The sequence below is a fragment of the Aegilops tauschii genome, chromosome 4, assembly GCF_002575655.3.
Source record: "Aegilops tauschii subsp. strangulata cultivar AL8/78 chromosome 4, Aet v6.0, whole genome shotgun sequence".
Classification (NCBI taxonomy): Eukaryota; Viridiplantae; Streptophyta; class Magnoliopsida; order Poales; family Poaceae; genus Aegilops; species Aegilops tauschii.
In genome coordinates, this window is record NC_053038.3 from 233,950,240 (window position 1) to 234,238,597 (window position 288,358).

General features: G+C 47.6%; 2 protein-coding genes across 3 annotated transcripts; both read right to left on the bottom strand.

Moving 5' to 3' along the window:
- Positions 1-70,557: 70,557 nt before the first annotated feature.
- Positions 70,558-71,847, bottom strand: LOC109764743 (uncharacterized). Its single transcript, XM_040387979.1, has 2 exons — positions 71,247-71,847; positions 70,558-71,069 (listed from the first exon to the last, which is right to left on the bottom strand). The coding sequence occupies exons 1-2, from the start codon at positions 71,845-71,847 to the stop codon at positions 70,558-70,560; spliced, it is 1,113 nt and encodes a 370-aa protein (XP_040243913.1).
- Positions 71,848-240,473: 168,626 nt separating this feature from the next.
- LOC109747508 (novel plant SNARE 13) lies at positions 240,474-246,176 on the bottom strand. Of its 2 annotated transcripts, none has more exons than XM_020306556.4 (10): positions 245,828-246,176; positions 244,292-244,384; positions 243,924-244,017; positions 243,808-243,845; positions 243,376-243,476; positions 242,675-242,754; positions 242,547-242,603; positions 241,672-241,764; positions 241,513-241,587; positions 240,474-240,790 (listed from the first exon to the last, which is right to left on the bottom strand). In XM_020306556.4, exons 1-10 carry the CDS (start codon positions 245,902-245,904, stop codon positions 240,677-240,679), a joined length of 822 nt encoding a protein of 273 aa, XP_020162145.1. In that variant the 5' UTR covers positions 245,905-246,176; the 3' UTR covers positions 240,474-240,676. The 2 variants fall into 2 exon arrangements, with proteins under 2 accessions (XP_020162145.1, XP_073352615.1); XM_073496514.1 differs by having other exon boundaries at positions 244,292-245,604; positions 245,828-246,155.
- Positions 246,177-288,358: the final 42,182 nt, after the last annotated feature.

Consider the following 288,358-nt stretch of genomic DNA (forward strand, 5'->3'; position numbering starts at 1 on the left):
TGTCATTCTTGTTTTGCTTGCCATTTGCAAACCGTGCATCCGTTTCCGGTGATCTTTATATCGATTTCGACCAAAATCATCTCACCTTTCCATTGGAATACTTGGTTTGCCAAGTTACTGCCTTGTTCATCATTTTTCTTCCGGAGCACACATACGCATCGCATACCACATCTCGCATATCATACATGTTTTGCGTCATGTTGCTTGTGCTTTTACCGTGAATGATTGTTGTTCTGTTGCTTGTGTTCTTGTTTGGGTAGTGCCGGGAGACGAGTTCGTGAATGAGGAACCTGTTGAGTACGCTTACGAGGATTAAGCTTTCGACAACTCTGAGAACCTTGCAGGCAAGATGACCATACCCTCGAAATCACTTCTATCTTTGCTTTGCTAGTTGTTCGCTCTATTGCCATGCTGTGCTACCTACCACTTGCTATATCATGCCTCCCATATTGCCATGTCAGCCTCTAACCATCCTTTCCTAGCAAACCGTTGTTTGGCTAAGTTACCGCTTTTGCTCGGCCCTTCTTATAGCGTTGCTAGTTGCAGGTGAAGTTGAACTTTGTTCCATGTTGGAACATGGATATTTTGGAATATCACAATATCCCTTATTTAATTAATGCATCCATATATTTGGTAAAGGGTCGAAGGCTCGGCCTTATGCCTGGTATTTTGTTCCACTCTTGCCGCCCTACTTTCCGTCATACCGGGATTATGTTCCTTGAGTTTGCGTTCCTTACACGGTTGGGTGATTTATGGGACCCCCTTGACAGTTCGCCTGGAATAAAACTCCTCCAGCAAGGCCCAACTTTGGTTTTACCATTTGCCACCTAAGCCTTTTCCCTTGTGTTTTCGCGAGCCCGAGGGTTATCTTTATTTAAACCCCCGGGCCAATGTTCCTCTGAGTGCTGGTCCAAACTAGAGCCCTTTGCAGCGCCACCTCGAGGAAACTTGAGGCCTGGTTTTAGTTGTACGGACTGCTCATCCGGTGTGCCCTGAGAACGAGATATGTGCAGCTCCTATTGGGATTTGTCGGCACATTTGGGCGGCTTCGCTGGTCTTGTTTTACCATTGTCGAAATTTCTTGTAAACTAGGATTCCGAGACTGATCAGGTCTTCCTGGGAGAAGGTTTATCCTTCGTTGACCGTGGGAGCTTATAATGGGCTAAGTTGGGACACCCCTGCAGGGTATTATCTTTCGAAAGCTGTGCCCGCAGTTATGAGGCAGATGGGAATTTGTTAATGTCCGGTTGTAGAGAACTTTTCACTTGACTTAATTAAAATACATCAACCGTGTGTAGCCGTGATGGTCTCTTCTCGGCGGAGTGCGGGAAGTGAACACGGTTTGAGTTATGCATGAACGTAAGTAGTTTCAGGATCACTTCTTGATCTTTTCTAGCTTCTCGACCGTTGCGTTGCTTCTCTTCTCGCTCTCATTTGCGTATGTTAGCCACCATATATGCTTAGTGCTTGCTGCAGCTCCACCTCATTACACCATCCTTTCCTATAAGCTTAAATAGTCTTGATCTCGCGGGTGTGAGATTGTTGAGTCCTCGTGACTCACAGATTCTACCAAACAGTTGCAGGTGCCGACGATGCCAGTGCAGATGACGCAACCGAGCTCAAGTGGGAGTTCGATGAGGAACGTGGTCGTTACTATGTGTCGTTTCCTGACGATCAGTAGTGGAGCCCAGTTGGGACGATCGGGGATCTAGCATTTGGGGTTGTCTTATTTTCATTTGGATTTGACCGTAGTCGGTCTATGTGTGGATTTTGGATGATGTATGAATTATATTTATGTATTGTGTGAAGTGGCGATTGTAAGCCAACTCTCGTTATCCCATTCTTGTGCATTACATGGGATTGTGTGAAGATGACCCTTCTTGCGACAAAACCACAATGCGGTCATGCCTCTAAGTCGTGCCTCGACACGTGGGAGATATAGCCGCATCGTGGGCGTTACAAGTTGGTAATCAGAGCCATTCCCCGACTTAGGAGCCCCCTGCTTGATCGAATCGCTGGCGTTGTTGAGTCTAGAACAAAAATGTTTTGAGTCTTAGGATTATATATATCGGAGAGTAGGATTCTTTTTACTCCTCAGTCCCTTCGTCGCTCTGGTGAGGCCTCCTGACGTAGAAGTTTTGACTCTTCTCTCCTCAAATTTCACTAAAAAAATTTAGGATCACGCTGGTATCTTAGAATCGTTCCGATGGTTTTGTGACGAGAACATTGTTCTTGGTGCCTCCTGACATTTAGGGGTTGTGGCAGTGTCCCGGGGAGTTGAGCTCCGAGGTGTTGTCGTCACAATTTTATCGTTGCAGTTCTGGAATACCTGAGTTTCGCCGACATCGAAATCTCTTTTATGCATTTGTTGGTGAGATCACCTCGACGCCACCCAGTACTGGGGCGGGAGTTCGGGAGTATTGCCATAACTCGTATAACGGATGCTTTTCGAAGGTTGAGGTACACGATTTCCGAAGGTTTCTTGGTTATGTGTTGACGGATGGATACAGCTGGATCTAGGGATTGCTAGTTTGGGTGATATATTTTGTGTCCCCTGTATCCCCAACACCAGATTGCATAACCAGAAAGTTTCGGGAGTTTATAAGTGGGAATTCATGTAGCTCCTAGGATATCTTTCCGACAGACGCATGATATGAGATTGGGGTTCGACGTCTAGTGGTCCACCTTTCCACGGTTGGTTTTACAGTGGTCTCATAGTGTATTAAAGAGTCCTTGGCTATGCCGACTCGGGGACGCTTCGTATGTCATGTGCACTGCCTTGTACATGATGGTGCTGTACGATCGAGCCCGCGTGGGCCCCACCACGAAAACTTCGGACGAAATCTCTATCATATGTTTGTTCCGGCTTATTCTGCAAGCCAATACTTTGTTTTGTTTTGAATTGTGGTATTCGAGTTGCTTCGAAGTCAAATGTTGATTCCATACCTTTTTCTAAGTGGCTTCTCAACTTAATGGAAGTGTGATGATTTACTATGGAATTCATTCGTTCATCCTCGTTCGAATGTTTATTGTGAAGACTATATGTTGCAATTTCTATTCGTTGATTCAACTTGACTATTTGTCTATCAAGATGCTAACGGATGTCACCCTCTTCAGGATGGCTCCGCCAACGCGTCAGAATCCGAAACGCAATGAAGGGAGTCAGGCGAACCCTCCGCCTCCACCTCCGCCTCCGGAGGCATGGCAAGCTTTGATGGCAGCCACAAACGCCGACGCTCAGATGCTGATTCAGCTCATGCAGGAGCAGCCACCAACGCCAATGCTCAGATGATTCTGCAACTCTTGCAAGAGCACACCCAAGGGCAAGGCAATCAAGGAAATCAAGGCCAAGGCAACAATCAACCTCACTTCGCTACCCTCAACCAGTTTCTCGCAAATCAGCCCAAGTCTTTCAGCTACTGTGCCGAGGCCATAGATGTCGATGATTGGCTCGTGGACATCAACAAGCATTTTGAATGTAGCAATGTCAGGCCTGAGGACTATGTCAAGTTCGCTTCTTTTCAGCTCAAGGACCAAGCTGCTGATTGGTATCAACAGTACAAAGATTCCAGAGGAGGTCGTGTGATTACCTGGGATGATTTCCGTCGAGACTTCAAAGCTCACCACATTCCACAAAGTGTTGTTGAGAGCAAGCGTGAGGAGTTTCGCAATCTCAAGCAAGGCAGCATGTCCGTGTATCAATACAAGATCCAGTTTTAGAAACTTGCTCGCTTCGCTAAACAAGACGTTCCTGATGAAAAGAGCATGATCTATCACTTCAGAGGTGGCCTTAGAGAGCATCTGCAGTTAGCTCTCGTTCTTGTTGAGCCTACTCAGTTTGATCAATTCTATAATATGGCACTGAAGCAAGAGGCTGCTCAGCTCAAGTGTAAGACTTCTAAGAAGAGAGTCAGGGACGCAGTTCAGTCTTCTTCTTCCTCACTAGTGGCTGCTAAGCAACAGAAGTTCTGGTTGCCTCCTCCTCCTCCGTTTCATCAGCCTTACCAGCAGAAGAACAAAGGTGGCCATGGATCTTCCCACTCTTCCAACTTTGGCTATCAGAACAAATCTCAGAATCAAGCTCCAAAGTCCAATGCTCCTTATCATCGTCCACTCTCAGAGGTGACTTGCAACAAGTGTCAGCAGAAAGGTCACTATGCTAACAAGTGCTTCAACCAAAGGCGTCTTCAGCCTCCTCCTCCTGTGAGATCTTCCAGCAATGCAGTGGTCAAGCATAATCCCAAGTCTGCAAAGGTGAACATGATGAATGCAGCTCAAGCGGAGGAATCTACTGATGTGATAATGGGTAATCTCTCAGTTAATGATATTCCTGCAAAAGTCTTATTTGATACTGGTGCATCGCATTCTTTCATTTCAAGACCTTTTGTGGCTATGCATGATCTGGTTACTGAAGTATTGCCGAGTCCTTTGTCTATTGTTTCTCCGGCTCGACAAATGACTTCTCGAGTATTCGTTCGGGATTCTGTTATCAAGATGGGCGACTATAAATTTCTGGCCAAACCAATTGTTCTTGGTGACTCGGATATTGATCTAATTCTCGGAATGGACTGGCTTTCTAAGCACAAGGCTCAACTTGATTGTGCTGCCAGGGAAATTCAATTGACACACTCTTCTGAGGATGTTATCATTTATGCCGCTCGTGATGAAACCATTCGGTTGTTTTCTCTCAATGGGAAGGGCGAGTTGAATGCCATCTCTCAGATTACAGTCGTTTGTGAGTACCAAGATGTCTTTCCAGAAGAGCTTCCGGGTATGCCACCTCACCGGCCAGTTGAGTTCGTTATCGATCTTGAGCCTGGCACTGAACCCGTTTGCAAGCGTCCATACAAGCTTGGACCCAAGGAACTGAAGGAATTGAAGAAACAGCTCGATGAACAAGAGTGTCTGGGTTTGATCAGACCGAGTTCATCTCCATGGGGTTGTGGTGTTCTTTTTGTCTAGAAGAAGGATGGCACGGACCGACTTTGTGTCGACTACCGTCCATTGAACAAGAAGACAATCAAGAACAAGTATCCACTTCCCAACATCAATGAGGTATTCGTGCAACTCAAAGGTGCTAAAGTATTCTCCAAGCTTGACCGTCGGATGGGATATCATCAGATTCGCATTCGTGAAGAGGATATTCCCAAGACAGCATTCAGAACAAGCTTTGGTTCTTATGAATATACTGTCATGTCTTTCGACCTTGTCAATGCTCCTCCAACATTCTCTCGGATGATGAATTTCATCTTCAACCCCTATACCAATGAATTCGTCCTGGTGTATCTCGAGATATCCTGGTCTTCTCCAAGAATAAGAAGGATCATGCCAAACATTTGCGATTGGTGCTCGACAAGCTCAGAGAGTATCAATTCTATGCGAAGTTTTCCAAATGTGAGTTTTGGCTCGATGAAGTTCTTTACCTTGGTCATATCATCTCTGCCAAGGGCATCGCTGTTAATCCCGAGAAGGTGTCTGCAATTGTGAATTGGGAACCTCCTCAGAATGTCAAGCAGCTCCGCAGTTTTCTTGGTCTTGCAAGCTATTGCCGAAGATTCGTTGAGAATTTCTCTAAGATTGCAAAGCCTCTTTCCAACCTCCTCCAGAAGCATGTGAAGTATGTCTGGTCTCCTGAGTGTGATGTTGCTTTCAACACTCTCAAAGAGAAACTCGTCACAACTCCTGTCTTAACTCCTCCTGACGAATCCAAGTCATTCGAAGTTTTCTGTGATGCTTCTCTTCAAGGTCTCGGTGCTGTGTTAATGCAAGAGAAGAAAGTTGTGGCCTATACCTCTCGTCAATTGAAGCCCAACAAAAAGAACTACCCCACTCACGATCTTGAGTTGGCGGCAGTTGTCCATGCATTAGTAACATGGAGACATCTCTTGTTGGGAAGAAAAGTGGACATATTCAGCGATCACAAGAGTCTCAAGTACATCTTCACTCAGCCCAACCTCAACCTCAGGCAAACTCGATGGGTCGAAATGATTCAAGAGTACAATCCGAGTATTGAATATACTCCAGGCAAGGCCAATGTCATTGCAGATGCTTTGAGCAGGAAGGCTTATTGCAACAGCTTAATCCTCAAGCCATTCCAACCGGATCTTTGTGAAGCTTTCCACAAGCTGAATCTCCAAGTTGTTCCTCAAGGCTTTCTTGCCAACCTCATAGTCTCTCCTACTTTGGAAGATCAAATTCGTGAGGCACAACTCCTGGATACCATGGTGAAGAAGGTGAAACATGGTATCGACAAGGGTCTTTCCAAATACAAGTGCTATCGCATTGATGACAGAGACACTTTATTCTTTGAGGACCAGATTGTGGTTCCTAAAGGTGATCTAAGGAAAGTCATTATGAACGAGGCGCACAATTCTCTTCTTTCCATTCATCCTGGAAGTACGAAGATGTACCATGACCTCAAGCAGTCGTATTGGTGGACTCGAATGAAGCGAGAAATCGCTCAATTCGTGAATGAATGTGATGTCTGTCGAAGGGTGAAAGCAGAACACCAACGACCAGCTGGTCTCCTCCAACCTCTTGCTATCCCAGAATGGAAGTTTGATCATATCTAAATGGACTTCGTGACTGGATTTCCAAAGTCCAAGCGTGGAAATGATGCTATCTTCGTTGTCATCGACAAGCTTTCTGAAGTGCCTCATTTCCTTCCAATCAAAGAATCCATCACAGCAGCTCAGTTGGCAGAGCTATACACCTCCAGGATTGTCTCCTTGCACGGCATTCCACAATTGATTTCTTCATATCATGGAAGCATCTTCACTTCTAAGTTCTGGGACTCCTTCCAGAAGGGCATGGGCACCAACATTCGCTTCAGCACAGCTTTCCATCCTCAAACTAGTGACCAAGTCGAGCGAGTAAATCAAATTCTTGAAGATATGCTCAGGGCTTGTGTCATTTCCTTTGGCGTGAAATGAGAAGATTGTCTTCCATATGCCGAGTTCTCCTACAACAACAGCTTCCAAGCATGTTCGGGCAAGGCCCCATTTGAGATTCTCTATGGCAGAAAGTGTCGTACTCCTCTCAATTGGTCAGAGCCTGGTGAACGCCAACTTCTTGGCAATTACTTAATCATAGAGGCTGAAGAAATGTGTAAAGTCATCCGTGAAAATCTCAAAGCCGCGCAATCGCGCCAGAAGAGCTACTATGATAGCAAGCACCATGATGTGGTTTTCGAGATCGGAGACCATGTCTACCTCCGCGTCTCTCCAATGAAAGGCACTCGTCGCTTCGGTATCAAAGGGAAGCTTGCCCCTAGATACGTGGGTCCTTTCAAGATCATTGGCAAAAGAGGCGACCTCGCCTATCAACTTGAGCTTCCTTCCAACTTCGCGAACGTGCACGATGTGTTCCATGTGTCACAGCTTCGCAAGTGCTTCAAGACTCCTGAGCGCACCATCAACTTCGAAGAGATTGACCTCCAAGAAGATATGTCTTATCATGAGCACCCCGTTGCTATTCTTGACGAAACTGAGCGCAAGACTCGCAACAAGTCTATCAAATTCCTGAAAGTGAAGTGGTCGCACCATTCCGACCGAGAAGCCACCTGGGAACGCGAGGACCATCTCCGTTCTGAATATCCGGAGTTCTTTCAGTCCTAGATCTCGGGAAGAGATCCTCTCATAGTGGTGGAGTGTTGTAACACCTCGGATGTAACTTTCCATATTTGTAACTCCAACTCTTGCAATTTTCGGCTATGTGTTATGATATTCCCTCCGTGGTTGGGTTTTGTTTTCGTTTTGCATTTGTTCATGTCATGCATTTCATATCATGTCATCAAGTGCATCTCATTTGCATACGTGTTCGTCTCATGCATCCGAGCATTTTCCCCGTTGTCCATTTTGCAATCCGACACTCCCACCTCCTCCGGCGCACCCCTCTTGTTTTCCTTTCATGAGCGGGTGTTAAACGTTCTCGGAACGGACCGAGGCTTGCCAAGTGGCCTCGGTATACCACCGGTAGACCACCTGTCCAGTTTCGTGCCATTTTGAGGTCGTTTGATATTCCAACAGTTAACCGGGTAACGGCAAAGTCCATTTGTGTGTTGCAGCAAACCCCCCCTCCAAACAGCCCAAAACCCATCTAAGTGACTTTCATGCTCTAGGTCGTTCGATCACGATCGTGTGGGCGAAAACCACACTCCATTTGGAGTCTCCTAGCTCCCTCTACCTATAAAACTCCTCCCCCCTCCGAAATTATTCACAGATCAAACCCTAGCAAACCACCCCGCCGCGGCCGGACACGTCCGTCTACGGCCGGACGAATTCCGCCGCCGGCCGCAGCCACTCACGGCGCGCCACGTCGCCCGGGCTGAGCCCCACTTCGCCGCCGACCGCGCGAGCCCGCGAGGCCCGCGTCGGGCCCTCCCGGCCAGCTCCTCCCGCGCCGCCGCTCGGGCCCCCGTCGGTCGTGCCTCCCGCCGCCTCGCCGCGCCTCCCGTCGCCTCCTCCGGCCGCCCGCGCTGGAGAACCGCCGCCGCCGCATCGCCCCGGCGCCACGCCGCCGCCCTCGGTGCCCGCGCCGCACTCCGCCGCCTCGCCGACCCCCGCCGCCGTCGTCCGGTCGCCCGCGCCGCCGACCCCTTATTCCTCCTCTCCACACCGGCCACCTCGAGCAGCACTACGGGGACCTCGAGCGCCCCGAACCCTAGATCTGACTGGGAGGTTGACTTCTTCTCCCCCGAAAATATTCCAAGTCCCGTAATATTTGCATTATATGCCCATGTTCATCGCATCATAACTCTCTGCATATAGCTCCGTTTCGTGCGTGTAATATATCAAAATGTTCGCCTCGAGATGCTCTTCATTTTGTTCCATTGCACCATGTTCATTTGAGTCCATCTTGATGCCCAAATCTCTGGTGCAAGAGTGCTAGTTGCTTTGATCTACTGTTACTTATCAGATCTTGGTGATTTGTTATTTTTGTTGCTATTGATGTGTGCATCTTATGGGCATGAGTTCTACATGTGTTTTGATGTATGCCATGCCATCTTTACAGAGGTGTATGCCATGTATTTTTGTGATCTCTTTGGTGACTAGCACAAGCATGCAAACTAGGCTTCGTGGTGTTACTGATTTCAGGGACTGTAATTTTACCAAGTCTGTGCCTGCTGTTATTTTATTGCTATGTATCCATGTGGCTACAGAGAGATCCATGTTCCTTTTGGACATGTTCAGTAAGGATGTTTCGTAGATATGGTTATGTGCTATGCATTCACGCCTCTGTTTGAAATTATGGAGTAACCTAGCATGACTCAATCGTGCTATACTTTTGCTATAAAATGTTCCTGGCAGATTGTTTACGTGTTATTCAATTTTGCCAAGGTTGTTGTAGTTGTTTCATACATGCTATGAACTTGCTCTTGTCATAGATAGCTTCATAAACATGCCATCTTGCTGTAGGGATGCTTGTTTTGTCATACATTTCTTTGTGGTGAGTGCATCAAGCTCACAAAGATGCCCTCATAATGTCTGTTTCTGCCATGCTCTCTTTTCTACCTTAGGGAAACCTGTTAACGAAACTTGCTATGTTTATATGGTTGCCATCATATCTTCTGATCCTTTTTGGCTTATGGTCAGTTAGGGACTTTTGTCATATACGTTTAGTGGATTATTGCCAGACCTTGTTTTTCCATGTTCAGTTCTTGTAGCATGTTGATTGCTTGCTCTGAACATTGCTACCTGATGCTGTTTCAGCCATGTCCAGTAATTTCAGTCTGTGAACCTGATATCTTTTGCACTTTTGCCATGCTTGTTTGAACCTGCTGTGGTGTGATCTAGCCGTAGCTCAGTGTTCATCTTTTGTCAAGCATCTCCTGTAGATTACTTCCATATGCTTTGTTGCTATGTTGGAGTGCTGTAGCATAATTTCTTGATGTATTCAAAGTGCTATCACGCTGTTAATCGCAGATTCGTGTCATTCTTGTTTTGCTTGCCATTTGCAAACCGTGCATCCGTTTCCGGTGATCTTTATATCGATTTCAACCGAAATCATCTCACCTTTCCAGTGGCATACTTGGTTTGCCAAGTTACTGCCTTGTTCATCATTTTTCTTCCGGAGCACGCATACGCATCGCATACCACATCTAGCATATCATACATGTTCTGCATCATGTTGCTTGTGCTTTTCCCGTGATTGATTGTGGTTCCGTCGCTTGTGTTCTTGTTTGGGTAGTGCCGGGAGACGATTTTGTGAGCGAGGAACCTGTTGAGTACGCTTACGAGGATCAAGCTTTCGACAACTCTGAGAACCTTGCAGGCAAGATGACCATACCCTCGAAGTCACTTCTATCTTTGCTTTGCCAGTTGTTCGCTCTATTGCCATGCTGCGCTACCTACCACTTGCTATATCATGCCTCCCATATTGCCATGTCAGCCTCTAACCATCCTTTCCTAGCAAACCGTTGTTTGGCTAAGTTACCGCTTTTGCTCAGCCCTTCTTATAGCGTTGCTAGTTGCAGGTGAAGTTGAACTTTGTTCCATGTTGGAACATGGATTTTTTTGAATATCACAATATCTCTTATTTAATTAAAGCATCTATATATTTGGTAAAGGGTGGAAGGCTCGGCCTTATGTCTGGTGTTTTGTTCCACTCTTGCCGCCCTAGTTTCCGTCATACCGGGATTATGTTCCTTGAGTTTGCGTTCCTTACGCGGTTGGGTGATTTATGGGACCCCCTTGACAGTTCGCCTTGAATAAAACTCCTCCAGCAAGGCCCAACTTTGGTTTTACCATTTGCCACCTAAGCCTTTTCCCTTGGGTTTTCGCGAGCCTGAGGGTCATCTTTATTTAAACCCCCGGGCCAGTGTTCCTCTGAGTGCTGGTCCAAACTAGAGCCCTTTGCAGCGCCACCTCGGGGAAACTTGAGGCCTGGTTTTAGTTTTACGGACTGCTCATCCGGTGTGCCCTGAGAACGAGATATGTGCAGCTCCTATCGGGATTTGTCGGCACATTCGGGCGGCTTTGCTGGTCTTGTTTTACCATTGTCGAAATGTCTTGTAAACCGGGATTCCGAGACTGATCGGGTCTTCCTGGGAGAAGGTTTATCCTTCGTTGACCGTGAGAGCTTATAATGGGCTAAGTTGGGAAACCCCTGCAGGGTATTATCTTTCGAAAGCCGTTCCCGCGGTTATGAGGCAGATGGGAATTTGTTCATGTCCGGTTGTAGAGAACTTGTCACTTGACTTAATTAAAATACATCAACCGTGTGTGTAGCCGTGATGGTCTCTTCTCGGCGGAGTCCGGGAAGTGAACACGGTTTGAGTTATGCATGAACGTAAGTAGTTTCAGGATCACTTCTTGATCTTTTCTAGCTTCTCGACCGTTGCATTGCTTCTCTTCTCGCTCTCATTTGCGTATGTTAGCCACCATATATGCTTAGTGCTTGCTGCAGCTCCACCTCATTACACCATCCTTTCCTATAAGCTTAAATAGTCTTGATCTCGCGGGTGTGAGATTGCTGAGTCCTCGTGACCCACAGAATCTACCAAACAGTTGCAGGTGCCGACGATGCCAGTGCAGATGACGCAACCGAGCACAAGTGGGAGTTCGATGAGGAACGTGGTCGTTAATATGTGTCTTTTCCTGATGATCAGTAGTGGAGCCCAGTTGGGACGATCGGGGATCTAGCATTTGGGATTATCTTATTTTCATTTGGATTTGACCGTAGTCGGTCTATGTGTGGATTTTGGATGATGTATGAATTATATTTATGTATTGTGTGAAGTTGCGATTGTAAGCCAACTCTCGTTATCCCATTCTTGTTCATTACATGGGATTGTGTGAAGATGACCCTTCTTGCGACAAAACCACAATGCGGTTATGCCTCTAAGTCGTGCCTCGACACGTGGGAGATATAGCTGCATCGTGGGCGTTACAAAAGCGCTCCCGAGGACACATGGGAATTATTGTCAAGTTAGTTTTCATCATGCTCATATGATTCGCGTTCGTTACTTTGATAATTTGATATGTGGGTGGACCGGTGCTTGGGTGCTGACCTTCCTTGGAAAAGCCTCCCACTTATGATTAACCCCTCTCACAAGCATCCACAACTACAAAAGAAGTATTAAGGTAAACCTAACCATAGTATGAAACATATGGATCCAAATCATCCCTTTACGAAGCAACGCATAAAGTAGGGTTTAAGTTCTGTAACTCTAGCAACCCATCATCTACTTATTACTTCCCAATGCCTTCCCCTAGGCCCAAATAATGGTGAATTGTCATTTAGTCGACGTTCACATAACACCACTAGAGGAAAGACAACATACATCTCATCAAAATATCGAACGAATACCAAATTCACATGATTACTTATATCAAGACTTCTGCCATATTCATAATCATAATCAGAGGAGTATTAATTATTTTAATCATTAAGGAACTGAACATATGATCTTTCACCGAATAAACCAACTAGCATCAACTACAAGGAGTAATCAACACTACTAGCAACCCACAAGTACCAATCTGAGGTTTTGCGACCAAGATCGAATACAAGAGATGAACTATGTTTTGAGAGGAGATGGTGTTGGTGAATATGTTGATGGAGATTGACCCTCCCTCGATGAGAGGATCAATGGTGATGACGATGGCGATGATTTCCCCCTCCCGGAGGGATGTTTCCCCGGCAGAACAGCTCCGCCGGAGCCCTAGATTGGTTCTACCCAAGTTCCGCCTCGAGGCAGCGGCGCTTCGTCCAAAAGTTTCCTTATGATTTTTTTCCATGGTAAAAGACAGCATATAGCAGAAGATGGGCACCAGAGGCCTCCCAGTGGGCCCACAAGGTCGGGGGCGCTCCCAGGGGGTAGCGCGCGCCCTCCACCCTTGTGGCTGGCTGGTGGCCCCCTCTGGTTCTTTCTTCGCCCAATATTTTGTATATATTCTAAAAATAAGCTCCCTGAAGTTTCAGGACTTTTGGAGTTGTGTGCAGAATAGGTCTCTAAAATTTCCTCCTTTTCTAGTCCAGAATTCCAACGGCCGGCATTCTCCCTCTTCATTTAAACCTTATAAAATAAGAGAGAATAGGCATAAGTATTGTCATATAATGTGTAATAACAGCCCATAATGCAATAAATATTGTCATAAATGGATGATGCAAAATGGACATATCAAACATCGAGGTGGCAAAGCTCCGCAAGCAAATTGCTAAGCAAGGAGGTTATTGATGCCCAAACTTACATGTCAGATATACAAGCTCACATCCTTAGGGAAACCGAGCGTTTGAGGACAGAGGCATGATGCGGCTTGAACTACGTCGGTATTTCCCCAATGAGGAAGGGATGATGCAGCACAACGACTTGTTGGGGATCGTAGCAGAAATTAAAAAATTTCTACGCATCACCAAGATCAATCTATGGAGTAACTAGCAACGAGAGAGAGGAGAGTGCATCTTCATACCGTTAAAGATCGCGAGACGGAAGCGTTGCAAGAACGCGGATGAGGGAGTCATACACGTAGCGATTCAGATCGCGGTAGAATCCGATCCAAGCACCGAACAACGGTGCCTCCGCGTTCAACACACGTGCAGCCCGGTGACGTCTCCCGCGCCTTGATCCAACAAGGAGGAGGGAGAAGTTGAGGAAGAAGGCTCCAACAGCAGCACGACGGTGTGGTACTGGTGGAGTGACAGTTCTCCGGCAGGGCTTCCCCAAGCACACGCGGAGGAGGAGAGGTGTTGGGGAGGGGAGGGGCTGCGCCTTGGATGTGGTGCTGCAGGCCTCCCAAACCCCCTCTATTTATGGGGCAAGGGAGAGGGGGCCGGCCCCCTCCAGATGGATCTAGAGGGGGGCGGCGGCCAAGGGGGAAGGCTTGCCCCCCAAGCCAAGGGGGGCGCCCCCTCCAGGGTTTCCCCCAACCCTAGGCGCATGGGCCCTAGGGGGAGTTTGGCACCCAGCCCACCTAGGGGCTGGTTCCCCTCTATATTTAGCCCATAGGGCCCTCCGGGGAAGGTGGACTCTCCCGGTGGGCCCCCGGAACCCTTTTGGTGGTCCCGGTACAATACGGATATACCCTCGAACACTTCCGGCGACCAAATATGGACTTCCCATATATAAATCTTTGTCCCCGGACCATTCCGGAACTCCTCGTGATGTTCGGAATCTCATCCGGGACTCCGAACAACATTCGGTAATCACATACAAACCTTCCTTATAACCCTAGCGTCATCGAACCTTAAGTGTGTAGACCCTACGGGTTCGGGAATCATGTAGACATGACTCTAGCCAATAACCAACAGCGGGATCTGGATACCCATCTTGGCTCCCACACGTTCCACGATGATCTCATCGGATGAACCACGATGTCGAGGATTCAAGCAATCCCGTATACAATTCCCTTTGTCAATCGGTACGTTACTTGCCCGAGATTCGATCGTCGGTATCCCAATACCTCGTTCAATCTCGTTACCGGCAAGTCACTAAACTCGTTCCGTAATGCATGATCCCGTCACTAACTACTTATTCACATTGAGCTCATTATGATGATGCAATACCGAGTGGGCCCAGAGATACATCTCCGTCATACGGAGTGACAAATCCCAGCGTCGATCCGTGCCAACCCAACAGACACTTTCCGAGATGCCTATAGTGCACCTTTATAGCCACCCAGTTACGTTGTGACGTTTGGTACACCCAAAGCATTCCTATGGTATCCGGGAGTTGCACGATCTCATGGTCTAACGAAATGATACTTGACATTAGAAAAGCTTTAGCAAACGAACTACACGATCTAGTGCTATGCTTAGGATTGGGTCTTGTCCATCACATCATTCTCCTAATGATGTGATCCCGTTATCAATGACATCCAATGTCCAAGGTCAGGAAACCGTAACCATCTATTGATCAACGAGCTAGTCAACTAGAGGCTCACTAGGGACATGTTATGGTCTATGTGTTCACACATGTATTACGATTTCCGGATAACAAAATTATAGCATGAACAATAGACTATTATCATGAACAAGGAAATATAATAATAACCATTTTATTATTGCCTCTAGGGCATATTTCCAAGAGTCTCCCACTTGCACTAGAGTCAATAATCTAGTTACATTGTGATGAATCGTACACCCATAGAGTTCTGGTGTTGATCATGTTTCGCCCGTGGAAGAGGTTTAGTCAACGGATCTGCGACATTCAAATCCGTATGCACTTTATAAATATTTATGTCTCCATTTTGAACATTTTCACGAATGGAGTTGAAGCGACGCTTGATGTGCCTGGTCTTCTTGTGAAACCTGGGCTCCTTGGCAAGGGCAATAGCTCCAGTGTTGTCACAGAAGAGAGTCATCGGCCCCGATGCATTGGGAATAACTCCTAGGTCGGCAATGACCTCCTTCATCCATATTGCTTCATGTGCTGCCTCCGAGGCTGCCATGTACTCCGCTTCACATGTAGATCCCGCCACGACGCTTTGCTTGCAACTTCACCAGCTGACTGCCCCACTTCAAAATATACACGTATCCGGTTTGTGACTTAGAGTCATCCAGATTTGTGTCGAAGCTAGCATCGACGTAAACCTTTACGACGAGCTCTTCGTCACCTCCATAAACGAGAAACATATCCTTAGTCCTTTTCAGGTACTTCAGGATGTTCTTGACCGCTGTCCAGTGTTCCATGCCAGGATTACTTTGGTACCTTCCTACCAAACTTATGGCAAGGTTTACATCAGGTCTGGTACACAACATGGCATACATAATAGACCCTATGGCCGAGGCATAGGGGATGACACTCATCTTTTCATTATCTTCTGCCGTGGTCGGGCATTGAGCCGTGCTCAATCTCACACCTTGCAATACAGGCAAGAACCCCTTCTTGGACTGATCCATATTAAACTTCTTCAATATCTTGTCAAGGTATGTGCTTTGTGAAAGACCTATGAGGCGTCTCGATCTATCTCTATAGATCTTGATGCCTAATATGTAAGCAGCTTCTCCAAGGTCCTTCATTGAAAAACACTTATTCAAGTAGGCCTTTATACTTTCCAAGAATTCTATATCATTTCCCATCAATAGTATGTCATCCACATATAATATGAGAAATGCTACAGAGCTCCCACTCACTTTCTAGTAAACACAGGCTTCTCCATAAGTCTGTGTAAACCCAAACGCTTTGATCATCTCATCAAAGCGAATGTTCCAACTACGAGATGCCTGCACCAGCCCATAGATTGAGCACTGGAGCTTGCATACCTTGTCAGCATTCTTAGGATCGACAAAACCTTCCGGCCGCATCATATACAATTCTTCCTTAAGGAAGCTGTTAAGGAATGCCGTTTTGACGTCCATTTGTCATATTTCATAATCGTAGAATGCGGCAATTGCTAACATGATTCGGACGGAATTTAGCTTCGCTACGGGTGAGAAGGTCTCATCGTAGTCAACTCCTTGAACTTGTCGATAACCCTTATCGATGAGTCGAGCTTTATAGATGGTAACATTTCCATCCGCGTCCGTCTTCTTCTTAAAGATCCATTTATTTTCTATCGCTCGCCGATCATCGGGAAAGTCTGTCAAAGTCCATACTTTGTTTTCATACATGGATCCTATCTCGAATTGCATGGCTTCAAGCCATTTGTTGGAATCTGGGCCTGCCATTGCTTCTTCATAGTTCGAAGGTTCACTGTTGTCCAACAACATGATTTCCATGACAGGGTTGTCGTACCACTCTGGTGCGGAACATGTCCTTGTGGACCTACGAAGTTCAGTGGTAACTTGATCATGATCGTCATCATTAACTTCCTCTCTAGTCGGTGCAGGCACCACACAAATATTTTCTTGGGCTGCGCTACTTTCTGGTTCGAGAGGGCTCATCTCATCAAGTTCCACTTGCCTCCCACTTACTTCTTTCAAGAGAAACTCTTTCTCCAGAAAGGACCCGTTCTTGGCAACGAAGATCTTGCCTTCGGATCTGAGGTAGAAGGTATACCCAATGGTTTCCTTAGGGTATCCTATGAAGACGCATTTTTTCGACTTGGGTTCGAGCTTTTCAGGTTAAAGTTTCTTGACGTAAGCATCACATCCCCAAACTTTAAGAAACGACAGCTTAGGTTTCTTTCCAAACCATAATTCATACGGTGTCGTCTCAACGGATTTCGACGGAGCCCTATTTAAAGTGAATGTGGCAGTCTCTAAAGCATAACCCCAGAATGATCGCGCTAGATCGGTAAGAGACATCATAGATCACACCATATCCAATAGAGTGTGATTTCAACGTTCGGACACACCATTACGCTGAGGTGTTCCAGGCGGCGTGAGTTGTGAAACAATTCCACATTTTCTTAAGTGTGTGCCAAATTCGTGACTCAAATATTCCCCTACACGATCTGGTCGTAAGAACTTTATTTTCCTGTCACGTTGATTCTCAACCTCACTCTGAAATTCTTTGAACTTTTCAAAGGTCTCAGACTTGTGTTTCATTAAGTAGACATACCCATAACTACTCAAGTCATCAGTGGGGGTGAGAACAAAACGATAGCCACCGTGAGCCTCAACTCTCATTGGACCGCACACATCAATACGTATGATTTCCAATAAGTTGGTTGCTCACTCCATTGTTCCGGAGAACGGAGTCTTGGTCATTTTGCCCATGAGGCATGGTTCGCACGTGTCAAATGATTCATAATCAAGAGACTCCAAAAGTCCATCTACATGGAGTTTCTTCATGCGTTTGACACCAATGTGACCAAGGCGGCAGTGCCACAAGTATGTGGGACTGTCATTATCACCTTACATTTCTTGGCATTCACACTATGAATATGTGTAACATCATGTTCAAGATTCATTAAGAATAAACCATTGACAAGCGGGGCATGACCATAAAACATATCTCTCATATAAATAGAACAACTATTATTCTCGGATTTAAATGAGTAGCCATCTCGCATCAAACGAGATCCAGATACAATGTTCATGCTCAAAGCTGGCACTAAATAACAATTATTGAGGTTCAAAACTAATCCCGTAGGTAAATGTAGAGGTAGCGTGCCGACGGCGATCACATCGACCTTGGAACCATTCCCGTCGCGCATCATCACCTCGTCCTTCGCCAGTCTCCGCTTATTCCGCAGCTCCTGCTTTGAGTTACAAATATGAGCAACCGCACCGGTATCAAATACCCAGGAGCTACTACGAGCGCTGGTTAGGTACACATCAATAACATGTATATCACATATACCTTTGGTATTGCCGGCCTTCTTATTCGCTAAGTACTTGGGGCAGTTCCGCTTCCAATGACCGTTTCCCTTGCAATAAAAGCACTCAGTCTCAGGCTTGGGTCCATTCTTTGTCTTCTTCCCGGCAGCTTGCTTACAGGGCGTGGCAACTCCCTTGTCGTCTTTCTTCAAGTTCTTCTTACCCTTGCCTTTCTTGAACTTAGTGGTTTTATTCACCATCAACACTTGATGTTCCTTTTTGATCTCCACCTCCGCTGTTTTCAGCATAGAATATACTTCAGGAATGGTCTTTTCCATCCCCTGCATATTGAAGTTCATCACAAAGCTCTTGTAGCTAGGTGGGAGCGACTAAAGTATTCTGTCAACGACCGCGTCATCCGGGAGATTAACTCCCGCCTGAGACAAGCGGTTGTGCAACCCAGACATTTTGAGTATGTGTTCGCTGATGGAACTATTCTCCTCCATCTTACAACTGTAGAACTTGTCGGAGACTTCATATCTCTCGACCTGGGCATGAGCTTGGAAAACCATTTTCAGCTCTTTCAACATCTCATATGCTCCGTGCTGCTCGAAACGCTTTTGGAGCCCCGGTTCTAAGCTGTAAAGCATGCCGCACTGAACCAGGGAGTAATCATCAACACGTGTTTGCCAGGCGTTCATAACATCTTGGTTTGCTGGGACGGGTGCTTCACCTAGCGGTGCTTCAAGGACATATGCTTTCTTGGCAGCTATGAGGATGATCCTCAAGTTCCGGACCCAGTCCGTATGGTTGCCACCATCGTCTTTCAGCTTGGTTTTCTCTAGGAACGCGTTGAAGTTGAGGTTGACATTAGCATGGGCCATTTGATCTACAAGACATATTGTAAAGATTTTGGACTAAGTTCATGATAATTAAGTTCATCTAATCAATTTATTAATGAACTCCCACTCAGACTGACATCCCTCTAGTCATCTAAGTGATACATGATCCGAGTCAACTAGGCCGTGTCCGATCATCACGTGAGACGGACTAGTCATCATCGGTGAACATCTTCATGTTGATCGTATCTTCTATACGACTCATGTTCGACCTTTCAGTCTTCCGTGTTCCGAGGCCATGTCTGTACATGCTAGGCTCGTCAAGTCAACCTAAGTGTATTGCGTGTGTAAATCTGGCTTACACCCGTTGTATGCGAACGTTAGGACCTATCACACCCGATCATCACGTGGTGCTTCGGAACAACGAACCTTCGCAACGGTGCACAGTTAGGGGGGACACTTTCTTGAAATTTTAGCGAGGGATCATCTTATTTATTCTACCGTCGTTCTAAGCAAATAAGATGTAAAACATGATAAACATCACATGCAATCAAATAGTGACATGATATGGCCACTATCATTTTGCTCCTTTTGATCTCCATCTTCGGGGCGCCATGATCATCATCGTCACCCGCATGACACCATGATCTCCATCATCGTGTCTTCATGAAGTTGTCTCGCCAACTATTACTTCTACTACTATAGCTAACGGTTAGCAATAAAGTAAAGTAATTACATGACGTTCAAGTTGACACGCAGGTCATAAATAAATTAAGACAACTCCTATGGCTCCTGCCGGTTGTCATACTCATCAACATGCAACTCGTGATTCCTATTACAAGAACATGATCAATCTCATACATCACATATATCATTCATCACATCCTTCTGGCCATATCACATCACATGACACTTGCTGCAAAAACAAGTTAGACTTCCTCTAATTGTTGTTGCAAATTTTTACGTGGCTGCTATAGGTTTCTAGCAAGAACGTTTCTTACCTACGCCAAAACCACAACGTGATATGCCAATTTCTATTTACCCTTCATAAGGAACCTTTTCATCGAATCCGATCCGACTAAAGTGGGAGAGACAGACACCCGCTAGCCACCTTATGCAACTAGTGCATGTCAGTCGGTGGAACCTGTCTCACGTAAGCGTACGTGTAAGGTCAGTTCGGGCCGCTTCATCCCACGATGCCGCCGAATCAAGATAAGACTAGTAATGGCAAGTAAATTGAAATAATCGACGCCCACAACAACTTGTGTTCTACTTGTGCATAGAAACTACGCATAAACCTGGCTCTGATACCACTGTTGGGGATCGTAGCAGAAATTAAAAAAATTCTACGCATCACCAAGATCAATCTATGGAGTAACTAGCAACGAGAGAGAGGAGAGTGCATCTTCATATCGTTGAAGATCGCGAGACAGAAGCGTTGCAAGAACGCGGACGAGGGAGTCGTACACGTAGCGATTCAGATCGTGGCAGAATCTGATCCAAGCACCGAACAACGGTGCCTCTGTGTTCAACACACGTGCAGCCCGGTGACGTCTCCCGCGCCTTGATCCAGCAAGGAGAAGGGAGAAGTTGAGGAAGAAGGCTCCAACAGCAGCACGACGGCGTGGTGGTGGAGTGACAGTTCTCCGGCAGGGCTTCGCCAAGCACACGCGGAGGAGGAGAGGTGTTGGGGAGGGGAGGGGCTGCGCCTTGGATGTGGTGCTGCAGCCCTCCCACCCCCCCTCTATTTATAGGGGCAAGGGAGAGGGGGCCGGCCCCCTCCAGATGGATCTAGAGGGGGTGCGGCGGCCAAGGGGGAAGGCTTGCCCCCCAAGCCAAGGGGGGTGCCCCCTCCAGGGTTTCCCCCAACCCTAGGCGCATGGGCCCTAGGGGGGGTTTGGCGTCCAGCCCACCTAGGGGCTGGTTCCCCTCTATATTCAGCCCATAGGGCCCTCCGGGGAAGGTGGACCCCCGGAACCCTTTCGGTGGTCCCGGTACAATACCGATATACCCCCGAACACTTCCCGCGACCAAATAACGACTTCCCATATATAAATCTTCGTCCCCGGACCATTCCGGAACTCCTCGTGACGTCCGGGATCTTGTCCGGGACTCCGAACAACATTCGGTAATCACATACAAACCTTCCTTATAACCCTAGCGTCATCGAACCTTAAGTGTGTAGACCCTACGGGTTCGGGAATCATGCAGACATGACCGAGACACCTCTCTAGCCTATAACCAATAGCGGGATCTGGATACCCATGTTGGCTCCCACACGTTCCACGATGATCTCATCGGATGAACCACGATGTCGAGGATTCAAGCCATCCCGTATACAATACCCTTTGTCAATCGGTACGTTACTTGCCCGAGATTCGATCATCGGTATCCCAATACCTCGTTCAATCTCGTTACCGGCAAGTCACTTTACTCGTTCCGTAATGCATGATCCCGTGACTAACTACTTAGTCACATTGAGCTCATTATGATGATGCAATACCGAGTGGGCCCAGAGATACCTCTCGGTCATACGGAGTGACAAATCCCAGTGTCGATCCGTGCCAACCCAACAGACACTTTTGGAGATGCATGTAGTGCACCTTTATAGCCACCCAGTTACGTTGTGATGTTTGGTACACCCAAACCATTCCTACGGTATCTGGGAGTTGCACGAGCTCATGGTCTAAGGAAATGATACTTGACATTAGAAAAGCTTTAGCAAACAAACTACACGATCTAGTGTTATGCATAGGATTGGGTCTTGTCCATCACATCATTCTTCTAATGATATGATCCCGTTATCAATGACATCCAATGTCCATGGTCAGGAAACCGTAACCATCTATTGATCAACGAGCTAGTCAACTAGAGGCTCACTAGGGACATGTTATGGTCTATGTGTTCACACATGTATTACGATTCCCGGATAACACAATTATAGCATGAACAATAGACTATTATCATGAACAAGGAAATATAATAATAACCATTTTATTATTGCCTCTAGGGCATATTTCCAACACGACTGTACGTATTTCCCTCAGTGATGACACCAAGGTTATGGAACCAGTAGCAGAATCACGCAACACTACGTAAACGGTATCTGCACACAAAGCACAAATACCTGCAACCCGACATGTTAAAGGGGTTGTCAATTCCTTTCGGGGAACGGTGCCCGAAATTGTCGATTTGACGGGATAAAAATATGATAGATTGGATAAATAGATCTCGAATAAACGCAAAATAAAATAAAGTACATCAAGGTATTTTTGGGTTTTTGGAAATATAGATCTGAAAATAAAAGCGAATAAAAATAGATCTCGAAGGCAAATATGATACTGAAGAGTCCCGGGTGCCGTTGATTTCACTAGTGGCTTCTCTCAAGAAAAATAGTATTCTGTGGGTAAACAAATTACTGTTGGGCAATTGATAGAACTTCAAATAATTCTGACGATATCCAGGCAATGATCGTTATATAGGCATCACGTCCAAGATTAGTAGACCGACTCCTGCCTGCATCTACTACTATTACTCCACACATCGACCTCTATCCAGCATGCATATAGTGTATTAAGTTCATGGAGAAACGGAGTAATGCAATAAGAACGATGACATGATGTAGACAAGATCTATTCATGTAGGAATTAGACCCCATCTTGTTATCCTTAATGACAACGATACATACATATCGTTTCCCCTTCTGTCACTGGGATCAGGCACTGTAAGATCGAACCCATCACAAAGCACGTCTTCCCATGGCAAGAAAAAGTCAGCCTAACTAAACCAAATATTCGAAGAAGAAATATGAGGCTATAAGTTATCATGCATATAAGAGATCAAAAGACTCAAATAACTTTCATGGATAAAAACATAGATCTGATCATAAACTCAAAGTTGCTATAAAGTTGCTATAAAATGATTGTAAATCATCCTAGAATGATAATATAACAACATGGAACAATAAAAAATTATAGATACGTTGGAGACGTATGAGCATCCCCAAGCTTAATTCCTGCTCGTCCTCGCGTAGGTAAATGATAAAAACATAATTTTTGATGTTTAATGCTGCCTAACATGTTCATCACATATTATTTTGTTTGTAGCATGGACATTTGGACTTCTATATGATTCAAAGCAATAGTCTAGTTTTGACATGAAGATTTCAATACTCACGCATATCAACAAGCAACCATGTCTTTCAAAATATCAATACTAAAGCAAGTTATCCCTAGCCCATTATGCGCAATCATTGATCCATTCATGGAACACACTCGCATATTAGCTACACCCAATGCTCAAGTACGATCATACTGCCCCTTAGTTGGTGCTTTATAAGAGAAGATGGAGACTCAAAATAAAAATTGCATAAAGTAAAAGAAAGGCCCTTCGTAGAGGGAAGTAGGGATTTGTAGAGGTGCCAGAGCTCAAAGTGAAAAAGATAGAGATAAAAACATTTTGGGTGGCATGCTTTTCCAGTCAACGAAAATTATCGAGTAGTTCCCAATACATTCCATGCTAGGTATATCATAGGCGGTTCCAAAACAGAAATAAAAGTTTATTCCTTTTTCCACCATACTTTAACATTCCACAACTAACCGAATCCACGGGTGTCGTCCATACCAACACTTTCCAAGTAATTTATTATTTGACAACATAAAGTAAATTCATTTTTCATTTCGGGACTGGGCATCCCTAATACCTTTGCCGTACTCTCATGCAATGACAAGTGAATAAACACTCATCTTCAGAATAACACATCTAGCATGGAAAAATATCAGCCACCCCCTAACATTTCATGAGCACTACGAGCACACAAAAGGGAAATTTATTTTGAAAATTAGAGATGGCACATACAAATTTGCTTAGAACGGCAAATGAATACCGCATATAGGTAGGTATAGTGGACTCATGTTGTTGGGGAACGTAGTAATTTCAAAAAAAATATCCTATGCACACGCAAGATCATGGTGATGGATAGCAACGAGAGGGGAGAGTGTGTCCACGTACCCTCGTAGACCGAAAGCGGAAGCGTTAGCACAACGCGGTTGATGTAGTCGTACGTCTTCACGATCCGACCGATCAAGTACCGAACACACGGCACCTCCGAGTTCTGCACACGTTCATCTCGATGATGTCCCTCGAACTCCGATCCAGCCGAGCTTGGAGCGAGAGTTCCGTCAGCACGACGGTGTGGTGACGATGATGATGTTCTACCGACGCAGGGCTTCGCCTAAGCACCGCTACGATATTATCGAGGTGGACTATGGTGGAGAGGGGCACCGCACACGGCTAAAAGATCCAAGAGATCAATTGTTGTGTCTATGGGGTGACCCTCTCCTCCGTATATAAAGGGGGGAGGAGAGGGCCGGCCAAGGGGAGGAGGCGCGCCCAACGGGGGAGTCCTACTCCGACACTCCTCCTTTTCCTATTTGGAGAGGGAGAGGGAAGATAGAGGAAGGAGGGAGGAAGGAAAGGGGGGCCGGCTCCCCTCCCACCAATTCGGATTGGGCTTGGGGGGCGCCCCCTCCCTTGCTCCTTTCCCCTTCTTTCCACTAAAGCCCATTAAGGCCCATATAGCTCCCGGGGGGTTCCGATAACCTCCCGGAACTCCAGTATTATCCCGATCTCACCCGGAACCATTCCGGTATCCAAATATAGCCGTCCAATATATCGATCTTTACGTCTCGACCATTTCGAGACTCCTCGTCATGTTCGTGATCACATCCGGGACTCCGAACAACCTTCGGTACATCAAAACACATAAACTCATAATATAACCGTTATCGAAATTTAAGCGTGCGGACCCTACGGGTTCGAGAACTATGTAGACATGACCGAGACACGTCTCGGGTCAATAACCAATAGCGAAACCTGGATGATCATGTTGGCTCCTACATATTCTACGAAGATCTTTATCGGTCAAACCGCATAACAACATACGTTGTTCCCTTTGTCATCGGTATGTTACTTGCCCGAGATTCGATCGTTGGTATCTCAATACCTAGTTCAATCTCGTTACCGGGAAGTCTCTTTACTTGTTCCATAATACAGCATCCCGCAACTAACTCATTAGTTGCAATGCTTGCAAGGGGGGCCCAGAGATACCTCTCCGACAATCGGAGTGACAAATCCTAATCTCGAAATACGCCAACCCAACAAGTACCTTCGGAGACACCTGTAGAGCACCTTTATAATCACCCAGTTACGTTGTGACGTTTGGTAGCACACAAAGTGTTCCTCCGGTAAACGGGAGTTGCATAATCTCATAGTCATAGGAACATGTATAAGTCATGAAGAAAGCAATAGCAACATACTAAACGATCAAGTGCTAAGCTAACGGAATGGGTCAAGTCAATCACATCATTCTCCTAATGATGTGTTCCCGTTAATCAAATGGCAACTCATGTCTATGGCAAGGAAACATAACCATCTTAGATCAACGAGCTAGTCAAGTAGAGGCATACTAGTGACACTCTGTTTGTCTATGTATTCACACATGTATTACGTTTCCGGTTAATACAATTCTAGCATGAGTAATAAACATTTATCATGAGAATAAGGAAATAAATAATAACTTTATTATTGCCTCTACGGCATATTTCCTTCAATCTCCCACTTGCACTAGAGTCAATAATCTAGTTCACATCGCCATGTGATTTAACACCAATAGTTCACATCACCATGTGATTAACACCCATAGTTCACATCGTCATGTGACCAACACCCAAAGGGTTTACTAGAGTCAATAATCCAGTTCACATTGCTATGTGATTAACACCCAAAGAGTACTAAGGTGTGATCATGTTTTGCTTGTGAGAGAAGTTTAGTCAACGGGTCTGCCACATTCAGATCCGTATGTATTTTGCAAATTTCTATGTCAACAATGCTCTGCATGGAGCTACTCTAGCTAAGTGCTCCCACTTTCAATATGTATCCAGATTGAGACTTAGAGTCATATGGATCAATGTCAAAACTTGCATCGACGTAATCCTTTGCGACGAACCTTTTTGTCACCTGCATAATCGAGAAACATATCCTTATTCCACTAAGGATAATTTTGACCGCTGTCCAGTGATCTACTCCTAGATCACTATTGTACTCCCTTGCCAAAATCAGTGTAGGGTATATAATAGATCTGGTACACAGCATGGCATACTTTATAGAACCTATGGCTGAGGCATAGGGAATTACATTCATTCTCTTTCTATCTTCTGTCATGGTCGGACTTTGAGTCTTACTCAATTTCACACCTTGTAACACAGCCAAGAACTCTTTCTTTGACTGTTCCATTTTGAACTACTTCAAAATCTTGTCAAGGTATGTACTCATTGAAAAAACTTATCAAGCGTCTTGATCTATCACTATAGATCTTGATGCTCAATATGTAAGCAGCTTCACCGAGGTCTTTCTTTGAAAAACTCCTTTCAAACACTCCTTTATGCTTTGCATAATAATTCTACATTATTTCCGATCAACAATATGTCATTCACATATACTTATCAGAAATGTTGTAGTGCTCCCACTCACTTTCTTGTAAATACAGGCTTCACCGCAAGTCTGTATAAAACTATATGCTTTGATCAACTTATGAAAGCGTATATTCCAACTCCGAGGTGCTTGTACCAGTCCATAGATGGATCGCTGGAGCTTGCACATTTTGTTAGCATCCTTTGGATTGATAAAACCTTCAGGTTGCATCATATACAACTCTTCTTCCAGAAATCCATTCAGGAATGCAGTCTTTGCATCCATTTGCCAGATTTCATAAAATGTGGCAATTTCCTCACATGATTCAGACAGACTTAAGCATCGCTACGAGTGAGAAGGTCTCATCGTTGTCAACTCCTTGAACTTTGTCAAAACCTTTTTCGACAAGTCTAGCTTTGTAGATAGTAACACTACTATCAGCGTCCGTCTTCCTCTTGAAGATCCATTTATTTTCTATGGCATACCTATCATCGGGCAAGTCAACCAAAGTCCACACTTTGTTCTCAAACATGGATCCCATCTTAGATTTCATGGCCTCAAGCCATTTTGTGGAATCTGGGCTCATCATCGCTTCCTCATAGTTTGTAGGTTCGTCATGGTCAAGTAACATGACCTCCAAAACAGGATTACCGTACCACTCTGGTGCGGATATCACTCTGGTTGACCTACGAGGTTCGGTAGTAACTTGATCTAAAGTTACATGATCATCATCATTAGCTTCCTCATTAATTGGTATAGACGTCACAGGAACCGGTTTCTATGATGAACTACTTTCCAATAAGGGAGCGGGTACAATTACCTCATCAAGTTCTACTTTCCTCTCACTCACTTCTTTCGAGAGAAACTCCTTCTCTAGAAAAGATCCATTCTTAGCAACGAATGTCTTGCCTTCGGATCTGTGATAGATGGTGTACCCAACTGTCTCCTTTGGGTATCCTATGAAGACATATTTCTCCGATTTGGGTTTCAGCTTATCAGGATGAAACTTTTTCACATCAGCATCACAGCCCCAAACTTTAAGAAACGACAACTTTGGTTTCTTGCCAAACCACAGTTCATATGATGTCGTCTCAACGGATTTAGATGGTGCCCTATTTAACGTGAATGCAGCTGTCTCTAATGCATAACCCAAAACGATAGTAGTAAATCGGTAAGAGACATCATAGATTGCACCATATCTAATAAAGTACGGTTATGACGTCAGGACACACCATTACGCTGTGGTGTTCCAGGTGGCGTGAGTTGCGAAACTATTCCGTATTGTTTCAAATGAAGACCAAACTCGTAACTCAAATATTCTCCTCCACGATCAGATCGTAGAAACTTTATTTTCTTGTTACGGTGATTTTCCACTTCACTCTGAAATTATATGAACTTTTCAAATGTTTCAGACTTTATGTTTCATCAAGTAGATATACCCATATCTGCTCAAATCATCTGTGAAGGTCAGAAAATAACGATACCTGCCGCGAGCCTCAATATTCATCAGACCACATACATCAGTATTTATGATTTCCAACAAATCTGTTACTCGCTCCATTGTTCCGGAGAACGGCGTTTTAGTCATCTTGCCCAAGAGGCATGGTTCACAAGCATCAAGTGATTCGTAATCAAGTGATTCCAAAATCCCATCACCATGGAGCTTCTTCATGCACTTTACACCAATATGACCTAAACGGCAGTGCCACAAATAAGTTGCACTGTCATTATTAACTTTGCATCTTTTGGCTTCAATATTATGAATATGTGTATCACTACGATCGAGATCCAACGAACCATTTTCATTGGGTGTGTACCCATATAAGGTTTTATTCATGTAAACAGAACAACAATTATTCTCTAACTTAAATGAATAACCGTATTGCAATAAACATGATCAAATCATATTCATGCTCAACGCAAACACCAAATAACACTTATTTAGGTTCAACACTAATCCCGAAAGTATAGTGAGTGTGCGATGATGATGAGATCAATCTTGGAACCACTTCCAATACACATCGTCACTTCATCCTTAACTAGTTTCTGTTCATTATGCAACTCCCGTTTCGAGTTACTACTCTTTAGCAACTGAACCAGTATCAAGTACCGAGGGGTTTCTATAAACACTAGTAAAGTACACATCAATAACATGTATATCAAATATACTTTTGTTCACTTTGCCATCCTTCTTATTCGCCAATTATTTGGGGTAGTTCCGCTTCCAGTGACCAGTCCTTTTTGCAGTAGAAGCACTCAGTATCAGGCTTAGGTCCAAACTTGGGCTTTTTCACTTGAGCAGCAACTTGCTTGTCGTTCTTCTTGAAGTTCCCCTTCTTTCCCTTTGCCCTTTTCTTCAAACTAGTGATTTTGTTAATCATCAACACTTGATGCTCTTTTCTTGATTTCTACCTTCGCCGACCTCAGCATCGCGAATAGCTCGGGAATTACTTTCGTCATCCCTTGCATATTATAGTTCATCACGAAGTTATATTAACTTGGTGATAGTGACTAGAGAACTTTGTCTATTACTATCTTATCTGGAAGATTAACTCCCACTTGATTCAAGTAATTGTAGTACTCAGGCAATCTGAGCACATGCTCACTGGTTGAGCTATTCTCCTCCATCTTATTGGCAAAGTACTATAAGAGGTCTCATACCTCTCGACATGGGCATGAGTATGAAATACTAATTTCAACTCTTGGAACATCTCATATGCTCCGTGGTGTTTCAAAAAAAACGTCTTTGAAGCCCGATTCTAAGCCGTAAAGCATGGTGCACTAAACTATCAAGTAGTCATCATATCGAGCTTGCCAAACGTTCATAACGTCTGCAGTTGCTCCTGCAATCGGTCTGTCACCTAGTGGTGCATCAAGGACATAATTCTTCTCTGCAGCAATGAGGATAATCCTCAGATCATGGATCCAATATGTATCATTGCTACTAACATCTTTCAACTAAGTTTTGTCTAGGAACATATCAAAAATAAAACAGGGGAGTTAAATGCGAGCTATTGATCTACAACAAACATAGACATGCAAACTACTATCAGGTACTAAGTTCATGATAAATTTAAGTTCAATTAATCATATTACTTAAGAACTCCCACTTAGATAGACATCCCTCTAATCATCTAAGTGATCACATGACCCAAATCAACTAAACCATAACCGATCATCACGTGAAATGGAGGAGTTTTCAATGGTGAACATCACTATGTTGATCATATCTACTATATGATTCACGCTCGACCTTTCGGTCTCAGTGTTCCGAGGCCATGTCTGCATATGCTAGGCTCATCAAGTTTAACCTGAGTATTCTGCGTGTGCAAAACTGGCTTGCACCCGTTGTAGATGGACGTAGAGCTTATCACACCCGATCATCACGTGGTGTCTGGGCACGACGAACTTTGGCAACGGTGCATACTCAGGGAGAACACTTTTATCTTGAAATTTAGGGAGAGATCATCTTATAATGCTACCGTCAATCAAAGCAAGATAACATGCATAAAAGATAAACATCACATGCAATCAATATAAGTGATATGATATGGCCATCATCATCTTGTGCTTGTGATCTCCATCTCCGAAGCACCGTCATGATCACTATCGTTACCGGCGCGACGCCTTGATCTCCATCGTAGCGTCATTGTCGTCTCGCCAATTTATGCTTCTACGACTATCGCTACCGCTTAGTGATAAAGTAAAGCATTACAGGGCGATTGCATTGCATAAAATAAAGCGACAACCATATGGCTCCTGCCAGTTGCCGATAACTCGGTTACAAAACATGATCATATCTTACAATAAAATATAGCATCATGCCTTGACCATATCACATCACAACATGCTCTGCAAAAACAAGTTAGACGTCCTCTACTTTGTTGTTGCAAGTTTTACATGGCTGCTACGGGCTGAGCAAGAACCGTTCTTACCAACTCATCAAAACCACAACGATAGTTCTTCAAGTTAGTGATGTTTTAACCTTCTCAAGGACCGGGCGTAGCCACACTCGGTTCAACTAAAGTTGGAGAAACTAACACCCGCCAGCCACCTGTGTGCAAAGCACGTCGATAGAACCAGTCTCGCGTAAGCATACGCGTAATGTCGGTCTGGGCCACTTCATCCAACAATACCGCCAAACCAAAGTGTGACATGCTGGTAAGCAGTATGACTTGTATCGCCCACAACTCACTTGTGTTCTACTCGTGCATATAACATCAACGCATAAAACCAGGCTCGGATTGCACTGTTGGGGAACATAGTAATTTCAAAAAAAATCCTACGCACACGCAAGATCATGGTGATGCATAGCAACGAGAGGGGAGAGTGTGTCCACGTACCCACGTAGATCGAAAGCGGAAGCGTTAGCACAACGCGGTTCATGTAGTCGTACGTCTTCGCGATCCGACCGATCAAGTACCGAACGCACGGCACCTCCGAGTTCTGCACACGTTCAACTCGATGACGTCCCTCGAACTCTGATCCAGCCGAGCTTTGAGGGAGAGTTCCGTCAGCACAACCGCGTGGTGACGATGATGATGTTCTACTGACGCAGGGCTTCGCCTAAGCACCGCTACGATATTATCGTGGTGGACTATGCCGGAGAGGGGCACTGCACATGGCTAAAAGATCCCCCCCTCTCCTCCGTATATAAAGGGGGAAGGAGAGGGCCGGACAAGGGGAGGAGGCGCGCCCAAGGGGGGAGTCCTACTCCTACCGGGAGTAGGACTCATCCTTTCCTATTTGGAGAGGGAGAGGGAAGGAAGAGGAATTAGGGAGGAAGGAAAGGGGGGCCGGCACCCCTCCCGATTCGGATTGGGCTTGGGGGGGCGCCCCCTCCCTTGATCCTTTCCCCTCCTTTCCAATAAAGCCCATTAAAGCCCATATACCTCCCGGGGGGTTCCGATAACCTCCCGGAACTTCGGTATTATCCCAATCTCACCTGGAACCATTCCGGTATCCAAATATAGTCGTCCAATATATCGATCTTTACGTCTCGACCATTTTGAGACTCCTCGTCATGTCCGTGATCACATCCGGGACTCCGAACAACCTTCGGTACATCAAAACACATAAACTCATAATATAACAGTCATCGAACTTTAAGCGTGCGGACCCTACAAGTTCGAGAACTATGTAGACATGACCGAGACACATCTCCAGTCAATAACCAATAGCGGAACCTGGATGCTCATATTGGCTCCCACATATTCTACGAAGATCTTTATCGGTCAAACCGCATAACAACATACGTTGTTCCCTTTGTCATCGGTATGTTACTTTCCCGAGATTCGATCGTCGGTATCTCAATACCTAGTTCAATCTCGTTACCGGCAAGTCTCTTTACTCGTTCCGTAATACATCATCCCGCAACTAACTCATTAGTTGCAATGCTTGCAAGGCTTAAGTGATGTGCATTACCGAGTGGGCCTAGAGATACCTCTTCGACAATCGGAGTGGCAAATCCTAATCTCGAAATATGCCAACCCATCAAGTACCTTCGGAGACACCTGTAGAGCACCTTTATAATCACCCAGTTACGTTGTGACGTTTGGTAGCACACAAAGTGTTCCTCCGGTAAACGGGAGTTGCATAATCTCATAGTCATAGGAACATGTATAAGTCATGAAGAAAGCAATAGTAACATACTAAATGATCAAGTGCTAAGCTGACGGAATGGGTCAAGTCAATCACATCATTCTCCTAATGATGTGATCCCCTTAATCAAATGACAACTCATGTCTATGGCTAGGAAACATAACCATCTTTGATCAACGAGCTAGTCAAGTAGAGGCATACTAGTGACACTCTGTTTGTCTATGTATTCACACATGTATTACGTTTCCGGTTAATACAATTCTAGCATGAATAATAAACATTTATCATGAGAATAAGGAAATAAATAATAACTTTATTATTGCCTCTAGGGCATATTTCCTTCACATGTGGCAAAACTGGTTTAAGGATTTTGGATGCACAAGTAGTGATCATAGACCACAAAAAAGACACATCCATGACATTTTGGGCCGAACGGTTTTTTTCTGTCATGCTTATGACACTTCTATGATGATAATTGTGACAAAACCCGGTATCATCATAGATGTGGTGGGATCCTACTTCTATGACAAAAAATCATGACATAAAATGGGCTTTTTGTCCTGGGCGGGCCGGACACGCAGCTGCATGACATTCTTTGGGCCGTCCATTATGGAAAAAATCATGGTAGAAGCGAGGGCGAGGAAAATATGGGGGATTTCCCGGTTACGGTGGGTGGTCGGGGCCGAGCGATGCACGGAGGGATTGCACATTTCTCTCGTACACGTACGCGCGTGGGTGCGAGGCGTTGGGCTCTAACTCAACCCGAGCGATTGCACCACAGTCTACGCATTACTAAACCCGAGCGATCGATCGATCTGGCTGTTAACTGAACCCGATCGAGCTATTCCTTCACTACTGCTGCTAACTAAAGCCGATCGAACCTGCTACCTCTTGATGAATAGTGAGTGTTGTTGGGGGGTTGGATGAACAGTTCCCGGTTGGGGTTGGATGAACAGGACCCCGTGGTAGTAGAGGCCGTTGCCGCTGGATGAACATGACCCCGATCAAGCCGGTTGGGTGTGGATGAACAGGAGCCCGTGGAGGGCTGAATGAACAACAGCCGGTGGAGGGCTGGTTGAATAGTAGCCAGTGGAGGGCTGGATGAACAATAGCCCGTGGTGGGGTGGTTGACCAGGACCCCATGGAGAGGGTTGGTTGAACAGTAGCCGGTGGAGGCTGGATGAGCAGGGAGCCCATGGATGAACAGTAGCTGGTAGAGGCAGGTGGGAGACACCGTGGATGAACAGTCGCAGGTGGAGGCTGGAGGAGGTCGACGGTGGATGAACAGTAGCCTGTAGAGGCTGGAGCGAGGCAATAGACGGTGGATGGACAGTAGCCCGTGGAATCCCGTTTCTCGGTACGCCATACCCCTCCCGATGAATAGGACCCCCGTTTCGACGGTAGGAGGTCGAACAGAAGTCCGTTTCCTCTGTTTTGCCGTACGCCACACCGCTCCCGATCAACAGGACCCTCTTTCGATCGTAGGAGGTCGAAGATAAGTCTGTTTCCTCCGTTTTGTGGTGCGCCACACCCGTCCCGGTGAGCAGGATACGTTTCGACCGTAGGCGGTCGAACACAAGGCCATTTCCTCCGTTCTGCGGTACGCCAGGCCTCGTTTTGGTTGTTCTATCCAAGCCGATTGGCTCCCGATGAACACGACGCATTTCGTTGCCTTCTCATGAACACGTCGACGCAGTTTCTCCCTTCCGACCCAGCCGGTTGGCTGCCGATGAACTGGACGCCACCGCTGCCTCTCCGTGTTCAGGAGCCCTGGACGTACGTATGCGCGAGTAGGCATTCGAGACCCCACCCGTACTTACGTACGTGGGCGTATTTACTTTCTTGCACCCTGGCTATACGTACGTGTACATGCTACATCCGCGCCTCTACTACGAACGTGCCCTTCCTTACTCGGTTGCGGTTCATCACTGTAGCCTGCAGACAGACCGATCGACCAGTATGTACATACATGTTCGCAAACAGAATGACAACGCTACATACGCTTCGACCAGGTGGGTTCCGACTGTCAGGAAGGATAAGGAGGCACTTTCTTGCGTGCGAAGATGTAGCTGGTGGGTCCCAGCTATCGGGGGGAAATGTTTTTTCGCGAAATACGATGGCCCGTCCGGTGGGTCCCTGTTGTTAGGTGGAGGAACCATTATTTTGCACATAATAAGGAGGCACTTCCTTGCTGCGGCCATGGACCCAACTGTCGGCCTCTCCACGTACAGTACTCTTCCAATGGAAGTCATTCCTTGACCACATTTACCACGCCGCGCCGAGAGCACCAAGGCGATGGACGATGGTGAGGCCTAGGAAGGGGACGACGTGGAGCCGGGGAAGATGCGGCAGTGGATGCCCACGGGGAGAGGAGTGTGAGGGTTGACTGGTTCGATTGGGGTGTGAGGCTTTCATCGCCGCAGAATAATAGGGGGGTGTCCTGGCCAGTGGTTATAGTAGTAGGGGTGGTGAGGCCTCCGCGGCAGCACAGCCAACCACAGGAGGCAGGAGCAGGCAGCACGACAGGCACTGGTTTGGGTGGCTGGAGCAACAAGACGAGAGGTTGAAGAAGCACTACGGCCATTGGATGGACATCGTACGGTCACTGGCGCGAGAATCGTTCATATTTACTAAGTTGAAAAAGCCCTCCGTCCGCGTCAACTTAGTAGTCCCACAAGTCAGCCTCCCACTATGGTGGGTCCCAGCTAGCAGGGGGAGTATTCATTTTTTATGTGTTGACCACACCGCGCCGAACGCATCCAAGGTGGTGGACGACGGCAAGGCCCCGGACAGCAACAAGCCGGGAAGACGCATGAGTGGAGTCGCAAACGGAGAGGTGTACGAGGGTTAACTGATTCTGGTGCGGCATGGTTCGGGAGTCGATGGAGAAGAACAGGAGGTCTGGAGGTGTGGAGGGATGGCCTGGCCGGCAGTGGGGTAGCGCTTCACAGCGAATCGTGCTAAGCAGAGCTGCTAGCGGCAGGAGGCGGGAGCAGGTGTTCCCAGCGGTGCTAGAGGAAGTGGACGAGAGATTGAAGATGGATGTCGTCATTGGATGAAAATCCAACGACTATCGAAGTTAGAATCATTTGTTGACTAAGTTTACAGCAACTTGCGTTGGCTTCGACCTATTGGCCCACATTTCAGCCTCCAAAAATGTAGCACATATTCCAGCCATTTTTTTAGAATTTACAGTCCATTTGATCTTTTTTTGACAACTACAGTCCATTTGCTGGGCTGGGTGAACAAATAATGTAGCGTCCATGCGGCCCAATTTTTTTAAAACTACAGCTGATAACCCACAAGTATAGGGGATCAATTGTAGCCTCTTTCGATAAGTAAGAGTGTCGAACCCAACGAGGAGCTAAAGGTATAAAATATATTCCCTCCAGTTCTATCGACCACCGATACAACTCTACGCACGCTTGACGATCACTTTACCTAGAACAAGTATGAAAGTAGAAGTACTTTGTAGGTGTGAAAGGAAAGATCTGCAAGATAATAAAGAGCATGTAAGTAAAATCTAGCTGCTGTTTAGATAAAGACACAACTAAATTAGTTTTAGTAGAGAGCTTTTGTCAACAAGAAAGTATTTGTCCCTAGGCAATGAGCTAACATACTTTCTCTACTGGGATCATATGCACTTATGATTGGAACTCTAGCAAGCATCCGCAACTAATAAAGATCATTAAGGTCGTGAAACCCAACCATAGCATTAAGTATCAAGTCCTCCTTACTCCCATACGAAGTTTATGTCACTCTCGCAACCCACCATAAGCGAATCATGAACATATTGCAACACCCTACAGCGGGGGCCCCTCACGTTTGCGCGAGACGGAGGGCACGTAGGACAGCACCATAAATAAAATATACAATCATACCAACCAAGATCACAATTAACCCATAGGACAAAACGGATCTACTCAAACATCATAGGATAACCATAGATCATTGGGAAATAATATATGGAGTTGAGCACCATGTTTAATTAGAGATTACAGCAGGGAGAAGAGATGTTACACCGCTACGTAGAGGGGGAGAAAGTTGGTGTTGACGGTAGCAAGATTCTTGATGTAGATTGTCGTCATGATCGTTGCCCCGGTGGCACTCCGGCGCTACCGGAAGCGAGGGGGGGAGAAAGCCCCCCTCCTTCTTCTGCTTCCTTGGCCTCCCCCCTATATGGGAGGAGAGTTCCCCCTTTGGTCCTTGGTCTCCATGGCGCCGGAGGGGCGGCAGCTGAAGGAAATATGCCCTAGAGGCAATAATAAAGTTATTATTTATTTCCTTATATCATGAGAAATGTTTATTATTCATGCTAGAATTGTATTAACTGGAAACATGATACATGTGTGAATACATAGACAAACAGAGTGTCACTAGTATGCCTCTACTTGACTAGCTCATTGATCAAAGATGGTTATGTTTCCTAGCCATAGACAAAGAGTTGTCATTTGATTAACAAGATCACATCACTAGGAGAATGATGTGATTGACTTGACCCATTCCGTTAGTGTAGCACTCGATCGTTTAGTATATTGCTATTGCTTTCTTCATGACTTATACATGTTCCTATGACTATGAGATTATGCAACTCCCGTTTACCGGAGGAACACTTTGTGTGCTACCAAACGTCAGAATGAAGCTGGGTGATTATAAAGGTGCTGTACAGGTGTCTCCAAAGGTACTTGTTCGGTTGGCGTATTTCGAGATTAGAATTTTTCACTCCGATTGTCGGAGAGGTATCTCTGGGCCCACTCGGTAATGCACATCACTTAAGCCTTGCAAGCATTGCAACTAATGAGTTAGTTGCGGGATGGTGTATTACGGAACGAGTAAAGAGACTTACCGGTAACGAGATTGAACTAGGTATTGAGATACCGACGATCGAATCTCGGGCAAGTAACATACCGATGACAAAGGGAACAACGTATGTTGTTATGCGGTTTGACCGATAAACATCTTCGTAGAACATGTGGGAGCCAATATGAGCATCCAGGTTCCGCTATTGGTTATTGACCGGAGACATGTCTCGGTCATGTCTACATAGTTCTCGAACCCGTAAGGTCCGCACGCTTAAAGTTCGATGACGTTTATATTATGAGTTTATGTGTTTTGATGTACCGAAGGTTGTTCGGAGTCCCGGATGTGATCACGGACATGACGAGGAGTCTAGAAATGGTTGAGATGTAAAGATCGATATATTGGACGACTATATTTGGATACCGGAATGGTTCCGGGTGAGATCGGGATAATACCGGCAATAATGGGCTTTAGTGGAAAGGAGGGGAAATGAGGAAGGGAGGGGGCGCGCCCCCCCTCAAGCCCAATCCGAATTGGGAGGGGGGCCGCCCCCCCCCCTTTCCTTCCTCCCTCCTTCCACTTCCTTCAATCTCCCTCTCCAAATAGGAAAAGGAGGAGTCCTACTCCCGGTGGGAGTAGGACTCCCCCCTTGGTCGCGCCTCCTCCCCTTGGCCGGCCCTCTCCTCCCCCCTATACATACGAAGGAGAGGGGCACCCCATAGACACAGCAATTGATCTCTTGGAGCTTTTAGCCATGTGCGGTGCCCCTTTCCACCATAGTCCACCTCGATAATATTGTAGCGGTGCTTAGGCGAAGCCCTGTGTCGGTAGAACATCATCATCATCACCACGCCGTCATGCTGATGGAACTCTCCCTCAAAGCTCGGCTGGATCGGAATTCGAGGGACGTCATCGAGTTGAACGTGTGCAGAACTCGGAGGTGTCGTGCATTCGTTACTTGATCGGTCGGATCGTGAAGACGTACGACTACATCAACCGCGTTGTGCTAACGCTTCCGCTTTCGGTCTACGAGGGTATGTGGACACACTCTCCCCTCTCGTTGCTATGCATCACCATGATCTTGCGTGTGTGTAGGAATTTTTTTGAAATTACTACGTTCCCCAACAGTGGCATCTGAACCTGGTTTTATGCGTTGATGTTATATGCACGAGTAGAACGCAAGTGAGTTGTGGGCGATACAAGTCATACTGCACTGCTTATCAGCATGTCATACTTTGGTTCAACGGTATTGTTGGATGAAGCGGCCCGGACCGACATTACGCGTACGCTTACGCGAGACTGGTTCTACCGATGTGCTTTGCACACAGGTGGCTGGCGGGTGTCAGATTCTCCAACTTTAGTTGAACCGAGTGTGGCTACGCCCGGTCCTTGAGAAGGTTAAAACAACACTACCTTGACGAACTATCATTGTGGTTTTGATGCATAGGTAAGAACGGTTCTTGCTCAGCCCGTAGCAGCCACGTAAAACTTGCAACAACAAAGTAGAGGACGTCTAACTTGTTTTTGCAGGGCATGTTGTGATGTGATATGGTCAAGACATGATGCTATATTTTATTGTATGAGATGATCATGCTTTGTACCGAGTTATCGGCAACTGGCAGGAGCCATATGGTTGCCCTTTATTGTATGCAATGCAATCGCCCTGTAATTGCTTTACTTTATCACTAAGCGGTAGCGATAGTCGTAGAAGCAATAGTTGGCGAGACGACAATGATGCTACGATGGAGATCAAGGTGTCGCGCCGGTGACGATGGTGATCATGACGGTGCTTCGGAGATGGATATCACAAGCACAAGATGATGATGGCCATATCATATCACTTATATTGATTGCATGTGATGTTTATCTTTTATGCATCTTATTTTGCTTTGATTGATGGTAGCATTATAAGATGATCTCTCACTAAATTTCAAGATAAAAGTGTTCTCCCTAAGTATGCACCGTTGCCAAAGTTCGTCGTGCCCAGACACCACGTGGTGATCGGGTGTGATAAGCTCTACGTCCATCTACAATGGGTGCAAGCCAGTTTTGCACACGCAAAATACTCAGGTTAAACTTGACGAGCCTAGCATATGCAGATATGGCCTCGGAACACTGAGACCGAAAGGTCGAGCGTGAATCATATAGTAGATATGATCAACATAGTGATGTTCACCATTGAAAACTACTCCATTTCACGTGATGATCGTTTATGGTCTAGTTGATTTGGATCACGTGATCACATAGATGATTAGAGGGATGTCTATCTAAGTGGGAGTCCTTAAGTAATATGATTAATTGAACTTAAATTTATCATGAACTTAGCACCTGATAGTATTTTGTATGTCTATGTTTGTTGTAGATAGATGGCTCGTGTTGTTGTTCCATTGAATTTTAATGCGTTCCTTGAGAAAGCAAAGTTGAAAGATGATGGTAGCAATTACACGGACTGGGTCCGTAACTTGAGGATTATCCTCATTGCTGCACAGAAGAATTACGTCCTGGAAGCACCGCTAGGTGCCAAACCTGCTGCAGGAGCAACAGCAGACGTTATGAACGTCTGGCAGAGCAAAGCTGATGACTACTCGATAGTTCAGTGTGCCATGCTTTACGGCTTAGAACCGGGACTTCAACGACGTTTTGAACATCATGGAGCATATGAGATGTTCCAGGAGTTGAAGTTAATATTTCAAGCAAATGCCCAGATTGAGAGATATGAAGTCTCCAAGCTGTAAGATGGAGGAGAATAGTTCTGTCAATGAGCATATACTCAGAGTGTCTGGGTATAGAAATCACTTGATTCAACTGGGAGTTAATCTTCCGGATGATAGCGTCATTGACAGAATTCTTCAATCACTGCCACCAAGCTACAAGAGCTTCGTGATGAACTATAACATGCAAGGGATGGATAAGACGATTCCCGAGCTCTTCGCAATGCTAAAGGCTGCGGAGGTAGAAATCAAGAAGGAGAATCAAGTGTTGATGGTCAATAAGACCACCAGTTTCAAGAAAAAGGGGAAAGGGAAGAAGAAGGGGAACTTCAAGAAGAACAACAAACAAGTTCCTGCTCAAGAGAAGAAACCCAAGTCTGGACCTAAGCCTGAGACTGAGTGCTTCTACTGCAAGCAGACTGGTCACTGGAAGCGGAACTACCCCAAGTATTTGGCGGATAAGAAGGATGGCAAGGTGAACAAAGGTATATGTGATATACATGTTATTAATGTGTACCTTACCAGAGCTCGCAGTAGCACCTGTGTATTTGATACTGGTTCTGTTGCTAATATTGGCAACTCAAAACAGGGACTACGGATTAAGAGAACACTGGCTAAGGACGAGGTGATGATGCGCGTGGGAAATGGTTCCAAAGTCGATGTGATCGCCGTCGACACGCTACCTATACATCTACCTTCGGGGTTAGTTTTAGACCTAAATAATTGTTATTTGGTGCCCGCGTTGAGCATGGACATTATATCTGGATCTTGTTTGATGCGAGACGGTTATTCATTTAAAGCTGAGAATAATGGTTGTTCTATTTATATGAATAATATCTAGTATGGTCATGCACCCTTGAAGAGTGTTCTATTTTTGATGAATCTCGATAGTAGTGATACACATATTCATAATGTTGAAGCCAAAAGATGCAGAGTTGATAATGATAGTGCCACTTATTTGTGGCACTGCCGTTTGGGTCATATTGGTGTAAAGCGCATGAAGAAACTCCATACTGATGGACTTTTGGAATCACTTGATTAGGAATCACTTGGTACTTGCGAACCATGCCTCATGGGCAAGATGACTAAAACACCGTTCTCCGGAACTATGGAGCGAGCAACTGATTTATTGGAGATCATACATACTGATGTATGTGGTCCAATGAATGTTGAGGCTCGCGGCGGGTATCGTTATTTTCTCACCTTCACAGATGATTTAACCAGATATGGGTATATCTACTTAGTGAAACATAAGTCTGAAACATTTGAAAAGTTCGAAGAATTTCAGAGTGAAGTTGAAAATCATCGTAACAAGAAAATAAAATTTCTACGATCTGATCGTGGAGGAGAATATTTGAGTTACGAGTTTGGTCTACATTTGAAACAATACGGAATAGTTTCGCAACTTACGCCACCCGGAACACCACAGCGTAATGGTGTGTCCGAACGTCGTAATCGTACTTTACTAGATATGGTGCGATCTATGATGTCTCTTACTGATTTACCCCTATCGTTTTGGGGTTATGCTTTAGAGACGGCCGCATTCACGTTAAATAGGGCACCATCAAAATCCGTTGAGACGACACCTTATGAACTGTGGTTTGGCAAGAAACCAAAGTTGTCATTTCTTAAAGTTTGGGGCTGCGATGCTTATGTGAAAAACTTCAACCTGATAAGCTCGAATCCAAATCGGACAAATGTGTCTTCATGGGATACCCAAAGGAAACTGTTGGGTACAACTTCTATCACAGATCCGAAGGCAAGACATTCGTTGCTAAGAATGGATCCTCTCTAGAGAAGGAGTTTCTCTCGAAAGAAGTGAGTGGGAGGAAAGTAGAACTTGATGAGGTAACAGTACCTGCTTCCTTATTGGAAAATAGTTCATCACAGAAACCGGTTCCTGTGACGTCTACACCAATTAGTGAGGAAGTTAATGATGATGATCATGAAACTTCAGATCAAGTTGTTACTGAACCTCGTAGGTCAACCAGAGTAAGATCCGCACCAGAGTGGTACGGTAATCCTGTTCTGGAGGTTATGTTACTAGACCATGACGAACCTACGAACTATGAAGAAGCGATGGTGAGCCCAGATTCCGCAAAATGGCTTGAGGCCATGAAATCTGAGATGGGATCCATGTATGAGAACAATGTATGGACTTTGGTTGACTTGCCCGATGACCGGCAAGCCATAGAAAATAAATGGATCTTCAAGAAGAAGACTGACGCTGACGGTAATGTTACTGTCTATAAAGCTCGACTTATTGCAAAAGGTTTTCGACAAGTTCAAGGGATTGACTACGATGAGACCTTCTCACCCGTAGCGATGCTTAAGTCTGTCCGAATCATGATAGCAATTGCCACATTTTGTGATTATGAAATTTGGCAAATGGATGTCAAAACTGCATTCCTGAATGGATTTCTGGAAGAAGAGTTGTATATGATGCAACCGGAAGGTTTTGTCGATCCAAAGGGAGCTAACAAAGTGTGCAAGCTCCAGCAATCCATTTATGGACTGGTGCAAGCCTCGCGGAGTTGGAATAAACGTTTTGATAGCGTGATCAAATCATATGGTCTTATACAGACTTTTGGAGAAGCCTGTATTTACAAGAAAGTGAGTGGGAGCTCTGTAGCATTTCTGATATTATATGTGGATGACACATTGTTGATTGGAAATGATATAGAATTTCTGGATAGCATAAAAGGATATTTGAATAAGAGTTTTTCAATGAAGGACCTCGGTGAAGCTGCTTATATATTGGGCATCAAGATCTATAGAGATAGATCGAGACGCTTAATTGGACTTTCAGAAAGCACATACCTTGACAAAGTTTTGAAGAAGTTCAAAATGGATCAAGCAAAGAAAGGGTTCTTGCCTGTGTTACAAGGTGTGAAGTTGAGTAAGACTCAATGCCCGACCACTACAGAAGATAGAGAGAAAATGAAAGATGTTCCCTATGCTTCAGCCATAGTCTCTATCATGTATGCAATGCTGTGTACTAGACCTGATGTGTGCCTTGCTATTAGTTTAGCTGGGAGGTACCAAAGTAATCCAGGAGTGGATCACTGGACAGCGGTCAAGAACATCCTGAAATACCTGAAAAGGACGAAGGATATGTTTCTCGTTTATGGAGGTGACAAAGATCTCGTCGTAAAATGTTACGTCGATGCAAGCTTTGACACTGATCCGGACGATTCTAAATCGCAAACGGGATACGTGTTTTTATTAAACAGTGGAGCTGTCAGTTGGTGCAGTTCTAAACAAAGCGTCGTAGCGGGATCTACATGTGAAGTGGAGTACATAGCTGCTTCGGAAGCAGCAAATGAAGGAGTCTGGATGAAGGAGTTCATATCCGATCTAGGTGTCATACCTAGTGCATCGGGTCCAATGAAAATCTTTTGTGACAATACTGGTGCAATTGCTTTGGCAAAGGAATCCAGATTTCACAAGAGAACCAAGCACATCAAGAGACGCTTCAACTCCATCCGGGATCAAGTCTAGGTGGGAGACATAGAGATTTGGAAGATACATACGGATCTGAATGTTGCAGACCCGTTGACTAAGCCTCTTCCACGAGCAAAACATGATCAGCACCAAGGCTCCATGGGTGTTAGAATCATTACTGTGTAATCTATATTATTGACTCTAGTGCAAGTGGGAGACTGAAGGAAATATGCCCTAGAGGCAATAATAAAGTTATTATTTATTTCCTTATATCATGATAAATGTTTATTATTCATGCTAGAATTGTATTAACCGGAAAACATGATACATGTGTGAATACATAGACAAACAGAGTGTCACTAGTATGCCTCTACTTGACTAGCTCGTTAAGATGGTTATGTTTCCTAGCCATAGACAAAGAGTTCTCATTTGACTAACGGGATCACCTCATTAGGAGAATGATGTGATTGACTTGACCCATTCCGTTAGCTTAGCACTCGATCGTTTAGTATATTGCTATTGCTTTCTTCATGACTTATACATGTTCCTATGACTATGAGATAATGCAACTCCCGTTTACCGGAGGAACACTTTGTGTGCTACCAAACGTCACAACGAAACTGGGTGATTATAAAGGTGCTCTACAGGTGTCTCCAAAGGTACTTGTTGGGTTGGTGTATTTCGAGATTAGGATTTGTCACCCCGATTGTCGAAGAGGTATCTCTGGGCCCACTCGGTAATGCACATCACTTAAGCCTTGCAAGCATTGCAACTAATGAGTTAGTTGCGGGATGATGTATTACGGAACGAGTAAAGAGACTTACCGGTAACGAGATTGAACTAGTTATTGAGATACCGACGATCAAATCTCGGGCAAGTAACATACCGATGACAAAGGGAACAACGTATGTTATTATGCGGTTTGACCGATAAAGATCTTCGTAGAATATGTGGGAGCCAATCTGAGCACCCAGGTTCCGCTATTGGTTATTGACCGGAGACGTGTCTCGGTCATGTCTACATAGTTCTCGAACCCGTAAGGTCCGCACGCTTAAAGTTCGATGATGGTTATATTATGAGTTTATGTGTTTTGATGTACCGAAGGTTGTTCGGAGTCCCGTATGTGATCACAGAAATGACGAAGAGTCTCGAAATGGTCGAGACGTAAGGATCGATATATTGGACGACTATATTTTGATACCGGAATGGTTCCGGGTGAGATCGGGATAATACCGGAGCACTAGGAGGTTATCGGAACCCCCCGGGAGGTATATGGGCCTAAATGGGCTTTAGTGGAAAGGAGGGGAAAGGAGCAAGGGAGGGGGCGCGCCGCCCTCAAGCCCAATCCGAATTGGGAGGGGGCCCCCCCTTTCCTTCCTCCCTCCTTCCTCTTCCTTCACTCTCCCTCTCCAAATAGGAAAAGGAGGAGTCCTACTCCCGGTGGAAGTGGGACTCCCCCCTTGAGCACGCCTCCTCCCCTTGGCCGGCCCTATCCTCCCCCCTTTATATACGGAGGAGAGGGGCACCCCATAGACACAACAATTGATCTCTTGGATCTTTTAGCCGTGTGCGGTGCCCCTCTCCACCATAGTTCACCTCGATAATATCGTATCGGTGCTTAGGCGAAGCCCTGCATCGGTAGAACATCATCATCGTCACCACGCCGTCGTCCTGACGGAACTCTCCCTCAAAGCTCGGCTGGATCAGAGTTCGAGGGACGTCATCGAGTTGAACCTGTGCAGAACTCGGAGGTGTCATGCGTTCGGTACTTGATCGGTCGGATCGTGAAGACGTACGACTACATCAACCGTGTTGTGCTAACGCTTCCGCTTTCCCTCTACGAGGGTACGTGGACACACTCTCCCCTCTCGTTGCTATGCATCACCATGATCTTGCGTGTGCGTAGGAAAAAAATTTAAATTACTACGTTCCCCAACAGGAGCCCCTCCGAGATTGGATCTCCCTCTCTATTCTCTTCTGTTTCGCGTTCCCCAGATCTGGCCAAAAACTGTTTATTATATTCACGGAGATCTGTAACTCCGATTGCACTGAGATTTTAACACGATTTTTTTGTGGATATAAGCTTCCTTGCACCCGAAGTAGAGGTCCAACCGACGTACGAGGTGACCACAACCCACCACGGCATGCCTGGATCCTCTGGTGCGCCCTGGTGGGTTGTGCCCACCACGGGCCTCCATTTGTGGTGATTCCAACTCCCAAAAATCACATATATTCCAAAATAATTCTCCGTGAAATTTTATTGCATTTGGACTTCGTTTGATATGGATACTCTGCGATACAAAAAACATGCAGAAAACAGGAACTGGCACTTGACACTGGATCAATAGGTTAGTCCAATAAATCGTATAAAAAGTTGCCAAAAGTATGCAAAACTTGTATAATATTTGCAGGAATCAATACAAAATTATAGATACGATGGAGACGTATCGGCATCCCCAAGCTTAATTCCTGCTCGTCCTCGAGAAGGTGAATGATAAAAAAATTGTTTTTGATGTGGAATGCTACCTAGCATAAACTTGATCATATATCTAATCATGGCATGAATATTAAGACATAGGTGATTCAAAGCAATAGTCTATAACTTTACATAAAGACATCAATACTCAGGCATCCCAACAAACAATCATGTCTTTCAAAATATCAACACTGAAGAGAGCTATCCCTACAAAATCATATAGTCTTTTCATGCTCTGTCTTCTTAACACAAAGTATTTATCATGCACAACCCCGATGACAAGCCGAGCAATTTGTTCATACTTTTTAACGCGCTTCAGCTTTTTCAACCCTCACGCAATACATGAGCGCAAGCCATGGATATAGCACTACAGGTGTAATAGAGTATGATGATAGGGGTAAACATAAAGGAGACAAAAAAGTAAGTAAGTCTCACATCGACGCGGCTAACCAACGGGCTATGGAGATGCCCATCAATTGATATCAATGTGAGGAGTAGGGACTGCCATGCAACGAATGCACTAAGAGCTATAAGTGTATGAAAGCTCAATATGAAACTAAGTGGGTGTGCATCTACTCCTATAATGAAAAATTCCCACTAGTATATGAAAGTGGCAAAATAGGAGACTCTCCATATGAAAAACATGGTGCTACATTGAAGCACAAGTGTGGTAAAGGATACTAACAATGCCCCTTCTCTCTTTGTTTATTTTTTTATTTCTATTTTTTTCCTTTTTTTTCTTTTTCTTTCTTTTTCTTTCTTTTTTTTCTCTCATTGTCCGGAGTCTCGTCCCGACTTGTGGGGGAATCATAGTCTCCGTCATCCTTTCCTCACTGGGGCACTGCTCTAAAAATGAAAAATGATGATCATCACACTTCTATTTACTTATAACTCAAAAGAAAATAAAAATTACAACTCAATACCTATGACAAACTATGACTCTATATGAATGCCTCTGGCATGTACCAGGATGTGCAATGATCTAGCGTAACATGTATGATAATGATGAACGGTGGCTGAGCCACAAACACTATGTCAGCTATATGATCATGTAAAGAAATATGGCAATGAATGCTCAAGTCATCAAACGGAAGTGGTGGAAGTTGCATGGCAATATATCTCAGAATGGCCATGGAAAAGCCATAATAGGTAGGTATGGTGGCTGTTTTGAGGAAGATATAATAAGGCTTATGTGTGATAGAGGGTATCATATCACGGGGTTTGGATGCACCTGCGAAGTTTGCACCACGTCTCGATGTGAGAAAGGGCAATGTACGGTACCGTAGAGGCTAGCAAATTGCGGAAAGGTAAGAGTGCGTATAATCCATGGACTCACATTAGTCATAAAGAACTCATATACTTATTGCAAAAGTTTATTAGCCCTCAAAACAAAGTACTCCTACGCATGCCCCTAGGGGGATAGATTGGTAGGAAAAGACCATCGCTCGTCCCCGACCGCCACTCATAAGGAAGACAATCAATAATAAATCATGCTCCAACATCATAGCATAACGAGAGACTATATGTGCATGCTTCAGGAATCACAAACCTTAACACCAATATTCTGACTAAACACAACCGTTTACTAGTACCTCCCACATATTCCATCTCTATATCGCAAAACTATTACAAGGAATCAAACATATCATATTCAGTGATCCATAAGTTTTATGTAGGATTTTATGACTAACCATGCAATTGACCAATTCCTGTTGACTATAAATAGATCTAAGTGAAGCATGAGAGTTTAATTCTTTCTACAAAAGACCATGATCTAACAAATATAAGTGAAGCAAGAGCATTCTACAAACAACGGTTTTCTATGTGAAGAGAAATAGGTAATCCAAACTTCATAAAATATAAGCGAAGCACATGAAGCATTCTATAAAGCCATACTCAAAAGATATAAGTGAAGTGCAATGAGCATTCTATAAACCAACCATGCACCATATCATACTAGCATGGTGCATAAAACAAAAATGAAAAATAAACAAAAGACGTTCCAAGATTTGCACATATCACATGGACGAAACGAAACCGAAAACATAATGATACTTGTTTAAGAAATATGGGATGCCTTCCGGGGCATCCCCAAGCTTAGACGCTTGAGTCTCCTTGAATATTTACTTGGGGTACCTTGGGCATCCCCAAGCTTGAGCTCTTGTGTGACGCCCCAAGACCGATGCTCCTGACGCCTTCCATGTCTGGCGTGTCAGCTGTGTTATTTATTTGTTTGTTTGCATTCATCAGGTCATCATTTGCATTGCATCGGCAGTCGCTGCCGTCATTGTTTTTTAAAAATTGCATCCACTCGTAGTTGCCACGTCCCCCTTGCTTTTGTCGACCGTTCCGAGACCAACCTTGTTCTTCGTTTTCCCTCTTGCCTAAACCAGAGTCTCTTTGCATAGTGCATCAACCCCTGCATTGTCTCTTTCTCAACTTCATCTTCTTCTACACCAACAACCTTGCTTGATCATCTTATTCTCCTTCTTCGTTAATCCATTTAAATTGTGGTATTCTATTCCCTGCACCAATTTAATGTTCATTCTTTTCCTATAAATTCTCAACCATGCCTTCAATCTCTCTGCCAAAAAATTCAGCTCCTTTGGACTTGTTTTGCTTGGGTTCAAAAATGGCTCAAGTTTGAATTTAATTCAAACTTGAATTATTTTTACATCCTTAAAAATATCGAAACCAGTTTATTCAATTTGTGCATATTTCCAGGACTCCAATAATATCTTCATCCCTGCCAAATTCCGTATCTTCCCTTGCCTTTCTTTTCTTCCAAGTTTTCTATCTGAAGAAAAAGGAAGGAAAAGAAATGTAGCAAGAGAGAGAGCCCACCTCCAGCGGCAGCAGCCCATCTCCCCAGCCCACCTACAGCAAGCCACCTCACTTACCCATTCGAATCCAGCCCACCAGCACCGCTCCTCTGTTCATCGTCTTCTCCCTATACGGCAGGACATCCAGAGTCTCCATGTCGGCAGCGGGCTTGATTTGACGGCCGGAACAGCCTCCCTACCTCCTATAAATCATGCCCCAGTGCCCTAGGGTCTCTCCTGTTTCCATTCCTCCCTCCTCCTCATCTAGCCGCCGCAAGGTAAGCCGCTCCTCACCATGGGCGGACCCACGTTGAAGACTGTGGGGGCATCTGCCCCCACTCGATTTTTCCAGCAACGTATACTTGTTCGTGCGTATAGCTACGTGCCCCCACTCAGCCCAACACCTTGCCTCAGCTATGTTCTTTGGGTAATTTTGGCAGCCCACATAATCTAAACTCGGAATAAGCAGCCCATTATACAAATATGAATTGCTTCAACCTGCAGCCTATGCACGTCCTCATTGCCTACCTACTCAATCGTGTTACTAAAAAAAACCTACTCAATCGTGGCCAGATTTCAGTTTTATACGGGCTTGCAGCCTGGCATGTAACGGAATCGTGGACTCCCCGACTTCGCCGCTCATGGGGTCCTCCATTTGTCCGTGTGCTGTGCCCGTCCCCCGCGGCTCGCGCTGCCTCGCGGCCTCGCAGCCGCCGCAGCAGTGGCAGCACAACCACTGTCGGATGTGGGGTTCCGGCAAATCCTTAAGGTTCGAACACTGGGGTGCGCAAGAAGTCTTTCCCTCCTACCGATCTACGCCCTAGCTCACTAAGATCTCGCGGATGAACTCGACGAACTCACAACACAGAAGGACACGAGGTTTATACTGGTTCGGGCCACCGTTGTGGTGTAATACCCTACTCCAGTGTGGTGGTGGTGGATTGCCTCTTGGGCTGATGATGAACAGTACAAGGGAAGAATAGCCTCCTGAGGTCGAGGTTTTCTTGTGAGTAGGCTCTCGATCGGGTTGGATCGAGCTCAGATCAGATGCCCCTACTATGGTGGCTAGCTCTACTTATATAGGCCCTGGTCCTCTTCCCAAATATCTAGCGGGAAGGGAGCCAACAACGGCGGGCAAATTTGAAGGGGGACAGCTAGTACAAGCTATCCTGACAAAAGCGGTCTTCACCTGCGAAAAGCTCTGGTGGTGATGCTGTCTAGGGCTCCACGATGACCTCCGTCTTGCCGTCCTCTTGGTCTTGGTCTCGTTGCACCAATATAGCAACCTTTGCCTGACGCCACTTTACTCTTCGCCTGCGCTGGCCTCCTTAGCACCAAAGAGGAAATTAGGACGCTGCGTGCGCTAGCGCTCGCCTGGTGCCGTTCGTCATGGCTCATGTCACGAGAGCCTCATGAGGTTTGCCCCGCCTTCATATCTCCGCTCCTCGTGAGCCTGCCTGGCTAGGCTACTCCAGAGGAGGTCTTGCGTCGTCCGCCTCGCGAGCCTTGGACCCTCGCGAGGGTCTTGGATGCCTTGTTGATGAAGATGCGCCGTATGGCCTGCTGGCTTAGCCACGCCATGGGCCGCAAGCAGGCAAGTCTGGGGACCCCCGTTCCCAGAACGCCGACAGTAGCCCGGGGCCCAAGGTGCGCTCGGGCTTAGCTTCGCGGCGAAGCCAAGGGTCAAGTTCGGAGCACCGCGGGCCCCAAAAGCCTGCGGCCTCGGTTGACGCGTGGCGGTTGATTGGACGAGGGCGTCTCCGCTTCCCCATGTTGCCTTGGCAACTGCATGACTTGACAAGTCCCTACGACATGCAAGGAAAACCATCATTACCTGCGATCGTGGGAGACGCCGGTTGGCCTTCTTCCGCTATAAATGGGGAGGGCAGCGGAGCCCCCGTCGCCCATCTCTTCCTCGCTTGCTTCCTTCTTCTTTGCTTCATTGCTCGCAGTGCCTTCGATGGTGCCACGAAGGAAGTTCACCGCTGCCGAGAAGGGGAAGGCCCCTCGCGAGGGCCCCGGTTCCCCGGTGCCCAAGCGCGGTCGTGGCCGTCCGCGCAAGCACGCCGCGACCCCCGCCGTGGCCCACCGTCGAGGCGGCGCCGCGGCACGCGGAGGGGATCGTCCCAACCATGGCGGTCCAGCTGACGAGGGGAGGCGTGCAATGGTGGTGCAGCCACCTCGCCCGCACTTCCATTCAGCAGAGGTGTGGCCGGAGTTCGTCGTCTGGTCGGAGAACCCGGCCGCCAACTGGCTCTAGCTTCCGCGCTTCTTTGTCGATGAACTGCTGGCCCCTGGTCCAGGCGGGCTCTGGTTGCAGGCGGATGGTTGCTGTAGCAAGGCCTCTTGGGTCGCGGTCGAGACTTCCGCCACGGGCAACATAGCCCTGGCCCGCGGCTGGCAGACGTTCGCCCGCGCGCGCGGCCTGGGCAGGCGGTGCAGGCTCCACTTCAAGTATGACGGCGGATCGACCCTCTATGTGAGGGTGTTCGGGGAAGATGGTCGCCGCGCCGGGTGCTGCCCCGAGACGAACGACGATGAGGAGGTGCTCGGCCTTGGTGACGGTCGCGACGAGGATGAGGGCGAGCCTGCCCTCGGCGGCGACCACGTCTCTTCCAGCTACAGTGGCTCTTCGTCCGGTGACAGCTCCAGCAGCGGTGGCTACGACCACCCGCCGTGCCACCGCGCCCGCTTCGAAGGAGGCAGTGGGTCATCTCGTCGCCGCGCCTCCGTGAAGCGCGAGGAGGGGTCTGGCTAGGCTCGGGGCGTCGCTAAGGGCCTGCCTCCGCGGATTGCTGCAACGCCGCTTTTTTAGCTTTTTTTTCCTTTTTTCCTGCATCAGGAAACGAAACTAGTATGGGCCCAGAGGGGCATGTATCGAACTGTGGTTCTTTGGTTAATGCACTGTGCGTGTTATTCCCATGCCGTGTTGTTATTTTGCGCAAAGGTAACTTAACCTGGCGCGTTTGGCACGTCCTTTCCCTCAGGAGGTGTCTGCGTTTGCTCAGAAACTGCAAAAAAAATTAGTGTGGGTGCGCTAGAGGATTTGCCGTCCACCCGAGCCTTGACTTGGCGCTTTGTATCGCGGTACCCGAGGGGCACGGATTACGAGATATGTGCCAGCTTTCAGGCTCGAACAAGGGTGGCTCGTGAGAAGGCAGAGAGAAGAAAAATGCTCGCGAGGGCACCTGCCTAGCCCCCTCGCGAGGTATGCGAGAGAGAGAACATGAGCAAACCAGAGCCAAAAAATGCGGTAAAAGCTAGGGAATCAAATCAGCAACGAACACCAAGAGCAACTTCGATTAAGGAAAAGCGAGCCAACTTCGGAAAGCAAATGAAAAGCCAAATCCGGCACCTAATCTAGTCTTCAAGTCCTCTCACCAGCGCGGAGCTAAGTGCTGCCACTAGGCGTGGGCGGGAGCCCTAGGGCCTGAGGCCGGTGCTCCTGAGACTCCGGGACGTGTATAGCCCCAACTCATTATTACGTGAGAGTGTCACGGGCGGCGATTCTTCACAGGCAACGTGCCTTCTTCACAGGCTCTGGGCCTTTCTTCACAGGCTCTGGGCCTTGTTTCATAGGCTCTGGGCCTTGCTTCATGGGTAGAGCTTCCGGAGGTGCTGGATGTTCTAGGCGTTTTGGATAGGTGTCCCTTCTTGCGTCTCCAGGCGCACGGCGCCAGGCCTGGAGATGTGGACGTCCCTGAACAGGCCCTCCCACATGGGTGAAAGCTTGTGCAACCCTTCCCTGGAGAGGACCCGCCTTAGGACCAAGTCACCCGTCTCGAGCGTCCTGCAGCGAATGTTGCAGCAGTGGTAACGCCGCAGCGCTTGCTGGTACCTTGTCGCCCTTAATGTAGCTTCGCGACGACGTTCCTCCCCCAGCACGAGATCCATCCCCCGCATGGCGTCCATCTGCGTTTTGTCGAACGCCAGAACCCACACGGAGCGATGCTTGACCTCGTGAGGGAGGACTGCTTCGGCTCCATAGACGAGGAAGAATGGAGTCTCGCCCGTTGGCTTGGTGGCAGTGGTGCGGATGGACCACAGCACGGACTGGAGTTCGTCGTGCCAGCCCCTGCCATAGGCCTCCAGCTTCTTCTTGAAGGTCCTGGTCTTGAGGCCCCTCAGGACCTCAGCGTTGGCGCGCTCAGCCTCACCATTGCTCCTGGGGTGGGCCACCGAAGCGTAGCAGATCTGCATTCCAAGGTTAGCACAGTAGGTTCTGAAGAGGTTACTAGTAAACTACGAGCCCTTATCTGTGATGATGCGGTTGCGGACCCCGAAGCGGCTCACGAGGCCCTTGATGAACTTGACGGCAGAGCCGGCCGGGATGGTATAGACGGCTTCCACTTCCGCCCACTTGGTGAACTTGTCGATGACGACGTAGAGATAGCGATAGCCCCTGGCGCCCGTGGAAACGGGCCTAAGATGTCCAGCCGCCAGACTAGGAACGACCATGTGAGAGGGATGGTTTGGAGGCCATGAGCAGGCTGATGGATTTGCTTGGCATGGAATTGGCAAGCTTCGCAGGACTTCACCAGCTCGGCTGCGTCATTGAGCGCTGTGGGCCAATAGGATCCACTACGGAACACCTTGCCCACGAGGGTCCGTGACGCCGAGTGATGCCCGCAGTCCCCGCCGTGTATGTCAATTAGCAGCTCCCTTCCTTGATCGCTGGAGATGCAGCGCAGTGTGACATCGTTCGGCCGTTTCCTATACAACTCGCCGTCTTGAATGCAGTACGTCGTGGCTTGCCGGGCCACGTGCTCCGCGTCCTCTTCCTTCTCCGGTAGCGCCCCGTGTGTCAGGTACTCCTTGAATTCCTTAGTCCAGCATTCCTCCTGGGACTCGAGCGCCAAGAGCAGCCGAGCTCCTGAGGTCGGGCCACAAGCCGGGGCTCCCATGACCGGGGGCTCTGGGAGCTCCTCCCGAGGCTGAGTAGTGCTTGAAAGGGGTGGTGTAGCTGATGGCTTGAAGAGCCGGTCCTCAAAGACACCAGGCTCTTGTGGTAGCCGCTTGGATGCTCTCCTGGCGATGTCGTCGGCTTCTTTGTTGGTGCCCCGGGGCACGTGCTGCAGCTCGAGACCTGAGAACTGCTTTTCCATCTTCCGTACTTCCGCGAGGTAGGCCTCCATCTGCTCGTCCTTCGGCTCGTACACCTTGTTGGAGAAGTTGACGAGGAGTTGCGAGTCGCCTATGACGGTGAGGCGCTTCACTCCCAGAGCTGCTGCAGCCTTCAGGCCAGCTATGAGCCCTTCGTATTCTGCGATATTGTTGGAGACCTTCTCGCCGTGCTGGAAGCAGAGTTGCACGGCATAGTAGACCTTCTCGCCGGCTCCCGCGCTCTGGTGCGCGAAAGCGTCGTCGAAATACATGACCCAGCCGTCTGGAGCCACGCTCCCTGGGGAGGTGGACCGGTCCTCCCCTTCCTCAAGTGTCGGGGCATCCATCCATTCTGCCACAAAGTCAGCGAGCGCAGACCCCTTGATGACCCTGGTTGTGCTAAACTCTAACTGGAATGCTTGCACCTCGATATTCCACTTAGCGACCCTTCCAGCCGAATTTGGGCTCCTCGGTACCATCTCCAATGGGTAAGCTGAGACGACCTTGATCAGGTGCCCCTGGAAGTAGTGTCGCAGCTTGCGCGAGGCCACCAAGAGTGTGAACAGGAGCTTCAGAGGCATGGGGTAGCATGCTCTCGCGTCTCTCAGCACGGTGCTCACGAAGTACACTGGGTGTTCGACGTGGGCTGGTGCACTGTCGAGGCAGGGGTCCTGCGGAGATTGGTGCATCTCCTGAGGTGGAGGGTTTCTCGAGACTCGGCTGTCCTCAGGAGCTTCTGCGACGTTGTCCTGCCGAGCTTTGTCTTCCCCAGCTGATGCCTTTGTTGCGTCCTCCTGATCCTGCGCCACTTCTACTCCGGCTTGGCGCGGCGCGCCCTTGGCTTGGCGTTCCTCCCTAACCGCCACCAGCGCTGCGCTGGCGGAGTACGGGGTGGCGGCAAGGTAGAGTACCAGAGGTTCAAGAGGCCACGGTGCCACCATCACCGGGGGGCTGGTAAGGTATTTCTTGAGGTCTTGGAAGGCCTGATCGGCCTCCAGGGTCCATTCGAATGGGCCTTTCTTCTTCATGAGTTTGAAGAAGGGTAAGGCGCGCTCTCCCAGCTTGAAGATGAAACGCCCTAATGCGGTCACCCGCCCCGCTAGCTTTTGCATCTCTTTGAGGGTCTGTGGCGGGCTCATGTCCTTGATGGCCTTAATCTTCTCAGGGTTTGCCTCGATCCCCCTGTGGGACATGAGGAATCCCAGCAGCTTGCCGGAGGGGACACCGAACACGCACTTCTCAGGGTTAAGCCTCAAGTTCACCCGGCGCAGGCTCTCGAAGGTTTCCTCCAAATCTTGAATCAATTTCCTCACCTCACGAGACTTTACCACTATGTCGTCGATGTAGGCCTCCGTGTTCCTCCCGAGCTGCCGCCCCAGGGCGATGTGCATCAACCACTGGAAGGTGGCGCCTGCGTTGCGCAGCCCGAAGGGCATGCAGGAGTAGCAGTACACCCCACATGGTGTTAGGAAAGTTGTCTTCTCAACATCTTCCACCGCCATCTTGATCTGATGATACCCTGAGAACGCGTCCAGGAAGGACAGCAAGTCACACTCAGCAGTGGAGTCGACAATCTGGTCGATGCGCGGGAGTAGGAGCGGATCTTGGGGGCAGGCTGTGTTAAGGTTGGTGAAGTCGATGCACATCCGCTCCTTCCCGCCTTTCTTTGGCACTACGACAGGGTTTGCCAGCCATTCGGGATATCGAACTTCCCGAATGGCGCCTGCCGCCTCCAGCTTGCGTGTCTCTTGGACGATGAAGGCCTGCTTCTCAGTGGACTGCTGTCTGGATCACTGTTTAACAGGGCGTATGTTGGGGCATACCCTTAGATGATGCTGGATCACCTCTCTCGGGACCCCTACCAGCTGATTGGGCTCCCACGCGAATATTTCCTTATTCGCACGCAAGAACCTCACCAAGGCTTCTTCTTGTCCCGGGTCAAGGCCGGCTCCTATGGTGAAGGTGGCCCTCGAAAACCCGTCCTCGTTGACCGGCACCTACTTGGTTTCCGCCTTGTCTTGGGTGAACAACTGCTTCTTCTTTGTAGGCGCGGCCTCCTTGGCCTCGTGGGTACCGGCGCCGGCCGGCTGTGCTGCCGCCACGGTCTTGAAGGCGAGCCTAAGCGCCATCACGGCCTCCTTAGTGTCCCCCTTGATGGTGAGGACGCCCTTGCTTCCTGGCATCTTCATGAGGTTGTAGGCCGGATGGGTCGCCGCCATGAACTGAGCGAGAGCTCGGTACCCGAGGATGGCGTTGTATGGGAGACCGATGCGGGCGATGTCGAATTCCACCAGCTCAGTGCGGTAGTTGTCGCGTGTGCCGAAGGTGACAGGGAGGCGGATCTGCCCCAGAGAGTGGGCGGCTCCACCACCCACTCCCGAAAAAGGCTTCCTGAGGTTGAGCCGCTCGAGCGGCACGTGGAGAAGGCTGAAGGCTTCTACGGAGAGCAAGTTGAGGCCGGCACCGCCGTCAATGAGGGTCTTGGTGACGGCCACGTTGCAGATGGTGGGCGTGCAGAGCATGGGAGCATGCCGGAGCCGGCGGTGGAGCCGGGGTAGTCTTCTGAGCCAAAGGTGAGGTTGGCCTCCGGGGCAGCCCAACCTGGCGGAGCCCCCGGGCGCTTGGAGGCAGCCCAACCTGGCGGAGCCCCCGGGCGCTTGGAAGCGGCCCCGATCTGACGGAGGAACGGTTTGATGTGGCGATCTGAAGGCGGTGCTTGAGAGCCGCCCAGCAGGGCCGCGACCGCATGGTGTGCTGGCACCGCGTAGTGATCGATGAAGAGGTCACGGAGTTCCCCCCCAGGAAGCCACTGTGGATCCCGGGAGGTTGAGCAGCCAGGCGCGCGGCTCGCCTGCAAGGGCCATGGGGAACCAGTTGGCCATGATCTTGTCGTTGCCTCCGGCTTCGAGGACAGCCTCCTCGTACGCCCGCCGGAACGGCGTCGGGTTTGCCGCGCCATCGTAACGCGGCGGCATCTCTGGCTTGAATTTGGTCGGCCACCGCACTCGGCGCAGGGCGGGGGCCAGAGCTTAGTACCCAGATGCCCTGTTGTCGACGCATGTCGCGGAGGTGGATGGAGGGGCACCCGCCATGGGAGTGAAGTGCGGCGGCACGGGGCGCAGGTTGGTGGAGAGGAGCTCCGGCACCCCTACCTGGCGCCCCAAATGTCGGATGTGGGGTTCCGGCAAACCCTTAAGGTTCGAACAATGGGGTGCGCGTGAAGTCTTTCCCTCCTACCGATCTATGCCCTAGCTCACTAAGATCTCGCGGACGAACTCGACGAACTCACAACACAGAAGGACACGAGGTTTATACTGGTTCGGGCCACCGTTGTGGTGTAATACCCTACTCCAGTGTGGTGGTGGTGGATTGCCTCTTGGGCTGATGATGAACAGTACAAGGGAAGAACAGCCTCGTGAGGTCGAGGTGTTCTTGTGAGTAGGCTCTCAATAGAGTTGGATCGAGCTCAGATCAGATGCCCCTACTATGGTGGCTAGCTCTACTTATATAGGCCCTGGTCCTCTTCCCAAATATCGAGCAGGAAGGGAGCCAACAACGGCGGGCAAATTTGAAGGGGGACAGCTAGTACAAGCTATCCTGAAAAAAGCGGTCTTCGCCTGCGAAAAGCTCTGGTGGTAACGCTGTCTTGGGCTCCACGATGACCTCCATCTTGCCGTCCTCCTGGTCTTGGTCTCGTTGCACCAATATAGCAACCTTTGCCTGACACCTCGGTACTCTTCGCCTGCGCTGGCCTCCTTAGCACCAAAGAGGAAATAAGGACGCTGCGCGCGCTGGCGCCCGCCTGGTGCCGTTCGTCATGGCTCACGTCACGAGAGCCTAGTGAGGTTTGCCCCACCTTGATATCTCTGCTCCTCGTGAGCCTTCCTGGCTAGGCTACTCCAGAGGAGGTCTTGCGTCGTCCGCCTCGCGAGGCTTGGACCCTCACGAGGGTCTTGGATGCCTTGTTGATGAAGATGGGCCGTACGGCCTGCTGGCTTAGCCACGCCATGGGCCGCAGGCAGGCAAGTCTGGGGACCCCCGTTCCCAGAACGCCGACAACCACATCACCAAACAGGGACCTCAATTATGCAATTCCCTTAATTCCAATTGATATCAAGGTAAGCTGTATGTTTATCTAGGGTTCTTTTCTTTTCCAAATTTCTATTTGTTTGCAACTTCTATCTTAGAAATCATGTTAATCTCATCAAGCTATGTATATTTACATACTTGGGTGATTATGTCAATTCAAACAGTTTTATCTGTGAAAATAAATTTAGTATGTTACTTTCTACATACGCTCAATGGCCAATCCAGACTGAAAAATTCCAATTTGATTGAGATCATCTTTTACTACTTCCCAATTTCTAGCACACTCCATATTCATTTATGATGTATGTCAACTTGACATTTCATTCAATATTTTCGTTTTTAGAACTTAAAGTTGCAGCTAAGCTAATGGAGAGGCTTTTTTCTTATAAAAAATGCTCAACGTAGCAAAATCAATGATAATTTTATTAACCATAGCCTTATCTGCTTTGTTGATTCATAAATATGGCCATATATATTTGCCTCCTCTCAATATTTTTTCTGGGTCCGCCCCTGATCCACACCATAGCCGTCGCCAACGCCATGCTCGAGCTCTACTCCGGCGCGATCAAGCTCGACGCCGTCGTATTCTTCCTCGGGGAGCGACGCCCGCGTCTCCTTCTTCCTCGACCTCGCAAGCGCCCATTCGAGCCACGGATCGACCTCCTCCTTGACGTCTTCTTCCCCTGCTTCCTCTGCATCATGGACCCGAAGCCCCGCCACGTCTCCGCTGCCGTTCAGCGCGCTTCCCCGCCGTCTCCACTGCGTTCCAGTTGAACCACAACGTCGCCAAAACCCGTGGTGAGCTCATGCTCCTCCCGGTCTTTGTCCCCTTGTTGATTCAGTCCATGAAGCCGGCGTTCTGTGCATATCAGAGGCCTTGATCGGCGGAAATCTTCGCAACCTCTTTCGTACCCCTGCTTGCACGCTCGAGCTCGCCCACGTACACGCGCCCGTAGCCCCCGCATGCATCTGCACCCGCGCGCGCACCCTGCCTGCTTGCCGCTCGCTCGCCGAGCCATGCTGCCGACGCCCGAGACGAGCACGGCCTCGTGCTCGAGCCAATCTCCCGCAGCAGCTCCGCACGCACGCACGCATCCATAGCCCATTCCTGTCAGGACCGGATTTTCGGGATAGTAATTTCCCAGAAAATGGCCTTTGTGCTCACCAGCCCCAGGATTACTGTTAGCTGATGAGGCACCAACTTGATACAAGAATTCCAAGCAAAGTACAAAATATGTAGTACAAGACCATTGTGGCCTATGAATGCAACACTTGGTTTCTAGTGGTTGATGGTGGAAGCGGTTTGTGGTTCATCTGTGTCTATGGGACTCCATTTCCCACAAGAACAGCTGACCAGGATAACTCCTAACTTCGCGAGGCTGCTATCACCGTTACATGGGTTCCGGGGCTGTCGTCGCAATGCTATCTCCATGCGCGAAATCTGGCCAAGACAATAGCCAGTGACAAGCCAGTGAGTACGTTTGAATGTACTCGCAAACATTAAGAACACGGGTATAATATAATAAGAGATAATCATGTTCCGAAATATTTTTATGATGATAACGTCTGCCACGAAAATCTGTGATGCACGCATGCAGAGAAAATATGAACATGCAATACGGGAGTAAAAATAGCATGCACTGACCGAGTGTCTGAAATGACTCCTCGAAAGGTTGCAAGTAAATTAACAATGCCGCAGTCGGGCGTCTGAGCGACACCACATAAAGGGCTTATAAGGGATAACTAAATAACAAACATGCCGCAGTCGGGCGTCTGAGCGACAGCACATAAAGGGCTTATAAGGGATAAATAAATAACAAACATGCCGCAGTCGGGCGTCTGAGCGATGCCACATAAAGGGCTTATATAAGAATAATCACAGTGAATATCCAGGAGGTAGAACCGTCCCAGGGATACTCAATAATTCAAATAATGTAAATGGTTAGTCCATGGTAATAATAAACATAATCCTCATATGTCACAGGTCATAAACAATATCTAGTCTAGCCGTTTCTCCATCCGAAGACCGTCACTAGATTCTAGTTTAGCCGTTCTCCATCCGAATACCGTTACTATGATCCAGTTTAGCCGTTTCTCCATCCGAAAACCGTCACTAGACCCATCTCAGACTGTGGTCCTTACCCATGAACATGGCTATCCGAATGGATGTATCCTCTGCAGAGGGTGTATTATTTACCCACGGGTAACGGATTTATTTAGCCCATCGGGACTAATTCCGCCTACGGCCTTTTAATTGAAAACACGCCTGACCTGCACACACCAGGTTAACTTACCGGTGTCTGGAATCACCCACGACACCCGTCAAGCAAAACTCTAAGTGGGGACCTCGACGTAGCATGGGATCAAATTTATATCGCGCGCTCTAAGGGGTGACCCCCTCTCGGTCCCAACCGGAAACACCCAAGCCCCCGGACCAGGTGGCATGCCTACCGGATGCATCCGGTATCTTCCACCATGGCCTCTCTATACGGTGTATGCCTTGGTAAGGGGTTGACAACTTACTGAACCGTACCATACCTGCAGCAGGGACAAGTGGTAGTACAAAACAAGAAGTGGAAGTTACTAATCAAGACTCGACCTACGGCCAACTCAGGAGGTCTGAGTATTCTCCGAATGATTAGCGTAACCAATATATTTCCATTAACAGATAAACTCACCACTCATCAAGCCTCACCATGCCATACCGGACATACTCGTCTCAACGAGAAACTAGGGACAAGCTCGTGTCTACCCAAGACCACAACTTTCCCGGCTTCCTTCCGGTATGCATGAGAAGCTCATGAGGATGAACACTAATACCAGCATATCTATTACTAACAGCAAAACATCTCCAATATGTACTCATGCGTGTGACTTATCGATACATATAAATAACACATGCTCCAAGTCAAAGCAGTGTTGTAACTGTATCAAAACACCTCACGAAAATACTATGCCAGAGTTCAGAATGCTTGCCTTCAAGAGTATGCAAAGGGTGCACTTTTTGAAAGCTTTCTTCTCTCTCCATTTCCTATTTGAAAAAATATTCAAATCACAAATATTTCAAACACAGTACAAAAAGTTGTCTCAAATATTTTTGAAATAAATCCTAAAATAAACTAGATGAAATTTGAGAGAGGTAGGAAAAAGAATCAACTCATTTGGAGTTTTATTTTAAAAGATATAGCCAGTCAAAGTTTGGTCAAATCTCTATTTTTAATAAAAACCAGAAAAAAAAACGTTTCGGGGGAGAATACGCTTTCGAAGCAGAGGAAACGTACTCAGGCATTTACGCGACCACTTAAGCCAGCGTGGGTGGCGCGGGGGTCACTGACAGTGGGTCCAGAGGGCCCACTGGTCAGGTTTGACCATTCCCCCCTCTCCCTCCTCTCCTCTGCCCGAACGGGAGCGGGACTCCGGCGATCGCCGCCGGCGATTGGCGGCTCCTCGCGGGCTCCAGAGGGCAGGGATGGATCCGAGGCTCCAGGGCGGTCCCCTCGGTGGTCGTTGGGTCGACGGTGGTGGGAGGAGTCGCCGGCGGCGAGCTCCACGGCGGAGGGGGCTACGGGAGTGAAGTGGGTTTTGGGCTCTGGTGGTTTCCGATCGAGGCTGAGGCGCTGGGCAGCTCCGCAAGAACAAGGGGAAGTGATTGGTGGCGTTGGATGGGCGGGAGATAGCCTGGTTGCGACGAATGTCACCGGAAGGCAACGGCGGCCGAACCGGCCGGAGGTGGGGGAGATGGCCTCTTCCGGTCAATCCACGGCTAGGGAAGCTCTAGGGGGAAGGTCTGAGGTCGCCTGAGCGCTCGAAGGGGCTCGGGGTCTCCTTTTATAGGCGTTCCAGGCTGATCCCGCGGTGGCCATGGATAAGAACGCCGGCGACAACCGTGCTGTAGCTGCAGGGCGACGTGGCGGCGATGAGCGCGTGCCAACGGGTTCCAGGATAAGCTCGAGCTATTCACAGAGGCAGCTGGCGCGCGGGTGTGGCTTGGGCGGCGCCGTCCGTGGCAGGAGCTCGCTGCCGACGCCGGCGTGCCGCCAAAAGCTCTGACGGCGGCGCTGTAGGGCCCCAGGGGTGGCGTGGAGAGTGGGCGAGTGTAGTGCGTGTCTCTGCAGGCGAGCAAGGGCCAGGGGCGGAACGCGGCGAGTGCGGCAGTACGACGCGGCGGCTCGGTGCACGCACGTGCAAAACGTGCGCTCTGGGCGCGCCCAGAGCACGCACGGGACGTGCTCGACGAAAAGCCAGGGCAGCCTAGAGTGCGAGAGGGAGGTTGGCATTTAACAGGACTAGGATAGGGATAGCTAGGAGTTTAGTGGACAAGGTTGCTGGGTCAGTGGAACAAGATCATAGTGCAAACTAGGAAACATGCCCAAAACTGACTGTGCACACCAAGTGTTCGACAGAATGCCAAGTGCATTTAGGCAACTCTTGGAGCGGCCAAAATCTCCAGATCAGGGTCTCTCTAGATGTAGGTGATGTTGGCAAGGTCATTTGGGCAAAACCAGAAACTTGCTAGTGCAAGTTTTGCAAAACTACAGTTTTGGACAGAAAGAAAAAGGTCTCATTGCATGCACTTAAGATCCTCCAATGAGTCCATTCTCCTGGACTTAAAGGTTTGGTAGGGAGGGCTACAAGCAGGAAAAAGCTCAGGGTCACTAGAGCAAAATAAAATAGGGTTGCAGTACAAATCACCAAACTGGACCAGAATGAAAAAGAGGTTGATTCACTGAAATTTTTCAAAGATCATCACTGGGTTTTTGCATGAAGTTGAATTGTATGCATCTACTGACATCTCCAAACACTTGGAAGAATTTTTAAAGAAATATTTAAATAGGATGTAGTGCAAAAATGCCTACTGGACCAGATTTGAAAAATTGATGAAGAGCTCAAAATCTCCAATAACCAAAAGATATCTTTGCATAAAAGTGATGTGGAAACATCACATGACATCCCCAAATTTTCGTGGAAATTTTAAAGGCATTTGCCAAATGGTTGCAGTGCAAAACAGGCTCCAAATTTATGAAAAAAATCATTTTAAAGGAATAAAGTTCAGGAAAAACAATTAAATCCACTGATAAAGAATTGTTTTATAGAGAGAGTATTCAAGTCCAATAATCCTTTTGGAAAGTTTCCACTTGAGGTAGAACTCCACAATATCAAAAGGGTAAATCTTGACAAATGGAAGATTTTTATTTCCTGGCAAAATTTTAATTAATAAAACCAGGTCAAAATTTTGGGGTGTCACAATTCCCGCAGCCTCCCTAGAAGGATTCCGCACCCCCGCCGGTCCTCTGAAACCACAACAGGTGTTGCTGTTGGCTCCCGTCGCCGGCGAGTCCCCGTGCGGACGCTTCAGTTTGGGTCCTGGTCGCGTTGACCATATGGTTTACCTTCCCGCTGATCTCCCTTTGCATCACCAGCACATAGGTAGCCTAGTGGTTAGCGCAGCCACTATCCATCCGAGGGGTCTAGTGATAGAATCCCAGGCGCCCCAACTTTTGCTCTGTTTTCCCATTACTATGCACACACACACTTAGCGCTCACTTGGGTCAAGTCCTCCTGGGCCGCTGCAATCCGGCCCGTGCATATATTTTTCCTAGTCTGTGTAGTTTAGCATTTTCCAATGCATGCATATTTACAGGGAATGCCACTGTTTTGTATTGTTAATAACTAAATATCCATGCATCGAAATAGACCATGTCATATATGTAAAATGCTTAGAATTTTGTCTAGTTTCATAATATGCAACTCTCATCTATGTTTAAAAACTCGGGCCAAGTCCTCCTGGGCCACTGCAGGTTGCTGCAATCCAGCCCGTGCATATTTTTTTCCCAGTTTGTGTATTTTTAGCATTTTCCGGTGCATGCATATTTACAGGGAATGCCACTGTTTTGTATTGTTAATAACTAAATATCCATGCATCCAAATAGACCATGTCATATATGTAAAATGCTAAGAATTTTGTCTAGTTTCATAATATGCAACTCTCATCCATGTTTAAAATGGTTAAACTTGCCATTTGTTTAAGTTTGCATAAATGCCATGTTAAAACGTTTTATTTCATAACTAATTAACCGTAGCGCCACTATTTTGTATTGTTAATAACTAAATATCCATGCATCGAAATAGACCATGTCATATATGTAAAATGCTTAGAATTTTGTCTAGTTTCATAATATGCAACTCTCATCTATGTTTAAAAACTCGGGGCAAGTCCTCCTGCGCCGCTGCAGGTTGCTGCAATCCAGCCCATTCATATTTTTCTCCCAGTCTGTGTATTTTAGCATTTTCCAGTGCATGCATATTTACAGGGAATGCCACTGTTTTGTATTGTTAATAACTAAATGTCCATGCATCCAAATAGACCATGTCATATATGTAAAATGCTTAGAATTTTGTCTAGTTTCATAATATGCAACTCTCATCCATGTTTAAAATGGTTAAACTTGCCATTTGTTTAATTTTGCATAAATGCCATGTCAAAATATTTTATTTCATATCTAATTAAACGTAGCTCCAAATTAAATAAACTTTATATGTAAATGGGGTGGTAAAATGCTTAGATTAACCTGATGCACTTTTTTTACTGTTTAACAACTTTAAAATATGTTTTAGGGCAGAACAGTACCAAATTCGAGATATGCATATAAGGATTTTCTGGAATTGTTGTTTGTTGTTTTGGCCTCATTTAAACTTGCCTAAATAGTTAGTTTATATGTGTTTCACCTCTTGCCATGTTTAATAACATTTAATATTGTTGGTTACACAAACGAGAGAGAACTAAATACGTCTTGTGGTGTTTCGTCAATATGCAACTCCTTGCATATTGAGCTCCACTTAATTTGTTGTGTTGTTTGTGCACTTTGCCATGCCATGACTCATTAAAATGGACATGCATCATACTGGATTGTGCATCATGCCATGTTTATGCTTGTGTGTTTACCATGTTGTTTGCTTCTTTCCGGTGTTACTTCTTCTTGATAGTTCCGGTACGTTGCGTTTGTGAGGATCCGTTTGACTATGTCCGTTTGTCTTCTTCATGGACTCGTTCTTCTTCCTTGCGGGATCTCAGGAAAGATGACCATTACCCTCGATATCACGTCTATCTTTGCTTGCTAGTTGTTCGTTCTATCGCTATGTCGCGCTACCTACCACTTGTTTATCATGCCTCCCATATTGCCATGTCAAGCCTCTAACCAACCTTCCTAGCAAACCATTGTTTGGCTATGTTACCGCTTTTGCTCAGCCCCTCTTATAGCATTGTTAGTTGCAGGTGAAGTTGAAGATTGCTCCATGTTGGAACATGATTATGTTGGGATATCAGAATATCTCTTATTTTAATTAATGCATCTATATACTTGGTAAAGGATGGAACGCTCGGCCTTTTGCCTGGTGTTTTGTTCCACCCTTGCCGTCCTAGTTTCCGTCATACTGGTGTTATGTTCCTTGATTTTGCGTTCCTTACGCGGTTGGGTATTTATGGGACCCCCTTGATAGTTCGCTTTGAATAAAACTCCTCCAGCAAGGCCCAACCTTGGTTTTAACGTTTGCCACCTAAGACTTTTTCCCTTGGGTTCTGCAGACTCAAGGGTCATCTTTATTTACCCCCCCCCCCGGCCAGTGCTCCTCTGAGTGTTGGTCCGAACTAGAGTCCTTTGCAGCACCACCTCGTGGAAACTTGAGGTCTGGTTTGAGTTGTACGGAGTGCTCATCCGGTGTGCCCGGAGAACGAGATATGTGCAGCTCCTATCAGGATTTGTCGGCACAGTCGGGTGGTCTTGCTGGTCTTGTTTTACCATTGTCGAAAAGTCTTGTAACCGGGATTCCGAGACTGATCGGGTCTTCCCGGGAGAAGGAATATCCTTCATTGACCGTGAGAGTTTGTGATGGGCTAAGTTGGGACACCCCTACAGGGTATAAATTTTCAAGAGCCGTGCCCACGGTTATGTGGCAGATGGGAATTTGTTAATGTCCGGTTGTAGAGCACTTGACACTTGACTTAATTAAAATGCATTAACTGCGTGCGTAACCGTGATGGTCTCTTTTTGGCGGAGTCCGGGAAGTGAACACGGTTTAGGGTTATGTATGAACGTAAGTAGTTTCAGGATCACTTCTTGATCACTTCTAGCTTCTCGACCATTGCATTGCTTCTCTTCTCGCTCTTATTTGCGTATGTTAGCCACCATATATGCTTAGTGCTTGCTGCAGCTCCACCCCATTACCCCATCCTACCCATAAGCTTAAATAGTCTTGATATCACGGGTTTTGAGATTGCTGAGTCCTCGTGACTCACAGATACTACCAAAACAGTTGCAGGTGCCGACGATACCAGTGTAGGCGATGCTACCGAACTTAAGTGGGAGTCCGACGAGGACGTTGGTCGTTACTATGTTTCATTTCCTAATGACCAGTAGTGGAGCCCAGTTTGGACGATCGGGGATCTAGTATCTGGGGTTATCTTCCTTTTCATTTGGATTTGACCGTAGCTGGTCTATGAGTGTATTTGGATGATGTATGATTTACTTATGTATTGTGTGAAGTGGCGATTGTAAGCCAACTCTTTATCCCATTCTTGTTCATTACATGGGATTGTGTGAAGATGACCCTTCTTGCGACAAAACCACCATGCGGTTATGCCTCTAAGTTGTGCCTCGACACGTGGGAGATATAGCCGCATCGTGGGTGTTACAAGTTGGTAATCAGAGCCATCCCCAACTTAGGAGCCCCCCTGCTTTATCGAATCGCTGATGTTGTTGAGTCTAGAACAAAATGTTTTGAGTCTTAGGATTATATATATCGGAGAGTAGGATTCGTTTTACTCCTCAGTCCCTTCGTCGCTCTGGTGAGGTCTCCTGACGTAGATGTTTTGACTTTCCTCTCCTCAAATTTCACTATAAAAAATTTAGGATCACGCGGGTATCTTGGGATCGTTCCGATATTCTTGTGACGAGAACATTGTTCTTGGTGCCTCCTGACATTTAGGGGTTGTGGCAGTGTCCCGGGGAGTTGAGCTCCGAGGTGTTGTCGTCACAATTTTATCGTTGCAGTTCTGGAATACCTGAGTTTCGCTGACATCGAAAATCTCTTTTATGCAGTTGTTGGTGAGATAACCTCGACGCCACCTAGTACGGGGGTGGGAGTTCGGGAGTATTGCCATAACTCGTATAACGGATGCTTTTCGAAGGTTGAGGTACACGATTTCCGAAGGTTTCTTGGTTATGTGTTGACGGATGGATACAGCTGGATGTAGGGATTGTTAGTTTGGGTGAGATATTATGCTTCCCATGTATCCCCAACACCAGATTGCATAACCAGAAGGTTTTGGGAGTTTATAAGTGGGAATTCAAGTATCACGTAGGATATCTTTCCAACAGACACATGATACGATATGGGATCTATCATATGTTTGTTTCCGGCTTATTCTGCGAGCCAAATCCTTTGTTTTGTTTGGTTTGTGGTATTCGAGTTGTTTCAATGTCAAGTGTGATTCCATACCTTTTCTAAACAGTGTTCCCATATTTCTATGGGAGTACTAATCCTTCTTGATCACTGAGGTTGTCATGTCAACTCTTTTCCAACCGACGTGCTTCTCTTCAAGGGGATCCGATCATTTCAACATCTGCAAGATCAATTCTAAGCTTTTTCTCTACAGTGTTCGTTTCATCCGACCCAATTTGTCTTTGTTTTCCCGCCCTCCCACCCCTTTTTCTTCAAGGACTCATATTTCTTAACAAGTATCCTTTTATTGATGGGAAGTCTATCCACTCTTTTCTGTCAATGTTCTTATCCGGTGGTTCTTAGGAAGATACTAACGGAGCTTCAAGTTCATCATTCTTCGTTCTATTTCTTCTCTGGTGGATTCTATTCAAGCTTTGTCGATCATATCCTTTCCTCGTTTCAAATGCTTTCTCATGCCAGTGTATCTCCTAATCATTCACTTCTCGCTATTCATTTGTTTGGGAGTGCTGAAGATATCTCAGAAGGCTCGTCTTTTCATTCAAGATCCGTTCAACCTATTTCAAGCTTTTTATCTCATTCAAGCCATTTAATTCAACCGGCGCAATCTCTCTTCCAAGCGACCTTTTCAATGGTGTATCTTTTGAGTGGGCCCTAACCCACAGGTCTTTTTCCAGGATCTTACCTGACTCTTATAATTTTTCGGAGTTATTCTCAAATCTTTTCAAAGCTTGACGTAAGAATGAATTATCATCAGTCATATGCCTTCTCCAAGGTTGCTTTCAAATTCTTTTAATCGTTGGTTCAACATTTCTATTTTTCATTGTTCCAGAGTGCCTTAACAATTCATGGTGGTGTTTCTCATCGTCATTCTTGAATTTTGAAGACCGAAGAAGAGTTCCTCTTAAATCCTTACCCGTTCTTCCAAAGATTCATGGTTCTAGCTTCATGCCATCCTCATAATTGCTCCGATCATCAAGGATTCTTTTCATACCCATCTGAAGCATTTCAGGAGTCTTTTCAGTTTGATTCTTCGGAGCCCATCATCTCAGAATTATTCATTCCAGCTTTCAGCTCTCGTTCTCCAAATCTTACCGGTGCATCGTTCAAGTATTCTCTAATCAGCTCATGATCTCTTCGTTCTATTGTATCAAATTCTCTCAAGTATCTTCGTTCATTTTCAAATTATTCCCGGTGTTTCGCTATCTTTTCTTTGTTCGTTTTTAATTTTTACGGCGGTTTGCTAAAGTTTCCTCTTCCTATGTTCTCATATCACATTCTCGGTTCGAGATGCTTCATCTTTTCTTTTCTGGAGTTCCAAGTTTTCTGCATTATCTCGTCGCGAAGCTCCATCTAAATCATCGCAAAGATTCACCTTGTGTTCTCAACTTCTCTTCCTTTCTATCATCCTTTTTATTACCGGAGTTCTTCATGGACGTTCTACATGGTGGTTCATTAAGGATTCCTTTCATTCTTCAATTGCTCTTCAAGATTTCTCTCGAAGTTATGATCCGCCAAGCTATACTCTAAAATAAACATGGCGCTCAACACATGTTTAGTTATGAGGAGTTCAAGTATTCTTCATCTTGCATTTCAAAGTTCAACCCCTTCTCCCTTATCTTTTGAGGTGGTGTTATGTCATTCTTGATAATTCCCTTTCGTGTTTCATGATTCGCAAGTTGTTAAGAATGAGATAATTAAACCCATCTTTTTCTCTTCCTTCAGGAGATCCTTTGCAACCCATCAATCTCTTTGTTGGAGTTATCTTGGGTTATATTTCACCTAAAGCCTTCCCTATGGAATGCTGCTAATTGTGGTGCCTATCGATAATCCAAGTTTCCTCCTATTCTCTCGGTAAAAGGAGTTTTCATATCCTTGTTGATCTAGATCCAATCAAATGTTTCCGTTAGTGGCCGGTTGTCACCTCTTAATTTTGAGATGTTTTCGACAAGCCCACAACAAGATTATCTTTTGTTGTTGATTTTCCCACAACTCCATTCAACCCTTCTTCGTAAGGATGCTATTTCAATTTTAATTGAGAGAGTTGTCATTCTTCTTCTTCGTTCTTTTCTTTCCAACCATCTAGTTTCCCATCATCTTATTTTGCCTAGATCATGTTCTTTTCTTTGCTTATCCATTTAACTGGAGTGTTGTGTCATCTCTTCAATTTCTTTTCATCTTATCAAGTTTTCTTCTCTTTTCAGTCGGAGTGCTGCCCAAATTATATCATTCTTATTCTTTCCCTATCTTGTTTTAATCGGAGTGGTTTCAATATCTATTTTGTCACTAAACCTCTTGGTTCTCGTCATATCCCGTGCTCCTCTTATCTAATGGAGTGTTCACAATCTTGTTCACCTCAATGGTTCTCTTTCTTTCAAATGTTTAACCTCTCAAGGTTCGTGGTTTCACTCGCTTGCCAAAGAAGCAACTTAGTTTTACCTATTCTCTTCCTCTTCTGTTTCTCTCCGGTTCCATCCTAGATCTCGGGACGAGATCTCTTGTAAGTGGAGGAGTGTTGTGACGCCCCGAGACCGATGCTCCAGACGCCTTCCATGTCTTGCGTGTCGGCTGTGTTATTTATTTGTTTGTTTGCATTCATCATGTCATCATTTGCATTGCATCGGCACTCGTTGGCGTCGTTGTTTTTAAAACTTGCATCCGCTCGTAATTGCCGAGTCCCCCCTTGCTTTTGTTGACCGTTCCGAGACCAACCTTGTTCTTCGTTTTCCCTCTTGCCTAAACCGAGTCTCTTTGCACAGTGCATCAACCCCTGCATTGTCTCTTTCTCAACTTCATCTTTTTCTACACCCACAACCTTGCTTGATCATCTTCTTCTCCTTCTTCGTTAATCCATTTAAATTGTGGTATTCTATTTCCTGCACCAATTTAATGTTCATTCTTTTCCTATAAATTCTCAACCATGCCTTCAACCTCTCTGCCAAAAAATTCACCTCCTTTGGACTTGTTTTGGTTGGGTTCAAAAATGGCTCAAGTTTGAATTCAATTCAAACTTGAATTATTTTTATATCCTTGAAAATGTCCAAACCAGTTTATTCAATCTGTGCATATTTCCAGGACTCCATTAATATCTTCATCCCTGCCAAATTCCATATCTTCCCTTGCCTTTCTTTTCTTCCAAGTTTTCTGTCTGAAGAAAAAGGAAGGAAAAGAAATGTAGCAAGAGAGAGAGCCCAGCTCCAGCTGCAGCAGCCCATCTCCCCAGCCCACCTACAGCAACCACCTCACTTAGGCCATCTCCACCGTGCGACCCCAAACGGTCGTCCGTTTTGTCCGGATTCTTTCCGTTTGGGTAGGGATTTGGGGTCGTGTCCGGGCGTGTCCTGGGATGCGGTGGCCGTGCGCCCAGCGCGCGGCCGCATCCGTTTGCCCCATCCTGTCCGTCAGGGCCAAAAATGCCCATATTCTCATCAAAACTAGTTTGCACGTCCAAATATTTGTCTGAAAATTAAAATAGTTTTACAACCAAATTGAAATTGTCCTTAATAAAATAGTTTTACAACCAAATCGAAATTGTCCTTAATAAAATAGTTTTACAACCAAATCGAAATTGTCTTGACTGAACATAAAATGAACCAATACATCTATTGGTTGCCAATGTGATCCCACACGTGCTCAACCAAGTCATTTTGAAGATTCAAATGACTGTGCCAATCACGCATCTCACGGTGGAATTGAACAAATTGTTCAAATGTGGCCGGGTCTTGGTGCAGGGGCTCAATATTTTCACCTTGATAATCAAATCCTTGGTCGAAGATACTCTCATCACGCTCGTCCTCGACGATCATGTTGTGCATGATCACACAAGCAGTCATCACCTCCCAAAGCTTCCTTTCATCCCATGACAGTGCAGGGTTTCGAACGATACCCCACCGGGATTGAAGCACACCGAAAGCACGTTCCACATCCTTTCTAGCACTCTCTTGCATTTGGGCAAATCTCTTTCTCTTCTCAGCTTGGGGTTTCGAGATTGTCTTCACAAAAGTTGACCACTGAGGATATATACCATCAGCTAGATAGTATCCCTTGTTGTACTGGTGGCCGTTGATCTCAAAGTTGACAGGTGGGGAGTGGCCTTCTGCAAGCCTGGCGAAGACTAGAGAACGCTGCAGCACGTTGATATCATTGTGAGAACCTGCCATGCCGAAGAAAGAATGCCATATCCAAAGATCCTGCGAAGCCACCGCTTCTAATATGACAGTGCACGCGTTGACATGCCCCTTGTACTGGCCCTGCCAAGCAAATGGACAGTTCTTCCACTCCTAGTGCATACAATCTATGCTGCCTAGCATGCCTGGAAAGCCTCTAGCTGCGTTGGTCGCCAACAATCTCTCTGTATCAGTGGCAGTTGGCTGCCTCAAGTACTCTGGGCCAAACACCTCGATCACAGCCTGGGAAAACTTGTACATTGACATCAGACATGTTGTCTCACTCATACGCACATACTCATCCACCAGATCGCCTGGAATTCCATATGCAAGCATGCGGATGGCCGCGGTGCATTTCTGGTAAGAGGAGAATCCAAGCTTGCCAAGGGCATCCGTCTTGCACTCGAAGTATAGGTCATGAGCAACCACTCTCTCTCGGATACTATTGAACACATGCCTTGGCATAAGAAAACGGCGACGAAATTTCTTCGGCTTGAAGAGCGGGGTGTTGGCAAAGTAATCGGCATAGAGCAGGGTGTGGCCTCTCTCCATGTTGCAGTTCAGGTTGGGAGCACGGCCAGGGAGTGACCCCCTGTACCGAGGAAGCTCTCGTTGAATATGGTCGTGAACGACCAGTGCGGCCTGCACAAGATCTTCATCATCCGACGACGAATCGTCCGATGAACAAAGGAAGTGATGGAAGAAAAACCCGTCTCCACTGTCCATACCTTTGTTGGAAAAATGTCAAACACCTTGCGGTCATGGTGGCGAAGAGGCCGCGATGATCACCTTGACGCAGCAGGGGTGGTTGCCGGCCGGTTACTGGCCGCTCTGGAGCTCTCGTCGGAATCTGCCTCGGCCGCCGTGGTACGTCGCCAGCATTCGTGTCCCCTCTGCCACCGGCAAAGACAGCGACGGCAAAACCTCCTCCGATCGACAGCCAAAACTATGGCAAATGCGCGGGCGTGGTGGCGGCCATGTCGAGACGTGGTTTGGTATGGACAGCCGGGGGCTGCGCGGTGAGGAGATGGCCGGAGAATAGCGGCGGCGCCGGCGGCGGGGCGGGGAGAGAGGGTGAAGCGTTGGGACCGGAGGGACTGCTAGTGTCCCCGACAGGCGGGCCACGGGGGTGACAAGGGTGTGCGTCGAGGCCGTCCGCGCGCGTCCGTTTCACCCCAAACCGAGCGCAAGTTTGGGCCGGGGATGGGTCGAAAACGGACGGAATCCGGACATCTGTCCGTTTGAGGCCGCACGTTGGGCCGCGATTCGTCCGTTTTACCCCAAACGGACGCACCCGGACAAGATAGGGTCGCGCGGTGGAGTTGGCCTTACCCCTTAGAATCCAGCCCACCAGCACCGCTTCTCTGTTCATCGTCTTCTCCCTGTAGGGCAGGACATCCAGAGCCTCCACGTCAGCAGCCGGCTTGATTTGACGGCCGGAACAGCCTCCCTACCTCCTATAAATCATCCCTGGTGTCCTAGGGTCTCTCCTGCTTCCATTCCTCCCACCTCCTCGTCTAGCCGCCGCAAGGTAAGCCGCTCCACACCATAGCCGTCGCCAACGCCATGCTCGAGCTCTACTCCGGCGCGATCAAGCTTGATGCCGTCGTCTTTTTCCTCGAGGAGCGACGCCCGCGTCTCCTTCTTCCTCGACCTCGCAAGCGCCCATTCGAGCCACGGATCGACCTCCTCCTTGACGTCTTCTTCTCCTGCTTCCTCTGCTTCATGGACACGAAGCCCCGCCAAGTCTCCGCCGCCGTTCAGCGCGCTTCCCCGCCATCTCCACTGCGTTCCAGTTGAACCACGACGTGGCCAAAACCCGTGGTGAGCTCATGCTCCTCCCGGTCTTTGTCCCCTTGTTGATTCCTTCCACGAAGCCGGCGTTCTGTGCATATCCGAGGCCTTGATCGCCGGAAATCTTCGCAACCTCTGTTGTCCTGCTTGCACGCTCGAGCTCGCCCACGTACACGCGCCCGTAGCCCCCGCATGCATCTGCACCCGCGTGTGCACCCTTCCTGCTTGCCGCTCGCTCGCCGCGCCATGCCGCCTCTGCTGCACTTGCTCGCGGACGCCCGAGACGAGCATGGCCTTGTGCTCGAGCCAATCTCCCTCAGCTGCTCCGCACGCACGCACGCATCCATACCCCATTGCCGCAGCCTCCCTAGAAGGATTCTGCACCCCTGCCTGTCCTCTGAAACCACAGCAGTTGTTGCTGTTGGCTCCCGTCGCCGGCGAGTCCCCGTGCGGACGCTTCAGTTTGGGTCCTGGTCGCGTTGACCATATGGTTTACCTACCCGCTGATCTCCATTTGCATCACCAGCACATAGCTAGCCTACTGGTTAGCGCAGCCACTATCCGTCCGAGGGGTCTGGGGATCGAATCCCGGGCGCCCAAAATTTTGCTCTGTTTTCCCTTTACTATGCACACACACAGCGCTCACTCGGGCCAAGTCCTCCTAGGCTGGGGATCGAATCCCAGGTGCCCCAATTTTTGCTCTGTTTTCCCTTTACTATGCACACACACACACACAGCGCTCACTCGGGTCAAGTCCTCCTAGGCCACTGCAGGTTGCTGCAGTCCGGCCCGTGCATATTTTTTCCCAGTCTGTGCATGCATATTTACAGGGAATACCACTATTTTGTATTGTTAATAACTAAATATCTATGCATCCAAATAGACCATGTCATATATCTAAAATGCTTAGAATTTTGTCTAGTTTCATAATATGCAACTCTCATGCATGTTTAAAATGGTTAAACTTGCCATTTGTTTAAGTTTGCATAAATGCCATGTTAAAATGTTTTATTTCATAACTAATTAACCGTAGCTCCAAATTAAATAAACTTTATATGTAAATGGGGTGGAAAATGCTTAGATTAACCTGATGCACTTTGTTTTACTGTTTAACAACTTTAAAATAGGTTTTAGGGCAGAACAGTACCAAATTCGAGATATGCATATGAGGATTTTCCGGAATTGTTGTTTGTTGTTTCGGCCTCATTTAAACTTGCCTAAATAATTAGTTTATATATGTTTCACCTCTTGCCATGTTTAATAACATTTAATATTGTTGGGTACATAAACGGGAGAGAACTAAATAAGTCTTGTGGTGTTTCGTCAATATGCAACTCCTTGCATATTGAGCTCCACTTAATTTGTAGTATTGTTTGTGCACTTTGCCATGCCTTGCCTCTTTAAACCGGACATGCATCATACTTCATTGTGCATCATGCCATGTTTATGATTGCGTGTTTATCATGTTGTTTGCTTCTTTCCGGTGTTACTTCTTCTTTATAGTTCCGGTACGTTGCGTTTGTGAGGATCCGTTCGACTACGTCCGTTTGTCTTCTTCATGGACTCGTTCTTCTTCCTTGCGGGATCTCAGGCAAGATGACCAATACCCTCGATATCGCCTCTATCTTTGCTTGCTAGTTGTTCGTTCTATCGCTATGTCGCGCTACCTACCACTTGTTTATCATGCCTCCCATATTGCCATGTCAAGCCTCTAACCCACCTTCCTAGCAAACCGTTGTTTGGCTATGTTACCGCTTTTGCCCAGCCCCTCTTATAGCGTTGTTAGTTGCAGGTGAAGTTGAAGATTGCTCCATGTTGGAACATGATTATGTTGGGATATCACAATATCTCTTATTTTAATTAATGCATCTATATACTTGGTAAAGGGTGGAAGGCTCGGTCTTTTGCCTGGTGTTTTGTTCCACTCTTGCCGCCCTAGTTTCTGTCATACTGGTGTTATGTTCCTTGATTTTGCGTTCCTTATGCAGTTGGGGATTTATGGGACCCCCTTGATAGTTCGCTTTGAATAAAACTCCTCCAGCAAGGCCCAACCTTGGTTTTAACATTTGCCACCTAAGCCTTTTTCCCTTGGGTTCTGCAGACTCAAGGGTCATCTTTATTTACCCCCCCCCCCCCCCCCCCGCCCGAGCCAGTGCTCCTCTGAGTGTTGGTCCGAACTAGAGTCCTTTGCAGCGCCACCTCGGGGAAACTTGAGGTCTGGTTTTAGTTGTACGGAGTGCTCATCGGGTGTGCCCTGAGAACGAGATATGTGCAGCTCCTATCGGGATTTGTCGGCACAGTTGGGTGGTCTTGCTGGTTTTGTTTTACCATTGTAAAAAAGTCTTGTAACCGGGATTCCGAGACTGATCGGGTCTTCCCAGGAGAAGGAATATCCTTCGTTGACCGTGAGAGCTTGTCATGGCCTAAGTTGGGACACCCCTGCAGGGTATAAACTTTCGGAAGCCGTGCCCGCGGTTATGTGGCAGATGGGTGTAACACCCCGGATGTAAGTTTCTGTATTTGTAACTCCAACTCTTGCCATTTTCGGCTATGTGTTATGATATTCCCTTCGTGGTTGGGTTTTGCCTTTCGTTTTTCTTTTGTTCATGTCATGCATTGCATATCATGTCATCATGTGCATCTCATTTGCATACATGTTCGTCTCATGCGTCCGAGCATTTTCCCCGTTGTCCGTTTTGCAATCCGACACTCCCACATGCACCGGCGCACCCCTCTTGTCTCTTTTCATGAGCGGGTGTTAAACGTTATCGGAATGGACCGAGTCTTGCCAAGTGGCCTTGGTACACCACCGGTAGACTACCTGTCAAGTTTCGTTCCATTTGGAGGTCGTTTCACGCTCCAACGGTTAACCGGGTAACCGCAAAGTCCTTTTGAGTGTGCAGCCCAATAACCCATTTAAGTCCCCTCCATACTCTCGGTCGTTCGATCACGATCATGTGGGCGAAAACCGCACTCCATTTGGAGTCTCCTAGCTCCCTCTACCTATAAATAAGTCATCCCCGGATTTTTCGGGCAGATGAAACCCTAACCCTTTCCCCTCTCCGCCGCCGGACGCGTCCGTCCCGCGGCGGACGAAACTGCCGCCGCGCCCGCACCAGTCGCCCTCCGCCACGTGGCAAGGCGCCGCCGTCCGCCGCCGAAGCCCGCCAGGCTCGGGTCGGCCCCCGTGGCCCGGTCGCCCGGCGCCGCCGCCCGTCTCCTACCGCCGCGGCCCCGCCGCCCGTCCTCCGCCGCCCCACCGCGCGTCGTTGCCAGAGCTCCAACCTCCGCCGCCGCACCTCGACATCGGCGCCGCTCCCGCGGCCCCGTGCTCCTCCGCACCGGCGCCCGAGCCCCCCCCCCTCCCCGCAACTCCGGCGCCTCACCCGACCTCCCTCGAGCTCCTCCCGCCGCCGTCCCCTCTGCCTCCGGTGAACAGCTCCGGCGAGCGCCAGATCCAGATCCGAGGTCGACTTTCCTCCCCCGAAATTCTCCAGTCCTGAAAATTTTGCAATCTGGTGCTATCTTTGATCTACTGTAACTCCTTGCATACAGCTCCGTTTCGTGCATGTAATATATAGAAATGTTCATCACGAGATGCTCTTCATTTTGTTTTATTGTGCCATGCTCGTTTGAGTTCATCTTGATGCCCAAATCTCTGGTGCAAGAGTGCTATATGATGTTTACTGCTGTTACTTATCAGAACTTGGTGATTTGTTATTTTTGTTGCATTTGATGTGTGCATCTTATGGGCATGAGCTCTACAGGTGTTTTGATCTATGCCATGCCATATTTACAGAGGTGTATGCCATGTATTTTTTTTGATCTATGTGGTGACTAGCACAAGCATGCAAACCAGGCTTCGTGATGTTTCTGTTTTCTGGGACAGGTTTTTGCTGTCTGTTACTGCTGTTATTTTGTTGCCATGTATCCATGTGTCTACAGAGAGATCCATGCTCCTTTTGGTTATGTTAAGTAAGGATGTTTTGTAGATATAGTTGTGCTCTATCCATCCATGCCCCTGTTTTCAATTATGAAATGCCATAGCATGTCTTAATCTTGCTCTACTTTTGCCATAAAATATTCCTGGCAGATTGTTAACATGATATTCAATTTTGCCAAGGTTGTTGTAGTTGATCCATACATGATATGAACTTTCTCTTGCCATGGATAGCTTCATAAACATGATATCTTCCTGTAGGTATGCTTGTTTTGTCATGCGTTACTTTGTAATGAGTGAATCAAGCTCACCAAGATGCCCTCATAATTTCTGTTAATGCCATGCTCTTTTCTGCCGTTTGAAACCTGTTAACGAAACTTGCTATGTTTACATGGGTGCCATCATATCTTCTGGTCCTTTTTGGCTCATGGTCAGTAAGGGACTTTTGTTCTATGCATTTACTAGATTCATGCCATGCCTTTCTTTGCTATGACAAGTTCCTGTAGCATGTTGATTGCTTGCTCTGAACATTGCTACCTGCTGCTGTTTATGCCATGTCCAGTTTTTTGCACTTTTGCCATGCTTGTTTGAACCTGTTATGGTGTGATCTAGCCGGAGCTCAGTGTTCATCTTTTGTCAACCATCTCTTGTAGATTACTGCCATATGCTTTGTTGCTATGTTGGAGTGCTGCAACATAGTTTCTTGATGTATTCTAAGTGCTATCATGCTGTTAATCGCAAAATTGTGTCATTCTTGTTTTGCTTGCCATTTACAAACCGTGCATCTGTTTCCGGTGATCTTTATATCGATTTGACCGAAATCATCTCATCTTTCCAGCGGCATACTTGGTTTGCCAAGTTGATGCCTTGTTCATCCTTTTTCTTTCAGAGCACGCATACGCATTGCATATCACATCTCGCATATCATGCCATGTATTGCATCATGTTGTTGGTGAATTTCCCGTGATTGATTGTGGTTCCATTGCCTGTGTTCTTGCTGTGGGTAGAGCCGGGAGACAAGTTCATGAATGAGGAACCTGTTGAGTACGCTTACGAGGATCAAGCTTTCGACAACTCTGAGAACCTTGCAGGCAAGATGACCATACCCTCGAAATCACTTCTATCTTTGCTTTGCTAGTTGTTCGCTCTATTGCCATGCTGCGCTACCTACCACTTGCTATATCATGACTCCCATATTTCCATGTCAAGCCTCTTACCATCCTTTCCTAGCAAACCGTTGTTTGGCTAAGTTACCGCTTTTGCTCAGCCCTTCTTATAGCGTTGCTAGTTGCAGGTGAAGTTGAAGTTGGTTCCATGTTGGAACATGGATATTTTGGAATATCGCAATATCTCTTATTTAATTAATGCATCTATATATTTGGTAAAGGGGGGAAGGTCGGCCTTATGGCTGGTGTTTTGTTCCACTCTTGCCGCCCTAGTTTCCGTCATACCGGTGTTATGTTCCTTGAGTTTGTGTTCCTTACGCGGTTGGGTGATTTATGGGACCCCCTTGACAGTTCGCCTTGAATAAAACTCCTCCAGCAAGGCCCAACTTTGGTTTTACCATTTGCCACCTAAGCCTTTTTCCCTCGGGTTTTCGCGAGCCCGAGGGTCATCTTTATTTAAACCCCCGGGCCAGTGCTCCTCTGAGTATTGGTCCAACCTGTCAGTCGCCGGTGGCCACCAGGGGCAACTCTGGGCTCGCCTATCGGAAGCTTGGACAATCCGGTGTGCCCTGAGAACGAGATATGTGCAGCTCCTATCGGGATTTGTCGGCACATTCAGGCGGCTTGGCTGCTCTTGTTTTACCATTGTCGAAATGTCTTGTAAACCGGGATTCCGAGACTGATCGGGTCTTCCTGGGAGAATGTTTATCCTTCGTTGACTGTGAGAGCTTATAATGGGCTAAGTTGGGATACCCCTGCAGGGTATTATCTTTCGAAAGCCGTGCCTGCGGTTATGAGGCAGATGGGAAATTGTTAATGTCCGGTTGTAGAGAACCTGACACTTGACTTAAATTAAAAATACATCAACCGTGTGTGTAGCCGTGATGGTCTCTTTTCGGCGGAGTCTGGGAAGAGAACACGGCTTTTGGGTTATGTTTGACGTAAGTAGGAGTTCAGGATCACTTCTTGATCATTACTAGTTGACGACCGTTCCGTTGCTCCTCTTCTTGCTCTTATTCGCGTATGTTAGCCACCATATATGCTTAGTGCTTGCTACAGCTCCACCTCATTACACCATCCTTTCCCTTAAGCTTAAATAGTCTTGATCTCGCGGGTGTGAGATTGCTGAGTCCTCGTGACTCACAGATTCTACCAAAACAGTTGCAGGTGCTGACGATACCAGTGCAGATGACGCAACCGAGCTCAAGTGGGAGTTCGACAAGGAACGTGGTCGTTACTACGTTTCGTTTCCTGATGATCAGTAGTGGAGCCCAGTTGGGACGATAGGGGATCTAGCATTTGGGGTTGTCTTCTTTTATTTTGGTTCCGTAGTCGGACCTATGTGTGTACTCTGAATGATGTATGAATTAATTTATGTATTGTGTGAAGTGGCGATTGTAAGCCAACTCTCGTTATCCCATTCTTGTTCATTACATGGGATTGTGTGAAGATAACCCTTCTTGCGACAATACCACAATCCGGTTATGCCTCTAAGTCGTGCCTCGACACGTGGGAGATATAGCCGCATCGTGGGCGTTACAAGTTGGTACCAGAGCCATCCCTGACTTAGGAGCCCCCTGCTTGATCGAATCGCTGGCGTTGTTGAGTCTAGAACAAAAATGTTTTGAGTCTTAGGATTATATATATCGGAGAGTAGGATTCTTTTTACTCCTCAGTCCCTTCGTCGCTCTGGTGAGGTCTCCTGACGTAGATGTTTTGACTTTCCTCTCCTCAAATTTCACTAATTTTTTTTAGGATCACGCGGGTATCTTGGAATTGTTCCGATGGTTTTGTGACGAGAACATTGTTCTTGGTGCCTCCTGACATTTAGGGGTTGTGGCAGTGTCCCGGGGAGTTGAGCTCCGAGGTGTTGTCGTCACAATTTTATCGTTGCAGTTCTGCAATACCTGAGTTTCGCCGACATCGAAAATCTCTTTTATGCAGTTGTTGGTGAGATCACCTCGACGCCACCCAGTACTGGGGCGGGAGTTCAGGAGTATTGCCATAACTCGTATAACGGATGCTTTTCGAAGGTTGAGGTACACGATTTCCGAAGGTTTCTTGGTTATGTGTTGACGGATGGATACAGCTCGATCTAGGGATTGCTAGTTTGGGTGATATATATTGTGTCCCCTGTATCCCCAACACCTGATTGCATAACCAGAAAGTTATGGGAGTTTATAAGTGGGAATTCAAGTAGCTCCTAGGATATCTTTCCGACAGATGCATGATATGAGATTGGGGTTTGACGTCTAGTGGTCCACCTTTCCACGGTTGGTTTATAGTGGTCTCGTAGTGTCTTAAAGAGTCCTTGGCTATGTCGACTCGGGGACGCTTCGTATGTCATGTGCACTGCCTTGTACATGATGGTGTTGTACGACCGAGCCCGTGTGGGCCCCACCACGAAAACATCGGACGAAATCTCTATCATATGTTTGTTCCGGCTTATTCTGCAAGCCAATCCTTTGTTTTGTTTTGAGTTGTGGTATTCGAGTTGCTTCGAAGTCAAATGTTGATTCCCTACCTTTTCTAAGTGGTGTTCTCATATTTCTATGTGGATGCTAATCCTTCTTGATCATCAAGGTTGTCATCCCAATTCTTTCCAACCGGCGTGCTTCTCTTCAAGTGCATCCAGTCATCCCAACATTCGCAAGATCAATTCTAAGTTTTCTCAACAGTATCCATTCCATCTCCCAAGTTGCCTCTGTTTTCCCATCCTCCCACCCTTTTTCTTCAGGGACTCAGATTTCTTAATCAAGTATCCATCTTATAGATGGGAAGTCTCTCCATTCTTTTCCGTCGATGTTCTTATCCGGTGATTTCCCATGAAGATACTAACGGAGCTTCAAGTTTATCATTTTTTGTTCACTTATCTTCCTCGGTGGTTTCAATGCAAGCTTTCGGTGTCGTATCCTTTCATTGTTTCAAATGTTTTCTCATGCCGGTGCACTTCTTAATCTTCCACCTCTTGCTATTCATGTTTATCTGGAGTGCTGAAGGTATCCCAGAGGATTCATGTTTCTATTCTTAATCCTTTCTAGCTATTTCGAGGTCTTACCTTATTCAAGCCATTTAATTGAACCGACGCAATCTCTCTTTTAAATCGTTCAACGGTATATCTTTTGAGTGGGCCCTAACCCACAGGTCTTTTCCCAGGATCTTACCTGACTCTTCTAATTTTCCCGAAGCTATTCTCAAATTCATTTAAAAGTTTGACGTAAGAATGAGTTATCATCAGTCATATGTCTTTTTCCAAGATCTTCCAAATTCTTTTCATTGTTGGTTCAACCTTTCTTATTTTCATCACGGAGTATCTCAACAACTCATGGTGGTGTTTCTCGTCATCATTCTCAACATTTGAAGACCGAAGAAGAGTTCCTCGTCAATCTAATCCGTTCTCTCAAAGATGTGTGGTTCTAACTTGTTGTCGTCCTCTCATAATTGTTTTGAGTGTGAGAATTCTTTTCACCCATCCGGAGCAATTCAGGAGTCTTTTCAGTTTGATTCTCTCGAACTCATCATCTCAGAATTATTCATTCTCAGCTTTCAGCTCTCGTTCTCGAATTCTTCCAGTGCATCATTCAAGTATTATCTAGTCAGCTCGGGATCTCTGTGTTCACTTGTATCTAAATTCTCTCATGTATCTTCGTTCATTTTCTAATTCTTCCCAATGTTTCTTTATCTTTTCTTCGTTCATTTTCAATTCTTACGGTGGTTCCTTCAAGATTTCTATTCCTTCGTTATCATATCAATTCATTCGTTGTTTCCAAATCCTACCGGTGGTTCCATCAAGACCTTCCCAAGTTTGCGCCATATCTATCTTAATCCTTTCTACAAGAATAAGTAGCATGACAAAACCATTGCTTGTCATCAATTAATTGGTGAAGGATGAGCATAATGTAATTCTTATTCTTGTTTCATCGAGTAAATTCAATTCCTTATTCCGGAGGTTCATCAAAATTCTTGATTTCATTTTTTCATCTTTCTTTCCGGAGTTCCAAGTTTTCTCGGTTATATCATTTCAAAGCTTCATCTTATCACTGCAAGGCTTCACCTCGTGTTTTCAACTTCTCTTTCTTTCTATCATCCTTTTATTATCGTAGTTCTTCATGGAGGCTCTACATGATGGTTCATCAAGGATTTTATTCCTTCTTGAAGTGTTCATCGAGATTCCTTTTAGAGGAGCTCAAGTATTCTTCATCTTGCATTCCGAAGTGCAATTTGTTCTACCTTATCATTTGAGGTGGTGTTATGTCATTCTTGACAATTTGAGTTCGCTTTTCATGATTCCCATGTTTCCTAGAATGAGATATTTTAAATCCACCAATCTCTTCGTTGGATTTATCTTGTGTCATGTTTCACCTAAAGCCTTCCCTAAGGAATGTTGCTATTATGGTGCTTATCAATTATCCAAGTCTTCTCCTATCCTCTTGGTGAAAGAAGTTTTTCATCGCCTTTGTGCTCTCACTCAAATCAATGGCTTCCTTTAGTGGTCGTTTTTCACCTCATAATGTTGAGATGTTTCCATAAGTCCACTCCAAGCTTATTCTTTTCATTGTTGATTTTTCAACAACTCCATTCTTCTCCGTTCTTTTCATTGCATTCTTTCATTTCTACCGGAGGCATTGTGATATCGCTCTCTTCGACCCATCTTCTCGTTTTGTCAAGATCATCTTCTTTCCCTGCTTATCCATTTAACCGGAGTGTGGTGTCATATCTTCAATTTCTTTTCATCTTATCAAGTTTCCTTCTCTTTTTCAATCGGAGTGCTGTCAAAATTATGTCATTCTTGTTCCTTGGCTATCTCGTTATATCGGTGTGGTTTCATATTCTTTTGGTTCGTTAAGCCCTTGTTTCATGTCTTTCAACCCACAAGGTTCTCATAATGTTCCTTGTTCTCCTTTTCTAACGGAGTGTTTGTAATATCATTCATCTCCATTGTATTCTTTTCTAAAAATTGTTTAACCTCTCAAGGTTCTTTGGTTTCACTCGTTTGTCAAAGAAGCAACTTTGTTTTACCTTTTCCTCTTCCGTTTCTCTCCGGTGCCATCCTAGATCTCGGGACGAGATCCTCTCGTAGTGGTGGAGTGTTGTAACACCCCGGATGTAACTTTCCATATTTGTAACTCCAAGTCTTGCCATTTTCGGCTATGTGTTATGATATTCCCTTCGTGGTTGGGTTTTGCCTTTCGTTTTGCTTTTGTTCATGTCATCATGTGCATCTCATTTGCATATGTGTTCGTCTCATGCGTCCGAGCATTTTCCCCGTTGTCCGTTTTGCAATCCGACACTCCCACATGCACCGGCGCACCCCTCTTGTCTCTTTTCGTGAGCGGGTGTTAAACGTTCTCGGAATGGACCGAGTCTTGCCAAGTGGCCTTGGTACACCACCAGTAGACCACCTGTCAAGTTTCGTTCCATTTGGAGGTCGTTTGACGCTCCAATGGTTAACCGGGTAACCGCAAAGTCCTTTTGAGTGTGCAGCCCAATAACCCATCTAAGTCCCCTCCATACTCTCGGTCGTTCGATCACGATCGTGTGGGCGAAAACCGCACTCCATTTGGAGTCTCCTAGCTCCCTCTACCTATAAATAAGTGATCCCCGGATTTTTCGCGCAGACGAAACCCTAACCCTTTCCCCTCTTCGCCGCCGGACGCGTCCCCGTCCCGCGCTGGACGAAACTGCTGCCGCGCCCGCACCAGTCGCCTGCCGCCACGTGGCAAGGCGCCGCCGTCCGCCGCCGAAGCCCGCCAGGCTCGGTGTCGGCCCCCGCGGCCCGGTCGCCCGGCGCCGCCGCCCGTCTCCTCCCGCCACAGCCCCGCCGCCCGTCCTCCGCCGCCCCACCGCGCGTCGTCGCCGGAGCTCCAACCTCCGCCGCCCGTCCTCCGCCGCCCCACCGCGCGTCGTCGCCGGAGCTCCAACCTCCGCCGCCGCACCTCGACATCGGCGCCGCTCCCGCGGCCCCGTGCTCCTCCGCATTGGCGCCCGAGCCCCCCCCCCCCCCCCGCAACTCCGGCGCCTCCCCCGACCTCCCTCGAGCTCCTCCCGTCGCCGTCCCCTCTGCCTCCGGCGAACAGCTCCGGCGAGCGCCAGATCCAGATCCGAGGTTGACTTTCCTCCCCCGAAACTCTCCAAGTCCTGAAAATTTTGCAATCTGGTGCTATCTTTGATCTACTGTAACTCCTTGCATACTGCTCCGTTTCGTGCATGTAATATATAGAAAGGTTCATCATGAGATGCTCTTCATTTTTTTTATTGTGCCATGCTCGTTTGAGTTCATCTTGATGCCTAAATCTCTGGTGCAAGAGTGCTATATGATGTTTACTGATGTTACTTATCAGAACTTGGTGAATTGTTATTTTTGTTGCATTTGATGTGTGCATCTTATGGGCATGAGCTCTACAGGTGTTTTGATCTATGCCATGCCATCTTTACAGAGGTGTATGCCATGTATTTTTTTGATCTATGTGGTGACTAGCACAAGCATGCAAACTAGCCTTCGTGATGTTTCTATTTTCAGGGACTTAGGTTTTTGCTGTCTGTTACTGCTGTTATTTTGTTGCCATGTATCCATGTGTCTACAGAGAGATTCATGCTCCTTTTCGTTATGTTCAGTAAGGATGTTTTGTAGATATAGTTGTGCTCTATCCATCCATGCCCCTGTTTTCAATTATGAAATGCCATAGCATGTCTTAATCTTGCTCTACTTTTGCCATAAAATATTCCTGGCAGATTGTTAACATGATATTCAATTTTGCCAAGGTTGTTGTAGTTGATCCATACATGATATGAACTTTCTCTTGCGATGGATAGCTTCATAAACATGACATATTCCTGTAGGTATGCTTGGTTTGTCATGCATTGCTTTGTAATGAGTGAATCAAGCTCACCAAGATGCCCTCATAATTTCTGTTAATGCCATGCTCTGTTTTCTGCCAAGTCTGAAACCTGTTAACGAAACTTGCTATGTTTACATGGGTGCCATCATATCTTCTGGTCCTTCTTGGCTCATGGTCAGTAAGGGACTTTTGTTCTATACATTTACTATATTCATGCCATGCCTTTCTTTGCTATGATAAGTTCCTGTAGCATGTTGATTGCTTGCTTTGAACATTGCTACCTGCTACTGTTTATGCCATGTCCAGTTTTTTCACCAAGTCTGTGAAGCTGATATCTTTTGCACTTTTAGCATGCTTGTTTGAACCTGTTATGGTGTCATCTAGCCGGAGCTCAGTGTTCATCTTTTGTCAACCATCTCCTGTAGATTACTGCCATATGCTTTGTTGCTATATTGGAGTGTTGTAACATAGTTTCTTGATGTATTCTAAGTGCTATCATGCTGTTAATCGCAGAATTGTGTCATTCTTGTTTTGCTTGCCATTTACAAACCGTGCATCCGTTTCCGGTGATCTTTATATCGATTTCGACCGAAATCATCTTGTCTTTCCAGCGGCATACTTGGTTTGCCAAGTTGATGCCCTGTTAATCCTTTTTCTTTCGGAGCACGCATAAGCATTGCATATCACATCTCGCATATCATGCCATGTATTGCATCATGTTGCTGGTGCATTTCCCGTGATTGAATGTGGTTCCATTGCTTGTGTTCTTGCTGTGGGTAGAGCCGGGAGACGAGTTCGTGAACGAGGAACCTGTTGAGTACGCTTACGAGGATCAAGCTTTCGACAACTCTGAGAACCTTGCAGGTAAGATGACCATACCCTCGAAATCACTTCTATCTTTGCTTTGCTAGTTGTTCGCTCTATTGCCATGCTGCGCTACCTACCACTTGCTATATCATGCCTCCCATATTGCCATGTCAAGCCTCTAACCATCCTTTCCTAGCAAACCATTGTTTGGCTAAGTTACCGCTTTTGCTCAGCCCTTCTTATAGCGTTGCTAGTTGCAGGTGAAGTTGAAGTTGGTTCCATGTTGGAACATGGATATTTTGGAATATCACAATATCTCTTATTTAATTAATGCATCTATATATTTGGCAAAGGGTGGAAGGCTCGGCCTTATGCCTGGTGTTTTGTTCCACTCTTGCCGCCCTAGTTTCCGTCATACCGGTATTATGTTCCTTGAGTTTGCGTTCCTTACGCGGTTGGGTGATTTATGGGCCCCCTTGACAGTTCGCCTTGAATAAAACTCCTCCAGCAAGGCCCAACTTCCGTTTTACCATTTGCCACCTAAGCCTTTTTCCCTCGGGTTTTCGCGAGCCCGGGGGTCATCTTTATTTAAACCCCCGGGCCAGTGCTCCTCTGAGTATTGGTCCAACCTGTCAGTCGCCGGTGGCCACCAGGGGCAACTCTGGGCTCGCCTATCGGAAGCTTGGTCAATCCGGTGTGCCCTGAGAATGAGATATGTGCAGCTCCTATCGGGCGGCTTGGCTGGTCTTGTTTGACCATTGTCGAAATGTCTTGTAAAGCGGGATTCCGAGACTGATCGGGTCTTCCTGGGAGAAGGTTTATCCTTCGTTGACCGTGAGAGCTTATAATGGGCTAAGTTGGGACACCCCTGCAGGGTATTATCTTTCGAAAGCCGTGCCCGTGGTTATGAGGCAGATGGGAATTTGTTAATGTCCGGTTGTAGATAACTTGACACTTGACTTAAATTAAAAATACATCAACCGTGTGTGTAGCCGTGATGGTCTCTTTTCGGCGGAGTCCGGGAAGAGAACACGGCTTTTGGGTTATGTTTGACGTAAGTAGGAGTTCAGGATCACTTCTTGATCATTACTAGTTGGCGACCGTTCCATTGCTCCTCTTCTCGCTCTTATTCGCGTATGTTAGCCACCATATATGCTTAGTGCTTGCTGCAGCTCCACCTCATTACACCATCCTTTCCCTTAAGCTTAAATAGTCTTGATCTCGCGGGTGTGAGATTGCTAAGTCCTCGTGACTCACAGATTCTACCAAAACAGTTGCAGGTGCCGACGATACCAGTGCAGATGACGCAACCGAGCTCAAGTGGGAGTTCGACGAGGAATGTGGTCGTTACTATGTTTCATTTCCTGATGATCAGTAGTGGAGCCCAGTTGGGACGGTCGGGGATCTAGCATTTGGGGTTGTCTTCTTTTATTTTGTTTCGGTAGTCGGACCTATGTGTGTACTCTGAATGATGTATGAATTAATTTATGTATTGTATGAAGTGGCAATTGTAAGCCAACTCTCGTTATCCCATTCTTGTTCATTACATGGGATTGTGTGAAGATAACCCTTCTTGCGACAATACCACAATGCGGTTATGCCTCTAAGTTTTGCCTCGACACGTGGGAGATATAGCCGCATCGTGGGCGTTACAATGGGAATTTGTTAATGTCCGGTTGTAGAGAACTTGACACTTGACTTAATTAAAATGTATCAACCGCGTGCGTAACCGTGATGGTCACTTTTCGGCGGAGTCCGGGAAGTGAACACGGTTTTGGGTTATGTATGAACGTAAGTAGTTTCAGGATCACTTCTTGATCACTTCTAGCTTCTCGACCATTGCGTTGCTTCTCTTCTCGCTCTTATTTGCGTATGTTAGCCACCATATATGCTTAGTGCTTGTTGCAGCTCCACCCCATTACCCCATCCTACCCATAAGCTTAAATAGTCACGATCTCGCGGGTTTTGAGATTGTTGAGTCCTCGTGACTCACAGATACTACCAAAACAGTTGTAGGTGCCGGCGATACCAGTGCAGGTGATGCTACCGAACTCAAGTGGGAGTTTGACGAGGACCTTGGTCGTTACTATGTTTCGTTTCCTGATGATCAGTAGTGGAGCCCGGTTGGGACGATCGGGGATCTAGCATTTGGGGTTATCTTCCTTTTCATTTGGATTTGACCGTAGCCGGTCTATGAGTATATTTGGATGATGTATGATTTACTTATGTATTGTGTGAAGTGGCGATTGTAAGCCAACTCTTTATCCCATTCTTGTTCATTACATGGGATTGTGTGAAGATGACCCTTCTTGCGACAAAACCACCATGCGGTTATGCCTCTAAGTCGTGCCTCGACACGTGGGAGATATAGCCGCATCGTGGGTGTTACATCTTGCCTCTCCTCCTTCTCCTCACATCGAGACCTCCTCGATCTTTGCTCACTTCATCCACACAAAACTCAACAGAAAGTTCGGTAAGATCCGTTAGTATAATAGAGCAAATCACTACTCTAAGTACTGTTGCAAACCAATTCATATTTTGTTTTTGCATTGTAGCTATTGTAATATAACTTTTCCATGGCTTATACCACCGATAGAATCGATAGTTTCATCAAAACAAGCAACATAATGCATCAAAAACAGAATCTGTCTTAAACAGGACAGCTTGTAGTAATCTGAACATTCACCATACTTCTGGTACTCCAAACATTCTGAAAAATAGGAAAAATAAAAAATTTGTATAGAAAGACAGTGCAAATAGTTTTAGAACCATTTGATGTTCCACTAAAATACATAAAATTGCGCACTACAGCCAAAGTTTCTGTTTTGCACCGCACAAACCAACAAGCAATGTAAACATCCTAAAGGCAAATCTTGGCACATTATTTTTATAATACAATGGAATTGTACAAGGGGATAATTATTTTTGTTGAAAAGTTTCTACAATTCAAGATTCACAAAGTTTCCATGGGCATGAACAAAGTTCAAGGGTAGCTCCCACTTCCACGGTGCTCGTCTATCTCACTTTCACTTTTCTTTTTGTGAAGTTTTAAGTTCCCCTTTATATATTTTTTTGAACTATATAAAAGCACTCAACAGAAATAAATGACTCTCTAAAACTTCCGGGTTGTCTCCCGGGCAGCGCTTTCTTTAAAGCCATTAAGCTAGGCATACAGTGCTCAAGTAATGAATCCACCCGGATCCCAAGATATATCAAAGCCAATTTTAATTAACAATGATTTGGCATTTAGTAGTGAGCCAAAGCAACATATATCATGCAATGACGAAGTCTAACTCTCTTCCTATGCATCGGCATGTCATACAAGAACAATTCATGCACATCAAGTAAAGGCCAATACATAGCATAAGCAGTTTCTTGCAATTTTATCGTGTTGGAAACATAGAGAGGTGGAGATGTAGTTCCTCTCTCATAATAATTGCAAGTAGGAGCAGCAAGCACATGCATATTATATTCATCAAAAACAGCAAGTGAAATAGTAAAAGGCAACCCATCAATATAATCCTTAGAAAGAGCAAACTTCTCCGATATAGTGTAGTCGGGAGAATTCAAAAAGATAATAGGACTATCATGTGTGGGTGCAATAGCAACAATTTCATTCTTAACATAAGGAACGATAGCAACTTCATCTCGATAAGCATAATTCATATTGGCATCTTGGCCACAATCATAACAAGCATCAAGTTCATCAAAAAGGGATATTTCAAATGAATCAACGGGGTCATAGCAATTAACATAGCATTCATCCTTCGGGAAGCATGATGGGAAATTAAATAATGTATGAGTTGAAGAGTTACTCTCATTAGAAGGTGGGCACCGGTAGCTAATCCGATCTTCCTCCATTTGTTCTTCGTTGTCCTCATCATCTTTTTCAACCAATGAGCTCACAGTTTCATCAATTTCTTCTTCCATATACTCCTGCAAAATATTAGTATTTTCTTGGATGGCGGGGTTATTCTCAATAAATACATCAATATCGTAATTATATTTATAATTATCATAGAAATATTTAAGGATAGCAAGATTTTCAGGTCTATAAACTGAATCATCAAAATCTTCAAACTTTTCAAACAAAGATTCAGTTTCATATGCACCCTTAAAAGCAACAAATTCTTCTATTCGTTCCACATCATAAAAATCATATATACCATTAGCATAAGAAGCCAAGGTTTCATTATCATTAAATTCACATGAAAAGGGAAGATGTGGAGCGTTCATCCTAGAGCAACAAGTATAATCATATCTCAAGCATAGCTCCCGAGCATACCAATGCAACATATGAATTTGATCCCATAACAGTTTCCCTTTATGAGTCAAGCGATAATCCCTAAAGTATTCACGTTGATCCAACGTTACTCCCATTATATAGTTGAATGGGGTTTTCTCAGGATTATCAAAGCAGTGCATAATATCTTTTACATAACGAGCATCGAGGGTTTTAGTAGGTTGCCTATCTCCATGAGTAGCAAGTACAACTAATTTTTTTGGTGTTTCGTGTTCCATATCCATAACTAAATATAGAGAACAACTTAGAACAGGAAATAAAAACTACTTAGTTATAAAGAAAACAAGCACACACGAGAATATTCACCCCATGCTATTGCTCCCCGGCAACGGCACCAGAAAAAGGTCTTGATAACCCACAAGTATAGGGGGTCAATTGTAGCCTCTTTCGATAAGTAAGAGTTTCGAACCCAACGATGAGCTAAAGGTAGAACAAATATTCCCTCAAGTTCTATCGACCACCGATACAACTCTACGCACGCTTGACGATCTCTTTACCTAGAACAAGTATGAAACTAGAAGTACTTTGTAGGTGTGATAGGAAAGGTTTGCAAGATAATAAAGAGCACGCTAGTAAAATCTAGGGGCTGTTTAGATAAAGACACAACTAAATTAGTTTTAGTAGAGAGCTTTTGTCAACAAGAAAATTATTTGTCCCTAGGCAATCGATAACAAGTTCCGGTAATCATTCCTGTAATTTTATATGAGGGAGAGGCATGAGCTAACATACTTTCGCTACTTGGATCATATGCACTTATGATTGGAACTCTAGCAAGAATCCGCAACTACTAAAGATCATTAAGGTCGTGAAACCCAACCATAGCATTAAGTATCAAGTCCTCTTTACTCCCATACGACATAACCCACCTACTCGGGTTTAAATTTCTGAAACTCTCGCAACCCACCATAAGAGAATCATGAACATATTGCAACACCCTACATCGGGGGCCCCTCACGTTTGCGCAAGACGGAGGGCACCGTAGGACAACACCATAAATAAAATATACTATCATACCAACCAAGATCATGATTAACCCATAGGACAAAACGGATCTACTCAAACATCATAGGATAACCATAGATCATTGGGAAATAATATATGGAGTTGAGCACCATGTTTAAGTAGAGATTACATCAGGGAGAAGAGGTGTTACACCGCTGCATAGAGGGGGAGAAAGTTGGTGTTGACGGTAGCAAGATTGTTGATGTAGATCGTCGTCCCGATCGTTGCCCCGGCGGCACTCCGGCGCCACCGGAAGCGAGGGGGAGAGAGCCCCTCTCTTTCTTCTTCTTCCTTGGCCTCCCCCCTAGATGGGAGGAGAGTTCCGCCTCTGGTCCTTGGTCTCCATGGCGCCGGAGGGGCGGGAGCCCCTCCTAGATTGGATCTCCCTCTCTGTTCTCTTCTGTTCCGCGTTCCCCAGATCTGGCCGAAAATCGTTTCTTATATTCCCGGAGACCCGTAACTCCGATTGCGCTGAGATTTTAACACGATATTTTTTCGGATATAAGCTTCCTTGCACCCGAAGTAGAGGTCCAACCGATGTACGAGGTGAGCACAACCCACCATGGCATGCCTGGCTCCTCTGGCGCGCCCTGGTGAGTTGTGCCCACCACGGGCCTCCGTTTGCGGTGATTCCAACTCCCAAAAATCACATATGTTCCAAAATAATTCTCCGTGAAATTTTATTGCATTTGGACTTCGTTTGGTATGGATACTCTGCGATACAAAAAACATGCAGAAAATAGGAACTGGCACTTGGCACTGGATCAATAGGTTAGTCCAATAAATCATATAAAAAGTTACCAAAAGTATGTAAAACTTGTATAATATTGGCATGAAACAATAAAAAATTATATATATGATGGAGACGTATCAACGGCCCATTTTCACTTTCTCTAAATAGACGAATTTACTGGGCTGGCTGAACAAATAATGCAGTGTCCATGCGACCCATTTAATTTTTTCCTAAAAAATTACACCCCATTTGCACTTTCTTGAAATACACGATTTTGCTGGGCTGGTTCTAATTATAATGTTGGGTTGGGCATAGCAATGTTATCAAAAAATAAACATGGGCTGAGCATTTTGTTATAAATACATTTAAATAATAACTAAGTTATTATTACATTGGGCCTTAAATCTTACCAAGCTTTTGTACACAATCACCAGGATTTTATTTTTTTGAGAACTGATGACAGTGAGGCTCCCTCATTGCCTTTTTTATATTAATATGTTAAGAGAGAGGGGGGGAGTTAGCAAGTCCAAAGAGTTACAAATTACTTTAGAGAGGGGGGTAAAGATACTAGACTATTACAAGGTAATCTACGAGGATCTTTTACAGAGAATCTACCAGGGATAGAATGAAGGGGCTATGCTCCTGCTTTGCTCTATGCACTAGCATGGCAAAGTCCCGTTTGAATCTTCCCCTCCATGACCCAAACGAGGGCTGAATCCCACGGAAATGTTTGTCATTTCTTTCCTTCCAGATCCCCCAGGCTGCCACCACAAAGACTTCGAGGAACATTGGTCGAGTCCATCTAGCCTTGGCCCCATGCAATTTCCTCAGCCTGCACGGATCATTTGGTCATTGTATCCCAAGGGCGTCCCAGCATCTCCGGCTGAAGGAACAGGTAAAAAAGAGGTGTATAATGTCCTCCTCCGGAGGGTTACAGCAGAGCAGACACTTGTAATCATCATTTTGGATTCTGTAATGTCGTCTCTTGAGCATGTTTCTAGTGTGCAATCTGTCAGACATTAGAAACCATGAGAAAACTTTCCACTGCATGGTGCATTTGGATTTCCAAATCCACCTGAAGGCGTCGTCAACCTGAACCTGGCTGAAGCAATAAGCATAGTATTGAGTGGAACGAAAAGCTCCACCCCCCCAGACACAAGTCCAAATGTCATTGTCCTCGGTAATAGCTACATCCAAGGTATCCGCCTGCAAACCAGCTACCTCTTGCCGTGCCTCATGCCATAATGGAAGGTGAAACACCTTGCTCAAACGTTGAGCAGAAAGCAACTAGCGCACCGAGATGTCAGGATCTGTAGCAAACAAAAAAGCTCTTGGGAACCGATCCTGAAAGACCTCATTTTTCCAATTATCCTTCCAGAAAAGGACCATGTCACCCGCAGCCACATCCACCTTGGTGATCCCTCGGTAAATATCCGAGAGCTGCATGACATCCTTCCACCAAAACGAACCACAGGGCTCTGTTGCATGAGGGACCTTGTCTATATAGTAAGCATTCCAGATCAAGTTCACCCAAGGCACATCAAGCTTGTTATAGAACTTGTGGAGCTGTTTAAGCAGGAGCCCTGATTTTGGATTTTGAGATCAATGACTCCCGAGACCTCCTTTGTTCTTTGGTCTACACACCATCCCCCATGCAGCCAGGGAGCTACTTTTGTTTCCATCATCCGATTTCCTCACCCAGAAAGAAGATCTGCACAGCTTATCAAGGTGTTCAATGATTTGGGGTTTATCTTGATCGAACACATGGCATATATGGCCAGAGAGGTCACAACAGAATTTAATAAAGTTAGCTTGGAGCCATAATCCAACAGGGACGCAGCAGCTGGAACCCTTCTCTGCACTGACATGACCAATGGCATCAAATCATTCATAGACGGACGTGTGGTGCCCATGGGTAAACCAAGGTACGTGAACGGCATCTGACTAATTGAGCAACCGAAGACTGCCGCCAACGTCGTGGCATTTATCTGATCCAGGTTGATAGGTACCAAAGTGGACTTGTGAAAGTTGATCTTGAGCCCAATAGATGTTGCGTAATCCATCAGAATATTCCTCAACACTTGAGCCTGCATGGGGCATGCAGGGAACACGACAATCGTATCATCGGCGTACTGGATTACGGGGTAGTCATTATTTGGCGTTGGTATAGGTAGTTGGATCAACCCTGAGTTGCATGCGTCATTGATCGCCGACTGCAGCAGATCCGCTGCGAGAACGAAAATCAGTGGTGACAGAGGATCACCCTGACAAACGCCGCAGAGACATTGGAACTGCTTCCCCGGGGTGCCATTGACCAACACTGAACAGCAAGCAGAGGAAAATATGCAATTGATCCAGCTCAACCACTTATTATCAAACCCCATACTGCGCATGATCTCAATCATTGGTTCATGCTGAATCGTGTTGAACACCTTCGCAAAATCAAACTTCAGGATACAACACTTACTCCCAGACGCCTGACACTGATGAATGAACTCAAAGGCCCAAGCCAAGCAGTCTTGGATGGACCTCCCTTTGAGGAAACCATACTGATTACGATGAATAACTTTAAGAACAATTTTTTGTAGACGGTTAGCTAGCAGCTTAGTTATGAGCTTGAGACAACAGTTGAGCAGGGTGATTGGTCTGTAGTCATTAGCAGATTCGGGCGACTGGATCTTCGGGATGAGCGTTATATAACCTGAGTTGAGACTTTGAAGATCTAGCGTACCATCATAGAAATCCTTACAAAGACTGTAAAAGTCTTCTTTGATGATATGCCAGCAAGTTTTGAGGAAGCAACCATTGAACCCATCAGGTCCGGGAGCTCTATCCACAGGCATCTCCTGCACCACCTTGTCTATCTCCTCATGCGTGAAGGGTTTAGTCAGCTCATCCAAGCCTTCCACTTTCTTAATAATTCTTGCCAGATCAAACTTCATTTCATAAGGTGTCTTTCTGCCCAGTCTTTCCTTGTACGTTTCAAAGAGCTCCTTCGCTTTACCTGCATGGTCAGAAACAACAGTACCATCCTGAAGTTTGAGTGAGGCGATGGAATATTTGCGATATCTCTCCGACACCGCCGAGTGGAAGAATTTAGTATTATCACCCCCACATTTGAACCAACGAACGGTGTACCTCTTCTTCTAGTATTCTTGTTTATAGCCGAGTAGGGTGACCAAATGATCCTTAAGAATCCCCCTGAAGTTTGCTTCAGGTATTGTCAACACCCGCTTATCTTCAATATTATCCAGTTCGAGAAGTGCCCGGTTTGAATTGTCAATACACATTCAAACGAGAGATGTTTTTACTCCATTTTTTGAGAGCATACCTCAAGTTTTTCAGCTTCTTGCATAACAATGCAGCTGAGTTGGGCGCATAACAGTACTTATCCCATGATGCCTACACCAGCTCCAAGAAACCTGGATGTGAAACCCAGAAATTTTCAAACCTAAACACCTTACTTTTGGGGACAGAGGACTCTATGGAGACCACACAGGGAGTATGATCAGAGACTGGCTTGGGGAGTGGCCCTACAGTGGTGTTAGGATAGTTCGACGTCCAGACCGAACATGACTGAACATTATGTGTATAAAGCTGTTTCCAAATTTGGCAAGCTGCTAGCATGGCCCAGACCGGATGAAAACAAAGCTCGGGTGCTTGTCAAGTGCCACATTAAAGATGTCGCTGAGGTTCCTCATAGTCTGGTTGTCACTAGGGTTGGGATGCTGCCTGGCCTGGCTAGATCTTGGTCAGTTCCTTTTTACGTGCTGAATGGCGGAAGCACTATCCCAAGCCTGCGTGGTAATGAGGATGCTGCACCTTTGTTGAATGCCTCACCACATCCATATCAACTGCCATACTACACTCTCATGCAGCAAGCAAGGATTGATGAGATGGAGGTGCAATGGATTGCTAATGAAGCGCTTTGGAATGGCGACGAGCAGGTGCAGGATCATGTTCAGGATAATGGTTGGAGAGCATGGCCCATCGTCCCTCCCCCATATACTGGTTTCAGCTTCAGAACTTACTTTGAGTACGATGGCCCCTCTCTCATGGATGGAGTGGTACAAGAGCATAACATCACTGACAACCTCTCTGATGCCTGGTCGGAATATTCTCATGTGGAGGAGCTAGCTGATAACTTCATCAATGGTGTCCCTGAAGCCCAGTTTGCTTTTGTCAGAGCTGGGGGCTCTGAATCTGCGATCCATGTCACTGGGGATGAAGAGCTGCTGCGGTGGATGGGTGGTATGCTCAAAAGGATCTACACCCGCTCGATTCTGCCACCTGGGATGCCATGCTCAGCCTGCTTCCCTCTCAACCCCTTTTATTTCATTCAGTGTGAGTTGAACTTGATGTGTTTGGCTTTGCTTGCTCAGTTGTTGCCAGAACCTGATGTGTTTGGGAGCTTCTTCAGTTATGTCTTCTGTCCTGGCCCGGTGATTGATATGTCTGCTTTGGATGGTCGTTCTGTGTCAGTTAGTGTTGATCTTCAGGTTGTTGATCAACCTCGCAAGGAGGTGCTTGTTAACCCTGCACCAGGTCCGGATCTGATTGGCCACCTGCTGCAAAATGAATCTGCCCATGTGGACACTGTCCTCCTCTGTAGAAGTGCTCATACAAACAAGTACGATGGGTTCAGGGTGCCACCTGTGTCTGACAAGAGAGCTGCGACATCCAAGGTCAAGCCAAGGAAGGATCCTTTTGTCCCTTGCTCCTCTTCTGCTGGTGGGCCTGAAAAGGTAGTTATTCCACCTCCCACCACCATCTTAACTATCCAATCCATTGGCACTAATATGTGTGTTTTGCATCTGAGTCAGTTCAGTAGGCAGAAGCTGCTCTCTTCTCAAGCTGGGCAGAAGAGTGACTCCGTCGATCCTGATGCAGTTTAAGGCGTGGAAGGTGATGTGCTGGAACGTCTGAGGGATCAACTCCGAGCAAAAACAATTGGCTCTGCGTAATGCCATTAGTAGTAGTGGATGTTCAGTAATTTGTCTGCAAGAAACCAAGCGTGCTACCTTTGATGTTGCTTTTGTTAAACTTTTCTGTCCTCGAAAGTTTGATAAATTTGAAGTGGTGTCCTCTCAGGGGGCCTCTGGTGGTTTAATTGTGCTATGGGATAGTTCGATGTTTAATGGCACTGTGATATGTTCAGAATCTTTTGCTTTGGGTATTCAGTTTACTTCTCTGCAAACTGCCAACAAGTGGAATCTTATTACTGTTTATGGGCCATGCACTAGGCCTGCCAGAGCTGCGTTCACTTCTTGGCTGTTTGATTTGGACATACCTGATGATGAGGATTGGCTTCTCTATGGTGACTTTAATTACATTAGAGCGCCTGATAATCGAAACAAACCCGGAGGGTATGCTAATGACATGCTAACGTTTAATGATTTTATACAATCTCAAGCGTTGGTCGAGTTACCAATTAAGGGAAAGCAGTTCACGTGCAGCAATATGCAAACGGATCCTCTACTTGAACAGATCTACTGGTTCTTCACCAGGATTTTATTGTTGCCTTAATGTAAAAAAATCCAGAATTTTATTGTTAAAAAAGTATTTTTATAAGTTAATAAGATGTGGGACATTGTTTTCTTATATATGTAAGTATCTGCTAAATATATGATGACAATAACAATAACATGTAATAACATATAAAATAATATAAATATATATAATTAGTTAGAAGGGAAACATAAGTTGGACCTGGCGTTCCTATTCTTATATAGAAAAATAGAACAGACCTCTGCGTTTTCTTCAAAAAAAATACATAAGTTGGGTTGCGGAAGTTTCAGGCAAACTAAAACCTAGGATGCGAGGTCCATAGGCCGGTCGATACATGACGGCCCTCAAGAAAATACAAACCGGCATGTCGTGGGTTGCGCATGTTAAAAAAAGCCTAGACAGGGCAGCCCACAACCCAGCTGATACTTGCTGGCCCACTGATAATAAATGATACCTGCCAGCTCCCCGCCTTCATTGTAAATTTATCTCCTTTAGTAACTACATTGAAGCACCTCAAAAAAATGTAACTATGTTGACAAACCCGTGGGCCTCGACGTTAGTATAGCATTAGGAGGAAGTATTTTTTCAATGAGGCACTTGCTTGCGTACGGCCATAGGCTTGGTGGGTCACGACTGTCCACCTCTCCATGTTCAGTCCTCTCCAGATTCCTCTCGTTTGTAGAGCATGTTCACAATGGCAGCCAGCGGCGCCTCGGTGATCACACAAAGGCGGAGGATGAGAACGAACCACCGGAGCCAGCAAAGGCATACTAGATGCAGTGCCTTATTTCTACCGAAACTACTGGACTAGCCTAGTGGCCAAGTGACACTACCCGACCGCTGTTCCGCCCGGGTTTGACTCCACCTGATGCAGTGAAAATATCTCCAATTTTTTGCATCTCACATTATTGACATGTGGGTCCCCATTGTTAGCTATGCACACCATGTCCAACACTTGCCAAAACTCCGTGCCTTGTTTTCTTTGTTTTTCGGACACTCGACATTGTGTGGGCATTTTGAAAATAGCATATCTTTTTGACTGTGCATCATATGAAGATGTGCTATGCATGAATGTTGATCAGCATGATGTTAACTTGCTGGTAGTTCCATTTTTGACCATGAATAAAACTTCCAACATGATGTTATCCCTGTTTGAAAAGGGCGTGTTAATATAAATGCCCTGCCTCTGAAACTTGCAGTTTCTTATCTGAAACTGAAACTTGCAGTTTCTTATCTGAAGCTGAAACTTGCAGTTTCTTATCCGAAACTGAAAATTGCAGTTTCTTCTCTGAGAATCACATTGTCTGCACTTTTATATGAAACTACATTTTTTAAGTGCTAAAAATAGATCTCTAGAATTCATAAAATACTTCATATGCTCAATACTGCAAATTTGAAATTCAAAAGACAATCATATCTGAAAGTACTCTCAAAATACACAACACAAAACACAATTCACAACTTGCAAATACTGACAACCCTAAGCTCTTCCTGACAATTCATAACCTGCCCGACTATTGGGTTGGGGGGCAGTCCCCTCCTATTCCTCGGTAGCAGACAGTCGCCCCGTGAGACCATGTGAACGACGAGGGAGAGGATGGCGGGGAAGCCTCGCCAGGCCAACTGCGTTTCTCCTCTTGCAGTTGGGTTCGGTCGACGAAGACTCCACCGGCTCACTCCGGCACGACACCCTGTAGATGCTCGATCCTTCAATCTCTGGTGGATTCTCCATCTGGGATCAATATTCCCACAACCGCTCCCTCACGATCGGATTCGGTGAATCTGTTCGCTCCATGGCCCAGAGGAGCAACTCTATGTACTCCCACGCGACTCCCTTTGGGAGTATAGCTGCCTTTTCGCTCTGTTGCAAATAATTGGCCATGGATGTCGCCATCGCCGCTAGTTCGTCCTTGTTGTCAAACCAAGACTGTATCTCCAACACCCTAGCTAGCTTCACAGCGTCGTCGTCTGTGATCCTCACATATCGGTTGTACTCCTCCATCGATCTACTTCTCCACAACACCTTCACTCGCCGGCGGTGGTTTTTGAATGGAAGAGGAGAGGAGCGGCGTTGGTTTTGGATTAGAACGGGAGAGGAGCAGCGCTAGTTTTGGATTGGAAAAGGAGAGGAGGGGCGGTGGTTTTGAAATCAAAGAGGAGAGGAGCGGTGCTTGATTTAGATTGGAACGGGAGAGAAGCGGCGGTGGTTTAAGAGGAGAGGAGCGGCGCTGGTCTTGGAAGTATTTTTTTGTTTTGCGTATTTTGGGTCAAAGTTTGACCACGTACTGTATTTGATAAGCAAAATATGAATGCATGTCACCAAAAATTGTATCGTTTGGTTCGTAACTGAATGTACTTTCAAATTATATTATTTTTGCAACATATAGCATATATTTTATTTGTGAAAATCATGGTCATGTCAGGACCTCGATCCTAAGTCACATCGACCTAGCATGTAACACATCATATCGCTTTGCGGCCTCATGCACGGTATCCCCACGGGTGCCACCTTACCTGGCCCGGGACCGTTTGCGCCTTTTGGCTCACGTATATGATAGTGTTGCTAGAATCCATATGACAGAGAACCTGGGCCGACATGTCTAGTTGTAAACCCAAGGTGGCACTAACTTACAGGGACAGGCATACATGACCCAGCAACGAACGTGTCGGTCATCAACGTATGAACCCAAGTCGTAGCAAGCTACAAGGACTTAAAGGAGAAACGCGTGACATTTCCCTGAAGGGACAGACACAGGAATGAAGGACACATGCCGGCCAGCCTAAGTGTTCCGGAGCAGTAGCAAGCTACCATGGCTCAGTGGAAGCACTAGGAGACATTTCCCCATAAGAGAGGCTACCAAGAATAAACAACTAGGTTGTCACATCCCTAGTTCTGGTATGACCTAGACTAGCTAGTCATGTGTGCATCATGTTTAAATTCCATTTAAATTTGAAGTGGGGATTTGGGAAACCCTCAGATTCATTTCTAGAAATGACCCAGATAAAAATTGCTCCAAAAGGGTCCAAGAAAATGTTCATGTTGCTCTCTGAAAATATTGGACAAAGATAAAAATCAAACCAATATTTTTAGGAGCTCATAAATATTTATTTTGGGCATTTGGAATTAATGCTGTAATTATTTGCTTTGGATATATATTGTTATATATATATAATATTGTCCAAAAATTATGCCATTTGTTGAGGAGCTCTGGAATAATACCACTAGCCCCTACAAAAATTGGCATAAGAAAATAAAATGGTTTATTATTTTTATTAAACCAAAAAAATGTCAGAAAAATAGAAAAGAAACAGAAATGGAAAAAAACCTACCTGTGCTTACCTGCGGCCCAGCTGGACCAGCCCGCCAGCGCCGTCGTCCTCCTGGCGCCAGTCGGCCAGGCGTGTGGCCGGCGCGCGCGCACGGCCGTGCCGCCACGCCACCTGCCTGTACTCCCCCTCGTCGCCTAGATGCCCCGCGCGACGCCACGCGCCGCCCCGCACCTCTCTCGCTCTCTCCCATGCCCATTTCCTCTTCCCCTCGCTCTCTCTCGCGCACGGCCGAATGCCACCGTCGTCGCCGCTCGCTGCTGCCGCAGCCACCGCCTCCCCCTCGACCTCTCTCCGCGCCCGAGAGCTCCGCCACGACGTCTTCTACGTCCTCGACGAGCCAGGCAATTGGGGACGCACCGTATCGCCGCCTCCGCTATCATCTTCAACTCCGGCCGCCGTGGATCTCCACCTGTAACGCCCCAAAAATTTAACCATGTTTTGTTTATTAAAATTTTTGCTAAGAAATTAAATTTTCTTTTTTCTGGATTTATTTTTGATCTCAGAACCTCTCTTCTCTTCTAAGTTGTGGAGTTTTCACCCCAAGTGAAAACTTTCCAATTATTATTGGACTTGTTTACCCTCTCAAATAAAACAATTCTTTTATCAGTGGGATTATTTATTTATTTTCCCTGAGCTTTAGTTATCTAAAATGGGTTTTCATAAGTTTTAGGGTCCCATTTGCACTGCAACCCTTTTGGTAAATTCATTTAAAAATCCCACCAAAATTTGGGGATGACATGTGATGTTCCTAGATCACTTTTGTGCAAAAATATCCTTTAGTCATTTGGAGATTTTGAGCTTTTCCCCAAGTTTCCAAATCTGGTCCAATTGCACTTTTGCACTACAACCTATTTAAATATTTATTTAAAACTTCCACCAAAATTAGGGGATGTTAGTAGGAGTATGTTATTCATCTTTGTGCAAAAACCCACTAATATTCTTTGAAAATTTTGAGCAAAACATCCTCTTTTGTTCTCTGGTCCAGTTTGGCTTTTTCTACAGCAACTCTAATTTTTGTTGCTCTAATGCCCATGATTCTTTTTCCTGCTTATAGACCACTCTACCAAACCCTTAAGTCCAGGATAGTGGACCCATTGGAGAAATTTTGGTCCATGGTATGATAGCCTTTAGTTTCTGCCCAGAAATGGTTTTCCCAAAAACTTGCACTATCAAGTTTCTAGTCTTGCCCAACTAACGTAGCAACCCTCTTTATCATACAAAGAGACACTGGTCTGGAGCTTTTGGCCACCCCAAGAGATGCCTAGATGCCCCTGGCATTTCAGCGAGCAGGTTAGGAGCATGGCCAGATTTGGCATGCTTTTGGACTTGCATTATGAAGTTGCCCTAATGGCCTTACCAGCATGTCTATTGGCGCCCATGTGATCATTAGCCTAGCCCTGCTTAGTTGTAGAGGCAACAGAGGGGCATAGGACGCGATGGCATTTGGTCGAACGCCTGGCGTGCGTGCTCTGGGTGCGCCCCGAGCGCACGTTTTGCACGCGCGCGCACCGAGCCGCCGCGTCTCACTGCCGCCCTCCCCGCGCTAGTGCTGACCCTTGGCCACTCGCCGCCAACACGCCCGACACCTCCCTAGCCACAGAGCCGCTCCTGGAGCTCCACAGCGCCACCACCGCAAGCCGCCACCGCCGCCCCGACAGTGCTGACCCTTGGCCACTCGCCGCCAACACGCCCGACACCTCCCTAGCCACAGAGCCGCTCTTGGAGCTCCACAGCGCCACCACCGCAAGCCGCCACCGCCGCCCCGACAGCCTCTGCCATGGACGGCACCGCCCGAGCCACTCCAGCACGCCAGCTGCACCTTAGAACAGTCCATCCTCATCCGCTCGCCCTGCCCAACCCGCTAGCCTCCACCATGTCGCCCTGCCAGCAACAGGACGGCGGTTCGCCGGCGAGTTTATCCGCAGCCACGGGACCGACGTCGCCGCCTATATATAGGCCCTTCTCCGACTCCCCTCGACACCGAGCAGTGCTCCAATCCTCCCTTAGAGCTACCCCAAGCCACGGATTGACCGGAAGGGGCCACCTCCTTCACCTCCGGCCGAGACGCTCGCCGCCGCCCTTCTGCCTATTCCGGCACCATCAGAGCCCCTCCCTTCGCCCTATCACCACCATTAGCTCCACCATGACCCCTAGGATCCTTTCCAGCATTCATTTTTGCCCAGGAGTCGAGGTGTGCAAAGCTTCATCCCCTCCCGAAGCTTCCTCTCCGCCATGACGGGAGGGCTACTCACCCTCGAGCTCCGCCGCTCCCCTAACCCCCTCCAATGGATGCGCCATCTTCCCCCGAGCACGTGCATCTAGAGTGCATCGTTTGGTGCCCTTTGTCGCCGGCAATCATCGCCGGAGCTCGCCTCTGTCTCCGGCACAGCCGCGCGCGGAGGGAAGAAGACGAACCTGACAGGTGGGGACCACCTGTTGGTGAGCCAGCCCAAGCCGCTAGTGGCGCAACCCGGCTGATACGGTTTTCCTCTGGTGGAAGCGTATTTCCCGTAACTACGTCGCCCCTTCTCTGGAAGCGTATTCTTAACCGATGCGTTTTCCTTTTTCTGGTTTTATTAAAAAGAACATTGACTAAACATTGACTGGCTATAACTTTTTAAATATATGTCCAAATGACTTGATTCTTTTTTTGTTGTTTCTCAAATTCTGTCTAGTTTATTTTAGTATTTATTTGAAAATTTTCCAAACAACTTTTTTGTACTGTTTTGAAACTATGTGTTAATTTGAATATTTTCAAAAATAGGATTTTTGAAGAAGGAAGCAACTTTCACAAAGTGCACCCCCTTGCATACTGTTGAAGGCAAGCATTCTGAACTCTGGCATAATACTTTTGTGTGTTGTTGATACAGTTACAACACCACCTTGACTTGGAGCATACGTTATTTTATGTGACGATAAAATCATACGCATGAATGCATAATGGAGATGCTTTGCTGTTAGAAATGGATATGCTGGTGATGGTAATCATCCTCGTAAGCTTCTCATGCATACCGGAAGGAAGCCGGGAAAGTCACGGTCTTGGCTGGACACGAGCTTGTCCCTAGTTCCTCGACGAGATGAGTATGTCCGGTATGGCATGGTGAGGCTTGATGAGTGGTGAGTTTATCTGTTAATGGAAATATATTTGTTATGCTAATCATACGGAGAATACTTGGACCTCCTGAGTCGGCCGTAGGTCGAGTCTTGTTCAGTAACCCCCCCCCATACTTGGTTCGTACTACCACTTGTCCCTGCCGCAGGTAGGGTACGGTTCAGTAAGTTGTCAACCCCGTCCTAGCACACACCGTACAGAGAGGACATGGTGGAAGATACCGGAGGCCTCCGGTAGGCATGCCACCTGGTCCGGGGGCATGGGTGTTTCCGGTTGGGACCGAGAGGGGGGCACCCCTTAGAGCGCGCGATATAAATTTGATCCCATGCTAAGTCGAGGTTGTAGCCTCCCCACTTAGAGTTTTGCTTGACAGGTGTCGTGGGTGATTCCAGACACCGGTAAGTTAAGCTGGTGTGTGCAGGTCAGGTGTGTTTTCAATTAAAAGACCGTAGGCGAAATTAGTTCCGATGGACTGAATAAATCCGTTACTCGTGGGTAAAGAGTACACCCTCTGCAGAGGTTAAATCTATTTGTATAGCTGTGTCCATGGGTAAGGACCACAGTCTGAGATGGGTCTAGTGTCGGTCTTTGTGTCGATCTTAGTGTCGGTCTTAGTGTCGGTCTTCGGAGGAGAAACTACTAAACCCGAACATGGATCATGAATTATGCCTTATGATGATTATGATTATTATTATTGTGGACTAACCATTTACCTTATTTGAATTATTGAGTATCCCTGGGACGGTCCTACCTCCTGGATATTCACTGTGATTATTCTTATATAAGCCCTTTATGTGGTGTCGCTCAGACGCCCGACTGTGGCATGCTTGTTATTTATTTATTCTTTATAAGCCCTTTATGTGGTGTCGCTCAGACGCCCGACTGTGCCATGCTTGTTATTTCTTTTATAAGCCCTTTATGTGGTGTCGCTCAGACGCCTGACTGAGGCATGATTTATCTTGTTTTCCTTTCGAGGCGTCGCTTCAGACACTCGATCGGTGCATTCTATTACTACTCTCGTATTGCACATTCGTATTTTATATGAACACCCTCCATGCGTGCATCATGGATTTTACTTATTTCGTGACTGACATCGGGATCATAGAATATTTCAGAGCATGATTATCATTTTGTTATATTATGCCCGTGTTCTTAATGTTTGCGAGTACATTCAAAAGTACTCACTGGCTTGTCCCTGGCTATTGTCTTGGCCAGATTACCTACTTGGAGAGGAGCGTTGTGATGACAGCCCTGGAACCTAAGCAACAGTGATAGCAGCCTCACGAAGATAGGAGTTATCCTGGTCAGCTGTTCCTGTGGAAAATGGAGTCCCATAGACGCAGATGAACCACGAACCGCTTCCGCCATCAACCACTAGAAACCAATTGTTGTACTCATAGGCCACAATGGTCTTGTACCACATATTTTGTACCTTGCTTGGAATTTCTGTATCAAGTTGTTGCCTCATTAGCTAACAGTAATCCTGGGGCTAGTGAGCACAAGGGCCATTTTCTGGGAAGTCAATATCCCGAAAAATTGGTCCTGACAAACTTGGTATCAGAGCCAGGCTGACCATTGGCTAATCCTATCTTGGCCAGGTCAATAAACCTAGGTTAACCTATCCACCAGACCATACCCCAACCCCAGCCAAGCTTCTCGTGTAAGATAGCCACATAGTGACCCCGACACCTTTTGACAGTCGGTGCCCAACCTATCAACCTAGCCCGTCGATCAGGCACCAGTGACCTACGCCTAAATAGTCTCTTTCGCAAGCGTGCGAAGGAAGACTCCGTCCCCTTTTCTTTAAAAAAAGGGCACGCTAGCCTCAACACAGCACAGCCTCTCCCCCAAACCGAGCCTTAGTGTTTCTACGCCCCGTAATTGTGTGATCTTGTAGTGCCAAAATTAAATGCTGTCTGCTTGTGCGCCCCTATATTTTAATAGTAGCCATGCATGAGTATGTTGGCACACGGTTACATTTTTTTAATTCCGAGCGTAGCCACCAAAGACCACCCCGAGGACACCCACAGTAATACATCACTTTTGTGGGATATGTGTATCTGTAGCATTGACCCCGACCCCATAGAGCAGAACCAACAAACTAGTTACCCTTCACCACGGTAAATAGCCCAACCCAATGCTATATAAAAGTCCACCTCGTGACCTTGCCAAGTATACCTCACCTTGTGCACTGCCTTCACAGCCATTTGTTTTTCAGGTCGCACCTTGGGATTCATATAAAGACCCCAGACGCCACCCCGGGGGGATTTTATCAAAATTAATTGTGGGATTTTGACCACAGTACCATGGATTTTTCCGCAGCCATCCTGGTACAATCTGTTCAAATCGAGGGTCACTCTCACCCCCTCAAAATATTGTACAGCCAGGCACACCCCATAGGTAGACCCAAACCAAGACCCTACGGAAGTTCCCTTCATCGGGAAAATCCATACCCACTCCAACAGTGGCAATTGAGATTGCTGCCTATGGAATGGTTACCCATCTTCAATTCATGGTACCCTATGCCAGTGAATGTGGCTATTTGTTTTCCGAATAGTGCAGCAGCCAAAGAAACCACATCATTTCCCTGCACCTGAGTAGAGAAAAATCCGACGCTAGTTGAGCTGGTGCACTATGTCATCGCTCGAGAGCACTTGACCCAACAAATGATAGATTTTTCTCCAGACCCTTGCTGTGTAAGACCCTAGTCGCCATTAGCAGACCCCTGAGGGCCAGACTAAGAGAGACGCCTTTTGTGAGTCCCCCATCCGCTCCGAGTAGATGAGAGATATATCCTATTGCAAGGAATATTTTTTTCCTTGTAACATATAGCTTATTTCCTGAACCGTCTGCACCGCGGTTATATCCGTTTGTGTATCATTTGATTGCTTGTTGTGATAACTGTGTTGTGCTTTAAAAAAATTCTGTATTAGTATATTGCTTTGGTTGAAGTTGTTTCTCGTGATAAAATAAAATCGATTGTTTTTAATTATAGCAAATTTCATAGTAAGGTTTTTCTTAAAAGACCACTGCGATGAAAAATGTTTTTCTCAATAAAAATAATTAATTTGCATGCCCTCGCGTTATACGACTCGCGAGACGCATACACTAAATACACGACCGCGCGTTATTCTATCACCTAATCGATTACCTTGCTAGTACACCACAACTGCACCTTAGTTAGCGATTCTATTGTGACCCCGTCCTATCATGTGTGTGGAGTAACCGCCTTCCATGTTACGATTATCGCATGGTACGAGCAATCTTTTTGCAAAATATGTCCTTAGCAAATCTCGAGGACGAGGTTTTTCTTAAGGGGGGTAGTGTTGTAACGCCCCAAAAATTTAACCATGTTTTGTTTATTAAAAATTTTGCTACGAAATTAATTTTTCTTTTTTCTGGATTTATTTTTGATCTCAGAACCTCTCTTCTCTTCTAAGTTGTGGAGTTTTCACCCCAAGTGAAAACTTTCCAATTATTATTGGACTTGTTTACCCTCTCAAATAAAACAATGGGATTATTTATTTATTTTCTTGAGCTTTAGTTCTCTAAAATGGGTTTTCATAAGTTTTAGGGTCCCATTTGCACTGCAACCCTTTTGGTAAATTCATTTAAAAATCCCACCAAAATTTGGGGATGACATGTGATGTTCCTAGATCACTTTTGTGCAAAAATATCCTTTAGTCATTTGGAGATTTTGAGCTTTTCTCCAATTTTCCAAATCTGGTCCAATTGCACTTTTGCACTACAACCTATTTAAATATTTCTTTAAAACTTCCACCAAAATTAGGGGATGTTAGTAGGAGTATGTTATTCATCTTTGTGCAAAAACCCACTAATATTCTTTGAAAATTTTGAGCAAAACATCCTCTTTTGTTCTCTGGTCCAGTTTGGCTTTTTCTACAGTAACTCTAATTTTTGTTGCACTAATGCCCATGATTCTTTTTCCTGCTTATAGACCACTCTACCAAACCCTTAAGTCCAGGATAGTGGACCCATTGGAGAAATTTTGGTCCATGGTATGATAGCCTTTAGTTTCTGCCCAGAAATGGTTTTCCCAAAAACTTGCACTATCAAGTTTCTAGTCTTGCCCAACTAACCTAGCAACCCTCTTTATCATACAAAGAGACACTGGTCTGGAGCTTTTGGCCACCCCAAGAGATGCCTAGATGCCCCTGGCATTTCATCGAGCAGGTTAGGAGCATGGCCAGATTTGGCATGCTTTTGGACTTGCATTATGAAGTTGCCCTAATGGCCTTACCAGCATGTCTATTGGCTCCCATGTGATCATTAGCCTAGCCCTGCTTAGTTGTAGAGGCAATAGAGGGGCATAGGATGCGATGGCATTTGGTCGAACGCCTGGCATGCGTGCTCTGGGCGCGTCCAGAGCGCATGTTTTGCACGCGCGCGCACCGAGCCGCCGCATCTCACTGCCGCCCTCCCCGCGCTAGTGCTGACCCTTGGCCACTCGCCGCCAACACGCCCGACCCCTCCCTCGCCGCAGAGCCGCTCCTGGAGCTCCATAGTGCCACCACCGCAAGCCGCCACCGCCGCCCCGACAGCCTCTGCCATGGACGGCGCCGCCCGAGCCACTCTAGCGCGCCAGCTGCCCCTTAGAACAGTCCATCCTCATCCGCTCGCCCTGCCCAACCCGCTAGCCTCCACCACGTCGCCCTGCCAGCAACAGGACGGCGGTTCGCCGGCGAGTTTATCCGCAGCCACGGGACCGACATCGCCGCCTATATATAGGCCCTTCTCCGACTCCCCTCGACACCGAGCAGTGCTCCAATCCTCCCTTAGAGCTACCCCAAGCCACGGATTGACCGGAAGGGGCCACCTCCTTCACCTCCGGCCGAGACGCTCGCCGCCGCCCTTCTGCCTATTTCGGCACCACCAGAGCCCCTCCCTTCGCCCTATCACCACCATTAGCTACACCATGACCCCTAGGATCCTTTCCAGCATTCATTTTTGCCCAGGAGTCGAGGTGTGCAAAGCTTCATCCCCTCCCGAAGCTTCCTCTCCGCCATGATGGGAGGGCTACTCGCCCTCGAGCTCCGCCGCTCCCCTAACCCCCTCCAATGGATGCGCCATCTTCCCCCGAGCACGTGCATATCCAGAGCGCATCGTTTGGTGCCCTTTGTCACCGGCAATCATCGTCGGAGCTCGCCTCTGTCTCTGGCACAGCCGCGCGCGGAGGGAAGAAGACGAACCCGACAGGTGGGGACCACCTGTCGGAGAGCCAGCCCAAGCCGCTAGTGGCGCAACCCGGCTGATACGGTTTTCCTCTGGTGGAAGCGTATTTCCCGTAAGTACGTCGCCCCTTCTCTGGAAGCGTATTCTTAACCGATGCGTTTTCCTTTTTCTGGTTTTATTAAAACATAACGTTGACTAAACTTTGACTGGCTATAACTTTTTAAATATATGTCCAAATGACTTGATTCTTTTTTTGTTGTTTCTCAAATTCTGTCTAGTTTATTTTCGTATTTATTTGAAAATTTTCCAAACAACTTTTTTGTACTGTTTTGAAACTATGTGTTAATTTGAATATTTTCAAAAATTGGATTTTTGAACATGGAAGCAACTTTCAAAAAGTGCACCCCCTTGCATACTCTTGAAGGCAAGCATTCTGAACTCTGGCGTAATATTTTTGTGTGTTGTTGATACGGTTACAACACCACCTTGACTTGGAGCATACGTTATTTTATGTGACGATAAAATCATACGCATGAATGCATAATGGAGATGCTTTGCTGTTAGAAATGGATATGCTGGTGGTGGTAATCATCCTCGTAAGCTTCTCATGCATACCGGAAGGAAGCCGGGAAAGTCACGGTCTTGGCTAGACACGAGCTTGTCCCTAGTTCCTCGACGAGACGAGTATGTCCGGTATGGCATGGTGAGGCTTGATGAGTGGTGAGTTTATCTGTTAATGGAAATATATTTGCTATGCTAATCATACGGAGAATACTTGGACCTCCTGAGTCGGCCGTAGGTCGAGTCTTGTTCAGTAACCCCCCCCATACTTGGTTCGTACTACCACTTGTCCCTGCCGCAGGTAGGGTACGGTTCAGTAAGTTGTCAACCCCGTCCTAGCACACACCGTACAAAGAGGCCATGGTGGAAGATACCGGAGGCCTCTGGTAGGCATGCCACCTGGTCCGGGGGCATGGGTGTTTCCGGTTGGGACCGAGAGGGGGGCACCCCTTAGAGCGCGCGATATAAATTTGATCCCATGCTAAGTCGAGGTTGTAGCCTCCCCACTTAGAGTTTTGCTTGACAGGTGTCGTGGGTGATTCCAGACACCGGTAAGTTAAGCTGGTGTGTGCAGGTCAGGTGTGTTTTCAATTAAAAGACCGTAGGCGGAATTAGTTCCGATGGACTGAATAAATCCGTTACTCGTGGGTAAAGAGTACACCCTCTGCAGAGGTTAAATCTATTTGTATAGCCGTGTCCATGGGTAAGGACCACAGTCTGAGATGGGTCTAGTGTCGGTCTTTGTGTCGGTCTTAGTGTCGGTCTTCGGAGGAGAAACTACTAAACCCGAACATGGATCATGACTTGTGCCTTATGATGATTATGATTATTATTATTGTGGACTAACCATTTACCTTATTTGAATTATTGAGTATCCCTGGGACGGTCCTACCTCCTGGATATTCACTGTGATTATTCTTATATAAGCCCTTTATGTGGTGTCGCTCAGACGCCCGACTGTGGCATGCTTGTTATTTATTTATTCTTTATAAGCCCTTTATGTGGTGTCGCTCAGACGCCCGACTGTGGCATGCTTGTTATTTCTTTTATAAGCCCTTTATGTGGTGTCGCTCAGACGCCCGACTGAGGCATGATTTATCTTGTTTTCCTTTCGAGGCGTCGCTTCAGACACTCGATCGGTGCATTCTATTACTACTCCCGTATTGCACATTCCTATTTTATATGAACACCCTCCATGCGTGCATCATGGATTTTACTTATTTCATGACTGACATCGGGATCATAGAATATTTCAGAGCATGATTATCATTTTGTTATATTATGCCCGTGTTCTTAATGTTTGCGAGTACATTCAAAAGTACTCACTGGCTTGTCCCTGGCTATTGTCTTGGCCAGATTACCTACTTGGAGAGGAGCGTTGCGATGACAGCCCCGGAACCTAAGCAACGGTGATAGCAGCCTCGCGAAGATAGGAGTTATCCTGGTCAGCTGTTCCTGTGGAAAATGGAGTCCCATAGACGCAGATGAACCACGAACCGCTTCCGCCATCAACCACTAGAAACCACTTGTTGTACTCATAGGCCACAATGGTCTTGTACCACATATTTTGTACCTTGCTTGGAATTTCTGTATGAAGTTGGTGCCTCATTAGCTAATAGTAATCCTGGGGCTAGTGAGCACAAGGGCCATTTTCTGGGAAGTCAATATCCCGAAAAACCGGTCCTAACACCACTGCCCGTCCGTCGCCTGCAGAGCTTCCCCCGAGCCGCCGTTGCCTCTGCTGGACTCCCCGTGAGCTCCCACCTCGAATCCCCCTCTCCCATTTGTCTTTTGCAAGCTGCAGCCACGATCCCGCCCGAGGCCGAACTCCGGCCGCCGCCGCGAGCTCCACTCCGGCGAGCTCCACCGCCCCCGCAGCTTCTCGCTGGCTCCCCTGGATGCGCGGGAGCGCGGGCAACCTCCTGGTGCCCCCAGCCGCCGCTCCCGTGGCTTCCAGCGGGGACTCCGCCGTGGCCAGTGGTCGCCGGCGACGAGCCCCGTCGCCTGAGCCCTGCCACATGGGTCCGGCCTGGCATGTGATTAGCTTAGCGCCAATCACCGCCTGATTAATCCCCCTGACACTGACATGTGGGCCCAGTGCGCCCTAATCTTTTAATTAGATTAGTAAACCCCCCTGTTTAACACTGTGTCACTGACGTGTGGATCCCACACATCAGGATTGACCCAGTCAGCGCCGTTGACTTGCTGACGCAAGCATGACGCAATGCTGATGCAGTTATTTATTTTATGGATTTAAATTAAATCAGGAAATTCCAGAAAATAGCCAAAACTTCTAAAATTCATAGAAATTCAACCGTAACTCGGATTGAAATAAGTTATATATGAAAAATTATCAGAAAAATTCAATCTATACATCTGTACCATTTTAATGCATGAAAAACCAACCTATACATGATGTATATATGAAAACACACTTATGTCATTTGAAGGGACTTAACTTAGAATTGCATTTGAACCTTTGGTTCAAATGGACCTCTTCCAAGTTGAATGCTAGTTGCATTAACCCAAACAACATCACATCTACATGCCATGATCATGCATCATATTGTTGCATATGCCTTTTTTTATTGATTGTCGACACCGTTCCTTCTCGATAGGTCCTGCTCCGAAGAGTGCTTGAGAGTACCTGTCTGAGGAGCAGTGGAACCCTGTTGATCTACCAGGCAAGCAAACCCCCCCCCCTTGTTCATTCCGATACAATCCTACTCTCGCTCCTGCTCTCTTTTATTGCATTAGGACATCAACGATTCAACTGCTACTTTATGTTGCGGTAGTTGAACCCATTCCTCTGCACGACCTGCCATTGCCACAGTAAATAGTTGAAACCCACTAGCGTGTGTAGGAGTTGATTGAGCCATGTTGTGTTCCTACCATGCCATGCCTGCTATTGCTTAGAGTTGTGTCAGGTCTGATTCATTGGGAATGAATTGGAGTGTTATGATATGTTCTGGTGCTGAGAGATAAGTGTATGAACACGATTTGGTAAAGGTAGCGGTGAGAGGCCATGTAGGAGTACATGGTGGGTTGTCTCACTGGAACCGTCCTTAAGCACTGAGTTCTGTGTATGTTGTCCAATGACTAGCTACTACCACACATTGGGTTCCGGTAACTCGACCCCTCTCAACTTATTAACCAACTTGATCTCTGTCTAGGAGTTGCAATTAGTTTCTGGTGTTTGTAGGTAGTGTTAGTAGTCTACAAAGTGGCACCCGGCCAGGTGGGCTTGGGACAAACTAGGCACAAGTGGCACGGTGTACCAAGCGTAGATCCATCCGGCGAGGTGGGCTTGGGAACCCTGCACACATCGTTTGGGGCCGTGAGCAACACCCCGGCCGGATCTCCTTGCGGATGGAACCCGAATAGGCGATAAACCTGGACTAGAGTCTTGTGTGGTTAGTCAGGTCGTGGCCGACACCCTCGCCAGGCTTCCGCTTGAAGGTTGCTGAGATACATGACGTGTACATGGCGGTAAGTGGCGAGAGCGTGTGTGAGCAGTACACCCCTGCAGGGTTATCATGATCTATTCGAATAGCCGTGTCCTCGGTTATGGACTTCTTGGATGCTTACGTGCTACATAGACAACTTGAAGTGGATACTCTAAAATGCTCAAGATAAGTGTGAGTGCTATGGATGGCTTCTCGTAGTGAGACGGGAATGAATCCATAGTGGTGTATTGAGATGGTGATTAGTGGACTCGTGTGCGCCTTCTTACCTCAAAGAAGTTCCTCGTAGTCGTAGAACAGGATAGCCACTGAGTCAAAGCTGGCTTGCTGCAACTAAACCCCACACTACCTTCTTGATACAAATGCATGTATGATAGGATTTGATGTAAGTCTTCCTGAGTACCTTTGTACTCATGTTGCTTTATTTATGTTTCTGCAGCGGAGACTTCAGTCTTACTAGTAGTTCCGCTTGGACTTCGACGAGTAGCTTGTACCTCAGCTACGATCTTGTACCCTTGGGAGGGGCTTGTAGATAGTCAGGCTTCTCAGCCTTTTCTTTTGTAGTTGTCTGTACTCAGACATGTAATGCTTCTATTGCTTCTATGCTCTGAATGATGGGTCATGTGACCCCTGTTTGTACTTAATGCTATGTGGCTCTTCTGGGCCTTTTATCTATATGAGTTTGCGTTATGTTGTGATGCCATGTTGTACAGCACATACTTGCATGTTATGCGTACGTGTAACGTGTATTGCTATGTGTGGAATCCGACAACCTAGTTGTCTATCCTTGGTAGCCTCTCTTATGGGGAAATGTTGTCTAGTGCTTCCACTGAGCCATGGTAGTCCGCTACAGCCCGGTTTACCGGAGTCCTGCTAGCCCAGCACTACTGCTCCGGAACACTTAGACTGGCCGGCATGTGATTCACTTCGTTCCTGTGTCTGTCCCTTCGGGGAAATGTCACGCGGTGACATCCGGAGTCCTGCCTAGCCTGCTACAGCCCGGGTTCCCGGAGTCCTGTTAGCCCAGTTGCTACAGCCCGGATTCACACGCTGCTGACCGACATGCTCGATGTTGTTTCATGTATGCCTGTTCCCGTAAGTTAGTGCCACTTTGGGTTCACGACTAGTCATGTCGGCCCGGGTTCTTTGTCATATGGATGCTAGCGACACTATCATATACGTGAGCCAAAAGGCGCAAACGGTCCCGGGCCATGGTAAGGCGACACACCCGTGGGAATACCGTGCGTGAGGCCCCAAAGTGATATGAGGTGTTACATGCTAGATCCGTGTGACTTAGAATCGGGGTCCCGGCACCTTTGGTATCAGAGCCTGACTGCCTGTAGGATTTCCAAGCCAACCTGTTCGAAGTTGAGTCTAGTAATTCTTTAGTTATATAAGGGGATTGATTGTGGAAGGGAACGTAAGGCTCTTTTTACTCCTTTTACCTCATGCCTTCTGATCTGAGTCATCCTATCTTTCCTACGGGGTTAAGGAACTAGGCTTTCTCTTCTGTCTATCAGGATCACGTGTTACTACTCCGTAGTCTCTTAGGATTGGTTGATCAGAGTCATATCCCAGTTCGAGTACCTCCGGTGTAGCCTGTTTAGTAATATCTCAGAACCTTGAGTGACGATGTTGAGTATGGTGCTACCCCGCCTTTTGCAGAATGTCTCATTTTGAGCATTTTACTGCCGTTATGCTGCCGGATTTGTCCTAGGAGTTTGAGAGATACTAAATTTCCTTATGCTACATGTTGCGTCCTATAGTTGTTGTTGACCTCGTCCTTGGTTCCGCTTCTCAGGATGTCATCAGTTAACCGAAGTTCTATTGCTCGTTGCCTGAAACCATGGAGGTGGTAGGGATGAGGAGGATCCTCCCGACCAGCCTTCGTTAGCAGAGTTTATGTTAGAGATGGAGAGGAACAAGCATGAGTCTAACCGCTTGTTAGCACGTATCGAGGAGAACACCGCACCTCAGTGCAAAGAGTCAGCGACCATCTACGATTTCATTGGTTTGAAACCACCTACCTTCCATCATTCCATTGAACCACTCGATGCAGATGACTGGCTCCGTAGTATCACACACAAGCTGCCTTCTGTGAACGTAGCTGAAGGTGACAAGGTCTCTTATGCTGCATATCACCTGGAAGGTCCTGCTAGTCTTTGGTGGCAGAACTATGAGGCTATGCTTCCAGCTGGCCAGATACCGACCTAGAGGGATTTCACTGAGGCTATTCGCGAGCATCACATTCCTCAGGCTCTCATTGACCGCAAGAGAGAAGAGTTCTGTAGTTTTACCCAGGGTAAGATGGCTATTGATGCTTACAGTAGAGAGTTTGAGAACCTCGCCCGCTATGCTACAGAAGAAGTGTCTACGGACGCTAAGAAGCAGGCTAGGTTCCGGAAGGGTCTCAACCCCAAGTTGCGTCGAGATCTCCACCTGCACCATTGCAATACATTCCAGGCTCTTGTGAACAAGGCCATTAATGCGGAGACAGCTCAGCTCACCTACGAGGAGTCTCGTAAGCACACCCGTGATTTGGGTTCTTCCTCCGGTTCTAGTTCTCAGAAGCGCCGGATTTGGATTCCGAACTCTGCTCTTCCACCCGGTTGTACCCCGAGACCATCTTATGTGGCGCCTCACACAGTTCAGCCGTATGCTCCACCCAGGCCTATTGCTGGACCGCCTGCCAATGCGGGTCCACGTCCTACCTCCAAGATTTTTTACAAGTGCGGAGAGCCAGGCCACACCGCCCGTATTTGCACTCAGACCCGTGTTGCTCCACCCCAGCCCGAGAAGTCTGTTGGCCGTGGTAAGCCATCACGCAAGATGATCAGTACCAAGTCAGCTCCCACTGAATGTGGACGTGTGCATCACGTCTCAGCTAAAGACGCTCAGGATGTCCAGATGTCGTTCTTGGTACACTCCTTGTAAACTGTCATCCAGCTTCGGTTCTATTTGATACTGGGGCGTCTCATTCCTTCATTTCCGAAAGTTATGCCCGCTTGCACGACATGTCATTTAATGATATGCCCTCCCCACTACTCATTCAAACTCCTGGATCCAAATGGCAAACTTCTAGGATAACTTATGGCAATGAAATACATGTTGACAGACTTGTATTCCTAGCTTCCTTGATATCTCTCAAGTCTTCAGATATTAACATCATCTTGGGTATGGACTGGATGAAAGCTCATTATGCCAAGATTGATTGTTACACCCGGTCTGTTCAGCTCACACACCCATCTGGCAAGATAGTCACTGTCTCCACCAGAATTGCAAAGCGTTAGCTTTATTCTCTTAATGCCAGCCCTCTTCCAGACCTTGAGGATATCGCGGTAGTCCGTGCCTTTCCGGATGTCTTTCCAGAAGAACTGCCAGGTATTCCACCTGACAGGGATGTAGAGTTTGTCATAGATCTTATCCCAGGAACCAACCCAATTTCTAGGAGACCTTACAAGATGGCACCCTTAGAGCTAGCCGAGCTTAATAAATTACTCGATGAATCCTTGCAAAAGGGTTTCATCCGTCCTAGTTCTTCTCCTTGGGCTTGCCCCGTTCTCTTCATCAAGAAGAAGGATGGTACGGACCGGATGGTTGTAGATTATTGTCCCGTTAATTTGGTCACGATAAAGAACAAGTATCTGCTCCCCAGGATCAACGACCTGTATGATCAGCTCGCTGGATCATCAGTCTTTTCCAAGATGGATTTGAGGTTAGGCTACCATCAAATCAAGATTAGAAACGGGGACATTCCTAAGATGGCTTTTGTCACTCGTTATGGCCAGTACGAGTACACCGTCATGTCCTTTGGTCTAACCAATGCTCCAGCTACCTTCTCCCGCTTGATGAACTCGATCTTCATGGAGTACTTAGACAAGTTCGTCGTGGTTTACCTCGATGATATCCTTATCTACTCGAAGAACGAGGAAGAGCATGCCGAACATCTTAGACTTGTGTTAGAAAAACTCAGAGAGCACCGCCTTTATGCCAAGTTCTCCAAGTGCGAATTTTGGTTGCCAGAAGTGACCTATCTGGGCCACGTGATCTTTGGTAAGGGCATTGCTGTCAATCCTGAGAGAGTTCAGGCCGTTCTTGATTGGACTCCACCTGAAACAGTTAAACAAGTTAGGAGTTTCCTTGGTCTAGCCAGTTATTGTCGCCGCTTCGTTGAAAACTTCTCCAAAGTAGCCAAACCCCTCACGGAACTTCTCAAGAAGGATAAAATGTTTGAGTGGTCCCCATAGTGTGAATACAGTTTTCAGGAACTGAAAAGACGCCTGACTTCTGCCCCCATACTTGTGCCACCGGATTTCACTAAAGACTTTGTTATCTACTGCGACGCCTCACGACAGGGACTAGGCTGCATTCTTATGCAGGATCGTCATGTGATTGCCTATGCATCTCGACAGTTGCATCCACATGAGGAGAATTATCCTACACATGATCTAGAGCTCGCAGCCGTAGTCTATGCTCTTAATACATGGCGACATTACCTTCTTGGTAAACGTTGCGAGATTTACACCGATCACCAGAGTCCCAAGTATATCTTCACCCAACCAGATTTGAACCTTAGGCAAAGACGTTGGTTGGAGTTGATCTCAGATTACGACTTAGGGATTACCTACACCCCAGGCAAGGGCAATGTCATGGCTGATGCGCTAAGTCGTAAGTCCTATTGCAACAATCTTATGTTGCAGCAGGGCCAACCACTTCTCCATGAGGAATTCTGTAAGCTTAACCTTCACATTGCTCCTCAAGGATTCCTTTCTACCTTCGTGGGGAAGCCTACTCTTGTGGATCATATCATAGAAGCCCAGAAGCATGATACGGGGATTACCCGGATCAAGAGAAACATTGCCAAGGGTATTGCTGGTAGTTTCTCTATAGATGATCGAGGTGTTGTTCTCTTCGAGAACCGTCTGGTGGTTCCCAAGAAGCAACATCTTCGGCAATTGATCCTTAAGGAGGCGCATGAATCCCCTCTCACGATTCATCCCGGTAGTACTAAGATGTATCAGGACCTACGCCAGAGGTTCTGGTGGACTAGGATGAAGAGAGAAATTGCTGAGTTCATAGCTAACTGTGACGTTTGTCGTCGCGTTAAGGCAGAGCATCAAAGGCCTGCTGGCACCCTTCAGCCTTTAGCTATTCCTGAGTGGAAATGGGACAAAGTTGGTATGGACTTCATCACCGGCTTTCCCAGGACCAAGAAAGGGAATAATGCTATCTTCGTAGTCATTGATCGCCTGTCCAAAGTGGCTCACTTCCTACCTGTTCGAGAGAGTATCACTGCTAGTCAGCTCGCTGACTTATATATTTCTCGAATAGTGTCACTTCATGGTGTCCCACTAGAGATCAATTCAGACCATGGTAGTCTTTTCACTTCTCATTTCTGGGAGAGTTTCCAAACTACCATGGGCACCCATCTTTCCTTCAGTACCGCTTTCCACCCTCCATCAAGTGGTCAGGTGGAACGGGTCAATCAAATTCTCGAAGACATGCTTAGAGCTTGCGTTATCTCATTCGGTATGCATTGGGAGAAGTGCCTTCCTTTCGCCGAGTTTGCTTATAACAATAGCTATCAATCCAGTCTCAAGAAAGCTCCTTTCGAGATTTTGTATGGACGAAGATGTCGAACACCTTTGAACTGGTCAGAAATCGGTGAAAGACAATTCTTTGGACCGGATATGATCCAGGAGGCAGAAGAGCAAGTTCACATCATTCGTGAGAATTTAAAAACAGCCCAGTCTCGTCAAAAGAGCCAGTATGACCGTCGTCATAAGGTAGTGGCTTATGAAGTTGGCGACAAGGCTTACCTTCGGGTTACTCCTCTAAAGGGTACCCATCGTTTCGGTATCAAGGGCAAGTTGGCTCCTCGTTACATTTGTCCTTTTCGCATTCTCGCTAAACAAGGAGAGGTTGCCTACCAGTTGGGACTACCCCCACATCTTTCTCGAGTCCATGATGTCTTCCACGTCTCTCAACTCAGGCGTTGCTTCTCGGATCCCATCCGTGGAGTGGACCACGAAACGCTTGATCTCCAAGATAACCTCACATATCGAGAGTACCCTGTTCGCATTCTTGATCAAGCAGAGCGTGTCACTCGACGTCACAACATCAAGTTTCTCATGGTTCGGTGGTCTCATCATTCCGAGAGAGAAGCTACTTGGCAGCGAGAAGATCGTCTTCGACTGGAGTACCCCACCTACTTTCCATCGACCCCTGAATCTCGGGACGAGATTCTTTCAAGTGGGGGCGAGTTGTCACATCCCTAGTTCTGGTATGACCTAGACTAGCTAGTCATGTGTGCATCATGTTTAAATTCCATTTAAATTTGAAGTGGGGATTTGGGAAACCCTCAGATTCATTTCTAGAAATGACCCAGATAAAAATTGCTCCAAAAGGGTCCAAGAAAATGTTCATATTGCTCTCTGAAAATATTGGACAAAGATAAAAATCAAACCAATATTTTTAGGAGCTCATAAATATTTATTTTGGGCATTTGGAATTAATGCTGTAATTATTTGCTTTGGATATATATTGTTATATATATAATATTGTCCAAAAATTATGCCATTTGTTGAGGAGCTCTAGAATAATACCACTAGCCCCTACAAAAATTGGCATAAGAAAATAAAATGGTTTATTATTTTTATTAAACAAAAAAAAATGTCAGAAAAATAGAAAAGAAACAGAAATGGAAAAAAACCTACCTGTGCTTACCTGCGGCCCAGCTGGACCAGCCCGCCAGCGCCGTCGTCCTCCTGGCGCCAGTCGGCCAGGCGTGTGGCCGGCGCGCGCGCACGGCCGTGCCGCCACGCCACCTGCATGTACTCCCCCTCGTCGCATAGATGCCCCGCGCGACGCCACGCGCCGCCCCGCACCTCTCTCGCTCTCTCCCGTGCCCATTTCCTCTTCCCCTCGCTCTCTCTCGCGCACGGCCGAATGCCACCGTCATCGCAACTCACTGCTGCCGCAGCCACCGCCTCCCCCTCGACCTCTCTCCGCGCCCGAGAGCTCCGCCACGACATCTTCTACGTCCTCGACGAGCCAGGAAACTGGGGACGCACCGTATCGCCGCCTCCGCTGTCATCTTCAACTCCGGCCGCCGTGGATCTCCACCGCCCGTCCGTCGCCTGCAGAGCTTCCCCCGAGCCGCCGTTGCCTCTGCTGGACTCCCCGTGAGCTCCCACCTCGAATCCCCCTCTCCCATTTGTCTTTTGCAAGCTGCAGCCACGATCCCGCCCGAGGCCGAACTCCGGCCGCCGCCGCGAGCTCCGCCGCCCCCGCAGCTTCTCGCTGGCTCCGCTGGATGCGCGGGAGCGCGGGCAACCTCCTTGTGCCCCCAGCCGCCGCTCCCGTGGCTTCCAGCGGGGACTCCGCCGTGGCCAGTGGTCGCCGGCGACGAGCCCCGTCGCCTGACCCCTGCCACGTGGGTCCGGCCTGGCAGGTGATTAGCTTAGCGCCAATCACCGCCTGATTAATCCCCCTGACACTGACATGTGGGCCCAGTGCGCCCTAATCTTTTAATTAGATTAGTAAACCCCCCTGTTTAACACTGTGTCACTGACGTGGGGATCCCACACGTCAGGTTTGACCCAGTCAGCGCTGTTGACTTGCTGACGCAAGCATGACGCAATGCTGATGCAGTTATTTATTTTATGGATTTAAATTAAATCAGGAAATTCCAGAAAATAGCCAAAACTTCTAAAATTCATAGAAATTCAACCGTAACTCAGATTGAAATAAGTTATATATGAAAAATTATCAGAAAAATTCAATCTATCCATCTGTACCATTTTCATGCATGACAAACCAACCTATACATGCTGTATATATGAAAACACACTTATGGCATTTAAAGGGACTTAACTTAGAATTGCATTTGAACCTTTGGTTCAAATGGACCTCTTCCAAGTTGAATGCTAGTTGCATTAACCCAAACAGCATCACATCTACATGCCATGATCATGCATCATATTGTTGCATATGCCTTTTTTTATTGATTGTCGACACCGTTCCTTCTCGATAGGTCCTGCTCCGGAGAGTGCTCGAGAGTACCTGTCTGAGGAGCAGTGGAACCCTGTTGATCTACCAGGCAAGCAAACCCCCCCCTTGTTCATTCCGATACAATCCTACTCTCGCTCCTGCTCTCTTTTATTGCATTAGGACATCAACGATTCAACTTCTACTTTATGTTGCGGTAGTTGAACCCATTCCTCTGCATGACCTGTCATTGCCACAGTAAATAGTTGAAACCCACTAGCATGTGTAGGAGTTGATTGAGCCATGTTGTGTTCCTACCATGCCATGCCTGCTATTGCTTAGAGTTGTGTCAGGTCTGATTCATTGGGAATGAATTGGAGTGTTATGATATGTTCTGGTGCTGAGAGATAAGTGTATGAACACAATTTGGTAAAGGTAGCGGTGAGAGGCCATGTAGGAGTACATGGTCGGTTGTCTCACTGGAACCGTCCTTAAGCACTGAGTTCTGTGTATGTTGTCCAATGACTAGCTACTACCACACATTGGGTTCCGGTAACTCGACCCCTCTCGACTTATTAACCAACTTGATCTCTGTCCAGGAGTTGCAATTAGTTTCTGGTGTTTGTAGGTAGTGTTAGTAGTCTACCAAGTGGCACCCGTCCAGGTGGGCTTGGGACAGACTAGGCACAAGTGGCACGGTGTACCAAGCGTAGATCCATCCAGCGAGGTGGGCTTGGGAACCCTGCACACATCGTTTGGGGCCGTGAGCGACACCCCGGCCGGTTCTCCTTGCGGATGGAACCCGAATAGGCGATAAACCTAGACTAGAGTCTTGTGTGGTTAGTCAGGTCATGGCCGACACCCTCGCCAGGCTTCCGCTTGAAGGTTGCCGAGATACATGACGTGTACATGGCGATAAGTGGCGAGAGCGTGTGTGAGCAGTACACCCCTGCAGGGTTATCATGATCTATTCGAGTAGCCGTGTCCTCGGTTATGGACTTCTTGGATGCTTACGTGCTACATAGACAACTTGAAGTGGATACTCTAAAATGCTCAAGATAAGTGTGAGTGCTATGGATGGCTTCTCGTAGTGAGACGGGAATGAATCCATAGTGGTGTATTGAGGTGGTGATTAGTGGACTCGTGTGCGCCTTCTTACCTCAAAGAAGTTCCTCGTAGTCGTAGAACAGGATAGCCACTGAGTCAAAGCTGGCTTGCTGCAACTAAACCCCACACTACCTTCTTGATCCAAATGCATGTATGATAGGATCTGATGTAAGTCTTGCTGAGTACCTTTGTACTCATGTTGCTTTATTTATGTTTCTGCAGCGGAGACTTCAGTCTTACTAGTAGTTCCGCTTGGACTTCGACGAGTAGCTTGTACCTCAGCTACGATCTTGTACCCTTGGGAGGGGCTTGTAGATAGTCAGGCTTCTCAGCCTTTTCTTTTGTAGTTGTCTGTACTCAGACATGTAATGCTTCTATTGCTTCTATGCTCTGAATGATGGGTCATGTGACCCCTGTTTGTACTTAATGCTATGTGGCTCTTCTGGGCCTTTTATCTATATGAGTTTGCGTTATGTTGTGATGCCATGTTGTACAGCACATACTTGCATGTTATGCGTATGTGTAACGTGTATTGCTATGTGTGGGATCCGACAACCTAGTTGTCTATCCTTGGTAGCCTCTCTTATGGGGAAATGTTGTCTAGTGCTTCCACCGAGCCATGCTAGTGCTACAGCCCGGTTTACCAGAGTCCTGCTAGCCCAGCACTACTGCTCCGGAACACTTAGACTGGCCGGCATGTGATTCACTTCGTTCCTGCGTCTGTCCCTTCGGGGAAATGTCACGCGGTGACATCCGGAGTCCTGCCTAGCCTGCTACAACCCGGGTTCCCGGAGTCCTGTTAGCCCAGTTGCTACAGCCCGGATTCACACGCCGCTGACCGACATGCTCGATGTTGTTTCATGTATGCCTGTTCCTGTAAGTTAGTGCCACTTTGGGTTCACGACTAGTCATGTCGGCCCGGGTTCTTTGTCATATGGATGCTAGCGACACTATCATATACGTGAGCCAAAAGGCGCAAACGGTCCCGGGCCATGGTAAGGCGACACCCGTGGGAATACCGTGCTTGAGGCCGCAAAGTGATATGAGGTGTTACATGCTAGATCAGTGTGACTTAGAATCGGGGTCCCGACATAGGTTGTTGGATCCCACACATACAAAGCATTTCAAGAACATACACACAATATGCTCGATATGTGCAAATACAACATGGCATCACAACAAAACTCTATGACTCAAAGTATTTATTCATTTGACTCCGAGGAGCCATATATTAAAACATGGGTCTGATGACCCAGCATTCAAGTCATACAAGCAATAAGCACATGCAGAAGATTAACTTGTCTGAGTACAGACAACTACAAAAGGAGAAGGCTGAGAAGCCTGACTATCTACAAGACCCTGCCGAGGGAACAAGATCGTAGCTGAGGTAACAAGCTAAACGTCGAAGTCCACGCAGAACTACTATTGAGACTGAAGTCTCCTCTGCAAAATATAAATTAAGCAAACGTGAGTACAAATGTACCTAGCGAGACTTACATCAGAACTAGCTACATATGCATCAGTATCAACAAAGGGGTGGTGGAGTTTAACTGCAGCCATCCAGCTTTGACTTAGTGGCTATCCTGTGATACGACTTCTAGTAATTAACTCCTTGAGGTGGCGCACACGAGTCCACATATTCACCATATGAATACACCACTATGGATACACTCCCGTCTCCCTACGAGAAGGCTATTCATAGCACTCACGATTATCTTGCGCATTTTAGAGTATCCACTTTCACTTGTCTATGAACTGTACAGGCAACCCAGAAGTCCTTTACCACGGACATGGCTATTCGAATAGATGATGTTAACCCTGTAGGGGTGTACTTCTTCACACACGCTCTCGCCACTTACCGCCATGTACACGTCATGTATCTCAACAACCTTCAAGCGGAAGCCTGGCGAGGGTGTCGGCCATGACCTGACTAACCACGCAAGTCTCTAGTCCAGGTTTATCACCTATTCGGGTTCCATCCGGAAGGAGATCCGGCCGGGGTGTCACTTGGTACTCCGTGCCACTGCACCTAGTCTGCCCAAGCCCACCTGGACCGGGTGCCACTTGGTAGACTACTAGCACTACCTACAAACACCAAAAACTAGTTGCAACTCCTGGACAGAGATCGAGGCGATTAATAAGCCGAGAGGGGTCGAGTTACCGGAACCCAATGTGTGGTAGTACCTGTTCATAGATCACAAACACAGAACTCAATTCCTGAGGACGGTTTCAATGAGACAACCCACCATGTACTCCTACATGGCCTCTCACCGCTACCTTTACCAAATCATGTTCACACACTTAGCTCCCAATAGTAGGACATGTTCACAACTTTCCAATTCATTCCCGATGAATCAGACGTGACACAACTCTAAGCAATAGCAGGCATGACAAACAAGCATGAACGAGTAGGCACATCAGGGCTCAAACAACTCTTACTCATGCTAGTGGGTTTCATCTATTTACTGTGGCAATGAAAGGTCATGCAGATGAAAGGGGTTCAACTACCGCAGCATGTAACAGTTGAATCGCTGTTGCCCTAATGCAGTAAAAGAGAGCAGGAGCGAGAGAGTGGGATTTTATCAAAATGAACAAGGGGGTTTTGCTTGCCTGGCACTTCTGAAGATAGTATAGCCCTTCATCGGTGTCATCGATCACAACGCTGGAATAACGTCCACTGGGAGGGAACAACACCGGCTAACATAGAAGGAACACAATCAATACAATGCAACAATATGATGCATGAATGTGACATGGCAATATGCTATGATTTGGGCTAATGCAGCTAGCAACAATTTAAATGGAGTTGGTTTGAATACAAGATTCAAATTCAAACTCCATATGTGATTATTCAAATGCCATTTAATTGATTTGACCTGATCAACAGGCATAAGTTCCTCAAACATGCATGCAAATGCCATAAACTGATTCTTTGGATTTTTCTGATCATTTTTCATATAAATTATTTCATTCTGAGTTATAGATTAATTTCTATGATTTTTTGAAGTTTATACTATTTTCTGGAATTTCTAAATCATTTCTGAAATAAAAAAACAGAAAAGCATTTACTATGTCAGCATGACGTGTGTGTGACGTCAGCAAGTCAACAGGGCCGGTCCAGGTCAAACCTGACAGCCTGGGCCCACTGGATTTAATCTAATACTATCCAGAAATAAAACCTGTGGTTAAATAACGTGGTGGGGTCCATTGTCAGTGACTGTGGTGGTTAATTAGTGGGTGAATTAGGCCCTAATTATAGGGCCACGTCAGCGTCACCGGAGTTGCGCCGGCGCCGACCAAAATCGATGAAGGAGACGCTGCAGGAAGGCGCTACAGGGGGCGGTTTCGAGCGCGGTTTGAGGCTATTGGTAGCTGCCGCACGCGCGCATCCAGCGGTGGCCATGGGAGAGAGCAAGGTGGACCATAGCAGCGGTGGCGCCGAGCTGGGCGGTGGCCGGACTTCTGTGGTGCACGGGCACGGGGAGCCCAGATGGGGTTGTCTACGGCTTCCTGGCGTAACCAGAAGCACGACCGTGCGCTCGGGTGCGACTACCGCGAACTAAAACGACACCGGCGAAGAGGACGCCGGGGGTGAGCTCACGGCATGCTGGGGATCGGAGCTAGTCAGAATAAACGAGAGAGGGAGGGGACGGGTTCAACACAGAAGCTCGCAGAGAGGCTAACGGAGGGCTCGGCAAGCGCGGTGATGGTCGGCGGGCAGCGAATCAACGCAGAGGATCTCCGGGCACCGAGGTTGAAGAAGACGTCGGGGACGGCGTTGTGGTGCTTCCCCGGTTTCTTGGCTCGGCTTGGATGAAGAAGACGACAATGCGGAGCTCGAGGTCTCATCGGCAGGGCGAGGGGTGGCCGTTGGCCACGGGTACAATGATCGGCGTCGGCGAGCTTGCTCGGTCAAGCTCATGTTCTTGCAGGAGAGAGGGGAAAATTGGTCAGAGTGAGAGGGTTGTGCACAGGGCGTGTGTGGCGTCGTCCGGGAGTTCCAGAGGGAGGCGGCCAGCAGGAGGTGGCCGGGGCGCATTCTTGCGTGCGGTGGCCACGCGCCTCTCATCCTCCTGGCGGGACGTTGAGGGTGACTGGCGCTGGCCAGTGGGCTGGGCCGCTACAGTGCCAGATCAGGTAGGCTGGCCCAGGTAACTCTCGCTCTGCCCCTTTTCCTATTTTGTTCTATATTCTATTTCTGTAATTGTTTTTGATTTAGTTTTGGCACTAAACCATTTTGTAAAATTCTGAAACTTTTTATGGGCACTAACTTAATTATTTCAGAGACCCTCAGAAAGTTTCAAAATATTTGGAGCTGTAAAAATATTTATAGAATTTTAAAGCTCCAATTCAAATACATATTGGATTAATTCAAAGCCCATTTATGTCCTGGAAAAGTGTCACCATTTTTGGTTTAGGTTTTCACCTTGTTCCATAAATTATGAACATTTTTAAGGGCATTTTGGGTTCATTGAAAAAGATTTTACTTGAGCCTATTTGATTTAATTTGATGCTAGGGTTTGTTCAACCCCCATTTCATATTTAAAAGAAATTTAGACATGATGCAAACAAGATGCAAACACCAGGCAGTACTAGAAGCTAGGGATGTGACAGGTCAATTATGACCCAGAATAAAAGCGAGACTGGTTAATACGGGGTCGCTTTCTTAATTGAAGGGTGAATTGATTTTGATTTTGATCTAGTCACAGCGCGCCGGCACTCTCTTCCAATCCTAAATTGCTGCCGCACGCTCCTCTCCCTCTTTCCATTGCAAAATCACCTCCTCTCCTCTCCATCATCTCCATTCCAAAACCACCGTCTCGCCTCTCCCTCTTCACCATTTCAAAACCATCCCCTCTCCTCTCCATCTTCTCCATTGCAAAACCATCATCTCACCTCTCCCTCTTCTCCATTGCAAGACTATCGTCTCGCCTCTCCCTCTTCTCCACTGCAAAACCACCCCCTCGAGGTGAAAGTCAGGCGGAGGTGGTGGGCGTACAGGTCGAAGGTCGAGCATCCAGAGGATAACCAATCGATCGAGTACGGTGTGCCATTCGTGAGGGTGCAGAGCCAGCAAGAGCCATAGGGGTATTCGTTCTCCAACCGCAAGAGGATGCTGGATGGCGCGACGTCGCTTCCCCGCCGGTCTCCACGGTTCCCTCGACGCTCGCCTCATTTCAACGGCGGTTGTAGGGTTTAAGGTAAGCTTTGCACTAACCTAATCTTCCATCTGCTCATGCTTACAATCAGTGTGACGGCTAATGAAAATCATGCTTACAATCAGTCTTCGAGTACTACGCCAATCACCCTAAAATAGCTCTAGACCAAAAACAAAGTTGTGACACCGTGTAAAAAAATTGGTGCTTCTTTGAGAAAAGAGTACTCCCTAGAAAAGTGCCAATATAAGCTACTAGTATTTGGTTAGAGGATTTGCTGCCGACAAAGATCCATCCACAGAGAGTGCCACACATCCCACTGGTGGTGGTGGATGCCAATGCTTGCATGGAGCATGGTTGGTGTCGGTAATTCTTACTTGGCACACCTCGCACTCTGCATATATGCCGGTTCCATCCGTACATTTGTGCAGTTCCACCAAAATGCAGCTGAATAACCCTATTTGCACAAATAATGAAAAAGCGTGATTACATTATAGTGGCACTAGTTGATGAAACATACACAAATATATAGAACAAAACATTGCGATAGTATCATAGTATGCTCATTTGTGGAGTTCACCTAAAATGAAGCAATGTCCCATGAGCTAGCAGCTTATTCTTCATTAGTTGCAATAAAATTGAGCAACATCAACGTTGGTCGTGAAGCTCGTGGAATGTTCAACTATAATTTGGATATCATTTGTGCAGTTCAACTAAGATCAAGCGTGAAATTTATATCTCTGTTTGCACAAAAAGGTGGAAAGGAGGGTGACTAATAAGTGTTGAAACATACATCAAATGAAAAGATGCATGTTCCTTCTCGGAATGGCGATCCTACAAGGATAGTAGCAATTTCTAAAGGAACTGCATTGCTAGATATTAGTGTGGGAATTAGGATTAACTATGACAACCATTAAATGTGACATTACTTTAATGGTGGCATTGCTTCATTTTACCAGCAACGTTACATTAACAACTACTAAAGAGTTGGTATTTGGGCACTGGAGAGTAGGCGGACCAGGACAGTTGTATTTCTAATGAAAAGAAACAACTTATCTTAATGGGAAATTATGAAAAACAGTGCCATTGATTCATATTACTGGAGGCATTACATTGAAAACAACATTGGTTTAACGTGTCCTTACTTTTAACAGTGCGACTGCTACATTTTACAAGTAGTATTACATAAGAGGGGCTCGGGGCAACAAACATCAGAACAGGATATCTAGGTTGGTCCCATCTTTGTTTGGTCCCACCTTATACTGTGTGAGGCTAGCAAATCTAGTGTTGGACATACTCTGTTGGCTTGTCCCCCAGTCGCCACTTTCTTTCCTTTTTCAACCAATAGATCGGTTTATATTGAGTTTGTACCGCGTTTCCCTGTATTTCCCTATTAGACCAAGAGACTAGTTGGATAGCCAATCTCTGCTACTTTTTGCCCCCATTATTTCCTCTTTTGACCAAGTCCTAGATTCAGGTAACAGATCTTCCCCCACCCCCACCCCCTTTCTTCCGTGTTTGAACCAAGTAGTACTAGATTCGACTGCATGAACTAGTTTTACCTCTTAACAGTAAAACTTTAGGTGGCTTATGAACAGCCAATCGATCCTATCTATGAGGGGGCCTCAGAAATAGTAAAAGGTACAAATGCAGCGATGTCAGGAGCTGGGGAAGTAGAGCAATGCCGGTTTTGAAGGAAGTTATACCTGAGGGTCGCTGGGATGTCGCTAGGTGGGCGGCGGGAGGCCAGATCTACCCACACTACGGCTGCAAGGAAGAATGGGTCGGAGGCCCTCCCTAGCCGGTGCTACGTGGGAGAGGAACGGCAAGGCACGCTGATCGGGACGCGCCGGCAGTTGGTAAGAGCCGTCACCGAGGATGACCGTGTGAACATTGCACCTTCTCACCTTCCTCGGTGGAGAGGATCCAGCTGGATTTGTAACCTGCGGTGAGCAGAGAGAGTGTGCCACCGCTGTCTTGTTTAGATCTGGAGACGACGAGACGGTGTGAACAGAGCAACACTAGCAAGCAAGCTTATATAGTGGAGTAGTTTTCTTTTATCTACCGGAGCCGGCTTGACCTCGTCAATGACTGTTGAGAAGTCTGCATGCACGTACCCTAGAGGCGCAGTTATCGTCATTTTGATCTGAAGCACCGGATTGACATATACCACGAAAAAATGCCACATGACAAGAAACCATAACCTCACTGCTCCAAGGAGACAACATGAATCCTGACAAACAAACTAGACGAGGATCAAAGCTCAAATTAAAGATAAACTCATAGAAAAGGGGTCGATCGATAGATGTCCTGATTAACATAGCCGGCTTGACCTAGATGGCAGCCGAGTAGTCTTCGTGCATGTGCCTCCAATGACCAGCGCCTTGGAGGTGAAGGAAATAGGCCCTAGAGGCAATAATAAAGTATTATATATTTCCTTGTATCATGATAAATGTTTATTATTCATGCTAGAATTGTATTAACCGGAAACATAATACATGTGTGAATACATAGACAAACAGAGTGTCACTAGTATGCCTCTGCTTGACTAGCTCATTAATCAAAGATGGTTATGTTTCCTAGCCATAGACATGAGTTGTCATTTGATTAACGGGATCACCTCATTAGGAGAATGACGTGATTGACATGACCCATTACGTTAGCTTAGCACCCGATCGTTTAGTATGTTGCTATTGCTTTCTTCATGACTTATACATGTTCCTATGACTATGAGATTATGCAACTCCCGTTTACCAGAGGAACACTTTGTGTGCTACCAAACGTCACAACGTAACTGGGTGATTATAAAGGTGCTCTACAGGTGTCTCCAAAGGTACTTGTTGGGTTGGCGTATTTCGAGATTAGGATTTGTCACTCCGATTGTCGGAGAGGTATCTCTGGGCCCACTCGGTAATGCACATCACTATAAGCCTTGCAAGCATTGTGACTAATGAGTTAGTTGCGGGATGATGTATTACGGAACGAGTAAATAGACTTGCCGGTAACGAGATTGAACTAGGTATCGAGATACCAACGATCGAATCTCGGGCAAGTAACATACCGATGACAAAAGGAACAACGTATGTTGTTATGCGGTCTGACCGATAAAGATCTTCGTAGAATATGTGGGAGCCAATATGGGCATCCAGGTCCTGCTATTGGTTATTGACCGAAGAGGTGTCTCGGTCATGTCTACATAGTTCTCGAACCCAAAGGGTCCGCACGCTTAAAGTTACGATGACAGTTTTATTATGAGTTTATATGTTTTGATGTACCGAAGGTTGTTCGGAGTCCCGGATGTGATCACGGACATGACGAGGAGTCTCGAAATGGTCGAGACGTAAAGATTGATATATTGGACGACTATATTCGGACAGCGGAAGTGTTCCGGAGAAGTTTCGGATTAAACCGGAGTGCCGGAGGGTTACCGGAACCCCCCGGGGAAGTATTGGGCCTTAGTGGGTCTTGAGGGGAGAGAGAGGGCAGCAGCCAGGAGGTGGTGCGCCCCCTCCCAGGAGGAGTCCTAGTTGGACTAGGAGAGGGGGGCGCAGCCACCTTTCCCTCTCCCTCTCCCTCTCTTTCCTTCCCCCCTTCTTTTCCTAGTAGGACTAGGAAAGGGGAGTCCTACTCCTACTAGGAAGAGGACTCCCCCCCTCTCCTTGGCGCGCCCATAGGCAGCCGGCCTCCCCCTTGCTCCTTTATATACGGGGGCAGGGGGGCACCTCTAGACAGACTTGATATACGATATTTTAGCCGTGTGCGGTGCCCCCCTCCACCAGATTACACCTCGATAATACCGTCGCAGAGCTTAGGCGAAGCCCTGCGTCGGTGGAACATCATCATCGTCACCACGCCGTCGTGCTGACGAAACTCTCCCTCAACACTCGGCTGGATCGGAGTTCGAGGGACGTCATCGAGCTGAACGTGTGTAGAACTTGGAGGTGCCGTACGTTCGGTACTTGATCGGTCAGATCGTGAAGACGTACGACTACATCAACCGCGTTGTGATAACGCTTTCGCTGTCGGTCTACGAGGGTACGTGGACAACACTCTCCCCTCTCGTTTGCTATGCATCACCATGATCTTGCGTGTGCGTAGGAATTTTTTTTGAAATTACTACGTTCCCCAACAGTGGCATCCGAGGCTGGTTTTATGCGTTGATGCTATGCACGAGTAGAACACAAGTGAGTTGTGGGCGATATAAGTCATACTGCTTACCAGCATGTCATACTTTGGTTCAGCGGTATTGTGAGATGAAGCGGCCCGGACCGACATTACGCGTACGCTTACGCGAGACTGGTTTCACCGTTCGGAGCACTCGTTGCTTAAAGGTGACTGGCGGGTGTCTGTCTCTCTCACTTTAGTTGAACCGAGTGTGGCTACGCCCGGTCCTTGCGAAGGTTAAAACAGCACCAACTTTACAAACTATCGTTGTGGTTTTGATGCGTAGGTAAGAACGGTTCTTGCTAAGCCCGTAGCAGCCACGTAAAATATGCAACAACAAAGTAGAGGTCATCTAACTTGTTTTTGCAGGGCATGTTGTGATGTGATATGGTCAAGACATGATGTGATATAATGTGTTGTATGAGATGATCATGTTTTGTAACCGAGTTATCGGCAACTGGCAGGAGCCATATGGTTGTCGCTTTATTGTATGAGATGCAATCGCCATGTAATAGTTTTACTTTATCACTAAGCGGTAGCGATAGTCGTAAAAGCAATAAGTTGGCGAGACGACAACGATACTATGATGGAGATCAAGGTGTCGAGTCGGTGACGATGGTGATCATGATGGTGCTTCGGAGATGGAGATCACAAGCACGGTGCTTCGGAGATGGAGATCACAAGCACAAGATGATGATGGCAATATCATATCACTTATATTGATTGCATGTGATGTTAATCCTTTATGCATCTTATCTTGCTTTGATTGACGGTAGCATTATAAGATGATCTCTCACTAAAATTTCAAGATAAAAGTGTTCTCCCTGAGTATGCACCGTTGCAAAAGTTCTTCGTGCTGAGACACCACGTGTTAATCGGGTGTGATAGGCTCTACGTTCAAATACAACGGGTGCAAAATAGTTGCACACGCGGAATACTCAGGTTAAACTTGACGAGCCTAGCATATGTACAGATATGGCCTCGGAACATAGAGACCGAAAGGTCGAGCGTGAATCATATAGTAGATATGATCAACATAGTGATGTTCACCATTGAAACTACTCCATCTCACGTGTTAATCGGACATGGTTTAGTTGCTTTGGATCACGTAATCACTTAGATGATTAGAGAGATGTCTATCTAAGTGGGAGTTCTTAAGTAATATGATTAATTGAACTTAAATTTATCATGAACTTAGTACCTGATAGTATCTTGCTTGTCTATGTTAATTGTAGATATATGGCCCGTGCTGTTGTGCCGTTGAATTTTAATGTGTTCCTTGAGAAAGCTAAGTTGAAAGATGATGGTAGCAATTACACGGACTGGGTCCGTAACTTGAGGATTATCCTCATTGCTGCACAGAAGAATTACGTCCTGGAAGCACCGCTAGGTGCCAGGCCTCCTGCAAGAGCTACGCCAGAAGTTATGAACGTCTGGCAAAGCAAAGCTGATGACTACTCAATAGTTCAGTGTGCCATGCTTTACGGCTTAGAACCGGGACTTCAACGACGTTTTGAACGTCATGGAGCATATGAGATGTTCCAGGAGTTGAAGTTAATATTTCAAGCAAATGCCCGGATTGAGAGATATGAAGTCTCCAATAAGTTCTATAGCTGCAAGATGGAAGAAAATAGTTCTGTCAGTGAGCATATACTCAGAATGTCTGGGTATAATAATCACTTGATTCAACTGGGAGTTCAACTTCCGGATGATTGCATCATTGACAGAATTCTTCAATCACTGCCACCAAGCTACAAGAGCTTCGTGATGAACTATAACATGCAAGGGATGGATAAGACGATTCCCGAGCTCTTCGCAATGCTAAAGGCAGCGGAGGTAGAAATCAAAAAGGAGCATCAAGTGTTGATGGTCAGTAAAACCACTAGTTTCAAGAAAAAGGGCAAAGGGAAGAAGAAAGGGAACTTCAAGAAGAACAGCAAGCAAGTTGTTGTTCAGGAGAAGAAATCCAAGTCTGGACCTAAGCCTGAAACAGAGTGCTTCTACTGTAAGCAGACTGGCCACTGGAAGCGGAACTGCCCCAAGTATTTGGCGGATAAGAAGGATGGCAAGGTTAACAAAGGTATATGTGATATACATGTTATTGATGTGTACCTTACTAATACTCGCAGTAGCACCTGGGTATTTGATACTGGTTATGTTGCTAATATTTGCAACTCGAAACAGGGGCTACGGATTAAGCGAAGTTTGGCTAAGGACGAGGTGACGATGCGCGTGGGAAATGGTTCCAAAGTCGATGTGATCGCCGTCGGCACGCTACCTCTACATCTACCTTCGGGATTAGTTTTAGACCTAAATAATTGTTATTTGGTGCCAGCGTTGAGCATGAACATTATATCTGGATCTTGTTTAATGCGAGACGGTTATTCATTTAAATCAGAGAATAATGGTTGTTCTATTTATATGAATAATATCTTTTATGGTCATGCACCCTTGAAGAGTGGTCTATATTTAATGAATCTCGACAGTAGTGATACACATATTCATAATGTTGAAGCCAAAAGATGCAGAGTTAATAATGACAGTGCAACTTATTTGTGGCACTGCCGTTTGGGTCATATCGGTGTAAAGCGCATGAAGAAACTCCATACTGATGGAATTTTGGAATCACTTGATTTTGAATCACTTGGTACTTGCGAACCGTGCCTTATGGGCAAGATGACCAAAACACCGTTCTCCGGAACTATGGAGAGAGCAACAGATTTGTTGGAAATCATACATACAGATGTATGTGGTCCGATGAATATTGAAGCTCGTGGCGGATATCGTTATTTTCTCACCTTCACAGATGATTTGAGCAGATATGGGTATATCTTCTTAATGAAACATAAGTCTGAAACATTTGAAAAGTTCAAAGAATTTCAGAGTGAAGTTGAAAATCATCGTAACAAGAAAATAAAATTCCTACGATCTGATCGTGGAGGAGAATATTTGAGTTACGAGTTTGGTCTACATTTGAAACAATGCGGAATAGTTTCGCAACTCACGCCACCCGGAACACCACAGCGTAATGGTGTGTCTAAACGTCGTAATCGTACTTTATTAGATATGGTGCGAACTATGATGTCTCTTACTAATTTACCGCTATCGTTTTGGGGTTATGCTTTAGAGACGGCTGCATTCACTCTAAATAGGACACCATCGAAATCCGTTGAGACGACGCCTTTTGAACTATGGTTTGGCAAGAAACCGAAGTTGTCGTATCTTAAAGTTTGGGGTTGCGATGCTTATGTGAAGAAACTTCAACCTGATAAGCTCGAGCCTAAATCGGAGAAATGTGTCTTCATAGGATACCCAAAGGAGACCGTTGGTACACCTTCTATCACAGATCCGAAGGCAAGATATTTGTTGCTAGAAATGGATCCTTTCTAGAGAAGGAGTTTCCCTCGAAAGATGTGAGTGGGAGGAAAGTAGAACTTGATGAGGTAACTATACCTGTTCCCTTATTGGAAAGTAGATCATCGCAGAAATCAGTTTCTGTGACACCTACACCAAGAAGTGAGGAAGTTAATGATAATGATCATGAAACTTCAGATCAAGTTATTACTGAACTTCGTAGGTCAACTAGATCAAGATCCGCACCAGAGTGGTACGGTAATCCTGTTCTGGAGGTCATGTTACTAGACCATGGCGAACATACGAACTATGAAGAAGCGATGGTGAGCCCAGATTCCGCAAAATGGCTTGAAGCCATGAAATCCGAGATGGGATCCATGTATGAGAACAAAGTATGGACTTTGGTTGACTTGCCCGATGGTCGGCAAGCCATTGAAAATAAATGGATCTTCAAGAAGAAGACTGACGTTGATGGTAATGTTACTGTCTATAAAGCTCGACTTGTTGTGAAAGGTTTTCGACAAGTTCAAGGAATTGACTACGATGAGACCTTCTCACCCGTAGCGATGCTTAAGTCTGTCCGAATCATGTTAGCAATTGCCGCATTTTATGATTATGAAATTTGGCAAATGGATGTCAAAACTGCGTTCCTGAATGGATTTCTGGAAGAAGAGTTGTATATGATGCAACCGGAAGGTTTTGTCGACCCAAAGGGAGCTAACAAAGTGTGCAAGCTCCAGCGATCCATTTATGGACTGGTGCAAGCCTCTCGGAGTTGGAATAAACGCTTTGATAGTGTGATCAAAGCATTTGGTTTTATACAGACTTTTGGAGAAGCCTGTATTTACAAGAAAGTGAGTGGGAGCTCGATAGCATTTCTGATATTATATGTGGATGACATATTACTGATTGGAAATGATATAGAATTTCTGGATAGCATAAAGGGATACTTGAATAAGAGTTTTTCAATGAAAGACCTCGGTGAAGCTGCATATATATTAGGCATTAAGATCTATAGAGATAGATCAAGACGCTTAATTGGACTTTCACAAAGCACATACCTTGACAAAGTTTTGAAGAAGTTCAAAATGGATCAAGCAAAGAAAGGGTTCTTGCCTGTACTACAAGATGTGAGATTGAGTAAGACTCAATGCCCGACCACTGCAGAAGATAGAGAGAAAATGAAAGATGTTCCCTATGCTTCAGCCATAGGCTCTATCATGTATGCAATGCTGTGTACCAGACCTGATGTGTCCCAAGCTATAAGTTTAGCAGGGAGGTACCAAAGTAATCCAGGAGTGGATCACTGGACAGCGGTCAAGAACATCCTGAAATACCTGAAAAGGACTAAGGATATGTTTCTCGTATATGGAGGTGACAAAGAGCTCATCGTAAGGGGTTACGTTGATGCAAGCTTTGACACTGATCCAGACGATTCGAAATCGCAAACCGGATACGTATTTACATTGAACGGTGGAGCTGTCAGTTGGTGCAGTTCCAAGCAAAGTGTTGTGGCGGGATCTACGTGTGAAGCGGAATACATAGCTGCTTCGGAAGCAGCGAATGAAGGAGTCTAGATGAAGGAGTTCATATCCGATCTAGGTGTCATACCTAGTACATCGGGACCAATGAAAATCTTTTGTGATAATACTGGTGCAATTGCATTAGCAAAGGAATCCAGATTTCACAAGAGAACCAAGCACATCAGAAGATGCTTCAATTCCATCCGGGATTTAGTCCAGGTGGGAGACATAGAAATTTGCAAGATACATACGGATCTGAATGTAGCAGATCCGTTGACTAAGCCTCTTCCACGAGCAAAACATGATCAGCACCAAGACTCCATGGGTGTAAGAATCATTACTATGTAATCTAGATTATTGACTCTAGTGCAAGTGGGAGACTGAAGGAAATATGCCCTAGAGGCAATAATAAAGTATTATATATTTCCTTATATCATGATAAATGTTTATTATTCATGCTAGAATTGTATTAACCGGAAACATAATACATGTGTGAATACATAGACAAACAGAGTGTCACTAGTATGCCTCTGCTTGACTAGCTCGTTAATCAAAGATGGTTATGTTTCCTAGCCATAGACATGAGTTGTCATTTGATTAACGGGATCACCTCATTAGGAGAATGACGTGATTGACATGACCCATTACGTTAGCTTAGCACCCGATCGTTTAGTATGTTGCTATTGCTTTCTTCATGACTTATACATGTTCCTATGACTATGAGATTATGCAACTCCCGTTTACCGGAGGAACACTTTGTGTGCTACCAAACGTCACAACGTAACTGGGTGATTATAAAGGTGCTCTACAGGTGTCTCCAAAGGTACTTGTTGGGTTGGCGTATTTCGAGATTAGGATTTGTCACTCCGATTGTCGGAGAGGTATCTCTGGGCCCACTCGGTAATGCACATCACTATAAGCCTTGCAAGCATTGTGACTAATGAGTTAGTTGCGGGATGATGTATTACGGAACGAGTAAAGAGACTTGCCGGTAACGATATTGAACTAGGTATCGAGATACCGACGATCGAATCTCGGGCAAGTAACATACCGATGACAAAGGGAACAACGTATGTTGTTATGCGGTCTGACCGATAAAGATCTTCGTAGAATATGTGCGAGCCAATATGGGCATCCAGGTCCCGCTATTGGTTATTGACCGAAGAGGTGTCTCGGTCATGTCTACATAGTTCTCGAACCTAAAGGGTCCGCACGCTTAAAGTTACGATGACAGTTTTATTATGAGTTTATATGTGTTGATGTACCGAAGGTTGTTCGGAGTCTCGGATGTGATCACGGACATGACGAGGAGTCTCGAAATGGTCGAGACGTAAAGATTCATATATTGGACGACTATATTCAGACACCGGAAGTGTTCCGGAGAAGTTTCGGATTAAACCGGAGTGCCGGAGGATTACCGGAACCCCCCGGGGAAGTATTGGGCCTTAGTAGGCCTTGAGGGGAGAGAGAGGGCAGCAGCCAGGAGGTGGTGTGCCCCCTCCCAGGAGGAGTCCTAGTTGGACTAGGAGAGGGGGGCGTAGCCCCCTTTCCCTCTCCCTCTCCCTCTCTTTCCTTCCCCCCTTCTTTTCCTAGTAGGACTAGGAAAGGGGAGTCCTACTCCTACTAGGAGGAGGACTTCCCCCCTCTCCTTGGCGCGCCCATAGGCAGCCGGCCTCCCCCTTGCTCCTTTGTATACGGGGGCAGGGGGCACCTCTAGACACACTTGATATACGATATTTTAGCCGTGTGCGGTGCCCCCCTCCACCAGATTACACCTCGATAATACCGTCGCAGAGCTTAGGCGAAGCCCTGCGTCGGTGGAACATCATCATCGTCGCCACGCCGTCGTGCTGACGAAACTTTCCCTCAACACTCGGCTGGATCGGAGTTCGAGGGACATCATCGAGCTGAACGTGTGTAGAACTTGGAGGTGCCGTACGTTCGATACTTGATCGGTCAGATCGTGAAGACGTACGACTACATCAACCGCGTTGTGATAACGCTTCCGCTGTCGGTCTATGAGGGTACGTGGACAACACTCTCCCCTCTCGTTTGCTATGCATCACGATGATCTTGCGTGTGCGTAGGAATTTTTTTTGAAATTACTACGTTCCCCAACAGGAGGAACTATGTTTGGTTGCATTCTCGTCTCAGCATAGTTGTTCCCTCTTCATGCATGCTCAACTCAACACCCCTATTCATGCATGCTCCTAGTGTATTTGTGCTAAACTAGTGTGAACTCATGCACCCTCCATACACTCTACCAAACACCCAAAAGCGGGTCGAGAAGGGAACTCTTGGGCTCATGAACCCTTCATACAACCTAACAAACACACCTTGTCGTTGTTTAACCCTCGCAGTGATCTGAAGCACATGACACCTAATATTGCGAGATGATAACAAACCTTTTTTAGATTTCTCATCAGAACTACAACTCTGCACAACACAGCCTACACGATATGTAGATGATAGCCAATCCAGCCGTCTACTAGAGTCTGGTCACATGCATGGATGAATTGATCTTCCATGTCATGCAGGGATCGTCCAGGCACCGACGTCTGTACAACACTCCTCCAGTACCATCGCTCATCTCTCTCTTCTATTAACTTAGCCGACTTGCGGGGACGGGGAGTGTGCCTATGGTCGGTTCTCAATTGCGGTCCCACATGTGTGTGCAAGTGCAATATGACGCGCGTTCCATTCGGAGAGCGGCGTGCCAGACCAACCGACCGTCTAGGGTGCAACGCGAATGCGACGGGCGTGTTGTATACATGTGTATCGCCATTTTCTTGAGGCTTTGCTCCATGGTGCAATCCATGGATACAAAATTATATTTAAAAGTCGAGGGCGGGGCTTTTCCCCTACGGTAGGCGGGGCAGTTCCGCTTAGTCGGTTCGACAGAGAGGCGAGAAGATGATGGAGTAGGCTGCTGCAATCGTAGGGCTGTGTGATTTGACGGCTAGTTACTGCTAGACAGGTGGGGCCCCGTGATTTGACTTGCCATTATTATTTTAACTGCGACGCTACAACCGGCGTGAGTCTCCCGATTCCTGACCACCTCCATGGTATACAGGTGCCATGTACTGTACTCCTTGCTCCTTTTGGCAAATGCAATAAATACTACTCCCTCTCTTTCAGTTTACAAGGCGTGCGCGTATCCCTAGGTCGTCAATTTGACCAACCTAATACTAGAAGTCATATATTACAAAAAACATACAATATAAACTTTAGATGTTCTATTTTCAAACGGTATAATTTTTGTGTTATATAGTTTATATTACGGTGATAAAATTGACAACCTAGGTATACGCGCAGGACTTGTAAACTGAAATTGAGGGAGTACCAAGAAAGAGATAGAGAGAAGTAAAAAACATTACTATTATAGCCAACCTTACAGCTAACCTTGTTGTATGAGTGACTAAGTGATGACTATGTATGACATGCCAACATCAGATAGCCTAATGCACCTGGACGAAGGAAGTAGTTTCATGCATGCGAAGTAGGCAAAAAAATGCTCATTTATAGTCATTTGAAATCCCCAAAGGTGCGACCGGGAGAGCGAGGCGACGGTCGTGGTAGGCGCGACCATGATACGGGCTGCTGACAGCCCTTGGATATGAGATCGAACGGTTGTATGCTAAGTTTCTGAAAATTTGCAGAATAACCCTCCAGGATAGGATGTTCACCCATAGGTCTAGAATCACGCCATGCAACCATTCGATCAGATCCAAGGGCTCTCGGAAGCCTGTGTCATGGGAGCATGGAAAGCTTCGTATCACCTCTAATTTTCCCGACGCATGACGTGCGAACACGTAGATGCATGGAGCAATTTAATTAGGTGTCTAGTAGACATGACATCTAATTGGGCCCCCATAATAATGTGCATGAATACATTAATCCACCAGGCAAGCCACTACCCTGCTGTTTGCACGACCCACTCAGCATTTTGACAATCGTAAAACCGCTAGCAGTTCGCTCCTACTCGTCCCCGGTCGTCCTTTAACATTACGGCAATTCGCTCCTAGTCGTCCCGTCCTTCCACATTATAGTAGTTCCACTAATCCTAACCCTCCTCCCAAAGCAATGGCGTCCCAAATCTCCATGATCGGCGATGAGTACAAGGTTAGAACCATCACCGGCGATGATTTCGACATCATCTACACCCATTCTTCCCCGACAGTGAAAGGATGCCTTGCTCACTTCAGACGCATGTTCGAAAAGTCAAAGGGTGATGAGTGGGTCACTGGGCTAGACGTTGAGTACACCACAGTCCTGGGAAAAGAGAAGAATCTAAAGGAGGAAGAGAAGAAGAAGCCCAGTGTGATCCAGGTTTGCATGCATAACTTGTGCTCGGTCTACCACATATTCCATGCCGATGTTGAGTGTGAGGATTTTAAGAACTTCCTCGGGGGCGACAAAGTCAAAATCATTTCTGTAGAACTTACGAACGACAAAGAAGTCCTGGGTCGGATAGGCCTCGTTGTAGGAGAGCCCTTCGACCTCCATAGGAATGTGTTGGTGTCCTCCCGTCAGCCTACAATGCTGACCCTGGCAGCAGCCATGGTAGATCCTTTGTACGGTAAACTGACGAAACCTCCACCCAAGTTTCATCGTGCATGGCAGTGGAATGTACTTGATATAGACCACATCAATTACGCTGCAATGGATGCCTACCTTTGTTTCAATATCTACAAGCGTTGGATGAAGAGCGAGGGCCAAGTGTGCGGTTCAAGCAAAGAAGTATCGGCCAAGAGGAAGAGGGACAAGGGCGAAGTCAAGTACAAGGACGAGGAGTCCGAGTAAGGTCGCAGTGTTGTTGCTCATGGTGGTTGTAATGCAGTGTCTACCGGATTAGTTGCTTAGTTTAATTTCAGGGTGCTTAGTTTTATTTGAGAGGTGCGTTGTGCTGAGCCCCTAGCAGAACTATGTTATGTTCCTTCTCGTTACTTTAACTCTTCAGTACGTACATACTAGTATTTCTTATAGTTTATCTTGTAGTTGGTAGTACTACCACTCGTTTCTTCACATTATATACGTACAATATATATGGCCAACATCATATAGCCAGCAGTTTAGTTGTCAAAGAATTTCAGGGTGCTAAGTTTTATTTGAGGGGTGTCTTGTCATGATGGTGTGCCTGCCATCTTGTAATATAGTCTGTCTAATCTATATCTGACGGATAGAAAGCAAACTATGACAATTTTACAAAAGACACTCGCACCCTCTCCACATTTACAGATAAGGCCTTGCCTCGTTCATCCTTATCTCCCACAACCTCATTGCTGAGCAATTAAAAAAGGAAGTCTTTGGAACAATCTGGCATGGTGGCCTCTGCCCGCGCCGTCCATTCCCATGCATCCGCCCAGTTCGACCACCAGTCACCACCATGCCCCACTCCTCCTCACCTTATCTGTCATCTTTCTCGAGATATCATTTTTTCGATGAAATTCTCGAGATACCATTTTTCCGATAAAATTCTCGAGATATCATTAGTTTTTACACATGGGATTACTCCTGCATGGGTCAATCCCAACAGGTGTTTTGTAAAAAAAGCATCTTGATGTTCCGTGCAATGCACGGGCATCTTGCTAGTAATGACATAAATACCTATGGACCAACATGCCAGCTCTCCCTCTATCTCACTATAGTATAATAAAGTGTGGGGCCTACTTGATCCCAACAGTGTTCTTATTTTCTTGTAAAATTATTCGCTTGGTTACTCCTGACAAGCGGGGCCACACTTATCATTGTGACATGGAGATAATCGACATTTGGGTCTAGGCTTATTTTTGTCATATAACATGGTCAACAGGTTTGACGTGAAAATAACAATGTCTAATGGCATTTTTGAGCAAACATCTAATGGAACGATGACATTTTTGAGATATCTAATTGCATTTTTGAGCAAGCATCTCACGGATCGATGGCATTTTTCAGTAGTTGTAAGTTATAATGGCAAAACTAAGTAGTGAGACACAACTAGTGGCATAAATAATAAAAACCCAAGAATTAAATAGATTTAGCACCATATCTAAGCACGTACTAGCTTTTTTAATAGTACTATATGCATAATTTGCCGACGAGCGCTCTCTATATGTACCACCTTTTTTCTTTAATTTCATCTTGTTAGTTTTGCTCCATGGGGCAATCCATCGATACTACTACTGTACAAAAGTATATATTTAAAAGGCTAGAGGGCGGGGTAGTCTCGCTTGGTCGGTTTCACGAGAGGCGAGGGCCTTTGTGATTTGACGGCTCATTACTGCTGGAAGGCGGGGCCTTGTGATTTGACTGCTCGTATAAATGTCGCCGACGACCTGAGGAGGAGCAAAGAACCGTGCAGTCTACTCAAGTTTCCCACTTGAGTACTAGTATGACGGAGGAGCACGAAACACGGCAGCCCAGTGTAGCGATAAAAATGATCTAATTTGCTAGTCATCGATCCCACGGTGCCGCTCATCGTTAGCATTGTTTTATTCATGCATTGTAGAGAACGTGAGACGTGCGGCAAAACACCCGAATCAGAAGGAGAAACACAGGAGCAAAAGAAGAAGGAAGATTACCCCCCAAAAAAAAGACACACACACAAGTTTGGGGCGCTGCTCTCTTCTACATGAAGGGTTGCTGGCCACGGAGTCGTAACTGCTTCTTAATCGCTTCCACGACCTCCATCTCCTGGCGCATCTCCTCCGCCATCTTCTTCATTTTGTCCATGATGCAGGATTTCTCGATGCGAGTCTTCATCATCTGTTCCACGGCCCCATTACGTACCTTGACAGCAGCCGGGTGCTCAATGCGGAGCTTCGCCAACTCTTCCTTCTGTTCCATGATGAGGGCCTGCAGCATCTTCATCGAGGAACTACTCTTCTCATGCAGCTTCTTCCAGCCGTCATTCTCCTCCTTCAGCAGGTCGAGCTTGTGGCGGAGCTTCGCCTTGTCCTCCTGAAGTTACAGGATTTCGCCGGTCGCCTTCTTATCGGAGGCAATGCTCTTCTTCAGCAGCATCACCAAGCCAGCGGTCAACTCCGCCTGCTCACTGAGCTCAGCGGGCATGTCGCCGAGGCTCTCCTTCAGCAGCTCCACCAAGGCGTCGATGAACTCCTCCTGCTTATTGAGCTGATCGGGCATGTCATCGAGGGATAACAACTCCAATGCCACCAGCTCGGCATGTTCGCCTCCGTGGCTAGGGTGCTCCTGAGAGCACTGCCTCCGCGGCTAGGGTGCTCCTGGGAGCCCTCGCCTGCCCGTGAGAGATCTTTCGAGGTCTCTAAAAGGCGGCGAGCCCTCTCTTTTTTTCCGCAGCCTTGGTTCCCGCTCCCTTGTTACGAGTAGTTCTCGTCCTAGAGCTCTGCACACCGGCCATGGCAAGGACGGATGAACAAGAAAGACATATGAGAAGGAAGTGGTAGAATGATTTTTGGCTAGGTACTAGTTCCCCTTTTTATAACCTAGTACTAGCACTAGTACTGAAACCTTCATGGTGGGAACGCATTCAGGTTTGATACATACTACTAGGTGTGAGCAGGTTTGCACTTAATTATACTATACACTTTGGAATGTGATGAAACAAGCTAAAGATTAATTGATGGTTTTGGTTTCGAGGCCCGAGACGGCTCCCAATGAGTTTCCTGGAACACAAATTTCAAGTACTACTGCTCAAATGCGGTCGCACAAGTCAGTGATGTAACTGGTCGTACATATCAGACCAAGCCGATGCGAGTCGCGGGTCCGACCGACTGTCTATTGGTGCGACCGACCATAAGTATTACACGATGGAAACTGCTGGTTGTGGCTTCGGGTGATTTTCACGACCAAACATTCAAAAACTAGTGATAAATCAATTACCTTCTTTTTCCAAACGACCAAGTATTTTCACAGGAATACAATACATATATGGGGTGATTGTCACGGTTGCAAACCGCCATGGCGCTGCAAGTTCACTGCAGCAGCAACCGAGTAGGTCACTGCATTGTTGGCGGGCAAGGAGGGTAGCTCACCTCGCCTACGATGCATGTCCAGGGGCGGCGCCGCAACTGGTCCCGCGATTTGGCTTCTCCTACCGCCCATTTGAACAGTTTCACATGCTGCTCATGCCATTCCGCAGGCATGTGCATTCTTTCCTCCGCAGTTGACTCCGTGAATATGATCTCTACCATTAGCCCTAGCTCCAAATCAATGGGACGCTGCCAGATGCTGACATCCCTCAGCATCTCTCCCCATAGATTGAATTGCGCCTCGGCCATGTGCTGCGCTAGGCGCAGCTCCTTCGAACTTCTCTCCGATCGATGCGACGCGTCCTCGATCCGATTTGCCCTTGCTGCCCACCACCTGAAACGCAGCCCTGGCATGTCCTCCGGTGCCACACCGTTATGTGATTCCAGAGCAATGGATCCCCTCTAAACAACATGTGGGTTTCGCTCAAATGAGTGAGTGTTGCGGGGCGCAGCGAGAGGGCAGTGTCGGATTTCGGGCTCCGCAGACCCTTGAAAGATTCGAACTCTGGGGTGCGTGCGAAGAACTCAACCTCGCCAGTCTGCTTACTCGCCAATCTCACGGCCTAGCTCGATGGACAGGAAGGGAATGGGACACAGTAGTTTACCCAGGTTCGGGCCACCTTGCGGTGTAAAACCCTACTCCTGCTTTGTGGTGGATTGGCCTCGAGGGGATGAGGATGAACTAGTACAATGGGAGAACAACCTCAGGAGGAGGTGTGTTCTTGTGCTCGAGTGAGCTGGTGGGTGTAAGGATGGAATGGATCCCCCACCCCCCTCTACGGTGTTGGCTAGGTCCTATTTATAGTGGCTTTGGTCCTCTTCCCCCAAAATGGAGGCGGGAAGGGATCCCACAACAGCCAAATTCGAAGGGAGACAACTGGTACATCATATCCTTACAAAAGTAGTCTTTGCCTACAAAGCCTCTGGTCGTGACGCCATGGTGGGCTCGGCGATGACCTCCGTCCTGGCGGTCTTGGTCTTGTTGCACGGGAATGGAAACCTTTGGCTGATTCCTTGGGACTCCACGCCCGCGCTTGCCTTTTTAGCACCAAAGAGGAAACTGCTGCATCGCACCCGCTGGCACCTGCCTGGCCTTGTTCGTCATGGCTCACGTCATCCGAACCTCGCGTGGTGAGGGTTGCATAGAAATCTCCACCCCTCAGGAGCCAGCCTGAGGAGGCCGCTCCTTCTGGAGGTCTTGGTGTCATCCGCTTCGCGAGGCTTGGCCCCTCGCGAGGGTCTTGAGTTGTCGATCCTGAAGGTGGGCCGTACCAAGTTGTTGATGGAAGCACACCATGGGCCGCAGTCATGCAAGTTTGGGTACCCCCGTTCCCAGAATGCCCACGGTAGCTTCCGGGCCCAAGGCGCACTCGAACATGGCTTCGAGGCGAATCCAAAGGGCAAGTGTGGAGCACCGCGGGCCCTAACCGCCTGCGGCCTTGGTCGACGCATGGCTCTTGATGAGACGTGGGCGTCTCCGCTTCCCCACGCTACCTCGGCAACCGTTTGACTTGAGCCTGCTGCATGCAGAGAAAGATCATCATTGCGTGGGATCATGGAGGCCAGCAGTTGGCCTCCCTCCGGCTATAAATGAGGGGAGGGGCGGAGCACCCCTCATTCATCTCCATCTTCTCACTGCCGCTCCTTCTTCTTCTTCTTCTTTATCTCACCGTCTTGCTGTAGCATCGATGGTGCCAACGAGAAGGTTCTCCGCCGCCAAAAAGGGGAAGGCCCCCAAGGAGGGGCCAGGTTCTCCGCCACCCAAGAGAGGCTGTCGTCGCCCCCGCAAAAATGCTGCTACCCTGGCTGTGACTCCTCAGGGGCGCGGGTGCGCCTCTTCGAGGTCCAGCGTTACATTGGGCAGCCGCAGTGGCCCCTCCTCTTGTGTTGAGAGCCGCCGAGGATGGGGCAGCCCCTGCGATGAGGGGAGGTGCGCTGTGGTTGCCCGACCTCCTCGTCTGCGCTTCCACTCCGCGGACGCGTTCCCGAATTTTGTCGTGTGGTCAGAGAGGCACGCTGGCACCTGGCTCCCGCTCTCGCGCTTCTTCGCGGGTGAGCTGCCGCCCACAGGGCTTGACGGCCTCTTGCTGCAGGCTGACGGCTGCTGCAGCAAGGCCTCATGGGTTGGGGTCGAGGTCACCACCGTAGGCAACGTGTCCTTGCCTCGCGGTTGGCAGGCGTTTGCCCGCGTGCTGGGCCTGAGCAGGAGGTGCACCCTCCACTTCAGGTACAACGGCCTTGCGACTCCCTATGTGAGCGTGTTCAGGGAAGACAGCCGTCGCATGGGGTGCTGCCCAGAAGACGGCTGCGACGACGACGAGCTTGCCCTTGGCGCCAGCCGCGCCACCCCCAGCAGCGGCGGCTCCTCTTCTGGTGCGAGCACCAGCAGCGGTGGCTATGACCAACCACCCCGCCGCTGGGCTCCGATCGGGGAAGGCGACGAGCCGTCTCACCGCCGTGCTCCGATGAAGCGGGAGGAAGACTCAGACTAAGCTCGGCTCGGGCACCGCTGAAGCCTGGCCTCGGGAGCTGCCGCAGCCGTGTGACCCGCTTTTGTTTAACCTTTCCTTTCTCCTTCATTTGAAAAAAATGTACAAGGCCCCGCTGTGGTGTGTAATGAACCATGGCACTTATGCCACTATGCTATGTTTATTATTTTGATATTGTGCCGCGACACCCATGTTCCGAGTAGGTGCGGTTAGGGTAACTTAGCTCGATATGCTTGCAGTAGTTTCCCGCCTCGCGAGTGCGCGCCTTTCTAGCAGCATCTGACGAAGTTCCCTTCCTGATGACTCGAGAGCCATCGGGCCTCATGAGACATTTGTACAGCTGCAGAGTTATTAGAAAGCTTGACGGGGCATCTCGTCCTTCCTCGCACGAGCCCCCGGGCGTGGGTTGGTTGTGGTTAGTATACCGCGTCGCACTGCCCGGAGGCACGAACTTAAGAGGGTGCGCGCGCCCGTGAGCTCATTCGAGAGCGTCTCACGAGGATTAAGGAAGCCGAAGCTCTAGGGCAACGAGGCTTCGGCGAGGTGTGTTTGCGGTGCGACTGATCCCAAGCATAGACACCTGCCTAGCCCCCGCACGCGGGACGCGCGAGGAGGAGTGACAGGTAACTGCGGCTCTTCCTGGGACAAGACTGGATAGGCGAGCAAAGGAAGAGGAGAAAAATTCCAACTCTGGCGAACGAAAAACGCGAAAAATCCAAAGTTCATTTAAGAAGTTGCAAACCAGCTACAGAAAGCAAGCAAAATAACAGTCATGTCCGGCACCTAGACTAGTCTTCTCACCAGTGCGGAGCTAAGTGCTGCCACTAGGACGTGGGTGGGAGCCCCCGTGAGGTACGCGGGCGGCACTCAGGAGACTCTGGGGCGCAACCCCAACTCATTATTACGTGAGAGTTTCATGAGCGGAGACCTTCACACGCACGGGGCCTTGCTTCATGGGTAGAACTTCCAGAGGTGCTGGATGTTCCAGGCGTTCTGGATGGGCATCCCATCTTATGTCTCCACGCACGTGGCGCCAGGCCTGGAGATACGGGCAATCCTAAACGGGCCCTCCCACATGGGTGAGAGCTTATGCAGCCCTTCCCTAGAGAGCACCCACCTCGAGCGTCCTAGAGCGGACGATGCGGTAGTGGTACAGCCGCAGTGCGTGCTGGTACCTCGCTGCTTGGAGCGAGGCTTGGCGGCGGTGTTGCTCCCCCAGCACGAGGTCCATCCCCCGCGAGTTGTCCTGGTGTGCCTCGTCAAACGCCTAGACCCGCGCGGAGCGATGCCTGACCTCACGAGGAAGAATGGAGTTTCGCCCGTCGGCTGGGTCGCGGTGGTGCGGATGGACCACAACACGGACTGGAGCTCGTCGAGCCAGCCCGTGCCGCAGGCCTCGAGTTTCTTCTTGAAGGTTCTTGCCTTGAGGCCCCTCAGGACCTCCGCATTGGCGCGCTCAGACTGGTCATTGCTCCTGGGGTGTGCCACCGAGGCGTAGAATATCTGCGTTCCACGGTTAGCACCATATGTTTTGAAAAGGTTGCTGGTGAACTGCGAGCCGTTGTCAGTGATGATGCGATTGGGAAGCCCGAACCGGCTCACGAGGCCCTTGATGAACTTGATTGCCGAGCCGGCTGGGACGGTGCGGACGACACTCACTTCCGCGCACTTGGTGAACTTGTCAATGGTGACGTAGAGGTAGCGGTAGCCTCCGGGTGCCCGAGGAAACGGGCCCAGGATGTCCAACCCCCAGACCGCGACCGACCACGAGAGCGGGATAGTCTAGAGGCCTTGAGCGGGCTGGTGGACCTGCTTGGCATGGAATTGACAGGCTTCACATGACCTTACCAACATTGCAGCATCGTTGAGCGCCGCGGGCCAGTAGAATCCACTGAGGAACGCCTTGCCCACGAGGGTGCGCGATGGGGAGTGATGCCTGCAGTCCCCACCATGTATGTCGGCCAGTAGTTCACATCCCTACTCCTTGGAGATGCACCGTAAAGAAATGTTGTTTGGATGCCTCCGATAGAGCTCACTGTCCTGGATGCAGTATGGAGTGGCCTGGCGAGCCACGTGCTCCGCGTCTTCCTCCTTCTCCGGGAGGGTGCCCTAAAGCATGTATGCCTTGAACTCCTCAGTCCAACACCCCTCCTGAGGCTCGAGCGAGAGGAGGAGGCGGGCTCCAGAGGTCGGGCCACAAGCCGGGGCGCCCGACGGGGGAGCCTGGGGGAGATCCTTCTGGGGTGGTGCTGACTCTGCAGTGGGGGAGCTACCGACGGCTTGAAGAGCTGCTCCTCGAAGACGCCAGGCTCCTGAGGCAGACGCCGGGATGCCCTCTTGGCGATCTCGTCTGCCTCCTTGTTTGTGCCTCACGGAACATGCTGCAATTCTAAGCCCAAGAATCATTTTTTAATCCTGCGTACCTCCTCGAGGTATGCCTGCATGTGCTCGTCTTTCGGCTTTGTACTCTTTGTTGGAGAAGTTGACGAGGAGTTGCGAGTCACCTCTGATTGTGAGGGGCCTAACCCCTAGAGCCGCGGCGGCTTTGAGTCCCACGATCAAGCCCTTGTACTTCCCAATGTTGTTGGATACCTTCTCATCGTGCTGAAAACAGAGTTGCACGACGTAGTAGAGCTTGTCCTTGGTGGGCGAAATGAGCACTGCTCCATCCCCCGCGCCCTGGCGTGTGAACACGCTGTCGAAGTACATGACCCATCCGTTTGGTGCCTCATCTCCGGGTAGGAGAGAACGGTCCTCACATACTTCACCGATGGGGATGACAGTCCATTTTGCCACGAAATCTGCGAGGGCCCTGCCCTTGATGACTCTGGTGGTGCTGAACTCCAGCTGGAACGCTAGCAGCTCGATGTTCCACTCTGTGACCCTTCCCACGCCGTTGGTGATCTGGAGCACCCTCTCTAGTGGGTAAGCTGAGAATAGGGTGGCCCTGGAGGTAGTGGCGCAGCTGCCGGGAGGCGACGAGGAGCGCGAGCAAGAGCTTTTGCGGCATGGGATAGCGCGCTCGCGCCTCGCGTAGCACCGTGCTGACGAAGTACACCGGGTGCTCAACGAGGGAGGAGACATTGGTGAGGTCTTGCACCTCCTGAGTCTGTGGGCCCTCAGGAGCCTTGCCGTCCATCATGGCAGCCATGGTCTTAGGAGCACCGTCCTCAGGAGCCCCACTGCCTGGGGGGTTGACCGAGGTCTCAGGAGCGCTGCCCTGAGGCTGTAGTCCCCCGACCGGGTGTGAGGTGCTTCGTTGTGGGCCCTTTCTCGGGCGCTCCTCCCACACCACCACCAGCGCCGCGCTGGCGGAGTGAGGCGTGGAGGCTAGGTAGAGCAACAAAGGCTCAAGGGGCGCGGCGCTACCATCACCGGCTTACTAGTGAGGTACCTCTTGAGGTCTTGGAAGGCCGCGTCAGCCTCCGGAGTCCACTTGAATGGTCCTTTCTTTTCCATCAGCTTGAAGAACGGGAGGGCGCGTTCTCCCAACTTGGAGATGAAGCACCCCAGCGAGGTCACATAGCCCGCCAGCTTCTACATCTCCTTGAGGGTTTGCGGCGGGCTCATCCTTTCTATGGCCTTGACCTTCTCCGGGTTGGCCATGATCCCCTTGTGCGACACCAGAAAGCCCAACAGCTTGCCGGAGGGGACGCCAAACACACATTTCTCCGGATTGAGTCGCAGATCCACCTTGCACAGGCTGGCAAATGTTTCCTCCAGGTCTTCAATAAGGGTCCTTGCCTCCCGAGACTTCACCACTATGTCGTCAATGTAGGCCTCGGTGTTCCTCCCGAGCTGCTGGCCCAGAGCGATGTGCATCAGCCGCCGGAAGGTTGTTCTGGCATTGCGCAACCCAAACGGCATGCAAGTGTAGCAGTATACCCCACACAGGGTCAGGAAAGTTGTCTTCTCAACATCCTGCACCGCAATCTCGATTTGGTGATAGCCCGAGAAGGCGTCCAGAAAACACAGCAGGTCGCACTCGGTGGTGGAGTCGACAATCTGATCAATGCGTGGAAGCGGAAAGGGATCTTGAGGGCAAGACTTGTTGAGGTTGGTGAAATTGACGCACTTGTGCTCCTTCTCGCCTTTCATGGGGACAATAACCGGGTTCGCCAGCCATTCCGGGTACCGCACCTCTCGAATGACACCAGCCTCTTGCAGTTTGCGGGTCTCTTGGACGATGAAAGACTGCTTCTCCGTGGACTACGGTCGCGCCTTCTGTTTCACCGGGTGCGCGTTAGGGCACACCCTCAAGTGATGCTCGATTATTCCCCTCAGGATCCCAACCAGATCGTTGGGATCCCATGCGAACACTTCCTTGTGCGTGCATAAGAAGCTGACAACACCTCTTCTTGAACTGGGGGGAGGCCGGCACCTATGGTGAAGGTTGTGCCTGATTCCCCGTCTTCATCAACCGGCACCTGCTTCGTCTCGGCACGATCTTGAGAGAGCAATTGCTTATTCTTTGCTGGCATGGCCCCCGGAGCCTCTGAGGCTCCAACCTCACTCGGCCGTGCAGCCGTCGCGGCCCTGAAGGTGAGCTTGAGGGCCAATAGCGTGTCCTTGGTGTCCCCTGCCACGATGAGGACGCCGCTGCTTCCCGGCATCTTCATGAGATTGTAGGTAGGGTGACTTGCTGCCATGAACTTGGCCAAGGCCGGGTACCCGAGAATGGTGTTGTACGGGAGGCCGATGCGGGCGATGTCAAAGTCGATGAGCTCGGTACGGTAATTGTCGCGGGTGCTGAAGGTTACGGGGAGGCGGATCTGCCCTAGGGGGCAGGTGGAGCCGTCAACGACTCCAGAGAAAGGCTTGGTGGGGCGGAGCTGGCAATGGGGCACATGAAGCAAACCGAATGCTTCCACAGAAAGCACATTGAGGCTGGCTCCACCATCGATGAGGGTCTTGGTGACCGCCACGTTGCAGACAGTGGGGGTGCAGAGCATCGGGAGCGCACCGGCGCGCCTGTGGTGGTCGCGGGGTGGTCCCTCGAGTCAAAGGTGAGGTCGGCCTTGGGCGCCGCGCAGCCCGGAGGAGCACCCCGCTGCACGTGGTCGGCACCCACCTAGCGAAAGAATTGCTTGACATGGCGGTCCGAGGGTGGCGCCTGTGAACTGACTAGGAGGGCTGCGCCGGCGTGGGGCGCCGGTGCTGCGAAGCACGCGATGAAGAAGCTGCGTAGCTCCTCCCAGGAGGCGACTGAAGACTCTGGCAAGCTGAGAAGCCAGGTGCGTGGCGCGCCCGCGAGGGCCATGCGAAGCCAGTTTGCCATAACCTTGTCATCGCCACCGGCTGCCAAAACAACCTCCTCGTATGCTCGGAGAAAACCTGCCGCGTCCGCCGAGCCGTCGTATCGGGGCGACAGCTCCGACCTAAACTTGGGTGGCCACTACACCTGCCGCAGGGCGGGGGTAAAAGATCGAAGGCCCAAGGCTCCCCCGAAAGCACGCGTCGGGCCGGTTGATGGAGCAGCACCCGCCATGAGAGCCGAACAGCGGAACGCCGCAGACAGGGAGGCAGATCTTTGACGCACCCCTACCTGGTGCACCAAATGTCGGATTTCGGGCTCGGCAGACCCTTGATAGATTCGAACTCTGGGGTGCATGCGAAGAACTCAACCTCCCTAGTCTGCCTACTCGCCAATCTCACGGCCTAGCTCGATGGACATGCAGGAAATGGGACACAGCAGTTTACCCAGGTTCGGGCCACCTTGCGGTGTAAAACCCTACTCCTGCTTTGGGTGGATTGGCCTTGAGGGGCTGAGGATGAACTAGTACAGTGGGAGAACAACCTCAGGAGGAGGTGTGTTCTTGTGCTTGAGTGAGCTGGTGGGTGTAAGGATGGAATGGATACCCCCCCTCTACGGTTGTGGCTAGGTCCTATTTATAGTGGCTTTGGTCCTCTTCCTCCGAAATGGAGGCGAGAAGGGATCCCACAACGGCCAAATTCGAAGGGAGACAACTGGTACATCTTATCCTGACAAAAGTAGTCTTCGCCTACAAAGCCTCTGGTCGTGACGCCGTGGTGGGCTCGGGGATGACCTCCGTCCTACCGTCCTGGCGGTCTTGGTCTTGTTGCATGGGAATGGAAACCTTTGGCTGATTCCTCGGGACTCCGCGCCTGCGCTTGCCTCTTTAGCACCAAAGAGGAAACTGCTGCACTACACCCGCTGGCGCCCGCCTGGCCTTGGTCTTCATGGCTCACGTCATCCGAACCTCGCGGGGTGAGGCTTGCATAGAAATCTCCTCTCCTCAGGAGCCAGCCCGAGGAGGCCGCTCCTTCTGGAGGTCTTGGTGTCATCCGCCTCGCGAGGCGTGGCCCCTCGCGAGGGTCTTGAGTTGTCGATGCTGAAGGTGGGCTATACCAGGCCGTCGATGGAGCCACACCGTGGGCCGTAGGCAGGCATGTCTGGGTAACCCCATTCCCAGAATGCCGACAGGCAGCCCGCGGGATCCTGGGATCCAAGGGATTATCAATGGTGGGATCCGGTGGGCGAGGCGAGGAGGCGAGCCTAGGCGCTGGGAGAGCCCTACGTGGCTGCACTCCATCCATATTTAAATATAAAGGCCACCAACAGTAGCCCAGCCAAAAATTGATCATGCTACCTGCGTCCTATTTTATTGGCCCCTTTTTTGTGCCACTTTTTATGACATTCATAAATATTATGTTACATAAAAATATGGTCAAAAATTGGCACAAAATACGAAGGAGGCCAATGGAAGTAGCAACCCATGATTTAACTACTCGCATGCACACAGTGTAGTAGTAATGTCTTTCTCAACTACTTCCTCCCTCTCGTCCACTCAATTTGCATGCGCTGTATTAATTGACCATCAATGAAGTGGAGGACTTCACACGCGTCAAATTATCACATGGGGTGGATCTTTGCTTCCCACCGTGCACCCGCGTGTGCATGCGAGGGAATGAGTGCATGCATGCATATATTTGCTTCGTGCATGTACCGCCAGTGTGCGTCAGAGAGGACATGTACATTCTTGTGGAACCAGCAGCACGTCACCATGATCAATCCACACAAGGAGGTTGCGACAATGCCTCCACATGTGCCATGTGGCTTCATGAACTGAAAAAGGGAGAGACACTGTGTAGCGTGCCATTGGAATTCTAATTTATGTGTTTTGCACATACTGGAAGTACTAGTAAGGTACACGTGCATCGCACGCATAAGATTTGGCAACAAATTATGAGTAAATACCACACTATAGCATGTAAGCTTTGAGTCATATATGCGCATGATGTAGACGTTCGTTTAATTCTTATAGTTCATCTAATTCAAAATCAATTAATTTTTATAAAAAGTTAATCTATTTTATGATTCATGGAATTGTGCGTTGTAAAGCATAAAGTAAAAACAAACAATGGCAATTCAACTAGAAAAAAAGTTTGGGCAGTTATGATACGGAAGATTCTAAAACAAAGGAGAAGCACTTGTGTTTTGAGGTTTGTACTTTATGCTTAAGTTCAACCATGGTGTCTTCTAGATTGTACATGTGGCAGAATCTGGTGGGGGCTGGAAGATGGTGCGAGGGTCCAAGTGGAGGGAGACTATGAAGGAGTGCACAAGTGCGAGAAAGATATTTAAAGAGAGGGGGCGAGAACGTACGCGGTTGCGCGCAGTTGCAGAGCCATGAAAAATAAATGAGCTAGGGGCCAAGCATTGCTAATCCTTTACGATGAGGGCCAATTCATCAACTTAAACCATTTTACCAGCAATTGATCTACTGATCACATTCATATTAGCCTCACTATATAGTGATGTTAGGGGGGCAGGGCCCTTGCTGCCCCTATCTTCACCACTGTGCGCGCGTCTGAGAGATGAAGCGGAAGGCATGGATGATGAGAGGGGGACGTTGGATATACAAATTAATGTGGGTGTATTAGCTATGTAATCCTATATAGAGATGTATAGATTGATCGATGAGTATGTGGGAAAGAGGGTGAGACCTCACTAGATATATAGATTGACCGGTTTGTGTGGAAAACTAGGAAAGACCTAGCTATATATACACACACATAGAGGAACATCGATCATTGTGCATGCACGTGAGAGATAAAGAATGCCCAAAATGATGAAGAGGGGGAGGTGTGTGTGTGCATGCATGGGAGACCGACCTAAAGAAAAAGATTGCATGTGTGCGACGGATAATGCCGAGTGGTAGTGTGTGTGGATGCATGCACGAGAGAAAGTTAGTGGTACAATTATAAAGAGAAGACGACTGTGTGGGTGTAAAAGACTAGGTGAGGTCATAATCAATGTAAAGTTGAATTCAAATATTTGAATAAGAGATCATGATGTTTGAAACCCACGCATGCATGAATATAACTGAGATATGCGCGGTGTGGTTTGGAAACGAGCATGCTATATTGTATACACATTGAACAAGGTCAGACTAATTTGAATAAGAGATACCGATGGCAGACATCATTTGGCCACATTGCATCCGTGCATGGACACACTATTCTAATTGGAGACGATGGGTGGCTTTTGCATCACATATCTCTACTCTTACAAAAAATCGAGTTGGTGATGATGGCGTGCCTGTTATCTCGTACTATAGACCGTCCGATCTATATTTGACGGATAGAATGCAAACTATGACAATTTACAAAAGATACCCGCACCTCTCTCCACATTTACTGATAAGGCATTGCCTCGTTCATCCTTATCTCCCACAAGCTCATTGCTAAGCAATTAAAAAAGGAAGTCTCTGGAACAATCTGGCATGGTGGCTGCTACCGGCGCCGTTCATCCCCATGGCTCCACCCAGTCCGACCACCAGTCACCACCACGCCCCACTCCTCCTCACCTTATCACTCATCTTTCTCGAGATATCCTTTTTTCGATTAAATTCTCAAGATGCCATTTTTCTGACAAAATTCTCGAGATATCATTAGTTTTTACACATGGGATTACTCCTGCATGGGTCAATCACAATAGGTGTTTTGTAAAAAAATGCATCATGATGTTCCGTGCAATGCACGGGCATCTTGCTAGTCTATATCTATATCTATACCCCTATATAGTGTGCGAATAACTTTGAAAGATGGTCATTGGACCAATCCGACGGTGCAGAGATGGCAAATCCGAGCACTACTGGCCATTGGATATCATCTACATTCCACCAGATTTTGCCACATGTACAATCTAGAAGATTCCATGGTTGAACTTAAGCATAATGCACAAACCTCAAAACACAAAGCACTTCTCCTTTGTTCTAGAATCTTCCATATCATAATTCCCCATATTTTTTCTACATGAATTGCCATTATTTCTTTTTACTTTATGCTTTACTACGCACAATTCCATGAATCTTAAAATAATTAGCTTTTTATTAAAACTAAATGATTTTGAATGAGATGAACTATAAGAATTTAACGAACATCTACATCATGCATATATGACTCAAAGCTTACATGCTATATATAATGTGGTATTTATTCATAATTTGGTTGCCAAATCTCATGCGTGCAATGCACGTGTACCTTACTTTTCTAAATGGTGTTTGTGTGTGTGTGTGTGTTGTGCGTGTTAAACACATTGTATGTAGTATCATACATGGTTTAGATTCCGAACATCTAGCTAGAGCATACATGTACTGTGATTTGAATTCAACATAAAATGGATACATATATTTGAATTGGAGATCGTATGAACATGTAGTTCGTATTTATATAGGAATTTACTACTCCTATATTCATGTCATGTGTTGTGAAGATAATATTTAGATGGTTGTACAACTAACCCGAGTACAATCCCATTCAAATAGGGAAAATGTACTCAAATTTAGTCCATATGCTAGACAACATGAATTGTTTTTTTATTGTTGTGGGTGCAAGTGCATCTAGTGCCACCCTTAGTTGGTTTTGGAGTATTGATGACAAACTTGGTTGAGGGACTAATGTGCTTGTGAGAATTGCAGGATAACACATGTAGTAGTCCCTTATTGATTCGGTTTACCTACCAGAGATGACCCCAAAAATGTATGAAGACGTTGAAGGCAATGGTGGTTCGTGAAGACATTCACGATGAAGTTTACGACATGTGAAGACATTCACTTGAAGACTATGGAGTGATAAGACATAGTTGTTTCATAGTTTCCTTTTCTTCCTTGTTGAGTCATAGGAACCACCGTACTATTAAGTGGGGTCCAAGTGAACAAAGTCAGAGTGACTGATGTGATGCTCAATCAAAATCCTATGTCTTCGAGCGAAGACGATAAGAGCAAATCTTATCCAGAGTTGGATGAGTCAACTTTACATGTAGCCCTAGTCAAGCTGCCGAGTGTGTTTGAAATCCGATCGTTGGACATGTGTCAGTTCCTTAGTGACTCAGGGTCATTTCGGACATATCAGGTCGGGTTGCCTCCTAGCTATAAATAGCCCACCCCCTACACCATAAATTGGTGGCTACTCAGAGTTACTGCACGACTTTTGTCGTTTGAGAGCAACCCACCTTTGATGCCTTTGAGAGAGAGAGACATCCTTGTGAGGGCAAAGCCTAATACAACCATAGCCAAAGAGTGTTTGGCATCACTGAAGTCTTTCTGTCTGCGTGACCTGAAGACTTGTTACACTCGAGGACTGTGTATCCTCCAGCCGGTTAGACGTCGCGTTCTGAGCATCCAAGAGTCATTCTGGATCGCCGGTGAACGAATTATGTGAAGGTTTGGAAGTCTACCTTGAAGACTTACCAGAGTGATTGGGAAAGGACTGGGTGTCCTTAGCTCAGTGGGAATAAGGTGAAGACGCGGTCTTCTGAGTTCATTCTCAGCCTCCCAAACCAGACGTACAGTTGTCACATCAACTGGAACTGGTCTACCAAATCCTTGTCTTCGCCAAGCAACTGGTTCTATCCCCCACTTCCCTTTACTTTACTGTTTGTCTTCATGAAGTCATTGCTTGCCTGTCTGATCTGTTTGACTTCACTGTGTGAAGACTATTACCTGTTTGGCTTTGTACTATCTTCCATCCTGATCCATACTACCTAGCTGCTGATAGTCTTCGTACTTTCATTACATTGCTTACTTGCTTATGGATTGTCTAGTGTACTCTATCTTCCGCTGCATATCAATAGGTTCATTTCATCTGTTTGTCTTCAAAGACCTCGTGTTTTGAAGACTTTCAAAAAAATCGCCTATTCACCCCCTCTAGTCGATAACTAGCACTTTCAATTGGTATCAGAGGGACGTGCTCCCTTGTTCTTTGTGATTCGATTTAACCACCTGGAGTTTTAGCTATGTCGCCTACAGGGATAATCAAGGTCTCCGCTCTGTGCCTAGTCTTCGATGGCACTGATTACCCCTACTGGAAGAATAAGATGCGCATGCATCTTGAAGCCATTGACGTCGACCTCTGGTATGTCGTCAAGAATGGCGTTCCCAAGGTCGGTGAAGGTGTCACCGCTGCTGATGTCAAGAGGTTCATTCAACTGGATTCGACCGCCAAGAACATCATCTGTGGTCATCTGACCAAAGGACAGTATGGCCGTGTGAGTGCACTGGAAACTGTGAAGCTAGTCTGGGACTGGCTCTCCAAGGTCAATGAAGGCATCTCAACTAAGAGAGATTGAAGGATTGATGTTCTTCGCAACCTCTTCAACCGCTTTAAGAGAAACGACAATGAGAATGCCCAGCTCACATTTGATCGCCTCACTGATATCACAAATGAACTTCGCGCTCTTGGCGCCACTGAGATCACCAAGCACGAAATTGTCAAGAAGCTCCTGAGATCACTTGATAGGTCATTTGACACCCTAGCCCTGATGATACAAGAACATGCTGACTTCAAAGATCTCGATCTGTTAGACATGCTTGAGAGGCTCAACGCACATGAGTTCCAACTATCTGAGAAGAGAGACATCTATGGCCTCAACTATGGCTGAACCTGTGCTTTGAAGGAAAAGGTGGTTTCCTCGTCTGAAGAAGAATCTGACTGCAGTTCTGAGGATCCATAAGACATTGGAAAGGAGCTAGCTATGCTCGTGAAGAAGTTCCAGAAGTTCTCCAAGAAGAATCGCTTTGGAAAGTCTTCAAGATCCAGCTCAAGAAAAGATGAGGCTTCCACTCATGACCACAAGAAGAGAACATGCCACAAATGCAAGAAGCCTCGCCACTACATCTCTGAGTGTCCTCAATGGGGCAAGGAATCTAAGAAGAAGAAGAAGAATAAGAAGAAGAGCAAGGAATATGATTCTAATGACAAGAAGAAGAAGAAATCCTCAAAGTGTTCTTCCAAGTTTTCATCCAAGTCTTCGTCTCACAAGAAGAGCTCATCCAGCAAGTCTCGTGCATTTGTTGGCAAGGAGATGGATTTGGAGGAGGAGTCTTCTTCTGAGGTGGCAGAGGTGGAGTCTGAGGAGGATTATAACTCAGGCATGGCAAGCCTGGCTCTAGCTTCGGCATTCGTCGCCAAGTCCATCTTCAACACTGAAGACAATGGTCACGTCGCCGACGCTCAAGCCGACGATGAGGACGACTCTGCTCCGACCTACTACTTCATGGCACGAGGTGCCAAGGTAAACTCACGCAATGCTTACATTCAAACATCAGTGAAGATGACTCTGAATGTGAATCTAAACCTAGCTACAAGACACTTGCTAAAATTGTAACTGAACAACAAACTGCTATGGAACATATTCAAAAGTCGCTAGACAAAAGCGATGACCTGTTGGACGCGGAAATGAATCGAACTCAGTCCTTAATTGAAGACATCAAAAATCTTCATGTTAAGTATGAGGAACTTGAAAGTCGTCATGAAACTCTCATGATTATCTTCAACGAAAGAAAGACCTTGAGAATCTGAATGCGTCTCATGAAGATCCTCAAAAGGAGAATGATTCACTTCGCGCTCAACAGATCAGTTCTGCTCAGGAAGACTTTGAGCCACCTTGTTTAAAATGTCTTGAGCGTGATAATGCTATCTCTGTTGCTGAATGTTCTACTGTTGCTACTATTGCAATATCTTCAACTGATGATGTGGTTACTAACCCCTCTTTCGAGGATACCACTACTATTATTGATGAGAATGCTAGGTTGAAGACTTTGCTTGAAACAGGGATGTACAAAAGCCTCAAAGGGCATGATACACTATGTGATGTCCTCAAGAACCAGATCCCGAACCGAAACCCTAGGAAAGAGGGTGTTGGGTTCGAGAGGAAAATGAATGTTGATGGGTCACACTAGAAGCGTGAGCAGTACCCCAAAACCACATGGGTTGCTACAAAGGGACCTTTAGTGGATCCATCTACCTTATCTGGCTTCACTTGTGCTAACCCTATTATCATTGATGAATCCTTTGATGCAAAGTATAAACTGTTTAAGAATCAGAATGGTGAAGTGTTTGCCAGGTATATTGGTACTAACTCCAGGAGTGGACCACCCTTGAAGAAGATCTGGGTGCCCAAAAGATGTCTTGAGAAGCTTCCTATGAATGTCATCATGACACCACCTGGGAAGAAGACAAACCCCAGACCAAAGGCTTCATATGGTCCAAAGGCTTCATAAAACTAAGAACTATTCTGCTTATTCATATGAGTACTAGTCACCTCCTGCAAGGCTATTTGCTAGGGCCCCAAAGCCAATGTTCTCAGATGCTGCACATAGACTCATTGCTTCTAAGCCACCCCTGAAGATGTGGGAAGAATTAACTCTCTTTTGCAGGGAAAGGTCACCAGCCTGGAATCAAAAGCTTCAGGCACTAATGCTGGGAATATAAAACATCTTGTGGGACGCAAGATAAAGTTCCAAAATGGCCTTGCTATGTATTTCGTCTCAGGATTTCTTGACAATCATTCTATCTACACTAACAAGGATCTGAACTTTGATAGTATGCTTGTTCGACAAATGTTTATGCTTCACACCTCTCTTTGTGAAGCCTATCCCCCAAACTGCACTATAGGGTACGGCTCCGAAGGCTACTGAGTGGATCATGGACAGTGGATGCACTAACCACATGATTGGTGATCGAAGTCTTCTTATGGATTCAACCCTACGTCTATCTGACAAAAGTCACATCACATTTGCTGACACTGGTAAAAGCAAGGTATTGGGCCTAGGTAGAGTTGCAATCTCAAAGGATCAGCACATGCATAAGGTGATGCTTGTTGAATCCCTTGGTTTCAACTTAATGTTTGTCTCAATGCTTTGTGATCTGAACATGATTGTGATATTTGGTAAATATCGTTGCCTTGTGCTTATGGAATCTGACAAATCTCTAGTCTTCGAAGGGTATCTGTATATGGTAGATTTCTCTGCAGGACCACAGGTAGCCGTATATCTTCTACCAAAAGCTTCAGAGTGCTGGCTCTGGCATCGGAGGCTAGGGCATGCAGGCATGGGGAACTTGCACACTCTCGCGAAGAAGAAGCATGTCATTGGCATCGAGGGTGTCAAGTTCAAGACGGATCATCTATGTGGTGCCTGTGAAGTTGGGAAGATGACAAGGGCCAAACATCCCTTAAAGACAATCATGACAATGACACGCCCCTTCGAGCTGCTTCACATGGACTTATTTGGCCCTACTCACTACTCTACCCTTAATACCACTGCATGCCTCTATGGCTTCGTCATTGTTGATGATTACTCAAGATATACATGGGTGCACATAATTCTCTACAAGACTGAAGTGCAGGATGTCTTCAGACAATTCGCCAATCGTGCCATGACCAACTATGGCATCAAGATTAAGCACATCAGAAGTTACAATGGCACAGAATTCAAGAACACCGGCCTCGACACTTATCTTGATACATTGGGCATCACACATGAGTTCTCGGCTCCATACACACCTCAGCAGAATGGCATCATGGAGCGCAAGAACAGAACCCTTATTGAGATGGCACGTACGATACTTGATGAGTACAAGACTCCAAGAAAATTCTGGCCCGAAACCATTGATGCTGCTTGTCACATCATCAACCGTGTATATCTTCACAAGTTCCTAAAGAAGACATCATATGAGATCCTGATTGGTAATAAGCCAAATGTCAGCTATTTCAGAGTCTTTGGTGCTAGGTGCTGGATCAAGGATCCGCATCACACTACAAAATTTGCACCGAAAGCACATGAAGGTTTTATGCTTGGCTACGGAAAGGATTCACACTCCTACAGAGTCTTCAACCTCTTTCACTACAAAGTGGTTGAAACTGTGGATGTGCGGTTTGATGAGACTAACGGCTCGCAAAGAGAGTACATGCCAAATGTGCTAGATGAAGCTACACCAAGTGAGTCAATCAAGCTTATGGGTACTGGAGAAATCATACCTTCAGAGGAACAGGCTGAAGAGGAAATCACCATTACTGCACCCAATCAGCATGAAGACACTGCTCAACCTGAAGCCAATGCGGAAGATGAAGACAATGATTAGAAAAGGAAAAATCTTCGTCCAGTACATCCTCGTGTGGCTAATGAAGTCCAGATTGAGAAGATAATCGATAGCATCAATGCACCTGGTCCACTTACTCATTCAACAGCAACACAGCTAGCAAATTTCTGTGGGCACTTTGCATTTGTATCTATATCTGAACCCAAGAAAGTTGATGAAGCCTTCATGGAACCTGAATGGATTCAAGCTATGTAAGAAGAGATTCAACAGTTTGAGCTGAACAGTGTATGGGAGCTAGTAAAGCATCCTGATCCTCGCAAGCACAATATCATCGGTACCAAATGGATCTATCGCAACAAACAGGATGAGCATGGTCAAGTTGTCAGAAACAAGGCTCGTCTAGTTACTCAAGGTTACACACAAGTTTAAGGGATTGACTTCGATGAAAGCTTTGCTCCTGTGGCTAAGCTTGAAGCCATTCGCATACTGCTAGCCTATCCCAACCACAACAACATTCTTCCGTACCAAATGGATGTAAAGAGTGCCTTCCTCAATGGCAAAATTGAAGAAGAAGTGTATGTTGCACAACCACCTGGTTTTGAAGACCCAAAGCGTCCTGACATGTTATACAAGCTCAACAAGGCACTGTATGGCCTCAAAGAAGCACCTCGTGCTTGGTATGACACACTCAAAGACTTCCTGAAGAGCAAATGCTTCAAACCTGGTTCTCTAGACCCACTCTCTTCATGAAGACATATGATGGTGAACTATTTGTATGCCAATCTATGTGGATGACATTATCTTTGGCTGCACTGACAAGAGATAAAGTGATGAGTTTGGGCATATGATGCAAGAGCAATATCAGATGGCCATGATGGGTGAGCTGAAGTTCTTCCTTGGTCTTCAAATCCGTCAGCAGAGAAATGGCATCTTCATATCACAAAAGAAATACCTCAAAGATTGCCTGAAGAAGTTTGGACTGCAAGACTGCAAAGGGTACACGACGCCAAAGCCAACCAAAGGCCAATTGGGCCCCGACGCCAATGGTAAAGAGTTCGATCAAAAGGTATACTGCTTCATGATTGGTTCTTTACTCTACTTATGTGCATCTAGGCCAGGTATAATGCTTAGTGTTTGCATGTGTGCCCGATTCCAAGCGGCACCAAAGGAATCGCATCACTTAGTTGTGAAGCGAATTCTTTGATATTTAGCTTACACCCCAACACTAGGATTATGGTATCCAAAGGGCTCGGAGTTTGATCTAGTTGGATTCTCAGATGCTAGTTATGCTGGTGACAAGGTTGATCACAAGTCCACATCAGGCACATGTCACTTTCTTGGACGATCTCTTGTATGTTGGTCTTCAAAGAAGCAGAACTTTGTATCACTCTCCACTGCTGAATTTGAATACATTGTTGCTGGATCTTGCTGCGCTTAGCTTCTCTGGATGAAGCAAACTCTGAAGGACTATGGCATCAACATGAAGCACGTGCCACTCTACTGCGACAATGAAAGCCCCATCAAGATAGCTCATAACCATGTTCAGCACTCGAAGACAAAGCACATTCAAATCCGTCATCATTTTCTCAGGGATCAAGGAAGACATTGATATCATTCACGACAACACTAAAGAGCAATTGGCAGATATCTTCACTAAGCCCTAGGATGAGAAAAGGTTTTGCAAGCTGCGGTGTGAGCTAAATATCTTAGAATCCTCGAATGTCCTATGAATGGGCACACATCCTAATGCTTGCATGTTGATGACTTAGATGTGCAACACACGAAGTAACATATATCTTCAATTAATGAAGACTTGCCCTCTAAGTGTGAATACATTAATGCGGAAATTGACTACGGAGCGCCACGATAATTGTGCACCATGTCTGGGTCTAATACTTCCTATACGGTGGGTAACGCCACCACCAAACTTTCTCAAAGATTTCCATTTGGCGTCATGATTGCATTATCTTCATATTTGGTTTGTCTTCAACATTGATTTGACTTCAGAATTTATCTTTGCAATGTTGATTTGGTTTTTCTGATATATATATATATATATATATATATATATATATATATATATATGTTCTGTCCTCTACAGCATTCACTTATAGCTATGTCTTCGGACTTGCCATTTTTCTAAACTAAGTGAATGTGATCGGACCCTAACCCCTTCTATGCTTCTTCCTCAAATTCTATCTATCCAGTCATATGCATTCTGTTGACACGTGTTGAGTGTCTTCACTGCGTCCTTGTCAGCTGAAGATACAAAGACACATATTTAAAACTATTTTCAATGCCATATCTCTTTTGCCTAGATACCGGAGAAGCCGGAACGACCACCCGACAAACTAGGCGCGCGTGGGAACATGGGACAACTTTCAATGAGTTGCATGATGCCACGTGTCCCTCAGATGTGAACCGCCAGGGGCACCTACGTAATTGCACTGCGCAGCCCTTCACATTATAAATACACACCCGCGCGGTCATTATCTCCTCTTCCACCTCACCATCTCGCTCAAACCCTAGCGCTACCGCTAGCTCGCGTCGACGCCGGAGACGAAGCGCTTAGCTATCGCGACCTCTTCGGCGTTGTCCTCATGCCGACCGCGTACCTCGTCTTCTCCACCGCCACCGTAGGTGTCTTCCGCCGCCAAGTTAGGGCACGGGAGATTGGACTGCTCGGCATCTGTGCTGCCCCGTCTAGTAGTTCTTCTATGGTAAATAAAACTCGCTTTTTACCGCTTTTTCGATCTGTCAAATCCATCCACTTCAACCAAAAGTGGTTTCTGCACTTCCAAATCTGGATCTATCTCTTTCTGAATCTCATACTTTGCAAAGAGTACTCACTTATGCTTCATAACTAGTTAGATTCCTCACTTGTACTTATTCATGGATTCGTACAAATCTGGAACCAACTCACTTCAAATAAGTGAATGTGTTCGCACTATGAGGTCAATGTCTTTAAACTGATTTATCTTCAAAATCTTCTGAGAATGCATATGACCTCTTCCCTTTCCCTCGCATCTCTAATGCTGTCAGAGGTACATGTCCGTGGGAGAATCCCTTGGTTCTCATAGTCTGCATTCATTTGTAGAATTCTTACAACATCATATTGACTCTCCTGAAGCCAGTTCTTGTTTGACAAGTAGATGGAAGCCTTTCACTGTCTTGAAGCCTCTCTGTCTGAATATTATGGCTACTGAGAAATCTGCAAGGAAGGGTGGCAGGCAGCACCGTGGCAATACTGCGCTGGATCTGCCTCGCGATCTATTTGAATTGTACAAGTCTGATCCTGAGGAAAGTTATAATCAGCCCAAGACCAGAATACAGTGGATCCGAAGATATTGGGCTGAACAGTGGTTACTCCTGAGTATGCTGAAAAGAATGCCATCAAGCGCCCGTGGGGCGACATTCTTTACAAGAATCTGCAACCCAAGATGAAGCCTAAAGCTATTGCCCAAGGAGCTCAGGCAGAGAATGCCGACCCATCATCTCTTTGATGGTGTCATGAAGATGATCACTTCAAGCGCAACTTTCAGTTCGTGAAGGAGTCAGCAGCCAAGAACAAGAAGGAACTCAGACTCCACTTCAACCCTGGTCCATCTGCTCCAAGACCGGATGGCACACGTGATGCCAATACTAATGTCATCGGCACTTTCAATAGCTTCGATGGGCTCCTCTCCCATATTACTGCTCAGAGGGCCACAGTGGAACAATCTACTGATGATGCAGACTCTGAGGATGCACGTGCACCACCGAAGCAAAAGAAGAAGAAGAAGAAGAAGAAGAAGAAGTCAAAAGCTTCCAAGCCCTCTGCCGCACCAAAAGCTTCGACTGTGAAGCCATTGAAGAGTGCACCTCCTAAACCCAGTGTGCAGTCTGAAGACTTGTCTCTTGTCTCTAAGAAGACCAAGAAGCCCAAGAAGATTTTTGGGCATGACTTGACTCCTGCTGCCGTTCTGCGCAATGAAGAAAACACCATTGATCTGTCTAGTGATGAAGACCTAGGAGACGAGGCTCTGGAGATGCTGATCAAGAGCAAGCAAGAGGCTGAGATCTTCCAAGATCTGCCTCTCTTTAATGCTGACATACTGAACAACTTCATTGATGAATGGTTTGAGGACCAAAGCATCAACATTGATGATCTGCAGCTGCCTGTGGACATCAGCGTCACATTTTACGGAGCCATTGCTAATGAACTTTCCATGGCTCGAAGAATCGTCGATCTGAAGAACAAAATAGACTATGATAAGGTACATTTCAAGAAGAACGTTGAAAAGCTCAGTGTTGCTGATGTGCAAATATTCAAGAAAATGATGAATGACCTCAAGGCTGAATTTAACAAGAAGCATGAAGAAGCCAAAGGCTCACGCGAGTGCATGAAGTACTACGCGCAGAAATGTGTGCAAGTGCACAATGAAGTTGACAAGAGAAAGGCTCTTGGGCGTCCTGGCATCGACCCTAAGATGGCTGCCAAGAAAACCAAGAAGTCTGCTGAAGTCGAACCAAAATCTTCAAGGCAGGGACAACCAAGCGTTGTCTTCCCTCCTAGCATGACTGGCTCAAAGCCAAAGGTCCCCTCAGCAACTTCTGAGCTAAAGAAGACAAGGCAGGCCGAAGCCGAATCCAGAAAGAGGAAACATCAAGACTCCTCTGAGGCTGCTCCCTCCACGAAGAAATTGAAGATAAAGGCTTCAAAGTCTTCAAGAAAAGAGCGTGCTGCTGCTCCAGAGCCCCTCGACGTTGAACCCATCTCTGTCACTCTTCCTGCCTCTACCAACCGCGAATGCCGCCTGGTGATTCATTAGCCTCCTTCCACAGAGGCTCCATAAAGTCAAGAGATTCCAGTTGTTGACCCCAACGCAGCTAAAGACATTGGTCATGAAGACAATGTTCATGATGATGATGTCCTTCCTCAGCTCGAGCCCCAATCAGTATCATCGCCTGCTCTAACGAGCAGTGAACTCATTAGCATTGGTCGTCCCTTGATGCCAGTTGCTCAAGATGATTCTGGGTAGAGCAACAACAACATGACACCCCCATGCAAGACGTGACCCCACGCACTACACCAGCACAAGTCACCACTCCGGTGCTTGATGATGATGCCAACTACATGGACCAGACCACTCCCTCTTCAAAGGCGTTGCCAGCATTCCGCAGGCTTCGCAAAGGCCTCAGGCCTAAGGTCTCCATGTCTAGCATTCCAGAAGAGGATGTGCAACACACAAGCTCAGTAGCACATCAAGTGTTCCCTGAAGCCATCCCTTCTATGTTTACTTCTGAGTCTGAAGCTAAAGCTGCTGAAGACATTCCGGCAGCATCAGCTGAAGAAGAAAAAGAGAAAGAAGAAGAAAGAGAAGACACACCCCCTGCCAGTGATCCAGTACAAACCGATCAGACTGAGATCGTGCCCAACCCTCCAGTTGTTGATAACATGGAGGTTGAACACAATGAGGCTGCCACCACCAACACTACTGAAGCAAATGACACTGCATGGCTGAAGACAATGTGGAGCCCAAAGCCAATGCTGCAACTGACACTGTTGTGCAGCCAATCACTTCAGATGATGCTGTTCCTCCCCCAAGGCCTCATACCATGGAACATGCATTCAATCGTAGTGGTGAGCTTGTCATAGTCAGATGGCCTATCATGGTTCCTCCCACTGCTCCTGGCCCTCAATATGATTATCACGTGGAGCAGAGGCCACAGGTTCAGAAGCCAAAGCCAAGATTGCCAAGGCTTCCAAGCGCTGCAAAAACTTAGGGCTCGTTCAGTGTGCTCAGTTTCAGAGAGCATAACACTTTCTTTGACAGCGCCAAGAACCCATACTCGAAGACCAAGATATCCTCTGAAAGGTTTTGGAGCCATCAGCAGTGAAACTATTACTCCTGCATCTTATACAATCAGGACCGGATTTTTCCGCATAAGCATCTGGATTGTGATGCTATGGCTGGGCTGCCATGCCTAGAGGAGGCCATGGATTGCTTCAGAGATGTTGGGCTACTACCTTTGGTGACTGATAAGGAGCACTGGAACGAAGAGCTTCTGCTATAGTTTTATGCTACATTGCACATTCGAGGCTACAACAGGAATCCGAAGACTTGCATCCTTTGGAGTGGATGACGGGCAACATCCATCACGAAGCGAAAGCTCAGGACATCATTGAGCTTACTTCCCTGCCCACTACAGGTGAGTTGTATGAACCTGGTTGTCAGCTTCATCAGAACGAACTGCAAAACATCTTCCAGAAGCCAGAGCCCAACATGAGCCAGATGTTGAGTATGATGAAGCCATTGCCCCATGACGCCGAATATCCCAAGGAATTCTTTGTTCAGGACCTTGAGTACTTGCAAGGCACAGTCTATCACATTCTGAGGCGTACTCTCTGGCCTATCAATGGCAATTCCTCTGAAGCTAAACTTGAAGGCGCCATGAAGACATTAGTTTTCTATATCATCAGTGGCATCAGATTCAACACTCAGGATTTCTTCATCAGACAGCTTGCAGCCTCTGGGATTGATATTTTTGGACTGAAATTCTATGCTCCATAGTTGATGCGTTTGATCAAGCTTCATTCAACCATCAACTATCAACCTTCAGCGCGCAACCACGTTGTGTTTCTGCCTGATGTTGATATGTCTATTGAAGCCATCTACCCCGAGCCAGCAAAGAAGCCACTCCACCTTTAGAATGCAGAATTCCAAAGCTTCATGCAGCCTATTGAAGGGATTCATGTGCCAAACTCTGCAACTCCTGCTTATCCTCTAGCTTGCAACTTGCGTATGCCACACCGTGCCAACACTGAAGCCACTGCGAACACCATTTCTCAAAGGCCTCAGAAGCATCCTCGTGTCCACAACGACCGTGAGCTTCTGGTGTCTTTACATCAAAAGAAGGATAGGCATCATGACTGGCTGAAGCGTCAAATGCAGACTCTCTTGGTGGATGTTAATCGCATTCGCAACTTGGCCACCAAGAACTCATTCGTTGCACATGAAGCCTGTCGGTGATCCTGGAAGAGCCTCACATTGCTCTGCTCTGAAGATGATCTTCAGGAAGACGGCTTCACCGAGAGCTTCAGGTTTGACTCCAGGCCTCCACAATCTGCAAGTTGGCGTCGCACACCTTCAATTTAAGATTCTGAGCATTCGTCTTCGGCTGCGACTGTTGTTGCGAGAGTCGTCGATGAAGAAGATGACGCCACTTCACCAACACTGGCTAAACTGCACCACGATTCTTCTTTAGGCCCGTCTGCACCACCCAACTCCAACGTCGACCCTGCTCCAACATCGTCTCCTACTGGGAACGAGTAGATACTCTATGTCTTCAAACCTTTTTGGTCCTTACTGACAAAAAGGGGAGAAGCATATGAGGATGATAGTCTTCAAGCGGGTCCATATGGGTTGGTCGCACTATTTTTGCTAAGTTCTTACAACTCTCATTTTGAAACTATTTGGCCCTTGAGTTGTAACACTTAAACTTGATGGACATATGCTACTTTTGCTGCTAGTTTGTGATGCGATGATAAATTCCGCATGAAGTCATTCTACAGACGCCCATTTCTCATTGTGCTTGTCATTATCTTTGTTATTCTTATATATGCATGACGAATTGTCTTTGCAAGTTGAAGAGGATGTCCACAAAGTAAAATCTGCCATGTCCATTTGCATTCAAAAGCAAACTACTTATATGCGCATCTTCAGAGGGAGCCTTTTGCAACTTATGAAGACAATGACTTTGATCTTTAACTTTCACATACTTTTATCCCCGTTGAAAAATTGAACCAGTTTGTCATCAATCACCAAAAATGGAGTGATTCTAAGTGCATCTAGTGCCACCCCTAGTTAGTTTTGTAGTATTGACGACAGACTTGGTTGAGGGACTAATGTGTTTGTGAGAATTGCAGGATAACACAGGTAGTAGTCCCTTATTGATTCGGTTTACCTACCAGAGATGACCCAAAAATGTATGAAGAAATTGAAGACAACGGTGGTTCGTGAAGACATTCGCGATGAAGATTATGACATTTGAATACATTCACTTGAAGACTATGGAGTGCTAAGACATAGTTGTTTTGTAGTTTCCTTTTCTTCTTTGTTGAGTCAAAGGAACCACCGCACTATTAACTGGGGTCCAAGTGAACAAAGTCAGAGTGACTGATGTGATGCTCAACCAAAATCCTATGTCTTCGAGAAAAGACGATGAGAGCAAATCTCATCCAGAGTTGGATGAGTCAGCTTTACTTGTAGCCCAAGTCAAGCTGTCGCGTGTGTTTGAAATTTGACCGTTGGACACATGTCGGTTCCTTAGTGAATTAGGGTCATTTTGGACATACCAGGTCGGGTTGCCTCCTGGCTATAAATAGCCCAGCCCCTACACCATAAATTGCTGGCTGCTTAGAGTTAGTGCACGGCTTTTGTCGTTTGAGAGCAACCCACCTCCGAAGCCTTTGAGAGAGAGATATCCTTGTGAGGATAAAGCCTAAAACACCCAGAGCCAAAGAGTGTTAGGCATCACTGAAGTCTTTCTGTCTGTGTGACCTGAAGACTTGTTACACTTGAGGACTCTGAATCCTCCAATCGGTTAGACGTCGCGTTCTGAGCATCCAAGAGTCATTGTGGATCACCGGTGAACGAAGTCTGTGAAGGTTTGGAAGTCTACCTTGAAGACTTACCAGAGTGATTGGGCGAGGATGGGTGTCCTTAGCTCAAGGGAAATAAGGTGAAGACATGGTCTTTTGAGTTCAATCTCAGCCTCCCTAACCAGACGTACAGTTGTCACAGCAACTGGAACTGGTCTACCAAATCCTTGTCCTCGCCAAGCAACAGGTTCTATCCCCCACTTCCCTTTACTTTACTGTTTGTCTTCGTGAAGTCATTGCTTGCCTGTCTGATCTGTTTGACTTCACTGTGTGAATACTATTACCTGTTTGGCTTCATACTGTCTTCCATCCCGATCCATACTACCTAGCTGCTGATAGTCTTCGTACTTTCATTACATTGCGTACTTGAGTATGGCTTGTCTAGTGTACTCTATCTTCCGCTGCATATCAATAGGTTCATTTCATCTGTTTGTGTTCAAAGACCTCATGTGTTGAAGACTTTCAGAAAAATCGCCTATTCACCCCCCCCCCCCCCTCTAGCCGATAACTAGCACTTTTTGCGGGAAGTGCAAATTGATTTGGTACCGTACATGTTATGTTTGTTGTCCCGACTTTTTTAGTTTTTTTGTTGTTGTATTTGACTGCATTTCTAGTAATATAGTAAAATGGGACATGGCTCTCTCTAGTGATGAGGTGCGAAATGTCTTTTTTTGTACACGTTAAGCTTGTTCTCCCGAAATTTCAAGACGCGCCTTGTTATGCCGAAATTTCAAGCTAGCATCTATGTCTATCATGCTGCAAAACTCCCGCCTCTTCAACCCGCGCCTTGTTACCTTAAAATATTTAAGATATATCTTTGTCTCATTGTGCTCCGAAAACTCCCTCCATCTCAACCCGCGCCTTGCTATCCCAAAATTACAACGCACGTGAAAACTCCCACCTCCTACATACCGCACATGTCGGACAAGCGCGTCCCTAAGCCATGGTTCCCCCCTCCCATCCCATCTGCACACCCATTCGTACACTGAGGCCGCAAAAACCCCGCGAAGCCCCACACCCTCCACCGCCCGTCACCCAGCCGGAGCCTCTTCCCCGATGACGTCGTCCACAGCAACACCTCGACGTCCCTCATCCACCGCACCAGATGAGGATCTGAAGTCGATCTCGTCGTCCCGCCGGTTCAGCCACCTTGTCCTCCACCTCCAAGGAGCTGCCCCAACGTTCCCCTCGTCTTTCGCGCCACCTCCTATACCACACCATCGTCTTCACCTGCACCACCGGAAGAGCAGCATCATCACCGATTCCTCGGATGAAGCTGACGCCTAATCAACGCCACCAAAGAGGTTCTACATTAATCGTAGCACTTTCTTCTTGATTCGATCTCACAGTGCTGCCTGTGCTCGGTCCCGAGCCGACATGACGCGGCTCCATCCATGGCGGCGTCGCCGGCCACTTCTTCCACGGCGACGCTCCCTCGGCGGCGACATCCACATCAGTAGGAGCTGATGCTGCTTTGGCTCTCGCTCGTGCTACTGCTCTGCTCTTACTCTCGGTCCCTTGCCTGGTCTGCTCTTGCTCTTACTCGCACTGCTGCTCTCGCTCTTGCTCTTGCTTGTGCTGCTACTCTCGCTCTTGCTTGCGCTGCTGCTCTCGCTCTTGCTCTTGCTTGTGCTACTGCTCTACTCTTGCACGCTCTGCTGCCGCACGAGCAGTAGATCCTGCTCTCCCTCGAGCCCCTGCAGCGGCTACCTGAGATGCTGCTACACGACCAGCTGCCCCGGCTCTCGCATGCACTACTGCTGCTACTACTTTTCCGCTACTAGTGCGTTCTGTTTCGACAGTAAAAATCAGTTTCGATAGTTAAATTCAGTTTTGACAGTTAAATTCAGTTTCGACAGTTAAGTTCAGAGATGAGCGGCTGTCCTGGTGGGTGCACGGCAGATGCCAAGGGATGGCTAAAGAGAGGAGGAGGATCGAGGGCACTGGTGAGCTCCAAAGGCGAGGTCGGCATGAGCGAGCGCGGGATGCAAGACATACCCAGTTTGGGGGCTCTCTGGAGAGATAACACCCCTAGTCCTATCGAGTGTGGTTTATATGTAATAGTACAGAGTTGCTCCAAGAGTTGTATGGAAGAAGAAGGAAGGCTGGCCAATGCTTAGGCTGCTCCTTCTCCTTGGATGCGTTTGTGTGGTCTACTGGTTGGATGTCTTCACCCCCGTGCATGGAGGCCTCCTGGGGGGTTTTATAGGTCAACCCCCCAGGGGTACAATGTTAATTTTACAAGGCCGTAGGGCCAGGTTGTCATTGTCCGAGAAGTAGGTGTTGGGACCCGCCGGGTGTCAGGGCTCGCTGGGTTCTCCGAACACGGGACCTGCGTGCCTAGGGGCACTATTCACCGTCTTGTCAATCGTCAGGGAGTGGCCGGGTTGAGTCCGCTGCAGTGGCGCTCCGTCAGGTCGCCGCTTGCTAGCGTCAGTAGTGATGACGGGTGCACTATAGCCACGCCCCGGCTGACCAGAGGCATGTGAGGGGCACTGTTGCCTTACTCATCTCTGAATGAAGACTCGTCCCATCGTACGGCCGGGATGCGACGGGAGCTGACCCGCGGCCGGGTTGGGGAACACGCCAAAGGGGAGCTGGCTTGTTGGAGAAGTCTTAGCGTCCCGGGTTCGGCAGCCTTGCGCCGGCCGTTGGGACCGGGTAGAGGGGCTTGGCCGGGTTGAGCAACCCGGCCAAGCGTGAGCTGGCTTGAGGGGCGTTGCTGGCCCCATAATTTTTCAAAAGGATCCGAGTTCCGCTGCCTGCCTGGGGTTCATCCCCCCGACAGTAGTCCCCAAAGCTGTGAAGGTCCATCGTCTTTGGGTGGGAGGGCATTCACAGTTTCCCCACCTGAGGAGGCGAATTTTGTGACCGTCGGGTCCGGCAAAACGCACTGTGTGACGGCTTCCGGAAGTCGGATCGCGGCATCCCAGCGGGGGCGGGAAAACTGAAGAGTCTGTCGAATCTTGAGGCAATCTTTCAGGATTCACGCGGGCGCCACGTGGTGCCTGGAAGCCGAAGGGTCCTGACAGGCCACGCGCGCGACAGGATGGGGCGACGCTCCGGGGGCCACCACCGCGCGCCCTCGGCCCATGCGCGCGGATTTATTGCGGCATCCGCCAGTCGGTTGCCATTCTCGAGGCAGTTATTATGTGCGTACGTGCGCACTTATTGCGGGGAAGTGGGAAGGGCGAGCGCAAACGATCCCACTTCCCCACGTTCAAACCGTGGGTTGTAAATTGGGGGAGGGGAGCGGCGGAAACCATTCTCACTCGCGCTCCCCTGATTCGTCATCCTCTCTCTGCTCTTTGCGACCGCCGCCCGTTGCGACGCCCACCGCTTTGAGTCAGAGCTCCATCGCCATTCTTCTTCCTTCTTTCTATTTATCTTTGTCTATGGCGCTTCCGTCGGGCTCGTGGATGGGCTCGACCATCACCATGGACGGCATCGCTTATCTCCGCACCACCAGGCGCTTGCCGAGGGTGACGGAGGTCGCTGCGCACCTGCCGCTGGGCGAGCGGGAGCCGCGACCTGAGGGCACGGAGCGCGTGGTGTTCTACCCGCACTTCAAGCATGGGTTCGGTCTTCCCGCGAGCACCTTCTTCTGCAGCTTCCTGGAGTTCTTCGGGCTCCAGCCCCATCATCTTGGCGCGGGCGCCATCGTGCCGCTTACGGGCTTTGTCACCCTCTGCGAGGGGTACCTGGGGGTCGAGCCTTTGATCGATCCCTCGGTGCGCTTCTTCTCCTTGAAGCAGCAGGGGCCGAGGGCCGAGGAGATGTCCGACTGCGGGGCCACCGTCATCTCCAAGTGGTCGGGCGCTGACTGCCCAAGATGCCCATGGAGGATTCTACCAAGAAGTGGCAGAACTCTTTCTTCTACGTCCGCAACCTCGGCGTGGACCGCATCAACCTGACGCCCTTCCTCGACGCACCGTCGCGGGCGAAGATGTCACAACCCTAGTTTAGCCTTTGCTTGTACTTGCATGTTCATCATGTCTAAATTCTGAAAATTTGAATTGAGGGAATTTTCAAAGCCTCAGAAACCTTTTAAAAATAATCAACATTTAATTCCCATCAAATGAGTCCAAAGAAATGTTCCTGTTACTCATTGAAAATATTGGTAAGAGGTAAAATTCAAACCAATATTTTTGGAATCACAGAAATATTTCTTTTGGGCCTTTGACTTAAATCAATGACATATTTGAGTTGAATTTATTTTTTTATATAAGAAATAAAGTTCAAATATCTTTGTAAGTTGCATGTGACCTTGGAATAGTTCCTGAGCTCACATAACAATTTACAGAAAGTTAAAAAAATGATTTGATGTTTTAAATCAAATCAAAAGCAATTGCAGAAAAAAGAAAACATTAATAAATAGAAAAACCAGAGAGAGAGAGAGAGAACCTACCTGGGCCACTTACCTGGCGACCCATCTGCACCGGCCCAGCTAACTGGCGCTGCCAGTTGTCGTCTCCACCGCGCCAGGAGGACGCTGGGCGCGTGCCCGACGCGCGTTACCACGCGCCCCGGCCACCTCCTGCTTGCCGCTTCTCCCTGGACGTCCCTGGAGACGCCACGCGCTCCCCTCGACCCCCTCCCGCTCTCCCCCATGCTCATCCCCTCCCCTGGACCTCTCTCTCACACCTACCCGAACAGGTTCATCGCCGCCGCTCGCCTCCACCGCGGCCACTGCCTCCCCCACGCCTCGCCGACGCGCCCAGAAGCTCCGCCATTTCTTCCTCGACCGCCTCACCGAGCCATGCCCCACCGGAGGCCCCCGAACATCTTCACCGAGCTCGTCTTCGACCTCCTGGCGAAGAGATCGCCTCCGCCACCCCGCTTGCTTCTGACCTCCCCTAAGCCCGCTGAGCAGCTTGTCGCACCCACCGTGAGCCCCTGCTCCTGCTCCCCCTCTCCGTTTTTTCCCTCATGCACCGTAGCCGTCGCCTCGCCTGCAACCGAACGCGCCGCCGCCCGTGCTCGTCTCCGGTGATGCTCCGGTGACCATTTGGTCCCGGGCATGCGCCCATGGAACTCACCGCACCACGTAGACGTTGTAGGTGCTAAACGAACATCGCCAAAGCCACCGCAACCGCGTCCCCGCTCGCGCCCGAACTCCGGCGGCCGCAACCGAGCTCGCCGCCGTTTACTCCGGCCACCCCAGGCACGGAGACCACCACCATCCGACACGCCATCGTGCCAGCTCTCCATAGGGCCAAAGGGCGCACCGAAGGTGCACCATAGGCGAAACCCGAGCCTCCCCAGTGTGCCTCCGCCGTGTTTTTGGTCGCCGCCGGCATAACTCCGGTGACGCTGACGTGGCGCTGTCATTAGCCACTAATGACCCAGCTAACTAACCCCCTCTGTCACTGACTATGGGCCCCATGCCTAAATTAACCCCCGGGATTTATTCCCTGTTTAGTTTAGGTTAATATAGCTGGCCCCACATGTCATTTTGACCATGCCACGTCAACGTTGACCCGGACCCACTGGTCAGCCTCTGTCCCTGCCCTATTACACTGACATGCGGGACTCACTGGTCAGGTTTGACTTGGACCGTCCCAGTTGACCTGCTGACATCAGCCTTGCGCAATGCTGACGCAGTAAAGCATTTTCTGGATTTAAGTTTATTCAGGAAATTCCAGAAAATGCTATAAACTTCAAAAAATCATAGAAATTAATCTGTAACTCCAAATGAAAAGATTTATATATGAAAAATGATCAAAAAATCCAATCTATCCATCTGTTCTGGTTTCATGCATGTTTAAACAACATAACCTTGCTGTTTAGATCAAAACATGATAATGCACTTTATAAGTTCTTAGTTTGAATTTGAATTTGAACCTTTTGTTCAAATCAACTCAAACCCTTCTGTTCTTAGCTGCATTAGCTCAAATCACAGCATATTGACATGTCATGATCATGCATCATATTGTGCATTGCATTGATTGTGTTCTTTCTGTGTTTGCCGGTGGTTGTTCCCCCTCGGTAGACGTATATTCCGATGATGAGTTCGATGACACCGATGAAGAGCTATATCATCTTCAGAAGTGCCAGGCAAGCAAAACCCCCTTGTTCATTCCAATACAATCCCACTCTCTCGCTCCTGCTCTCTTTTACTGCATTAGGACAACATCGATTCAACTGTTACATGCTGCGGTAGCTGAACCCCTTTTCCTCTACATGACCTGTCATTGCCATAGTAAATAGATGAAACCCGCTAGCATGAGTAGGAGTTGTTTGAGCCCTGATGTGCCTACTCATTCATGCTTGTTTGTCATGCCTGCTACTGCTTAGAGTTGAGTCAGGTCTGATTCATCGGGGATGAATTGGAATGGTGATGAACATGTCCTACTGGGTGTGAGCTAAGTGTGTGAACATGATTTGGTAAAGGTATCGATGAGAGGCCATGTAGGAGTACATGGTGGGTTGTTTCATTGGAACCGTCCTTAAGCATTGAGATCTGTATGTGTGATTTAAGATTCAGCTACTACCATGCATTGGGCCCGAAACCAATGGACCCTCTCGGCTTCTTATCCACCCTTGTCCTCTGTCCAGGAGTTGCAAGTAGTTTCTGGTGTTTGTAGTATGCTGGAGGCCGTGCGCAGCGCTGACCCGAGGGGTGAGCTGTGATGCGGTAGGCACGTGGCCGGGCATGTCGGGCGCCCGTTTGGTGTCTCGGAACCCTGTACACATCATTCGGGGCCGTATGTGGAAACCTCGGCCGGACTCCCTGCGGATGGAACCTGAATAGGCGATAAACCTGGACTAGAGGCTTGAGTGTTTAGGTAGGCCGTGGCCGACACCCTTGCTGGGCTTCCACTTGAAGGTTGCCGAGTACATGTCGTGTAAACGGAGATAAGTGGTGAGAGCGTGTGTGAAGAAGTACACCCCGGCAGGGTTAACATCATCTATTCGAACAGTCGCGTCCGCGGTAAAGGACTACTTGGTTTCCTATACAGTTCTTAGACAAGTGAAAGTGGATACACTAAAACTCGCAAGATAAGCGTGAGTGCTATGGATGGCCTTCTCGTAGGGAGACGGGAGCGGATCCATAGTGGTGTATTGATATGGTGAATATGTGGACTCGTGTGCGCCACCTCAAAAGAGTTACTTGCGGTCATAGTTTAGGATAGCCACTGAGTCAAAGCTGGCTTGCTGCAGTCAAACTCCACCACCCCCTTTGTTGATACTGATGCATATGTAGCTAGTTCTGATGTAAGTCTTGCTGGGTACATTTGTACTCACGTTTGCCTATTTTATGTTTTGCAGAGAGACGTCAGTCTCGCTAGTAGTTCCGTGTGGACTTTGACGTTTAGCTTGATACCTCAGCTACGATCTTGTGCCCTCGGCAGGATCTGGTAGATAGTCAGGCTTCTCAGCCTTTTTCATTTGTAGATGTCTGTACTCAGACATGTTAAGCCTCTGGATGTGCTTTGACTTGTATGCTCTGAATGTTGGGTCATGAGACCCATGTTTGTAATATCTTGGCTCCTCGGAGCCTAATGAATAAATACATGAGTCATAGAGTTATGTTGTGATGCCATGTTGTATTTACACATATCAAGCATATTGTGTGTATGATTGAAATTCTTGGTATGTGTGGGATCCGACAACCTAGTTGTTTATCCTTGGTAGCCTCTCTTATGGGGAAATGTAGTCTTGTGCTTCCATGGTCACCGGAGTCCTGTTAGCCCAGTGCTACAGCCCGGATTCGCACGCTGCTGACCGACATGCTCGATGTTGATTCATGTATGCATGTCCCCGTAAGTTAGTGCCACTTTGGGTTCACGACTAGTCATGTCGGCTCGGGTTCTCTATCATATGGATGCTAGTGACACTATCATATACGTGAGCCAAAAGGCGCAAACGGTCCCGGGCCATGGTAAGGCGACACCCGTGGGAATACCGTGCGTGAGGCCGCAAAGTGATATGAGGTGTTACCGGCTAGATCGATGTGACTTGGAATCGGGGTCCTGACAGCGTTGGTATCAGAGCCTGACTGCCTGTAGGATTACCAAGCCAAACTGGTCGAAGTTGTGTCTAGAAATGCTTTAGTTATGTAAGGGAATTGATTGGGGAAGGGAACGTAAGGCTCTTTTTACTCCTTATACCTTATGCCCTTCTGATCTAAGTCAACCTCTTCTCTTCTACTGGGATTAAGAACTAGGCCTTCTCATCTATCTATCAGGATGACGTGTTACTAATCCATAGACTAATAGGATTGATGGATTCAAGTCTCAGTTCAGTTTCTACTATTTCCGTATGTTCATAGCTGGCCTCAGAACCTTGATATTGTGATGCTAAGTGGTCATGCCACTATTTTTCAGGATGTCTCAAATCTTTTTGAGCATTTACAGCCGTTATGCTGCCCGAGTCATCCCAGGTTCCTAGATAGTCTGATGCACTTGCAATCATTCCTCCATGTTCCTGATGACCATTTGGGCCAGATTAATCACACTAATCGGTGAGTTGAGGTACTCTGTTGCCTCAACATATATGTTGGAGCTATTATTATGACCCTAGGTTTCAGGATCACCTAGTAATCTACCATGTTTTGTGTTCCCCGTGTGATGATTCTGGCCATCATTCTCGAAAGCATCCCGTGATGTTATTAGTTAGTAGGTATTCTATTCCTGGGTTCTTGAACCCGAGATTCACCCTACTTCATGTTGTAAGTATTTGCATATCCCTTATAACATTAGTAACCTTTGCGATAGTCCTCGAGGTCCGTGGTATATCCTTCTTCCAATACCATGAACCAATATGGCAAAAGCCTTTGAACCAAAAGATCACAATAAGAGTGCTCTTAATGGGTTCTCCATTCAAGAATTGTGAATCTGCCAGTCCTACCTTTCTGCATGGGTTATCCGGAAGAAACCTGTTGAACTTCGTTCGACATGCTAAACCATGTATACACAACTCAGAAAATCATATGTTCTTTTGGGTTGTCCCTCTTTAGTTATTTCCTGGCCCTCGTCTATCAATTGATAGTCAAGAGTATGTGTGCATTCGTTCATTGATGCCTATTGCTCTTGTGGCCGTCAAGTCGTTCTATTCCGGAATGACTAGGAGAAACAAACTCCAGTACCTCATCCATATCCAGGATTGGGTCAAAGTAGTTGTATTCCATGGATCAAAATGCCAATCCAGCTTTTGCTCTGTTCTACCTTGGAGTGTTACCATCTTTATGTCAAGAATGTCATGAGAATTGCACCACCTCTTATGAATTCTTGACGCAGTGATACTTCTCGCTATCATTATTCATTCCTCGGTCCCGTGTTGTAACCGGAATGCCGACAAGTGAACTGTGATGTGTGAAATCGATACTCCTAGCAACCTCGTTGCTTGGTAGTTAATGGACAATATTCTCATTCTTAGCGTGTTGGTTATTGAATCATCATCCTAAGATTGATCGTGCTACCTAGTCCTTATTTCCGGTGCACTCTTCAATCAATGAGTTAGGATGGTGTCAATCCCTCACTCTTTTGATCATATCATCTTGCCTTGAAAGCAAGATTGCTCCCGAGCTTAATAACATTTTGGTGGTTCGTGATCTTCCGAATATCTTCTCGTAAGTATCACCAGGTTGTCCCCTGACTGTTATGTTGAGTTCGTGATCATGTTGGTTTTCCTCCAAACCACCCATTCTCCAAGAATCTGTGTTGGATACCCCTGAGCTAGTTGGTTAAGCCAAACAACAACTTGGAGAGTTGGAAGATAAAAGCTTGTCTGACTTAGCTCATGTTAAGGGATATCTTTTTGTGTGTGTGTGTGTGTTGAAGAAAGATGATATCTCCATCGATTGGTCCTCGTGATCAGTTGTTGGATCTATTGCCTTGTCAAAACTTTGACTTGAGTATGGGCTATCGTCAATCAAATCAGAACCAACGATGTTCGTAATGTTGTCTTACTCGTGGTTGATCCCTCGAGCATACACCATTAAATCTTTTGATCTGACCAATGCTATCACCGTGTTCACATGATGGTGGAAGTTCGGTGATATGGAAATTCCGATGAGTTGCTATTGAGCCCATCAGCGGCATTTTGTCTCCTCCATGATTCATGTTGAACATCAAGCTAGTATTGGAAACTTTTGTAAGCATTATCTTCATGTTCCGTTCATGAAGCCTATGTTTGGATGAAAGGAGTGACTTCCTTTGATTCACGTGCATTAGATGTAAGTTGCCGCCGTGAATTCGAGAAAGTTTGTTTTTGCTTCCTTTGGAATCATCCCAAGTCAGTCATGCCCGTGCGAAGTATTCTATGGTCTGATAGACTGATCATCTTCATTCCATATGTAATCCCTAGCACACCAAGCCACTGATTGATTTGTTCAAGGAAAAGAAGTTCTTAAGTGCTAATCCTTAAGGACCCAAAGGTACATGCGCAGGACTTCGCTCTCCGCAATGATGGTTCCCAATCGGAATTCGGTAGTGTTGCGTTGTAAGACTACTATGTGGTCATGCTTGTCTTGGACAACGTGTTCACATGTATGTAGCAGAACCAGCTCATGTTTTGGAGCTTGCTATTGTAGTTCATCTCCCGAGAATCTCGCAACGCCATCTCGTCGATTTGTGTTGCAATCTTTCATTTTTCTCTATAGACTGGATAAGTCTGGAATATCCTAACACCAACCAGATCTGAATCTCAGGCAGATATGATGGTTGGAACATTCCCAACATCTACCTTTGGTTCCCAGCTTGCACCGCCATTGTGCCAATTCCCATGGACTGCCCTCTCGGTAATTGTTGTTTAGGATCATCTTCAAAAGTGGTCCTACCATGGGTCCCATCCATTCCCGACGATAAGCAAAATCATCCATCGCGTTGTCTTCAACAAGGTAGTCCACATCATCCATTCGAATCCGGATATGCCATTCCTTTGAACTCTGCCAAACGATCGATTGTGATTGCCTTAGGCTGGTATAAAGAGTTTCAATGATCTAGATATCAAAAGTAATTCTATTTGCCATTTAAGGGAATAACTCTACGAGTAACCTCCCACAAGGTGCCTCGTTATGGGATCATGGCAATTATTTCCTCGCCACCTTGACACCATCCACCATCTCTCTAAGCGTGGAATTGTTGCCCACCAAATCAAACCTCGTCGTTTGTTCTTCCATCCCTCTCGATGTGTTTTGTGTCTCAACTCGAGATGTTTCAACATCTCATTCCGCTAGTTGATCTTGTATAGCTCGATCTTCGAGAAGATCAATCCTAGTAGACTTTCTTACCGTTGTCATCGCGTGGATGAAGATCTCAAAAGCGAGGATGTCAAGATCAACGTATGCAACGAATCAACAACCTTATGAGGTGCAACCTGGATCGCGAAGATTGTGTTGGTCTTGTGCGCCCTCTGTCTTCTTACCTCATGTCTTGAATCTCGGGACAGATTCTTGTTTAGTGGGGGTGAGTTGTCACAACCCTAGTTTAGCCTTTGCTTGTCCTTGCATGTTCATCATGTCTAAATTCTGAAAATTTGAATTGAGGGAATTTTCAAAGCCTTAGAAACCTTTTAAAAATAATCAACATTTAATTCCCATCAAATGACTCCAAAGAAATGTTCCTGTTACTCTGTGAAAATATTGGTAAGAGGTAAAATTCAAACCAATATTTTTGGAATCACAGAAATATTTATTTTGGGCCTTTGACTTAAATCAATGACATATTTGAGTTGAATTTATTTCTGTTATATAAGAAATAAAGTTCAAATATCTTTGTAAGTTGCCTGTGACCTTGGACTAGTTCCTCAGCTCACATAACAATTTACAGAAAGTTCAAAAAATGATTTGATGTTTTAAATCAAATCAAAACCAATTGGAGCAAATAGAAAACATTAATAAATAGAAAAACCAGAGAGAGAGAGAGAGAGAGAGAGAGAGAGAACCTACCTGGGCCACTTACCTGGCGACCCATCTGCACCGGCCCAGCTGACTGGCGCTGCCAGTCGTCGTCTCCACCGCGCCAGGAGGACGCTGGGCGCATGCCCGACGCGCGCGACCATGCGCCCCGGCCACCTCCTGCTTGCCGCTTCTCCCTAGACGTCCCCGGAGACGCCACGCGCTCCCCTCGACCCCCTCCCGTTCTCTCCCGTGCTCATCCCCTCCCCTAGACCTCTCTCTCTCTCTCTCACCTACCCGAACGGGTTCGTCGCCGCCGCTCGCCACCACCGCGGCCACCGCCTCCCCCACGCCTCGCCGACGCGCCCAGAAGCTCCGCCACTTCTTCCTCGACCGCCTCACCCAGCCACGCCCCGCCGGAGGCCCCCAAACGTCTTCACCGAGCTCGTCTTCGACCTCCTGACGACGAGATCGCCTCCGCCGCCCCGCTCGCTTCTGACCTCCCCCGAGCCCGCTGAGCAGCTCGTCGCACCCACCGTGAGCCCCTGCTCCTGCTCCCCCTCTCCGTTTTTCCCCTCATGCGCCGTAGCCGCCGCCTCGCCTGCAATCGAATGCGCCGCCGCCCGCGCTCGTCTTCGGTGATGCTCCGGTGACCATTTGGTCCCGGGCATGCGCCCATCGAACTCACCGCACCACGTAGACGCCATAGGTGCTAAACGCACATCGCTACGGCCACCGTAACCGCGTCCCCGCTCGCGCCCGAACTCCGGCGGCCGCAACCGAGCTCGCCTCCGTTTACTCCAGCCACCCCAGGCCCGAAGACCACCACCATCCGACGCGCCATCGCGTCAGCTCTCCGTAGGGCCAAAGGGCGCACCAAACGGTGCACGGTAGGCGAAACCCGAGCCTCTCCAGTGTGCCTCCGCTGCGTTTTTGGTCGCCGCCGGCATAACTCCGGTGACGCTGACGTGGCGCTGTCATTAGCCACTAATGATCCAGCTAACTAACCCTCTCTCTCACTGACTATGGGCCCCACGCCTAAATTAACCCCGGGATTTATTCCCTGTTTAGTTTAGGTTAATATAGCCGGCCCCACATGTCATTTTGACCATGCCACGTCAACGTTGACCCGGACCCACTGGTCAGCCTCTGTCCCTGCCCTATTACACTGACGTGCGGGACCCACTGGTCAGGTTTGACCTGGACCGTCCCAGTTGACCTGCTGACATCAGCTTTGCGCAATGCTGACGCAGTAAAGCATTTTCTGGATTTAAGTTTATTCAGGAAATTCCAGAAAATGCTATAAACTTCAAAAAATCATAGCAATTAATCTGTAACTCCAAATGAAAAGATTTATATATGAAAAATGATCAAAAAATCCAATCTATCCATCTGTACTGGTTTCATGCATGTTTAAACAACTTAACCTTGCTGTTTAGATCAAAACATGATAATGCACTTTATAAGTTCTTAGTTTGAATTTGAATTTGAACGTTTTGTTCAAATCAACTCAAACCCTTCTGTTCTTAGCTGCATTAGCTCAAATCACAGCATATTGACATGTCATGATCATGCATCATATTGTGCATTGCATTGATTGTGTTCTTTCTGTGTTTGGTGGTGGTTATTCCCCCTCGGTAGACGTATGTTCCCATGATGAGTTCGATGACACTGATGAAGAGCTATGTAACACCCACGATGCGGCTATATCTCCCACGTGTCAAGGCACGACTTAGAGGCATAACCGCATTGTAGGTTTTGTCGCAAGAAGGGTCATCTTCACAAAATCCCATGTAATGAACAAGAATGGAATAAAGAGAGTTGGCTTACAATCGCCACTTCACACAATACTTAAATAAATCATACATCAATCAGAGTACACACATAGACCGACTACGGTCAAAGCCAAAAGAAAAGAAGATAACCCAACTGCTAGATCCCCGATCGTCCCAACTGGGCTCCACTACTAATCAACATGAAAAGAAAACATAGGAATGACCAAGGTCCTCGTCGAACTCCCGCTTGAGCTTGGTTGCATCACCTGCACTGGTATCGTCGGCACATGCAACTGTTTTGGTAGAATCTGTGAGTCACGAGGACTCAGCAATCTCACACCCGCGAGATCAAGACTATTTAAGTTTATAGGAAGGATGGGGTAATGAGGTGGAGCTGCAGCAAGCACTAAGCAAATATGGTGGCTAACATACGCAAATAAGAGCGAGAAGAGGAGCAACGCAACGGTCGAGAAGCTAGAAGTGATCCTGAAACTACTTACGTCCAAACATAACCCAAAACCGTGTTCACTTCCCGGACTCCACCGAAAAGAGACCATCACGGCTACACACGCGGTTGATGCGTTTTAATTAATTCATGTGTCAAGTTCTCTACAACCGGACATTAACAAATTCCCATCTGCCACATAACCGCGGGCACGGCTCTCGAAAGTTTATACCCTGCAGGGGTGTCCCAACTTAGCCCATTATAAGCTCTCACGGTCAACGAAGGATATTCCTTCTCCCGGGACGACCCGATCAGTCTCGAAATCCCGGTTTACAAGACATTTCGGCAATGGTAAAACAAGACCAGCAAGACCGCCCGATGTGCCGACAATCCCGATAGGAGCTGCACATATCTCGTTCTCTGGGCAACACCGGATGAGCACTACGTACAACTAAAACCAGACCTCAAGTTTCCCCGAGGGGGCGCTGCAAGTGGCTCTAGTTCGGACCAACACTTAGAGAAGCATTGGCCTGGGGGCTTAAAATAAAGATGACCCTCGGGTTGGCCGACCCAAGGGAAGGGTAATAGGTTGTTAGGCAAATGTTAAAACCAAGGTTGGGCCTTGCTGGAGGAGTTTTATTCAAAGCGAACTGTCAAGGGGTCCCCATAACACCCAACCGCGTAAGGAACGCAAAATCAAGGAACATAACACCGATATGACAGAAACTAGGGCGGCAAGAGTGGAACAAAACACCAGGCATAAGGCCGAGCCTTCCACCCTTTACCAAGTATATAGATGCATTAATTAAAATAAGAGATATTGTGATATCCCAACATATCCATGTTCCAACATGGAACAAACTTCAGCTTCACCTGCAACTAGCAACGCTATAAGAAGGGCTGAGCAAAAGCGGTAACTTAGCCAAACAACGGTTTGCTAGGAAAGGATGGTTAGAGGCTTGACATGGCAATATGGGGGGCATGATATAGCAAGTGGTAGGTAGCGCGACATAGCAATAGAGCGAACAACTAGCAAGCAAAGATAGAAGTGATTTTGAGGGTATGGTCATCTTGCCTGAGATCCCGCAAGGAAAAAGAACGAGTCCAAGAAGAAGACGAACGGGCGTAGTCGAACGAATCCTCACAACTCCGAAACGAAACCGAAGGTAACGAGAGAAGCAAACCGGAAAGAAGCAAACAACATAGTAAACAACCATCACATAAACAAGGCATGATGCGCAACCAAGTATGATGCATGTCCGGCTTAAAGAGGCATGGCATGGCAAAGTGCACAAACAATACTACAAGTTAAGTGGAGCACAATATGCAACGAGTTGCATATTGACGAAACACCACATTTCAAACATTTAGTTCACTCTCGTTTTTGTACCCAACAATATTAAATGTTGTTAAACATGGCAAGAGGTGAAGCATAATTAAACTAACTATTTAGGCAAGTTTAAATGAGGCCGGAAATAATAAACAACAATTCCGGAAAATCCTCATGTGCATATTTTGAATTTGCTACTGTTCTGCCCTAAACCATATTTTAGAGTTGTTAAACATGCAAAGTAATGCCACCATGTTAAACTAGACATTTTTCCAAGCAAGTTACATATATAGTTTATTTAAATCCGAGTTACGGTTAATTAGTTATGAATTAAATCATTTTAACATGGCATTAAAGCAAATTAAATCAAACAGCACATTTAAACATTTTTAACATGGATGAAAGTGGCATATTATGAAACTAGATCAAATTCTAGGCATTTTACATGTTTAAAACCTTTTAATCCGATGCATGGTTGTGAAGTTATTAAATGCATGAACAAAGAGGGTTTTTCTGTAAAACTGCACTCTCTGGATAATTGGACAAAATCGCAGAACGGAAAAAAAAAGACATGGGCCGAATCTGGTGCACTGTTGGGCTGAACAGAGAGGAGGGGCTGTGGGAAGCTCACCCATGGGCTTCGGCCTGGTTCGGTGGAGGAAGCCCAAGAGGGGCGCGGGGCAGGTTGGAGAAGGCCGGGCCTTGGCGCTGGAGTGGCCGGCTGGGCAGCGACACGGTCAACGCGAGCGAGGCGCTCGATCTGGAGCAGGGGAAACGGAGCCCGGCGACGCCGTGGACTTGGCGTTCGCTAGAGGTCACCGAGGGCTGGACACATGAGACCGCAGCGACGACGTTCGTTCCAGGGAGGCGACGCGGGGCACCGATGATGCAGGAAAAGGCGAGGGAGGCCGGAGTAGCGGGAAACGATGAATCCACGTCGGATCCAGGCGGGGAGGAAGGCATGGGCGCGGCGTCCATGGTGGTTGCTGCTGCTCCTGCAGAAACCTGCAAAAGAGAGAGATGAGGCACAGGGATGAGAAAGGAGAACCAAGGAAGGAGGGGGGACGCGACGGGGCGACCTGGCTGGACGGGTTCATCGCGGGACGGCGAGATCCAGCGGGGAAGCAGCTTGGCGGTGCCGGGCTTGAGAGGAGGCCATCGGCGGGAAACGGCGGGGACGGAGCAAGGCGGCGGCGACGCAGGACTGCGGGGACGGAGATGGGCGGCGAACCTCCGGATCTGGCCAGAGATGGCAAGGACGAAGGCGACATGGGGTCTCCTCGGGGCTAGGCCTCTCGGGTGGCCCTGCCTGCTTGAGGTCGTCCAGACCTGCACAAAATAGCGGTGACGGCAGGGTCAGTCGGTCCGGCGAGCGGAGAAAAGGAGGAGATGCTGAGGTAGGGCGGCATGGACCTGCTGCTGGTCCAAGGCGAGCTGAGCAGAGGGGCGCCGGCCTTGGCGTGACGCCAGCGGTGCACACGAACGGGACGGGGAGGACGCCGTGGAGGTCGAGGATGACTGGGGCGACGGCCTGGAGCAGCTGCTAGTTCGGTGGCTGGCCTCGGGAGGAGTCGAGGGGAGCCATGGGAGGGCTCTGGTTGGTGGGAATTTTGGATCGGGGAAGATCCCGAGGAAGGAGAGAATGGACAGGGGTGGCGGCGGCTAGGAGGATCCCTAGAAATTAGAAATTAGGGATTCGGTCTCGGGATAGGTTAATATATATATATATATATATATATATATATATATATGCGAGTGGGTTAGATTAGGGGCGATCTAGTCCCTCCGATTTTAATCGGACGGTCTCGGATAAATAGGTTAGGAAGACCAATTAAGAAAAACGGAGATGTTTTATAGATGTTGGAGGATGATCCGGACCCATCGGTCATGACTGCCCGGGTCGGGTTCGGAGAAGTTTCGGACGCGCACGCGAGGGGTTTGCGGGATGTGCAAAGAGGTTAGGAAGCCAGACAAGAGGGAAACAAAATCTGGTAGGTCTCGGAACGGTCAACGAAGGCAAGGGGAACGCGGCAACTACGAGCAACTACAAGTTTAATGAAAACATGCAAATGCAAAGCGCATGATGCTATGAGATGAGATGCAACAAACAAATAAATACACGCGACGATAACAAAAAAACATGGAAGGCGTCTGGAGCGACGGTCTCGGGGCGTTACAACACTCCACCACTACAAGAGGATCTCGTCCCAAGATCTAGGATGGCACCGGAGAGAAAGGGAAGAGGAAGAGGTAAAACTAAGTTGCATCTTTGACAAACGAGTGAAACCACGAACCTTGAGAGGTTGAACAAATTGAAAGAAAGAATACAATGAAGATGAACGAGATTGCAAACACTCTGTTAGCAAAGAGGAACAAGGAACATCACGAGAACCTTGTAGGTTGAAAGACATGGAAATAAGAGCTTCACGAACGAAAAGAATATGACCACCTTGGTATAATGAGATAGTCAAGGAACAAGAATGACAAAATTTGGACACCACTCCGGTAGAAAAGAGAAGAAAACTTGATAAGATGAAAAGATATTGAAGAGATGATACAACACTCTGGTTGGAAATGGAGGAATAGAATTTGAACTTGGCAAAATGAAAGCACTTGGATGAGACTACGGTTAAAAGAGGAATGATAGACACAACAGTCCGGTTAAATGGATAAGCATGTAAAAGAACATGATCTTGATAAAACGAGACGATGGGTCAAAGAGAGCAACATCACAATGCCTCTGGGACAAACGAATAGAAGATGGATCGCCGGAATAAGAGAATGGAGAAGGAAATAATAACTTCGACCACAATTGAATTTGGGAAGCATCCTTCCAAGAAGGTTAGAACGGAGTTGTTGGAAAACCAACAACGAAAAGAATAAGCTTGTAGTGGGCTTATGGAAACATCTCAACATTATGAGGTGACAAACGGCCACTAACGAAGACCATTGATTTGAGTGAGAGCACCAAAGAGATGAAAAACTTCTTTCACCGCGAGAATAGGAGGAAACTTGGATCATTTATAAACACCATAATAACAACATTCCTTAGGGAAGGCTTTAGGTGAAATCTAAACCAAGATAACTCCAAGGAAGAAATTGATGGATTTAATATACCTCATTCTTGACAACATGTGAATCATGAAACACGAAGGGAAATTGTCAAGAACGACATAACACCACCTCAAAAGATATTGATAGAAAGAATTGCACTTTGGAATGCAAGATGAAGAATACTTGAACTCCTCAAGACAAAACATGTGTTGAACACCATGTTTATTTTAGAGTATAGCTTGGCGGATCTTAACTTCGAGAAAAAATCTTGAAGAACAAAACGAGAATGAAAGGAATCCTTGATGAACCACCATGTAGAAACTCTCGAAGAACTCCGGTAAACAAAAGGATGATAGAAAGAAAGATAAGTTGACAACACAAGGTGAAGCCTTGTGATGATTTAGATGGAGCTTCGCGATGAGATAATGCGGAAAACTTGGAACTCCGGAAGAAGATGAACACATATAACTGAGAAATTGATATCACTACGAACTCCGGAAGAAGGAATTAATCACTTGGATGAAACAAGAACAAGAATTATGTTATGCGTATCCTTCATCAATTTATATTGATGACAAGCAACGGATTTGGCATACTAGTTATTCTCGTAGAAGGGATTAAGATAGATATAGCGCAAACTTGAGAAAAGTCTTCAACGATCCGCCGGTAGGATTTGGAAAGAACGAATGAATTGATATGATAACCAAGGAAGAGAACTCTTGAATGAACCACCGTAAGAATTGAAAATGAACAAAGAAAAGATAAAGAAACGCCGGGAAGAATTAAAAAAATGAACGAAGATACTTGAGAGAATTTAGATACAAGTGAACGCAGAGATCCCAAACTGATTAGATAATACTTGAATGATGCATCGGTATGATTTGGAGAACGAGAGCTGAAAGCTTGAATGAATAATTCTGAGATGATGGGCCCCGGTGAATCAAACTGAAAAGACTCCTGAAATTCTCCGGATGGGTGAAAAGAATTCTGACAATCGAAAACAATTCTGAGAGGATGGCATCAAGCTAGAACCACGCATCTTCGAGAGAATGGACAAGATTTAAGGGAAACTCTTCTTCGGTCTTCAAAATCCGAGAATGACGACGAGAAACCACCATGAATTGTTGAGATACTCCGGGATGAAAATTAGAAAGGTTGAACCAACGATGAAAAGAATTTGAAAGCGATCTTGGAGAAGGAATATGACTGATGATACTTCATTCTTACATCAAACTTCGAAAAGAATTTGGGAATAGCTCCGGGGAAATTAGAAGAGTCAGGTAAGATCCTGGGAAAAGACCTGTGGGTTAGGGCCCACTCAAAAGAAACACCATTGAATGATTTAAAAGAGAGATTGCACTAGTTGAATTAAATGGCTTGAATGAGATAACAATCTCGAAATAGCTTGAACGGATTAGGAATGAAAACATGAATCTCCTGAGGCATCTTCAGCACTTCGGAACAAGTGAATAGCACGCGAAGAATGATTAAGAGTTGCACCGGCATGAGAAAACATTTGAAACGACGAAAGGGTATGATCGACAAAGCTTGAATTGAATCCACCGGAGAAGAAAAAGAACGAAGAATGATGAACTTGAAGCTTCGTTAGAATCTTCCTGAGAATCCCCGGATAAGAACATTGACGGAAAAGAATGGAGAGACTTCTCACAAATAAAAGGATACATGATTAAGAAATCTGAATCCTTGAAGGAAAAGGGTGGGAGGGAGGAAAAAACAAAGGCAACTTGGGGATGGAATGAAACAGACACCGTTGAGAAAGCTTAAAATTGATCTCGCGAATGTTGGAATGATCGGATTTACTTGAAGAGAAGCACACTGGTTGGAAAAGAATTAACATGGCAACCTAGATGATCAAGAAGGATTAGTATTCGCATAGAAATATGAGAACACCGTTTAGGGAAGGTATGGAATCAACACTTGGCATTGAAGCAACTCGAATACACAACTTAAAACAAAACAAAGGATTGGCTCGCAGAATAAGCCGGAAACAAACATATGATAGACCCCATATCATATCATGTGTCTGTTGGAAAGCTAATCTAGGAGCTACTTGAATTCCCACTTATAAACTCCCGAAACTTTCTGGTTATGCAATCAGGTGTTGGGGATACACGGGACGCAATATATCTCACCCAAACTAACAATACCTAGATCCAGCTGTATCCATCCGTCAACACATAACCAAGAAAACTCCGGAAATCATGTACCTCAACCTTCGAAAAGCATCTGTTATACAAGTTATGGCAATACTCCCGAACTCCCGCCCCAGTACTGGGTGGCGTCGAGGTGATCTCACCAACAACTGCATAAAAGAGATTTTTGATGTCGATGAAACTCAGGTATTCCAGAACTGCAACGATAAAATTGTGACGACAACACCTCGGAGCTCAACTCCCCGGGACACTGCCACAACCCCTAAATGGCAGGAGGCACCAAGAACAATGTTCTCGTCACAAAACCATCGAAACAATTCCAAGATACCCGCGTGATCCTAAAAAAATTTTAGTGAAATTTGAGGAGAGGAAAGTCAAAACATCTACGTCAGGAGGCCTCACCAGAGCGACGAAGGGGCTGAGGAGTAAAAAGAATCCTACTCTCCGATATATATAATCCTAAGACTCAAAACATTTTTGTTCTAGACTCAACAACGCCAGCAATTCGATCAAGCAGGGGGCTCCTAAGTCGGGGATGGCTCTGATTACCAACTTGTAACACCCACGATGCGGCTATATCTCCCACGTGTCGAGGCATGACTTAGAGGCATAACTGCATTGTAGGTTTTGTCGCAAGAAGGGTCATCTTCACACAATCCCATGTAATGAACAAGAATGGGATAAAGAGAGTTGGCTTACAATCGCCACTTCACACAATACTTAAATAAACCATACATCAATCAGAGTACACACATAGACCGACTACGGTCAAAGCCAAAAGAAAAGAAGATAACCCAACTGCTAGATCCCCGATCATCCCAACTGGGCTCCACTACTGATCAACATGAAAAGAAAACATAGGAACGACCAAGATCCTCGTCGAACTCCCACTTGAGCTTGGTTGCATCACCTGCACTGGTATCGTCAGCACCTGCAACTATTTTGGTAGAATCTGTGAGTCACGAGGACTCAGCAATCTCACACCCGCGAGATCAAGACTATTTAAGCTTATAGGAAGGATGGGGTAATGAGGTGGAGCTGCAGCAAGCACTAAGCAAATATGGTGGCTAACATACTCAAATAAGAGCGAGAAGAGGAGCAACGCAACGGTCGAGAAGCTAGAAGTGATCCTGAAACTACTTACGTCCAAACATAACCCAAAACCGTGTTCACTTCCCGGACTCCGCCAAAAAGAGACCATCACGGCTACACACGCGATTGATGCGTTTTAATTAAGTCAAGTGTCAAGTTCTCTACAACCGGACATTAACAAATTCCCATCTGCCACATAACCGCGGGCATGGCTCTCGAAAGTTTATACCCTGCAGGGGTGTCCCAACTTAGCCCATTATAAGCTCTCACGGTCAACGAAGGATATTCCTTCTCCCGGGACGACCCGATCAGTCTCGGAATCCCGGTTTACAAGACATTTCGGCAATGGTAAAACAAGACCAGCAAGACCGCCCGATGTGCCGACAATCCCGATAGGAGCTGCACATATCTCGTTCTCAGGGCAACATCGGATGAGCACTACGTACAACTAAAAACCAGACCTCAAGTTTCCCCAAGGGGGCGCTGCAAGTGGCTCTAGTTCGGACCAGCACTTAGAGAAGCATTGGACCGGGGGGGTTAAAATAAAGATGACCCTCGGGTTGGCCGACCCAAGGGAAGGGTAATAGGTTGTTAGGCAAATGTTAAAACCAAGGTTGGGCCTTGCTGGAGGAGTTTTATTCAAAGCGAACTGTCAAGGGGTCCCCATAACACCCAACCACGTAAGGAACGCAAAATCAAGGAACATAACACTGATATGATGAAAACTAGGGCGGCAAGAGTGGAACAACACCAGGCATAAGGCCGAGCCTTCCACCCTTTACCAAGTATATAGATGCATTAATTAAAATAAGAGATATTGTGATATCCCAACATATCCATGTTCCAACATGGAACAAACTTCAGCTTCACCTGCAACTAGCAACGCTATAAGAAGGGCTGAGCAAAAGCGGTAACTTAGCCAAACAACGGTTTGCTAGGAAAGGATGGTTAGAGGCTTGACATGGCAATATGGGGGGCATGATATCGCAAGTGGTAGGTAGCGCGACATAGCAATAGAGCGAACAACTAGCAAGCAAAGATAGAAGTGATTTCGAGGGTATGGCCATCTTGCCTGAGATCCCGCAAGGAAGAAGAACGAGTCCAAGAAGAAGACGAACGGGTGTAGTCGAACGAATCCTCACAACTCCGGAACGACCGAAGGTAACGAGAGAAGCAAACCGGAAAGAAGCAAACAACATAGTAAACAACCATCACATAAACATGGCATGATGCGCAACCAAGTATGATGCATGTCCGGTTTAAAGAGGCATGGCATGGCAAAGTGCATAAACAATACTACAAGTTAAGTGGAGCACAATATGCAACGAGTTGCATATTGACGAAACACCACATTCCAAACATTTAGTTCACTCTCGTTTTTGTACCCAACAATATTAAATGTTGTTAAACATGGCAAGAGGTGAAGCATAATTAAACTAACTATTTAGGCAAGTTTAAATGAGGCCGGAAATAATAAACAACAATTCCGGAAAATCCTCATGTGCATATTTCGAATTTGCTACTGTTCTGCCCTAAACCATATTTTAGAGTTGTTAAACATGCAAAGTAATGCCACCATGTTAAACTAGACATTTTTTCAAGCAAGTTACATATATAGTTTATTTAAATCCGAGTTACGGTTAATTAGTTATGAATTAAATCATTTTAACATGGCATTTAAGCAAATTAAATCAAACAGCACATTTAAACATTTTTTAACATGGATGAAAGTGGCATATTATGAAACTAGATCAAATTCTAGGCATTTTACATGTTTAAAACCTTTTAATCCGATGCATGGTTGTGAAGTTATTAAATGCATGAACAAAGAGGGTTTTTCTGTAAAACTGCACTCTCTGGATAATTGGACAAAATCGCAGAACGGAAAAAAAACAAGACATGGGCCGAATCTGGTGCACTGTTGGGCTGAACAGAGAGGAGGGGCTGTGGGAAGCTCACCCATGGGCTTCGGCCCGGTTCGGTGGAGGAAGCCCAAGAGGGGCGCGGGGCAGGTTGGAGAAGGCCGGGCCTTGGCGCTGGAGTGGCCGGCTGGGCAGCGACATGGTCAACGTGAGCGAGGCGCTCGATCTGGAGCAGGGGAAACAGAGGCCGGCGACGCCGTGGACTTGGCGTTCGCTAGAGGTCACCGAGGGCTCGACGCATGAGACGGCAGCGACGACGTTCGTTCCAGGGAGGCGACGCGGGGCTCCGGTGACGCAGGAAAAGGCGAGGGAGGCCGGAGTAGCGGGAAACGACGAATCCACGTCGGATCCAGGCAGGGAGGAAGGCATGGGCGCGGCGTCCATGGTGGTTGCTGCTGCTCCTGCAGAAACCCGCAAATGAGAGAGATGAGGCACAGGGATGAGAAAGGAGAACCAAGGAAGGAGGGGGGAAGCGACGGGGCGACCTGGCTGGACGGGTTCATGGCGGGACGGCGAGATCCAGCAGGGAAGCAGCTTGGCGGCGTCGGGCTTGAGAGGAGGCCGTCGGTGGGAAACGGCGGGGACGGAGCAAGGCGGCGGCGACGCGGGACTGCGGGGACGGAGAGGGCCGGCGAACCTCCGGATCTGGCCGGAGATGGCAAGGACGAAGGCGACATGGGGTCTCCTTGGGGCTAGGCCTCTCGGGTGGCCCTGCCTGCTTGAGGTCGTCCAGACCTGCACAAAACGGCGGTGACGGCAGGGTTAGTCAGTCCGGCGAGCGGAGAAAAGGAGGAGAGGCTGAGGTAGGGCGGCATAGACCTGCTGCTGGTCCGAGGCGAGCTAAGCAGAGGGGCGCCGGCCTTGGCGTGACGGCAGCGGTGCAGACGAACGGGATGGGGAGGAGGCCGTGGAGGTCGAGGATGACTGGGGCGACGACCTGGAGCAGCTGCTGGTTCGGTGGCTGGCCTTGGGAGGAGTCGAGGGGAGCCATGGGAGGGCTCTGGTTGGTGGGAATTTTGGATCGATGAATATCCCGAGGAAGTAGAGAATGGTCAGGGGTGGCGGCGGCTAGGAGGATCCCTAGAAATTAGAAATTAGGGATTCGGTCTCGGGATATGTTAATATATATATATATATATATATATATATATATATATATATATATATATATATATGCGAGTGGGTTAGATTAGGGGTGATCTAGTCCCTCCGATTTTAACCGGACGGTCTCGGATAAATAGGTTAGGAAGACCAATTAAGAAAAACGGAGATGTTTTATAGATGTTGGAGGATGATCCGGACCCATCGGTCATGACTGCCCGGGTCGGGTTCGGAGAAGTTTCGGACGCGCACGCGAGGGGTTTGCGGGATGTGCAAAGAGGTTAGGAAGCCAGACAAGAGGGAAACAAAATCTGGTTGGTCTCGGAACGGTCAACGAAGGTAAGGGGAACGCGGCAACTACGAGCAACTACAAGTTTAATGAAAACATGCAAATGCAAAGCGCATGATGCTATGAGATGAGATGCAACAAACAAATAAATACACGCGACGATAACGAAAAAACATGGAAGGCGTCTGGAGCGTCGGTCTCGGGGCGTTACAAGCTATATCATCTTCAGAATTGCCAGGCAAGCAAAACCCCCTTGTTCATTCCGATACAATCCCACTCTCTCGCTCCTGCTCTCTTTTACTGCATTAGGACAACATCGATTCAACTGTTACATGCTGCGGTAGCTGAACCCCTTTTCCTCTACATGACCTGTCATTGCCATAGTAAATAGATGAAACCCGCTAGCATGAGTAGGAGTTGTTTGAGCCCTGATGTGCCTACTCATTCATGCTTGTTTGTCATGCCTGCTACTGCTTAGAGTTGAGTCAGGTCTGATTCATCGGGGATGAATTGGAATGGTGATGAACATGTCCTACTGGGTGTGAGCTAAGTGTGTGAACACGATTTGGTAAAGGTATCGATGAGAGGCCATGTAGGAGTACATGGTGGGTTGTTTCATTGGAACCGTCCTTAAGCACTGAGATCTGTATGTGTGATTTAAGATTCAGCTACTACCATGCATTGGGCCCGAAACCAATGGACCCTCTCGGCTTCTTATCCACCCTTGTCCTCTGTCCAGGAGTTGCAAGTAGTTTCTGGTGTTTGTAGTATGCTGGAGGCCGTGCGCAGCGCTGACCCGAGGGGTGAGCTGTGATGCGGTAGGCACGTGGCCGGGCATGTCGGGCGCCCGTTTGGTGTCTCGGAACCCTGTACACATCATTCGGGGCCGTATGTGGAAACCTCGGCCGGACTCCCTGCGGATGGAACCTGAATAGGCGATAAACCTGGACTAGAGGCTTGAGTGTTTAGGTAGGCCGTGGCCGACACCCTTGCTGGGCTTCCACTTGAAGGTTGCCGAGTACATGTCGTGTAAACGGAGATAAGTGGTGAGAGCGTGTGTGAAGAAGTACACCCCGGCAGGGTTAACATCATCTATTCGAACAGTCGCGTCCGCGGTAAAGGACTACTTGGTTTCCTATACAGTTCTTAGACAAGTGAAAGTGGATACACTAAAACTCGCAAGATAAGCGTGAGTGCTATGGATGGCCTTCTCGTAGGGAGACGGGAGCGGATCCATAGTGGTGTATTGATATGGTGAATATGTGGACTCGTGTGCGCCACCTCAAAAGAGTTACTTGCGGTCATAGTTTAGGATAGCCACTGAGTCAAAGCTGGCTTGCTGCAGTCAAACTCCACCACCCCCTTTGTTGATACTGATGCATATGTAGCTAGTTCTGATGTAAGTCTTGCTGGGTACATTTGTACTCACGTTTGCCTATTTTATGTTTTGCAGAGAGACGTCAGTCTCGCTAGTAGTTCCGTGTGGACTTTGACGTTTAGCTTGATACCTCAGCTACGATCTTGTGCCCTCGGCAGGATCTGGTAGATAGTCAGGCTTCTCAGCCTTTTTCATTTGTAGATGTCTGTACTCAGACATGTTAAGCCTCTGGATGTGCTTTGACTTGTATGCTCTGAATGTTGGGTCATGAGACCCATGTTTGTAATATCTTGGCTCCTCGGAGCCTAATGAATAAATACATGAGTCATAGAGTTATGTTGTGATGCCATGTTGTATTTACACATATCAAGCATATTGTGTGTATGATTGAAATTCTTGGTATGTGTGGGATCCGACAACCTAGTTGTTTATCCTTGGTAGCCTCTCTTATGGGGAAATGTAGTCTTGTGCTTCCATGGTCACCGGAGTCCTGTTAGCCCAGTGCTACAGCCCGGATTCGCACGCTGCTGACCGACATGCTCGATGTTGATTCATGTATGCATGTCCCCGTAAGTTAGTGCCACTTTGGGTTCACGACTAGTCATGTCGGCTCGGGTTCTCTATCATATGGATGCTAGTGACACTATCATATACGTGAGCCAAAAGGCGCAAACGGTCCCGGGCCATGGTAAGGCGACACCCGTGGGAATACCGTGCGTGAGGCCGCAAAGTGATATGAGGTGTTACCGGCTAGATCGATGTGACTTGGAATCGGGGTCCTGACAGCGTTGGTATCAGAGCCTGACTGCCTGTAGGATTACCAAGCCAAACTGGTCGAAGTTGTGTCTAGAAATGCTTTAGTTATGTAAGGGAATTGATTGGGGAAGGGAACGTAAGGCTCTTTTTACTCCTTATACCTTATGCCCTTCTGATCTAAGTCAACCTCTTCTCTTCTACTGGGATTAAGAACTAGGCCTTCTCATCTATCTATCAGGATGACGTGTTACTAATCCATAGACTAATAGGATTGATGGATTCAAGTCTCAGTTCAGTTTCTACTATTTCCGTATGTTCATAGCTGGCCTCAGAACCTTGATATTGTGATGCTAAGTGGTCATGCCACTATTTTTCAGGATGTCTCAAATCTTTTTGAGCATTTACAGCCGTTATGCTGCCCGAGTCATCCCAGGTTCCTAGATAGTCTGATGCACTTGCAATCATTCCTCCATGTTCCTGATGACCATTTGGGCCAGATTAATCACACTAATCGGTGAGTTGAGGTACTCTGTTGCCTCAACATATATGTTGGAGCTATTATTATGACCCTAGGTTTCAGGATCACCTAGTAATCTACCATGTTTTGTGTTCCCCGTGTGATGATTCTGGCCATCATTCTCGAAAGCATCCCGTGATGTTATTAGTTAGTAGGTATTCTATTCCTGGGTTCTTGAACCCGAGATTCACCCTACTTCATGTTGTAAGTATTTGCATATCCCTTATAACATTAGTAACCTTTGCGATAGTCCTCGAGGTCCGTGGTATATCCTTCTTCCAATACCATGAACCAATATGGCAAAAGCCTTTGAACCAAAAGATCACAATAAGAGTGCTCTTAATGGGTTCTCCATTCAAGAATTGTGAATCTGCCAGTCCTACCTTTCTGCATGGGTTATCCGGAAGAAACCTGTTGAACTTCGTTCGACATGCTAAACCATGTATACACAACTCAGAAAATCATATATTCTTTTGGGTTGTCCCTCTTTAGTTATTTCCTGGCCCTCGTCTATCAATTGATAGTCAAGAGTATGTGTGCATTCGTTCATTGATGCCTATTGCTCTTGTGGCCGTCAAGTCGTTCTATTCCGGAATGACTAGGAGAAACAAACTCCAGTACCTCATCCATATCCAAGATTGGGTCAAAGTAGTTGTATTCCATGGATCAAAATGCCAATCCAGCTTTTGCTCTGTTCTACCTTGGAGTGTTACCATCTTTATGTCAAGAATGTCATGAGAATTGCACCACCTCTTATGAATTCTTGACGCAGTGATACTTCTCGCTATCATTATTCATTCCTCGGTCCCGTGTTGTTGTAACCGGAATGCCGACAAGTGAACTGTGATGTGTGAAATCGATACTCCTAGCAACCTCGTTGCTTGGTAGTTAATGGACAATATTCTCATTCTTAGCGTGTTGGTTATTGAATCATCATCCTAAGATTGATCGTGCTACCTAGTCCTTATTTCCGGTGCACTCTTCAATCAATGAGTTAGGATGGTGTCAATCCCTCACTCTTTTGATCATATCATCTTGCCTTGAAAGCAAGATTGCTCCCGAGCTTAATAACATTTTGGTGGTTCGTGATCTTCCGAATATCTTCTCGTAAGTATCACCAGGTTGTCCCCTGACTGTTATGTTGAGTTCGTGATCATGTTGGTTTTCCTCCAAACCACCCATTCTCCAAGAATCTGTGTCGGATACCCCTGAGCTAGTTGGTTAAGCCAAACAACAACTTGGAGAGTTGGAAGATAAAAGCTTGTCTGACTTAGCTCATGTTAAGGGATATCTTTTTGTGTGTGTGTGTGTGTGTTGAAGAAAGATGATATCTCCATCGATTGGTCCTCGTGATCAGTTGTTGGATCTATTGCCTTGTCAAAACTTTGACTTGAGTATGGGCTATCGTCAATCAAATCAGAACCAACGATGTTCGTAATGTTGTCTTACTCGTGGTTGATCCCTCGAGCATACACCATTAAATCTTTTGATCTGACCAATGCTATCACCGTGTTCACATGATGGTGGAAGTTCGGTGATATGGAAATTCCGATGAGTTGCTATTGAGCCCATCAGCGGCATTTTGTCTCCTCCATGATTCATGTTGAACATCAAGCTAGTATTGGAAACTTTTGTAAGCATTATCTTCATGTTCCGTTCATGAAGCCTATGTTTGGATGAAAGGAGTGACTTCCTTTGATTCACGTGCATTAGATGTAAGTTGCCGCCGTGAATTCGAGAAAGTTTGTTTTTGCTTCCTTTGGAATCATCCCAAGTCAGTCATGCCCGTGCGAAGTATTCTATGGTCTGATAGACTGATCATCTTCATTCCATTTGTAATCCCTAGCACACCAAGCCACTGATTGATTTGTTCAAGGAAAAGAAGTTCTTAAGTGCTAATCCTTAAGGACCCAAAGGTACATGCGCAGGACTTCGCTCTCCGCAATGATGGTTCCCAATCGGAATTCGGTAGTGTTGCGTTGTAAGACTACTATGTGGTCATGCTTGTCTTGGACAACGTGTTCACATGTATGTAGCAGAACCAGCTCATGTTTTGGAGCTTGCTATTGTAGTTCATCTCCCGAGAATCTCGCAACGCCATCTCGTCGATTTGTGTTGCAATCTTTCATTTTTCTCTATAGACTGGATAAGTCTGGAATATCCTAACACCAACCAGATCTGAATCTCAGGCAGATATGATGGTTGGAACATTCCCAACATCTACCTTTGGTTCCCAGCTTGCACCGCCATTGTGCCAATTCCCATGGACTGCCCTCTCGGTAATTGTTGTTTAGGATCATCTTCAAAAGTGGTCCTACCATGGGTCCCATCCATTCCCGACGATAAGCAAAATCATCCATCGCGTTGTCTTCAACAAGGTAGTCCACATCATCCATTCGAATCCGGATATGCCATTCCTTTGAACTCTGCCAAACGATCGATTGTGATTGCCTTAGGCTGGTATAAAGAGTTTCAATGATCTAGATATCAAAAGTAATTCTATTTGCCATTTAAGGGAATAACTCTACGAGTAACCTCCCACAAGGTGCCTCGTTATGGGATCATGGCAATTATTTCCTCGCCACCTTGACACCATCCACCATCTCTCTAAGCGTGGAATTGTTGCCCACCAAATCAAACCTCGTCATTTGTTCTTCCATCCCTCTCGATGTGTTTTGTGTCTCAACTCGAGATGTTTCAACATCTCATTCCGCTAGTTGATCTTGTATAGCTCGATCTTCGAGAAGATCAATCCTAGTAGACTTTCTTACCGTTGTCATCGCGTGGATGAAGATCTCAAAAGCGAGGATGTCAAGATCAACGTATGCAACGAATCAACAACCTTATGAGGTGCAACCTGGATCGCGAAGATTGTGTTGGTCTTGTGCGCCCTCTGTCTTCTTACCTCATGTCTTGAATCTCAGGACAGATTCTTGTTTAGTGGGGGTGAGTTGTCACAACCCTAGTTTAGCCTTTGCTTGTCCTTGCATGTTCATCATGTCTAAATTCTGAAAATTTGAATTGAGGGAATTTTCAAAGCCTTAGAAACCTTTTAAAAATAATCAACATTTAATTCCCATCAAATGACTCCAAAGAAATGTTCCTGTTACTCTGTGAAAATATTGGTAAGAGGTAAAATTCAAACCAATATTTTTGGAATCACAGAAATATTTATTTTGGGCCTTTGACTTAAATCAATGACATATTTGAGTTGAATTTATTTCTGTTATATAAGAAATAAAGTTCAAATATCTTTGTAAGTTGCCTGTGACCTTGGACTAGTTCCTCAGCTCACATAACAATTTACAGAAAGTTCAAAAAATGATTTGATGTTTTAAATCAAATCAAAACCAATTGGAGCAAATAGAAAACATTAATAAATAGAAAAACCAGAGAGAGAGAGAGAGAGAGAGAACCTACCTGGGCCACTTACCTGGCGACCCATCTGCACCGGCCCAGCTGACTGGCGCTGCCAGTCGTCGTCTCCACCGCGCCAGGAGGACGCTGGGCGCATGCCCGACGCGCGCGACCATGCGCCCCGGCCACCTCCTGCTTGCCGCTTCTCCCTAGACATCCCCGGAGACGCCACGCGCTCCCCTCGACCCCCTCCCGTTCTCCCCCGTGCTCATCCCCTCCCCTAGACCTCTCTCTCTCTCTCACCTACCCGAACGGGTTCGTCGCCGCCGCTCGCCACCACCGCGGCCACCGCCTCCCCCACGCCTCGCCGACGCGCCCAGAAGCTCCGCCACTTCTTCCTCGACCGCCTCACCCAGCCACGCCCCGCCGGAGGCCCCCAAACGTCTTCACCGAGCTCGTCTTCGACCTCCTGACGACGAGATCGCCTCCGCCGCCCCGCTCGCTTCTGACCTCCCCCGAGCCCGCTGAGCAGCTCGTCGCACCCACCGTGAGCCCCTGCTCCTGCTCCCCCTCTCCGTTTTTCCCCTCATGCGCCGTAGCCGCCGCCTCGCCTGCAATCGAATGCGCCGCCGCCCGCGCTCGTCTTCGGTGATGCTCCGGTGACCATTTGGTCCCGGGCATGCGCCCATCGAACTCACCGCACCACGTAGACGCCATAGGTGCTAAACGCACATCGCTACGGCCACCGTAACCGCGTCCCCGCTCGCGCCCGAACTCCGGCGGCCGCAACCGAGCTCGCCTCCGTTTACTCCAGCCACCCCAGGCCCGAAGACCACCACCATCCGACGCGCCATCGCGTCAGCTCTCCGTAGGGCCAAAGGGCGCACCAAACGGTGCACGGTAGGCGAAACCCGAGCCTCTCCAGTGTGCCTCCGCTGCGTTTTTGGTCGCCGCCGGCATAACTCCGGTGACGCTGACGTGGCGCTGTCATTAGCCACTAATGATCCAGCTAACTAACCCTCTCTCTCACTGACTATGGGCCCCACGCCTAAATTAACCCCGGGATTTATTCCCTGTTTAGTTTAGGTTAATATAGCCGGCCCCACATGTCATTTTGACCATGCCACGTCAACGTTGACCCGGACCCACTGGTCAGCCTCTGTCCCTGCCCTATTACACTGACGTGCGGGACCCACTGGTCAGGTTTGACCTGGACCGTCCCAGTTGACCTGCTGACATCAGCTTTGCACAATGCTGACGCAGTAAAGCATTTTCTGGATTTAAGTTTATTCAGGAAATTCCAGAAAATGCTATAAACTTCAAAAAATCATAGCAATTAATCTGTAACTCCAAATGAAAAGATTTATATATGAAAAATGATCAAAAAATCCAATCTATCCATCTGTACTGGTTTCATGCATGTTTAAACAACTTAACCTTGCTGTTTAGATCAAAACATGATAATGCACTTTATAAGTTCTTAGTTTGAATTTGAATTTGAACCTTTTGTTCAAATCAACTCAAACCCTTCTGTTCTTAGCTGCATTAGCTCAAATCACAGCATATTGACATGTCATGATCATGCATCATATTGTGCATTGCATTGATTGTGTTCTTTCTGTGTTTGGTGGTGGTTATTCCCCCTCGGTAGACGTATGTTCCCATGATGAGTTCGATGACACTGATGAAGAGCTATGTAACACCCACGATGCGGCTATATCTCCCACGTGTCAAGGCACGACTTAGAGGCATAACCGCATTGTAGGTTTTGTCGCAAGAAGGGTCATCTTCACAAAATCCCATGTAATGAACAAGAATGGAATAAAGAGAGTTGGCTTACAATCGCCACTTCACACAATACTTAAATAAATCATACATCAATCAGAGTACACACATAGACCGACTACGGTCAAAGCCAAAAGAAAAGAAGATAACCCAACTGCTAGATCCCCGATCGTCCCAACTGGGCTCCACTACTAATCAACATGAAAAGAAAACATAGGAATGACCAAGGTCCTCGTCGAACTCCCACTTGAGCTTGGTTGCATCACCTGCACTGGTATCGTCGGCACATGCAACTGTTTTGGTAGAATCTGTGAGTCACGAGGACTCAGCAATCTCACACCCGCGAGATCAAGACTATTTAAGTTTATAGGAAGGATGGGGTAATGAGGTGGAGCTGCAGCAAGCACTAAGCAAATATGGTGGCTAACATACGCAAATAAGAGCGAGAAGAGGAGCAACGCAACGGTCGAGAAGCTAGAAGTGATCCTGAAACTACTTACGTCCAAACATAACCCAAAACCGTGTTCACTTCCCGGACTCCACCGAAAAGAGACCATCACGGCTACACACGCGGTTGATGCGTTTTAATTAATTCATGTGTCAAGTTCTCTACAACCGGACATTAACAAATTCCCATCTGCCACATAACCGCGGGCACGGCTCTCGAAAGTTTATACCCTGCAGGGGTGTCCCAACTTAGCCCATTATAAGCTCTCACGGTCAACGAAGGATATTCCTTCTCCCGGGACGACCCGATCAGTCTCGAAATCCCGGTTTACAAGACATTTCAGCAATGGTAAAACAAGACCAGCAAGACCGCCCGATGTGCCGACAATCCCGATAGGAGCTGCACATATCTCGTTCTCTGGGCAACACCGGATGAGCACTACGTACAACTAAAACCAGACCTCAAGTTTCCCCGAGGGGGCGCTGCAAGTGGCTCTAGTTCGGACCAACACTTAGAGAAGCATTGGCCTGGGGGCTTAAAATAAAGATGACCCTCGGGTTGGCCGACCCAAGGGAAGGGTAATAGGTTGTTAGGCAAATGTTAAAACCAAGGTTGGGCCTTGCTGGAGGAGTTTTATTCAAAGCGAACTGTCAAGGGGTCCCCATAACACCCAACCGCGTAAGGAACGCAAAATCAAGGAACATAACACCGATATGACAGAAACTAGGGCGGCAAGAGTGGAACAAAACACCAGGCATAAGGCCGAGCCTTCCACCCTTTACAAAGTATATAGATGCATTAATTAAAATAAGAGATATTGTGATATCCCAACATATCCATGTTCCAACATGGAACAAACTTCAGCTTCACCTGCAACTAGCAACGCTATAAGAAGGGCTGAGCAAAAGCGGTAACTTAGCCAAACAACGGTTTGCTAGGAAAGGATGGTTAGAGGCTTGACATGGCAATATGGGGGGCATGATATAGCAAGTGGTAGGTAGCGCGACATAGCAATAGAGCGAACAACTAGCAAGCAAAGATAGAAGTGATTTTGAGGTTATGGTCATCTTGCCTGAGAACCCGCAAGGAAAAAGAACGAGTCCAAGAAGAAGACGAACGGGCGTAGTCGAACGAATCCTCACAACTCCGAAACGAAACCGAAGGTAACGAGAGAAGCAAACCGGAAAGAAGCAAACAACATAGTAAACAACCATCACATAAACAAGGCATGATGCGCAACCAAGTATGATGCATGTCCGGCTTAAAGAGGCATGGCATGGCAAAGTGCACAAACAATACTACAAGTTAAGTGGAGCACAATATGCAACGAGTTGCATATTGACGAAACACCACATTTCAAACATTTACTTCACTCTCGTTTTTGTACCCAACAATATTAAATGTTGTTAAACATGGCAAGAGGTGAAGCATAATTAAACTAACTATTTAGGCAAGTTTAAATGAGGCCGGAAATAATAAACAACAATTCCGGAAAATCCTCATGTGCATATTTTGAATTTGCTACTGTTCTGCCCTAAACCATATTTTAGAGTTGTTAAACATGCAAAGTAATGCCACCATGTTAAACTAGACATTTTTCCAAGCAAGTTACATATATAGTTTATTTAAATCCGAGTTACGGTTCATTAGTTATGAATTAAATCATTTTAACATGGCATTTAAGCAAATTAAATCAAACAGCACATTCAAACATTTTTAACATGGATGAAAGTGGCATATTATGAAACTAGATCAAATTCTAGGCATTTTACATGTTTAAAACCTTTTAATCCGATGCATGGTTGTGAAGTTATTAAATGCATGAACAAAGAGGGTTTTTCTGTAAAACTGCACTCTCTGGATAATTGGACAAAATCGCAGAACGGAAAAAAAACAAGACATGGGCCGAATCTGGTGCACTGTTGGGCTGAACAGAGAGGAGGGGCTGTGGGAAGCTCACCCATGGGCTTCGGCCCGGTTCGGTGGAGGAAGCCCCAGAGGGGCGCGGGGCAGGTTGGAGAAGGCCGGGCCTTGGCGCTGGAGTGGCCGGCTGGGCAGCGACACGGTCAACGCGAGCGAGGCGCTCGATCTGGAGCAGGGGAAACAGAGGCCGGCGACGCCGTGGACTTGGCGTTCGCTAGAGGTCACCGAGGGCTCGACGCATGAGACGGCAGCGACGACGTTCGTTCCAGGGAGGCGACGCGGGGCTCCGGTGACGCAGGAAAAGGCGAGGGAGGCCGGAGTAGCGGGAAACGACGAATCCACGTCGGATCCAGGCGGGGAGGAAGGCATGGGCGCGGCGTCCATGGTGGTTGCTGCTGCTCCTGCAGAAACCCGCAAATGAGAGAGATGAGGCACAGGGATGAGAAAGGAGAACCAAGGAAGGAGGGGGGAAGCGACAGGGCGACCTGGCTGGACGGGTTCATGGCGGGACGGCGAGATCCAGCAGGGAAGCAGCTTGGCGGCGTCGGGCTTGAGAGGAGGCCGTCGGCGGGAAACGGCGGGGACGGAGCAAGGCGGCGGCGACGCGGGACTGCGGGGACGGAGAGGGCCGGCGAACCTCCGAATCTGGCCGGAGATGGCAAGGACGAAGGCGACATGGGGTCTCCTTGGGGCTAGGCCTCTCGGGTGGCCCTGCCTGCTTGAGGTCGTCCAGACCTGCACAAAACGGCGGTGACGGCAGGGTCAGTCAGTCCGGCGAGCGGAGAAAAGGAGGAGAGGCTGAGGTAGGGCGGCATAGACCTGCTGCTGGTCCGAGGCGAGCTAAGCAGAGGGGCGCCGGCCTTGGCGTGACGGCAGCGGTGCAGACGAACGGGATGGGGAGGAGGCCGTGGAGGTCGAGGATGACTGGGGCGACGACCTGGAGCAGCTGCTGGTTCGGTGGCTGGCCTTGGGAGGAGTCGAGGGGAGCCATGGGAGGGCTCTGGTTGGTGGGAATTTTGGATCGGTGAATATCCCGAGGAAGTAGAGAATGGTCAGGGGTGGCGGCGGCTAGGAGGATCCCTAGAAATTAGAAATTAGGGATTCGGTCTCGGGATATGTTAATATATATATATGCGGGTGGGTTAGATTAGGGGTGATCTAGTCCCTCCGATTTTAATCGGACGGTCTCGGATAAATAGGTTAGGAAGACCAATTAAGAAAAACGGAGATGTTTTATAGATGTTGGAGGATGATCCGGACCCATCGGTCATGACTGCCCGGGTCGGGTTCGGAGAAGTTTCGGACGCGCACGCGAGGGGTTTGCGGGATGTGCAAAGAGGTTAGGAAGCCAGACAAGAGGGAAACAAAATCTGGTTGGTCTCGAAATGGTCAACGAAGGTAAGGGGAACGCGGCAACTACGAGCAACTACAAGTTTAATGAAAACATGCAAATGCAAAGCGCATGATGCTATGAGATGAGATGCAACAAACAAATAAATACACGCGACGATAACGAAAAAACATGGAAGGCGTCTGGAGCGTCGGTCTCGGGGCGTTACAAGCTATATCATCTTCAGAATTGCCAGGCAAGCAAAACCCCCTTGTTCATTCCGATACAATCCCACTCTCTCGCTCCTGCTCTCTTTTACTGCATTAGGACAACATCGATTCAACTGTTACATGCTGCGGTAGCTGAACCCCTTTTCCTCTACATGACCTGTCATTGCCATAGTAAATAGATGAAACCCACTAGCATGAGTAGGAGTTGTTTGAGCCCTGATGTGCCTACTCATTCATGCTTGTTTGTCATGCCTGCTACTGCTTAGAGTTGAGTCAGGTCTGATTCATCGGGGATGAATTGGAATGGTGATGAGCATGTCCTACTGGGTGTGAGCTAAGTGTGTGAACACGATTTGGTAAAGGTATCGATGAGAGGCCATGTAGGAGTACATGGTGGGTTGTTTCATTGGAACCGTCCTTAAGTGCTGAGATCTGTATGTGTGATTTAAGATTCAGCTACTACCATGCATTGGGCCCGAAACCAATGGACCCTCTCAGCTTCTTATCCACCCTTGTCCTCTGTCTAGGAGTTGCAAGTAGTTTCTGGTGTTTCTAGTATGCTGGAGGCCGTGCGCAGCGCTCACCCGAGGGGTGGGCTGTGATGCGGTAGGCACGTGGCCGGGCATGTCGGGCGCCCATTTGGTTTCTCGGAACCCTGTACACATCGTTCGGGACCGTATGTGGAAACCTCGGCCGGACTCCCTGCGGATGGAACCTGAATGGGCGATAAACCTGGACTAGATGCTTGAGTGTTTAGGTAGGTCGTGGCCGACACCCTCGCTGGGCTTCCGCTTGAAGGTTGCCGAGTACATGTCGTGTAAACGGCGATAAGTGGTGAGAGCGTGTGTGAAGAAGTACACCCCTGCAGGGTTAACATCATCTATTCGAATAGCCGCGTCCGCTGTAAAGGACTACTTTGTTGCCCATACAGTTCATAGACAAGTGAAAGTGGATACTCTAAAACTCGCAAGATAAGCGTGAGTGCTATGGATGGCCTTCTCGTAGGGAGACGGGAGTGGATCCATAGTGGTGTATTGATATGGTGAATATGTCGACTCGTGTGCGCCACCTCAAAAGAGCTACTTGCAGTCATAGTTTAGGATAGCAACTGAGTCAAAGCTGGCTTGCTGTAGTCAAACTCCACCACCCCCTTTGTTGATACTGATGCATATGTAGCTAGTTCTGATGTAAGTCTTGCTGGGTACATTTGTACTCACGTTTGCCTATTTTATGTTTTGCAGAGAGACGTCAATCTCGCTAGTAGTTCCATGTGGACTTCGACGTTTAGCTTGATACCTCAGCTACGATCTTGTGCCCTCGGCAGGATCTGGTAGATAGGCAGGCTTCTCAGCCTTTTTCATTTGTAGATGTCTGTACTCAGACATGTTAAGCTTCCGCATGTGCTTTGACTTGTATGCTCTCAATGTTGGGTCATGAGACCCATGTTTGTAATATCTTGGCTCCTCCGAGCCTAATGAATAAATACTTGAGTCGTAGAGTTATGTTGTGATGCCATCTTGTATTTACACATATCGAGCATATTGTGTGTATGATTGAAATGCTTGGTATGTGTGGGATCCGACAACTTAGTTGTTTATCCTTGTTAGCCTCTCTTATGGGGAAATATAGTCTTGGGCTTCCATGAGCCATAGTAGTCCGCTACAGCCCGGTTCACCGGAGTCCTGCTAGCCCAGCACTACTGCTCCGGAACACTTGATTGGCCGGCATGTGATTCACTTTGTTCCTGTGTCTGTCCCTTCGGGGAAATGTCACGCGGTGACATCCGGAGTCCTGCCTAGCCTGCTACAGCCTAGTTCACCGGAGTCCTGTTAGCCCAGTGCTACAGCCCGGATTCGCACGCTGCTGACCGACATGCTCGGTGTTGATTCATGTATGCCTGTCCCCGTAAGTTAGTGCCACTTTGGGTTCATGACTAGTCATGTCGGCCCGGGTTCTCTGTCATATGGATGCTAGCGACACTATCATATACGTGAGCCAAAAGGCGCAAGCGGTCCCGGGCCATGGAAGGCGACACCCGTGGGAATACCGTGCGTGAGGCCGCAAAGTGGTATGAGGTGTTACCGGCTAGATCGATGTGACTTGGAATTAGGGTCTTGACAGAAGCAGAATTGGGGTTACTACCCCAAACACCCATCGCAGGAGGTGCTCAACCTGTGCCAGCGGGTGTCGGAGATGAGGGAGCGGGAGGGGCTCACCGGCACCGGCCTCATCATTGCCTTCATCAGGTGCCGGGTGTTGCCGCTGCAGCAGCGCAGCCACCTCATTGGTCAGATGGCCGGACTCCAGGATCCCAACCGCATGTCGAACTTGTGCCTAGGGGCGGACCAGGTCGCCCACCCGGTCAATGACATCTCCAAGGCCGGGCTGCGGGAGAATTGGGAGTTCGGCAAGCCTCCGTGCACCCAGGCGAAACCGGCACTCGTGGTGAGCCCCTGGTCCCTGTACTTTGCTGCTGCCCATCTTCTTGTTCATCCTGACGCGACACGGGAGGTGCTCCTGAACGCCATCCGGCATCCATATGACCGAGCGCCGACGCGGGTGGTGCGGGCCGGCTCGGAGGAGCCCGCGGCCCACGGTGAGGGGGAGGAGGAGCCGACCGTCGACGTAGGCGCGGGGCGCCGTCCGGGTAAGTTTGTCTTCCGTATTTCTTGAGTTGCCGGGCGCGAGGCGGCGAGGGGAACGCTGACGTGAATTGTTGATGTAGTGGCGCCGGGTGGAGGAGGCGGCACGGTTGGCGCCGGGTCGTCCCGGGGGGCGACGGCGGCGAACTGGCCGCACGGGAAGGACAACGTCGTGCCCCGAGCCCCGGACGTGAAACGCGCGGCGAACCCGGTCGCTAGCGCGAAGCCGCCCGCCAAGAGGAGGCGCGGTGCCCCGTAGGTGAGGCCAGCGGACCCACCGTCCTGGTGGTGCCTGGGTAAGTTTCCTTTTTGTTGGATTTGAATGGCCGAGCGGTTCTTCTTGGTTCTTGTGTGTTTACTTCTTTGAGCTTCAGGTCGCCGATTTCACTGGCGCTGGCGGCGGCGGACGCCGCGTCCACCGAGGATGCCGCGTTCTGGAGGACCCGGACCAGCGCCGACGATCAGGACGAGGAGGTGGCGGATCCGGACCTCGGCCTAGACCCGGCCGACACTGAAGGCCTGGCCTAGCGGGACCGGAACCGGGCCGAGGAGGAGCTGGAGGCGGCGTTGGCCCAGGTCTGGGTCAACACCGCAACGGCGTGGGCGCAGGTCGGCGAGGAGCCAGCGTGGCCCGAGATGCCGTCAGGGATGGAGCCGGCGGCGATGGTCTTTGTGCCATCGTCGGAGGGGGCACCGCCAACGTGGTCGTGCTGACGTGATGGACCTCGACCGGAAGGTCTGTTGGGAATCGTAGCATAATTTTAAAATTTTCCTACGCTCACCAAGATGCATCTATGGAGTATACTAGCAACGAGGGGAAAGGAGTGCATCTACATACCCTTGTAGATCGCGAGCAGAAGCGTTCCAATGAACGTGGATGACGGAGTCGTACTCGCCGTGATCCAAATCACCGATGACCGAGTGCCGAACGGACGGCACCTCCGCGTTCAACACACGTACGGTGCAGCGACGTCTCCTCTTTCTTGATCCAGCAAGGGGGAAGGAGAGGTTGATGGAGATCCAGCAGCACGACGGCGTGGTGGTGGATGTAGCGGGTCTCGGCAGGGCTTCGCCGAGCTTCTGCGAGACGGAGAGGTGTAGCAGGGGAGGAGGGAGGCGCCCAAGGCTGTAGGTTTCTGCCCTCCCTCCCCCCCCCCTTTATATAGGCCCCCTGGGGGGGCGCCGACCCTAGAGATGGGATCTCAAGGGGGGCGGTGGCCAAAGCGGGGGGGAGGGGTTGCCTTGCCCCCCAAGGCAAGGGGGAAGCCCCCCCCCCCCCACCCTAGGGTTTGCAACCCTAGGCGCATGGGGGGAGGCCCATGGGGGGCGCCCAGCCCACTAGGGGCTGGTTCACTTCCACTTTCAGCCCATGGGGCCCTCCGGGACAGGTGGCCCCACCCGGTGGACCCCCGGGACCCTTCCGGTGGTCCCGGTACAATACCGGTAACCCCCGAAACTTTTCCGGTGGCCGAAACTTGACTTCCTATATATAATTCTTCACCTCCGGACCATTCCGGAACCTCTCGTGACGTCCGGGATCTCATCCGGGACTCCGAACAACTTTCGGGTTTCCGCATACATATATCTCTACAACCCTAGCGTCACCGAACCTTAAGTGTGTAGACCCTACGGGTTCGGGAGACATGCAGACATGACCGAGACGCCTCTCCGGTCAATAACCAACAGCGGGATCTAGATACCCATGTTGGCTCCCACATGTTCCACGATGATCTCATCGGATGAACCACGGTGTCGAGGATTCAATCAATCCCGTATGCAATTCCCTTTGTCAATCGGTATGTTACTTGCCCGAGATTCGATCGTCGGTATCCCAATACCTTGTTCAATCTCGTTACCGGCAAGTCTCTTTACTCGTACCGCAATGCATGATCCCGTGACTAACGCCTTAGTCACATTGAGCTCATTATGATGATGCATTACCGAGTGGGCCCAGAGATACCTCTCCGTTACACGGAGTGACAAATCCCAGTCTCGATCCGTGCCAACCCAACATACACTTTCGGAGATACCCGTAGTGCACCTTTATAGTCACCCAGTTACGTTGTGACGTTTGGCACACCCAAAGCACTCCTACGGTATCCGGGAGTTGCACGATCTCATGGTCTAAGGAAAAGATACTTGACATTGGAAAAGCTCTAGCAAACGAAACTACACGATCTTTAATGCTATGCTTAGGATTGGGTCTTGTCCATCACATCATTCTCCTAATGATGTGATCCCGTTATCAATGACATCCAATGTCCATAGTCAGGAAACCATGACTATCGGTTGATCAACGAGCTAGTCAACTAGAGGCTTACTAGGGACACGTTGTGGACTATGTATTCACACATGTATTACGATTTCCGGACAATACAATTGTAGCATGAACAATAGACAATTACCATGAACAAAGAAATATAATAATAACCATTTATTATTGCCTCTAGGGCATATTTCCAACAGTCTCCCACTTGCACTAGAGTCAATAATCTAGTTACATTGTGATGAATCGAACACCCATTGCGTCCTGGTGTTGATCAAGTTTTGCTCTAGGGAGAGGTTTAGTCAACGGATCTGCTACATTCAGGTCCGTATGTACTTTACAAATATCTATGTCTCCATTTTGAACACTTTCACGAATGGAGTTGAAGCGATGCTTGATATGCCTGATCTTCCTATGAAACCTGGGCTCCTTGGCAAGGGCAATAGCTCCAGTGTTGTCACAGAAGAGAGTCATCGGGCCCGACGCATTGGGAATCACCCCTAGGTCGGTAATGAACTCCTTCATCCAGACTGCTTCCTGTGCTGCCTCCGAGGCTGCCATGTACTCCGCTTCACATGTAGATCCCGCCACGACGCTTTGCTTGCAACTGCACCAGCTTACTGCTCCTCCATTCAAAATATACACGTATCCGGTTTGTGACTTAGAGTCATCCAGATCTGTGTCGAAGCTAGCGTCGACGTAACCCTTTACGACGAGCTCTTCGTCACCTCCATAAACGATAAACATATCCTTAGTCCTCTTCAGGTACTTTAGGATATTCTTGACCGTTGTCCAGTGTTCCATGTCGGGATTACTTTGGTACCTTCCTACCAAACTTACGGCAAGGTTTACATCAGGTCTGGTACACAGCATGGCATACATAATAGACCCTATGGCCGAGGCATAGGGGATGACACTCATCTTTTCTATATCTTCTGCCGTGGTTGGGCATTGAGCCGTGCTCAATTGCACACCTTGCAATACAGGCAAGAACCCCTTCTTGGACTGATCCATACTGAACTTCTTCAATATCTTGTCAAGGTATGTACTCTGTGAAAGACCAATGAGGCGTCTTGATCTATCTCTATAGATCTTGATGCCTAATATATAAGCAGCTTCTCCAAGGTCCTTCATTGAAAAACACTTATTCAAATAGGCCTTTATACTTTCCAAGAATTCTATATTATTTCCCATCAATAATATGTCATCCACATATAATATGAGAAATGTTACAGAGCTCCCACTCACTTTCTTGTAAACACAGGCTTCTCCATAAGTCTGTGTAAACCCAAACGCTTTGATCATCTCATCAAAGCGAATGTTCCAACTCCGAGGATCGACAAAACCTTCCGGCTGCATCATATACAACTCTTCCTTAAGGAAGCCGTTAAGGAATGCCGTTTTGACGTCCATCTGCCATATCTCATAATCATAGTATGCGGCAATTGCTAACATGATTCGGACGGACTTCAGCTTCGCTACGGGTGAGAAAGTCTCATCGTAGTCAACTCCTTGAACTTGTCGATAACCCTTAGCGACAAGTCGAGCCTTATAGATGGTCACATTACCATCCGCGTCCGTCTTCTTCTTAAAGATCCATTTGTTTTCTATGGCTCGCCGATCATCGGGCAAGTCAGTCAAAGTCCATACTTCGTTTTCATACATGGATCCTATCTCGGATTTCATGGCTTCTAGCCATTTGTCGGAATCCGGGCCCGCCATCGCTTCTTCATAGTTCGAAGGTTCACCGTTGTCTAACAACATGATTTCCAGGACAGGGTTGCCGTACCACTCTGGTGCGGAACGTGTCCTTGTGGACCTACGAAGTTCAGTAGTAACTTGATCCGAAGCTTCATGATCATCATCATTAACTTCCTCCCCAGTCGGTGTAGGCACTACAGGAACATCTTCCCGCGCTGCGCTACTTTCCGGTTCGGAAGGGGTGACTATCACCTCATCAAGTTCCACTTTCCTCCCACTCAATTCTTTCGAGAGAAACTCCTTCTCCAGAAAGGACCCGTTCTTGGCAACGAAGATCTTGCCTTCGGATCTAAGGTAGAAGGTATACCCAATGGTTTCCTTAGGGTATCCTATGAAGACGCATTTTTCTGATTTGGGTTCGAGCTTTTCAGGTTGTAGTTTCTTGACATAAGCATCGCATCCCCAAACTTTTAGAAACGACAGCTTAGGTTTCTTCCCAAACCATAATTCATACGGTGTCGTCTCAACGGATTTCGACGGAGCCATATTTAAAGTGAATGCGGCAGTCTCTAAAGCATAGCCCCAAAATGAGAGCGGTAAATCGGTAAGAGACATCATAGATCGCACCATATCCAATAGAGTGCGATTACGACGTTCGGACACACCATTTCTCTAAGGTGTTCCAGGCGGCGTGAGTTGTGAAACTATTCCACATTTCCTTAAGTGTGTACCAAATTCGTGACTTAAATATTCTCCACCACGATCTGATCGTAAGAATTTTATTTTCCTGTCACGTTGATTCTCAACTTCACTCTGAAATTCCTTGAACTTTTCAAAGGTTTCAGACTTGTGTTTCATTAGGTAGACATACCCATATCTACTTAAATCATCAGTGAGAGTGAGAACATAACGATATCCTCCGCGAGCCTCAACACTCATTGGACCGCACACATCGGTATGTATGATTTCCAATAAGTTGGTTGCTCGCTCCATTGTTCTGGAGAACGGAGTCTTGGTCATCTTACCCATGAGGCATGGTTCGCACGTGTCAAATGATTCGTAATCAAGAGACTCCAAAAGTCCATCTGCATGGAGCTTCTTCATGCGCTTGACACCAATGTGACCAAGGCGGCAGTGCCACAAGTATGTGGGACTACCGTTATCAACTTTACATCTTTTGGTATTCACACTATGAACATGTGTAACATCACGTTCGAGATTCATCAAAAATAAACCATTGACCAGCGGGGGCATGACCATAAAACATATCTCTCAAATAAATAGAACAACCATTATTCTAGGATTTAAATGAGTAGCCATCTCGAATTAAACGAGATCCAGATACAATGTTCATGCTCAAAGCTGGCACTAAATAACAATTATTGAGGTTTAAAACTAATCCCGTGGGTAGATGCAGAGGTAGCGTGCCGACGGCGATCACATCGACCTTGGAACCATTCCCGACGCGCATCGTCACCTCGTCCTTCGCCAGTCTCCGTTTATTCCGTAGTTCCGGTTTTGAGTTACAAATATGAGCAACCGCACCGGTATCAAATACCCAGGAGCTACTACGAGTACTGGTAAGGTACACATCAATTACATGTATATCACATATACCTTTGGTGTTGCCGGCCTTCTTCTTGTCCGCTAAGTATTTGGGGCAGTTCCGCTTCCAGTGACCACTTCCCTTGCAATAAAAGCACTCAGTCTCGGGCTTGGGTCCATTCTTTGACTTCTTCCCAGTAACTGGTTTACCGGGCGCGGCAACTCCCTTGCCGTCCTTCTTGAAGTTCTTCTTACCCTTGCCCTTCTTGAACTTAGTGGTTTTATTCACCATCAACACTTGATGTTCTTTTCTGATTTCCACCTCCGCTGATTTCAGCATCGAATATACCTCAGGAATGGTCTTTTCCATCCCCTGCATATTGTAGTTCATCACAAAGCTCTTGAAGCTTGGTGGAAGCGACTGAAGGATTCTGTCAATGACCGCGTCATCCGGGAGATTAACTCCCAGCTGAGTCAAGCGGTTGTATAACCCAGACATTCTGAGTATGTGCTCACTTACAGAACTATTTTCCTCCATTTTACAGCTGAAGAACTTGTCGGAGACATCATATCTCTCGACCCGGGCATGAGCTTGGAAAACCAATTTCAGCTCCTCGAACATCTCATATGCTCCATGTTTCTCAAAACGCTTTTGGAGACCCGGTTCTAAGCTGTAAAGCATGCCGCACTGAACGAGGGAGTAATCATCAGCACGCTGCTGCCAAGCGTTCATAACGTCTTGGTTCTCTGGGATTGGTGCATCACCTAGCGGTGCTTCTAAGACATAATCTTTCTTGGCTACTATGAGGATGAGCCTCAGGTTCCGGACCCAGTCCGTATAGTTGCTGCCATCATCTTTCAGCTTGGTTTTCTCTAGGAACGCGTTGAAATTGAGGACAACGTTGGCCATTAGATCTACAAGACATAGTGTAAAGATTTTAGACTAAGTTCATGATAATTAAGTTCATATAATCAAATTATTTAATGAACTCCCACTCAGATAGACATCCCTCTAGTCATCTAAGTGAAACATGATCCGAGTTAACTAGGCCGTGTCTGATCATCACGTGAGACGGACTAGTCAAGATCGGTGAACATCTCCATGTTGATCGTATCTTCTATACGACTCATGCTCGACCTTTCGGTCCTCCGTGTTCCGAGGCCATGTCTGTACATGCTAGGCTCGTCAAGTCAACCTAAGTGTATTGCCTGTGTTCCGAGGCCATGTCTGTACATGCTAGGCTCGTCAACACCCGTTGTATTCGAACGTTAGAATCTATCACACCCGATCATCACGTGGTGCTTCGAAACAACGAACCTTTGCAACGGTGCACAGTTAGGGTGAACACTTTCTTGAAATTATTATAAGGGATCATCTTACTTACTACTGTCGTTCTAAGCAAATAAGATGCATAAACATGATAAACATCACATGCAATCAAATAGTGACATGATATGGCCAATATCATCATGCTCCTTTGATCTCCATCTTCGGGGCACCATGATCATCTTCGTCACCGGCATGACACCATGATCTCCATCATTGTGTCTTCATGAAGTCGTCACGCCAACGATTACTTCTACTTCTATGGCTAAAGCGTTTAGCAACAAAGTAAAGTAAATTACATGGCGTTATTCAATGACACGCAGGTCATACAAAATAATAAAGACAACTCCTATGGCTCCTGCCGGTTGTCATACTCATCGACATGCAAGTCGTGATTCCTATTACAAGAATATGATCAATCTCATACATCACATATATCATTCATCACATCTTCTGGCCATATCACATCACATAACACATGCTGCAAAAACAAGTTAGACGTCCTCTAATTATTGTTGCAAGTTTTTTACGTGGTTTGTAGGTTTCTAGCAAGAACGTTTTCTTACCTACGTATGACCACAACGTGATTTACCAATTTCTATTTACCCTTCATAAGGACCCTTTTCATCGAATCCGTTTCGACTAAAGTAGGAGAGACAGACACCCGCTAGCCACCTTATGCAACTAGTGCATGTCAGTCGGTGGAACCTGTCTCACGTAAGCGTACGTGTAAGGTCAGTCCGGGCCGCTTCATCCTACAATGCCGCCGAAACAAGAAAAGACTAGCAGCGGCAAGAAGAATTGGCAAACTCAACGCCCACAACTGCTTTGTGTTCTACTCGTGCATAGTAACTACGCATAGGCCTGGCTCATGATGCCACTGTTGGGAATCGTAGCATAATTTTAAAATTTTCCTACGCTCACCAAGATGCATCTATGGAGTATACTAGCAACGAGGGGAAAGGAGTGCATCTACATACCCTTGTAGATCGTGAGCGGAAGCGTTCCAATGAACGTGGATGACGGAGTCGTACTCGCCGTGATCCAAATCACCGATGACCGAGTGCCGAACGGACGGCACCTCCGCGTTCAACACACGTACGCTGCAGCGACGTCTCCTCTTTCTTGATCCAGCAAGGGGGGAGGAGAGGTTGATGGAGATCCAGCAGCACGACGGCGTGGTGGTGGATGTAGCGGGTCTCGGCAGGGCTTCGCCGAGCTTCTGCGAGACGGAGAGGTGTAGCAGGGGAGGAGGGAGGCGCCCAAGGCTGTAGGTTTCTGCCCTCCCTCCCCCCCCCCCTTTATATAGGCCCCCTGGGGGGGCGCCGGCCCTAGAGATGGGATCTCAAGGGGGGGCGGCGGCCAAAGGGGGGGAAGGGGTTGCCTTGCCCCCCAAGGCAAGGGGGAAGCCCCCCCACCCTAGGGTTTGCAACCCTAGGCGCATGGGGGGAGGCCCATGGGGGGCGCCCAGCCCACTAGGGGCTGGTTCCCTTCCACTTTCATCCCATGGGGCCCTCCGGGACAGGTGGCCCCACCCGGTGGACCCCCGAGACCCTTCCGGTGGTCCCGGTACAATACCGGTAACCCCCGAAACTTTCCCGGTGGCCGAAACTTGACTTCCTATATATAATTCTTCACCTCCGGACCATTCCGGAACCTCTCGTGACATCCGGGATCTCATCCAGGACTCCGAACAACTTTCGGGTTTCCGCATACATATATCTCTACAACCCTAGCGTCACCGAACCTTAAGTGTGTAGACCCTACGGGTTCGGGAGACATGCAGACATGACCGAGACGCCTCTCCGGTCAATAACCAACAGCGGGATCTGGATAACCATGTTGGCTCCCGCATGTTCCACGATGATCTCATCGGATGAACCACGGTGTCGAGGATTCAATCAATCCCGTATGCAATTCCCTTTGTCAATCGGTATGTTACTTGCCCGAGATTCGATCGTCGGTATCCCAATACCTTGTTCAATCTCGTTACCGGCAAGTCTCTTTACTCGTACCGCAATGCATGATCCCGTGACTAACGCCTTAGTCACATTGAGCTCATTATGATGATGCATTACCGAGTGGGCCCAGAGATACCTCTCCGTTACACGGAGTGACAAATCCCAGTCTCGATCCGTGCCAACCCAACATACACTTTCGGAGATACCCGTAGTGCACCTTTATAGTCACCCAGTTACGTTGTGACGTTTGGCACACCCAAAGCACTCCTACGGTATCCGGGAGTTGCACGATCTCATGGTCTAAGGAAAAGATACTTGACATTGGAAAAGCTCTAGCAAACGAAACTACACGATCTTTAATGCTATGCTTAGGATTGGGTCTTGTCCATCACATCATTCTCCTAATGATGTGATCCCGTTATCAATGACATCCAATGTCCATAGTCAGGAAACCATGACTATCGGTTGATCAACGAGCTAGTCAACTAGAGGCTTACTAGGGACACGTTGTGGACTATGTATTCACACATGTATTACGATTTCCGGACAATACAATTGTAGCATGAACAATAGACAATTACCATGAACAAAGAAATATAATAATAACCATTTATTATTGCCTCTAGGGCATATTTCCAACAAGGTCGTGGTGGTCGGGGATGACACCCCGCCGCGGGTCGACGAGGTCGAGCGGCCAGGGGTTTCGGGAGGCGGCGGCGACGCCGTCTTGGAGGAGGCGCCACGGGCCATTCCGGCCGTCAGGCCGGAGAGGGCGTCGGAGAGCGAGGCGCCGCCGATGGTGGCGCCGCAGGAGATGCCGCCGGAGGGGGCGCCGCCGAAGGCGCCGGAGGGGGCGCTGGAGAGGGCGCCGGCCGCGGAAGACGTGGTCAGCGGGGAGTACGCCCTGGTGCCCAGGCCAGGGGTGCGCTGGGCCGCCGGGTCGCAGCCGGCTCGGGGCGGAACCAGCGAGGTCTTCTTCGGGCCCCTGACCCAGGAGGAGGGGGCGATGGCCGCCATGAGCCGGCGCCTGCGGGGAAGGACGGACCGGATCCAAGCCTTCGGCCAGGCCGAGCTGGAGCAGACGCGGGAGCTGGAGCGCGCCGTGTTCGTAAGTTCTCACTTGTCTTATGTTTTTTCTTTTTGCTGCTTCTTCTAGGTGGGTGCGCGCTAGCGCACCAACTAGGTGTAGCCCTCGAGATTCGGGGCAACTATGTAGTAGTTGGGTCGAATCTTAAACTGTTGTCCCGTGCTGATCGTTGCTCCTTGCAGCAACTGGACTCCTTCCGGGTCAGCGTCTTCGACCGGCTTCTGGAGAATCACCGGCAGCTCAAGGAGCAGCTTGCCGCCAAGGAGGAGGAGCTCCGCGTCGCCGCAGGTATTTTTCTTGCGTGCTTTTTTTAGTGGGGGCGCGCTAGCGCACCTACTGGCTGTAGCCCCCGAGATTCGGGCCAACTCCGTTGCAGTTGGGTCGAATCTTAAACTGGTACTTTGTTTCTGAATCTTTCTTCTGCAGCCGAGGTGCCGTCTTGGAGGACCCGGCTGATTCGGGTCGTCTTCCATTATGACCAGCTTGTGGCCGACACCGGTCGTGTCAGGACCCCGATTCTAAGTCACACCGATCTAGCCTGTAACACCTCATATCACTTTGCGGCCTCACGCACGGTATTCCCATGGGTGTCGCCTTACCATGGCCCGGGACCGTTTGCGCCTTTTGGCTCACGTATATGATAGTGTCGCTAGCATCCATATGACAAAGAACCCGGGCCGACATGGCTAGTCGTGAACCCAAAGCGGCACTAACGTATGGGCACAGGCATACATGAATCAACATCGAACGTGTCGGTCAGCAGCGTGTGAATCCGGGCTGTAGCACTGGGCTAACAGGACTCCGGGAACCCGGGCTATAGCAGGCTAGGCAGGACTCCGGATGTCACCGCGTGACATTTCCGCGAAGGGACAGACACAGAAACGACGTGAAACACATGCCGGACAGTCAAGTGTCCAGAGCAGTAGTGCTGGGCTAGCAGGACTCCGGTGAACCGGGCTGTAGCGGACTACTATGGCTCAAGGAGGCACTAGACTACATTTCCCCATAAGAGAGGCTGCCAAGGATAAACAACTAGATTGTCGGATCCCACACATACCAAGCATTTCAATCATACACGCAATATGCTCGATATGTGTAAATACAACATGGCATCACAACATAACTCTACGACTCAAGTACTTATTCATTAGGCTCCGAAGAGCCAGATATTACAAACATGGGTCTCTCGACCCAGCATTCAGAGCATACAAGTCAAACACATGCGGAAGCTTAACATGTCTGAGTACAGACAACTATAAATGAAAAAGGCTGAGAAGCTTGACTATCTACTAGATCCTGCCGAGGGCACAAGATCGTAGCTGAGGTAACAAGCTAAACGTCGAAGTCCACACGGAACTACTAGCGAGATTGACGTCTCTCTGCAAAACATAAAATAGGCAAACGTGAGTACAAATGTACCCAGCAAGACTTACATCAGAACTAGCTACATATGCATCAGTATCAACAAAGGGGGTGGTGGAGTTTGACTGCAGCAAGCCAGCTTTGACTCAGTGGCTATCCTAAACTATGACCGCAAGTAACTCTTTTGAGGTGGCGCACACGAGTCCACATATTCACCATATCAATACACCACTATGGATTCGCTCCCGTCTCCCTACGAGAACGCCATCCATAGCACTCACGCTTATCTTGCGCATTTTAGAGTATCCACTTTCACTTGTCTATGAACTGTTATAGGCAACCCAGAAGTCCTTTACCGCGGACACGGCTATTCGAATAGATCGTATTAACCCTGCACGGGTGCTCTTCGTCACACACGCTCTCACCACTTACCGCCGTTTACACAGCATGTACTCGGCAACCTTCAAGCGGAGGCCCAGCGAGGGTGTCGGCCACAGCCTACCTAAACACTCAAGTCTCTAGTCCAGGTTTATCGCCTATTCAGGTTCCATCCGCAGGGAGTCCGGCCGAGGTTTCCACATACGGCCCCGAACGATGTGTGCAGGGTTCCCGAGACACCAAACGGGCGACTCGGTACACCGGGCCACGAGCCTACTGCATCACAGCCCACCCCTCGGGTCAGCGCTGTCCACGGCCTCCAGCTTACTACAAACACCAGAAACTACGTGCAACTCCTGGACAGAGGACAAGGGTGATTAAGAAGCCGAGAGGGTCCATTGGTTTCGGGCCCAATGCGTGGTAGTAACTGTATCATGGATCACAAACACAGAACTCAGTTCCTGAGGACGGCTTCAATGAGACAACCCACCATGTACTCCTACATGGCCTCTCACCGCTACCTTTACCAAATCGTGTTCACACACTTAGCTCACACACAGTCGGACATGTTCATCACCATTCCAATTCATCCCCGACGAATCAGACCCGACTCAACTCTAAGCAGTAGCAGGCATGACAAACAAGCATGAATGAGTAGGCACATCAGGGCTCAAACAACTCCTACTCATGCTAGTGGGTTTCATCTATTTACTGTGGCAATGACAGGTCATGCAGAGGATAAGGGGTTCAACTACCGCAACAAGTAACAGATGAGTCGTTGTTGTCCTAATGCAGTAAAGAGAGCAGGAGCGAGAGAGTGGGATTGTATCGGAATGAACAAGGGGGTTTGCTTGCCTGGCACTTCTGAAGATATTATAGTTCTTCATCGGTGTCATCGAACTCATCGTCGGAATCACGGCTATCGAGAGGGGCCAATTACCGGCAACAGAGAAGGAAACACAATCAATGCAATGCACAATATGATGCATGATCATGTCATGACAATATGTTGTGGTTTGAGCTAATGCAACTAGCAGCAATTTAGATGGAGTTGGTTTGAATCTAAGATTAAAATTCAAACTCCATATATGACATTTCAAATGCCATTAATTCAAATTGTTGTATACAACAGCTTTAAGTTGTTCAAACATGCATGATAATGCCATAAACAGATTCTTTGGATTTTTTTGATCATATTTCATATATAATTTATCTTATTTGGAGTTACAGATAATTTTCTATGAATTTTAGAAGTTTTGGGCATTTTCTGGAATTTCCTGTATAAGAATAATTCCAGTAATTAAATTACTGCGTCAGCACTACGTCAGGATGACGTCAGCAAGTCAACAGCGGCTGGTCCAGGTCAAACCTGACTAGTGGGTCCCACTGGTCAGTGTCACAGTGCTAGTTAGGGTCACTGACATGTGGACCCAGTCAATGGCCACGTCAGCATGGTCAACGCTGACGCGTGGGGCCACTGTGATTAGTTAAAACTAAATAGAAACTAATCTAAGTTTAATTAGTCAGTGGGGCCCTGCTGTCAGTGTCACTAGGTGTTGACTAAGTGCGTCATTAGCCCTAACTAATCTGCCACGTCACCCTCGCCGGAGTTACGCCGGCGGCAACCAAAACGCGGCGGAGGCGCACTGGAGTGACTCGGATTTCGCCTACAGGCCACCGTTTGACGCGCGGCAGGGCGCGTTTGAAAGAGGGAAGCGAGGCGCATCTGTGGGTGGTCGTGGTTCGAGTGGGGGTGGACGGAGTCAACGGCGGTGAGCTCTTTTGCGGCCGCCGGAGTTCGGGCGTGCACCGAACCGGGGCTACGGAGCACGGCGTGAAGATCTGGTGGGTGTGCTCGGACCCTGGGAGTGCTCTGAGTGCAGCGGTGGGCTCGGACGCGTGCTTGCACGGCAGTAGTCGCAGTGGCGACATGACCGACGGCGAGGAGCTGTCGGCTCCGATGGCCATGGTGGCTAGAAGGCGCGGACGAGCACGGGGAGAGAGGGGAAAGAGGCAGGGGCTCACGGCGAATCCAGTAGAGGCAACGGCGAGGCCGGGGAGGGACTGGAGCTCGCGAATCCCCGAAGAGTTCGCCGGCGGCCAGAGGTTGAAGACGATGTCGGGGACGACGTTGCAGGGCTTCCGGCGGGGCGCGGCTCGGTGGAGATGAAGAGGGTTCGAGGCGGAGCCTCTGGGCCGGTCAGAGAAGCGAGGGGGAGGCGATGGCTTCAGCTACGGCGAACGGCAGCGTCGGCTGCGCTCGGTGAGGTGGGGATCAACGAGGGAGAGAGCAGGGGGAGAGTGAAAGGGGTCGAGTGGTTCGGGACAACGCTGGGGCGTTCACCCACGCGTCCAGAGGCTCGGCGGCAAGCAGGAGGAGGCGTGGCGCCTCGCGCGCGCGTGTGCGCTGTCCCGCCTCTGCCTACTGGCAGAGGATAGGGATGACTGGCACCAGGCCAGTGGGCCGGCCAGGTAAGCCCAGGTAAATCTCTCTCTCTCTCTCTTCTCTGTTTTCTATTTTTCTTTTTATTTGTTTCTGTTTTGTGTTTTGAAATAGTAGAAATTCTATTCCATTTAGGAAAAGCCTGAAAATATTCAGAGGCACATTTGAAAATGTTCTCAACAGCCTAAAAATACCTTCAAGATTATTTGGGCATTTTAAAATATTTATAGGATTTAAATTGCCCAAATGCAAATACTTATGGCTTGGTGCAAAAATCCAGAATAGCCTCCAAAAATATGAAACCAATTTTGGCAGAGGGTTTAGCCAGGACCAAAGATGGTGAACATTTATGAAGGGCATTTTGGGTTCATTGAAATTCCAATTGTTGGAACCTAGTATTTCAAAGGGGGTGTTGGGGTTTGTTAGTCCCCATTTCAAGTTTAAGAAAAAAATTAGACATGATGCACACATGAAGGGCTAGCCTAGTGCAAACCAGATCTAGGGATGTGACAGGTCGGCTTGGGGCCGAGGTGGCGGAGGCGACAAGAGCCCGGCGGGCGCTTGACGAAGCCAGCCGGCTGCAGGAGCGGCTGGCGGGTGACAAGAGCCGTCTTGAGGCCGAGGTGGAGTGCCTCAAGGCGGAGGCCACCAAGGTCGTGGAGGCACAGCGGGCCGCCGAGTCTGATCAGCAACGCGGCAAGATGGCCGACGATAAGGGCCAGCTCCAGCCCGAGGTGGAGCGGCGGAGGAGACCCGTCAGGGGGAAACTCGTCGCCGCGAGGAGTCCAAGAAGGCGGCCGAGGACAAGCACGCCGAGCTGAAGGTGGCTCTTGCCAAGGTCGCTGACCTAGAGAAGACGCTCCAAGCGTGACCGCACCATTGTCAGGGAGCGGCGCAGTACTTTGCTTGGAGCGCAGCACCTGGAAGAGTCCTTCTCCAGTAAGTGCTTTTCTTGGGTTCTGTCGGGGTGGAATGCCGGCTTCTTTCCCTTGGTTATTGATCTGACTTGCTCTTCTTTTTGACAGGGGCCTTCCAAGAGACGTGCCAGCTGGAGGAGGAGGCCATCCGATTTCAGCGAGAACCACAAGGAGTTCTGGGCTCCGGGACCGACCCGCGGGTGGCTCGGACCTTCCCGGAGATTGTGACCGCCGCCGAAGCTCGTTGCGAGTCTTGGGCGAGCAGATGGGGCGGCTCTTCGAGGCCGGCGCGTCTATGACGGTGGCCCTTTGGCCGAGCTCCGTCGCGCCGAACAGCTTCACGCGGCTGGCGCGGTGGTTGGAGTCGGGTCCGGACCGGCTCCACGAGTGGCGCGTTTCTGCCGCCCGTGCCGGTGCTGAGATGGCGCTCAGGTTTGCGATGTCCTGGCATCTGGATCTGTCGCTAGACACGCTGATGGGCCAGCGAGCCGGCGCGGAGAACCAGCTGCGGGCGGAGGCCGGACGGATCACGGCCCGGGCCAGCTACATTGCCGGGTTCGCCATTCACGACGAGTTCCAGCCGGAGCGGACGGAAGATGGCGGAGTCGTGCCTGCTATGACTACCGCCTTCTTCTGAATGACCCGGAGGGCAGATCCGATGAGACAGGCATCTACGGCGATGTGGATGCCGAGGAGGAAGACACCGGCACCTCGGCGGACCCAGAGGCCACCGAGAGGGAGCCGGCAGCTGCACGACCCGGCGCTGGAGATGCCTGAGGCTGCCCTGCTTAACTTAGTAAAAATTTCTGTTAGGTAGAAGGTCCATCCCACCCACTGGGGGTGCTTGGGTGTAATGAACTCTGGCCTTGGGCCTGTCTTTTAAATTCATGATGTATTTATTTCATGGATGCTTGCGCTTTTGCCTTTCGTTCTTTGAGCCGTTTTCTTGCGACCTTCCCCTCTTGGGCCTCCCCCCCGCGAGTCTGACGGCCGAGGCTCCGGTCCGTGACAAGGAGTTCGGCCCTTGGGAGGAACACGCAATACTTAGGCTTTCAAAATGTTGAGCGCGAGCGAAACACCCACTGGGCCGGCTGGCGGCAATCCGGCGAAGCCGGTTGGCGAGCAGCCGGTCGTGCGGCAATTCAAAAGTGTCAGGGCCAGGTTGGGCAATCCGGCGGTCCTTTGACATAGTATTCGTGGCGCGCTGGTGCTTTGGCCCGTTGTGCTTGCCAGCCGACAGCCGAAGCCGGTTCTGTGACCTAGGGTGAAGTGGAGGGCCGTGGCGACCTCAACGTGTCAGGAATTACTAAGGAAGGCAGCAGGTGGTGGCCAAGCCGGCCAGCCCCCTAGCCCCCAGGTCGAGCAAGTCGAACCGGTGGTGCGGTTGATTTGAGAGAGAAAGAATGCATAAATGCGGGAGACACAATAGCTTGGTCGTAAAGGGCAGCCCCCGAGCGTCGTTCGGGGACTCCATAGTTTTCATATGAGTACAAAAGGCAGTGATACATACGTGCACACAACTAATTGTAAAATGGGGGGAGGAGTTATGTGTTCCACGACCGAGTTGTTTCTTCGCCGGCGGTGTCTCTCTTGCGCTTGTTTGACTTGCGGGCGTCGATGAGGTAGTAGGCGTTTCGGTCGCACAAGGCCTTGCTGACGATGAAGGGGCCTTCCCATGGGGGAGACACCTTGTGCTAGCCGGCTTGCTGCTGGACGAGTCGGAGGACGAGGTCTCCTTCGCGGAACGCGAGGGGCTTGATCTTCTTGTTGTGGTAGTGCCTCAGGCCTTGCTGGTAGATGGCTGACCGGCCGAGTGCCAAGAGGCGTGCTTCTTCGAGTTGGTCGACGCCGTCTTCGCGGGCTTCTTTTGCATCGGCTTCAGTGTACATCACGACGTGCGGCGAGTCGAACTCGACGTCGGTCGGGATGACGGCTTCAGCTCCGTAGATGAGGAAGAATGGGGTGAACCCAGTCAACCGGTTTGGCATGGTGCGGAGGCTCCAGAGAACGGTTGGCAACTCGTCGAGCCAGCTGCCGGGTGAGCGGATGAGCGGCTCGACAAGCCGCGGCTTGATGCCGGATAGGATTAGGCCGTTGGCCCGCTCGACCTGGCCGTTGGACTGTGGGTGTGCCACAGAAGCCAGGTCGAGGCGGATGCTAGAGACGAAGCAGTATTACGCGAGCGCGCCCTTGGCTTAGTTGGTGTCGTTGTCCGTGATGATGCTGTTTGCCATGCCATAACGTACCGCGATGTCTTTGACGAACCGGACGGCTGTCGGTCCGTCCAGCTTCTAGATTAGCCGTGCTTTGATCCATTTGGTGAACTTGTCCACCGCCGCCAGCAAATGCATCATGCTGCCGCGGGCGGTCTTGAAGGGCCCACCATGTCGAGTCCCCAGACCGCGAAAGGCCAGGCAATCGGGATGGTCCGGAGTGCTGAGCTCGGCTGGTGGCTCGCTTGCTGAAGCGCTGGCATCCCTCACACTTGAGGACGATCGACTCGGCGTCTTGGAGGGCCGTGGGCTAGTAGAAACCATGGCGAAAAGTCTTGGCCACCAGGGACCGTGAGGCGGCATGGTGCCCGCACTCGCCTTGGTGTATGTCGAGGAGGATCTCAATGCCCTGGTCCTGCTCGACGCAGCGCTGGAACACGCCGGTGGAGCTACGCTTGACGAGCTTGTTGTTGATGATGTTGTAGGCGGACGCCCGGCGCTGCACTTGCCGGGCTTCGGTCTCGTCCATGGGGAGAACCCGGTTCTCCAGAAACTTTGATATGGGCAGGGCCCATGATGGAGCTGTTACTACGGCGTAGACGGGCACCAAGGCGGGTTCTGGGGCGGCAGCCCCCGAGCCGGGGTCAGCAGCCCCCGGGTTAGGTACGGCGGCGGCCAGGTCGATGACGACAGCGGCCGGGTCGACGGCTGCAGCCCCCGGGCCAGGTTCGACAGTCCCCGGGCCGGGTTCGGCAGTCCCCGAGCTGGGTTCGGCAGTCCCCGGGCCGGGTTGAGGCGCGGCCGGGTTGTCCAGAACATAGATGGACTCGGAGTCCGGATACGGCTTGACGGACGGCTTGTGCAGGTGCTCGAGGGAGACGCCGGACGGGATGGATTGTCGGGACGAGGCGATCTTGGCGAGCGTGTCGGCGGCCTCATTTTCCACACGCGGGACGTGGAGGAACTCGCAGCCCACGAAGAAACTAGACAATTTTTGGATGAGGAAGCGGTAGCTCGCCATGTTGGAGTCGCGGGCATCCCACTCGCTCGAGCACTCCTGCACCACCAAATCCGAGTCGCCGTAGCATAGGATGCGCCGGATGCCAAGTTCCTTGGCAAGCTGGAGGCCATGCACAAGGGTTTTGTACTCGGCGACATTGTTGGAGGCGGTGAAGTGGATCTGGAGCGTGTACCGAAGCCGGTCGCCCTTTGGGGAGGACAGCACGATGCCGGCCCCCAGGCCGAGTCGCATCTTGGAGCCGTCGAAGTGATTGCGCCAGTGCGTCGAGTCCGGCGGCGGCGGCAGGTACTGGGTCTCGGTTCGGTCGACGAGGAAGTCGGCCAAAGCTTGGGACTTGATCGTAGTGCGAGGCTCGTAGAGGATGGTGTGGCTAGCAAGCTCGAGCGCCCACTTGGCGAACCGGCCAGAAGCGTCCCGGCACCCGATGATCTCGCCGAGGGGGGCCGTGCTGACCACAGTAACAACATGCTCTTGGAAGTACTGCTTCAATTTCTTGGCGGTGAAGTACACGCCATAACACATCTTCTGGTAGTGCGGGTAGTTTTGCATGGAGGCGGAGAGCACCTTGCTCAGGTAGTAGACTAGGCGCTGGACGGCTTGGATCTTGCCCATCTCTAGTCGGTCGACCACCATCACTGTCCTGACCGAACGCGAGGTTGCGACAATGTAGAGCAACAACGGCTCCTTCTCGGCTGGCGCGGCCAGGACGGGTGCGGTGGAGAGCATGCACTTGAGGTCCCTGAAAGCTTCATCCGCCTGGTCGTTCCATTCGAACGGAGTCTTCTTCATCAGTTGATATAGGGGCAAGGCCCTCTCGCCCAGCCAGCTGAGAAACCGGCTGACCGAGGCCAAGCAGCCGGTGAACTTCTGGACATCGCACAGCCAAGCCGGCTTGCGCATGCGCTTGATGGCCTTGATCTTCTTCGGGTTTGCCTCAATGTCGCGCTCCGAGACGAGGAAGCCGGGTAGCTTTCCGGCCGAGACGCCGAAAACGCATTTCTCTGGGTTGATATTGACTTGGAATTCGCGCAGGTTGGCAAATGTCTCCTTCAGGTTGTCGAGGAGCGTGAGGTGCTGCTTGGTCTTCACCACGATGTCGGCCACGTAGACGAAGGCTTGCTTGAAATCGACCCACGTGTTGATGCTGCCCACCGGCAGGCTGTTCAACCACGTGCGGGCCGACCCCTGGAGCATGAGCGGTGCGTAACGTACGGCAAGACGGTGGTTGGCGCCGACGATGCCGATGGCGGTGGTGTAGTCGGTGAGCCATTCCTCCGGCTTCACGGTGCTATTGTACATAGGGGTGTTGAGGGGGAGCGTGAACCCTTTCGTAAAGGGCTCGTCCCGGATGTGCGGACCGAAGCACGCCGGCCCGACAGGGCCGCTTTCCTCCAGCTCCTAGGAGAGGGCGAGGCGGTGGCGGGCGTCGGTGTCGTCGATGGCGTGGGGGCCCAGCCGGCTGGCGACCGCGCCATGGGTAGCCGGGTCGACCGAAGCCGAACGTCGGCCGGGTTGGAAAGGAGGGTTGGGTTGGCATTGGTCTTCCAAGGCCGGCTCGTCACCCAAGTCGCCGGCAGCCGTCGGGGCGGGGTTGCGCCGGGTCCAGGTGCGGCCCGAGTGCGCCTCGCTGGGTGGCAAAGACGTCGTATTCTGCTGGTCCTCGGGGCCGCTGGCGCGGAGGGAGCCGGATCCCGCCGGCTTGGCGAGTTGGTTGAGGTGGTCCTGTTGCGCGTTGGCCGCGTCGAGGAGGTCGTTCACCCGCTTGAGGCGATCCTTCAGCTCCTCGCCCGCGAGCTGATCCAAGCCGACCGCGGCCGCCTGGGCGGCACGCATGTTCTTCTTGGGGGTCTCGTAGAAGGGGGATGGCGCCGAAGGCGCGGCCGATCGCGCCGCCCCGGGCTCGCACGTCGGCGACCCGGCTTGGCTCGGGTGCGGCAGGCATGAAGCCGTAGGCGGCATTGCACTCCAGCTGAGCGGAGTCCAGGTGACGCTGCATGGCGGTGAGCATCTCGGGCAGGTCCAGTAGGCGCTGGCGGTCCTCCTCGAGCCGAGTCCGGGCCTCAGCGATGTTGGAGGCGTCGACGTCGGTGGCGATGGGGACACAAAGGCCCTGCATCGTGGCGCGCAATGGGTTGGGCGAGCCGGCCCGATCATATGTGGCCCTGGCTTCGGCGGCCTTCCTCGCCGCGCTGGATGAGGAAGAGGCGCCGGTGTCGGTGACGAAGACCTCCACGCAGAAGTCCATTCCTCTGGCGGGAATGCTGCCGCCGAGGGAGAGGGGGGAGTCAGAGAAGTCAAGTACCTCGCTGGGGTACTCGTCGGGCGTGGCCGCATCGGAGATGTGCTGCGCGGGGAAGGAGGCGGCGAGCGCGTCGATGACGTCGTCCGCGCGTGACGGGCTCGTCAGAGTCGGAGGGGAGCCCTGTCTGGAGCATGCTTCCGGCAAGGACCTCGAGCTGCCCCACGGTGGGCGCCAACTGTCGTGGTGGGCGCACGGTAGAAGCCAAGGGATGGCTAAAGAGAGGAGGAGGCTCGAGGGCACTGGTGGGCTCCAGAGGCGAGGTCGGCATGAGCGAGCGGGGGACGCAAGATATACCCAGGTTCGGGTCTCTCCGGAGAGATAACACCCCTAGTCCTGCCGAGTGTGGTTTATATGTAGTAGTACAGAGTTACTCCTAGAGTTGTATGGAAGAAGAAGGAAGGCTGGCCAAGGCTTAGGCTGCTCCTTCTCCTTGGATGCGTTTGTGTGGTCCACTGGTTGGATGTCTTCACCCCCGTGCATGGAGGCCTCCTGGGGGGTTTTATAGGTCAACCCCCCAGGGGTACAATGTTAATTTTACAAGGCCGTAGGGCCAGGTTGTCATCGTCCGAGAAGTAGGTGCTGGGACCCGCCGGGTGTCAGGGCTCGCTAGGTTCTCCGAGCACGGGACCTGCGTGCCTAGGGGCACTATTCACCGTCTTGTCAATCGTCAGGGAGTGGCCGGGTTGAGTCCGCTGCAGTGGCGCTCCGTCAGGTCGCCGCTTGCTGGCGTCAGTAGTGATGACGGGTGCACTGTAGCCACGCCCCGGCTGACCAGAGGCATGTGAGGGGCACTGTTGCCTTACTCATCTCTGAATGAAGACTCGTCCCATCGTACGGCCGGGATGCGACGGGAGCTGACCCGCGGCCGGGTTGGGGAACACGCCAAAGGGGAGCTGGCTTGTTGGAGAAGTCTTGGCGTGCTGTGTTCGGCTGCCTTGCGCCGGCCGTTGGAGCCGGGTTGAGGAATTCGGCCGGGTCGAGGGGCTTGGCCGGGTTGAGCAACCTGGCCAAGCGTGAGCCGGCTTGAGGGGCGTTGCTGGCCACGTAATTTTTGAAAAGGATCCGGGTTCCACCTGCCTGGGGTTCATCCCCCCGACAACGGCTGATGTATTTTACATGTAGCACTTTGTGGTTATGTATTTTACATCATGTATTTGAGATGCTATTAGAATTCCACTTAGGTTAACATTCTCTCTCTTGTCCTACTTCAGCCTCGCCGTCGTACAACTCACCGAAGCTGCTCCAACCACGAAACCCTCCATCAAAGGGAGCAGTACCACGGGCTCCATCTCTAGACGCCTAAGATCTTCTTCCCCTCCTCCGACAACCAAATCAGCCGGAGCATCCTCACCAACCAACCCAATCATGCTGAGATCGACATGGCTTCGCCAAAGAGGTTGTACACTTGTTGCATCTCTTTTTTACTCTACATCTTAGCGCTCAAGCAACCACCGAGAGGCAGGAAAGGGTGGGGACGTTGCCGTAACAAGGCTGCCACAGGTGAGGATCCTATGCTATAGTGTTGGGTCGATCCAGGCGCGAAACTTATCTTGGCGGTCCAGAGCTGGTTCCTTGTGTTGCACCAGACTTGAGCGTCGGCTACTGTATGGCAGCTAGGTTAGGCCCGTGCGAGCCTCCCCCTCTTCTCCACGCTCTTCTGTGTGCTCTGCATCCTCAGGTCCCGGCCCTCGAGCGAGCTTAGCCGCCGCTGGTATGCCAGGTCGTGATGCTATGGTCAAGGCCAGGGGTGAGGGCTGGAGAGCCAGTAAGAGCTCCTGAGTCGCGATGCTCAGGAGCCCCCTTTTAACGCGCAAGCGAATCGCATGGGAGAAGAAGGAGCCCGTGGTACCGCCTGCTGTTGTCCTCAGGAGGTTCCTGCAGGTTAGCGCGAGGAGGGACACAGATTGCCATGATGATTGTTGGTCTGCCGCAGGTCGCTCTGCAAGAAGATGAAGGCACTGAGGGCCTGGTGAGGTGGCGTGCGTGAGGTGTGCCGCGAGCCAGAGTTCGACCGCTCAGATTTGTCGATGTTGCAGGGACGGACCCAAGCACAAGCGTCGTGCCAGCATGCGTAGCTCCCGTGGTGGGTGAAAATCAAGCAGGTGATAACCATAGATAGATTAAGCATGGAAGGCGAATTAGCTTGGGTAAATGCAAGAACGATGCACGCCAGTGGGTCGGACCCGAGCGGCCTGGGGATGATGCAGCCCGAAGGGCGCCCCCAGCAAAGTAATGCTAAAGACGTAAAAGGATACATGTCGCAGGGACAGACCCACGCGGCCTGGGAATGATGCAGCCCGAGGGGTGCTCCCAGCTAAATAAACTTGGAAAATGTCACCTGGTTCCGTTGTCGAAGGGATGTTGGGGCAGCTGAAGATGCGTGGCGAAGGGGATGGTCCTCATGAGCCACCGGGGCCCTGAGCCTCGGGAGGCTCTGGGGGTCCGGGTAGTTCCTTGAGGAGCGTCTCCATCTCCGTCAGGACTGCGTGATGCCTGCCTCCCGAGCCGCCAGGACGCTCCGTAGGTTCCGCTGGAAGGCGGTTGCCATGCTCGGCAGGCCGAATGGCATGCGAACATAGCTGTGAGGTGGGCCCTCGCAGCGCCCACGCGCGAAGGCCAGAAGAGCTCCTGAGATGCGGCCCTGTTGAGCCCTGGGATGTCGACGCAGACGCGCAGCCCACCATCCTCGCCTGGATGAGGAGCTGCGCCAAGTGGGCGGCGGTCGGCGCGCATGGCTCTTGCATCCTACAGCTCCTGAGTGGCCTTGGTGATTCACTCCTGAGCGTCGGGCGCTCCTCGCCCGGTATCCTCCTGAGGGAAACGTGCCGCAAAGCACGCCTCCACATGGTGCCAGAGCGCCTCCCTCGTGATGTTGGCTAGGTCTGAGGCCCTCCAGAAGAGAACCCCAGAGCCCTGCCCGAGGAGGGCGCCAGGCGTGCCTTCCTATGCGAGGGAGGGAGGCGCCCCAGGCGCGGGCGCCGATCCTGATGTTGCGCCGCTCCCCTGAGGCCCTGTGTGGAGTAGCTGCTTCTTCTTCTTGGGGGCGGCCTCAGGAGGGTACTGCGCTGCATTGCTGTCGGGGTCTTCGATTGATGCAGCTTGGAAGGCGCGCTCGAGGGAGCACACCGCATCTATTTCTTCGCAGGGGACGGTGATGATCCCGCCGCTTCCTGGCATCTTAAGGACGTTGTAGCCGTGGTGGGTCACCGCCATGAACTTGGCTAGGGCCGGATACCCGAGGATGGCATTGTACGGCAGACGGATGTGAGCAACGTCAAAGTCGATGAGCTCGGTGCGGTAGTTGTTGCGTTGTCCGAAGGTGACAGGGAGGCGGACCTGCCCTATCGGCGTGGTGAAGCCGTCGGTCACTCCTGAGAAGGGCTTGGTAGCCTGAAGCTGATCGTATGGCACTTGGAGGCTGTCGGACGTCTCGACGGACAGGACGTTAAGCCCTGCGCCGCCGTCGATGAGGGTCTTGGTGACTTGTACATTGCTGATGACGGGCGAGCAGAGCATCGGGAGGGCGCCAGCGGTGGCCGCGCACTTGAGCTGGTCCGCTGAGCTGAAAGTGATGGCGCACTTGGACCACCTGAGCGGGCGCGTGGCCTCGAGCCTGGGAAGGGCTGCGTTCACCTCGTGAGCAAACTGCTTGAAGATACGCTGAGAGGCTGGGGCTTGAGCTCCGCCCAAGATGCAGGCGATGGTGCGCGATTCCTGGAAGCCCCCAGCCCCCTCGTCCTGATGGTGGCCGTCGTTCCTTCTTGGCGGTGGCGGCAGCGGAGGAAGGCCAGCGTTGCCCTGAGGGCGGTCCTCGCGAGGCTGGTCCCTCCATGCGCCCTCACATGGCTGGTCCTGCCAGCGGTCCTCGCGAGGCCGGTCACGCCACTCCTGGCGGGGGCCACGATCGTCCCAGCGTCCTCCGCCACGTCCTCCTCATCGGCCATAGCCTCGGTCGTTGCGCTTGGGGCGTCGACCGAGGCATCCATCTCGAATGGCCCTGAGCTCTTGACAGTCATTGGTGTTGTGGATGTGTACGTTGTGGAAGGCGCAGAATGGTCGGCTGCTCTTGGACGACTCGGGGTGGTCTCGGCCGCGCTTCGTGTCTGGCTCCGCCGCGAGCACGGCTACTCCCTTGCGCTTCACGTCCTTGGCCTTGGCTTTCTTCTCCATGGGGTCGGCAGCCGGGAGCTCGAGTAGGGAAAGGCGTCCCTCCTCAGTTGGCAGTCGGCAGATGGGAGTTTTTAATATCCGGTTGTAGTGAACTTGAAGCTAATCTCATTAAAACCCACCAACCGCGTGCGTAACCGCGATGGTCTATTTTCGACGAGGTTCGGGAAGAGAACACGGTGGGGTTATGTTTGAACGTAAGTAGTTCAGGATCACTTCTTGATCATTACTAGATTGCGACCGTTTGCGTAGCTTCTCACCTTGTTCTGATATTCGTAAGTTAGCCACCATACAAATGCTTAGTGCTTGCTGCAACTCCACCACTTAACCATGCCATACCCCTTTTTAAGCTTTGTTAGTCATGATACCGTGGGTGATATGATTGCTGAGTCCCTGTGGCTCACAGAATACTACAAACACAGTTGCAGGTACCGATGAGTCTGATGCTGGTGATGCCACTGAGCTCAAGTGGGAGTTCGACGAAGACCGTGGCCGTTACTATGTTTCCTTTCCGGACGATCAATAGTGGTGCCCAGTAGGGTCGATCGGGACTTAGCTTGGGTGGTTGTCTTTTATTCGTTCGATTTCGTCCGTGCCGGACTCTGTGTTCATCTTGAATGATTGTATTATCTTGATGCTATTTGTGTGACATTGTGGCGATTGTAAGCCAAAGCTCGTACTCTATCTATTCAGTACATGAGATGCGCAAAGGTACAACAACTCTTGCGACCATGCCAATATGTGCTTATGCCCCAAGTCGTGCCTCGACACGTGTGGAGTATAGTCGCATATTGGGCGTTACAATGATGTCCTCGCCTTATTAATCCAGCAAGATGGACGGCGTGGTGATGGTGATGATGCAACTATCTCCGCAGGGCTTCGCCGAGCACTACAAAAATATGACCGAGGATGAACTCGAGGGAGAGGGGCGCCGCACACGGCTGGATTGTAGTCCCCGTTGCCCCTCTCCCTCCTCTCATATATATAGGTGGAGGGGGAGAGGAGGCATCCCTAGGGTGCCTCCAAGTGGCTGGCGGCAGCCCTAGGCGCCTACCTACCCCCCTCCCTCCCCACTTTCCATATATGGACACGAGGGGAAGGAAAGGGGGTGGCTGCCCTAGGGGCGCCTCCCCCTTTCTTCCCTCCCTCCTTGGTGCATGGGCAAGGGTGGAGGGTGTGCCAGCCCCCTTGTTGGCTGGTGTCCACCCCCCTTGGCCCATAAGGCCCACCGCTTACCGGTGGCCTCCCAGAACCCCTTCCGACACTCCGATAAATACCCGGTTCTTCTGAAATCATTCCGGTGACCAAATAGCATCGTCCTATGTATCAATATTTACCTCCGGACCATCCCGGAGCTCCTCGTCATGTCTGTGATCTCATCCGGCACTCCAAACAATATTCGGTCATCAACTCACATAACTCATATAATAGTATATCGTCAATGAACATTAAGCGTGCGGACCCTACGGGTTCGAGAATGATGTAGACATTACCGAGACGCCTCTCCGGTCAATAACCAATAGCGGAACCAGGATGCCATATTGGTTCCTACATATTCTATGAAGATCTTTATCGGTCGAACCTTATGACAACATACGTAATTCCCTTTGTCTATCGTTATGTTACTTGCCCGAGATTCGATCGTCGGTATCTTCATATCTAGTTCAATCTCGTTGCCGACAAGTCTCTTCACGCGTTCAGTAATACATCATCTCGTAACTAACTCCTTAGTCGCATTGCTTGCAAGCTTCTTGTGATGTGTATTGCCGAGAGGGCCCAGAGATACCTCTCCGATACACGGAGTGACAAATCCCAATCTCGATCCATGCCAACTCAACAGACACCTTCAGAGATACCTGTAGAGCATCTTTATGATCACCCAATTTCGTTGTGACGTTTGATAACACACAAAGTATTCCTCCGGTATCCGGGAGTTGCATGATCTCATAGTCGAAGGGAATATGTATTTGACATTAAGAAAGCAGTAGCAATAAACTGGACTATCATATGCTAAGCTAACGGATGGGTCTTGTCCATCACATCATTCTCCTAATGATGTGATCCCGTTATGAAGTGACAACACATGTCCTAGTTAGGAAACCTTAACTATCTTTGATCAACGAGCTAGTCTAGTAGAGGCTTATTAGGGACACGGTATTTGTTTATGTATCCACACATGTATTTAAGTTTCCAATCAATACAATTCTAGCATGAATAATAAACCTTTATCATGATTAAGGAAATATAATAATAATAATTTATTATTGCCTCTAGGGCATATTTCCATCAGAATGGGCGTGTTACCCCGAGCTTGACACGCCCACACCTTCTTAACCAGGTCGTGGAATCCCTCCCTAGTGAGCCATCCCAGTTCGAATTTAAACTATGGAGCGTTAGAGCTTGGAGTTGTTTGCCCAAAATTGGTTAGCAATGGAGCATGATCCGATAAGGCCTCAATTCTTTATAGCGCCCGTACCGAAGCAAGGGGATATTTATATTCCCAGTCGGTATTACTAGTACCCGGTCAAGTTTTTCATAAGTTGGAATAGATCGGTTATTGGCCCAGGTGTACAGACGACCAGACATAGTGAGCTCTCGTAGGTCCAAGCTGTCAATAACAGCATTAAAGAGGAAAGGCCATCTACTGTCAAACTGATCATTGTTTTTTTCCTGCCGATATCGAAGGATATTAAAATCTCCTCCTATTAATATGGGGTGAGGATTGTCCCGACAGGTATTAACGAGTTCCTTATGAAAAGCGGACTTAAACTCCTCTTGAGCGGCACCATATACAGCTACCAGGCTCCAAAGGAAGTTATCGAACTTGTTGCGAAGGTGAAATTTGCTGTGATATTCACCCTTCGACGTGGACAAAAGTTCCAGGTATGTCGAGTGGATGCCAAGCAAGATTCCACCTGTCCTTTCAGATGGGGGTAAGACGTGCCATACATAATCATAACCACATGAAAAGTGGTCAAGCTCACGTGTCTAGAAGTCACGTTTACCTGACTCAGTGATGACCACAAAGTCCAACACATGATCCCTTACACAGTCGGCAATATGTTTGTGTTTAGCCAAGTCACCAAGACCTCTGCTATTCCAAAACATGCCTCTCATGATGAACCATTTTTATGTTTAGACGAGCGCCCTCTTTTCTTCGATGAAGTAGACTTGTTTTTTCGTACAGACGCAACAAGCTCACAAAGCATAGTGTCGTGTACTGTATCATCCAAAGTCTACTTCAGTCGTGTCTTTAACGAGATGGGAGAGAAGCTTGCCGTCATGATTGGCATCAGCATCCTCATCCTCCTCATCCGACATGAGAGGGTCAGAATAAGTCGACAACTTAGGAGCAACCATAAGCCGGTCGAACTCCATTTGTTTAAAAGCCCTAACAGAAAATTCTACATCTTTCTCATTACGTCCCAATGAAACTCCAAGGCCAGTAATATTTGAAGAAACTCTAGAATTATCAAAGGACAAAAAGGATTTACGAGAAGGAGTACCTTTGAAGTCGAGGTTGCGGGATGCCCTCCTACGCATGGCCTTGGTCGGAGAGTCCTCTTCAGTAGCTGCTAAACCATCAACACCAACAGAGTGACGACCGTTGTGCCTCAGCGGTGAGGGTGTGAAGTTAGATGCAGCCGCTGTCACCTCGCCCCCGAGTGGTGGGGTAGAAGGGCCCGACGAAGCTGGAGAAGACCAAGAGGGCTGCACCTCAGCCCCCGAGCCCTCAAACGGTGGTGACAACGTGGGTGGCGTCGAAGCCCTGGGCGTCGTCGCCCTTGGAGGTGTCGAAAGCGTAGAAGACAATCCTCGCAGCTCTGCCATCGCTGAGTCACGGTCAGCCCGAACCGACGATGAGAAAATCACTCCCCACTGAGCTGATGATGCCGGCGTGGGTGACAGAGGTAGGGTCGGCGATGAAGAGGCCGCAACAGATGCCTTCTCCTGAAGCCTAGGCCACACCTGGGACCCGTCGTCTAGGCGAGGCAGCGCTGCCAGTGGTGATGCAGCCGGCGTCGTCGGAGTCTGTCGTGCCATAGTCGTCGTAGAAGCTGGCGGCGCCAAGGTCCTAGAAGACGATGCTGTCATGGCTCATGGAGAAGACCCCTCAGGTGGCGTAGATACGACCTTAATAGGCGAACGTCGAAGTGGGTTTGGCGGTGTGACGGCGATGGAGAAAGTCTTGTCCGGTGGAGAAGATCCCCCCGAAATGGACGGAGACATGGACAACTGCATGGGCATCATGCCACCAGAGGTGGGGGCAACTGAAGGCTCCTTGGAAGACGAAGTGGGTTTGGGCCTTTTACTTGTATCATCCCCCCCCCTCGCCCCCGCCCACTATGTCACCCCTGTCATGTACCTTGTCGCCTCCTGGATCATCCCCATGCTCCCATACCCTGGGCACAAAATCAGCATCAACACAAAAGTCCTCTTTTTCCACTTACCGAAAGAGCACTAAAGATGAACTACTGAGAGTATTGTAATAGAGTAGAGTGAACCAATGGTGCTCGATGGCGACAGATGATTTGATAGACCAGTTCACTCTTCTGCAAAAGAACAACGTGTGGTTGGAAGGACTTGTGATTGAACACAGGAGCAAACCTCTCTCGTCATATTCTCCTTCGACCTGAAGTTGATCAGACTTCAACTGGGTAGATGTTTATCGGTGATCTCTAATCCTCTGACAGGGTTCTTACAAATCACAATTACTCTTGATTGCTTAAGACTTTGCTTGGTGAAGTCTTCGACAATCAAGTCATTCCTCGGTGAAGTTCTTCGAACTTCATGGAAGAATACAGCATTATTCTTGGTACGTTAGGGAACTATTTCTCTCTATATGCACTTACAAACAAGTCAATTTTGTTGTTTCTGACAATAATCTCCAAAACAAAAAGGGGCACAACAAGTATCAATCCGCATTCACTTCATTTGTACTACAAACGGGTACCACAAAAAAATATGTACCATGGTACAGTCGGCACAGTAATTCTGCACCATGGCACATCGCGACATAGCCAAACTGTCGTCGCGGGCCCTAACCAGGTCTCACAGGGAGCTGCTACGGGTACATACATGCCGCTTTCCCTGATTTTCTAAGACTATCCATAATAGAAGTAACATAGGTGGCAACATCACACATATTTAGACAAAATAGATGATGTGGCAAATAATTAATGAAAAAAAAGAGTAATGTGATAACAGCTAGTTACTAGTAATATGAATAACATCACACGTACCAATACAAGATGAATCTACAACTTAATAAATAAAATGTTGCATGACACCACACATATGTTACTCCCCATTGTAGAGGTAGTAATATAGAGTAGTAACATATACATATTACTACTCTATATAAGTTACTCCTCATTGTGGCTAGTCTAGCCACCGTATATAATCATTAATTGCATCATTAATTGCTTTCCCTGATTTTCTAAGCCAACTTATATCATCAATAATTGCTCCTTGCTCAGATCTAGAGAAGCAGCTGGACGTCCAGTATACCAAGATCATCTGGACGCCAGAGCCAAAACGCCACTATAGTGTTTTCTTTTCTCGTACACTGACGCTGAAGCCTTGGGAGGTTTTTGCACTGCAGACAGAAGCGACTAGCTGGCAGCCCTAGTCACACTTGTTGCCTCAATTAAATACAGCTGCCAGCGGTGCGAACTCGTCATGTTTTGTGGTACTCTATAAACTAATATAAGACGTTTTAGATCACTACTTTGATCTAAAACGTCTGATTATGTTTCTACCATTTGAAATTTCATAAAGTGCTATGGGGTATTCCTACATACTCGTAGAAGAGACCTCATCTCTGTTGCATAGTGCATATACACACAACAGAAAATAATATACATGAGCAGAAGAATTGTTACAACGTATCTCATGGCGCACTGCCAGCAGCTTTGTTACAAAAGGACTGCAGCATGAAACCACCGCATGCAATCATCAAAGACTTCTGAAAGCTTTTGCTGACAACAATCTCCTGTTAGTCTGAAAATTTTGAGCAGGTGGAGCCATTCCTGGGATATCTGGGATGTTCTTGTTATGCGGGTTGACGATCTGGTAGGACAAACATGGTGAAATCTTCCGACTCAATTCCAATTTATGCACAGGAAAAACAGTAGATGGTATGGAAAGTCTCAGTGGGCAATTTTTTTAAACAGAAAATGACTTGAAGGATGGCAAAAATAAATATCTTTCACAGTTCGGTTTATATGGATTAGAAAAACAGAGCAACAAGATATAACAGCAACAAAAAAAATAGTAGCATCAATGCTCACCATCACTATGTGTGCTCAAAAGTTCCAATGAACCTTGTTTCGCTCCCTAGTGTGGTCGAGTGATGCAAGCCTTTATCATTACTATATTAACAAATACTCCCTCCGTCCCAAATTACTTGTCACAGAAATGGGTGTATCTAGAACTAAAAATACATCTAGATACATACATTTCTGCGACAAGTAGTTCCGGACGGAGGGAGTAGTTGAATGCAAAAACTCTCCCTTGGTCTAGTGTAGACAGCTCCAAGGTGAGCTGTCACCGACCCAGGTTCAAGGACTCGTCTTCAGAAGAATAAAACAGGGGACTTCTTTCCCCTATGTTCTCATTCTTTACAAATATTCCCTCTGTGAACTAATATAGGATGTTTTGTGTCATGTCTCTAAAACGTCCTATATTAGTTTACAGGCGGAGTAGTTGAATGCATGTGCATTTGGTCATCAGCTGGCAATCTTTCATGTCCTCTGTATACAATAGTCAAACAGAAATAGCAGAAATTTTACCTTAACAATGATAATTGCAATAACGCCAAAAACTATCAGAGCAAGCAACCCCATGATGCATTTGTCTGTTGCTACCTGCGACAATGAGAGTTTCCAAATATCAGGTACAGGTACCGCTGCACAAGCGCGAATGGGCACACAGAGAGAGGTGGGACAAACCTGCCGGCCAATCTCTTTCACAAGCTGGCTAGCTTTCTTCAATGAAAAGTGAACCGAATCGAGCTCATTGCCAATTCTCTTCATTTGTTCCGTCTGCAAAAGTATAGGATAATATGTGCTGTCAGAATTATTATCATGTTTCTGGACAAAAACAAAAACAAAAATCAATATCATGTGCATGTGCATGCATGCTAGAAATTTATCTGATGAGGAAAACAAGAAAAGTTATGGATACTGGAATGCAGTGAGAGATATGAATCAGTCAATCACAACCTAGATGCAATGTAGGGTAGTGTTTTTGGGGGGACGGGGCAACATAAAGAGTAGATAAGATAAAGTTTCGGAATATCTAGGATGTCTGATGCACATCTATATTATTCTTGTGCAGTGGCACAAGATGTTGAAGCACTCAATACCACCAAGGGAGTTAAATTATATGCTGAATCTTCGTAACACCTCCAGATAATTGACATAAGGTAGCCCTTACAATGAAATATAAGACTTGAATAAACAGTCAGTTAATAGCAGCACAACATTATGTCTACCTAATTCAAGAATTCTGATGTCCACTGGGTGTGTTTGCACTACAATCAAACTTTGTATATTTCACTCCAAAAAAGCTGTGCTTTCTCATATAAATCATGGATGGGTATAATGCAATAACAAATACATTTATGTTTACCTCTGATTCTTTTAATAAAAACATACAAGCTTTTTGTAGTGGAGAACAGATTTTTAAAATCTGCTTTAATACCGAAGTACTGAATAGGTATGAAAAAACAATTGTGCTATGCAACTACTAAACACACATTTACGCCACAAGAAATGAGTGTGGAAGGGAAAAAAATTGCTGTTTAGACTCCAGAAAATCTTGCCTGCTGTGTTAATGTTGTAGCAGTTTGAGATCCAACTTCGACAGTTTGCGCAACAACCTAGACAAGAAAAAACTTTAAAATTGCCATAAAGAAAATCGTTCAAGAGTATATATAGTTTAGAAAGCAACCATTTTTGAACGTGCAATAGCTTCATCTGTTTGATCCATTTGGTTTCTTCCAGAATCAATGAGTTGTTGATTCGTCATAGCTGCATAGCCAGGTCCTTTCATAAGAACCAACATAAATATATGGCTTGGAAACTGACACTTCTTTTTATATATGATGAAAATAATATGAAATGGTAAAATCTTGTGATAAGCATTTTGGTCTTGGGAAAATATTCTACTTCAAGCACTATCTTTGTTTCACTATAATACCGAATCTGGAGCCAATTAAGATAAAAGGTCTAGATTCCCATTCTCATGCAAAAAGGTTTTTTTTTTCACTGGAGACGTGAACCAAATTAAGATAAATTTCGCTTATAAAATGGAGCACAACAGATAAATGATACCTTATCGACATTCCGTGTGTTTATATTCAGCAGAAATTATGAGAAACTCTAATAAACCATGAGTTCACAATGTCACACATCCATACTTCCATATATCACATAGCAAAGAACATATCCTACCAATATAAAGTCAGAACTACTGTAGTTATACTGGCAAAAGTCAGGAAATCAACTAATCCCATTGTAACTTTATACTTTCGAATGTTGCTGGCATCATGGCAGAGAAAACTCGTTCAGCAAGGCATATGATAATCATAGACTTAGCGATATTATTCGCAAGAGACTAATCACAGCTTAAAAGCCCTCAGTTAATTTAACCTGATGCCATTTGAATATTGTCATCTGCGGCAGGCTCACTACTTGTAGCACCCATATCAAAGAGTTCAACCCGCTTGTTGTTACCAAGGCTACTTTGGTATCTGCAAGAGATCTTTAGTTAGTTAGCAGAAGAACTAACAGTAGAACACTGCACGAGGCATAAAACTTGAAAACGCGAGTCTTTCAAATTGAAATTCCAGATGTTACTGTTAAGGAGCATTAGTATTAATTGTAGGAGTCCTATTAGGCTATGTTTCCTTTCCTTGTACCCCAAGTCTTGTGTAATATATATATGCCCCTTGGGCCTCGCAATGCAATCAAGTTGCATCCATAACAGTTACAATGATGGGATTCAATAAATAATACTAATACTCCTTAAGATTACGTGGAGCATATCAGCAACTTATTTCACAAAACAAAATGTATACTTACGTCTTCCTCAAGGTGACATAGGAGTTCAACTCTTTGATCTGTATAGTGAATAAGAACTGATTACAGAAGGGTGCAAATGGCATACAGCAAAGAGCCTACTGAAATGATGTACTGACCATATACTGTTTTCTGTCATTTAGCTGCTTGTTGACTTCAGGAGGGTTCTTTGACTCCTCGTCTTTCAGAATACGATCAAACTCTTTGATCAAGCTGCAAAGACAAATATGAACTTTACGCATTACATAGAGCATGGCACATCCATGATTGTATCCAGCAAAGGGAAAATTGTCATCAAATGACACAAATCAGATAGTATTGCACCACGCAGCCAGTTAACTGCCAAAGTTTCAAGCTAAGAATAAAAGAACTGAAGGATGAATATATGAGAAATTAGCACCAGTGTAAGACTGTCAAGATGAAAGTAAAAAAGAAAGACTTTACAGTAGCATATGTAAGACTGAAGAATGCTGTCAGCCTGGCATACCGCTTGCACTCCTTCATTTTCCCTGTAAGATCCTCCAATTGTTTAGCTTGCCTATTAGAATCTTTAATCTTGTCCATCTTTTGGAACCCATTTCTGCACATACAGAAAAGGGCACGTGAATAAACGACTTAACTAGGCAGGTAAATTAATTTGAGTATTTCATAAAATCAATAAAGCTTTAGAACATGAGTTTGATAATTTACATAGGCGTTTGTATTCCACCATCGAGGAGACTCAGATTAACCTCAAGAGAGCTTGTACATTGCTACATTTAGTTATCGAAATAAGATAAGCACACTGGTAGTTGCAGCATGTCATTCAGGATTCAAGCTAGAAAGGCAGAATTCCCGATTATGGTTTTGCTGGAACTAAACTTAGCTAGAATTAGGACTTTGTGAATGCAAAAATCACGATAACCCTGCCCCGTCCACATTTATTGAAATTGTGCTTTTAGGTTTCAATGGCCGATACTATATTGTAACATTGACGCCAAAAAACAAAGGCTTGAGAGGTACTCAGGTTGCCCAAAGTTCAAACATCCAATGCACATGCGTTGGACCATTATATATCAAAATTTGCATGTGAAAAATGGTATTTATCTCTATTCATTTTAATCATCAAGATAATATAAGAACGGTGAATTGAATCATTGCTTCATTGATAATGATCAACTCTGTGATGAAAATCTGAATTAAGTATTTCCGACTTCTGATATGTGATCAAGGTAACCACACCTGTCTGAATTGTTCCAGCAAGCTGTACATAGTTCACAATGAAGTTATCGATAGTAAATGGTGACAAGCAAGGAGACTATGCTGATGTCGCCAATACAGAACTTCAGGTTTCTGCTCAAATACCTTATCTATTACTCCCTCCGTTCCATAATAAGAGCCGTGGTTTTAGTTAGAACTAAAACCACGACAGTTATTATGGAGCGGAGGGAGTATGTTTCTCCCGTACTGATGATCTCTACAGTAAGTCTAAATTATGACAGCAGCTGCAAATTTCACATGAGCGACTCCCAGACAGGTTGACAGCTCAACATGAGCTAGACAATTGTGCAGTAAGCCATCAAATCCTCACTAAATTACATCCATCATTCCATCACAAAACTCCCCACGCTAACTTATTTTTCTCCTTTGCTATACCAGTATAACACATGGGCGAGTAACTGAAGTAGTAACAACCAAAACAGGTAAAGAGGTCACAATTGCACGAGCTTTCAGAGCTCCAGTTCCACCACCGAAACACGTCTTTCCCTTAACGCGTAAGCGGATAGCACCGCTCCGAGGTAGCAAGTACTCCCTCCGTTCCTAAATATAAGACTTTTTAGAGATTTCAAAACGGACAACATACAGAGCAAAATAAGTGAATCTACACTCTAAAATACGTCTATATACATCCGTTTATTGTCCGTATTCTTATATTTAGAAACGGAGGGAGTATTTGGGGTAACTGAAACATTAAACTCTTCTTTTTTGGCGAGAAAGGAAACTGAGACAGTAACTCGAGGGTGAGGTATACAGGGGGACTCACTGGAGTGCGCGGAAGATGTCCTGGATCTCTCCGTCGATCTGCTCGAGCTCCGGGGTCATGGGCACGTCGCTCGCCATGGGTCCCTTCACCCGCCTCCACGCTTCACCTTTCCCCTTCTCTATCCGGCGCAAACCCTACTACAGACGAACCTTTCCGATCAAACCGCGGAGGAGAACGAGGACGGATTGGGGATTGCGGGGGCGTCGGGAGAGGACGACGACGAGGAGAAGGGGGAAAGAGAGAGGCAGTTGCGTGTGAGGGGAGTTGGAGTTGGTGCCTAGGGCTCGGCTCCGCGACCGCAATGGCATATTAGCTCGGGGTTTAGAGCAACTCGAGCCGCGTCCCCAACATGCCCTCAGGAGGACTTTTTTTCGTCGACGTCGAAAAAAAACCAGTCACGCTCCCAGAACACCGAAATCCGTCGGCTCGGTACGGTTTTGGGCCCGGCGATCCCAGGCCAAACCCAACGCATTGGAGGCGCTCGGGGGCTTCGGCGGAAGGGAAAACCACGCCTGGACCACCCTGTCAGGCGAAAAGTAAGACAAACGGTCAGATTTGCCCCCTCCTCAGGGCCCTCTCGCCACCTTGCCGATCCCGGCGCCGCCCATCGCCCGCTACCGCTAGTAGGCCTATCTCCGCCGGAAAAGAGAGAGGGTTTCGCCGCGGCAACCTCTCCACCACCTTCCTGGGCGAGTTTTCTGGCGCTCTGGCCTCGCAGGGCGGGATACCGGAGGTTGTGCGCACACCATGCCCGCCAGGTGTTCGGCATTTTGTCTGCTCGGCGATGGACTCCGAAGACGAGGAGGCTCTCGCGGCGCTGCTGGAGGAGGAAGCTGATGCCGACGCCCAGGACGAAGAGCATCTCATGGTCCTCGCCGCCCTGGCCGGCCTGCTCGCGAGCAATGCAAAGCCGCGGCGAGGTTGCTTGGCACCGGGGCGTCTGAAAGCAAAAGAACCGGCATCGACTGGAAGGCTATTGCATGCTCTACTCCGACTACTTTGCCGACGCTCCACTACACGACGACAAAGTATTTCGGCGCCGTTATCGGATGAGCCGAAAGCTTTTCCTCAAGATTGTGAATTCCATCCGGGAGTTCAACAGCTACTTCAAGTGCAAAAAGGATTACACCGGCAAACTTGGATTCACCTCAATCTGGAAGTGCACGACAGCTATGAGGATGCTTGCATACGAAGCTCCCGGTGATTCACTCGACGACTATGGGCGCATGGTCGGGTCCATGACCATTGAGTGTTTCTGCAAGTTCCGTAGGGCAGTGGTGGCAGTGTTTGGACCGCAATACTTGCGTTCACCCAATGCTGAATGCAGCAGGAGGATTTCCTGGGATGCTTGAAAACATCGACTGCATGCATTGAAAATGGAAAAATTGTCCATTTGCTTGGCAGGGGATGTACAAAGGCGCCAAAGGCGGTTGAAGTGTGGTACTTGAGGCAGTGGCCAGAGAGGACCTTTGGATTTGGCACTCCTTTGTTATGCCAGGAACTCACAATGACATCAACGTGCTGCAGTGCTCCCTTGACATTGCCAATCTTGTTGAAGGCCATTCTCCTCCGGTGAACTTCGAGGTCAATGGACGGCACTACAACAAGGGATACTACCTAGCAGATGGCATCTATCCGAGATGGTCCACATTTGTGAAGACTATCTCGAGCCCTGTGCCAGGAGGCAAAAACTCCGACTTTGCCAAGGTTCAGGAGGCTGGTGGGAAGAATGTCGAGCGGGCATTTGGTGTGCTCCAATCTCGATTTGCTGTTGTCCGGTACCCCGCTCAGACCTGGTCGAAAGATCAAATGTGGGAGATCATGACTTGCTGTGTCATCTTGCACAACATGATTGAGAGCGAGCAGGAAGAGCCAGTGTTTGACACTGAACCATATTACAGGCAGGATCCTCTTGCCCAAGTTGATCACCAGCTACCGGCAACCTGGACTGTCTTCCTCAATACGCGTCAGAAGATCTGAGACCCACAGGTGCATCAACAACTGCAGCAGGATCTGGTGGAGCACCTATGGAGGCTCAAGGGCAATGACTAGCTCGACGTGTGATGAAATATGAGTTTTTATTTGTTGAACTATATAATTTGCATTGAACTATTTGTTGAACTATTTGATTTCTATTGATTTTTTGTGATGAACTATGTGATAAAAATAACTTCTATTCAATTTGCGCCGAAGCACGGTGAATATGGGCCGATTTGCACTGAAAGCGGGCTGATTTTGCGCCGAAAGTCGGCTGAAAAGCGGGCAAATTTGGGCCAAAATGGGCCGATATCGGCGCCTGGGGGCGGTGGCTGGGAACCCAATCACCCCTAAGGCGATTTTAACGCCGGCTCGCCCCCAGGCGGCGATTTTTCAAGCCCATGGCAGGGCCAACGGCTGAAGATGCTCTTAGAATATACACTACCAGAAAGAAGTGTACGTAGGACCGCTGGAGAGTAAGGCTGATCAATCAATTATCAATTAAATAAGAAATGAGAGGCTTGGGTATCATCTACTAAATCACTAAGCCCCTAGGGGTGAGAGCGTTGAGAATCAATTGAGGAGTCAATTTGTCTATTTTGACTTGGTCGTGTCGATGGGTGGGTCCTGCGATGGCTGGGGGTGTGGACTGGATTGTTGGCGGGGGAAAATCTTATCTCTTCTAATGCGCAGCTTGCACCCCGTCGTCCTCTCCTTGCCCTGGATCTCTTCGCTGAACAGCCATCGACGTGCAGCTCAGCAACCTCGGCCACATCTCTCCTCCCTCGATCTAGGTGATAGGAGCGGAGGCAGAGCCATGGACATCGACGGAGCGGACTGATGGGCACTGCGCTCCTCTCGCGGGGGCCACACCCTCTCCTTCCGTCGGCGCTGCATCGCGACCTCCTCCGCTAGCCATTCTCCTCTCCGGCACCGCACCCCAATCCAGCCCCAACCTCCTCTGCCTCGCCTTCCACCTCCTCCACCTCGATCCAGGCCAATGATGGAACCATGTGAGGGAGTCCGATTAGGGGGTCCTCGCCCTGCCGGCCTATCCCTTGTGGGTCGGACTATAGGGCCGCGTTGCCAATACTAGGAGGTCGGACTATGAGGAGACCCTGTATCCGGACAGGAAGCTTTTTGGTGCCTTGGTGTGTCCTCCAAGTCAAGATAATAAGATTCGACGTGTTTATTCCTTTTTAGTAACCGACTATGTGTAACCCTAGTACCCCTGGTGTCTATATAAACCAAGGGGTTTAGTCCGTAGAGGCTAGAACAACAACCATCATCCTACTAGCCTAGGGTTTAGTTCATCTGATCTCGTGGTAGATCGACTCTGTAATCCTCATACAAGCTTCAATATAATCAAGCAGGACATAGGGTTTTACCTCTTAAAGAGGGTCCGAACCTAGGTAAACATCGTGTCCTTCGTCCCTCTCCGTTGATCCAAGATCCACAGCTCGGGACCCCCTAACCGAGCTCGGCCGGTTTTGACACCGACATTGGTGCTTTCATTGAGAGTTCCGTTGTTGGATCATTGAAGGATCGATGGCTCGCCTAATCATCGGAGATGGCATCAACACCGGGGCCATCTTCGTCCCCGGACAACTTTTCGTGTTTGGGAGCATGGTTCTGCACGCCGACTCGACCGGTCATCTTGACCAGGTGGACGGTTTCGCCCCTGAGCACCAGATCAGGTTTGGTAACTTAGAGTACGTCGCCGATGCTCGGGGCGATATGATTTTCATTGGCTTCCCAACCTTACCTGGGACGCCCACGGATCCCGAAGCATCGACTTTGGTACCTCTCCCCGACCCGATCCCCTGATTAGCTCTTTTGCATCCAGCTTTGAGCCTTGACGCGGGTGTCGTGTCCGAAGGCCTGGGCTTCCTGCCGCTTGGCCTAGTGAAATTCACCTTTAGTCCCGGTTGGTGGCTCCAACCGCGACTAAACGGGGGGTCTTTAGTCCTGGTTGGAGCCACCAACCGGGACTAAAGGTGATCGTATATAAGCGGCACTTTGCAAATTTCCGATCCCACTCTCTCCATCCCCCTCGACGCCGAACCACAGGACGCCGCCAGGCTGCCGCCGTCGCCCGCGCCTCCTCCCCGCGACGCCGCCAGGCTGCCATCATCGCCCTCGCCTCGACCCCGCCATCGCCGCCCCGGACGCCTCCTCCAGGCCGGCCGCCCGCGCCGCCTCGACCACGCCGGCCGCCCGCGCCTCTCCTCCACGCCGTCGCCCGTGCCCCTCTGCTCCTCTCCGACGCCGGCCTCGACGTCGCCATAGCCGGCCTCGACCTCGCCCGCTGTGAGCTCGCGCCGCCCTCTCCGGCGATTTTTTTTCATATGTTTTAATTAGATGTTTTAGATGATTATTTTTTCACTATGTACATATGTATGAAAGTTTTGATGTTTTAGATGTATATATGTATATTTTGATGTTTTAGATATTTTAGATGATTATTTTTCACTATATGTATGTATGTTTTGATGTTTTAGATGATTATTTTTTCACTATATGTATGTATGTTTTAGTTTTTTTCACTAGTTTTTTATACAATGTATGTATATATGTATATGTAGATGAACGGTGAAATTTGCATAGATTTTCTGTTTTTTAGTTTTTTATACTTATAGAAAAAAAGTTGCATAGGAAAGAGTTGCATAGAAAAAGTTGACAATGTGTTAATGATATTTTAATGTTAATATATATCTTAATGTTGGATTTGCAAAAGTTTGTCATGTATTTGCAAAATCAAGTGAAAAAGAATTACAAAAATCACATTCAAGCATTTGAAAAATGTTAAATTTGCATAGAATTTGTTCTCGACGTCTACGATGCTTGGCCCGCATCCTCGTCATCGACTCGGTGGCGAGAACCTGCTTGAGAGGCGCCATGTCCGGGACTGGGCTCCGCCAGGCTGGCACCGGGAGGTGCTACCTTCAGGGGCGCACAACTTGGTGAGGAACCCGGCTCCCATCACCGACCCGGAGCTTCTTTGGTGGCGGTCGCGTGGGCCACTTCGGTGCGGAGGCAGCCGGCCCCTGCGGAGGTGGTACATCGCCGTGTCAGGGAGAAGGACGAGCACATCCGTCGCTACATGGTTGCGTTGGACGTCAGGTTCTCGAATACCTGGCAGGCTCTTTAGGAATATCACCCGAGCTATGATCCTGTGATGGTTCCTTCTCTTTGGGTGTCCACCGCCCGCGCCTCAGGAACCACGAGTGAACTAGATTCTTCGATAATATTCGATCTGTATTAGCTAGTGATGTTATATATATGATAATACTCGAGATGTATTCGAGATTATATTCGATAATATTTGAAACGATGTATTCGAGATTATATTATTCGATAATATTCGAGACGATGTATTCAAGATTATATTCGATGATGCATATTATCTGGATTATTCGAGATGTATTAGTGATATTATTCGAGATGCATATGTAGGATTGAAAGTATGTCTAGAGGGGGTGATTAGACTACTTGACCAAATAAAAATCTAGCCTTTTCCCAATTTTAAGTCTTGGCAGATTTTAGCAACTTATCACAAGTCAACAATCAACCTACACATGCAAATCTAAGAGTATAGCAGCGGAATGTAAATCATTGCATATGGAGGTAAAGGGGAGGAGTTTGGAGGGAGCAAACGCAATGTAGACACGAAGATTTTTCCCGTGGTTCCGATAGGTGGTGCTATCGTACATCCACGTTGATGGAGACTTCAACCCATGAAGGATAACGGTTGCATGAGTCCACGGAGGGCTCCACCCAGGAAGGGTCCACGAAGAAGCAACCTTGTCTATCCCACCATGGCCATTGCCCACGAAGGACTTGCCTCACTAGGGTAGATCTTCACGAAGTAGGCGATCTCCTTGCCTGTACAAACTCCTTGGTTCAACTCCACAATCTTGACGGAGGCTCCCAAGTGACACCTAACCAATCTAGGAGACACCACTCTCCAAAAGGTAATAGATGGTGTGTTGATGATGAAGTCCTTGCTCTTGTGCTTCAAATGATAGTCTCCCCAACACTCAACTCTCTCTCACAGATTTGGATTTGGTGGAAACTTGATTTGAGTGGAAAGCAACTTGGGGAAGGCTAGAGATCAAGATTCTTGTGGTTGGATTGGAATATCTTGGTCTCAACACATGAGTAGGTGGTTCTCTCTCAGAAAATGAATGCTGGAAGTGTAGGCACGTTCTGATGGCTCTCTCCTCGAATGGAGGATGGGTGGAGGGGTATATATAGCCTCCACGCAAAATCTAACCGTTACACACAATTTACCAAACTCGGTGGAACCGAATACGGAAACTCGGTCAGACGATTTAGTTCAAAATGTGAACATTAGGCTTTTCGGTGGGACCGATTGTGTTAGGGTTAGGGCATAACGTAATCTCGGTGAGACCGATCACATGAACTCGGTGAGACCGATTTCTGTAATAGGCAAACAGAGAGTTGGTCAGGCAAACTCGATGGGACCGATCGCTCATTTCGATTAGACCGAAACATTACGAAGGGAAACAGAGAGTTTGCAATCCCATCTCGGTAAGACCGAGATCCCTATCGGTGAGACCGAATTGATTAGGGTTTCTGGCTATGGCTACTATGTCAAATGAACTCGGTGGCGCCGGATAGATCAAATCGGTGGGGCTGAGTTTGACTTTTGGTTTGGGACATATGTGGAAATGATAAAGTGGTTGAGGGCTTTTGGAGCATAGCACTAAGCATTTTGAGCAAGCAAGCCATTAAGCAACACCTCATCCCCTTTTAATAGTATTCGCTTTTCCTATGGACTCAATGTGATCTTGGATCACTAAAATGAAAATGTAGGGTCTTGAGCTTTTGCCAATATCTGTCCTTCGCATTTTGAGGGGTCCACATCTCTAGTCCATGCCATGCCAATCATTGAACTTTCTGAAATGAATATCTTGAAAGAATATTAGTCCAATGAGCTATATGTTGTTAAGAATTACCAAAACCACCCAGGGATTAGTTGCACTTTCAATTTCCCCCTTTTTGGTAATTGATGACAACATATAGATCAAAGCTTCGACAAATGATAATAAGAATGAAATATATCTTCGCTTCGAGAAGTATGTGATAAGCAAGAGCTCCCCCTAAATTTGTGCATTGAAATTTGCTTTTGAATGCAAATGCATAATCGATTAGTAGGATCATGGGTTACTCTTCCATGTCACATACATCTTGGTGGAGCGCTCAAAATGATAGTAAATAAAATATGCACTCATCACCTAGGCAAGATGTGAATGATAATACAAGAGAGATAAATAATATCATCATCCAAGCACAAACATTAACGTATGATATGATTAAACACATGACCATACAAGTATCTCACACACACATAAAGTATCACCCAAGCAAGCACACAAATAAGGTAGCAAGTAAGATAGCAAAAAGAAGCAAAGCTCTCTCTCGAAGCCTATCATCTATACACTTTCTCCCCCTTTGACAACAAGTTACCAAAAAGCTTGAAAATGCATAGTGCTATGCGGCTCTCTAAGCTTGGTCTTCGGGAGGTGGCGTGGAGAGGAGTCCTGCAACAAATGCATCTGATGAGGTTGTATGAGCTGGTGGAGTGGAAACTGAAGGAGCAACTGAGGTTGTGGCTGCAGGTGCTGAAGTTGTTGCTCTGGTGTCTGTCAGTGGCACTGCTGCAGATCTCTGTGCCCTAAGCACTCTCTGAAAAGCTGTAGTGGTAGCTTTCCCTTTCCTCTCTTCAGCTTCATCCTGGAGCTGCTCAACAGTTGTTTGCATCTCTGTGACCTTCAAGTCTAGATCATAGAACTTTGTTTCAATGATCCTCTCAAGGCTCTCTTGATTCTGAGTCAGGGTGGCCAATCCTTTCTCAATCCTCAGAGTGGCTTGAATAAGATGTCCAAGTTGATCTTGTTTTGACTTGAGGAAAACTTGTGAAGCCTCTTCTGCACTTGGGATCTTGGCTGCCTTCTCAGCTTTTGCCTTCTCCCTCTTCTCCTGAGCCTCTAGTGAAGTAGGTTCTATAGCATCCATGACAACTGTGTTGTCCTCAAAGTCTGGCCTCAGGGGAAGGTGCTCTTTGTCCAACAAGTATGTGCCTGTGCCCATCTTGGAGTTGATGAGCATCTGGATGTGTGGATCATACCCACATGATCTCTTCTGATCAGCAGCTGTCCTCTTGATTGTCTCTACAATCAGTGTCATCACTTTGAATTTTTTTGGCACATCAAACATATGCAGCAAATTGATGGAATGTCCTCTTATCATCCTGTGATCTCCAGACTTGGGCAACAAAGTGTGCGTTAGGATAGTATTGATAGTAGGCAGACCTGACAGGAGATAATAGACAGAGCCAAACTTGTGATGCTCTAAGTCTGCATCTGGAATCTCTTTGTACATATGTGCCATGGAGTTATGTCCTTTCCTAGGCTTTGCATACACATCAGTGTCATCCTCATGCTCTTCAGGGGTATTAATTAGCTTGGCCCACTCAGCAATGGTTGACTGGTACCTTGTACCCTCAGACATCCATACTATTCTTCCATCTGGGTAGAAGTGAGCTGTTGAATAGAATTGCCTAATGAGCTCATCATTCCACTTGGTCAATTTCTGGTCCACAAAGACATCAACTCCATTCATCCTGAAGCTCTCATGTACTCCAGGAAAGTGATCTTCATTGTTGTCAATATACTTCCAATCTACCCACTTCATGTCACATACAATGGGCTTCTTGTCCAGGAGCACAGTATCATAGAAGTCCTATTGTTCCTTGGTATGAAACCTGTAATCTACAGCAGTTCTCCTTCTTGAGGCATAAGGATCTGACTGTCTCCACAGTCTGAGACCTGCATCCTTCTTGATTTTCATGTTTTCAACCACTAGATGTGTATCATCATGGTCAGGGATCTTGGGCTTCAACTTTTTGAGCACTTGGGCTTCCTCTTCTTCTTCCACTTCAGGCACTGGGGCCTTGTTCTTCTCAGCAGCTGGTATGTTCCTGGTGCTTCTCTTTGCTACAGTTTTGGGGGATGGAGTAGTAGCTTTGGGGGCAGTGTTGGGCTTTGAAGGAGCAGCCCCAGACTTGATGGCATCCCCCATCAGCTTTTGTGCTTTAGGTGCTGGTGCAGCATCCTCTTCTTCATCTTCTTCCTCATCAGAAGAGTGCTTCTCAAATTCTGCCATGGGATCTACTTTCTTGCACCATTTCCCTCTCTTCCTTTCTTTCTTTTTCTTGCCCTCACCAGCAGCCTCTCCAACAACTGATTTGGAGGCTTCAAGAGTTGAGGCTCTGGCCTTCGACATGGGCACTCTCTTGGCAGGAGCCTTCTTGTTCAGACCAGGCTTTGTTGAAGCAGCTGTGCCAAATTCCTTCTTGACAACCTTCTTCTTTGAGCTGACCTCATCCTCAACAGCAACATAGTCTTCATCTTAAGAGTCTGAGTTTATCTTTCTCCTTGTCCTTGTTGCTGCCTTGGGCAAGTTGCTTGGGGTGCTTCTGCTACCCTCATCATAGCTGCCCAAGGGACTAGTGCCCTCACTCAGGTTAACTTGCTCCTCAGACTTGTTCTGGCTATCACTCTGATCAGACATTTCTGACACTGCAAACTGAAAGCTGACCCTGTGGATAGATGTAGATGAGATAGAGTGGATGAGCATCACAAAGTGCAGAGATTTTGCAAAACAATTGAGTCAAAAACTTAGTTTTATTTTTCCACAGAAAGCATTTCGGAGCTACCGATTTGTTAAACTCGGTGCCACCGAAGCAATATTGGAGTCTGAACTAGTGAGATCGGTCAGACTGAGACACATTTCGGTGAGTCCGAGATTGCTAGGGTTTCACTGAGAGTTGAACTCGGTCACACCAATTTGCAAGTTTCGGTCAGACTGGAAGTTACAAGTGCAATGGCCTAAGCCAAATCGGTGAGACCGATTTCTACAACTCGGTCGGTCCGAGATGAGTTCGGCGGAAACCTAACCCTAAATTTTCGATTAAAAACAATCTAAAGGAAGTTTTTGCTAGATAGGATGATCTCATATGTGGTAAGAATCATGGCATTGACTTTGTGCTAAGAATCGAAGGTAAAGATTGCACAAAGAGTCGAACTCATACCCTAACTTGGTGATGAGATCGCTACGGCGGCAACGGCGGTGAAGATTCCCGTTGACGGTGGCGGAGACCAGTGGCAGGGGGTCGCTGGCGATGAGAGGATGATCCGGAGACCCGAGTCGGCAGAGCAGGACACGTGCGGGTGAAAAGGTTTCGGAGGAATTTCCTAAATTTGACCCGTGGGTATACATATCTTGACCCTGTCGGTGTGACCGAGTGGAATGACTCGGTGGCACCGAGATGAGAATCGCAAGCGGCTACTGCAACTCGGTGTGACCGAATGGTTCTAATTGGTTGCACCGAGATGGAAAACCTAGATCAACTCAGTGAAATCGGTGTGACCGAAAGGGATGAATCGGTCAGACCGAAATACACAGAGAGGATTTGGAAGTTTAAGTCTATGACGAATCGGTGACCCCGAGTGCTCCTCACCCAGAGGGTCGAATCTGGCTTGATCAAACTTTGTGATGTAGCATGAATAGAGTTTGAGATGAGAAAATCATAGATAGCTAGAGGAAGTTCTTAGGCATTCTTGTCCATCCATTTGGCAGAAAAAGAAAGCCAAACAATCAAAGCAACAAATGGGTGTCCTCCAATGAGAAAAATATGCAATCAACATGCTCACACAATAAGATAGCAAATGAAATATGTGACAAAGCATGCACAAACACTCTAGCATCTATCAAGCAATTGGCGATGACTAGGTCATCTATATATGAGTATGTTGACTTAGGAGTCAAATAAGAACATTTGATCATAGGTCATACTCATCGTTTAAGCACAAGTGGGGTTACCACTTTTACATAAAGCATTGTTGTGTTCACACCATTAGAGTTGCTTTAGCTCAATTTTTAGAGTAAAGCTCCCCCTAGATGTGATATCCCCCCTAAGAGGGATGAACTAACCTTGGGTTTTGTCGATGATGACTTCATGTAGATGTTGAAGATGTGGATGCTCAATGTTGATGTAGATCATTTTGAGCAATCCATTTGAGTGAGTTGCACTTTCAATACCTACATGGGTTAGTCCCACAAGGAACAAACAAGAATATCCATAGACATTGAGTGAAGTACACACAAGATGATGTCCATGAAAGCATTAGATTACCTTGTCCCTTGTCTTACCAACAAGAGAGTTTGTGACTCCTTGAACTAGTGCAAGATGTGGAAGTTGTTTGCACTTGTTCCTGCCAAAATGATATGAGTAAAGTATGTTGGCGGAGTCACCCTCAAGAACTCTCTAGTTCTTCTTCTTCGGGATCCACATCATCTTGATGGGAATCCTTGGGGTTGTAGTAGTACTTGATGTAATCTTGGGAACACACTTGACCAAGGCCTTAGGAGCTTCTTCAAATGCATCAATCTCCTCTTGAAGCTTATCCTTGCCTTTTTGCTTGTGGTCTTGTGGTGGAAGATCATCTTGAGCTTGTGTCCCCTCAAAGGAAGTAGGATCATACTTCTCTTGTTGAGGAACAAACTTCGTCTTGGGGTATTGATCTTCTTCCCACTCAACTCCATTGCATCGAACTTTCGTTCAAAACCAACACCTTGATTCTTCCAGTGCCTTCCTTGCTTGCGTACAATTTCCTCAAATTGCTTACTTCCAGCAAGGCTCTTGTAAACACCTTTCTCTATAATTCCCTTCAATAAGCTATTTTCTTGATCAAGTGTAACTTGGCTAAGAGAATCATTAGTGGAAACAAGAGAACTACTAGAAGCAACAATATTGGATTTAGCATGATTATTGTTACTACTAGATGAAGAATCTTTCTTGTTCTTGTTGCTAGATTTTACTTGTGGCATGTAAGTAGACAAGAGTAAATGCTTGGCAACGTAAGAAGAACTTTTCTTACGAAGATTATCATTGATTGCTTTAAAGAACCCATGCTCTTGCTCTAGGTTGAGATTTTCAAAGCGTAACTTCTCATGAGCCTTTAAAATCTCTCGATGATCTTCTAAGGTAGTTTCATGACCTAACTTAAGAGTGTTTAGTTCTTTAGTTAGACGCTCAATCTCCTTCTTATCGTCGTCATTCATTTTATCTTGATTAGCATGATTAATAGCAAGTTCAACATAGTTTTCATCACTAGAGTTGTCAACAAGTAAATCATCATCACCTAGAAAATCATCTTCATCACTATTGAAATCAACATACTCGGGGTGTGATGCCTTTGGGCCTTTAGCCATGAAGCATCTTCCAATTCCTTCATTTGGTGAGTCAAAATATGTCGTAGGAGTTGGTTGACACAAGTGCTAGACCGGCAACACCTTCATCTTGAGTATATTCGGAGTCGGAGTGATAACTTCTCTCGGAGTGGTGGTCGGAGTCGGAGCCGGAAACCCATTCACCAACATGAGCTTGATGTCTTCATTTTGTGTAGCTCCTTGATGACTTGTCCTTTCTTTCAGAATCCTTGCTTATGCGAGAGGTTCTTCGTTCATAACGATCATCTCTACTCCCTCTCTCTCTTGGAGGTGATTCTTCTCTTTTGCTTCTCCTTTTAGGCGAGTCTTCTCTTCTTTTGTAGGGAGCCGTACACTCATTGGAGTTGTAACATCCCAAATTTTCAATTTGGAATGTTATACATAGGTCATTCATGCATATCATATTTTATTGCATTTGGTGTTGCGATCCTAGAAATTCTAAGCAACTCAAGGACCCACGGAGAGAGTTGGGGATTTCACGATTTTCATATTTGAAATTTTTTCAAATATCGAAACAAGGATCATTTTGGTTTTAATTATTTTTCTCTTCAGATATTTCTAATATGAAAAATATACAAGAGGAGATAATATGACTTCTCCAAAATAAATGAAATATTGGAGGGAAAATATTAAAATCAAATAATTAATTTTATTTGGATTTTACTGCAATTTTATTCGAATTAGGAAAATATACGTTTTTCAAAATTGCACTAGAGGCCCAAATAAATGTTCACTTTGTCCGCAATATTATTAGAGGGCCGTGAAAATTTATTTCAGAATTTTTGGACTCCGTTTAGTATTTATTTTATTAGTTTTTCCGCGCCAGGATTTAAAAAAAGGAAAAAAAAACGCGAACCGCCTTAACGGGCCGTGTCTGAATAGGACACTGCCGCCCGGGCCTTTATAAGGCGAGGCGAGGCCGCCCCAGCCCACCCCGCGCCCCGCAATGAAGCCTATCCGCCGCCGCGCCGCCGCCAACCGCCGTTGCCGCGCCGTCGCCGGATTCTGCCGCCGTTGACCGGTCATTTTTTTAGTTTAACCCGTTTTTTTAGTTTCGTGGTTTATTTTATTAGATCGGTTTTTCGTTCGGTTTATTTAATTAGCGGACGTTCGTCCGTACGTTCGTTTTAACGAACGCTGTTCGTCAGTTAGCCGCAGACAGCGAACGTTCGTTCGTTAGCCTGTTCGTCTCATTTCCTTTCCAGGGTTTTTCCGCGATTATTTCCGATCGCGATTTCTGCCCTGATCTTCGTTTTAGTTTATCTTTTCGCTCGTTTATCCAAATCAGGTGAAACAAGCGCCTAGATCTTTGTCTCGAAGTCCTCTTTCTGTTTAACCAACTTGAACAAGATTTTGGTACTGTAAAATTTGACTTCAGTCCAGATTAGTAAACGGATCTTGTTTCTTTTGTAGTTTGAGTTTCGTTGCTCCGTTTGATTTGATTCTTTTTGCAAACCGGAGTTCTTCAGTTGAACTTTCTGGTTAGATCTTCTTATTTGAGTTTTACCCGTGCATCTTTGCTTGATTGCTTATGTATGCTATTGTTTGCTTGCGATAGAATTCCCGGAGTGCGAAGCGTGCTACTACGAGTCACTAGGTTTTGCAGATCGTCAGCAAGGCAAGTAACACATTGATCATACTCCTTTCATACCCAGTTTTTATGCATTAGTTACAATCCTCAAACATTGCATGATTAGGATTTGATTAACTTGTGGGTATTGGGAAGTAGATGATGAGGTAGAACCTATTACCTGTTTTATTATCAAACCCTTGGGAATTACTTCTACGTTATGCTTATATTGCTATGCTATGCTCGTAGACGTGGATTGGGTTTGAGTGTATCCATGACAGATGTGAGATTGTTAATTAATGGTTCAACTTAAGGTGGCAACTTTAATACACATCTAGGTGGATTGTTGGTTTGGGCACCTGGGGTTATACCAGTGTTGTCCTACGAGATCCCGGGGTACCCCGTGTGATCCTCCTATGGTCCGCCACCTAGGCTCAAAGGGATCATAAGATTATTTATGCTAGAAACTTCCGTGTGCAGCCACAAGCTATTATGGGCTCTAGCATAGTTGAGTAGGTTGCATGACCTCTTCAAGTGGTAGGCTAGCAGATGTAGGGGATGTAGGTTGGTACTGTCTACCCGGGGTTAGAGTTAATGCTTCTGAAAGACTGTGTCTCGGTCATCCGTTTCTCAAACATCATGTAGTGCGAGAAATCCAACGGAGGAGATCGAGTCTTGTGGGGAAAAGTGTGCAAACCTCTGCAGAGTGTATAAACTAATCATGGTTAACCGTGTCCCCGGTTATGGACATCTCAAGTATCTGGTACTTGAATTATTGATTTGATCTCATCACTCTAAATTAATTTGTTGGGTTGTTAATGATTACTTTTAATTGGATTGAGATGGGGGTACCATTCTCAATGTTTCAACCACCATGATAGTTAAGTAAAATATATTCCTTTGATGTAGGAAAAATTGGCTTTTCGCAAAAACATTATAACCATAGAGCCTCCACCAGCCATATATGCATGTAGTGATAGCTTTTATCTGTTCATTGCTCTATTGTGTTATATTGCCAGCATATTCCATGTGCTGACCCGTTTTCGGGCTGCAACATATCATGTTGCAGACTTTTCAGACGAGGAGTAAGGTGCGCTAGGTCGTTTGTCATGCACTCAGCTATGCTGTTGGAGTTGATGGACCCACTTTATCTTCCAAGCCTTCCGCTGTTATCGTATTTAGATGGCCTTAAGCAATATTAATTGTAATAAGTTCTCTTTTGAGACATTCGATGTAATAAGTGTGTGATTTCTACTCTGTTATAAATCCTTCAAGTACTGTGTGTGTGTCACATTACCGATCCAGGGATGACACTGAACACAAAGATTTGACCGTCTGAGGTCGGATCGCTACAGGAGTAGTGTCTGGGTCTTCCACAATTTTAGCAATTACGCTCACGACTAGAAGATCTTTTGTCATTGTAGGACCTTGATTTGGAACTTCTTTCTTTGCTTCTACTCTTGTAGAACTTGTTGAAGTTCTTCACCATTAGGCTCAATTCTTCATTGAAGGCTTGTTTCTCACTTGATGATGTAGGAGCATCACATGAGGCTTTGTAAGCACCACTAGACTTGTTGTGAAGCTCTTCTTTATCCTTGAGTGACATCTCATGAGCAACAATTCTTCCAATGACTTCGGTTGGCTTGAGATCTTTGTAATTGGGCATCATTTGGATCAATGTGCAATCGGTGTCATATTTTCCATCCAAGGCTCTTAGGATCTTCTTGATGATGAATCTGCCGGTCATCTCTTCACTTCCTAAGCCGACAATCTCATTTGTGATGAGAGCAAGCCTAGAGTACATTTCAGCGACACCTTCACCATCCTTCATTTTGAACTTGTCAAGCTGACTTTGAAGCACATCCAATTTGGATTCCTTGACGAGTCGGTACCTTCGTGCATATCAATCAAAGTATCCCAAATTTTCTTTGCATTCTCAAGACGGCTGATTTTGTTGAATTCTTCGGGGCACAATCCGTTGAAGAGGATATCGCAAGCTTCACCATTGTATTGCAGCTTCTTCAATTCTTCCGCGGTAGCTTCACGATTCGGTTCTCTCCCATCGAAGAATTCACCTTGCAAGCCAATACACACAATAGCCCAAACGGCAGGGTTGTGTCCAAGAATATGCATTTTCATCTTATGCTTCCAACTAGCAAAATTTGTACCATCAAAGTAAGGACCTCTACGGTGGTAATTTCCATCGCTAGACGCCATACTCTCCTAGGTTGTGAAACCAAGGCCATGATCACCAAAGCTATGGAAATCAAGGCAAATGGAGACCAAAGCTCCGATACCACTTGTAGGATCGAAAGTATATCTAGAGGGGGGGGGGGGGTGATTAGACTACTTAACAAATAAAAATCCAGCCTTTTCCCAATTTTAAGTCTTGGAATATTTTAGCAACTTATCACAAGTCAAGCAATCAACCTACACATGCAAATCTAAGAGTATAACAGGGGAATGTAAATCATTATATATGGACGTAAAGGGGAGGAGTTTGGAGGGAGCAAACGCAATGTAGACACGAAGATTTTTCCCGTGGTTCCGATAGGTGGTGCTATCGTACATCCACGTTGATGGAGACTTCAACCCACGAAGGATAACGGTTGCATGAGTCCACGGAGGGCTCCACCCAGGAAGGGTCCACGAAGAAGCAACCTTGTCTATCCCACCATGGCCATTGCCCACGAAGGACTTGCCTCACTAGGGTAGATCTTCACGAAGTAGGCGATCTCCTTGCCTGTACAAACTCCTTGGTTCAACTCCACAATCTTGACGGAGGCTCCCAAGTGACACCTAACCAATCTAGGAGACACCACTCTCCAAAAGGTAATAGATGGTGTGTTGATGATGAAGTCCTTGCTCTTGTGCTTCAAATCATAGTCTCCCCAACACTCAACTCTCTTCACAGATTTGGATTTGGTGGAAACTTGATTTGAGTGGAAAGCAACTTGGGGAAGGCTAGAGATCAAGATTCTTGTGGTTTGGATTGGAATATCTTGGTCTCAACACATGAGTAGGTGGTTCTCTCTCAGAAAATGAATGCTGGAAGTGTAGGCACGTTTTGATGGCTCTCTCCTCGAATGGAGGATGGGTGGAGGGGTATATATAGCCTCCACGCAAAATCTAACCGTTACACACAATTTACCAAACTCGGTGGAACCGAATACGGAAACTCGGTCAGACAATTTAGTTCAAAATGTGAACATTAGGCTTTTCGGTGGGACCGACATGTCAACTCGGTGGGACCGATTGTGTTAGGGTTAGGGCATAACGTAATCTCGGTGAGACCGATCACATGAACTCGGTGAGACCGATTTCTGTAATAGGCAAACATAGAGTTGGTCAGGAAAACTCGATGGGACCGATCGCTCATTTCGATTAGACCGAAACATTACGAAGGGAAACAGAGAGTTTACAATCCCATCTCGGTGAGACCGAGATCCCTATCGGTGAGACTGAATTGATTAGGGTTTCTGGCTATGGCTACTATGTCAAATGAACTCGGTGGCGCCGGATAGATCAAATCGGTGGGGCCGAGTTTGATTTTTGGTTTGGGACATATGTGGAAATGATAAAGTGGTTGAGGGCTTTTGGAGCATAGCACTAAGCATTTTGAGCAAGCAAGCCATTAAGCAACACCTCATCCCCTTTCAATAGTATTCGCTTTTCCTATGGACTCAATGTGATCTTGGATCACTAAAATGAAAATGTAGGGTCTTGAGCTTTTGCCAATATCTGTCCTTCGCATTTTGAGGGGTCCACATCTCTAGTCCATGCCATGCCAATCATTGAACTTTCTGAAACGAATATCTTGAAAGAATATTAGTCCAATGAGCTATATGTTGTTAAGAATTACCAAAACCATCCAGGGATTAGTTGCACTTTTAGCATATTATCTACTATGATTCAGTTTTTCCTTATTGATTGCATTCTAATTTGAATACTAAATTGTTTTATCTTTCTTCTATATTAGTAATAGAAGCTGTGGACAATACCGGCAGAGACGGAGAAGAGACCCCATTCGACATCATACGCTCCCCGAGCCCAGATGAGAATGAACCTGAAGATGACGGCTCGCAATATCTGAACAATTCTGGTGAGGGTATGATATTTGATGAAGACAAACGAATAGATGAAGGCCACAACAATGATGACGAAGGAAACGTTCTTCAAATGACGAAGATCGGTGAGGTATATTTAATATTTATATAAGGCATCTGGTGATCATTACATGTATTAATTGATCTGTGTGTGTATTAATGAATCAATCTTTCTTCTTTCAGCCCTCCGGATCGAGCAAATCTTCTACATGCAGGGCAGTACGAGGCCCGACCAAAAGGTTGCAGGCTGGCGTAATGTACACCATCGATGCCATCAAACCAAATGGCGAACCACTTGAACCTAAGAAGAATGCAGACAAGTTTACTCGTCAATGCAGAGTTATTGTCAGGGACCAAATCCCGATCTCCATTCAAGAATGGAATAGGCCAGCAAAGGGAGATCAAGGAGTTACTTTTGTCGATGAAAGAGCAAAAGATCTGCTTTGGGAATCGCTCATGTCATGTTTCACCCTACCAGATCATTTGACAGATGCAGAACAGGAGAAAGTCAAGAAGAGTGCTCTTAAGAAGATGGCGATAGCATTCAACAACCACAAGAAAAAAAATATGGGCCGGGTACCTCCAAGCAGGAAAGCAGACTCCAGAATTCAGGGGAGCACTGGAGAAGGCAAGTGATCTCTGGGACGCTTTCGTGAAGTTCAAGGAATCGGAAGCAGCTCATGAACGGTCGAGAATAAACAAGATTAACGCTGCGAAAAAGAAGTGGCACCATTGGCTGGGGCCAAGTGGCTACCAGGTCGCCCCGCCTAAATGGGATCTCGCTGAGCAAGATGTAACACCCCGGATGTACCTTGTTATTTTATTCATCAACCCTTTATCAAGTGGCTTCTCACCTTATTGGAAGTGTGATGATTTACTATGGAATTCATTCGTTCATCCTTGTTCGAATGTTTATGGTGAAGACTATATGTTGCAATTTCTGTCCGTTGATTCAATTTGCCTATCTGTCTATCAAGATGCTAACGGATGTCACCCTCTTCAGGATGGCTCCGCCAACGCGTCAGAATCCGGAACGCAATGAGGGGAGTCAGGCGAACCCTCCGCCACCACCTCTGCCTCCGGAAGCATGGCAAGCTATCATGGCAGCCACCAACGCCAATGCTCAGATGATTTTGCAACTCTTGCAAGAGCGCACCCAAGGGCAAGGCAACCAAGGAAATCAAGGCCAAGGCAACAATCAGCCTCACTTCGCTACCCTCAACCAGTTCCTCGCAAATCAGCCGAAGTCTTTCAGCTACTGTGCCGAGGCCACAGACGCCGATGATTGGCTCGTGGACATCAACAAGCATTTTGAATGTAGCAATGTCAGGCCTGAGGACTTTGTCAAGTTCGCTTCTTTTCAACTCAAGGATCAAGCTGCCGAGTGGTATCAACAATACAAAGATTCCAGAGGAGGTCTTGTGATTACCTGGGATGATTTCCGCCGAGACTTCAAAGCTCACCACATTCCACAAAGTGTTGTTGAGAGCAAGCGTGAGGAGTTCCGCAATATCAAGCAAGGCAGCATGTCCGTGTATCAATACAATACCCAGTTCCAGAAACTCGCTCGCTTCGCTAAGCAAGACGTTCCTGGTGAAAAGAGCATGATCTATCAATTCAGAGGTGGCCTCAGAGAAGATCTGCAATTACCTCTCGTGCTCTTTGAGCCGACCAAGTATGATGATTTCTACAACATGGCTCTGAAGCAAGAGGCTGCTCAGCTCAAGTGTGAGGCTTCTAAGAAGAGAGTCAGGGACGCAGTTCAGTCTTCTTCTTCCTCACTAGTGGCTGCTAAGCAACAGAAGTTCTGGTTGCCTCCTCCTCCTCCGTTTCGTCAGCCTTTCCAGCAGAAGAACAAAGGTGGCCATGGATCTTCCCACCCACCCAACCCTGGCTATTAGAACAAGTCTCATAATCAAGCTCCAAAGTCGAATGCTCCTTATCATCGTCCACTCTCAGAGGTGACTTGCAACAAGTGTCAGTAGAAAGGTTACTATGCTAACAAGTGCTTCAACCAAAGGCGCCTTCCGCCTCCTCCTCCTGTGAGATCTTCCAGCAATGCAGTGGTCAAGCATAATCCCAAGTTTGCAAAGGTCAACATGATGAACGCAGCTCAAGCGGAGGAATCTACTGATGTGATAATGGGTAATCTCTCAGTTAATGATTTTCCTGCAAAAGTTCTTTTTGACACTGGTGCATCGCTTAGTTTCATCTCAAGACCATTTGCATCTAAGCATGAGTTGCATTTCCAAGAATTGCCTAGAACGTTAGCAGTTGTCTCCCCGGGCAAATGCATGAACGCAAGCTACATGGTTCCAGATGTTTCCATCAAGATGGGGGACTATAAATTTCTGTCTAAGCCAATTGTCCTTGGTGACTCGGATATCGATCTAATTCTCGGGATGGACTGGCTTTCTAAGCACAAGGCTCAACTTGATTGTGCTGCCAGGGAAATTCAATTGACACACTCTTCTGAGGATGTTATCATCTATGTCGCTCGTGATGAAACCATTCGGTTGTTTTCTCTCAATGAGAAGGGCGAGTTGGATGCTATTTCTCAAATTCCAGTTGTTTGTGAGTATCAAGATGTCTTTCCAGAAGAGCTTCCGGGTATGCCTCCTCACCGGCCAGTTGAGTTCGTTATCGATCTTGAGCCCGACACGGAACCCGTTTGCAAGCGTCCTTACAAGCTTGGACCCAAGGAGCTGAAAGAATTGAAGAAACAGCTCGATGAACAAGAGTGTCTGGGTTTGATCAGACCGAGTTCATCTCCATGGGGTTGTGGTGTTCTTTTTGTCCAGAAGAAGGATGTCACAGACCGACTTTGTGTCGACTACTGTCCATTGAAAAAGAAGACAATCAAGAACAAGTATCCACTTCCCAACATCAATGAGCTATTCGAGCAACTTAAAGGTGCTAAAGTCTTCTCCAAGCTTAACCTTCGAATGGGTTATCATCAGATTCACATTCGTGAAGAAGATATTCCCAAGACAGCATTCAGAACAAGCTTTGGTTCTTATGAATATACTGTCATGTCTTTCGGCCTTGTCAATGCTCCTCCAACATTCTCTCGAATGATGAATTTCATCTTCAACCCGTATACCAATGAATTCGTCCTAGTGTATCTCGATGATATCTTGGTCTTCTCCAAGAATAAGAAGGATCATGCCAAACATTTGCGATTGGTGCTCGACAAGCTCAGAGAGTATCAATTCTATGCGAAGTTTTCCAAATGTGAGTTTTGGCTTGATGAAGTTCTGTACCTTGGTCATATCATCTCTGCCAAGGGCATCGCTGTTAATCCCGAGAAGGTGTCTGCAATTGTGAATTGGGAACCTCCTCAGAATGTCAAGCAGCTTCGCAGTTTCCTTGGTCTTGCAAGCTATTGCCGAAGATTCGTTGAGAATTTCTCTAGGATTGCAAAGCCTCTTTCCAACCTCCTCCAGAAGCATGTGAAGTATGTCTGGACTCCTGAGTGTGACGTTGCTTTCAACACTCTCAAAGAGAAACTCGTCACAGCTCCTGTCTTAACTCCTCCTGACGAATCCAAGCCATTCGAAGTTTTTTGTGATGCTTCTCTTCAAGGTCTCGGTGCTGTGTTAATGCAAGAGAAGAAAGTTGTGGCCTATACCTCTCGTCAGTTGAAGCCCAACGAAAAGAACTACCCCACTCACGATCTTGAGTTGGCGGCAGTTGTCTATGCATTAATAACATGGAGACATCTCTTGTTGGGAAGAAAAGTGGACATATTCACCGATCACAAGAGTCTCAAGTACATCTTCACTCAGCCAAACCTCAACCTCAGGCAGGCTCGATGGGTCGAAATGATTCAAGAGTACAATCCGAGTATTGAATATACTCCAGGCAAGGCCAATTTCATTGCAGATGCTTTGAGCAGGAAGGCTTATTGCAACAGCTTAATTCTCAAGCCATTCCAACCGGACCTTTGTGAAGCTTTCCGCAAGCTGAATCTCTAAGTTGTTCCTCAAGGCTTTCTCGCCAAACTCATAGTCTCTCCTACTTTGGAAGATCAAATTCATGAGGCACAACTCCTGGATACCACGGTGAAGAAGGTGAAACGTGGTATCGACAAGGGTCTTTCCAAATACAAGTGCTATCGCATTGATGACAGAGACACTTTATTCTTTGAGGACCGGATTGTGGTTCCTAAAGGTGATCTAAGGAAAGTCATTATGAACGAGGCGCACAATTCTCTTCTTTCCATTCATCCTGGAAGTACGAAGATGTACCATGACCTCAAGCAGTCGTATTGGTGGACTCGAATGAAGCGAGAAATCACTCAATTCGTGAACGAATGTGATGTGTGTCGAAGGGTGAAAGCAGAACACCAACGACCAGCTGGTCTCCTCCAACCTCTTGCTATTCCAGAATGGAAGTTTGATCATATCGAAATGGACTTCGTGACTGGATTTCCAAAGTCCAAGCGCGGAAATGATGCTATCTTCGTTGTCATCGATAAGCTTACTAAAGTGGCTCATTTCCTTCCAATCAAAGAATCTATCACAGCAGCTCAGTTGGCAGAGCTATACACCTCCAAGATTGTCTCCTTGCACGGCATTCCACAATTGATTTCTTCGGATCATGGAAGCATCTTCACTTCTAAGTTCTGGGACTCCTTCCAGAAGGCCATGGGCACCAACATTCGTTTCAGCACAGCTTTCCATCCTCAAACTAGTGGCCAAGTCGAGCGAGTCAATCAAATCCTTGAAGATATGCTCAGGGCTTGTGTCATTTCCTTTGGCATGAAGTGGGAAGATTGTCTCCCATATGCCGAGTTCTCCTACAACAACAACTTCCAAGCGAGTTCGGGCAAGGCCCCATTCGAGATTCTCTATGGCAGAAAGTGCCGTACTCGTCTCAATTGGTCAGAGACTGGTGAATGCCAACTTCTTGGCAATGACTTAATCACAAAGGCTGAAGAAATGTGTAAAGTCATCCGTGAAAATCTCAAAGCCGCGCAATCACGCCAGAAGAGTTACTATGATAGCAAGCACCGTGACTTGGCTTTCGAGATCGGAGACCATGTCTACCTCCGCGTCTCTCCAATGAAAGGCACTCGTCGTTTCGGTATCAAAGGGAAGCTTGCCCCTAGATACGTGGGTCCTTTCAAGATCATTGGCAAAAGAGGCGACCTAGCCTATCAACTTGAGCTTCCCTCCAACTTCGCGAACGTGCACGATGTGTTCCACGTGTCACAGCTTCGCAAGTGCTTCAAGACTCCTGAGCGCACCATCAACTTCGAAGAGATTGATCTCCAAGAAGATCTGTCTTATCATGAGCACCCCGTTGCTATTCTTGAAGAAACTAAGCGCAAGACTCGCAACAAGTCTATCAAATTCCTGAAAGTGAAGTGGTCGCACCATTCTGACCGAGAAGCCACCTGGGAACGCGAGGACCACCTCCGTTCAGAATATTCGGAGTTCTTTCAGTCCTAGATCTCGGTACGAGATCATATCGTAGTGGTCGAGTGTTGTAACACCCCGGATGTAACTTTCCATATTTGTAACTCCAACTCTTGCCATTTTCGGCTATGTGTTATGATATTCCCTCCGTGGTTGGGTTTTGTCTTTCGTTTTGCATTTTGTTCATGTCATGCATCTCATATCATGTCATCATGTGCATCTCATTTGCATACGTGTTCGTCTCATGCATCCGAGCATTTTCCCCGTTGTCCATTTTGCAATCCGACACTCCCACGTGCACCGGCGCATCCCTCTTGTTTCTTTTCGTGAGCGGGTGTTAAACGTTCTCGGAATGGACCGAGGTTTGTTAAGTGGCCTTGGTATACCACCCGTAGACCACCTGTCAAGTTTCGTTTCATTTGGAGGTCGTTTGATGCTCCAACGGTTAACCGGGTAACCGCAAAGGCCTTCTGGGTGTTGCAGAAAACCCCCTCCAAACAGTCCAATAACCCACCTAAGTCACCTCCATGCTCTCGGTCGTTCGATCACGATCGTGTGGGCGAAAACCGCACTCCATTTGGAGTCTCCTAGCTCACTCTAGCTATAAATATGTCCTCCTCGTCCAAATCCGGGTCCAACCCTAGCCTTCTTCCCCTCCGCGCCGCCGGACGAGAAGACCTCGCCGACGGTGTCCGGCCGCCGCCCAGTCCAATAGCACGCCACCACGTGGCCCCGCCCGCGTCCCCGCCGCCGAAGCCCGCCGGGCCCGAGGCCGGCCCCCGAGCCCGGGCGCTCCCCACCGCCCACGCCCGTCCTCCGCCTCGGCTCCGCCGGCCGCTGGATTCCGCCGGCCGCCCGCACCTCCACGCCGGGCCTCGCCGGGCCACGCGCCCGTCCTCCGCACCGGCGACCACGCCCCCGTCTCCCCGTCCGCCGCCGCCTCCTCCTCTCCCTCACCGGATCCGGTCGACCCCGCCCCGGCGACCTTCCCCCGTCCACTCCGGCCGCCGCGCCGCCCGTCTCCGACGAGCTCCGGCCCGCCTCGACGTCCGTGCCTCGATCCGAACCCTAGATCTGAAGGTTGACTTTCCCCTCATTTTTTGCTGTCTCGAATTTATCACATTATGTTGCTCTATTAATCATGGCATATCTCATTGCATACTGCTCCGTTTTGCGTGCATGATATATCGAAATGTTCATCACGAGATGCTCTTCATTTTGTTCCATTGTGCCATGCTCGTTTGAGTTCATCTTGATGCCCAAATCTCTGGTGCAAGAGTGCTATATGATGTTTACTGCTGTTACTTATCAGAACTTGGTGTTTTGTTATTTTTGTTGCATTTGATGTGTGCATCTTATGGGCATGAGCTCTACAGGTGTTTTGATCTAGGCCATGCCATCTTTCCAGAGGTGTATGCCATGTATTTTCGTGATCTATGTGGTGACTAGCACAAGCATGCAAACTAGGCTTCGTGATGTTTCTGTTTTCAGGGACTTAGGATTTTGCTGTCTTTTATCTGCTGTTATTTTGATGCCATGTATCCATGTGTCTATAGTGAGATACATGCTTCTTTTGGGTATATTCAGTAAGGATGTTTTGTAGATATAGTTGTGCTCTATCCATCCATGCCCCTGTTTGCAATTATGGAGTGCCATAGCATGTCTTAATATTGCTCTACTTTTGCTATAAAATGTTCCTGGCAGAATGTTAACATGATATTCAATTTTGCCAAGGTTGTTGTAGTTGATCCATACATGCTATGAACTTTCTCTTGCCATGGTTAGCTTCATGAACATGCCATATTGCTGTAGGTATGCTCGTTTTGTCATGCATTGCTTTGTGATGAGTGAATCGAGCTCACAAAGATGCCTTCATAATTCTGTTAATGCCATGCTCTGGTTTCTGCTAAGTCTGTAACCTGTTAACGAAACTTGCTACGTTTACATGGGTGCCATCATATCTTCTGATCCTTTTTGGCTCATGGTCAGTAAGGGACTTTTGTTCTATGCATTCAGTAGATTCATGCCATGCCTTGTTTTGCTATGTTAAGTTCCTGTAGCATGTGTTTTGCTTGCTCTGAACATTGTTAGCTGATGCTGTTTCAGCCATGTTCAATATTTTCACCCTAAACCCTAAACCCTAACCCTAAACCCTAAACCCATGCTGATGCCTTCATAATTCTGTTAATGCCATGCTCTGTTTTCTGCTAAGTCTGTAACCTGTTAACGAAACTTGCTATGTTTACATGGGTGCCATCATATCTTCTGATCCTTTTTGGCTCATGGTCAGTAAGGGACTTTTGTTCTATGCATTCAGTAGATTCATGCCATGCCTTGTTTTGCTATGTTAAGTTCTTGTAGCATGTGTTTTGCTTGCTCTGAACATTGTTAGCTGATGCTGTTTCAGCCATGTTCAGTATTTTCACCCTAAACCCTAAACCCTAACCCTAAACCCTAAACCCTAAAACCATGCTGATGCCTTCATAATTCTGTTAATGCCATGCTCTGTTTTTTGCTAAGTCTGTAACCTATTAACGAAACTTGCTATGTTTACATGGGTGCCATCATATCTTCTGATCCTTTTTGGCTCATGGTCAGTAAGGGACTTTTGTTCTATGCATTCAGTAGATTCATGCCATGCCTTGTTTTGCTATGTTAAGTTCCTGTAGCATGTGTTTTGCTTGCTCTGAACATTGTTAGCTGATGCTGTTTCAGCCATGTTCAGTATTTTCACCAAGTCTGTGAACCTGATATCTTTTGCACTTTTGCCATGCTTGTTTGAACCTGTTGTGGTGTGATCTAGCCGTAGCTCAGTGTTCATCTTTTGTCATGCATCTCCTGTAGATCACTGCCATATGCTTTGTTGCTATGTTGGGGTGCTGTAGCATAGTTACTTGATGTATTCTAAGTGCTATCATGCTGTTAATCGCAGAATCGTGTCATCCTTGTTTTGCTTGCCATTTGCAAACCGTGCATCCGTTTCCGGTGATCTTTATATTGATTTTGACCGAAATCATCTCATCTTTCCAGAGGCATGCTTGGTTTGCCAAGTTACTGCCTTGTTCATCCTTTTTCTTCCGGAGCACGCATACGCATCGCATATCATATCTCGCATATCATGCATGTAGTGCATCATGTTGCTTGTGCATTTCCCGTGATTGATTGTGGTTCCATTGCTTGTGTTCTTGCTGTGGGTAGAGCCGGGAGACGAGTTCGTGAACGAGGAACCTGTTGAGTATGCTTACGAGGATCAAGCTTTCGACAACTCTGAGAACCTTGCAGGCAAGATGACCATACCCTCGAAATCACTTCTATCTTTGCTTTGCTAGTTGTTCGTTCTATTGCTATGCTGTGCTACCTACCACTTGCTATATCATGCCTCCCATATTGCCATGTCAAGCCTCTAACCATCCTTTCCTACCAAACCGTTGTTTGGCTACGTTACCGCTTTTGCTCAGCCCTTCTTATAGCGTTGCTAGTTGCAGGTGAAGTTGAAGTTGGTTCCATTTTGGAACATGGATATTTTGGAATATCACAAAATCTTTTATTTAATTAATGCATCTATATATTTGGTAAAGGGTGGAAGGCTCAGCCTTATGCCTGGTGTTTTGTTCCACTCTTGCCGCCCTAGTTTCCATCATACCGGTATTATGTTCCTTGAGTTTGCGTTCCTTACGCGGTTGGGTGATTTATGGGACCCCCTTGACAGTTCGCCTTGAATAAAACTCCTCCAGCAAGGCCCAACCTTGGTTTTACATTTGCCTACCTAGCCTTTTTCCCTTGGGTTTTCGCGAGCCCGAGGGTCATCTTTATTTTAAATCCCCGGGCCAGTGCTCCTTTGAGTGTTGGTCCAACCCGTCAGTCGCCGGTGGCCACCAGGGGCAACTCTGGGCTCGCCTATCAGAAGCTTGGACAATCCGTTGTGTCCTAAGAACGAGATATGTGCAGCTCCTATCGGGATTTGTCGGCACATTCGGGCGGCTTTGCTGGTCTTGTTTTACCATTGTCGAAATGTCTTGTAAACCGGGATTCCGAGACTAATCGGGTCTTCCCGGGAGAAGGTTTATCCTTCGTTGACTGTGAGAGCTTATAATGGGCTAAGTTGGGACACCCCTGCAGGGTATTATCTTTCGAAAGTCGTGCCCGCGGTTAAGAGGCAGATGGGAATTTGTTAATGTCCGGTTGTAGAGAACTTGACACTTGACTTAATTAAAATACATCAACCGTGTGTGTAGCTGTGATGGTCTCTTTTCGGCGGAGTCCGGGAAATGAACACGGTTCGGGTTATGAATGAACGTAAGTAGTTTCAGGATCACTTCTTGATCATTTCTAGCTTCGCGACCGTTGCATTGCTTCTCTTCTCGCTCTCATTTGCGTATGTTAGCCACCATATATGCTTAGTGCTTGCTGCAGCTCCACCTCATTACACCTTCCTTTCCTTTAAGCATAAATAGTCTTGATCTCGCAGGTGTGAGATTGCTGAGTCCTCGTGACTCACAGATTCTACCAAAATAGTTGCAGGTGCCGACGATACCAGTGCAGATGACACAACCGAGCTCAAGTGGGAGTTTGACGAGGAACGTGGTCGTTACTATGTTTCTTTTCTGGATGATCAGTAGTGGAGCCCAGTTGGGACGATCGGGGATCTAGCATTTGGGGTTATCTTATTTTCATTTGGATTTGACCGTAGTCGGTCTATGTGTAGATTTTGGATGATGTATGAATTAATTTATGTATTGTGTGAAGTGGCGATTGTAAGCCAACTCTCGTTATCCCATTCTTGTTCATTACATGGGATTGTGTGAAGATGACCCTTCTTGCGACAATACCTACAATGCGGTTATGCCTCTAAGTCGTGCCTCGACACGTGGGAGATATAGCCGCATCGTGGGTGTTACAAAGAGATGATTGCTACAGGGGTCACTCCAGTTACATTGAGTTGGCCCGACAGATGCAGGACTTGGTTTTATGCGCATGGGGGGAAGTTGGACCTAGAGACAGGGCTGGTTGTGGAGCGGGCAAGTCTTAAAGAAGCCTCCGACGCTTTACTTGTTGCAATAGAAGATGCTCGAACTGGGGCGTTCAAGCCCGACAGAGAGAAAGATGAGCTTACACGCGCCCTGAAGAATCCTGAACACCCGGGAAGAACATGAGGCAAAGGTGTTGTTCTATGGTTTGAGGGGTTTGCAGATTGGAACGACACTTATAGAAGCCGTGCGAAAAGAGGCAATAGGAGGAGGAGAAGAGGAAGCTGGAGGAGGAGCAGAGGAAGCAGTCTGCCTTCAACTTGTAGAATCAAAGCACACAGAGTTGGAACGCGCTTTCATGCGGCAGCAGGAGAAGATCGACTCACTTAACCAGGAAAGGGCGTCTCAGCAGCTGCAGCAGCAAGCAGATCCAGCATTGGATAGCACCATCCCATCTATGCCGAGAAGCAGCGTGGGTTCCACCCCGGCTGATGATGCACTGCCGGCTAGATACCCCGTGGATGATATCCAACGTGTGACACCTTGTGAGCTACACATTAAGGTGAAGAACATATCAATGAAGGTGGCGGACGGCTATGCTTTAACAAATCCCCCTGAAGCAACCTTCCATGGCAATCTGATTCCAGCTGGCTATGCTTGTGTCAGGGTGGATGAAGTGATGTCGGGATATAACGAGCTAGAGCTTGACATTCATGGAGGTGACGAGGAGCGCACACTGGGAGAGGCCATACGTCGTATCATTCTATGGAGAAAAGATTGCATCGTCTTTCCAAGGCCACCGACTTCTCCTCCAAGTCCGCCGCGTCAGCCAGCTCCTCCTCCATGTCCGCCACCACGTCAGCCGACTCCTGCTCCTCCAAGTCCGCCACCGCGTCAGCCGACTCCTCCTCCAAGTCCGCCGAGTCAGTCAGCTCCTCCTCCAAGTCCGCCACTGCTTCAGCCGACTCCTACTCCTCCAAGTCCGCCACCGCATCAGCCAAGTCCACCACCGCACCCCGAGATGGAGCCCATTAGTGAAAGTCTACCATATCAATCTCGGGCGCGTCAGCCTTCTCCAAAGCGGAAGATAGCACCAAGTAAGAAAGCCTCTCCTCCTGCCAAAAATAAGTTGGCTTACGACTTGACCATCGAGGAAAACAAGGCCGAAGTGGATGCCCAAGTGAAGGCTTTTTTTGCAAAGAAACCGCCCCCGCCAAAGGAGAAAATACCTGAGGAAGTCATACAACACTTTGTGGATATGGCTAAACCGGTTGTGGTCAGAAGGGACTCAGACTATGAGCGCTCTATTAAGAAGTCATATCAGAAACAAAAAGATAAGGAGTCGAGCTCGAGCCAAGCAGGTAGCAGTAAAAATTGCAGGAAACTGTCCCCCGGTTGGGAGAACAGGCATTGCAATCGATCGCCCCGCTCATTGTACAATCACATGTGAGTACTGCCGATCATCCGGTAATAACCGACAATCATAGAAGGCAGGCTAAAGAGGTCGGTATCACTATTGAACAACTTCTAGGCATCGAGGATCTCCCCAGGTTTGCAGAGGAGGAACTATCATGGAAATATGTCCCGGGCCAACCTCTGGTCAAGCCTAAGGAGATCCCGCTTCTACCAATGAGAATGCACAGATTGCATGAGTGGTACCTAAGAGAAATAAAGAACGGGCGACAGTCCCTCATGGTGAAAGTCAAGGCAGAGCATTGCTTCCATGCAAAAGATTTGTGGGTTGAGTTTCAAGAAATGTTTCAGTTATTCAATCAAGACGCACTCGACAAATCTCTCGTCAGTTCCTATTGTTTGTAAGTAATTTCTTTGTGTAATTTAAGTCTCTAGTTGTGCTCGTTCATTACCTGTAATTATCCTCACTATATTCTTTTCCGTGGTATTATGCAGAATGAAGATTTATGAAATGAAAAGAGATGGACACTACGGATATGGTTCATTGACCCAAATACCGTTAATGAAGGTGTGTGGTCACTTCACAAAAAAGACACAGAGAGAAGCTTGCTAGAGTTTTTGAAGCGACTAAATACCCAACCAGAAATACTACTTGCTTACAACTTCGGGTGAGTGTTACTGTCTTGTACTACAAATTATGTTTTGCTTACTAGATGTTAATAAGTGTAGCAGATGAGTTATGCACATGCCCGCTTAATTATACAAACATGTGCGCATGCAGTTTTCACTAGATCCTGCTAATCATTGAAGTTGACGAGGGAAAATTTTACTAGTCGGGAGTAAATGCCGTGCTACTGAAAATTTGGATCAAGGGCGAGCAGATATTTTTGAGATTGCGAGGGATGCAGAGGCGGGAGTAAAATGCCAGGGCTACTGAAAATTTGGATCAAGGGAGAGCAGATATTTTTGAGATTGTGAGGGATGTAGAGGCGGGAGTATCAAGGCGGGGCTACTAAAAATTTGAATCAAGGGCGAGCAGCTATTTTTGAGATTGCGAGGGATGTAGAGGCGGGAGTAAAATCTCAGGGCTACTAAAAATTTGAATCAAGGGATTGAAGCAGAGCGGGAGTAACAGACATCACACGGTCCACACATACTAATCCTGTGCTATCAAATAGAAAAACCTTATAGGCGGTAGATATTTTCGAGATTGTGAGGTAGTAGATATTTTCGAGAGCGGGAGGCAAGTCTCATGGAGCCCAATCTACTATGCTGATGTGAGCGATAGGGGTACGTGCATGGCACAAGGGTAGTCTGAGCGAACCGTGTTTGTTGCATCCCCAATTGCAGACGGTTTCTGCATCCAACTCGTCTGCTGTTTGTAAATTTGGCAAAAAGAATAACGCGGGAAGGGTCAGAACACAAACACACTTGCATGTGGACCAAATATATGTATCAAAAGGGTGGTTTGATGTTCAAACACCCAATGCACAACTTTGATGTGGCACCTGTCGCACGAAGCGCACAGTATTGCTAGTCAGCCACCCCTACAAACCCACTTCGTGTCGGTGGTAAGGGAATCCTAGGTATGAATGCATGCCCCCAGATAGCTAGGTTTGAAATCTCACCCTACCGTAACACAAAACCTATAGGAGTCCATCATATATATGGTCAAACTTCCCCTTTCGCTTCCGGACAAAGGTGGACCGTATGTTGACCCACGAATGTGTGCTTGTGGCGGGAGATGGGTGAGACCACATATGAACCACCTGCGGGTGGCCCTATACTATATGTATGAAAAGGGTGTGGTGTGATATTTAACTACCATTCAAAACTTTGATTTGTTGCGCCTCACAAATTAACCGGACTTCCCCGACCCCACGGAGGTTGCGGGTAGTGCGAAGTAGCCCCCCAACCCCCCACACACATGTGTCAGGGGGGCATATCACCAAGACGTACTATAACACGGACCAAACAGAATCCAACTTGATCGTATAACCTCTCTCGCTCGTTGTTGGTCAAAGTGATGGATGTCCACATGACCCCGCAAAATGGGCTAGCTTGTCGCCGATAACCTCGCGAGGGAGTACTGTCTGAAGATAAAACCCACTGTGTGCATGTGGCCCAATTATGTATATGGAAGTGTTGTGTGTGGTGTTTGAATATGCAATGCGCAAATTTGATGTGGCACCATGCGCTCAAACTTAATTAGGCCTGGAATGATCGACCTACTATACGGTAACATGAACCAAAGAAGAAGAATCCACCATGGTAACCTTTCTTGTCGTCGGTCGAAATGATGGACGTCCACACGGGCCCACGAATATATATAGGCTTGCCGCCCATAACCAAGCAAGTGAGAGTGTCCAAAGACAACCATTGCATGCATGTGTCCCAAACTTATTTATGGAGGTGCGTGATGCATGCATATGTGTTGAATATCTAATGCACAACATTGATGTGGTGCATACATTCAAAATTGCACAGGTCCCCACACAGAGCAAGAGGTTCATGACGTGTCGTGTGCTCGCCCCCCTTCAATCCAGCGGGATGGATTCATGTGTACACATGCGCTATTATATATGTAATCTCACATCATGACCTAGATCGTGAGACAAACAAAAAATTAATCCCCTCCTAAGTCAAAATAATTAACCTCTCTCGCTGTCAGTGAAAGTGATGGACCAAGTGGGCCGATAGATGGAAGCATGGCCGATAACCACATGAGTGAGTGCCAGAGGACAACCACCATCGCTTACATGTGTGCCAAAACATATATATGGAGAGGTGTGTGGTTGTGATGTTTTTGAATACATAATGCACAACCTTTGATGTGGCATTTGCCTCAAAAACCGTAAAGTCGCCACACAGAGTGAGGTTCATGTGACACCTAGTATATGTTGGTCCCATCCCCCCTTCAACACGTACTATATACTCCTACCCTAACACAGCCCTAAAAGAATTAATCCTCCTTGTTCGTCAAATGTGCCTCTCTCTCATCGAGTCAAAGTGATGGACGATGACCTCACGGGCCCACAGGAACGAAGCGTACGTCGCACGCGAGTGAGCATCTATATAGGGCTACGTACCATCATCTACATGTGGCCCAAAGAGGTGTTTGTGTGATGTTTGAATAAGCAATGCACAACTTTGATGTGGAAACCGGAAAGTCCCCACAGAAAGCAAGGTTCATGACGCGTGGTACGTGCTACGCCCCCATTCGACGCATGGTATATATATACTTATAATGTATAGCACAAACCAAAAAGAATCTTCATTCCTTGATGGTCAAATTAACCTCTCTCTCATTGGGTCAAAGTGATGGAGGACAACCTCGCGGGCACACAGATGGAAGTGCCACACGTGAGTGAATTCCTATAGGGCAACCACCGCCTGCATGGTATTGCGTGATGTTTGAATACCAATGCACAACTTTGATGTGGCACCTGCCTCAGGAATCGGAAAGTCCCCACATGGAGCGAGGTTATGACACATATATAGAGTATACATGTTTTCCCCCTCTTTGACATGTACTACATACTCCTACCGTGCATATACGTATCACAAACAAAAAAAGAACCATCCTTGTTGGTCAAATTAACCTCTCTCTCGCTGTACGTTCAATTGATCGACGACGACCTCGTGGGCCCATAGACAGAGTCACACGCAAGCGAGTGTCATAGGACAGCCACCTCCAGGTGCCCGTGTGTTGTGTGATGTTTGAATACCCAATGCACAACTTTGACGGGGCACATGCTTCGCAAACCGGAAACACACTACACAGAGGTTCACGATACGTAGCCCCCTCACTTCAAGCCGGTGGGAGGGAATCATGTGTACGCACGTGCCCGAACTTTGATATGTAATCTCACCATGATCCACACCATAACACACATGCCAAGATGAATCCACCTTTGGTCCAATGCCTCTCGTTGTCGATGGAAACTAAAAACCTTTGCTGGCTAACGAATGGGCACATCGCTGCTAACCACACGAGGGAGTGTCCAAGAGGACCAGCAATGCACGCATGTGGCCCGAAGATGTATGTACGAAAGGGTTGTGTAATGCTTTAAATAACCAATTCATGACTTTGATGTAGCATATATACATGACTCACAAAATGATCAATAATCCCACATCACGGAGACTCACAACTAGTAGTTTACTGCCGGACCCCCCCCACACAGAGACACACATCCCGCACCACCACCGCCACTCTGAGGCATGTCAAACTTTTTCTGCAATGAACATGTGACCAAAAGAGTGTCGTGTTAAAATTTGGAAAAAAAATACAGAGATCATTCAACCCGTTTTATACATTGATTGATTTCCTAGGGATTTAATGTGCAAAAATCAAATTTGAGCTACATGTGCACCAAAATGGATTGCAAAATCATATGTGTGTCCCTGGGTGCATGTTTCCCCGTGAAAGAGATTTCAAAACATTGAGAATACTAATTTTTAAAATTCAGTAAATCCAAACCTTAGTTGAAACTCATGAAACTTATCATGGTGTCATATATGGACACCAGTAAACTATGATATTGTATTTTTCATCAAATTTGAGACAAGTTTTGATGTAATCTTCTTACAAATGGGAGATTGTTAATAACTGGCAACCAATATATCATACAGAATATTTATTCGAACCGTGTGCGTTAGACCATGCCATGCTTCGGTTAAGCAATAAAGCGGCAAAATGAATCATCCAAAAAAATATACGTGCCGCCATGCGCCCCGTGTGGTGTGCGAGCAGACGTGAGTTGACGGGACGCATGCGAGCACTACTGCGCAGGCAGACCGGGAGGTGTGCGTGCAGGTGTGTGAATTGACGGGAGGCATTTTCGTTGCGTAGTGTCACTGGGAGGCGTGTGAGTAGCTGTGTGAAATGATGGTAGGAATCCCAGAAGTCCGGCGCGCAGGATCACCGGGAGGCGAGCCAGCGGTTTAACCGACGCCCGCCTCTCTCCCACTACTCTATGTTAATGGCGCGCCCGAGCGGACGCACCCCCATCCTCGCCACACACACAATTCTCTCTCTCCGTCGCATCCTCGACGCCGCTCTCAGTCCCCAAAGTCGTCAGTGTATGAGGATGCCGCTGAAGCACCCCATCAGAGGGAGTGGCGACGCCAGGGCTGCTGAAGCACCGGAGCACGGCGTGAATATGGAGACAGAGGTTTTCGTCGCCGCTGACAAGGTATCACTGCACCTCAACATCGTCGATGGCATCGTGCTTCCATAGACGGAGGTCCACACCGACTCCGGCGACGACTCCAACGACCACTCCGGTGATGACTCCGACAACGACGGGCAATCGGTTAGTCATCTATACCCATTTATGTGTCAAATACATCCTAGGGTTTCTCTGGTTACTCCTTCCTCCCCCTTTTTGGAATGGAAATCCTATGGTTATGTTCTCTCAATCCATGAAATCTGAGTAAGTTTCATTAGATCTGTGTAGTGCATTGATTGTTTGAATGGTACAAATGATAAGTGATTAATTGTTTCAAATGTGCAAATGATTTCTGCTAATAATCTGACTAGGGTTAGTGTTTGTGCTAATATAATTCTTAGACAGGTATTGACGATTGTTTTTATATGACCTACATATATCTTTGTGCCTTTTTTGGAGACTCCGGAGGTGGAGAACGATGTTGCCAACAAGCGGAGGCGGGTCAAGAAAGAACCACCGGCGACTCCAGCAGGCCTAGACTTCATCAGCAGCCTCCCCGATGATATGTTGAAAGTCATCATATCCCTCCTCCCAATTAAATATGGGCGAGGACAACCGTCCTTTCCCGGCGGTGGCGCCCCCTATGACTCTCCACCCCTCTCAACCTCATCGATGCCCACGAGCTCTGCCATGGCTATCGCAAAAGCTTGGATGCGTTCTCCTAGATCCTCGGCAGTCACCATGGCCCAATCAGAGGCCTTATCATGGGAAAGTTCAATTCGAACGGCAAGGACTGAGCCAAGCTTGACGAGTGGTTCCGATCCCCCGCCCTAGATCAGCTCGAGGAGCTCAGTTTTAATGAGGGGCATATGTGCTCGCTGCCATTGTCCGCGCTCCGCCTCGCGCCCACGCAGCGCTTCGTCAAGTTCATGAACTGCCATCCCCCTTAATGACACGCCCTTTTTCTACCACGCTTGAAGCACCTCGAGCTCGTCACCGTCTGCATCCCAAAGGATGACATGGAGTGCCTGCTCCGCGGCTATACTGCACTCGAGTTCCTTCATCTTCAGGCGATGAATTGGTCGAGTAGCTTCCACATCACCTCCATGACTCTTCGGACTATTTATGTGTGTTGCTGGTGCTGCAACAAGAGATCACAAAAGGTGGACCACAATATGGTCATTGAGGACACACCTTCACTTGAGAAATTACTTGTTGTTGATCAACAAGGTCCAACAAGAATCAATCTCATTTCTGCAACAAAATTGACAATGGTGGGCTACTTGTTTGTCAAATACTCTGAACTTGTTATTGGATCCACACCCGGTCAGGTACAAAAGTCGCCTTCTACCTCTCCTTCTTGATATCAACATTATTTCTAATTTTGAAGATGTATGTTCGTCTGTCATCTAGAAAATGATTCCGACAAGCTTGACCCAGATTCTGTGCATAGTGAAGGTCTTGGCACTAGAATCTATCAGCCCCAACTTGCACGAAGTTGTCAGTTTCTTGAGATGCTTTCCGTGCCTGGAGAAGCTATATATCGAGGTGATGTTCCTTTCCTACTAAATGTTAACCATAAGGGAGTTCAATTTTTGGCACCTTTTCCCAAGTTTACAATGACAATGTACTACGATTTCTGAAGGAATTTTGAAGGATTTCAGTACATACACCCCCACCCCATTGGTTGCTTGATTCATATGGTTACAATCCATAAGAATTTCTCCTTTGGGTTCATCTGTACTAGTTTTCTTAGGGAAATTTTCATCCACTCCAAGCTCTTGTGAAGAAGGCTTCATTTTCCTAGATTGCAATCAAATGCCCATGTTAATCATGTCAGATTGAAGATGGCACGTTGGTGCATTTTACAAATCCTGCAAACCAAATAGGCCCGTAGTAGTGTTCAAAACTGCATGTAGGCACTAACCCGTTCTCTTCTTTTGCAGATAATATTAGGCCCGGTGGTGGATAATGTGATACAATATAACAATCACATCGAATGTCTAGATCTGCATCTCTCAGAAATTGCTTTGAACTGCTACCGAGGGACCTTACCGAAGATTATATTTGCCACGTTCTTTGTTGTTAGAGCAAGGGTGCTGAAGGTAATGAGGTTGGACATGCATTTATATTGAAAAAATGAATGGTTTGTTGATCAGTGGCGACAACTACTGCGGAATGGAAAAGATTCCGAAAAAGTGAATTTCATTTTGGAACTGCATATGATAGAGTAATCGGAAGTCATAGTGTCAACCCCATACATGACTTGTCAGCGCCTGATCCCTTTGCAGAAATGATGAGGTTCCGAAACCAGCCTTACTAGTGGCATTGTTAGTTTGAACCTCTCTTATATCCATGTTCAGCCGATCAGCACAGGCGTTTGTACCTGAATGAGCTGAATTTCATTTCTAATATCAGTTTGAACCTTGTACTCTTCGAATTTGAGCCATATAGCTCTGGAATTTGAACCTTGTAATATTTCGGGCTTTTGTATACAATTGTTGAAATGGCATTGTATGAGACTTGTATATTGCTAGTACTATTTTGAACTTAATATGCAATAGACTTAGATTTTATTAACCATTCTCGACCAGGGATCCAGCCAGAAGTAGAGCAATGGCAAGCGTCGTCGCAACAAGATGGAGATGATTTGATGCACGTTTCTCCTAGTTTAGTATGCATGTAATTGCTTACTTTGGTGTGTGGAAATGTTATGTGTGTAGTCACTTATGTAATTGTATGCTTAATTTGGTTATGCAATGCTGTTCTTTGTAAGTATATATGTTGATGTTCTCTAGAGAGAGCAAATCACATCGCACACGGACTAAACAATGGAACCCGTCGGTGATGATTTCATCAATCACTCACAATTGTATACCGACAATCGTTTGCTCACAACACACACACTTGTTAACAGGAATCGTCTGTGTTGTTATCGGTGTTCTCAGACATTTCCGATTACAGACCTGCTCGCTGCGTATCACACACATCTTGTTAAGTTGAAGCGTTTTTGTTCTCTTGGCTCAACGCAAACAGTTCATCCAAGTAAACTGTATGCCGTATATCGCACACACCTTCATCTGGCTGACCATTTCTTTTGTGACACGACCAGTTTTCCAATAAAAATGTTTATTGAGAAACCGATCCCTTTTACGGACCAGTAGAGAAGAATCCTTCTCACTGGTAGACAATTTCTTGATCACAAAAGAAAAACCAGGAGTACTAAATATAATACAAGGTTGAGCGGAGACTGCTCAACAATTTATTACAAGCACGCCGATATTACACATAAAGGCGGATATGGTGGCATAACTACTGACTCACAAATAAAAGCGGTGGTGGATATGTCACAGTGAAGTGGGTGACATGAGTTTTGAATCTAACAGCTCATCGAGCGTCGGAGTGAGGCTCGAAGATTCTTATTGTGGGTGGCGGAAGCGTATATAATACAAGTGACCAAAATCCAGGATCGCACGGGACTGACTAGGACTCCTCTAGGCGTCGGACTCACTATCAAACTCTTCATCCATGAGATCGCCTTGGTCCACATCTGGCCAAATCAACAAGCCAGGTGAGTACTATGAAAGTACTCGCAAGACAGTTTGGACATAAGATATAACAAATGCAAACATGATGCATATGAACAGATTAATAATGCGCACTCAGATAATAAAATAGCTATGCATGGGAAATAAAAAGGAAGTCGGGCGGTAGTCTTCCCGAAATCCCAATGCAATACTGAAGGCCAATCGAGTGTCTGAATGACTCCTCAAAAGGATACAAATAAAATAACGATGCCGCAGTCGGGCGTCAAGGCGACACCACATAAAGGGCTTATAATGGAATATAAATGACAGTGCGTGCCACAGTCGGACGTCTGAGTGACATCACGTAAAGGGCTTATATCAAAAGTAAATAACGAACGTGCCACAGTCGGACGTCTGAGCGACATCACATAAAGGGCTTATATCAAAAGTAAATAACGGGCGTGCCACAGTCGGACGTCTGAGCGACATCACATAAAGGGCTTATATCAAAAGTAAATAACGAGCGTGCCACAGTCGGACGTCTGAGCGACATCACATAAAAGGCTTATATCAAAAGTAAATAACGAGAGTGCCATAGTCGGACGTCTGAGCGACATCACATAAAGGGCTTATATTTCATGACTTGATATTTCAGTAGCTCATGAATTTAAATCATTTCAAGGAAATACTCAGGTACGAAAAGATAAAAAGGTTAGTCCATCCACAGGAATAACGTTCAACCGGGTTTACCACTCAAGCTTGCTCACCGAGATTTCCACGGAGACTGACAAAGGGACTGACATGGATATAGATATGCTGGCCACGGTCTTTGACCATGGACACGTTGACTTGGAAGGATTTGACTCTGCAGAGCTTGTACTATTTAACCACAGCCAACGGATTTCAGTAGTCACAAGGGACTAGTTCCGTTTACGGTGTTTTAGGAGAAACACGTCTAACCAGTACACACCCATTCAACATTCCGATGCCAGGCATCACCCTAGGCAGCGTTCAAGAAAAACTTTGAGACGGGAGGCTACAACCTCGCGTAGCATGGGATCAAATTTATACCGCGCGCTCTAAGGGGTGCCCCCCTCTCGGTCCCAACCAGAAACACCCATGCCCCCTGACCGGATGACTGGCTTTAATCCAGGGCCATGGAACCCTCATCCCGGCCCCTCTATTTGGTGTGTACAAGGAAAGAGGTTAGCAACTTACTAAACCGCATTCTTTGCAGAAAACATGTGGCAGCACGAAAGGGGAAGAACGGTAACGTGGCTCAGTCCACGTTAACGTCGGAGTTTATCGGATGACGTAAGACTGGCATGCTACAACAATACCATCTTACTACCTTTCATGTCACCACATGATCAGGTCATCTCTCATCAAAGATCACAGTAACTTCGAAGCACACTGCTAGTTGCCTTGCATGCAACGTAATACTCACCGATGCTCATATGCTATGCACAAACCATTCAAGCAAACATGCAAAACACTCATCATATCAAAGGTTCAAACATGCTTGCCTGGTTCGGGGAAGTCAGAGTCTAGCTCGGCGAAGTTCGCGGCTCCGTCACCTCCTCCGGAACCTACGGTATAACGAAACCGTATACTAACGTGAAAATCGTTGCGTGTATAAAATTTGTTCCAAATTTTTTCCAAATAAATACTATAAAAAACTAGACAAAAATATAAGACTGACAGAAAAAGAATCAATCAAAAACCATCTTCTGTTAAAAAGATATAAGGGTTTTAGTCCAAGGATTGATCTGTGATGAAATAGAAAAGATCCAGGGGCTTGTTTGAGAAAACAGAAAACGGTTCGGTATGAAATACGCCAGCCTAGAGAGAAAACACGTTTTGCCCGAAGGCGCTTTCAGAAAACGGTTCGAAGGGGAAAAGAAGAGAGGCTGGCGGGGGGGGGGGGTCCCACCCGTCAGGTTCAAATCTCAACAGAGCTCGCCGGCGCCCGAAGGCTGCGGTGGTCGCCGGCGTTGAACCACGGCGAGGCAGAGTGATCGGAGGGTACCTACGGGTTCAGGGTGTTCTTCCGCGTCGGTGGGTGGTGGACTTGACTGTCAGAGAGCACCACGTCGACGGCGACACTATCTCCGGCGGACGGTGGTTCGGGCGAGGGTGGAGCTCTCCTGTGGGTGCTGCAAACTCCAAATTGACGCGCGGGTCAGAGATGTGGATGCCCTAGGAGGCTACTGACAAGAGTTGAGGGGTAGGGGTGCACGCACAGGAGTGAATCACGCTGGATCCCGAAGCGGGTCGAGGCGGCCGGAGTTGGGGAAGAAGACTCCCTCGGGGGCTGCCAAGTGGCTTGGCGTGGTACTAGTGGTGTGTAAAGGTGGTGCGGGTTCGAGTTCGAGCTCAGGACCTCCTTTTATAGGCGATCCGAGGGGGTGGCCATGAACGGGATAACGCCGGCGAGAAATTACGGCGAGGCAGAGGTTGGGCAGGGGGTTTAGGTGGCTAGGCATCATTGTGGTGGATCACTGGCACCGTTCCTCCGCTAAACCTCGGTCGGGCTTCGGCGGAACGGCAGGGAGCGCGCTCCACGCCTACCAGTTCATGACGACGGACCTGCAGCGTGCATGGTTGAGTGGATGGCCACGCGGTGGCCTCTGGTGGCTTGGGCGGCGCTGGACGGCGCCGTCCAACGCTGCGCCTCTCTGGCAGCCGCAAAGGGCGCTGCTGCCGTCGCTCACGGGGTGGCGCGCCTCCACCAGCTCATTGCCGACGCCCGCAAGCTTCCAGGCGATCGTGTGGCGCAGGGATAAGAAGGAGGCACAGGGCGCAAGGAGCCACTACAGCTACTGGCGAGATCGAGGAGATGTTCTGAAGAAAACGACAGCGACCTCTGAAACTGTTTACTGAACTTTCTGAACTTGACAGTAACAGTGCCCTTCAGGTGTTCGACGAAATGATTTGGCATGAGGAATTTTTTTTCTGGAGCTGGGACTTGGTGAGGTGACCTCTCGATGCATCCAGAGGCTGCCTGAATTTTCTCAGATTTTTAGGAGGAGAAAACAAATGAATTTAATCAAATTTGACAAATATGGTCCAAACTTGCACCAAGCACAATTTGAAATATTTGAACTGGAGACCAGTGGATCTTCATGGATCTTAGTTGAGGGCTCTAAGGACTAGCCAGGGAAAATGGTTTGGAGGCAAAACTCAAAGGAGAAATGGTAGTTCCTTTGTAAATCTCCAAGAGCCAAAGTAGAAGGCAGAATATATTTTTGATAAGAAATAAATGGAAGAAAAATCATGGGGAAGTTCAACTTGCTGGATTTGAAGTATATCTTGACATAAAGATGGGGAATGGCTTTTGGGAGGGGATTTCCACTTAGGTCATGGCAAGAGGAGATTTTGAAGGGGAAAAGATCACTCCAAATGCCATAGGGCTATTTAAAAAGATTTTCAAAAATTTTCCCAAATGAAAAACATTTGTGATGAGTCAACATAAGATGGAAAAACCTCCAAAGACCAAGTCTTGGGTGAATCCAAACAAAATACTTGTCATAAAAGAATTTTTTTGAGAGGGAGAGTTCTTTAGAAGAAAATTTTAAATAACCTCCCTCAAATCAAATAAAAGTTTGAAAAAGCCAAATAAATTTTTTTGGGTGTCACAACACCTACCCCCTTAGGAAAAATCTCATCCCCGACATTTCAGCTGATCCTCAAATAGATGTGGGTACTCTGCCTGAAGAAAATCCTCTCTCTCCCATGTTGCTTCATCCTCGGTTTGATTGCTCCACTGAACCTTGAAAAATTTAGTCGTTTTCTGGCGGGTTCTCCTTTCAGACTCTTCCAATATTTTTACTGGTCGCTCTCTGTAGGTGAGGTCTGGTTGCACATCAATGCTCTCATGAGATACATGCTTTTCCGGGTTGCTCACACATTTCCTCAACTGTGAGACGTGGAACACGTCGTGGTTGTCTGACAGCTCTTTGGGTAGGTCTAGCTGGTAGGCTACTGTGCCTCTTCGTGCAATTACACAGAAGGGTCCAATAAATCTTGGGGCTAGCTTCCCCTTAATTTTGAA

Excerpts from the sequence above, each read along its gene's own strand:
- LOC109764743 (XM_040387979.1), bottom strand. The coding sequence starts at position 71,847 with ATGGACAGTGGAGACGGGTTTTTCTTCCATCACTTCCTTTGTTCATCG. Across the intron at positions 71,070-71,246 it reads CATGCTAGGCAGCATAGATT|TCTTCGCCAGGCTTGCAGAA; the intron begins GTATGCACTAGG and ends AGCGTTCTCTAG.
- LOC109747508 (XM_020306556.4), bottom strand. The coding sequence starts at position 245,904 with ATGGCGAGCGACGTGCCCATGACCCCGGAGCTCGAGCAGATCGACGGA. Across the intron at positions 243,846-243,923 it reads ATGACAGAAAACAGTATATG|ATCAAAGAGTTGAACTCCTA; the intron begins GTCAGTACATCA and ends TTCACTATACAG. Across the intron at positions 241,588-241,671 it reads TGAAAGAGATTGGCCGGCAG|GTAGCAACAGACAAATGCAT; the intron begins GTTTGTCCCACC and ends TCATTGTCGCAG.